Source organism: Emys orbicularis, chromosome 8 (genome assembly GCF_028017835.1).
Source record: "Emys orbicularis isolate rEmyOrb1 chromosome 8, rEmyOrb1.hap1, whole genome shotgun sequence".
In the NCBI taxonomy this organism is placed as follows: domain Eukaryota; kingdom Metazoa; phylum Chordata; order Testudines; family Emydidae; genus Emys; species Emys orbicularis.
In genome coordinates, this window is record NC_088690.1 from 96,666,126 (window position 1) to 96,954,483 (window position 288,358).

Here is a 288,358-nt window from a genome sequence, read left to right on the forward strand (position 1 = left end):
TTCTGTGCTGCTATTTTGTCTTGGGTGTTTATATCCCACTGCAGCTCCCATTTGAGTCTGTGTCGCTTGGAAGGCACAGTAGAAGGTGTTACATTTAAAGGTGCCAACAAATGCCACAGTTAATTCTTTTGAAGCAACAAAGCAAAGGAAACTCAAATCAAAAATTAGATGCCGGGGAAATCAAACAATGACCTGTGAACAGCAAGATGGGTAGTTTCTTATGAAGATCCAGTGACTTCAGCCTGTTGGAAAGCCAGTGACCATTGTTGTCCCATCTTCAGGGAATTGGGGACATTTCCTTAAATGAGAGACTTTACAAAATAGCACCTCTCTGGGGAGGGAGCCTTCTCCAGTGCTGAGACCTTGAGCCTGCAGCTTCGTATGTCGTGCACAGCAGGGAGCATGGGGTTTGTGCACTTGTGCACATGTGTTGGGATGGCTCTCAGGCTACGTTGTAGGGGCTTGATGCTCCAAGGGCACACGTATGGAGTGTTGCACTTGTAATTGCAGGGGGAAAGTGATAAGCAGAACTGTTCCTGCCACAATGGGGGTGGAGCAAAGCTACTCCTGTTTAGTAGCAGGACTAAGGCCTGGTCTACACTACCCGCCTGAATCGGCGGGTAGAAATCGACCTCTCGGGGATCGATTTATCGCGTCCCGTCAGGACGCGACAATCGATCCCCGAATCGACGCTCTTACTCCACCAGTGAAGGTGGGAGTAAGAGCCGTCGACGGGAAGCTGCGGAGGTCGATTTTGCCGCCGTCCTCACAGCGGGGTAAGTCGGCTGCGATACGTCGAATTCAGCTACGCTATTCGCGTAGCTGAATTTGCGTATCTTAAATCGACCCCCCCCTGTAGTGTAGATGTAGCCTAAGACAGAGAGGGGAGCATATAGCAATGCCCCTCATTTGAATAATGAGGACTGCATTTAAACCAATTCTCTGCCCACCCTTTTTACCCTGAGAGTGACCTGATGGCCACACAACACTATAGTTAATGCTGCATCAGTTTTGCCTCTTCTCCCTATTCTGTTCCTATGTTCTTGAACCTTGTGCTCATATGTACAGCATGCCATACCTATACTGTGATGGATCAGGCCAGGCATATGAGAAACTAGTGGTTATTTTGGATGCCAGTAGGCTTTCTGTTGTCTCCTGAGGCGTGTATGCCAGAAGCTATAATAAGAAAGATTTGACTCTACATAAGGCCTGAGCAGAGATGAAGAGACTTGTACTGGCGGAGTGATGATTATGATAAACTAGAAGCAGCTAGGAGCTGTCTGCCACACCTGGCTCTCTATATCTCTGCAATCCTCATATCTAGAGAGCAGAGCAGCAGCATTGCTACATTACGTGGGCACAAATGAGATAGGGCGAAACATCCCAGCATGGATAGAACAATTCCACTCTTTTCTCAGGCAATTTCTCAAGTATTAGCAACCATGGTAACTGGAATAGAAATGTAACCAGTGCACTGTGCATTCACAGTTTGACATAATAATAACAAAAACCCCTTTATCTACATAGAATATTCATGTTCAAAATAAATATAACTTACATCAGCTGCCTCAGTTACCTAAGCATGTGAGGCATGGTTAAACTGCCTAATGTTTGGTTTAGTCTGTAAAAGTACCCAAAGATTCTGCAGGGCGTAGGGTGACCAGATGTCCCGATTTTATAGGGACAGTCCCGATTTTTGGGTCTTTATCTTATATAGACTCCTATTACTCCCCACTCCTGTCCCGATTTTTCACATTTGCTGTCTGGTCACCCTAGCAGTGCGTGAGATCAATAGAAGCCAAGGGCATTCAGCACCTCTCAGAATCAGGCATCTAGCTTAGAGTGGGTTGGACAATTTGCATCAAAATAGTTTTCTGTTGGAAAAATGCCATTTCGATTAAACCAAACTTACTCGCAAACTTTGGCAACATTTCCGTTTGGAAAAAAATACACTGTGAAAATGTCAAAACATCCTACTTCAACATTTTCAGAAGGGAACGTTTCAATTTTTCATTTGAACATGCCTTTTTAATTTCAAAATGTACCTTAGTTTGTATTTTAAAATATTTTTAAAAGGGATCAAAATTGAAAAGAAACAGTCGGAATTTATCAGAATGCGATGTTTTAATCTGACCCAGACAGGTTTGTTTGTTTTTTAGCAAAACATTTTGAAATTTTGTCTTTTCTTCCTCATTCATGATGAAAAAAATTTTAAAATCTTAAAATTTTCATAGCCTGATAAATCCATTTTCTGACCATCTGTAATCTAGATTTTAGCCCAAGTGGATTGGCAATCTAACAAGAATAGGTCTTTTTCATTGTATTTCAGCACCTTCAAAATACCCTTAACCCTCCCTCTGATTGAAATCCTGAGATTAAAACATGTGGTTTGCAGCATGCCCTGTAGAGTAACAAACCAATCATTGTTTTGCCCATGAAAAACAAAGATGTGTTATTTAGAAGGCAAACCTTGCACATAGTCTCTAGTCTGTGAGAATAAAGGTTACGTGTTTAAAATGTGGCAGGGACCAATTAAATGAAAACATCATAGCAAAATTCTGCTCTCATTGACACTTGGCTGATAGAGTTGAATTGGTGTGAAGTGGGAGCAGCATTTCCCCCAAACGCCGGATCTCCTCAATAGAATAAGCTGCCAAGGGGGAACGTTGAATTGACATAATTGGAGACACGTAAGGTGAGACTAGAATTGCCATCACCGGAGACATCCAAGGCCTTCTTCCATTAGTTTTGGCTTACGCAGGGGGAAATCATTTCTACCAAAAGGGGCATGTGTGGCTAGAATGACGGCAGTCCCATATTGTTATTGAACATCAGCTGTATACAGCACAGAAATGCTACACAATCCAGACCAGCTTGTCACTGCAGCTCAGGAGCACACAGCACACCTCACTGAGGAGAAGAGGAAGGGACTTTCAGTCATCTTTAGATTCCCCTCATCATGGACCAGGTGTGCACCAGGCTAGAGCCTCTGGCATAAGTTAGAGCAGCAGAGGCACAATGGCCCCAAAGAGCCAATATAGCAGCAATGGATTGTGGGGTGCAATTCAGCTTAACCACCTGTGCCTTGCTCCCAGCCATACACACTGAGCCATCTGCAGGTAGAAGCAGGGCCATTCTGCTTGCTCTATGCTGCCAGAGGTCCCCCTATTCCAGGGTGGGCCTATGCTGCCTTTAAGGCTCTTTAGCGCCAGTGATGTGGCACAAATTGGCCTCAGCACTGTTTCTTTAAATTTCTACACTGGAGTTCAATGCCAGTGTGAAGTAACCTTCTGACAAAGTAGACAGAAACTGGCATCCACTGAGACCTTTATTTTAATTACTATGTCCAATTTTGCTCCACTCTTCTGTGGTTAACGGAAATCCCTAAACCTTGACTGAATTTATAAGAAGGACAGCCAGGCATTTTTCCATTAAGTAAGTATATATAGACAAGTTAGCTTGTTTCAAAGAAGATGATTAGTATTTCTACAGTTATTTATTGTACAGCACTTGGAAAATGTATTACCAACCTAAAAAGTCTAGAGTCAATGTTTGCTCTTAATCACACTGGTCTAAATCAGGAATATTTTAGATCTGATTTATACCAATGTAATGGAGATTTGAATTTGTCGTCTAGCATGTATAATGTCACATGAATATGTCATATAGCAAATTCTGCCACCCTTACCTTGTCTGAATAGTACCAGCAACGCAATACTTTACAAATCAATGAGACTACTTGTGGTATAAGGCAGTACTCAGGATGAGTAAGGATAATAGACTCTGGCCTTAACAGAATCCATCAAAACACAAATGTAGGAGAAAAAAAATATTCAGATTTTTTGGACGGGTTCTGTTTGTTTCACCAACAATCATTGTTTAACATTCAGATTTTAGTTTCTGATTCAACACCTGTTTCAACCTTGCGTCTTCTTCACCTTTTTATGAAAAATTAATTTTACAAAAAAGTCACTAACAAGCTGGCCCAGTTTAAAATCAGCTTTCCTGAATTGGTTTGTCTGTTTCAAGCATTGACTCACTCACTAATCTGGAGACACAGTCCAAACCTGGCAACATCTCTCATTTGTAAAGTTACAAAGAATTCCACTTTTGTCTCAAATGGCTGACTGGGTTTGAAAAGAAGCACATCAATTACTCTTGTAGTTAACACTCACTCTTCATTTTCCTTTGAACGCATTGGCAGAGTCGATAGCATTTTGCCCTGCTTAGCTTTCTGCAGGAACAGGGCATTAACTAACTTCACTCTGGCAAACCTTAAGAGGAAAAATAAAAAAAGCTAAACAGCCACAAAGGTGTTGTGGGTTTTTTTTTATTTTCAAATATTTGGCAGATGCTCTTTGCATTTGCTACCCAGAAAGGAAGGGAACACTGGACAAATTAAAAAAAAAAAAAAGACTAAGCTAATGTCCTTAATGTGGTAGCAATTAATAAGCAAAAGCACATGGCAGCAGAGGGGAGGCTGAGAGCATATGCAAGCATAGGGATTACAATCTATTTTTCAGAGGCAGGAACATCCCTCCCTCCCCACAGTGGAAGATGCGAATGTCAGGGGGAAAGGTATAAATAGCATAGATTCCAGGCTGCTAGCCACCAAATTAGCAAGAGGTTAATAGAACAGACAGCCATTTCCCAAAATGTGCTACATTACACATGTAGGGCCTGATTCTTTAAAGCTTTAATGGACTGGACAATGAGCAGTAACCCCAGATGACCATTGCTACACCCCATGGCTGTACAGATGAAAAGACTTTTCTCCCTTTCAATTAAGACGATAAAGCAACTGTTCCTGCTGCACATGCCTGGGGCTCTTATCCAAGCAGAAGATAAAGATAATTGTCAGTAAAGAAAAAGTGGTGTCCTGCATAACAATTCTTGTCTCAATGAAATAGGTTCTCCTGTAATATTCAAGGCTTGGGGAGGGAGAGGTGGGTCATCAGAGTGCAGCAGACATGACCATACTTGATCATACAGTCACTGTACCACTGGCACCTAGCTTGTGGCTCTGTAAAAATCTACCTGGCATATGAAAGGTGCTCTAGAGAAACAAGTACTTGTAACTAGACCATGCTGGGCTCACACTACACTGCAAAAAGCACATGCATGCTGGAGAAGCTGACACCATTGCAGCATGGCCTGTCTCAATGCTCTTTCTGGGGCAAAATAATCTGCTGAAAAGAGAGCTGGATAATGTGCTATCTGCCTGGTTTTGAAATGAGATTTAACAATGTTGCAGCAGTTCATGCCCAGTGCCAAAATAATCATGGACTTTACTGTTGCCAAAGCTGATTTGGAGGGGAACCAAATAAGGAACAATCAACTGTCCTCCGAGGAATACATATAGGGCACCTATATGTTCCTATGATTTCTTTGGAATCAAGGACTAGGAAACCTAATTGCTGATAGAGGCCCAGAACTGATTCCATTGAATAGAATGCATTTGTCAGTTACAGGAGCGAATATAGTTAATCAGGCTTAACAAACCCGCACGGAACCGTCCCTGTAACTAGAGCTGTGCAAATAACGGGTTTGATTTTGTTTTGTGTTTTTGATTTAATGGCCAAATTTTTAAAAAAAAAAAGTCATTTCGGGTCAAATGAAATATTTTATTTCATTTTCAGGGTTTTTAAACTTTTTAATTGTATTATAAAATGCAGTAACATTCAAAATGTAGAAAGCGTTTTGAATAAAAAAAAATCTAAATGTTTCATTTTGACAATGTCAAAAATGAACATGTTGCTTTCTAGGGATTTTTTCCCCCATCAAAGCAATTTGATGAATTTAACCCAAATTCACAAATTGTTTTGGTCACCCCAAAGCTGCATTTTTCTACCTACAGCCACCCAGCGAGAAGGCTCCAATATACCCGCTGGTTCGTGATGGAACAACATGATGCTATTTTAATACTGTCTTTTGCCAGGGCAGAGAGGAGAGAAAACAGGGTCTCAGAGCTAGCTGCCTTTTGCCTTGATGTGTTAGGTATTCAAAAAGTTAAATAAATGGCTTGTGCATGAAAGGCTGCTCCAGCATTATCAGATGGTTCAGTCTGTCTATCAGCTGTAATGCCAAAGGGGGAAGATACCAAAAATGGTACAAACACTAAGGGCGAAAGGACTGGTCCAAACAGGCTTTAAACAAATGGGGAGAAGAAATAGTTTTGTGGTTACGACACTGGGCTGGGGGCCAGGCAACCTAGATTCTATGCCTAGCTCTGCCACTGACTCACGGTGTGCCCTTGGACAAGTCACCTAACCTCCCTGTTCCTTAGTTGCTCTATTTGTAAAATGTTTCAGAGGTGTGGCAAAATGCCCCTCCCCCCCCCCGATGCCTCAGCTGTCAGTCAGTCAGTCAGTCAGTCAGTCACAGAGACCTTACCTCCCATGTAGGTAAGTCAAGGTAGGCGCATCCTGAGATCAGTCCATAGCAACCCCTCTGTAATATAAGTCAATGGGGCAAGGAGATTGGAGTCTCAGGCTAGGAAAAGTGTGGGGTTAAGCAGCTGTGCATGCTGACTACCTGAGTGAGCATTTGGCCCTATATTCCAAATGTGTGCCTCAAGGACTTATTTATACCATAGCAACGTAAATGTGGGCCTATTGTATGGTACACATCAAGCATATGACTAAACTGATATATCTCATCATCCTTAAATGGGATTTTTCCACAGTTTGTCATCGGGACTTACATATTCTGCAATATTGTATTATCTGTGACAGCTGCCAGCAACAACAGATGGTTTGGTCTTGTGTCCCCAGCACTTTGAAAATGTAGAAATATAGTCATTTAAATGTGCTCAGGGCTTATTCATTGCCTTTGCAAATTCTGTGAGTGCAGCAACACATGGGTAATTCTGCACTGAAATCTGCTGGACTTTCTTTATGGACATCTTCATTTGTATGGTACCACAGATCCAAAGGTACCAAATCCTCCCTCAGCTTCTTGAAATATATGGTCTAGCATTGCTTTCCCAAAAGAGCAACATCTTTGCCTATAAATTCTTCATCTATTCATCTTTGACCTAGCTTGGGTCATTACAATTGCTTCTGATTCAGGCCTACAAATGATATTTTGTTCACCCATATGAACATCAGTTTCACCTCTGTGTCATAGAGAGAAACAGCTCTGTTGCTTTCTGACGCATGATGCACTTTGTGAACTTTCACCAGTTTCAGGGTCAGTCTCATGGACAAATAGCTATAAGTGGCTCAAATAATGATTTGCCCCCAGGAAGGTGTATCTTCAATGAAGCTATTACAGTAGTAAAGTACTCTACTTATTAAAATGCTGCCTACTTCATTTAAAGATTAAGCCTTGTGCCTTTCATACCCAGTCCTTGCTAACCCTTGGGAAGCTGAGCTCTTGCAATACAGTACGAACAACTTCCCTTTGAAAGTTCAGCAAAGATTTAATGTTGTTATTCAAAATAATAGCTAATATTTCTAATGAATTTTTGTTTTGACATATCAGAGCCTTTAGACTGCTGATCCTAGTGCTCGCTGAATCGTTACTGCAATTCAGTTAGACATTGCTAGCGGGTGGCAGCTGCCGATCTGACTTACCCTTCATTTTGATCAAGGAAACAGTACCAATGGCTTTCACTGAGCACTTCCAGGCAATGAAACTTACAGCTTCCTCTCTCGTCTATTGCTTAAAGCCTTCTAATGAAGCCATATCGAATTCTTACACCTGTATGAAAACAGGACATGAGAGGACAACTGATCAATGGGGCGGGGTGAAGACTCCATCATCTTGTCCCCAGGTGGCATATGGCCAGTTTGTGTGCAAGGACTCACTCATTCGCATTGTTTTCTTTCACAATAGTTGCTTCTTTCAGCTCACTCAACACTGTGCACTCAGTATTCTTTTCCGGAACAGGAGGCTTGTTTATAAAATGCCTAGAAAAAATGGATTCCTTATGTAGCTGCTGCCTCTAGGCACTGTTGTATTAATTTAGATGAAATATAGGGGACCAAAGAGTCAAAGGTGTTAACCTGACTCTGAAACTGTCCAATATTAAACAAGGTTCAGAATTTGGTATACGGAGACTGCAGCCTGCTTAGTACCAAGGTTAGAAATTTATTGATTGAAACACACAAAGGAAAAAAGGAAGGTGGAGGGATCAAAACAAGACAAAAAAGCACTGAAATTGAGTCATTATGCAAAACAATCAAAATCCATCCAAGCCCCTTTTTGGAGATGGTGATTAAAGGTTTTTTTTCAGTCAAACAGTCCTCCTTGGTGGGGAAGAAAAAGTTATTTCTGTTGTTCAATTCTGGGTTGGGAATGATAGTTACTTTCCTGCTTTTAAGAATGCAGACAGACACAGAAAGGACAGTAAAGATGGGGGAAATACAGCTTTTGTTGATGTTCTCAGGATACAGGATGGCTGGTCAGTCACAAGCTTTGGGCTAGCAGGTTGGACCCCAGCTCACCTCCCCAGTGAGTGATGTCATCTGATTGGTCTGGTCTGGACCCTCTCCTTCACTGATCCTTCTCAGGGCTTGTCTATGCTACTGGCCGAATCGATGGGCAGTGATCGATCCAGCGGAGGTCAATTTATTGTGTCTAGTATAGACGCGATAAATCGACTCACTGCCAATCGCTCTAGCGTCGACTCCGGTACTCCACCTCAACGAGAAGCGCAAGGGAAATCAACAGAAGAGCATCTCCCTTTGACACACCGCAGTGAAGACACCGTGGTAAGTAGATCTAAGTATGTCGACTTCATCTACGTTATTCGCGTAGCTGAAGTTGCGTAACTTAAATCAATCCCCCCCTGTAGTATAGACCAGCCCTCAGACTGAACAGAACTGCCTGGACTATCTCATCTTGCTGTGCTACTGCTTTGCAGTACCATTGAGAAAGAGATAGAAGAGGAGGAGGATAGTGGGGGATGGAAAGGAACACATGAGTGGGGGGAAGACAGAGCAGGATCTCACATGTATCAGGCTGAGGTCCTCACTGGTATAGCGATGATGGTCAAGCATCCCCACTGCAGCATCAAGGTCTGGTATCACAGCAATAACCCTTCACCAGTCTCTTTATAAAGCCCCAAAAAGGCAATGGATGGAATAATTTCCCCCACTAATTAGGCCTAATTTCAATGTTGGTCCATTGATTTCCAGTCCTCTCTCCTCTTGTTTACCAGTCATAATCTTAATACATGTCTTGACTAGCCTCAGTAAACCCTTGCTGTTTAAATTAATTCAGCCTGTCTCCTTCTCACACCTTTCCTTAAGCAAGTCATTGTGACCGTTCATAAACCGTTACCCACTTTACACAGTTGAGCTCACCACTAGGGAAAATTTATAGGCCCAATTATTACAACAGCACTAGCACAAATATACGTGTTAAATAATAATAACATGTACCCCTACTAGGATAGTTGTACTCTTATGATTTGGGGTTTGCATCCATACAGCATCTACTCCATGGTCCTTTCTGCTTTAGTAGATGGTAAGAATGAAGAATACACTCTATTGAGTCAAAGATGTAGCTGCACCAAGCAAGGCCAGAGTTCCCGTCCAGTATATCAACCCCCGACTCCATTTAAGTCAATGGCAAAACTCACATGGGCTTCAGTATGACCAGGATTTGGCCCTGAATTTCAAAAGAAACCCCTGAGAAGAGAAGAAAATAAATAAAAAGAACTCTGTTACCACAACCCCCAGTTCAAACCCCTAGCAAACTCCCAGTTCAACATAGCTTCCACTTTACTTTGATTGTTCCTATACACACACATTATGGATAAGGCCCTGTTGTGCATGGGTTTTGTGGGGGGACCCCAGCTGTTCACAGAATGAAATAAAGGAGACTGTTCAAGTGAGGCAAAGGAGACCCATTATTTTCCAGATTTATTAAATATGACATATAGGTGCCAATCCTAGGCTCTGGGCACTTATCCAATAGGTTCTAATACACAAAGCTAAGGACCAAACTCAACCCTGGTGTAAACAGGTGCAGTGTCCACCGGTTTCAATACTTACACCAAGGAGGAACTTGACCCAACTTCCACAATTCCCCTCACAAACAACACTTCTGTATCCCATCTTTATAACCCAGAATTTGCTGCAGCTGCTGCTGCTGTTGCTTCTCAGACAGATGCTGAACGAGATTGGCAACATTCTTAGTGCCAGATGCAACATTTTTTGTTGACAAACTGTTAAAAAAAGATTTACTATTACTGGCCTGTTTTCCCCTCAGGTTCCTTTGCTACAGGGAATAATTTTAATTCTGTCAGTGTTAAGGACTTGTGGGAATACAGCGCAAGAATATACATGGGCGTGAGACTCAAGGGGAAGGGGACGATATCTTGGGTATTTGTGCATGTCATTTCAAGCAGCATTCTGACTAAACACAAATATCTATTTATTTTGTTCAGTGTTTGTTTGTTTCTTTGTTGAATGTGCTAGTGAGCCAGAGCCTGATTCTGCCTCCCTTACCCCACGTAAGTAGCATATTACTATGGTCTCAATTCAGGAATGCATCCCTTCTCAGGAATGGTACTTAAATCTATTAACTGCAATAGGACTTAAGCACATGCTTAAAGTTAAGCACGTGCTTCAGTGCTTTCCTGAATAATTACATGTGTGGGTGGTCCCATTAACTTCATTCACCTCCAAGATCCAGTGCCAGATTTTCCCACATGTTTTTGCCGATGACAATTCATCCAGCCCTATAATTCCCTGTCTTTGCTATTCTACTGCTGGGTAAAGCTGTGAGAAACTTCCCATTCTCTCTTTCATACAGCTAACTTTCCCATTGGTCTGGTTCACATACCAGCCATGAGCTGTACATTTGCCAACCTAAAGACCTGTGTTTCTCTGATTTCATGGGCATGGAGACTAAGGGTACGTTTACACTACAGCTATACCAGCATAGCTATGTCACTGTAGTTATGCCAACATAACCCCATAGTGTAGATGCAGCCTACACCAATGGAAGGGGTTTTCTCATCGTTTTTCTCTGAACAATGGTAGCTAGTTTGACAGAAGCATTCTTCCATCTACATAACTGCATCTGCACTGTGGGTTAGGTTAGGCTGACACTGGTCAGAAGGGTGGATTTTTCACACCCCTGAGTCCCGGAGCTATAACAATCTGAATTTTAAGCGTAGACCAGGCCTCAGCTCCCCTCTTACGCCTACGGTTGGTCCCTTTAGGTCAGGAATCTTGCACTGCCATAGGTTGTGCTTTGCCTGTTCTTTATTCTTCACAGTTGTCAGTCTGGTACTTTTCACCAGCATTAAATATATTGGCTTCTTTTCTTCAGAGTCAGATGGTGTTTAGCTGCTCGGCTTTTTTTAAGGTTAACAGAAATCATGTGACTCTATACTTCCATTCAGCTCCTTGTAAATATCCATTTATTCAGTGAGTGTCTTGTGGCTATATTGCAATACTGCCTTTTTTGTACTGACAGGAATCAATAGCTGTATTTATGAGGCAACAATGTCCAAAACAACTATACATGTATATATCCAATGAATGGAGGAAATCATTGTCCAGCGCGCAAGATGGTTTCACAAATATCCACTTGTCTCTGCATTTGTTTATTTCTCAGACAAAACATTCAGTTGCATGTGTTATTCAGTTCACCTTGAATGTGTCTGAACTCTCCAATCTCTCTTGAACATATTTTCAGCATTTTGCAATGTCAGACGTTGCTTCCAGCTGTAAAATAATGTATCCTTTATGCTCCTTTAAAGTAAAAGCAATTTAAAACATTTACATCTGTAGAAATAGTAGCGCCTTGTGGAGTCCAACACCCAAGAGGTGCTTGTTTTTATACAAAATTGGACTATATCAAAGGCAGCATTGTAGAGTAGTTAATGATTGCCTTTTCATGTCAGTTTTTAAATTTCAGTGTAGAGCCGTTATTATTCATACCAATCTGTCTTTTAGATCATCTTCCATAGACACTCCAGATTAAATTTTCTTCATTATCATTACAGAACTAGATGAATAAGTGGCACATCTGTTCATGAAGTGGTTTATTATCTGTCCTGATGAGGTTTTCGATGAATAGTGGAATGACTTAAATACGGAGCAGACAAATGCACACAGGTTTATGCATAATCTTAAATTCACAGCCAGTTGTGCTAGCTTAAGAAATCTGATTTTACACTGAAGAGATCATTATTAACTAATGATCTGGATCAATTTATCATGTGGGAAAACTTAATGTAGGGACATGGCAAAATAAAATAAAATCCTGGCATGTGAAACAGTGCTGACAAAGACCCCACATTGTTTGATTGTTTCCCATTCCATCGCTGCAAAGCAAAATGTTGAGCTATGTAAATATTTTATAAACACACCAGTATTTCATTCTAGCCATGTACAGCCAAATTGCATCAATAAATCTATTTATCCGGAAGCCATTAACTGACTCATTACAACTGCGTCATTTACAAAGGAGAACTGTGATCATTGGTTTGTAGTACAGGGGCTCATGCTGAACCGTGAGTGTCTGGTAGCGTGCACAGGTGACTGATACCATTAGATATGGTTTCTAGAAATACCTCTAGATGCCTGGAAGACATAAAAAGTCATGGTACCTGTGACGTTATCTGATTAAAATATGACCACATAGATCATTGTTGCAACCACTGTTATATATTGGCAACAAATCTTGTACAAATGTGGCATGTAAGATGTCTATGAAAAGGTTATGATTTGCTGGTTATGATTATGCTATCTGTATGCATGTATCATTTTTTTATTTGAAGTTACGAGTATTGGTTCTATACCTGTATTTCAAATGTTTACTCCTGGGGTAACGCCAACAAGGTAGTTAGCCAGCACATCTTGAAGGGACTATTCAAATTAAGTGGGTCATCAAGAAACAGTAACTGACAATGGCCCATGGGAGACGCCCATCTACACTGAATGGACTGTCCTGCAAATGTTCCATCTGAAGTATAGGTAATGGCTTCCTGCAATGACTAGGTGAAATGCATGGACATGTGACTTGTCCACGTGACTCCAATCACCATCTTGTTACTGTACTGTTCCACAGTAAGAACAATGGGTTTCCCTCCACATGAAAGAAGATATAAAAGGCCCTGGAAACCCCTCCATTTTGCCTCTTTCCTGCCCAAATCTCTGGACTATGAACTATACTAATGGGAGCATTCCAACCAATGGACTGAGGTCCTTCCAATGATTTGGAAGCAACCAGAGACTTGACTTAAGCCAGCAGTTTATTCCATCACTGCTACAAGCCTGAACCAAGAACTTTGCATTTATTGTATGTATTTGACTCCTTTAACCAATTTTAACTCTTATCTTTCTTTCTTTCTTTTTATGAAGAAACCTTTAGATTTTAAATACTAAAGGATTGGCATCAATGTGATTTTTGGGTAAGATCTAAATTATATACTGACCTGGGTGTGTGGCTGGTCCTTTGGGATCAGAAGAACCTTTTATTTGAAGAGACTGGTTTTAAAGAACCACCCATCTCTAAGTCTAGTGTTTTCGGTGGTAATACAAGGAGTGGAATGCCTGAGGAAACTGCCTTTATGACTTCTTGTTAGCCAGTGTGGTGAAACAGAAGTTTACTTTTGTTGCTGGTTTGGTATATCCTAGGGGGGATTAGCCACCAGTCTTGGGGTGTATCTGCCCTATTTCTCAGCAATTCGTCCTGAATTTGGCATTCTCAGTTGTGGCTCACTGAGGCACAGTTATAGTAGCGCTAACGTGTGGCTGGCCCTGAGTGGGTGTACAGAGCGGGGGAGTGGGCAAGAGGTGCAAATGCCAGCTTCCTGTTATGGTTCTGAGCTGTGGTCAGCTACAGTGGCAGCCTTTTTGTTCAGTGCTGCGGTTGTTTCACCACAAAAGGAGTAGGGAGAGCAAGGCTGTGAACCCACCAACCCTCTGAATCAGCCAGGGGTTCTATATTGCAAGTTGTCAAAGCTGTCCAGAATGACTCCAAGGATTTTGTTGCAGCATAGCCTTTCCTCTCCTCCTCACAATATGGGCCAGGGTCAAAGTGACAGGGCTAGATCTTCAGCCCCTAGTAAGTCTCCTTCATGCTGCCAGGACCATGATAACTGGGGAAAGAGGGGGAGCAGAAAGGTGGTGTAAAGCTACCTCTGCCCTCCCTCACCAACCAGGTGTCCTGAGCCCTGTTTCGGCACACCTGTGGATGGAGCCCATCCTCTGTAGTACAGATGTGATATCACACTGTATCAGTATGAGGTTCTTATAGGAGCTTTTTTTATTATGAGACCACTACATGTAAACAGATTATATGTAAAATATGAAACAGTGTAATACAGGAACATTCCATCTTGAGAAGCTAGTGAAAAATCACTTGAGGAACATTAGCTGACATAGTGTATGATGTTGCCTGGAACAATCAATGAAATTATAGTCTTGTACGACACGGTTGTTTATCTATTATTATGGAAATAAGGTGCCATCAAAACTGTTGAAAAAAACTTGAGGATTATAGTATGCAGCACAATTTTTAGGCATGACAGCAACATTTAATCATGTTATTCTGACAGGGCCTGTTCTTAAAAAAGTCATAAACAGCTACTGCAGTTGACTGTAGGTATCTGAAAGACTAGTAATTAATGTTATTTATTAGCTGTTAAGCAAGAACAAATTTGGAGCACCGTACAGTGCCTCACCAGTCTGGAATCCCAGTAGTATAATAAGTAAAATAACAAACAGAAGGTTGTTCATTATTAGCATGTCTTCCACCAAGGAGACATGAGGGTACATCAGATCCTTGGAGGTGTTAATACATGTATCATCCTTATCTATTTATATATATAAATCTGTACTTGAACTTTAAAGATAATCAACAGACGTTAGCTGACTAGAAACAGTCCCCACTATGTTTCAGCCCTATGTATATAAAGAAAAGAAAAGAAAAGAAAAGAAAAGAAAGCTTCAAGACATATGAAAGAGCAATTCTGGCCAGTTAAACACGTGTTTGCTGTTCAAGTGCAGAGTAGCTATTCTGCTCTCCATTAATAACATTGCCAGCCTCACTGTCCCACTGATATTATGTGCACAGTCAATTTCTCAACTATACAGCATCTCTTAAGAACTGTAAATCTTACATACATTAGATAGATAGATAAATAGCATCTATGCTGAAGTGGGTTTTCAGCAGAGGTTTTTTTTTTATCTAAGGTACTTATATGGCAGCCAGCACCATGGTAACTGGAATCCCACAATCTTTTAATGTATTTATCCTCTCAACACCCCTGGAGCTAGGGAAGTGCCATTTTACAGATGGGAACGGAGACACAGGAGACTAAGGGCCATTGGGAGTTAGGTACCTTGGTACTTTTAAAAATCCCACTAGGTGCCTCTCTGCATCTTTAAGCACATAAACACCTTTAAAATGTAGCCCACAGTGACTTGCTCAAGATGATACAGACTGTGGTAGAACAGGGACTTAAACCTAGGCCTCCTAAACCCTAGGCTAGTGCCCTAACCAGAGGCCCATCCCTTTTCTTTCACAGAGAGACTCTTAAGTCCAAATATATATAGAAAACAGGTTATTGAATTCCTAAAATATAGATATAAACAGGTTATTGAACTCCTTAGTACTGGCTTGTCATCCTCCTTGGACTTATGCAGCTCACTTCACCACACCTGTCAAATTCCTGTTTCCCCTTAGCATTTTCTATCTCAAAGAGCCAAATTTGACCTTCAGCAGCGCCATCAATTTCAATGGGAGGAGCTGAGCACAGAGGAAGAGAATGACTCAGAGTAACTAAGGCAATTTCAACATAGCACTGTTGAAGGCAAAGCCTTTAAAATAGTTGGTTTTTTTTTAAGTTATTCTGTAATTGATAACTTGAAGTCAGTGGAGCTACACTGATTTACATCCAAGGATCTGGCCCACTGCTGCAGTAACTCCGAAAGTGTTTTGAGCTCTGGAACCTGTTTAGTAAAGAAAAAGAATACTAGCCATTTGGAACGACCAGGTCATCTCTTTTGCTGTTCAGAATTGCCACGGTGCCTTTAGCTTCCATCAAGACAGACATAAAGGATCATTCAATGTCTTATTTGAAGGATGAAGTATTTACCACTCAAGTCCCTTCACTCCTAATAAAACACAATGATGTTACTGTTAAGGATGAGCTCAGGCTTGGTATGGAACAGAAATGTCCTAACCTTCAGGCTCAAAGTTGGGAACACACACAAGTTACATTGATACGTTACTAACCTAGCTTTGACAATTCTCATAAACATAACAGCATAGAATAAACAGTTTTCCTAACAATACATTTACAATACACCTAAGATATGCCACTTTATAGGTGGGATATCAACAGCACTTTCCATATTTATTTCCCAGATTTTACAGGTCAAGTTGGTCTTCATAATGATTTTGATAACAAAATGGGAGTTATACCTTGACTGCTGTTGCAGGCAAGTTAAATATTAAATCCATTTAGTACAGATTAGCCTTAGAACATTATTTCTGTAATGTGTCACAATGGCAGATACTATACAGAACATTATTCTTCTGCCTTCAGAACAATCGCCTCTAGTCTTGCCAACCCCTAAGGAGAGGAACACTAATCAAATAAAATAAAAAACCCTGGCATGACTGTATCTAGCAAATATGAGCAGATTGCAAAATGGCAGTGTAGCGGGATGGACACCCGTTCCTGCCCTGAGGGGTTGGAAAAGCCCTACAGAGGGCTTGGGCTGGGCAAGGTAAAACCCTGGCTGATTGGGGGAAGTGGCTGCAGCTGGGCCACACCCTAATCAGAGCCCAGATGGCCTGTATAAAGAGGCTGGGAGCCAGGAGCCTACAAGTCTCTCTCTGCCTTCAGAGAGAGAGGCAGGCAGGCAGGCCGGCTGGGCGGGCGGGCGGCCTGGCTGCAGGGAGCTAGACACAGAGTACCTGAGTGGAGTAGGGCTGGGGAAAGGCTGGGGAGCTCCAGCCTGGAAAGCCCCAGGCTGTGGCCTGGTAATAGGCCAAGGGGTACTGGGGGTTGCAGAGGGCAGCCCAGGGCTAGGCCAAGGCAGCAGGTCCAAACCCTCCTTGCCAGTGATGAGTGGCCTATACTGCAGTCTGCCCCAGGGAGAGGGGGCTAGTTGGTGACTGGCAGTGGCCTAGTGCTGAGCCAAGGTGGGGATAGTGGGTGGGGGTTCCCCAGGGAGGGGAGACCTAGTGTGTGGGTACTGCCAGGGGGCAGCACCCAGAGCAAAGGGCACTGGGGTCCTGGGAGGGACATGGGAGCCAAGAAGGAGAGAATGAGTCAGATCACTGGCCTGCAGAGGGCGCTCCAGAGGCTGGTGAGCTAATTCCCTGGATGACCAGCAGGAGGCGCCGCAGGGGTGAGTCTGCCCGTCTACAGGCAGAAGGAGAATGTTTCGACTCATGACTACTATCTATGGCACTTATGTGGCCACAGCACTCTATTAGCTGAGCACCACACATTCTTGTTTAGTATATTTATCCTCACAATGGTGCTCTAAGGCAGGAAAGTGCTATTATCCACAATTTACGGATGAGGCACAGAGACGTTAAGTGACTTACCCAAGTCCAAGGCTAATGACTTAAACATTGGACCATCCTTCTTCTCCCTGCCCTGCTGCATGTTACTGGAGCAGTCAGTACTGCTCAGTTACTGGCAGCTCAGCGTAACCCAAAGTTACGATCATCTGGGAAATGCATAAGACTTGTAATGTAATATGAGGGGTTGTACGGTGTAATGATCAGTACCGGCGCTCTCCAAGCAATGATGAATAAAAGGCTGCCTTTTAATTTAGGATTTGCATAAGAGGTGGGTTACCCAACGAATCCAAACAGGCAATACCATTGCTCTCTCTGGAAACCGCCATCTCCTTTCTTAGGCCTACTTAACCAACGTCCATGCAAGGAGATCCTGTACTGTGAGACCAATGTGCTTGTACAATGAGCCCTGAATCTCAGTTGTGGCCATTAGGTGTGAGTATAATGCAAATAAGTAATGCTAATAACAACAATAAGTGATCATGCCATTTTTTACTGCCTTGTCTTTGAAATGCTCTCAGTGGGCACTGCTGCCCTGCATCTCTAAACACATTAACAATACTTTCTGGGTCAGGTTTTTCTGCCCGCAGCAGCAAAACAAACAAACAAAAACTGTCACGGTCTGGATGCAGATGATAAGCAGGTGAAATAATTTCATCCCTAGACGAGAAAAGATAGTTCTTGTCTCATTTTAGACAAGAAGGTACAGGAGAATTCATGGGAAGCAGAAGTCATTTGTATGGTGAAAAGAGATATTGCAATTGGAAAGGCTAGTGTGGCTGATGGGCTGTATCTTCTGTAAAACACTTGGGCAACTGGCCGCTTTTCCTCCTCAAATTAGGTGGCAAGTGGAACTGGTGGCTGGTGCTTCTCGTTGTTTGGCTTTTGAAAATTCCAAGCTTTTGACTTAAAAAGGAAAACAACTGTATGCAGTGTCAATACTAAGACAGAGCCAACCCCCCACCCCAGCACAGAATGTGCAGAAATCATGTGACCTATTTAACCCCAGCGACCATATTCCCCTCTATGTTCTTATCAGGATCTGCATAATAGACCTGAGACTCAATGTTGTGTTTGTCAGGAACTGGCAAAGCTGTAGAGCAGGAGTGAAACACAGGCTGAATGTAGACAAGGCTTCCAAGAGCTGTTGTGAGAAGCAGGCCAGATTTGTCCTTCCTTTGGCTAGCAGTTTTCTCTGCTGAGGTCTGATGCTTACTTGCAGCACACACACAGTTTCTGCCTGAATAACAGCCATTTCAAGGCTTTTATTTATATATTTTTTCCTAGAGCTAATTCTACTGTGCTGCTTCCAAATGCAATCCCAAGATGGGCCCTGTTCTGGCTCCTTGCAAAGAAGGGTGAAGCAGACACAATCAAATCTGAGTAGGCACCAAACAATTTGAGATTAGACATTTGCACTACAACAAAAACAGCATTTGATTTCTGTTGTAACTGATCGACCAGAACCAATGTCAGAAGGAATACAATTGTTTCTGTACCTCGCTAATGACACAGGAGCCGGTTTGTGCTTATCTTTTAAAGGAAGCCAGTGTTTTGGAAAAATAACATAGGGTAAATACGATGGATAGCATGATCCCGGCAGGACGGTCAAAGAGCTGCAGTTCTAAGCACTACTGCTTATCTAAGTGCATTTCTTTCTGAGCTTCTTTATTTGATGTATGGTATAAAAAGTAACACTGAAACAAACTCTTACTCTAAAACCTCCATCTTTTTCTGCATGGGTTATTTTAGTCCTCGTTTAGACGCGGTTCGCCGTCCCGGGCCAATGGGGGCGGCGGGAAGCCGGGGCCAGCATATCCCTCAGCCCGCGCCACTTCCCGCCGCCCCCGTTGGCCCGGGACGGCGAACCGCGGCCAGTGGGGGCCGCGATCGGCCGAACCTGCCGCGTCAGCAGGTAAATAAACTGGCCCGGCCCACTAGGGTGCTTACCCTGGCGAGCCGCGTGCCGAACGTTGCCGACCCCTGGTTTAGAGTCTACTTGCAAAACATAAATCCCAAAGAATGGATTTGCTCAGGCTGGGAATTTCAAAGGACCGCTAGAAAAACATCATCAAGGCCTTTGTGATACTTTCTCAGAGAAGTGTGAAAAGTTGATATAAAAGAGACCACAGAGTTAGCCCTTCCTCTCTTTCCCTCCCCCCCCCCCCAAGGAATACCCTCAGAGCACGAGGGTCCTACCACCAAGGGAAGAGCTGGCTCTAGCAGATCCATGCAACCCTTAGGGCAGGGATGGGCTGGGGCAGGGCCTGGGTGGACCAGAGGAGGAGATTTGGCAATGAGACGGGTGGATCTGGGGCATTCTTATCTCCCCGCATCTCGATACTATGCCCCTGCTTACCTCATACTGGCCAGTGGAGCAGGGGCACAAATAGGTGCAATTCTGAGGGTTTCCCAAACTTGTGCCAGGGCTCACGCCCATCCCCACTGCTCTCTGAACAGGAGAGAGACAAATTCCTCTCAGTTCCTGCAACAGTGCCATAAACAGCACAGAGGTGAATCAGGCCTTATATGCTATGACCAAAGTGGCTATGAATAGCTTACCTGAGCATTCACTCAGAGTGCATCTTCAGTGCTTGAAACCAGTGACAATAAACCGAGGACCCTCTGCATGACTATGAAAGTGGAGCGCCTTGCCAATACTGTGTTTTGTTAACTATTCCCGGTAATATTGGAATCTTCTGAGAAAGAAAGTGAAGAGCTGTAATATACAGCAGAGTGAGGAACACATGAATGAGAACATCATAATTGTGTCTGCTTTAAGTCACATATTGTGTCAGCATTAGTGTAAAAACGTTAGCACTATACTAGACAAAAGTTGAAGCGCTGGTATGCATAAATGCATTTTCTGTTCCATCAAATACAGTTCAACTGAAGAATTGTCCCATACTTCATAGCCCCCAAATATGACACCACATATATTAGCTGTAATAGTAAAAAAAACAGTAGCACTATTAAAGCAGATTATACACTAATAAAAGTCTTGACGCTCTATTGCTATTATAAGGTAAGAAATATGTGGCAAGTGAAATTGAAGATCATTAACTTTAAGGAGTTGAGGGAAATTTTTCCTAGAATTTAAATACATGATTTGGGACTCCTTTGAAGGTTTAACTTGGAAGTGATTATTAGTTAGCGCTAAAATACAGCTGCAGGATGAAAAATGGATCTGCCTAGAGGAAGTCACAAAAACCAGATCTCAAATGCTTTGTCCTTTAGCAGAATTTTTTTAAAAATAGATATTTATGGGAACTGGAATAACATTTGCAGCTGTGATAAATAAAGGAAAAAGTTCTGTGGGCGAGAGAGCCTCATGCTTCAGGGTATAAATTAATCATGGAGGGGGATTAGGAAGGGATTTTCCCCATTTTACAGCAATGCACATTAGGCTATGTATTTAATGGAGTATGTTTTTAAAAAAAAAAAAAACCTTATTGACCATGACTGTAGGTACTGGACTAAATGGAAACAAGGACGTTAATTTGTTGGCCCGCTTGTAAATAACAGTCCACAATTAATCTTACAGCAGTGCTGTGACCTGACCTCTCACTCAATTGACAGACCAAGATTACACCCAAAATTAGTGGGTGTATGCCCTTACACAAGACTCCCACTGAGGGCATTTCTCTATATATTTTATTCAATTCATGTACAACTCTCAGGCCATGATCCAGCAATGCACTTAAGCAGGTGCTTAGTTTTAAGCATGAGATACTGCAATGATAGGGACTTCATAAATATTGACAGAGTTGTTCTGGTAGAGTTGCTTGTATTTCTTTGTTATGTACAACACAGTCAATTATTCTCAAGTAAATATCAGCATGTACAGGGTCTAATCGGCACCCTAGGGTTCTTAGGTGTACCTGGTAAAATTGTCAGAACACATGGTGAATTCTCAGAGCCATATTGCATTTGGTACATTCAGGAGCTTCCACTCAGTTAATAGGCTATTTTTATTTTCTATAAGATATCTTAATGAAATATATGCAGAAAAACTGTGGTTGTGTCACAGCTGGGCCGTGAAACTTTTATAGCATGTTGGGGGGCTGTGGGCCTCAGAAAGGAAAAGGTTAAGAACCCCTGCTCTACAGCCCTGGCACAGAAGTCATTGCTGGAGCATTGCTGAGTGTCAGTGACCTCCAGCTGGGTATAAATAGAGCAGCCCAGATGCTGCTCTAATTTATGCTGTGGGCCTGACTGGCTCCGTGATTGGGGGAGTGAAAAGGAGGTGGGACGCCACCACGCCTCCCCCTCTGAGCAGTTTGACCAGACTAAGGAATCCAGTCCCAGATGACAAGTAACTAACACATCAAGGTAACAGGTAGGGTGACCAGACAGCAAATGTGAAAAATTGGGATGGGGGGTAATAGGAGCCTATATAAGAAAAAGACCCAAAAATCGGGACTGTCCCTATAAAATTGGGACATCTGGTCACCCTAGTAACAGGAAAGGAATACTCACATGAGTGCCCAAATTTATTTTAATGGGGAGAGGATTCCTAGCATATTGTACTATTCAAGCTATTTTTTTCAATATTGCCTCATTAGCCGAATTACCACTGTCTTATTTATTATTCTTATTTATCATTAGTGCTGGAAAATATGCATGGCACTTTGCAGTTGGCCAGATACAATCCCTGCCTAGAGGTGCTCATGGGCTAAATGCATAAGTGTTCATGGTATAATGTAAGATAGGACATAACAATACAGGCACATATCACCTAGGCAGTCACAAATATGGTCATTGTAACTGGATGCTTCCTGGGATAGGTGGGTTTTCAAGACTTTCTCTAACAAAATTAGGGAGGGCCTTGGCCTATATTCAGGGCACCTTGTTCTAGTCATAAGGGATAGCATGAAAGAAGGCATAAAGATATGACTGAAGGGAACTATCAGGCAGGTTGGCCCAAAAGAAGAGAGGAGAGAAATGTTTATACTGTGTGTGTGTGTGTGTGTGTGTGTGTATATATATATATATATATATATATATATATATATATATACTGTCAAGTTGTGTAATGCTTAGAAGATGAAGAGGAAACGCTTGAACCTTTACACACTTTCTTGTTATGTCACATCATGTTAACTGAAAACCTGCTGTCAGATTAGCGCGTCGTGCTTTGTGCGGTTCCACATCATCCCTACAGTAACGACTTGCCTTTAAAAGCCTGCACCTTGTGGTTGGGTGAAATGTGAAAGAGACAGAGAGTATCCATGTGTTATGGGAGCAGGGACTCTGTGCTCACAAACAGCTCTGAATTAATCCCAGGCAGGACCCTCTTCACTGTGACAACCCCTCACCTCAGGGCATACTTTCACTAGGGTAAACCTTGACTTCATCGCCTCCTGGGATCCACCTCAGAGCCTTCTGCACCCTGTTACACACCATGAGCTCTCCGCAGTGAGTCCTCCTGAATAGGGTACCTGGGGAAGCCTTACATACAACCCAAAGGGGAGTCATGCACCCCAACTTCCACAGTCCACAATGGCTCTCAGTCAGCATTATAAAACAGAAGGGTATATTAGTTGTCTGGAACACAGCATGAAAAAGTTCTTTGTTAGCACTGAAAACAGGAAATGACAGCAAAGTCCATCTTGGTCAGACATAGAGCCCTCTCTCTCCCCCCAAAACAGGAGAGTCCTGTTCCAGCAACCCACTCAAAGTCACGCTCATTTGCCCCTCTTCTGTCCTTTGTTCTTCTTCCTGAGCAAACAGGGGCACCCGGCCTCCACCTCAGCTCTTTGTTCTCCAACTAGTCACAGCCAGCTGGCTTCTTGCAGAGTGTGGCTCCCCAGTCCTCAGTTGCTAGGTTACAAAGTGTCCGGCCATTGTCTGGACCAGGCATCTAGAGACAACAATCACACCTGGTCCTGTAGAGGTCTCAGGAAAGATCAAACACCCTTGTCTCACCACCTAGTTAATCATGCAACACCTAGGAGAAACTGAGGCACCCACATTATTCATACAGAACATTAAGAAAATCCCCCACTTTGTCTCACAACAGTGGTAAGGGTCCCTGTGTAATGGTATCTAAGCCATCAGCAGGGTTTGAACATGGGATCTTCAGGCCAGGCCTTGACTCTCAGCTACAGGCATAACTCCATTAGGTTACGTCTGACGAAGTGGGTATTCACCCACGAAAGTTTATGCTCCAATACTTCTGTTAGTCTATAAGGTGCCACAGGACTCTTTGTCGCTCCATTAGGTAGAGGCTCTTATGTAATTGGACTAGCCACTAGAGGGAGATGCAACACAGTTTTCCAGTGCGTTATATACTTCCCTTTACTGGGGGAACTGAGCCTGAGCAATACAGGCATTCATATAATTGTATGGGCCACAACTTTGCAAAAGCCCTTGCCTCTGTCAGTAGGGCTTGAACACCAGACAGCCAAATAACAAGTAGAAACCTCTACCACTTGAGCTAAGAGAGTAACTCAACTCAATGGTAATAGTAGTGGGCTCTTATCCTTTCTGCCTGCCACTAGAAAGGGGACATGACCTACTTAGCCAATCCCCACCTCCAGGGATATGTGTTAAAAAAATGAAACAGGAGCAGCACTGAAAGCCTCCCCTGAAGCAGGTAGGGACTGACTGGGCGGGCTGATATGGAAGGATAGACTTGGCATAAAATACAACACCACGTGTAACCTTATTTGACAATTGTGTGAGTCATTTTCAGACAAAACTGGCTAAATCAATCCATTCTCTTAAGACAGGACTCCCAAGGCAAAAACTTGAGCTACAGCGCAGGCTATAAGTTATATAAATAAGCATGGATGCGTGCATGAAGAGCATGACAAAAAATGTCTGCTCGGTGGATAATCTAATCAATAAACTAAATCTGCAGACACCAAAAGAGAACGAAATTGCAATCTGTAGTGAGTTAAAACAAGTGGCAACAGATGGGCATGGACTAATTCATCTCAGAATGACAGCCACAAACAGGAGACAAAAATGGAGAAAAACAAGGTGGACATGTGGGTAGGTGTTATGTGCAAGGCCTTTGCTTAGGCTGGCTAAAGACACCTTCCCTTATATTTCTGAAGGCCAAATCATGCTCTTCTTGAGGTCAATAGCAGTTTTAGCCTTTGATGACGTTTTCTACTAGAGAACGTACTGTAAGGCTGCTGCTTCTGATGTTGATATTGGTGTTAGTGATGATTGATTGAAGGAGTTGCTTCCTGGGGCTCTGGGGCCCATCTGTGTGAGGTCTGATAACCCAAAAAAAAATAACAGAAAAAAGACCAAAAGAGTCAGTGTTCCTGCTGAGATCTTTAATTAACCACTTAGAATCATAGAATATCAGGGTTGGAAGGGACCTCAGGAGGTCATCTAGTCCAACCCCCTGCTCAAAGCAGGACCAATTCCCAACTAAATCATCCCAGCCAGGGCTTTGTCAAGCCGGGCCTTAAAAACCTCCAAGGAAGGAGATTCCACCACCTCCCTAGGTAAAGCATTCCAGTGCTTCACCACCCTCCTAGTGAAATAGTGTTTCCTAATATCCAACCTAGACCTCCCCCACTGCAACTTGAGACCATTGCTCCTTGTTCTGTCATCTGCCACCACTGAGAACAGCCGAGCTCCATCCTCTTTGGAACCCCCCCTCAGGTAGTTGAAAGCAGCTATCAAATCCCCCCTCATTCTTCTCTTCTGGAGACTAAACAATCCCAGTTCCCTCAGCCTCTCCTCATAAGTCATGTGCTCCAGACCCCTAATCATTTTTGTTGCCCTCTGCTGGACTTTTTCCAATATTTCCACATCCTTCTTGTAGTGTGGGGCCCAAAACTGGACACAGTACTCCAGATGAGGCCTCACCAATGTCGCATAAAGGGGAACGATCACGTCCCTCGATCTGCTGGCAATGCCCCTACTTATACAGCCCAAAATGCCATTAGCCTTCTTGGCAACAAGAGCACACTGTTGACTCATATCCAGCTTCTCATCCACTGTGACCACTAGGTCCTTTTCTGCAGAACTGCTACCTAGCCATTCGGTCCCTAGTCTGTAGCAGTGCATAGGATTCTTCCGTCCTAAGTGCAGGACTCTGCACTTGTCCTTGTTGAACCTCATCAGGTTTCTTTTGGCCCAATCCTCCAATTTGTCTAGGTCCCTCTGTATCTGATCCCTACCCTCCAGCGTATCTACCACGCCTCCCAGTTTAGTGTCATCTGCAAACTTGCTGAGAGTGCAGTCCACACCATCCTCCAGATCATTAATAAAGATGTTAACAAAACCGGCCCCAGGACCGACCCTTGGGGCACTCCGCTTGAAACCGGCTGCCAACTAGACATGGAGCCATTGATCACTACCCGTTGAGCCTGACGATCTAGCCAGCTTTCTATCCACCTTACAGTCCATTCATCCAGCCCATACTTCTTTAACTTGGCGGCAAGAATACTGTGGGAGACCGTATCAAAAGCTTTGCTAAAGTCAAGGAATAACACATCCACTCCCCTCATCCACAGAGCCAGTTATCTCCTCATAGAAGCAATTAGGTTAGTCAGGCACGACTTCCCCTTGGTGAATCCATGCTGACTGTTCCTGATCACTTTCCTCTCCTCTAAGTGTTTCATAATTGATTCCTTGAGGACCTGCTCCATGATTTTTCCAGGGACTGAGGTGAGGCTGACTGGCCTGTAGTTCCCCGGATCCTCCTTCTTCCCTTTTTTAAATATGGGCACTACATTAGCCTTTTCCCAGTCATCCGGGACCTCCCCCGATCACCATGAGTTTTCAAAGATGATGGCCAATGGCTCCGCAATCACATCCGCCAACTCCTTTAGCACCCTCGGATGCAGCGCATCCGGCCCCATGGATTTGTGCTCATCCAGTTTTTCTAAATAGTCCCGAACCACTTCTTTCTCCACGGAGGGCTGGTCACCTCCTCCCCATACTGTGCTGCCCAGTCCAGCAGTCTGGGAGCTGACCTTGTTTGTGAAGACAGAGGCAAAAAAAGCATTGAGTACATTAGCTTTTTCCACATCCTCTGTCACTAGGTTGCCTCCCTCATTCAGTAAGGGGCCCACACTTTCCTTGACTTTCTTCTTGTTGCTAACATACCTGAAGAAACCCTTCTTGTTACTCTTAACATCTCTTGCTAGCTGCAACTCCAAGTGCGATTTGGCCTTCCTGATTTCACTCTTGCGTGCCTGAGCGATATTCACTTAGCAAGGTGAAACAGACAAGACTCTTTTGGGTCAGCTGGTCATGGAATTGCTCTGTGAACAGTGGATTTGGTTGTCTGAGGACATTGTTCTGATGAGCATAGGAGTTCTCTGATTTCTGCAGGGTGACATATGTTAAAGTGGGAGCATCCCCGGAGGTAATAAGCAATCTGTCTCTACATTCACACTTGTTTTCCCCTTCACATATTCAGTGAAAAAGTCCACTAGGCGATTAATAGAGGGCAGTCTGGGAAAGAATGGTGCAATTTGCGTGTGTGTTTTCATCAGGTGAGTCACCTGGGTGCAGAAGGCAGTTGTAAGGTCTGAATCTTGAGCCAGAAAGGAAGTGGGTAAATCTACAGTATGGAGCATCACTCACGAAAGTAAATTGCCTTGAATCCCCACCCTCCCTTTCCGTGATAGCAAAACAAAAATGCTGTGGGTTGAGCCAGGGAGGTATAGACAACTTCCCAGCCTTCAGCAGCTGGAGGGTGTGATAGACAGACTGGTCCACCCTAAAGTCAATGGGAGATCACTTAGATTAAAAGGATGGGGTGAAGCCACTCAGGATGGAATTGTTCCTAGGTGAGTGATGATTGATTCAGTCATACTTAGTTTGCAATTCTACTACTACTGCATGTGTGGGCAGAGGCTTTTTTGTTGTTGTCTTTTTAAGCTGTTTAACTCTGTAATGTAGAAGTTCAGCAGCTTGTCCTCATTCACTGTTGGAGATCACACTTACGTTATTGTTGTTCTGAAACTGCAGCTTTGCATATGGACTCAGTGTCACTTATGGCAGTGATGGAAGATATACGATTTCAGGCTGAGCTCTCTTCAGATCTCACGAGTCAAGTAGGTTTGGGCCAGGTTAGTACTTTGATGGCAGGTGCTATCGGGAGCACAGTGGTTACAAGAAGTAGTAGTATTTGTGATTTTAAAAGTGAAATGGTACATGTATTTATCACATGGCTCTACCATTTATTACATGGATATCATCACAAATTATACTGTGAACAGCCTATCTGTAGATATAGACGTAAAATTATCAAGAAGTGGATGTTTCATTGCAGCCATTGGTGAAACTCAGCCACCTCTTGGGTAGAACACAGCAAGTGTTCAAATCCCACTGCCACAACACTCCACAGCAGCTTATGGTAGAATGAAAAATAACGTGTATTTGGGGATAAAATATAAATGATTATAATGAATAATTATGAGTGTGTCACTGTCAGCTCTTTGGGCGAAGTCTGAAAATAATAAAACCACAGCTACAGGTACAAACAAACACATAAGTACTGAGGTAGGATGAAAATGCACCATCCTTAATTCCATTTATTTGTGCATTGTTAATATCACGGAACCATATATGTTACACAATGAGTGACATTAAAATTGTACAATCCTGGCTATATTAGCTGAATCTAACTTTTTAATAAAAATTTTTTTTCAAGAATGATAATGTGAAGGCAACATCACAAAGTGGAAATGATACCATAAAAATATTAAATTCTCTACAAATACATGTAGCCTTGCAAACAGGTGGAATGCAAAGGAGCTATTTTAATAACAGGCTGTATTATATTTAATTTCTGGGGTGTGAATAAATAAAAGAATGAAACTGATTTGTCTTCAAAGGTGCAGTCAAGGTCACTTATTCCTTTGAAATCAATGTGTATAGTCCGTTCCTTGCTTGAAGCCCTTTATCTCTTATTGTTCATCTGTTGTTCTAGCTTATCTTCATTTTATCACAATTTATAAGCAAGGGAACAAAAAGGTGGGGGAGGGGGAAGGCAGAAGTTAATAATGTTAGGAGGATTTCATTTCTCTCCTTTAAAGCCAAAGGCACCTTCTTCTTGCGGGGTGAAAGTCTGGACTGAAAAGATTAGCTTTGTTTGTCTCAGTTCACTTGATGAGGACACTTACCTTCAGTCATTTTGTTGATGTAGCTGATTGACCGCTAGACACTGAAATAACCTCAGCAGCAGCATGAAACAACCAGAGTTCTGTGCAGAGTGATTGCCGGTATTCAGTTAGCCTACATCTTTCCTTTGCATCCATCTTAGAGTGGGCTTCCTGTAGCCTGCAATGCAAGAGATACTGGAGCTTGTAGTCCAGCTCAGAGCTGAGGCAATACTGGAGGGGGGGGGGGGGGAGGGATTTGTGAACATTCACTTGGGAAAATCCTTGAATTTTCCTTCATTGACTTTTCCATTGGTTTCCCTTGGCTATTCATACAAGAGATTTGGGGGGGGGGGGTTAGGAGGGACGCGCAAGAATGTTCATAGACAATGAATGTGTCATGCTTACCCTTGGGAATATATTATTCTGAATTTGTATCATTGTAGCACCTAGAAGCCCAAGTAATGGCCCACGACCCCATAGTGCTAGGTACTGTTTAAAAAACAAACCAAACAAACCATCCCTGCAAATGTATATTCACACCAGATGAGCACAGCTACTTATTAGAATGGGAGGGACTTTATTTGAACCTGTTTATAAAATTTTCAGTCATCCTCCAATCAGGGTGCAGCAATAATACCAAGTGATGGATCAGATAGAGTGTCATGAATTATGAATGGCAAATAGTCTTCATAGCAGCTGTGGTCTGTTATTCATAACAAATCCATGGGTTGACATTTGGTTACATTAACATTCATTAAATGGGGTCAGAAAATTTACTTGTATAAAACAAAGTCCGATTATGGGTGCTTCATATAAAGAAAAGCAGGTTACATTTGCAGCCTAAATTGTTTGGTTCATCAAGCTCCAACTAGGGGACTGTGGGGAGACCTAGGAGTCGCAGTGTCTTGGTTCTAGTCCTGGTACTGCCACTAAGTCAAAGCTGAATCTTGCTCCCAAAGAAATCAGTCAAAATTTTGCTTTAGTAAAGTCGTGAGTAATGGTTTCTACATTTGGCAGCATGGTCCAGCAGGACTGGGAATAAAGTGAAATGGACTCTATTCCCAATTCTGCCACTGATTTTCTGTATGCCCTATGGAAGTTATTCAAATCTTTGTGCCTCAGTTTCCCCTTCTGTAAGATAAGCATAGGAAGGCACCTCTCTATAAAGGCCTACAAGGCCTACAAATAAACATTTGGCACAATTAAAATGTAATGCCAAGTATTATTTATTAATATAACAGATCTCTAATGCAAAATGTATACCACAGACAACATGTTTATAGTATTAATATTTTCAATGGTTTTAATGAGCCTGTGATGAAACCATTTTTCAAAGGCTTCCTTTTGGGATCCAGCTAATCTACTTGCAGCTAAATTACTCTCTATTTTGTTTGACCTGATATGCTTTAAAAATGCTGAGCGTTTGGGGATGATTTGTCAATGCTTAGTGAAGTTATCACAGGTGAAGACTTCTGCTATGTGAATCAATATCACACCAATAATCCTGTTACAATCCTCTCTAATGTGCAAGATGCATCTACAGCAAATAATGTAGGACCTGATCGTACTCTCACTGAAGTCGATGGGAGTTTTGCTATTGACTTAAATGAGAGTGAGACTGGGGTTTTAATGTTCAATCATTTAGCTGCTTAAATTCTGCAATTTGGTGTAGTTTACAAAGCGGGGTTTACGCTTTATTCTTTCATTTCAGATGAGATCAGGGAAAGTAGTGTGTGTCCAGAGAGCCCTCAGCTGGAAGAATGAATAGCTGGAGTTAAGTGATCTATTATTCATTCACTGCCTTGGTTCATGAACACCGATGTATGATAGGGCATAGTCGTTCATCTTGGCTTTTTGCTGTTTTTCAGAGAGATGCTCCGCCTTACAGGAGAATCTTCCTTCATCTAGTACTGCTTGACCTCACTAAATACAGGGCCTGTTGCAGAGTGCTGCCCAGCATGTCTGAGGATTTGGCCCATTGACTTAAACAAGGCGTTAGGAGGGAAGACAGTCCTGTTTAAAAGCAATGCAGTAGAACTCAGGGAGATATCAGTTCTATTTCTGATTCTGCTACAGTGTCCACCAATTTTGGGTGCCCAACATGATACACCTAAGGCCAAAGGTGAGCTGAGCACTTGCAGTTGCCATGAACTACTTCAGATGGAGCTAAGGGTGCTCTGAAAACCAGGATGAGGGTATAACAAGTTGAGGCTCTCAAAGTTAGTGGCCAATCATGAAAATGTTGGCTTTACGCTTTGTGTGTCTCCATTGCCCCATCTGGAAAACGGTGATAGCAATATTAACCTAAGTCGCAGGGTGACCATAGGATTCACTTTTTTTTTTTAATTGGTTTCAGAGCATTGCCTGTAAGATGCTAAAGAAATGGTATGTAGTAAACACCATAGACAACTCAGATAGGTTTCAGTGCTCATTACTACACTGAATCAGAGAGCATAAGGAGAACTGTTTCAGTATCTGTCTCTTTCAGATTAAAAAACAACCAACAGAGAACAGTTAGTGTGAATGTTTTAGCTTTAATACTTCCCATTACAAAGAAAACTAACTATGCAAAGACCCTCCCAGTGACGCAACCCGCTAGCTTGTGTTAGTAAATTGACTGTTTCAGGTTCACTGGTAGCTTCACACATACCATTTGTCAAAACAGAGATGTGGGATTATTGTTTCTATGCTAAATGTACCTTCTCCATCTGTGAAGAAAATGTGAGCTTTACACAGCGTTGCAAGGGTCTCTTGCAGTTGCACTCCTGAGAGGGGTGTACAAAACCCTGTATATCAATCAACCTAAGGACACACTGCCCCTCTGACTTCCAGTTAAACTAGTTTTGTCCTTTACTCTTAAAAGGAGCAAAAGCTGCTTTGTTCCAGTGTGGAGTAAGTAACACATGGATTCCAGTGTTAAAAACTCTGTGACAAATGATGAAAAGCCCCCATCATTCACAGGAGTGGGGACACTAGAATGATAGCTTTGGTGTCACTCACAATCCACCCCTGAGGTATCCTGTGGCACAAATAGAATCTCTTTTTCTCCCATGTCCCTATCTCCATCTCCATCTGTGGAGCCTGTCTCTCCCCCTCCACAGCTGTGTCTTAATATTTCCTCTCTCTCCTTGAAATCATAATCCTCCATCTCTCCTCTCACTCAATCTCTATGCCTCCTTTGTTGAGATACCATCCTTCCCCCACCAGCTGGACCTCCCTCCTGCTTGCACCACCCAAATTTCAGAGCTGTCTCTCTGTCTCATCCGAGAATGCTACTTCCTGGAGACAAGTCCATGAAAGGAAGAACAACTTAAAAAGCCACTCTCCTTGAGGTATTTTCTCCCAACCTGGAAATGGAACAGCCTAACTCTTTAATTTAGTAGCTGATCAAAATCCAAAAATCAGATCCAGGTCCCTCCTACCCCAAATTTGGGGTCAGGATTCTACTTGAAGTCTAGTATTTTCTTGTGTCCCAGTTCCATATGTTTCACCATATGTTTCATTTACACCCTCTCATAGTTTTGTGGCAAAGCAAAGGGTTCACAGATAAAATTTCCGACATGAAAAGGTTTAAATATGTCCTGGTGCTACCAGCCCCCAACACTCTACATTTTCATATTTCCTCAAGTAATCTTCACAATTACTATCTTACTTTTCAATAGATCTATTCATCTGGAGGATCCCAGTTAAAAACTTTATGTACACAAGTGTCAAGCTCCTGACTTCAACCATCAGTGACAAGCATGCACCTGTGGGATGGAACTATGAATAGCACACCACGGCACTACACAACACTGGCACCCAGAGCCGTAAGCATGGTATGTACAATTGGCAGTGGAGAGGAGCAGCAGCGCTGCCCGCCCGCTGCCCACTCAGGTTTGACCTTATGTCCCTTTCACCATGATGGAGGGAACCTGGGGGGCCAAACCTGAGTGGCACTGTGACCCCTGTGCAGCAGGTCATAATGCCACTCACTCAATTGTGACCCTGCAGCCCCTCTGTCATGACAGTGGGCCAGTGGGGCCAAACTTGGGTGGCTGTGAGGTGGCCAGAGCTGCTCCTTCTTGCCACTGCTGTAGGTCTGGCTCCTGCGCTGAGGCTCCCCCCAGAGGCCTGCCTGGCCTCATCCCTCTTCTAGCTGCCCAGGTCCTCTCTCAGGGATGGGGACTGAAACTGCAGCTGGGTGGGCTGGGCTGGAAGGCAGGGGCTGAGCATGATGCAGATTCAGTGGGGAAAGTGCTGGGGCCAGTGGCTGCTGTGGGGATGGCTCCACAGGGCCTGAATATGTGTACCATGGGAAAAATTCCAGGGGGGAACCCTGCTACTCAACAGTGTAGGGCAGAAAACAAAGAAGGGTACAGTATCTAAATGAAATTGTAAATCTGATGCACAATTCAGGTAGGGCGAGCGTAGATCCTGAATATTTCAATGTGTAATTTTACTCTTTATGCCATAAAAAAGCTACGGTCACTCCTGGAAACACTGACGTTTTGAACAAAGTCTGAAATTTGCACATTGCTAGGGAACATCCAGGCATTTACATGAGTTCATCTAACTCGCACCCAGTCGAACCCAAGGGGGCCTGTGAAAGCTCAGACCCCTCGAAATATGAGTGTCATCAAGCTAGTACGTGGTGAGTCCTGATGACCACAGAGAAAAAAGGGAGAGAAGGAAGTAGCAAAAATAGGAGTCAGAGAGAATGCTGTTAATACCTATAAAAGGGGTATCAGTATTTAGTTGATCATCATCTGTACTCAAAGACTTTAGTCCCATTTCCCCATAAGGTCTCTTATCTCTCAGGAAAGTCCAAAGTTTTCTAAAGAGGATTTGGTGTCCCACTCTTCCCAGACTTGTGCCTTTTTCCCAAGGTGTTTGCCTCTTCAGCCTCTCTCTCTCTCTCTCTCTCTCTCTCTCTCTCTCTCTCTCTCTCTCTCTCTCTCTCACACACACACACACACACACACACACACACACACACACACACACACACACACACACACTCTCTCTCTCCCAGCAGCCTCTGAGTGGATTGGTTAAGTGGAATCAGCTGCTTGGGGATTTGTTTCCTCCCCGTACATGACAGTTCACTCTGTCACAATAAGACCCGATGTATCTAAAGTTAGACACCCAAAAACAAAGGCACCCAAAATAACAGACCACTTTGGAAAACGTGTCCCTATGCGAATTGTCTAAGGACACACAGAGTCAGTAGAAAAGGCAGGGATTAGATCTCAGGAGTTCCTAACTCTCAGGCCAGAACTCAGTTCATTCAGTCATGCTACCTGTCTGTGTGGTATTTTTATATTAATATTTAAAGTGAATTTTCAACGCTTCTAAAAGGTGCTGATTCACTGATCAGAAACAGTACAGCACAGGCAGCAGCACTTTATTCCATCAATGTGTCTTACCCACAGACTTTAAGGCCAGAAAGAACCATCATGATCATCTAGTCTGACCTGGAGAGGGCTGGAGAAATCTTTCTAAAAGCGAGGGCTGTTCATGGACACTAAACCCATGACCTATCTGGTAAGCTGTCAACAATGGTGCCAATTAGTATAATTTTTAACTGTATTTGTTGTTTTATTTATGATCCAAAATCCTGATCCAGATCCTCCTTTGGCTCTGAATTCCAACCAATTTCTGTAACAGCTTTATCTGAATACTGGCTCTGAACAGCTCCACATTTGGGAATGTTCATGTTCATATCTGGATTTCTAATCCACGCACCTGAAAGTTGTGTTTAGATATATTGTACAGTAGGAAGTTTGGATATGTCCTGAAATTCAGTTCTAGGTTTCAAACATTAGCACAGGGGCTTTGGTTCAGACCCTGTAGTGTCCTTCAAAACAGACCAGAGAATAGAAGACTTGACCGTAATGAATAAAAAGGGGATTCTTTATTGAAGCTGCTAGATTCAGATGGACTTTGTAGTTTTTTGTCCCCCTAGCACCTGTGTTTAGCTAGTCAAGAAGCTAGGGAGCCAGAAAGAGTGACAGGGTCCATCTGAATCCAGCAGCCTCAGTAAAGAATCTCCTGTTTATTCATACAGCTGAGTCATGGGCTGCCTAGATTATGTCTGGAAAGGTTAAACTGTTTAGTTACTTTTGTTCAAAGAATATGTATGCAACTTTTGTAAAGGACCACTCCGTGCACAAGAAAGTACTGCTCTACTTACTGCATCTACAGTTCTGTAGACTAGGAGGGAAATGCTGCTCTATTCAATTGCATAACAAACGGGGGAGGGGGAGAAGGAAACATCCCCTAAGGAAACAGGAAGCTAAGGAAGAGGTGGAAAATGGGCCCAACCCATAAGACTCTGAGTAACCCAGTTAACCCCCTGATGACCACTTTGCTACACAAACACTGGATATCTCTAAGTCCTGGTCTAGACTACACAATCAGGGAAGACACCGATAGCAACATCACAGGCCCAGCCAGGGCCGGTGCTACCATTTAAGCGGACTAGGCGGTTGCCTAGGGCGCCAAAATTTCAGGGCGCCAAAAAGCGACGCCCCCAATTTTTTTTTAAAGTGTTCCAGCGGCCGCTGCGCTGGGAGGAAGAGGGAGTCTGAGCCGCCGCCGGCAGCCCAGGGGAACCCCCGGGTCAGAGCTGCCGCACGCATCCCTGGGCCGGGAGGTGGGGAGCTGCCGCGGGGGGGTGCCTCAGGCCGGGGAGGGAGCTGCCGGGGGGGGAGCTGCCAGGGGGGGACACCTCAGGGTGGGGGGGAGCTGCCGCGGGGGGGGGCGCCTCAGGGTGGAGGGGGGGCGGGGAGCTGCCACAGGGCTGGGGGTGGGGGAGCAAGGTGGAAGTTCCGCCTAGGGCACAAAACTTCCTTGCACCAGCCCTGGGCCCAGCTCAAACATTTATGTGGTATGGATACTTGTCCACTAGAAACTAGACTGAAATCAAACTTCATTTACCTAGTGCACCAGCTATCAGATGGCATAGACTTTCAGTCAACGCCAGAATTGGATTCAAAGCAAGGATTTACTCTCAGATGAAAGACTCTGTATCTCATTACCAGCTCCCCGAGTTCCCCCAATGAAATTTTATTTAAATTGGGTTCGCATTGTTTTTGTTCTAGCTGAGAAACTTTCTTAATATCTCACTGTAAGTGGTGAAAATCTCCGTAAGTGGGTCATTTTCCTATCATATGTCATAGCTGCAGTCTCATCAATGGGAATATGGGGTATACTTCTCAAAATTCACATGCGGTAACTCTACTATTCAGTTCCGAGACACGCAGCCACATATCTGAAGTCCTTTCAATAAATTTCTCATCTTGAACCTGCAAGACCTAAAAAATAAATCTGGAATGCCTCATCTCAGGGTCACTTTTACATCTGCTGCTCTGCACCATTCACTTTCCAAAAATAAGGCAAGTGCTTGTATGTTTCCTTTTCAGGCCCTTTTTTCTCTCCTGGCTGAACTTGGTGATCCCAGAGTAATCACAGCAGATTGCTATATTTGTTACAGAGAAACTTACATGAAATGTGCAATCTGATTTCAACAGACTCCTTTTGGATTAGAACCATATTTCATTTTTCAAATAAAGTGAGTCTGCTGTGTCATTGTGCTGCCAGCTCCGGTGAAAAGAAGGGATACAGTTCTGTTTTTTATGAGATGTTTTTAATGACTGTTTCATTTATGGAAGCAATTTTCCTGGTCTAGGAGGATATTTGGAGTAAGAGATGTACTGGGATATCCAGAGTCTGAGATTGTTTTGGCAGTAACTCAGAGAGGGTGGAGGTGGAGAGGGGAGGCAAAGAAGTGCATGGTCGTCAGGATCAAAGCAAGCAAATCAGGGGGGGAAAATCATCCAATTGTGTGCTCCCAGATGCTACCCAAGGTTTAGAGTGTGACTCACACTCTGATGTCCATATATTGTGGCAGCTGTATTAATGAGATGGGAGAGTGGGGAACTCGGTATTGTGTGTAGAACTGGTGTACATATATGGAGTGAATTAAGGAATTAGTGGTTGAAGGATTCCTGTTAAACAAGAGGAGCAAGGAACCTCCATAACAATGACCTTGTTAAAGAGAAAGAGCTTGCGATTCCCAAAGGGAGGATTAGCATTGTCAGCACACAGCTCCCAGACAGTACACAGAAGCTCTTACCTCACACCACATGGCATTGCATTTCACACTAGCATGTCAACCTGTTTCTTAGTATTTAGTCTCTTCTCTCTTCCCCCCTTCCCTCCTGGCTACAGCCTTCACAACCTTGTCTTGGGCATGCAAAAAATTCCCTGTCCAATGGGAAACATAAATTTGGGATCAAATATGGAATTCATTCTCTAAGGTGCCACAAGTACTCCTGTTATTCTCCTTGGGTGCATTAAGGCCAGGTGTAAGGCTTGTGCTAACATCCCATCCCTAAGTCTTAATCGGAGAGCTGTCAAGGGGCAACATCCTTAATAGATGGCTGATGACAAGGGTGTGGGAAACTGAAGAAATAAGGTACGTCAGCAAACATTAATTGTCTCTAGCAGAATGATGAGAACGTTTGCCCCACGGCGCTGGCATGGCGCTGACTAGATGGCATTAAGAAGGAACACGCTGAGTGTTTGGTATTTTTTTGGTCAGTTGGTGTCTTGTTAAAGGTGCTGGATTTCCAAGGGCAGAGAGGGCAGTCCTTTATCTGTCGGCTTCAATGGATTGTAAGCATATGCTTAAAGTTAAGCACAACATTTAAGTGCTTTCTGTACAAGCAGGGTCTGAAGTATGTGCCTGAGGGCTTTGCTGAATCAGGGCACGAAGGAGCTGTCCCTTCAAGGACAAGGGACTATTTATCCATCTGTTTGTCTGTTTTCTTGTACCATACCCATCACCATGGTATCTGTGCAACTCTGAGGTCTTGTTATAATGCCTAAGTTTTCAAAAGTAACTCATGCTTCTGTTTGAGGGCTCCCACCTTCAAGCACCTTAAAGATGCCCGATTTTGAGAAGTGCTAGGGGCATCTCACCTCTGAAAAACAGGTCCCTGTAAGCTAACTGAGGTTGAACACCCAAAAATCACAAGAGCTTTTGGAAAATTAAGGCCATGGAATCTAAAGTCACCTGGGCCATTTGCTTTACTCCAACACAGAGATGTTGCAGAGGTTTTAGGTTATTCGGAGTAAGGGAAATGTTTACTGTGCCTTTAAATGGCTGCTAGGGATTGCTGTGTTTGAAGCAGCCCATCTGTAAGCATTTCCTGATGACTGTAAGAAAGAATTAATGAACTAGCAGGAGTGCTGAGACTTCAGTGTACTACCATGACAGGACATTACTTGACTAATGATATATCGGCAACAAATGTGCATGATCTTAAAGTGCTGACTTGAATAATAGTGGCCCCAGGATAAGATATACAGCTGATAGCCCTGATTGTGCTGTCATTTCAATTGGTGCAAATCAGGAGTTAATCCACTGAAATCAACTGATTACACAGGATAAATGTATGAGTAAAAAAAAGAGAATCAGACCATTAAATCTACTTCCCTAGACATGTTGGTCTACAAATGAGCAAGGGAATGAGGAGAGTGTCCTCCTGTTACCCCTAGGTCATTACAGCGTAATTTTAGAGCTCATTTCCTAGGTAGGAAAGGGAAAAAAGTGAGTAACAGATGGGTTTGGCCTCTGGAAGAGAAAGAATGAATACCAAGTATCAGAGGGGTAGCCGTGTTAGTCTGTATCCACAAAAACAACGAGGAGTCCGGTGGCACCTTAAAGACTAACGGATTTATTTGGGCATAAGCTTTCGTGAGTAAAAAACCACTTCTTGCAAGCCTAACAGATTTATTTGGACGTAAGCTTTTGTGGGTTAAAAACCCACTTCTTCCATGCAGCTGAAGAAGTGTTTTTTTTACCCACGAAAGCTTATGCCCAAATAAATCTGTTAGTCTTTAAGATGCCGCCAGACTGAAAGAATGAATAATGCATCATCTACATATAAGAGTTTCAATGGGAGTTGTACCAAAGCAACTGGCTACCAGTGGCTGCAATCAGGACAAATCCCAATGTACACCAGGCCTTAGAGAAGGGTACAGTGAGCTAGGCAGAGCCAAACGTTGTTTCTCAAGTCACTGGGAATCTTTAACTGAAATTCTAAGATTCAGTAGGAAGTAAAGAAAAGTGGCTTTACTATCTCCAGCATTGCCGGTGGGCTAGCTAGAACAAACTACAAAGTGTTGTGCAACGGCATGTACTAGATTCTTCTCGGGCTGTCGCTCCTTCAGGTGTTCCTAAATCCTGCTCTGGAACGTGAACCTTTCCAGCACAATATGCCTCCCAGTATGATGCCTGGTACCCTCAGTACCACCAAGAATGTTGTTCCCATTCCCAAGTCACACATACAATGTCACGTTATTGGGTTTTTTGTTTGTTTGTTTGTTTGTTTGATTGATTTGTTTTTTTGGTCTTTGGTTGATTTTTATTTATCAATAAAACAATACTACAAAACATGGGAAACAGCTGCATTAAATATAGATCTGCAGTTACTTTGCCAACTTTTAACCTGCTGTATTTACAGAGTTTTCTTGCCACCTCCACATAAATATTGATCAGAAGGGACCCAATAGATAGGTACCACCAGCCGAGTCACTGAAGGGCTGCACAAAGAACCTGCCTCCCCGGTATGTTTCATAAGGAATGGCAATCTGACAGAGAGCGAGATGCAGACTTCAGCTACATTCTGTGCTAGCTAGAGCCAGCATGGCTGTGTCTCTATTCCCTGCAATCCCTGCTGTAGATAGGGTGACCAGACAGCAAGTGTGAAAAATCGGGATGGGGGTGGGGGGTAATAGGAGCCTATATAAGGAAAAGGCCCAAATATCGGGACTGTCCCTATAAAATCGGGAGATCTGGTCACCCTAGCTGTAGATCTCATCTTTGCCCTGTTCCTGCTATCTTTAAAGAAGGACAAGGATGCTGTTGCGGGATAGGGCTTGCACTGACCTTTCAGAGCTGATGAAATTTCACAAACCATCCCAGTCCCACCCCTGAGCCCCGATATCTTTAGAAAGGATCCTTTTTCACTGTGCATTATATCAAGCCAATTTCCATGGTTTTAAGTTTTATTGAGCTTTTAGACATGGTATTAATTTACTGTCTTTTATATTGAGCCTTTGGACAGTTCTGACAGTTAACTTATTTCCTTCCCTGCCTGAAAGCTGCATCCTGTGGCATTTGCTAATATCAGGGAGTGGAGAGAGTAACCGAAGTATTAACCTGTAACCTTCCAGTCAGAGACCTCCATCTCCATATTATACATGCTCCGACAGCTTTTCATTTACTAGGTCAGAGATGCACTACATCTCTAGGAAGCTGTCCTGTCCTCTGACAAAGATCTGGACAAGTGACTTGTTCGGAGTGCTATTCCTCCCACTCACAACACCTGTCCAGCCTTTTAAAATAAAGTTTCATAATTTCATGTCCAGCACAGGATAAGATTAAAATGTAGGTTGGGATTACTGAGCTTCTGGTTTCCTACAATCTAGAGATGGGGTGGACTTGAACTACTTGCTGATACCACATGGTATCAAAGAAGAAACCTTCTACTCCCATGTACAATACAACACATCGTTGGATTGTGATTATAACTGCAGCCAACTATTGGGCAGAGATTGTAACCTGAAAACTCACTAAAAATTAGCACCAGCCTTAAATTAAAGAAAATAAAAACCACCTGCCATCCTCCTCCCACCCCCTGTAGGATTACTACAAAGATCAAAACTCAAGTTCCTGCTAAGAATTACACCACCAACCACCAGGGGAAATTGAAAATGGTTTTTACATAGTAGCCAATGGACCAGCTGAAACCTCCCCAGGACACCAAGTAAGAGCCAATGCTTGATCATCAGTAGATCTGAGAAGGGAAAGAATGGCAGAGGCGTATGAACAGGGAACAAGAACCAAAGGAGCAATTTTAAATGTATTTTTATTTTCCCCTTCTCTGAGAATCAGAGATTGAGCGAGTGATGAAGAGTTGGATTAAGCTGGAAAGAGCCCAGTGTAAGGACTTTTTACATGTGCACTGGAGGGATCGAAAGAAGAAGAGAGGCAGAGAGTGGGTTGAATCACAAAAGAGTATTTCAAAGTGTTTCCTTTTCCTCCTGATTTGTTGTGCCTCATCCTTATATCACTGGTCAGTACAGAAGAAGAGCTGGTTTTCTGTGAGCACTGAAGGGAATTATCATAACCCATTCCTTTTCTTCTCCTGAAGGTTCCTTACACGCAGAGCCGAACCTCACTAATATGCATTTGGCTAAACTCTACTATGCATAATCCACACCAAAAAAAATATGACTGTCTCTCCATTCATCTTAACAAAGATTTGGTAGCAATGACACAGTTATAGTGAAGCATCGGATCATTACCAGCACCATTTTTGCAAAATATACACCAAGCACCAACTATAAAATAATAATAATAATAAAAACTAAAACATAATCAAGTATTATCTTAACTAAGTAAAGCCAAAGTAAATGAATGAATTAGTAAGGCTCTACTGCACCGTGCTTTGTGATCTCTTGAGACATTAAGGGAAAGCAAAGAACTTTTGTGAAATTAAAACATTCAGGGGTTCTTTTGTCTTTGTGCATATGACCTACACGTCAATGAAAATAGCATGGATTTGGTGTGGTCATCAATGAGATCTCAAGAACTCAGAAGTCTTAAAGGGACTTTGGTGGGTATGAATGAAGAGGTTCATCTTGTATTCCATAGATGAAATTCACTCCTGTCTGAAATCCAGTCCCAGGCAGAAGCCCTGCACAGGCCTAGCATCACTTTAAAATAGCTCTTAAATAGGATTTCTGGAAAACAATCATCCTTGAACTCTGAGGGATCACTGACTGCTACGACTAAATGGGATTTAAGAAAAGGGACTAGAGCTGGTCAAAATAGGCTGTTTCATCTCAGCCTCCACATTTTGATTTTGACAAAGTTTTCAATAGGAAGGTTTTCTGAGCTCCAGTGTTTTCTAGTCACTTCTGACCAGGGAGAGACCCAAATGAAAAACCCGACCTTTTCAACTGGAAACCAATGTTTTGACACAATTCCGAAATGTTGCCAAAAATGTTTGTAAGGTTTTGTTTTCATTGTAATGTGGACCAAAAATACATTTTGAAACTATGCAATTTGTTGCAAAATGGAATTGTTGTCCTCTGGCCAGGCCTAAAAGTGGCCACGCAATCCTGTTTTACTGAGCCTGCTCCAGTTTTTTAGATGATATCCTGGTGTCCGGGGAGCTTCTTTCAGGACATCTGATGTGTTGCAGTTTATCATTTAATCAATCAGAATCTTTGTTTTTTTATAACTACAAAATAGTTGTTCACAACATAGTGCTATGCCTAGTAGAATCTGCTTTATGTTTACAAGGAAGAAACATTTCAGTGGATTGAGTAATCCATTTGATGAACACTATTTGGAGTGAAGCGAAAGGAAAAGTGAAGTCAACTGAGTAAATTATTATTTATACAATAATATACTCAGCTCTAATACAGGCCAGTCACGTCCCTCTTTATTTTCTGTGCTATCTGCATTGTTTTACTAGCTGCTGCAGTATTTTCAAAATCACTGCCTTACACTAATCCTACACCTCTACTAAAACGGATCATTGATTGAATGACTGTGGACAGCTGTTGTCTGGGAAACTGCACATGAAGCCATGAAGCAAGTGAACAGTGATGGACTTCCTAGCCTCACACTGACAGTTTGGCCACTTGGTCAGAGATTTCATTTCACAACATCACAATCTACCAACATTTCCTCACAGTTTTTCCTGCCTGTTTTCTGTATTCTACACCATCGCCTCAGCCCCATGCAGTAGTTGGTTGGTTTAGAAAAAAATCAGCTGAGATCTATAATGGCTATTGGAAACCACAAAGGAAACAATTTAAAGGCCACCATACCCACATTGCTGGCTCTACAGAGCTGATACAGAGCAGATAACACAAAGCAATAATGTGACAGAATCATATAAGTTAGGGATAGATAAGTTAGACCATCAGGCCCATATTGCTACCAAGCCATGGTCCTGTGTAGGCTGCCAGTTACAAAGGCTTGGCACAATATGGTGTAATATACAAACTAGTGCAGTGCACCACACTTGCACTACACCGCACCATTTAACTTCCATAAACACTTTGCTTTCCATATGCTTGTGTGGATTTTGTAACAGTAGCCAAATCTCTTCCATGGGGACACACCATTTGCAGAGAGCCCTGTAGATCTTGGATCCTGTCCGCATCCCTCAAGAACTAGCCATCAGAAGGAACTGTCCTTGAAGATCAGGAAGGTATCAATGATAAATAACTATCTGAAAAACTCAGTGACACAAGTGCATAACTGTCCCCTTTCTCCTGCCTCTTTCATATCTAGATTGCTTGCAGCTGTGGTACTTAACTGGAATTGCACTAGAAACTATATGAATTGGGAGTGAGTCAGTGGGGTCACATCAGTGGAGTGTGAGATCAGAATCAGACCGGAGAATATTATGAGTATACCAGGATTGAGCTCCAATTATCCACTAGACAGCTGTGCAGAAAGGGGAAAAAATATGACAGCAATCCCAAACTGTGTGTGCTGTTCAAATGCAAAAGGCTCTTGTGGGAAAGGATTAAAAATAGTTCCCACTTGCCCCCCCCCCCAACAGCTTCCCTCTCCTTCTATCTTTGCAACACCTAGGAGAGAAACCTTCTAAAGATCTAACTGCTCTTATGCACAGCTGAATGCTAGTGTGCATTGCTGATCCAGCTATGGAATGTGACACATGCCTTGGGTGGATGACAAGGGGACCCGACACAGAGAAAGTTCCACAGCTGTTCCTTTTTCTTTGTATCACATCTCTCCTTATGGGCCTTTCCCTTCCTTTGCTCGATGCCCTACATTTCCCCCATTTGTAATTCATCCATTGTCTTCAATGAAGACTCCTTGTCAAGCCATATTAAAAAGTACAGAAGAAAAATAAATATCCCCCTCTTCAGATGTTTTCCTTTCCTAAGCTCTCTCAGTTCCAGCTGTAACATGTAGTTTCTCAGTGGAAGTATCATAGTAGCAGGTAGTCCATATCTCTGATGAAATGAGGTCACTCCCACAAGTGCTGCTTTTGATGACAGTACTTTCAGCAGTGGCATCAGAAAAAAAACATATACATAGGATAGGCAGGTAGTAAACAAGTTGCCATATCCACTGAGCTGTAATTTATGGCCCATCTCTAAACTAAAATAGGAAACAACAGCGTTCAAGGGGAATTACCTCCAATCTAAGACATAACCGGTAACATCAACTGGTGCTAAATTATAGTGTAACATGTCAGCATGTATACATCTTTATATATGACAACTAAATGATACCAAATGATTTATTATGATTAGTGCCATTACAATGTATATGAAATGAGTTTTTTAAATGGTGAGACACAAAATAGTCGCAGATTTGCAGCCACACAATTTCACAATACTGATAGCTGTATGTTTTCGCTAGACTACTGTATAAAGACTAAAACAGTATATGGACGCTATTAATATCTAATTGCTCTCTTCATTGCTAGTGATTCTAAACAAAACCGCATGTTTCTCTGCCAGAAGTGCAGCTAAGGCAGAATGGTAATAGCTACAGTTATATCTACCATTGAAGACCCACTGCTTCTGTAAATAGGCAGTTTGTCTAGTAGTTGGACCAGATATGTCCAGCAGATGCCATTCCAAGAATGACTACTCTCAGATCACAGGTATCTCCCCCCAAGCATCTCTTTCTTTCAGGATTTTATTTTTAACAGGGAAATACAGCAGGCTAAAAGCTACATGTTTTACATACCACAGTAAAAACAGTTACTGAGTTATATTTGCTAGAGTCACAGTAGTTTATGTATATTTGCTATTCACAGACTGCAGAATATTGCCAAATAACCTCACTGGTGGGGACTGACAACATGGAGATACATGCATTCATGTGAGACCATAATCAATGATGTCTATACTGTATTAAGCACATTCATTTTTTTAAACACCTTCCAGTAAAGTTGATTCCTTTAAACTTTTAGTTAAAACTGCTTTTTTTTTTTTTTTTTTACAATTACGCACAAAATAACCTGTAAACAAGTTGACATTACACTTATGTACAAGTGAACCACATTGGAAAGTAGAAGAGGTAATTCAGTGGGTGCCACTTGATATACATCAATGTGCAACAGAGTGACTCAGGCCTGGCAAAGTCATTAAGTGCTTGTATGAGGTCAGAAAATGTAACATGAGCAAGGCCCCGTATAGATCACAATATCACAGAAGTCACAAAAGAAACACAAAATCCTATGTTTGCTGTGGAAATATTGCATTAGATGCATTTACTCCTCTACGGTTGTGTGTCTATATGAAATCTAAAGAGTTGAGTAATATTTTTGGATAGCTCAGTACCAACTGCTGACAAAAGGCCAAAATCCTCTTCTAACATTCCCTCCTATACTCCGGTTTCTCTGCATGTGAGGAGCTCCCATTGATGATGTCAATGAGAGAGCCACGTATGAACCATAGCAGAGATTTCTAGTGGAGCTGAGACAAGAATTTTGCCCATTAAAGCAATTGGGCCTGATGCTACACCCATTGACATCATTCGGAGTTCTGTTTCTGTTCTAAAGACCACTTCCTTTTTATTTGTTCCTTGCCATAGATTCAAATTCACAACGACATAATCATAAGCCGATTTTCATTAGCAATATCAATGCCAAGAAACATAAAGTATGTCTTTAATGATTTGAACAGTGCTTTCTTGTCCCTTTCCAATACTCCACATACAAAACCCCTTTGGGCATGAACAATCCATGATACCTGGCAATGTTTTGTACCATGATTTACATGGGGCCTTATACATAAGGTATTTGTAAAGTAAAGTCTACATGCATACACACAACTGATGAAATGGGGTGTATGGAAGGGTAAAAATGGGACTACCTTATGGTTTTTAGGGCAAAGAAGTGGTGGGATGAGAGGGGGGATCACCTGGTTAAATTCTGGTCATTGCCAATAGCGATCAGACTTGCTTTCATTTTCTACTTCAGCACAATTCTTTGCAAAGAAAAAGACCAAATGGACCCATCAGAACTGGAATGAAAGTACAAAACCTTCCCTCCACTGTCACACTGCTACGAATCATTTACACAACATTGGGAAGTACTGCACTTACAGATAACCTAGGAAAAAAGTACCTGGGGCTTATGGAGATTCGTGTGCTTTCTTTCCTCTCCCTTTTATGCTTTGAGTTCTACTTAGCTTATCTAGAGGTATATCTCTGTGTTTAGATTTATGAAAATGAAACCCCTTCAGAAGGGACAAGATTATTTTTTCAGATGGCCACCTTAGAACCTGCAAGCCAAATCCACTTCTTGAGGAAGAGAACACAAATCCACGGAAGCCCACAGAGTTGCACCTACTTACACCAGTGGCAAATTTATCATTGGATGGCTCCCATGCCACAGGGGTACAACACACCATCATGGTTGTGAAAGGTAGCTGATGGCAGCTGCATAATGTATTCAGAATACATTCACTCCAAGGTGCACTTGTGCTATTTACAATAGAACTTTTTAAACTATGTCTTAAGCAAATCATCAACTGTACCTAAAAGATCACAAAAGGGAACAAGTTAACCAAAGACTGGTTTTGCAATGCCTTCACAGAAGTAATAAGCCCTGTTCACCACGTAATACAGGTGGATTTGTGCCACATTAAAGGGTATCAGCTTTCCTCTCACTCACTCTCAGACACACATATTTTTATTACTAATAGAAGTTTTATTTGATATTCTGATCCCAATGAACTCAATGGAAGTTTTGAAATGGACTTCAAAGGAACTTGGATTTGGCCCTTATTATGTGTGGAAAATAACTCAAATATCCAGTTTGTTCCCCAAATATTTCAGAAAGGTAATTGCATTGCAGTTTGACTTCATGTCCATGATATAACTGACCACACATATTCTAACAGTGGGCATATATGTCTGAATAAAAATAAAATAAAAATGACCGAACCCAAATTCTCAATCCAAACTCAAGCCCAATAAACATTTTTAGAGCTCAAAATATTATCTTTAGAGTTTTGTTATTTCAATTTCATTTTCACACTCTCTGTATTACCTGGCATCAACCAGAAACAGAAATAGCAAAACAAAACAAAAAACAAAAAAAAGCATAATTTTCTGGTATTTCTCACTAAAGCAAAAAAGTAATGGAAATATTACTAGAAAGGCTAGTCTCACACCATATCTGGTTCTATTTCTAGACCAAACCTGTATGTATAAGAATCCTAAAGTTAACATGCTTAATCAAATGGAATTTACCAAGCTTAGCCCTTACCTAATAAGTATTTTCCACTGTATTTTACTTCCAAGTTGAAACCTGCTGCCATTAAAAATCACTGGGAGTTTTTTGCCAGTGATTTTAACAGGAGTTGGATTGGACCTTACGCCTCTTGCAGCTATATTTATACATTTGTAAGCAGCTGATACGTTACCTTAAGTTGCAAATACAGAATGCTTTGTTTTTGCTATCAGTATCTGGCGTCTGATCCTTTGTTCTAACCAGAAACTTTTTTTTTTACTAAGGAAGAAAGGAATGTACTGTTGGCAAATTTTAAACAAGTGACTTTGTAAGGGAATTGCCTGGTGATTTCCACATTCACAATGGAAGAAAATTCTGTTGCAAAAGCAAATTCCCAGGTCAAAGGTGCACAACCAACCTGGGGATGCATTACAGAATCAGTTCTTTTTAAGAATGAAATTGAAATAGCTGACGGTCAACTCCTCCCCTCGGGTATGCACATAAAGCTTCTATTGACATCAATGGGAGTTGTACATGGGTATATGAGGGCAAAATTTAGCTCCTAATAATTGTTTCCAAAATAGGCTAATTTCTTAAGCCCAATTGGCTAAGCTTGTAGGGACAATATTGCTGCTGCTGAAGTCAATAAGACTTTTGCCATTTGGCAGGCTTATTTCTAGTGGAAAGGATAGGTTCTTTGCACCAGTGTAAATCATTGTGCATGGTGCAGGGCAACAGAGACCAACAGGATCTTCATGACAAGCCATGTACCTTCAATCCTCTGCGGGTTTTTTACCTCTCTTTTTCTGCTATCATTTTTTCTTCCCTCTTTCAGTTTTCTCATTCACATCCCTAAGGATAGATAGGACTACAGCCCTGACAATTGTTTGCTACCTCATTTAGTAGAGCCAGGGGAAAATGCTTGAAAGGCCCATGTGAAATGAAAAGGATCCTTACATTTTGAGTAAGGATAACATTTCACTTCCATTATAGTTCTGACAGCTGCGACAGGTACAATTTTGCTACCCGCCTTCTGCAGGAATTACTCCTGCATCTTCTAACAGAGCGCTATGAGTGGTCCTGTGCCCTATAAATCTATGAGAACAAACAACTCCATAAAGTGCTGTGTGTGTGCGTGCGTACACACACATACACACAGATCAAGTTTATATATCACAGTTCTCCGAGAAGAAAAAAAATCAGCCCCTTGTTACATCTCTCTGTACTGTCAGCTGCTTGTGTTTATTATGGGGCCGGGTAAAGGACCCGCTGCTCAGTTCTAAACCATTGCTGCATGTAAATGAATGAAAAGGCCAGCACTGAGATCAGGCTGACAAGAAAAAAAGAGTCTGTACAGTGAAGAGAGTTGATATCCTAATGTAAGAATTGTGACTACCACTGTCACATTGAGTAACAGAAAAATTACCCTGTCTGGACAATGCCCACGACAGCTCCTAATTTGGGGGTATGTAATTTCCCACCATTTCTTCTACTTTAGTGTTAATGAAAGGTGCTAGAGTGACACTTCCAGAGTCCAAAGTCCTCTCTCCACAGAATGTGCACATCAGAGGCAGAAGCTTCGCACATATCAACCCCTCCACCAATACCGCTAACGATTAAGGCTTGATTGTGGCTTTATTCTTCAGGCAGTAGTGGGTAGGACAGCCCCACTCCACACCAGAAGCACCAGACAGACAGGCAAATCTCTCTGCAGCTTTTCTGTGTGCACTGGAGGGGAAGCCAGGGAGGGAGGGAGGAGGAGTGTGGGTGGGAACAATTTCCTGGTGCACCAGCCTGCAGCTAATGGGGTGGGGGGGGGAAAGGACAGCTGACATCCATCCCCTTTTTGACATCCCGTTTCCTGAGGGCGTGAGAGAGTGAGCAAACAGCCCCTTCACTCTACAAAGCATAGGGTGTACAGGGCCTACTATGTGGGAAATTCTTGCATAGCTATGCAAATTGGGGTGTGGCTTCTTGTGCACCACCCAGAGCCTGAGCAGACAAGCAAGGGCCTCTGATAATCAAACCCCCAGAGAGGCCAAATTCCTCCCTCAGATTCCCATGCACCTACGAGAAATTAACCCAGTACAAACAGCAAGAATGAGGATAACATGGGGGGATAGTTTATATGCCTAATACACCCCATATCACTGAACACTCCCTACTATCCAAGCCTGGCCCATCATCCCACTGAGCACTGCACTTTTACATCGTACATGTTCCCCTTGCAGTTCGTCTATTCGTCTGCTTGTCTCACATTGCAGGCCTGTCAGGGCAGGGACTGTGCCCTCCATCATTAGCACAGCACTCACCACATTATGGGTGCTCCTGCAAACAAGTGACGATAGAAGACTCGTTTTTTTAAAAGGGCCTAAAGGAGTTAGGCACTCATCATCTATTGAAAGTTGGTACCTAAGTTCCTTAAGTCCCAGCCATAATTAACAATAACCTAGAGGGAGCATCTTTAAGGGAAAAATATAGTCCGGTGTCCCTTCCTATCTGGCCATTTTGCTGTGACTTGACTCACAGAACCCAGTCAGTGCATGCTATTTCTTACTCTCCTTTCTGAAGCTGATATTCCCAGCAGAACGGTTTGTCTTTTTGAGTAAGTGCCTAATTTTAGAGGATTGCTATGTCTAGGGTTCCTCTTGCATTGAGTAACAGGCTGTAAAAAACTGGAACATATGCATTTGTTTCTGCACAGCGGTACAGCACTTACGCTGCCATGCAGGAGCTGTGAGTTCCACATCAGCTTTCTAGCTCTGAGGCTAGGAAGGGATTGGGAAAACTCTTCGACACATACAGGCAGCAACGGGGACAAATTTGAGTTGAGTCTTCTCTGGGCTGTATTTAGGATACTTCCCATGCAGAGCTGTCCAAGCTCCTTCCCAAGGCCGCACGTACCCCAAACAGAAGAATTTACCTAAGACTCTTATGGACAAAAAGCATTTCACTGAGGGGCCAGATTCTCATTTTCACTAAGGCCTCGTACACCAATCCAGCACTGCAAACCAATCTCAAAGTGGGTGACTTTACATTGCCAAAGCCGTGCAAAGTTATGCCTACACGTGGAGCTGGGGGTGCAATTCCCAGCTTACTCTGATTGAACTAGCACATTAAATATAATAGTGTCACGCAGCAGCCGGGCTCACCACCAGAGTACAGACTCATGGGGTTTGTCCTCAGGCTGACTAGCCTCTCCCACCACTCACCGCAGTCCGTGCTACCGGGACTACATACAGTAACTCCTCACTTAAAGTCGCCCCAGTTAACGTTGTTGCGTTATTAGGTTGCTGATCTATTGGAAAACATACTTGTTTAAAGTTGTGCAATGTTCCATTATAAGGTTGTTTGGCTCCCCTGCTCCGCCCACAGCTCCTGCCATGGAGTGGGGTCGGGGCGCGGGGGCTTGCCCTGCTCCGCCCACCTGGCATTCCAACCGGGGAGCAGGCAAGCCCCCGACCCCGCTCCCCGGCAGGAGTGCTGGTCAGGTGGAATGGGGCAAGCCCCCGTGCCCCGACCCTGCTATGCTCTGTCTCAACCAAGCTTCACAATCATCATTGGTGAGTACGGTATTAAATTGTTTGTTTACAATTATTTAAAACTTATACTGTATATGTATATAATGTATTTTGTCTGGCAAAAAAAATTTCCCTGGAACCTAACTCCCCCTATTTACATTAATTCGTATGGGGAAATTGGATTCACTTAACATCATTTCACTTAAAGTTGCATTTTTCAGGAACAGAACTACATTAAGCAAGGAGAATTTTTAGCATGCTAGCTTGGAGAGAGCTAGCATGACTATGTCTACACAAGCTGGGATTCACCCCTGCAGCTCCAACTGTAAACACCCCTTAGAATCAGGCCCAGGAAGTCTATACTGATGTTACACAAGTGGAGCAATTGAAATAATGAGGAGCATGACCTGAAATGGAGAGCTGAAATCACCAGGGCACAAAGCTATCTCTGATGGAACTTCACCATTGTCAATGGAGTTAAACCTGGGATAAATTTGGTCCTAGGAATGGATACACTATATAAGTACCCTACAGTAACAAAGCAGAATATACATATAAGTTTTGCGGCTAGTGATTATTAAAGTTCAAGACTCTTATTTCAGTAGTGGTGCCATTTCATCTAAAATGGGGAATATGAAGGCCACATGAATCAAAACCATTCTGGTGCATTTCATTTGGTCTAATTTTTCCTGCAGGTATTAATCATTGTACAGTCCTGTGCAAATTGAGTCAAGTCCATTCCAACTCTGAGAGAAAGAAAGAAAAACAGGGTACACTCTCCCTCTCTCTGTCCCTCAGATTGTGTAATACAATGTTTTGGAGATTAAAAAGTAAAAGAAAAAGTGAAACTCTGAAGCTGAGGATGTCAGGTTCTAGCCATTCTGAGTTATCGAAGTAGACAAATGGTCTATGTTGTGTATGGAAATCTCAAATTCCTGCTGAAGCGAGAGCGAGAGTCAACCCTCTGCTCATTTTTCTCCCTAATTTGCTAATGCAATGAATTAATGTTAGACTTCTTCCTTGTGACTCGCAGAGAGCAGAACTGATAGTGGAGGAGGATTCTGCATAATGCCTGATGGTATCAAAACCTTGCAAAAGGGAAAAGGCTCACTTTCCGATTTGGCATGTCTGGCTGATGATACTGACTGGGTCAAAATAGAAAAATCACAGTTTCCAAGTCTTAAAGTGTCAGAGACAACGGAGCTGCTCTCTGGTGTGGACATAACAAGCAAGAGAAAAAGCACCATTTAAGCCAATCCGTATGTCTTGGAAGCCAGCCTAGTGTTCTTGCTTTGCATCGACTCACACAAGGGAAGTTGCAGGCAAACTTTTTAACACCGTGCTCTCAAGAGTGATTCCAGTACAGCAGCTGTAAATAGGGACGAGTGAATGTACAAGAAAGACAATTGTTTTTAAAAAGAGGAAAAGCAAATCTGTGGCAAGCAGAGGGATGTATGTGTGCAAGCACATGGATGTGCAAAGGTGCATGTGAATATGTGTGCACAGGCATGTGAATATGGGTAGGTGTGCATCTGAAATGCATGTGTTTGAGTGTGAACATGTGTTTTAACAACTGAATTAGTTTAGTGCCTGATCCTGAGTAGAGCGGAGCTGTCCAATTTAGCTCAGCACTTCTCAGGTCAGGCTTTTGCTTACTATATTTACTCTACACATGACAATAATTAGGAATCACTAGAACTAGCATCCCTCTCTCATGTAAAACATCTTGGTAAACTTGCAAACCTTAACTAGAGATGACTCCAAGCTACAACATCCAGATCTCATATCCCAGTAATTTGAGGGTGTTTTGATCTGGGGATTTGGTTCATGCTCAGCTCTGTCTACAAGCATCTCACATTTTGCAATAGTTTAAGACATGTCACTTCCCGTTTGCACGTGCAATTAGCACCCACAAAACCTGTGCCTGCATTGCACTTGCAGTTCAATGGTAGGCACAAATCGGAATGATAGTACCTTTACCTACCTGATTATGCAGCTTTTCCCGCACAGTTCATTTTGCAGGTGCAAAAAGAAAAAAAAATGTAAGAGCATATTATGTGGGAGAAAGTTGCACCTGCAGGCAAGGAGACTGGGCCTCAGACCTACTCAAGTATACTATGTTCAATCCAAATGTACCTCTATTCTATGCACACTTGAAGTCATCTCCCTTGTAGCATTGTGAATTGGGAATGCTAGGTAGTGAAACTGAGGCTTTAGAAATGTTACTGATGCTAAACAAGGCAATATCATCGCTTTTAAAGCTATCGTCTTTATTAGTTTCTGTGTCTCTCACTTTATGTCTTGAGACATGTGCCAAACTCCCCAGCTAACCAGCTTCCATCTGCAGCCAGTGGAAGGCCCATGTGGACCCATTGATGCAATGCATCTCTAAGTAACTGCTTTACAGACTGCTCAGACACCAATTTCATCCCACCAGATGCAGTGTGTACCTGGGACTCCCCTTCAGTACCTGACTCTTAACTTTTCAAATCCCATCCATGGGACCTTTGGCTCCCACTGGACTGTTGAGGGACATCAGGTTCTTACTGGTCTGCTGAAAGAATTAGCTTCGGAATGACAACTAGGCGAACCTGTCAAGGAAGGACTGCTTTTTTGTTGTTGCCTGGGCTCAGTAGGTTCTTGTACTGCTGTGCCTGCGTGCGGCATCCCTTCCTCCCTGCAGTCCCATCAAACTGAGCTTGCTGATATTTTCCCGTTTATTATACATTATGGGTAACACATGGTACTAAATTAAGCCTGCCACCCACCGGATTATCCTACAGACTACAGAAAGGATGCTGATAAGGCAGTTTCCATTACAGAGTGTGTTTGGTTTCTATTCAATTTTTAATTTCCTTTTGAAATGTATCTAGCTGGAATGGCGTGGTGCCTGCCATTTTAACAATCAATTTCCTGCCAGTCAGAGCACAAAATGCATCTTGTTAGGTTTATAATTTCTTATAATTGCATCTGCGTTGGATGGGAACGGGAGACTGCTCTCCTCATTTGTTTGGGCCAAAGACTCTTTGGCAGCAGGGTCTGGCAGACTTACATAAATCAGCTGAGCTCACCGACTCAGCGACTTGACCCGCCATCTCTGGATCCCTCTTTCCAATTGGAATCATTCCATAATAAACCCTTTGTCATCCGGAAGCTTTGGGGAAGAAGTGTTGGAACAAAGAAGATTAAAATATATATTGTTATCAAAAACTCATAGAATATTTTGCCCACAGTTGCAACAGACACAAGCACTTTTACAGTGCTCCGCTTCCAACCTCCCCTCGCCCCCAAAAATAACAGATGGAGAGAGACAGTCTTCTACTATTCACACCTCATAAAGCTAGAGGGGAAATGGAGCACACAGAGTGCTAACAATTGCTTTTTTGTTGTTGTTGAGAAAGTGCAGTTATAAGGAGAGAACCAGAAAAATTTGTTATGCAATATAAATATACACACATGTATATGTATATTCATGTGTATATATACGTATATATATACACATCCTTCATGTAAACTGGCACGGCATAGCTTGTTTCTTTAAATCATGTACATCTGCCCCTCCCTGACTCCTCCAAATAAAGGAATTAAAAGGAGAACTCAAAAGGCATGTCGTTTTCAGAAACCCCCCAGCCACTGCCTGATCATGTGTAGGACTTTCTCCACCGGCACCAGGTGCATCTGTGTGTGGGTTTCTTTAGTTGGTGATGTTGTTGTGCCTTTCGTGTTTAAAGTATTCAGCTTGCGTAAGACTAGGAGCTTACAAACAAAAGCATTTTTCATTGTGCTTCCACAACTTGAAAAATATCATTACCCTGTGACTATAAATGTTAAGGTGAAATAGGCAAATTAGGCAGTACTATCAAGATGGATTTTTTTTTTGTGACCTAACAAATTGTTATTATTCCTTTTATTTCCTTATCATTAAGGATCTTGATCTGTAAATTGTAATAAGGTTATTTCCCCCCTGCCCCGCCCCGCTCTTATAGATGATACTTTCGTAGCAGTTCGGATTGCCAGGGGTGTTTCCTTTCTGGAAACCTGTCTGGGATTTTGATTTTAAGGAAATCCTGGATGCATTTTTCTAACTCTTCCTCAATAGAGAGCTTTTCTTTCACTGCTTTTTTTTTGCTAGAGTTGGATTCCCTGGAGCCAGACGTTAGAGTTCGGAGCAGGTCACTTTTTCTTCGGATTTCAGACTGCTGAAGTAGCTGTACTGGGCCCTTCTTGATTGGCCGATCTAGAGTCTGTATGTTGGGCTGGCGGGTGACCGGGCCACAGATGACAGTCTCTTGTGGGGAGCTGGCTTCTGATTGGCTGTCACAGCTGGAAGTGGATAGTTCATTGCAAGATGTGCCACTTTCCCCCTCTTTATCTCCTTTGCCATTTTTGCAGCAGCAGTCACAATGGGATGAAGACCACCTTGAAGGCTCACCTAAAAGAAGGAACAAAGCACACAGTGTGGTTACAAAAAGCACGGACATCTGGGCTGTCGTACACACTCAGCAGGGTATTCCTTCATATGCCACCAAATAAACTATTGTCTATTAAGTACACTTGTGCTAGCAGAAGAAAATGGGGAGGAAAGGAATCAGGTATAGTGGTTAGAGCAGGAAAAGCATCTCAGAACTCCTGGGTTCTAGTCTCAGTTTTCTCAGTATAATCTTGGGTAAGTCAGTATGGCCAACATCTTATACACATGGATCAGGACCTTAAGCTCGCTGGGCCTGATTCTCATTAACAATAATGCCCCTTTATTCCACTCTGGCAGTGTAAAGGGGCATTAAGTCCACTTTAAGGCCCCTTTAGATTGCCAGAGCAGGACAAAAGCCCTTCGTGCAAGTGAGAAGCTGTTCCTCTGTGTTTCAGTTTATGTATGTGTAAAATGGTTTTGCTGTGAGACTTAATTAATGAATGTTTGAAAAGTGCTTTGAGATCCTCAGATGAAACCACTATATTAATGCAAAGAACTGTGTTGTTATTTTCTGAAAAGTGAACGATGATTGTTTCAGAAAGCCAGGGGTAAGTCTCAGGAGTGGTTTATTTGCTGCTAACTCCATAGCAGTTTACTAACAGGCCAAATCCTGAGATGCTCACTCAGATTCTTCATAGGCAAATTCCCACTGACTATAAGACCTGAATAAAATCAGAGTAAGGTCTTCAACCTTTGGCCCATCCCTTCAACCTTTACTCACATTAGTAGTTCCATTGATGCCACTAAGATTACCTAGGTAAATAAAGGTTGTAGGATCTAGCCCAAGATTACTAATCCAGAAAAAAAAGGTAAATTATAAACTGACAACAAAATGGAGCCAATATCCAACTGGTTGTGCTTCAGCAAAAATCCAGTGTTTAAGCTATTGCCTGCTGCCAATTCATGGCCAAAGTTATGGCCTCACAACATGTGAATGGTCCAGAATCTCATTCTAGTGCTTGGTCTTCCAAAGGTTTTGATTTAATAAGTAAAGGGCCAGGCAGAAGGGAACAAAACATGCTTGAAGAGAAAAGAATGAAGATATAATTCTTGTTCACGGAACAGGTATCTCAGAGTAAAAATCAAGCTACCTCTGAAACAGCTGCATAGACCTAGGAATTTTCTTACTTAGGATAGTCAAACTGTTCAGGTATTGACTGATGAAATGTTATTCTATGTCCCATTCAAATTTCCCCTTTAATAGTATGTCGTCAAGTTTGATAGGCTCAAAATCCAATCTATCTTTTTTGCTTATATGTGTTTGCAATGCCCATTAATTCTTTCTGTTTTTAAAGAATTCTGCAATTATCTTTTTGTAAAATAAAATACAAAAGCCAAAAAAATTAGCTCTCTTGAGCTATCCTACAATAACAAAACAGTCTGCACAGCTTAGTCTCATGAGCAACCCTACAACAACAAGCCAGACTGAGCAGATTAGCACTGAGAGGCAGTCCTAAAATAATAATCGTGGGCATCCCTACAATAACATGCTAGGGTGAAACCCTGGCTCCATTGAAGCCAATAGGAACTTTGTCCTTAACTTCAAATAGGACCAGGATTTAATCCCCGGTGTTTACAGCCCAGCACTCACAAAAAACCTACAAGACAAAGTTGGGAGAACTCCTCTGCCTAATGCGTTAATTTGAGTAACTTGGCTGGGTGTAGAGCACAAGTGGGGACGCACATGGAGTCATTTTGTACGCAGACACTGTTGCTGCTCTCTATCATTGTCTCCTTACAGTCAAGTGTGCACTGCTTCATTATGTGGTTCCATCACAACCTCCCCTCCCCCCCACATGTAATGCATTGGTGGCACTCTGGAGCACGATACCATACTCCTGATAGCTCATTTGTTGAAAGAGCAACAACAACTGCTCTCTGAGGTCCAGGGCAGGCTGTGAATGTGTTGGAGACAGCTGACATATCCCTATTGTAAGCAAACCGTGAGATCTACATTCAGAAGTAGCATCCTTCTCACAATGGAGCCCAGAGAAAAGAATTTAATCTAATGGAGCCAACATTTATGTAGGTTTCAGAGTAGCAGCCGTGTTAGTCTGTATCCGCAAAAATAACAGGAGTACTTGTGGCACCTTATGTACACGCACACAAAAATACACCCCAATGCATTGCCTTGGAAATATGACTTCTTCCAAGAGAAAAACCAAAACGTTCTCTATGTCAAAATAAAATCCAGACTATAATGCTTCCACGGCCTGCAACTGCTATTGAGAAAGATGCTGTCATTATTATTTTAATCACCATCATATCTATACTTTCATTAAATTAAATGTAGCTATTCATTCTTTTTTAAAAAAGAAACAAAAAGCAGCACTGAAGTTCCGGTTATTGCCGACTATTTATGTGAAGTAAACATTTCTCACACCACACACGCAAAAAAGTTACACAACAGTTATATACTGAAAATAAGGGAGCTGACTGCAAGAAGGGTTGTCTGTGTCAACATGTCTCTTGGACACAGAGTACAGGGATATTTTTTTTTTTTCATCTTCTACTGGAGAACTGCCAAATAGCCATAATCCATGATAAAGAAGGAAAGCTGGCATTGATTAAAAACTGTTTCCTGACCAAACTGCCGAGATAATCATGGATTTAAATGTCATTTGGAAGCATCCATCTTCCCAGTAAATGTAATTATCACATCCAACTAGTGCAGATTGGTACCATTATTAAGGTCAAGAAAAATGTAATTCAGCATGCTGTAGAGCAGTCTTATATCAGCACCACGGCACTTTATTCCACCCATAAAACAGCAACTGGGCATGGCTTTTAGTGCTTCACATGTAACACTTCACATTTTACTCATCCAGGGGAGCTTTTCTGCAATTTACACTATACAAATGAAACCGAAAGAAAAGCAAGTGGTTTGTACTTTATGGAAAGATTGTGGAGGACAGACAAAGCCTCAAAGGCTTTCTGATCAGGCTGTTGTTAAGTAACTGGAAGGAGATGTCATTCTGTTTTCTGCGCTCTGTATTTTTAAATGTAGGGTTGTCTCCCTTTCTGTTGCAGAAGCTTCTGGGAATCACTTGCCATTTAGTGCTTCAGTTCAGCTGTGGAGTGATTAATATTTTCGCTCATGGAGACTTTGGGCTAGGTTCTCATTTACACTGCACTATGCCGCTGTGGTCAAGGGGCTTTAAAACGAAGGCACACACTACAGTCATATCTTCTTTGGGGCCTCTTTACACACCAGAACTCTCTTAACTGGCTGGGCATTGTTGAAAAAACATGAGCACAGAGGTCCTGCTCCGGTTCCAATTGTTGGGGTCCACTAGGCATAGCTACCAGGTAACTCGGGAGAGCGGAAGGCCAAAAGTGCCGATGAAACTCTTTTGCTCTGGGCCTATCTGAACCCCCAAACCCCATCTTGTGAACTCTCACCTACTTCTGTGCTAACTGCTTACATGCTCTGAAGCAGGCTAAAGCAGAAATGTATTGGTCAGCGTTTTTAGCAGATGGCTGCAGTTTCACTCACACTAGCAGAAATAATAGAGATAAGGAGCGGGGGAAAGGAGGGGTAGTTAGTTTGCAGACGTCTAACTCAAGGTCGCAAAGACTGGGAAAGTTTTCTCACAAGCTTATGTAGAGCTTATTGTAACAGTTGTCTGGAAGGGAGGGGTAAGGGGGAACAGCCAGACAAAGAGATGTATGTAAACAGTTTGAAGTATAAAAGGTAAAATTTGTTTGTATTTGTTGCACTGGATTTGAGACATGCTGGTCTCCTAGTGCCATTTCAGAGCTCTGAAATAAACTTGGCTTGCTTTCTCCCCTCGGTGTCTTTATTGGTGTCAAGCACACCGGGCGACGGACCATTGTTGTCCCCTCGAGCCCTTTAGGGCGGGCAACAGAATGGGGCCTCTTTTGCTCTGAACCTTGTGTGGGTGTAAAACACTCGCAAATGGTAGCATTTGACTTCTACTTGGCACTCATTTTGCACTGATATCAATGACTAAATAAAGGGCAGGGCAGGGCAGTGCTGAATCAGGCCCACTGAATGCAATAGAAGTGTTGCCATTGTCGCCGATGCTAGCTACACAGGCCCTCTGCAATCTTAACTGGGCCATGTTCATTCTCCACCCAGCCCCTTCAGCTACATGTGCACATACTAAAACATGTAGCTGAATAAAAACTGCTGATTTTTCTTCCATGAGAAAGTCAAGCCCACTGGAGTGAAACAGGATTTTGCAAGCTCACGGAATGCTCATGCATTCTTTAAAAAGATGCGCTGCTGAAACCTGCCACACCTGTTCTAAAATTTTTCCATCTTGCTAGTAGCTGTGAACAAAGTTCACATTGATTGTAGAAACAGTTGGAAAAAAACTTCCCCACCCTATTACTTGCTGTTCCCTGTCAATGATAAAGGAGTCTTGCAGTCTGTGTGGCGAAATTTAATTCATAGACTTGCTTCAAGACTGGTTCTTTATCTAGTCTGAAAAAGTCAATAATGGCTAAATTGATTTTTTTTATAATTCTCCCAGCTCTGGAAAAGACATTGCACACACGAGGCTCAGTACAAACTGATTGTGTGAAATTTGGAAAAACACATCCATGAGCCTTATTGATTTGCAGCTCCTTATTGTGGTTGACATTTTAACTTGATGGCATTTTTCCTCTGCTGCAACTACCTATTGTTTCCTGGTAAGAAGAGAACTGGTATAGAACTCCTGTACTGCATAAACAGAAAATGATTTATTCCAGCAAGCAACCGCAAGTGTTCAAAAGGCAGAAATCCATCAGGTGCAAACTAGCTGATAGGGGTGTACGTGACTGCACACTGGACCCTTGGAGAATATCAGGAATCCAGTAAACAGCTTTCTTAAAGTGACACTGTTAACTTAAAAAACACATTTCTTTCTGAAAATATTAAGTTTGATACAAATGAGAGATTAGAAGGAAAAATAAGTTTCTCTCTTTTTTTACTGTGTTTACTTTGTGCATTTGACAGCACTTTGTGCATAGTTACTTTCACTGTATTCTCCTGTACGGTCAGTCATTTCTCCCCGTTGTCTGTTTGTGTCTTTCATAAAGCAACTATGGAAGGGAAACACTTACATATTTAGAAAAATGCTGTTGTAAACCCATGAAAATTAGCAGAGGAAGATCGGGAGCAGCAGTAGATGTAACTACTTTTATCTTGTTTATTTAATTGACTAGATTTCAAGTTGACAATGATGCTGCAATTAAAACATATAAAGAGGAAACACATTTTAGTAATGCTACTCCTACCTATCTCTTATATAGCATTTTTCCTCAATAGATCTGAAGGTGCTTTGCAAAGGTAAGCATTGTTATCCCCATTTTACAGATGGGGAAACTGTGGCACAAGGGGTAAACTGACTTGCCCAAGGTCACCCAGCAGGCCAGTGGCCAAGCCAAGAATAAGACCCAGGTCTCCTAAATCCCAGAGCTATTCACAGAAGTTAGAGACCCAGCCTATCTCCTTGCCTGTGCAGGATTCTTCCCTACAGCACAGTCTCTAGAGGGTTTTGTGCCATCAGGCTTAACGTGTCCCTAGTGATGGAGCTTGAACCACTTCTTTTGGGAAGCCATTCCACAAATTAATACATCGATCTCATCATCAGCAAGATTTTTTGATACCAAGCCTGAATTTTTCCTTCCTTGATTTCATCCCATTATTCCCTATTTATACCCCCCATCTACCACATTATGAGCCAGATCCTCAGCTGGTGTAAATCAGCACAGCTCCATGGACAACAATGGAACTATGCCATTTACACCAGCAGAGGATCTGGCCCAGACTGGCTGTGACCATTGCAAAGGTGCAGAGAGGGGGAAGAGTGCCTGCCATGAACCTCTTATGCAAGGACTAGAGATAATCACAGACCATGCACTCAGGAGGGGTTGCTCCCTCCATCCTTCCTAAAAGTAAGGAAGCGGGTGGACAGGGCCACCATGGGGAGGAAGCTTCAGAGAGAGAGCGAGGGAGAGAGATAAAATGTTACTCCAATATCTTGAGATAGAAAGACAGGCCATGCATCATTCCCACTGTAGTTATGTTCATTCTCCACCCAGCCCCTTCAGCTAATTTCTAGCAAAGGAGTTTACTATTTGCCTAAGAAGCAAATTTTAAGCAAATACTTATGAATATTCAGAGAATTCATATTTAGAATCTGTAATCCTGAGTAATCCCACAGGAACTATGCTCATCCAGTCAGGGAACAAAGCAATAACATGCAACCTATGTGTGTAATCAAAACAGCTTAAATTTTAAATACAGTAACTCCTCACTTAACATTGTAGTTATGTTCCTGAAAAATGAGACTTTAAGTGAAACGATGTTAAGCGAATCCAATTTCCCCATAAGAATTAATGTAAATGGGGGAGGTTAGGTTCCAGGGAATTTTTTTTTTGCCAGACAAAAGACATTATATACATTTAAAACAATTTTAAACAAGCAATTTAATACTACAATCATCACTGCTGAGTATGAAGCTTGGTTGAGGTGGTGAAGTCAGAGAGTGGAAGAGGATGGATTGTCCGGCTGCTCCTCTTGCTGTTCTTGCAAGCACAGACACTGACTTTGCCGGGGGCAGGGGGCTCAACCCTTGGCCCATCCACTCCACCCCTTCCCCCAAGCTCCCACCCTTGACCCGCCTCTTCTCCTTCCCCACCTCTTCCCCCTTTACTTTGCACGCTGTGTCCTCGCTCCTCCCCCCTCCCCCTCCCTCCCCTCCCTTCTGAACGCCGCAAGCCACCTGATTGCCGCAGGCAAGAGGCAGAGGAGGGAGGGGGGGAGGCGCGCCGAGTCCTCGCTCCTCCCCGCTCCCTCCTGCCCGGGGCAATCTGCTGGCTTGCGGCATTTAGGAGGCAGGAGGGAGGGGGGAGGAGCGAGGACTTGGCGCGCAGGCTCCCCTTCCCTCCCCCCCCCCCCCCCCCCCGCCTCCTGCCCGGGGAAATCAGCTGGTTTGCGGTGTTCAGGAGACAGGGGAGAGAGGGGGAGCCTGCGCGCCGAGTCCTCGCTCCTCCCCCCTCCCTCCTGCCTCCTAAACGCTGCAAGCCAGCTGATTGCCGCAGGCAGGAGGTGGGGGGAGGAGGGGGAAGGCGCTGATCTGCAGGGTCTGCCGGCGGGCGGGAGGCACGGGGGGGGGGGGGTTGGGGGCGTAAGGAGGCTGCCAGCTGTGGAGAAAGCAGGCAGCCAAACAACGTAATAGTGGAGCAGTGCACAACTTTAAATGAACATGTTCCCTAATTGATCAGCAACGTAACAACGAAACAACGTTAACCGGGACGACTTTAAGTGAGGAGTTACTGTACCAGACACCTGAACTAGTAGTGAACAAGTTACTGACCAAGAATTATTTTAAGAAAATATTCAGTGAACAAATCCACTCAAGAAAATTGTGATTCTATTCATGATCCATTTGCAAAGAGGATAAGAGGTGAAACTCAATAAATCAGTGGTTATAAATTTGTCACACTGCTCCAGTGATATGTTTGGGATCCTTTTATTGTATACCTCATTCCACAGATACATTCAATAAAAAGTTTAAACAAAACACAGATGTTGCCTTAATTTCCCTGTTTAGGACAAATCCTGCAGCTTTCTCTCAGGTCAAAATCCCCAGGCCAAATTCTTAGCTGGTATAAACGTACTGACAGTGAAGTTATGCCAATTTACACCAGCTGAAGATGTGGCCCGCAATGACTTGGCAGCTTTACCTAAGTTAGAACTGCAGGACTTTGCCCTCCAGGTGGGACAGGAAAGAATCTAGTTCAAATTATTCTCCTTCAGTTTATAGGATGATTCACTGACTGACTCCGTGGTCTGCGACAAACAAAGTGTATGCTTCTTTACCCAATGCTCTTCACCAGGATCAGTCACTGGTAAACATGGGCAAGATTTCTGTACCCACCTGAATTGGATATTGTCTAGCACCTTGCCATGAACACATACTTTGATCAGAATTCTACAAGAGACTTCTGATTATCTCCTACATTTAGTTCATACAGGCCCTTTTATCTTCAAGGATCTCAAAGCACTTTACAAATTTAAACTAATACACTGCATGAATATTGGTCACATTATCCTCCACTGAAATACAGCCTTCTTAGGGACTCAAAGAGGCAACCTTTAATAGAACAGTGCAGAGCAACACTAGGCAAAGGTTTAGGACAGGAAGTGGAGAAGAGGGCATGGATAGACTTGTGTCTAAAGCACAGTTTGGGAGTATAAAGATTGGGTTCAGTTCACAGGACTCCCTATGTGACCCTGTGCAAGTCAATTCTCCTCTCTGCCTCAGTTTTTCCATCTCTAAAATGAGGATGAAATGTTTCCTTATTAATGTATATTAATGATGGGTGAAATTCCCCCCACCCCCACCCCCAACACACACAAGGTCTATCTATGTACCACTTTAATCCCATTTACTTCCTCAGAATAGGCTTAAGCAGGATTCAAGTTGGGTCCTGGCCTTGTGTTGCCCTCCCCCCTCCCTCCCCGAAGGGGCAGATTTCACCTCAAATGGGTTTATGTAATCACATTTTAGCCTTTAGTTCACAATCTGTTCATTTTAACTGTCCGCAAATTGCTAGTCATGGTGTGTGATCGGGCAACTAAGGCTATGTCTACACTGGAGCTGGCTAGCTCTGATCAAACCCTCATGCTAAAAATAGAAGTGTAGCTGCAATGGCGTGGGTGGTGTGATGGTTTAGCCGCCCCGAGTATGATCCCGTTGATGACCCTAGCTATGTACTTGGGATAGCTAACCCCTTTCGCCACTCACATCGCCTCAGCTACACTTCTGTTTTTAAAACTCTAGCTCAGTCACAGATAGCACAAGTGAGTCCCCTCAAACTGGAAATTATATTCTCTAGCTACCATGTAGACCAGGGATTGGCAACCTTTGGCACGTGGCTCACCAGGGTAAGCCCCCTGGCAGGCCGAGCCGGTTTGTTTACCTGCCGTGTCCGCAGGTTCGGCCGATCACGGCTCCCACTGGCTGCGGTTCGCTGCTCCAGGCCAATGGGGGCTGCGGGAAGCAGTGCAGGCCGAGGGATGTACTGGCCGCCGCTTCCTGCAGCCCCCATTGGCCTGGAGCGGCGAACCGCAGCCAGTGGGAGCCGCGAATGGCCGAATCTGCAGACGTGGCAGGTAAACAAACCGGCCCGGCCCGGCCTGGCCCGCCAGGGTCCTTACCTTGGCGAGCCACATGCCAAAGGTTGACGATCCCTGATGTAGACTACCCAATGGCACAGGGTATTGATCTGTTCTCTGTTAGATGACTAAAACTTCTTAAACAGAACTTCTTAAATGACTAGCTCATTTTTGGTATGACTTTCCAGATGGAGAGTCATTAATACTAAAATCCCTGAAACAGTCAGGAGTTTCAGGACTGAATATTTTAATGAATACTCAGAAGCTGTCTGGTTACTCCCAAATAATGAAAAATATGGAATCACAAACAACAGAGCACACTGTTTCTACTAGAAATGTAAGCACTGCCATGCCAGATCACACCAATGACCCATCTAATTCAGTATCATGTCTTTGACCATGGCCAGTACCAACTGCTTCAATGGAAGGTGCAAGAAACCCTACAAGTAGGCAGTTCTGTGATGCCCTCTAAACAAGAAAAATGTACTGTTAACTCCCAAAGTTAGAAGCTGGCTCATGCACTGAAGCTCCCTTCTCAAACTCTTGTGGTTTTTGTTATTTATTATTGTAATTGTCTATTCTTGTTATCCAACCCTGCTTTGAATCCCACTCAGTATTTGGCATCAGTGATTTTGGCAGTGAGTTCCACAGATTAATCAGACATTGTGTGAAACAGTATTTCCTTGTATTTGTTTTAAATTTCCCTCTTTCAACTTCATACTCTGCCCCCTTGTTCTTGTATTATGACACAGGATTATTAGCAGTGGCAAATCTCTCTTCTTTATGTCATTCGCTATTTTGTATTACTCATGAAAGTATTCTCAAATAACATTCTGCAGAATTCAAACAGCCCTGTTCTATAGAATGACCAACAAATTAAACAGCTAAATAGCCTGAAATTTCTTAGCCAGTTTTATAATAATATTTGTAAGGGTGTTCTTGGCTCACTGTGATATTTGATTTGAAACTACCCATGAAAGCCAATAAAGAGAACAGAACTAGTCACCATGCTCCTACGATTGCGTCCCTTTTTCCATTTAAGATGATCACATCAAGAGAAGAACCATGACCAAACTGCAATCAGACCATTTGAAGTGTATGCTTAATTGAACACAGAATAAGCCTTTTGTACATTAATTAAGATCTAATAACTGCTAATTCTACTTAATGAATATTCAGCAACTATGGGCACATGACAACCAAGCTAAGACGAAGAAACTAAAAATCTACTCTGACAGCAGAACTGTGAAAACAGGCCATATCCCAAGCCCAGAGGCAGCTAGGGTGACGAGACAGCAAGCGTGAAAAATCGGGATGGGGGTAGGGGGTAATAGGAGCCTATATAAGAAAAAGACCCCAAAATCAGGACTGTCCCTATAAAATCGGGACATCTGGTCACCCTAGAGGCAGCTGAACCCACTGCATATCCCAAGGGAGAAACCCTTCTCTCAGGGTGACCACATAGTGACCACTAGAAGAGACCTTGGAGTCCTGACTGTTCAACACCACAGAGTTTAAGGCCCACAGCTCTCGGTAGAGAGGAGGAGGTTCTATACCCTTCAGAGGCTTGCTGAGGAATCTGTGCTACGGACCAGGATAGCAGCACAGAAGCATGAGGGCTTCATGAAATTACTTGGGATCTGTGGGGTTCTCCTCATCTTTCCCCATAGAGCCTTAGGATCTTCACCTTTCTGTAGCCCTCTAAAGCCCTTCCTTCTGAGTGGAGAATCAAACAGAAATTCTGGGAGTGCAATATGTAACCCCGAATCAGAATCTGCTGTGTATATCAGTATATTGTATACTAAGTGGTTTAGGATACACCTGTGGATTTAGTTTTCTGTCACATTGCCATGATGCCTGCATCACTGAAATAGTCTCATCAACTGCAAATGGTCCGGGCACTGACCTCCTTTTGGCCTAGAGATAAAAGTATACAAAACACCTCCAGTCAAAGAAAACAACTTGACTGATTCAGCACACCACAGGATTCGGCCCTAAGAGAATCAACTGGCAGTGTTAAAAGCAGGGACCTTTCAATTGCCAGCCCCATTTATCTTCTATGTTGAAAATAAATTTATAACAGGAGGGAAAAAAATCTATAGCTCTCTCTCTCCTTTTGATAGATATATTTTTGACAGTTTTGGGAAAGGTGTGAAACGTTGCTAAACATTCTCTTGGAGATCAAGGAGCTCAGTTTATTGGTTTCAAACTGCTGTAAATCAACTGGTTCTACTGGAATTACTCCAAAATTACTCAGATGTCAGTGAAATCAGAATCACACCCAGGCTTTCAGGCTACATAAAGTGCCATAAGTGTAATTTTTATTGGCTTCTGGCTACAACTGTGCGAACCTCAGGGTTTTACACTAAAACCCCATGGCGTCATCATTATAAAGATAACATATCACACTAGTCAGACCAGTACATAAGGAAATCTAGAAAAAGAGGAAGAAAGCAAGGGAGGAAATTGAATTGCCCTTTAACATTTAATGAAGTGTGTGTGTGTGGGGGGGGGGGTAGTTTTCATTAGACCATCTTCTGATAATAGAAAAGGGGAGAAAAAGAAGCTTTTAAGAATTAAGCAGTAATGCATAAAATATATATCTGTGTGAATCAGTATCAAATTAATTACTGTGCAGCGTAACCAGTATTTCAAATGTTAGTTCAAACAGTGCTGCCCACTGTATTTCTGCCACAAATTCCAGTTTCAAGTTGAGTCCTTTCTACATTGATTTCAGAGCTCACCGTCCCTTTTTCTAAATGTCATTCCAAGGCCCAAGCTGTTTTGCCACAAGAAGGGTGAACAGGTCCAATTTTTTCCCCATGCCAATGATGTGCAAATAAATAATAACTGAAATATGAAGGAAAAGATTTTCCAAGGTGAGTGCATCATCTGCAAAACAGTGTGAGCACCAGTCGTGCATGGATAGCTTTTCTTTCATGTGCACGAGGTATACCTGTGCATGTGAAGATCTGCCTGCATGCACAGTTACCCAGTTTGTTATTTTGCAAACTCACTTTGTGTAATGTTGACCCCTCTCAGGCACTGTGGATTCCAAAAGCTTTACTTAAATTCTTGGTTCTGTTGAGCCAACCTTGTGTCTGTTGAAGTCAATGGCCAAACTCCCAATTGACTTCAGTGGTGCAGGATCAGGATTAGGAATTCAGGATTAAAAGATGTGTGGATAAGCATAGGGAGAGCTCTCCCTGGTCTCCTTGCCTTAGGACAATTTGCTTTCCCTGAATTCCCCTTCTTCTCTGACTCAGGAAGTCAGCTCTCATCAGGCAGAGGAATTTGAAATGGGAGGAGCAGAAAGAGCTGATGTCTGGCTGTGGGATTTGGGAGGCTCTCAACCTCTTGTCAGGGGTGAAGAAGTAGCAACCTCTCCTCTCCAGGAAGATTTGTCCCACCTGCTGGGTCCCCATGCACTCTAAGAAGTGAAGAGAGGAAAATTCTCACACCAGCTGCAGCATTTTGCATAACATGTGTTCTTTGAAATGTCCTAAGCTTCTAATAGGCTGGACACTGCATCAGGTATCTGAACAATTTCTGGGGAAGAAGCTTTCAGACCTATACTTCATTTTTATTAGATTTTTTTTTTATCAGTACAAATACTCCATCCTGGTAGAGAAGGGAGTGGGGAGGACCAGGAACGTGCCTCTCACCAACTGTACACAAAGAACACACACGTTTGTTTGCTGCTGATGGGCCCAGTGGTGCTGGAACAATTTTTATAGTGGGGGTGCGGCAGAAACCATGTATCTGGGTTGTTATTACTACTTCAGGCCAGGGGGGCGGTAGCACTCCGAGCACCCCTAGTTCCAGCACCTATGTATGGGCTTACTTGGGGACAGCAGAGCCTTTCAGATAGATTTTTAATCCTGTCCCAATTCTCTTCCCTTTGTTGCGTCCTGTCACTAGATGATGGTTCAATGTGGCATCATCACCTCGTTACCAGTGGTGAGAGCCACCACAATTGTTCTGTTCCCACCTCCTTATTTTGGATCTATTTTAACCACTGTGGAGGTGAGAAGCAAAATGGGGAGAAACAGGGGTTCATGAGAAGAGACCAGAGGGCCACTATCTCAACAGCCAGTCAAGAGAAGCTACTTGGACAACCAGCCAGCAGAACTCAGCTGCCAACTCGGGAAAGACAACCTAACCAGCTTGTATACTGAGCTAACTAAAACAGTCCTTGATTCTACTATGTGTGAGTTTGGCCTGAAATTAACTATCCTGGTTTGGAAAGAAGAAAAATGTTTTTGCTCAACAGAAAGGAGACAGCACTGACTGTTCAATTATGCCATGGAGGCCAGTTTGACAGCTCTTGTCTCTCTCTATACCGTACATTAAAGCACTTATTAGGTTAGGCCGTCTGTTCCTGCACACCTGCTGGGGGTTGCTTGATTGACTCCATTGACTGGGTGCCTGGAGTCTAATTCTACAATCAGGATTCATTACATTGTTTGTAAACAATGACAGACTATGATAAATATGCATTTCAGTTAATTACTGCCTTCCCGGGTGCCGTACCACTTTCTCATTTTCACCTGCATGTCACGTCTTAGCACCTGATCTTGCCTTCCTCTGGCTGTGACTAAGTAGATCTGCTTGGGGTAAAACAGATCAGATAGACCCACACCCAGGGCCAAAGCCTGAATGCTGCTAAGCACCTGCTGTGCACCTTCAGTTACTATTGACTTCAGCGAAGGCTCCCTGAACCTCCCAGGAGCTGGTCCTCAGACTGTCCCATTTTTGTAGCTTTAGATTATTCTTTGTCCTTCTCTTTTTATAAAAAGATCTCAAAGATCTTTAAAACCATGAATGAAGAAAGCCTCACAACTCCCCGCCTCCCTTTAAGGTAGGACAATATCGCTCTCCATTTTACGGATGGAAGAACTGAGACACAGAAAGAGACTTACCCAATATCACACACGCTTGTGTCGGTATCAGAAGCAGGAACAGTCCCCTGAAAACCCTGATTCTCAAACTCTAATCAACTTGTCCTACCAACTGAGCTGGGAAGCAGACATTCCCTAGAGGTTTCATCTGATTTCATTAAACATAAGTAGTTATTTAGGTGCAACATACAGGACAAACCTGCCTCAGTTTGCTATTGCTACAAACATGCGAGACTGAACATTGGATACCATGGGCCAAATCCTCAGCTAATATAACAGTAATTTACACGTGCTGAGGATTTGGCCCAATTTTTTCTCTCAGTTATGCACACATTAGTTAGTTGGAAAATGCTTAGTATTCTTCAAGGAAAATCCTTTTTTAAAGTTACCTGTGTACATGTTCTGGTTTTTTGACAAAAAAGGAAAAACAAACACACACACACCCCTCACGTTTTCTACACTGCTTTTGGTAACAAAAAACAACAACAAAATATCTGCAGGTTTGGTTACAAAAATGGGCTTTGTAAACTATAAATTGCCTCACATGCCTTTCTACAGCAGCGGGAACCTAAAGGCTCCACTGGGTTCTGCAAAGGGTATTTTAATCCAGAGGCTAAGAGACATCCTAATGTGCACCACACTATTGGGAAGAGAACAGGAGTACTTGTGGCACCTTAGAGACTAACAAATTTGTTAGTCTCTAAGGTGCCACAAGTACTCCTGTTCTTTTTGCGGATACAGACTAACACGGCTGCTACTCTGAAAACTATTGGGAAGGCAGATTTTATTCTGGGGGGAAATAGTGTGATGCATACTGGCCATCTCTCTCTCTCTCTCTAGAACTGGCCATCTCTCTCTCTCTGTGGTCATCACAGTCGCAGCAATGGAACTTAATGAAATCTTTTGGACCTCATGTTTGCATAACTGGGGAGAGCACACTGACATCTCCCTGGAACATATCAGGCAGAAGGCCAGGAGTGGAGCCACCTTGCAAGAGATATCAAAGAAGCAGGAAATTTATTTTAAATTGGAGGGGAAGGATGATATTGTGGAAATGGCACAGGACTAAAAGTATGGAGACCAGGGTACTTTTCTTGGCTCTGTCACTGACTTGTTAGGTGACCTTCAGTAAGTTACTTACCTCTTTGTCCCTCAATTTCCCTCTAGATACAATGGAGGCAATGTTGCCTAGTGGATAGAGCACTGGATTGGGACTCAGGAGACCTGGATTCTATTCCTGGCTTTGTAATTCGCCTGCTATGTGACTTTGAGCAAGTCACTTCACCCCTTTATGTGTCAGTTTCTGCATCTGTAAAATAGGTATACTGATACTTTGTAAAGCACTTTGAGTTCTGTTGATGAAAAGCGCTAAATAAGCACTGGGAATTGTTATTAGTTCTTCCCGGCCTCCCAGGGGACTATTCAGACTGAATTTGTTAACTTTGCAAAGCATGTTGAGTACCTTGGATGGAAGGGGCTATTAAAGTGCAAATTAGTATTATTATTTCTAGACAAACCAACATTCAGATATGCGCTCAGTAGAATGGCTTTTTATAGTCTGCCTAAAAACTGAAGGATTCTGAGCAGTTTCAAAGGCAGTCCTGCCAAAAGGAATTGAAAAGCCAAAATCTGAACCAACTATAAATTTATCAGTCAAAAATGCCTTCACCAGTTAAATGAATTCATTGAATGATGCATAGAGAAGAGTGACTAAATGCAAGATGGTAGCAATTCAGCACAATCTACTGAACAAAAATAAATGAGGTGTATGTAGCTCAAGTTTCACTGTCATGTTCTTTTAGGGATTGGTACAACCTTAGAGCCAGATTCTGATCTCACTCTGAATCTGAAATAATTCCATTGACTTCAGTAGAATCAATCCAGATTTATACCTGCTCTGAATATTACAAAGCAGAGATGGGCAGTAATATACCAGGTTCATTTATATTTTTAAAACCCCACCTTCATCTTCTCTTTCAAGTTTAAATTCCAATCTTACAGTCATAATGTAGGAGAGTGTGCTATGTGCTTTTAATGTCTATTTTCATAAAGTTTTGCAGAGTAGGAAGAAGGAAATACAGAAAAAATATAATTTGACAAGGAGAAGAAGAAAGTCTAAAATTTTAGACATTATGGAAGCCCTAATTTTATCATCTTAAGTGGCTAATTTGCCCACTCTGTTACATCAAGCAAAATGGTCGACATCAAAGCCAGTGAAAATGATCAGTTAGCTTAGTGCAGTGACTCAGCCCATAACCCCAGAATTATGGGTAATTGCATACCCTTAAAGTCTACTGAAAAATAAAATCCTTAGCACTGCTATTAGGAAGGAAAAATTACTGTGGGACTTGATGGCTCAGGAGATTGCTAATGGGATACAAAAATATGTCACCTCTAGTCCAGCAGTGCAAATCAAGTCCAGAACTATGACTGCACATCAATACTACATGAAGGCTGCTTGATGGCCTGTGTGAAATGAGTTGGCGGTCTCAATCCAGCTCCTAATGAACAAGTACCAATACAGCAAGAAATGAAAAATAATTCAAGTATTAGTTTGAACTGGTTGGGTTTTTAGTTTTTTTCGGGAGGGGGGGGGGTTGATTTAATTTTGTTGTTTTTTGGAACCTCAGAAAATGTCTTTGAGTGTTCAGAGTAGATTCAAGTTTAATTCCTATTTTTCCCAAACCAGCTCACAGATACTTAGTTTCACTATTTGGGAAGACCATCACAACTTAATATGCCTTAACCCTGTACACACCCCAATCAAGGCTAAATGACTGAGTTTGCTACTCTACCACGATCCCCAGCAGGGGAAAGTTTTAAAGAGTTAAGCAGGAAAATATTTCCTTGAGGAAGAAGCAGGCTACTTAGAAAAAAAAGTTAGGAAATCGCAGTGGAATCATTTCTGCCCATTCCATCTTATCTGATCCCAGACACTGAAGCATTCCTGAGAGCACTTCTGTCACAGTGGCAATCTGTCAGAAGCCCAGGTCACTTCAAAGAGCTCTCACTCCTGACATGATTGAGAGGCCTGGCTTTGATGGATTTACTAACTGTGTGTCTCGGCGAGAGTGAGATACTTCGGGGATGACTGCTGCTGCAACCTATTCGCAGCCTCGCTCCTCTCAGAATGTCATCAGAAAATCAAGATCTCCCCCACTGCACCACCAATGAAGATTTTTGCATTTTGAAACTTCTGAAGCATGACAACGTTACAGAGCCCTGGTGCATTCACTTGGAGGCTTAAAATCTTGTTCAGTATTTGGGCTGAGGTTGTTAGTCACCTGAATGAGACAAAGAGTCCAGCTTGCCTTTTTTTTAGCAGTTTAGGGCAATTGGGACATTTCTGGGTCAGCTCTTGTACATTGTGGTTAGGTAAATAGCTAGACTGAGATGCAGTATCTGGGTGTCCAGCTTTTGATTAGAGGTCTGCTGTCTGTGTTGTCCTCTTTTCTTTAGTCCTCCTAACTCTACCTGTGGACGCCTCGTAGAAGGGGTGCAGTTAAAGGACCAAGCATTCTTGAGAGGCCTGACAAAGTCACTACATCCAATACATTGCTTTCTGAAGTATTTATCCAAAGAGGGTGAAGTGAGGTATCTAATGAAAGCTTATGTCATACTGATCCTCATAATCATTGTGAGATATATGTAGAGATGATATTTAACGAGTTGTGTGTATGTACTAAAGATATGTTTAGAGACTGTCCCAGGTGCAGCTGACAAAAAGGTTTCTTCCAGACAGGAGATAAGATGTGTATCTCTCGGTCAGATGTAAATTAAGCATTGTAAGTCAATAAAATGGAAGTCCCATCTGCATACAGAACCAATACGGGCATGTGAAATCAACAGGGAAGAGGACATAGGAGAACAAACACCAGAAGGGTATTTCAAAGGTTTTCTGGACTATAACTGGGGCACAAGTAAGACATTTTGTCATCCATTCCTAGAGGAAACCTCTTGATCAGCGTGAGGTATTCATGAAAACTTGGATCCTGATTTTGAATGAAAACCAGCAGCTCTGTCAAAGACTTAATCCTTGGAAGAAAATCTACTTTATTAAGTAGTAAAGCTAACCATTGAGAAGTATAAATCTAGGATTGTATTTTATGTTTTGTTTTATGTGTGTAACCATTTCTGTTTCCACTTATTATCCTTACTCACTATCTCTTAAAACTTAACCTTTGATAATAAACTTATAATTGTTCCACTATAAATATATTTCAGTGCAGTAATGTTATAAAGGACCTGAACCTGAGTTGTGCCAGCCAAGCTTTGTCTACACAGTCTCTTCAGAGGTGGCTTATCTGGTAATTTCGTTGAGTGTCCAGTGACAGGGGCTAGATACTATAGCGGGATGCTTTCAGAGAGGCATGGGGCTTGGGGTGCACCTATTGTTAACCTGCAAGACAAAGTAAGGCCTGGCAGAGGTCTCAGGAAATTGTCTGGGTGGCTAACGGACTGGGGGGGTGTCAGGGAGCTAGCATGCAGCTAAGCACAAACAAGTCTCCCACTCACTGAGGCAGGGGGTAACAAGGTGGCTCCAGTCCTGGGCACCCCAAGATAGTGTCCCAGACCTGTGTTTCAAATTTTAAAATTTGCTTGAATGAATCAAGACAAAAGATTTAATTAGAAAAACTTGAAGTTGGGAGTGATGCAAATAAAATGGCTTATTCTATTGTATCGTATGACTGGAGAATTGCTAACATAGTTCCTATTTTTAAGAAAGGAAAAAAAAGTGATCCAGGTAACTACAGGCTTGTTAGTTTGACATCTGTAGTATTGGAAAACATTTTGAAGGAGAAAGTAGTTAAGGACATTGAGGTCAATGGTAATTGGGACAAAATACAACATGGTTTTACAAAAGGTAGATCATGCCAAACCAACCTGATCTCCTTCTTTCAGTTAAATTGGAAAAAATCGGGATCAATACGAAAATTGAAAGGTGGATAAGGAACTGGTTAAAGGGGAGACTACAACGGGTCATACTGAAAGATGAACTGTCAGGCTGGAGGGAGGTTACTAGTGGAGTTCCTCAGGGATCGGTTTTGGGACCAATCTTATTTAATCTTTTTATTACTGACATTGGCACAAAAAGTGGGAGCATGCTAATAAAGTTTGCAGATGACACAAAGCTGGGAGGTATTGCCAATACAGAGAAGGACCGGGATATCATACAGGAAGATCTGGATGACCTTGATAACTGGAGTAATAGTAAGAGGATGAAATTTAATAGTGAAAAGTGCAAGGTCATGCATTTAAGGATTAATAACAAGAATTTTCGTTATAAGCTGGGGACTCATCAGTTGGAAGTAACAGAGGAGGAGAAGGACCTCGGAGTATTGGTTGATCACAGGATGACTATGATATGGCCATAAAAAAAGCTAATGCAGTCTTGGGATGCATCAGGCGAGGTATTTCCAGTAGAGATAAGGAGGTGTTAGTACCGTTACACAAGGTACTGGTGAGACCTCATCTGGAATACTGTGTGCAGTTCTGGTCTCCCACGTTTAAGAAGGATGAATTCAAACTGGAACAGGTACAGAGAAGGGCTACTAGGATGATCCGAGGAATGGAAAACCTGTCTTACGAAAGGAGACTCAAAGAGCTTGGCTTGTTTAGCCTAACTAAAATAAGGCTGAGGGGAGATATGATTGCTCTCTATAAATATATCAGAGGGATAAATACCAGGGAGGGAGAGGAATTATTTAAGCTCAGTACCAATATGGACACAAGAACAAATGGATATAAACTGGCCATCAGGAAGTTTAGACTTGAAATTAGACGAAGGTTTCTAACCATCAGAGGAGTGAAGTTCTGGAACAGCCTCCAAGGGAAGCAGTGGGGGCAAAAGACATATCTGGCTTCAAGATTAACCTTGATATGTTTATGGAAGGGATGGTATGATGGGATAGCCTAATTTTGGCAATTAATTGATCTTTGACTATTAGCGGTAAACATGCCCAATGGCCTGTGATGGGATGTTAGACGGGGTGGGATCTGAGTTAATACAGAGAATTCTTTTCTGGATGTCTGGCTGGTGAGTCTTGCCCACATGCTCAGGGTTTAGCTGATCGCCATATTTGGGGTCAGGAAGGAATTTTCCTCCAGGGCAGATTGGCAGAGGCCCTGGGGGGTTTTCGTCTTCCTCTGCAGCGTGGGGCACAGGTCACTTGCTGGAGGATTCTCTGCACCTTGAAGTCTTTAAACCATGATTTGAGGACTTCAATAGCTCAGACATAGGTTAGGGGTTTATTACAGGAGTGGGTGGGTGAGATTCTGTGGCCTGCGTTGTGCAGGAGGTCAGACTAGACAATCATAATGGTCCCTTCTGACCTTAAAGTCTATGACTCTATGAGTCTAGTTCCCATAGAAGTTGTAATATTTCAGTGGCCCCCGAATGCTTTTGCTCCCTTCAAACAATCCATGATTAAAGTTTGTTTTTTTATAAGATACTGCCCATGTTTTAGCCTTTTAATGTTTTAGTGATTTAGCCTTTTAATGACTTTCCGCCTCCCTCTTACACTTGCTTTCAAGTGTTTTACTTGCTGTCTGTGTTAATTTACACATTCATTCGCTACATGAGATGAGGCTGTTCATAGAATACCACCCTTTCCCTCCCCCTCAAACATCTAGTCCATGTTTGCATCTTCACTAGGAAGTCTCTCTGAAGAAAGTGCTACAGTATCCATCAAGGCTGTGAAGAAAACAAGAGAGAGATGCTATGAACTTCTATCAGATGCACCAGTTGCAATGCAAAATACAGAGATAGTGTGAGCTGCTCTCCTCGCTGGAATTGAAACACTGCAAAACAATCCTTGATGCCTCTTGCTGGGAAATGCAGATTTTCCATCGCTATTGCTATGACATGTTCCCCCCTCTAGCTAATTATACAGATAGCGTTGGGCATGGCTACACTTGCAGATGTAGAGCGCTTTGAGTTAAACCTGCCTTGGTAGAGCGCGGTAGGGAAAGCGCTGCAGTCTGTCCACACTGACAGTTTCAAGCGCACTGGCGTGGCCACATTTGCCGCACTTGCAGCGGCACTGGGAGCAGTGCATTATGGGCAGCTATCCCAGCATGCAAGTGACTGCAACGTGCTTTTCAAATGGGGGGTGGGGTGGGGTGGAGTGTGACAGGGAGTGTGTTGTGTGTATGTGGGGGGAGAGAGAGAGGGTTTTGGGGGAGCTGAGAGCATGTCAGCATGCTGTCTTGTAAGTTCAGACAGGAGCAGACCCCCCTCACCCCCCATATTCACCCCGCCCCTCCCTGCCTCTCTCTCTCACACACAGCATTCCACAGTAATGGTTGCTTTGTCTCGGAGCAGATAAGCATGCTGGCTGTCAGAAATGGAGCTTTGAAAGGGCATATCCGCATTCCTGCAGTGATTCCAAAACAATGACAAGAGTGGCCACTTGACTTAAGGGGATTATGGGACGTTTCCGGAGGCCAATCAGAGCGCAGTAATGCAACGCCTCATTCACACTGACGCCCAGGCGTTGTAGCCAAGGCGCATCAAACATTATTCCACTCGCCAAGGTGGAGTACCAGGAGCACTCTAGCTGCGGAGTCAGTGCACTCTATGTGCCTTGCCAGTGTGGATGGGGAGTGAGGTAGGGCACCCGGGACTGCTTTAATGTGCTCTAACTCACAAGTGTAGCCAAGCCCTTTGCCTTGATGACAATTCTAACATACACCGGACCGTGCTCCATTGCTCTGTTCAGCCCAGGATCATATTCCATTCTTCCCTCATTGAAATGATATAGAAAGACCAGTTAGACCATATGGTACATCCGCCTGCTACAGAATGCTCTATTACAGTAAAGTTTTAACCACTGCTGATCTTACATCTTTTAGAAGCATGAGAGTCACCCATGCCCACACTAGTTCTTCAGTCCCCCTACAAATCTAATGCTATCAGAAGGTTCTCACCACTTACCTGACCACATTACTCTCACCAATAAGATTGCTATTGGCATGTTCACCCCCATGTAAGGCAGTTCTCTCTCCTTTTATATACCTCCTGTTTATTGTCACATCTCCCAGCCCCAGAGCTTCACTGCCAAGGGGTTCTACATGTGGTCAGATTGTTCAAATGAGCCCTGGTTTACAATATTTCAAGCAAAGGGGTAGATGTCCTGAGCCTCAAGAAAATGCTCCTGTTTCATCTGGAACTAAAACTATGGGACATAGGAAAAATGGAAAAGAAAACACAGAGAAAGGTTCAAGTTCCTCAGTTTTGGCTTCATTGAGAACTGAAGGTTCTTTAAAGCTGCTGTCTCTTTAAACTATGCCTCTTCCCGCTCCAATGCTGCTCTGGTACAACTTCTGAGTGACAGCTCCACCCACAGCAGCATCACTGAATATGATAGGCATATTTGAAACTGGCACGTCTCCTATCCAAACTCTGTCTTGATGTTCTAAATGTAAATTATCTCTGGAAGAATTGAGTTTAATCTTTCCTCTGAATGGAGGGGCTGGAGCGACGAGTTTAAGAGGGATTGCTAGAGAGGCAGGGACCCTCTACTGGATGCAGCCCCGGAGAAAAGTCAAACCTTATAGATAGAAAACCAATTTTTTTCCTGGGAGGAATTTTGAATGAAAACAATCTTTGTTTGAACTTGTTCAGTTGAAAATTTTCAGTTTTCTCCCCAGGCGCTTCAAATGATTTGAAACAAAAATTGTTTCAAAGTGACATTTTGAAATGAGACAAAAATTTCTAAAAGGAAACAGAGTGGCATCAACTAAAAACAAAATTAATGTTTTGGATTCATTTCAAAATGTCAATTTGAAATGAAATTTTTGGTTTGGAGATTTTCTGTAACATTCTGTGACATTCCATTCCCCGCGCAAATATTCCATTTAGATAAAATTGTATTTTTCAACAGGAAAATTTCCATATAAAAATGTAAACCCGCTCAAATGCATTGTACTTTCAGTCAGATTATCCTTTGGCTACACTGCTTCCAGAAACGTGAGACAAAGATAAAGACATTCCAAGAGAGAACGTCAGCTAATGTGATCCCAGGGTACGTCTACATTATGGCAATGACCATACTACAAGCTAGGGATGTAATTCCCAGCGCCCATATACATATCCACTATAGCACAGCAGCAGCGGCACAGGGTTTGTATTTGGGGCAACACAGGCAACCTTAATTCTGGCATTTCCTACCTTCTGAATGCTTGACTTTGCAACCTGGATAACGTTATTTTAAAGTAGGAGGTTTTGTGTAATTTAGCATAGATCATGACATAATGCATATAGGGTGCACCACTTTAAAGCAAAGTGGATCAAGATGTAGGGAAATATCTCAAGCTGGCAGAATTCTTCAAAAACAGAAAAAAAAAACCCATTGTAAATATAACCACTCTATGGTGTATAATAATAAATATATCATTAGCAAACAACTATGAATAATGTCTTTAATGAAACTAAAACCTGCTTGGTATTTGGACACAGCTTTCAGTGCCACGGTCAGCTCACTTGTTCACTGGAACACAGGGAACCTTCAATCAAAAGAATAACCAGAGTTACCAGGGTTCCGCTGACCATCAGAGGGAACCCAAACAGTCCCCCGGCAAGAACAGAAATATATTCAAATGGGCAAAATCACATTAGTAGAAAGCTGTTACAGAACCCAGTCACAAGCACTTTCCCTAGTTCTTTGCTCTAAAATCTGTGCTAACTTCCTTGAAAATCAAGGCCTACTTACATTTTTAATGCGTCTTCACAAAGAAAATGAAGAAAATTTGGAATGAAGATCACAAAAGAGCCCAAGCATTTTAGCTATAACTATAATTCCAAGGTTTGTTCAGTGGGACCTCAAAGTGAGGGTTGATTCAGCACTGTGGCATTCCATACTTTACACCCGTGGTTTTCAAAGTTCAGGCCGTGAGCCAGTACTGGGTCGCGGAATGCAAGGCACTGGGTCGCCTTGCTCAGCACCCAGGGATCCTGGTGTCGAGCCAGTAAAAACTAGTAGTCCCTACCTGTTCTGACACCGTGCTGTGCCCTGGAAGCAGCCAGCAGCAGGTCCGACTCATAGGTAGGGGGTTCCGGGACTCTACATGCTGCCCCCGCCCCGAGCACTGGCTCCGCACTCACGTTGGCCGGAAACCGGCCAATGGGAGCTGGGGGGGCAGTGCTTGCACGCCTCCGCCTAGGAGCTGGACCTGCTGCTGGCCGCTTCTGGGGCACAGTGCGTTCTGTGGTGCCAGGACAGATGGGAAGCCTGCCTTTGCACCCCGGCTGTGCTGCTTACTGGGAGCCGCTGGAGGTAAGCCCATGCTCCAACCCCACACCCCAATCCCCTGCCCCAACCCTGAGCCCCCAAACTAGAGCCCTTTCCTGCACCCCAACCCCCTCATCACTGGCCCCACCCACACCCCCAGCCCAGAGCCCTGACCCCCTCCCCCACCCCAACTCCCTGCCCCAGCCCAGAGCCCCCTCCCACACCCAGAACTCCTCATTCCTGGCCTCACCCCGCAGCCCTCACCCCCCACCCCAACCCTCTGCCCCATCCCTGAGCCCCTCCCACACCCCAAGCCCCTCATCCCCAGCTCCGTTGGGTCACAGGCATCAACATTTTTCTTCAACTGGGTTGCCAGAAAAAAAGTTTGAAAACCACTGCTTTATGCTGCTCTGGCTTTACATTGCCAGAGAGGAGGAAAGCAAGAATCAGGCTCACAGATGTATTGCAAGATGCTGAGTGTCTCCTGCAAGGGGTTTAGTACCCTTAACTCCATTGCCTCAGCAGGTCACAGGCTCAGGCTCACCAACAGAGCTTCAATGGAGCTGTGCCAGCTTATGCCAGATGGGGACCAGACCCGTAGTTCTTTATTTGCAAGTGTTCTGGAATGACCATATGTAACAGGAAATCCCCAGGAGATACATTTAACCATTATTCAAAAATGTTGGCTGATGTGAACTACAAATAATGGCAGCATCAGTTCACAAAATAAGAAATATTAAAGTTAAGAATGGCCAGTTAGGTCTAATTCATCCTCCTATCAGGGCAGGATTATTCCCTTCAATATATTCACAAGTATTTTCCACGCTCAAATTTCAAGGATTTGAGTGATAGGGCTTCCACTACTTCTTCTGCAATGTGATTCCCAGTCCAACAGATTTCACTGTTGGAAAGTAGTTATTGATTTTTAGCCTAAATACGCTGCTGCGCAATTTTATGCTAATTACTGTGTGTGAATTAAAAGTGGCATGATTGGAGAGAGAAAATTCAATTCACAATCCTAAACTGGGGTCACGTTTTAGGGTTGCAGTACAGACCCTTCATCTCACACACACACACACACACACACACACTATTGCACTTGCACCAACTAATGGGGCCACAGGATTTGTGTAAACACAGGTGTATGCCCCTTTCCTAACCCCACTTCCAGCTAACCGCCAAAGTAATCTTCTGTGCAGTCCTTGCACAGAGTCCAATGGCATAGAGGGCCTTGTATGACCTCCCTACACCCAGATGAATTTCACACGGCGATGCTGTATGATTGAAATATGACCATGTATATCATTAATATTGCCACTGTTAGACAGTTGCAACAAATGTTGTACAAAATATATCATGCAAGGTGTCGATGGAAAAGTTATGAGTTGCTAAATAAGATTATCCTGTTTAAATCCATGTATCATCACTGTATCTGGAGTTATGGATATCGGCTATATATCTGTATGCCAAATGTGTTTGTTCCTGGGATAAAATCTACATTGAAGCCAGACAGCTATGCATTGATGGCCCATGAAAGACACTTAACTCTCACAGTGGGCCACAGAAGAAACCCATCCCACCCAGTAAGTCCTCCTGTGGATGTCTTAGCAGGGATATGGCCAATGGCTGCCCCTGTGAGTCAGCAAGCCATATAAGGACATGTAATATGCTCATGTGACCTTGGACTCCATTCTTGTGCCAGTAACTTTCCACAGACAGGGGCTGTGAGCTTTGTTTGGGACAGTAAAATTCCAAGCACATGTCAGAGGATATAAAAGACCCTTGAAACAACTCCATGTTGCCTCTTTCCTGTTCTGATTCTCTGGACTGTGGATTTACAACTAAAAGGAGGACATTGGACTATGGACTGAGGATCTTCCAGTCTTTTGGAAGTTACCAGAGACTTTACAAGGCAGCAGTGTATAACATCACTGCTACAAACCTGATATGAGAACATTGCCGTTGTTGTATATGATCTATTAACCATTTTTAACTCTCTTCTTCTTTTCTTTATTAATAAACCTCTAGCTTTTAGTTACTAAACGATTGGCAGCAACGTGGTTATTGGGTAAGATCTGAGTTATATTTTGACCTGGGTATGTGGCTGATCTCTTGCGATCAGAAGAACCCTTTGTTTGATTAAATTGATTTTCAATAACCACTCATCATAAAGTCTAGTGTCTGGGTGGTGAAATAAGGGCTGGAATGCCTAAGGAGACTGCATTTTTGACTTCTTGTTAACCAATGTGGTGAGAGAGAAGTTTACTTGTGTTACTGGCGTGGTACAATATAATGATGGAATAAACAGCAGTGTGGGGTGAGTCTACCCTATTTCGCAGCAGTTTGTCCTGAATCTGGCATTCTCATCTGTGACCAACCGAGGCACGGTGACACACCCTAAAATGTATTGCTACCTAAAGGCAAATTGTTTCTCTTTTTACACACTTTGATATAAAACTAAACACCATAGCAATCCTATTGCTGGCTGTGTGGTGGCTTGTGGCAGTTGTACCAATGAAGTAGACTTGCTAATCACCACAATAAAAATGGAATAGCATGCTTTGGGTGATTCTTTCATATTATCAGATTTGTCCTCCTGCATTCAAATTCCTGGCAGCACATCAACAGGCACAATATCCTATTAAAACCGATTGAAAAGGTGGGTATAAATAAATGAGATATACAATGGCTCTCACAGACATAATTTGTACTCTTTCCTATACCTTAAGAGGATTATCGGAACTCACTTAAACGGTGCTATTCCAGGAGTTATGAACTTCTATGTAATTTGTAAAATAAATACAATATCTTATGCATAATATGAACTACTCTCAGGATGTGAACAACAATTAATTCTGTCATTAAATACTATATCCAGTAACAAAATGCAACTATTGTATTGAGAAAGCCAGGAGGGGCATAATTCTTACAGGCTGGGAAACTTCCTTATACTTTATAACAAAAGCCTGCCTATTAAGGTACAAAATGTCTGAATGGTCAGAGTTTTACTGTTCTGTGTAATAAACATTTGTGGTAGAATCCAAGGGATAAACTAACTGCTATAGGGGAGTAATCTCCCTGAGCATGGGGCCAGATCGGTAGATAGCCTTGTTTCATTGTAGAAAGCAATTAGCTTTTGGGGTGCTGGAAAATGGAAAACAATTTCACAGATTAACAGAGTTTAGTGCTGCTCCTTGGTGATGTCAGAAAGTGGAAAGAAACATTTTCCACTCATTCTTCAGAGCCATTATAATCCTTGGGACATTAATGCTCTGCAGAAGGAATGCTCCCTCCCTGACAAACAGAATGCTCCTTGGGTCAGAAGAAAGAGTGGTGGTACTGATGTATTAAATAAAGTCTGTGAAGGAGTGCAGAAAAATGGGAGGGGTGTACTTTGCCATATTCAAAAAGTAACCATATCCTTTCTGTTGGACTTTAGACTAGGACAGCAATGCAAGAAAGAACAAAAGCAAAGTCTTCATAAGATGGCCCGGTGTGTCAGGATCACCTGATAGATGTGCTGCAGCAGGGAGTGGGGCATCTCTTCATTTAAAGATGTTGAGGGGCATTGCAAAGAAACAAATGATGACAGATGCCACAGGGCTGGAATGGGCTCTGCTGATTAGAATAAGAGACTGGTAGCTAGCACTACTGGGTTCCTTCCCCAACTCTGTCATTGACTTGGTATGTGACTTTGGGCAAGTTACTAAACCTGCCTGTTTACCCTCCAGTAAAAGGAATAAAATAATGCCTAACTACTACAGTATGTACCTTACAGTCATTTACCCATCAATATTCCTAGATTTTTAGGCCACAAGGGACCATTGTGATCATCTAGTCTGCCCTTCTGTATAATACAGGCCATAGAACTTCCCCAAAACAATCTTGATTTAAAAATTGTCAGTGATGGAGAATCAAACACAATCCTTCGTAAATTGTTCCAATGGTTAATTATACTCACTGTTAAATATTTACGTTTTATTTCCAGTTTGAATTTGTCTAGCTTCCACGTCAAGCCCATGGATTGCATTGTAACTTTCTCTGCAAGACTGAAGGGACCATTATTAAATATTTGTTCCCCATGTAGGTACTTATAGACTATAATCAAGTCACCCTTTAACCTTCTCTTTGTTAAGATAAATAGATTTGGCTCCTTCAGTCTACCCTATATGGCAGTTTTCTAAACCTTTAATCATTCTTGTGGCTCTTCCCGTCTCTTTATCAACATTCCTCTGGAATTGTGGGCACCACAATCTGGACACAGTATTCCAGCAGTGGTCACACCAGTGCCAAACACAGAGGTAAAATAATCTCTCTATTCCTACCCGAGATTTCCCTGCATCCAATGATTGCATTAGTCCTTTTGGCCACAGTGTCACACTGGGAACTTGTTTTCAGCTGATTAACCCCCACAATCTCCAAATCTTTTTCAGAATCACTGCTTCCCAGGATAGAGTCCCCTATTGTGTAACTATGGCCTACATTCTTTGTTCCTAATGATAATATTTATCACATTTATCATTAGCATCATCCACTTAGGAAGGAACAATCAGTTCCACAGATACAAAATGGGAAATGACTGCCTAGGAAGAAGTACTGCAGAAAGAGATCTGGGAGTCATAGTGGATCACAAGCTAAATATGAGTCAACAGTGGAACACTGTTGCAAAAAAAGCAAACATCACTCTGGGATGTATTAGCAGGAGGGTTGTAAGCAAGACACGAGAAGTAATTCTTCCGCTCTACTCCACACTGATTAGGCCTCAACTGGAGTATTGTGTCCAGTTCTGGGCACCATATTTCAGGAAAGATGCGGACAAATTGGAGAAAGTCCAGAAAAGAGCAACAAAAATGATTAAAGGTCTAGAAAACATGACCTATGAGGGAAGATTGAAAAAATTGGGTTTGTTTAGTCTGGAGAAGAGAAGACTGAGAGGGGACATGATAACAGTTTTCAAGTATATAAAATGTTACAAGAAGGAGGAAGAAAAAATATTCTTCTTAACCTCTGGGGATAGGACAAGAAGTAATGGGCTTAAATTGCAGCAAGGATGTTTTAGGTTGGACATCAGAAAAAACTTCCTGTCAGAGTAGTTAAGCACTGGAAAAATTGTCTAGGGATATTGTGGAATCTCCGTCAGTTAAGATTTTAAAGAGCAGGTTAGACAAACACCTGTCAGAAATGGTCTAGATAATACTTAGTGCTGCCATGAGTGCAGGGGACTGGACTAGATGATCTCTCAAGTTCCCTTCCAGTCTTTCGATTCTATGATTCCATCATTATTGGTTGTATTTACAGTTATCACATATAAACCCCTGAGATCGAGGGCCTATTGTGCTAGGTACTGTACAAACACATAATTAGATATGGTTCTTCCCCAGAAGAGTTTATAATCTAAATACACAAGACAGACAAAGGGTGGAAGAAAGGAAATATTACTGTCTCCATTTTACAGCTGGAGAACTGAGACACAGAGAGATTAAGTGACTTGCCCTGAGTCACACAGAGAGTCTGTAGCAGAGTCAGGAAGTGAACCCAGAACTCCAGAGTGCCAGTTCCAGTGCCCTAAACACAGGACCATCCTTCCTTTCAGTAAAATGGACATGCTACTAATTTAATCAGGATCCATTAATTAATGTTTAACTGGTTTGAGATTCCTGGATAAAAAGGGCTAATTAATTCTAGCCTGCTCTCTTGCCTCTCCTCACTGAACCCAGCACATCTCTCTCCTACTGCCCTAATTATTATTATATTATTAGAAGCAATGGAAATATTTCTGAAGAAGCATTAAATCTCTGATGTATAACTGACACCTAAAATATCAGCCTTCCAGCATTTCTCTTCTCCCTTCTTTCCAATGTACACATACAGACACTCCCCCTCAGCTAGGGTAAACATCCCATCCAAGGAGTCTGCCTCTTTTGTCTATATAAATCTGCTGAGATGATAGCAGTTCTGATTTTTCAAAGAAAAATTACCAGATTAGCACAAAACCTCAAAACCCCCAAATCAATAGAGTATTTGGTGAGGAATGATTGATGGACCTAGAGACTAGACACTATAAACCCATCCCAGATACAAAGGTGCGCAGATACTGTGTTGATGATAAATATGGATAAACAACTAGATGGAGAGACAGATCTAGATACTTAGATGGCTCCGCATCAAATTAATATCTGAACACCCAAATACAATGCAGGGACAATTTGCAATGAAATGACACTGTAGATTTTATGGAGGCACGTGAGAAAGTGCAAGCGTTTTGTACCATACGAGAGTGATATGCAGCAGTAGGGCAGGTTTGGATACTGCCATTTCTACGTAACATTGGTACTGATATTTCTAGGAATTTAAATCCTCAGTACTGTGGGTCAGTTCCTGCCACAAAAGGCTGTGGAGAGACCAAATATTACTCTCATTTAAATAAAAAAAATATTATTGGTGCCTGGTACTCACACTACTCCTTTTATCCCACATAATCCCAATGCTTTTTGCCAACATGAATCAATTTAGCCACCACTCGGATGCATTCACATTCAGGATGGAACGCAGCAGATGTTTCACAGAGCACAGTATAATACACAAGGGAATTGGAAAGGAAGCCGAATATGGTGTGCAATTGAAACTGATAAACAAAATCTAGCACATTGTACATCAATTATTGAGTAGAGCTGAATAGTTGAGCTGGAACAAGGAACACATTTTTAGTGACCATTTTAGGTCAAATTTGTTTCTTTTTTTTCCTCAAAACATTTCAAAATTTGAAATTTTCCAACCAGCTCTTTCATTTTTCATAGAAAGATTTCAGAATTGAAAATTTTTTTGACCGGCTCTACTGAATAGTCATTGATTGCCAAGAGCAAACAGGACAAATACCCAGTTTTGCTAATAAGCGGGGCGGGCCCCCACCTCACCCCAGCGGGGCACAGAGGAACATTTGGGGGGAGTCGAGCAGCGACACCACGCTGCTCGGGCCAGAAATGTGAAATTTTGAAATGTCAACTTTTCTTTCTGATTCAAAATGAAAACAAATGTTATCATGTTGGAATTTCCTGCAGGATGGAAATTCTGTTTCCCAATCAGCTCCGGTTCCCTGCTTTTACATTCTTGGTGTGAAAGCTCATTGCTTCCAGAGTTGTATTTGTTTTATTCAACCTCTACATATTTCAGATACATTTTTCTGTTTTTGGGGGTGTGGGGGTTGAGACTATCATACAAAACAATGAATGGCAGTTGGATTGCTACAGATATGGAAGTGAAAATGAATTAGTAATCAAAGGACATAAGCAAGTTTTCTTTCTCAGAAAGGAATAACAACTGTACAGTAACATGGCTTCCATCATTAACAGAATGATCATAGAAAGGTACAGAGCTAGACTGGCTAGATTACAAGCTAGGATGTTATTCCATAAGTACAGGGCACAGTGCATATGCAAGGCTATAATACAAACAAGTTCTGATGTCTCATGAACCATCTATTCTAGAAATTTCTGTCCATTATTGTACAGAAGGATTCCCACTCCTCCAGTGGTATATGGTAGAACAGAAGTTTCAGGAGCTGATGTATCTTGAAACGATGACTGGTCCTTAGACAGGTCAAAGAAACCATCCATCACAGGCTATTTACTGGGGAGGCCAGGATGCTTTCAGCATCCCATGCACCTTGGTCCAGTCCCTATCTGGAAAGGAATTAGTTTAGGTCTGTGATCATCCCAGTTTTACCCATTTACTTTTCTTGCCCCACTCTCCATTTCCCTCATTCAATTGTCTCCCTTTCCCCCCAGTGCCTTCTTTTTTGTTTCTACAACCCCATTCCCTCCCTTTCTTCATTCTGTCCATTTGTTTCTTTTCTTATCCTACCATTTTCCTCACTTCTCCTTTCTGCTGCTTTTACTTAGCTTCCCTTTTTTCTATCCTCTCTCCACGACTCCCTTCCTCTTAGTTTATTCTCCCTGCTCATCAACCTTTGTTTCTATGCCTTCTCCTTTCTTGGCTCCATCCTCCCTCACACACTGGAAGCATCAACATCTGCCCATCAATGGGCAGCTCCTGCTTCTGAAGGTGCTGAACCAATGCAGCAGATAAGATGAGCCACTGGGGGTGAGGAACAGCAAGAGAAGAAGGAACCGGGAGAAGCTTTTAAAATTTACACAAGTTATTACTGGCAACTGATCTCAACTTAAAAAAAACAAAACAACAACAACTCAAAACTAAACAGATCATGTTGGGAGAAGATCAGACCCAAATCAATAAGCAGTGGAGGAAGGACCTACCCCCTTCTCACTCATGCAGATAGGAGCTATTTGGCTCCATGCTGGTCCTCTCTACACTTAGATCTAACTATGGTTCACTTCACCTAAAATCACCTTCTAGTTTGAGAATCCCATGTCCTGTTTCACTCACCTCCACAGTCACCTTTGTTTTCAGGCCTGAAAAGAAAGTATTTGCCTTTCAACACCAAAAAATTAAACGTTCAGGCTTTTAAAAAATATCACACATTATTCCTATGGTAAATAAAAAATGGATTGCCTCTAGGTCTAGAGATAAGGTAATGCTAGTAAAGTGACAATTTGATTTAGATCACTCATTCATGCATACACAACACCTCAAACTGTTTTTGTATCCATGCATGAATTAAAGGTCTTGTGATTTGATGAGAGAGCAAGATCTAATTGGTGTTTTAATAAATACATTCTGACTTGGTAATCTAGCTAGATTTATCAGCAGAAAATGCCCCCGTCTAAATAAAACTACCAAGGTAAAGCTTAGGAACAATGACAAATGCCATGTACGTAATTGACTGTAGTTCTGGAATTGGTGGCGGGAGGATATACAGTAGATTTATTTGGGTATAGGATTAAGTATCTTGAGTAAAAATCCAGCAAGCAAACAAAGCTAAAGGATGACTTGATAATCATTTAATTTGCTTTGAACTAGCCCATATGCACAGAGATAGTAGTCATCTGAACAATCATGGAGTCATGGAAATGTAACATCAGGTGTCAGGTACTGGAAAAACACGACCTACTGTACAGTCAAGGTGCAGTCACAGGTGGCAAGGGTATAGGGCTGGCCGAAAAACAAGAATTGTGTTTCATTAAAAATGTCAAGGTTTTAACATTTGGTTTCAGTCCACATCGGGATGAAACAAGGACCTTCAAAATGTTTCATGAAAAGACAGACAGAGGGAGAGAACCATCCCACTGGTGAGGGCACTCACTTAGGATGTGGAAAACCCAGGTTTTAGTCCCTGCTTTGCCTGAGTCAGAATTCTTTACCCACAGTGCCATTCTAGGGTCTCTCTCTCTCTCTGGTTTGACCTGAAATTCCATCCTGGACTTGAGAAACCTTCCCATCAAAAATGTCATCAAAACTGATAACTTTTGATGAATCTGCATTTTCCCAGGAAAAACATTGCGTCAGAAAAATTCCAACTGGCTCTACCTGGGAGCAGCAGCATCTGTACCATCAACCCCACCTTCCTAAGTTCCCCTTCTCTCTTCCATGTTCTGCTATGGATTTGAGTACAGTGCTCCTCAATGAAGTCAACTGGGACTTTTCTATAAAAATCTGTGGCAGGATGTAGCCTCAATTTGGATGGTTCTCCAGAGACATAAAATCATAGACTCAGAAGACTGGAAGGGACCTTGAGAGGTCATCTAGTCCAGTCCCCTGCACTCATGACAGAACTAAGTACTATCTAAAACCATCCCTGAGGTGTTTGTCTAACATGCTCTTAAAAATCTCCAGTGATGGAGATTCCACAACCTCCCAGGGCAATTTATTCCAGTGCTTATCTACCCTCACAGTTAGGAAGTTTTTCCTACCTGAATCTCCCTTGCTGCAATTTAAGCCCATTGCTTCTTGTCCTAACTTCAGAGGTTAAGGAGAACAATTTTTCTCCCTCCTCCTTGTAACAATCTTTTATGTACAGTAGAACCTCAGAGTTACAAACACCAGAGATACGAACTGACCAGTCAACCACACACCTCATTTGGAACTGGAAGTACACAATCAGGCAACAGCAGAGAGACACACACAAAAAGCAAATACAGTACTGTGTTAAACATAAACTACTAAACAAAATAAAGGCAAAGCAACATTTTTCTTCTGCATAGTAACTGTCAAAGCTGTATTAAGCCAATGTTCAGTTGTAAACTTTTGAAAGAAGAACCATAACATTTTGTTCAGAGTTAAGAACATTTCAAAGTTACGAACAACCTCCATTCCTCTGGTGTTTGTAACTCTGAGGTTTTACTGTACTTGAAAACTCTGAGGTTCTACTGTACTGTCCCCTCTCAATCATCTCTTCTGCAGACTAAACAAACCCAGTTTTTTCATTCTTCCCTCACAGGTCATGTTTTCAAGACCTTTAATATTTTTTGTTGCTCTTTTCTGGACTTTGTCCAGTTTGTCCACATCTTTCCGGAAATGTGTTGCCCAAAACTGAACACAATACTCCAGTTGAAGCCTAATCAGTGTGGAGGAGAGCAGAATAACTACTTCTCATGTCTTGCTTACAGCACTCCTGCTAATATATCCCAGAATTATGTTTGCTTTTTTTGCAAGTGTTACACTGATAACTCATATTTAGCTTGTGATCCACTATGACCCCAGATCCCTTTCTGCAGTACTCCTTCCTAGGCAGTCATTTCCTATTTTGTATGTGTGCAACTGATGGTTCCTTCCTAACTGGAGTACTTTGCATTTGTCCTTATTGAATTGCATCCTATTTACTTCAGACCATTTGCCTAGTTTGTCCAGATCATTTTGAATTTTAATCAACTATACAGAGCCCTTCTAAGTTGGATTCCATCCCATATCTATACTTATTTGTTCAAACTTTCCTTTCCATGTACACATACTAGCCTGACATAAAAATCACCTGCACGTGACCTCCTCAATCAACTGTGGTGCAGCAGAACCCTATTGTAGGGCACCACGGGAGAGAACTTTAATTAGTGCTCTGTGTTGCCAACTCTAGCAGTTTTATCATGAGTCTCATGACATTTCTTAATGTCCCAGCTCCTGAAGTCAGGAGATTATGAGAATCTCACATTTCATTTAAAAAAAAAAAAAGTAAGCCCTCATGATTGCGAGAAAAAGTGTGAAAACATGAATACTAAAGGCTAAAATATCAAAAGGCAAATCAAAAAACACAAAATTGATTATTTTAAAATCTCATTATTTTTAATCAAGACTCATGATTTTGAATGCTTGGGGTTGGCACTGCTAAGTTCTCAGTGAGCCAGATTCATTCAAGGAGCGAGGTGCAATATTATTTCATTTTTAAAATGCTAAAGGCCAATTTTAAAAGTAAAATTTGGGCTGTATTAATAGAGGGGTGAAAAGTCCATATGAAGGGAAGTGTTATCTTTGTTAAATTTAGTTTTCAATGTTGCCAACTCTGAAGACAAATATGTGCACATCAAGACCAACTGAATATTTCAATTAAAATGTGGGGACTGAATTTGACAAGCTCTTTTACTTCATGTTAGCATAAAATCACAGGCACTTGGCCTCAGCCATTTAACAGTTGAGGTCTATTTCAGAGAAGAAGGAAGGGGACAGTTGTATCTGGATGTTGTTCCACAGTATCACTGCTTTTCCAAGACTGGCAGCTAATGTCACATTGACAGGGATGTGCTGCTTGCTTGTAGATACTGCCTGACTGTCGACACACCATCCAGAGCTGGGAGAATGTTGTGTGCATGTGTGTGTCCACAGAATATCTTTTAGCCTAGGAGAAGAATGTGTACTGAGCTAGACGCCAAGAGACCATGAGTTCTTGTTTCACCTCTTCTACTGACTGGAGTTCATATTTCTGTGCAGTTCACAACCACGGCCTCTCACTTTCCTTCTTTCTCTTATCCTTCCAGGAGGCAGGTAAGTATTATTACTGCACAATAGGACCCCCTTCTGATCCAACTCTGAACCACATTGTCTTTCAGAATGAATGTGTCAGTCTGTGTACATGGCTATGCTATCTGTAACCACTACTCTAGCCTCTAGGCCACACTGTTTCAAGAAACAGGAAGACAATCCAGGATTCCTGATACCCAACATCCCACTACTGTCTCACACATAGTTGTATAAGTCTCTTGTAAAATGCATATCACGTCCCGCGCAATGGGCTGGCCCACATAGAGGATAGCAGTCTACTTCTGCTACCAATTACTTCTTTTGCTCATGTAGTTGAATCTGTGCTGTGGATCTGGGTCCAACCCTATCTTGGAGACCCAGGCAAGAAAAAATACTGTGTGATCATGTAATTAAAAACTATCATAATGCATATGGGGCAAAATTAAGATTGAACATCTGAGCGCTTAACTTTGCAATTTTAAAGCTCTTTTAAACAGTGTGTGTGGGGGGGTTAATCCTCTAGGGAATATATAAATGCAAAAAAACAAAAGGCACACAAACTGACATTCAAGGGAGATAAATATTACCCCTAGTTAAATATGGGGAAGCTGAGTCAACAGATACTCATTAACTTACCCAGGGTTACAAAGCAAACTAATGAGAGCTGGAAATAGAATTCAAGAATGCAAAAATTCTGATTTCCAGTCTCCAGTCTAGCCAATACAACATATTGTGCTTCTAGTTGCTTTAGATTCATGATTGTGGAGTACTGATCTGATAGGAAATAGTTTTTAATAGTAATCATAGGTGTCACATATAACATACATGCAGACACAAATGTGATTTTGCAGCTGATGGTGCCCCTTTAAACTTCACGCTTAACATTCAGCATTTGTTGTGGACATTTACTTTTATTAACAAAGGCAACATGAGTGCTATCGGGAAGCCCTAATTCTAGGAGAAAAAGATTGCAAATTAGTGACAGATGGTTACAATAATATGGGAATCTCTGTTTTGAATTTTTTAAAAATTAGGACTCATAAATTCAAAAGGACTCTAGAGATAGGGACTCATCATGTCAGCCCATGTTGTTCCAATTAATTGCAATCAATTGGTAATTGAGAGCTATTTAAAGACTTGCAGTTGAACTGAACATAATGTGAAACAGTTTCTTGGGGCTTTTTTCCACCATTAACGACACAAATGCAAAGAACTCCATCCCTTTCCTGCAAAGGAAAGAAAGAAAGGCTGACCTCCTGTATCTCTTTGGAGTTCTTTGGAAATATGCCGCAGCCTCTTAAAAGAAACGAAAAACCATTTTACTTTTACACCCAGAGAAAAAGCAAGGATTAAAACAGCCCTCAATTAGTATTTTCCCAAGAGCATTGTGTGTGTAGCACCATGACATGTTGAGCTGACAATCTGGAGATCTAGTATAGTTTCCAGACCTAGTGAAGAACGAGTGTTTTGCAGCAGAAATATAGGCAGAAAGGATAAGGCTGAGTGTGTGTGCCACCCACTGGAAAGGCTTTGCACCTAATCCTGCAGTCCTTCATTTGGCAGAATTCCTATTGTGGTCAATGGGAAATTAGCTTGAGTAAACACTGCAGGAAGGGGCCATTTGGGGAAATCAGCATAGTCAACAAAACATGTCATCAGCCATCAATAATAATCAAAATGTATAGATAGGCAAAGTAAGAAAAATGTTGCTTGAGAGCTTATTCAAGTTTGATTTAAGGATATTTACTTTGTACATTTTGTCATGTGATGTTAATCATATGTAGTTTAACAGCTACAAAGTTTAACTTTTGGAATCTCAACAGCTACTGTTATTAAATAATTATTGTCTGATCACACACCACCATTATCTGCCCCCCATCATTTCCCACACCTGGGAAAATGTAAATAGATACAAAATTTAAAAATGCTTAAAACCCATAATTTTGCACAACTGTGAAAATCTAAATGGATAAAAAAAGTTGAAAAAATGCTTTAAAAGAAACATCAAAATGATTGAAAAATAAAAATCAAATTTTGACATACCTCCTTGCACTCCACACTCATTTATGGTGCTACATAAATTATTATTAATAATAATTAATAACAATAGGTAATAAGCTGTTATCACTGATACAAGTCACAACTTGGAAAATGTGTGTGGGAGGGAGAGTTTTCTGCATTTAGTATTAAGATGTGAATGAGGGCTGCTGGAATGACAGTCCTGGAGATAGGTATACAGTGTTGTTGACAGTCCCAGAGACAGAAATTCTGTTCAAACCTAGATCAGGTAAAGGCTGGGTTCCCCCCTTGCCAATGCATCTCACCAATTGGGATAAGAAGATAGTTCAGCCTCCATGGTCCATTCACTTGCGGCTAGACCCACAAAGGGATTTAGGCATCCAACTGCCACTTTAGGTGCCTAAATCCAAAATGTATATCCTCAAAACTGCTCAGCTGCCGCCTAAACCTGTAGATACCTAAATTCCCTAGGCACCTAAGTTTCTACTGGTAAAGCCCCCTGTGTGCCTAAATTTCTGCTGGGCATGCACACAGCTGCCTAAGTACTGATACCCAGCACTTAGCCCACTTAAGACCTGGTGATATTCACAAACTAGGCATTCCCCTGCCTAATTTGCCTGGAGGGCCCAATCCAGTAGGTATGCTCAAAGAGCACATATCAGATTGAGCCCCACAATAAAAAGCACAGGAGAAGGTGGCATTGCTACCATCTCCCTTTTACTCAGTAGAACAGTGGCTAGAGCAGTCACTGAGGATGTGGCAGACCCAGGTTCAAATCCCTTCCCTTCTTGATGTGGCTCATTTGAGACAGTAGTTTTTGTGATATGAATACCTGTCCAGTAGGAACAGGACTGACTGAACCACCTCATTTCCCATGGGCCCTTAACAGCCTTCAGATGGTAACAGTTACAGAACCCATTGTAATGGCTGCTGTAGTATCTTCTAAGGTTTGTGTAGGAAAATATCAGGGAGGATGAAGCTATGTATATTAAGCACTGTCACACAGGTAATGAAAAAGTTTTTACTATCTACCTATATGTAATAACAGACAATTAGTTCATTAACAGTAGTCCTTTCTGCCTAAGTCCAGCTCAATTTGCTATTGATTCCCTTCTGCAGTCTGGTACAGCACGGATGCTCTTGGCAGAGCTCAGGGAAACAGGTGTTTTCTTGATTATCAACAGCAATGTGATGTATGCCGTTATTATGAAATGAGATGAACTATAACATGTGCATCTGGATCGTGCTACAATAAGAGGGGAGACGAATCCCAGAGTTCAGCAAATCAGAAAGAAATGTCCCCGCTACTAGTAAATGAACATTTTCCGAGAAGACTACTGATAGCAATTGGGGGCAGGAGAAGTTGTTTAAAGAAAACAATTACTTTGGAAATCACTGTCTTTTTCTTGATTAAAACCATTACTAATCCCCTAATTGCTAGGATTTGGTTTTCTTTTAGCTTTATTTTAAATAATCTAATGTCCTTTGCTTACCATAAATATTGCACAAAGAGAGGAACTAACCAACTGCATCCAATGATGGGGAAACATCGATTACAAACCTAGAGGCATGGCTTGTGACTATAACATTTATTGACCAAACAGGGTGTACTCTGCTTCATTTTCCCTGATTGATCTGAGACATCATTTTTACATCCTCGGGAGTCATCCTTGAGTGGTGTCATGAATTATTTCCATAGTTATCAGGAGTTAACATCACAACAGACTCATGATTTACTGCATGGCATGGCTAGCCTTGTTTGCAATGCATTTACCGCATACTCCCTGCTTAGCATCACACAGAATCCTTTGTGGTATTTCCCTCTGACAGCGGGCACTAATAAATAACTCGTTCTTTTCAGTAACGGCGCTTTTTCAATAGCATCAAACCAAGCCTCGTTTTTCATAAATGACTTCTTAACAATAACATTGTGTGGCACTGGCAAATCGGCCAATTGAGCGCAAGCACATGGAAGTGTCAGGTGTATGCATCCAGCGCCATCAACAACATCCCATAAAAACATGGGTGGTGGTAACTCATCAATTCTTACTGAGCTGGCCCTGCTATTCAGTGTCACACTGTGCTGTACTGCAGGAGTCTTGCTTTTGTTCTCCATACATTTCAAATCAATTGTATCTAGAGAGAGATTTTCGTTACAAAGAAAATCAAAAAGTGAAAGGATGTTATATAAGGAGGAGTCCTGCAGGGCGGACTCCAGAAGGAATATTACTTGTTAATTGAGTGTTTTGAGCATGACTCTAACAAACTGCAACACAAAGACCACCTCACCAAGCAGAGAGGGGAAGAATTCTGAGGTTCCATCAGGTTCTGGTGGATGCGGCCAATAGGCCTGCATCTGGGGAGTTGTGTTGATGGGTACTCTGGGTAGCCCTGTCCTTAGATGCAGGTGGTCATTTTGTATAAGCTGTTTGCAGCACAGCTTTGCCTAGAACACAGCTGGGTCTGCCCATTCTTGGGGAAGAGTCTGGCAAACTCTTTCTGAAAGCTTTTACATCCTTTTGCTATGTCCCCCATAAAAAAGCTGCCTGCTATGCAGTGATAAACTGGGTTTATGTGTGAGAAACATTCTTCACCACAGGGAGACTGAAAGGAGGCTGAGATTTAAATTCTGTATCTTTTGGTTTAATGTTGTTTACTTCCTCTTGTGAGTGGTGTACTGAACTTTAAAAATAAATGGTTGGTTTATCAGCCTTAACTTCTGGAGCAGAGCAATTCTGCATCATATAAACCCATGCGGTAAGAGACCCTCCGCATACTGCGTTATTAAAAAAAGAAATCCAGCAGTTCTTTTTAAACATTTTTAGCACCGGCATCAAGACCAATTAAGAGATCAAATGTCTGAAGAATTTTAACCACTCCCAAAGAGCCGCCTTTCTGTTCCAGAAAAACAAGGCTTTAGGGTACATTGAGGGTGGCATTGCTGCTGATGCAGGCAACTTGACAAAGAGAGGAAATGCAAAAGCCCTGTTCGTTTTCCTTCACACAAAGCAGGTCTCTATGTAGGTCAGTCAGAAGCTCTTTCCAACACAGCGAGTTAACGTGAACACGTTGCTTTCGCTATAACTGGCTGCTTCTATTTTTGCAATGTATAAAAAATGAATGTAGGAAATCAAGCTAAGTCTCATCTCCCCTGTAAATGCTGTTTTAAAGGGAGCTTTGTGGGCAGAAGGGAAAGCAGAATTGGGCCCTGTGAGTAGTATTTCCATTAAATGAATCAGTAACACCCGTGAGCCTGATCTGTGGGAGTAAATCCAAGTGGGATCTGGAGTAAATGACATTTAAAAAGCAAAACAAAGCATCCGTGCCCAAGTGATGGAAAGGATGCTCTGGAACAACATGAATCAGAAAAAGTGCTGACTGGAAGGTGAGGCAGACAGACGCATTTACATAAACAGTCTCAAGTCTCTCTAACCCCTCCATGGCCAGAAAAAGCAAAACAGCCAAAGAGGCATGTGTGACTTGGCTGATTTTCAGATGAATGGCTTGGCTGGGCACAGAAGCCAGATCTCTAGACACATGCTAAGTGCAAGGTTACAAATCTTTTCAGCTGAGTAAAGATCAGAGTCACTAACAGGTCTCTCCTTGCGTAGCAGAAGCATTACTGGACAAATTCCCTCTAAACAGTATTTGCAGGCTTGGGATCCCTTGGTTTTCTGCATTCAGATTTTACACCTTGCAACAAATAGAAAAGAAATAAATAACTCAAAACCTGATGCTTTTGTCTGTTCTCATGTGTAAGCTTATAAGGTTTTTCTGGGATGCGTGTTTTGGGTGTGCAGGAAATGCAGAACTCAGCTCTGAATAAATGAAGATATAACCTCTGACCCTCACCCAGCAGACAATAGCATCTTTAGTTTCATTAAATGCTAGGCAAAGGCAGTTTCACTAGGACAAACTGGTAGCACAACGTTGTACTCACTTATCAATAAATCCTTGCATAATAAGAGAACAAGACAAGCATTCTTTTATTATTGTTACAAACCAATACAATGTGCTAGAGAACAGTAGCCTTTCTATACGTCTTTTGAACCATCCAATAAAATTCTAAAGCAGGGATATTATTTTCTATTACATTCTGAAAGAGGATTCAAAAACCATATAGAAAGCTTCACTTCTGCTATTAAATACTATAGGGCTTTTCCTTACTGGGCCTAGAGAATGAAATGAGCTCATTTTTAGAGGTGGTCCCTCTGGGTTGGATAATGTGTGGGAGATGGGACTGCTGCCGATTATATGGGACTGCTGCTGACTGTTCTGCTCTTATGAAAAAGCCCTATGTAATCAAATAAAAATGATAACTTTATAGGTGTTTTGAACCATCCTATAGAACTGAACAGAAAGGTATATTTTTCCATAGAATTCTACAGAATGGTACAAAAACTTTTGTAGAAAGGTTAGTATTTCCTATTAAACTCTATAGGTTTTTAGAGTCACTTCCTCAGAACCCCATTGGTTTCATCCTTATTAAAGATGTAGGTAGGTTATCAATCCTGCACTTTCATGAATGCTCACACAAATACTCAGAACATTTCAGATTCCTTAAAAGATTAAAAGAAGGGAATTTTATACTGGCTACTGTCTGGAAATTCATTAAAAATGGTGGGAAAGAGAGACTGTCTGTCCTGTATTTCAGCATAAAGTTAAATTCAGAAGTAAAATAATCTCTCACATATATAAGAGCCTGATCCAAATGCCATTAAAGCCAATGGGAGTCTTTCTACTGACTTCAGTGGGCTTTGTGTCAACATCCTCTAAAAGAACACACCAGCTGAAGGATAGCAATACACTCTTTTTTTATTGTGCTGTTTTTCTATAGATACTCTAGAAACTACTACATCTCTTGCTACCATCCAATAACTTTTAAGGTTGACTGTTAAAGTGGGCTACAGATTTCATAGAAAACCTCAGAGAATACAAAGATATATTAGATTCATTTCAGATTTAGTACGAAGATTGTGGTCAGTCCTCCAAAACCGATTTACCAATTCCTTGACATAATAGTCCATACTAGATACGCTGTTCAGGAGTTACTGGTAATTACACCCTGAGTATTATCATTCAGGTAACCAACTGGTTGCTTGTGCAGTTACAGAAGAGGATGCAATATACTTTTGCAAAGGAAACCTTTGACAGAAAAAAACAAGCCCTAGATAGTAGTGCATTACCATACTGTTTACATTTCATTCATGTCAAAGTGATTGCAAAGTAGTTTCCTATTTCTCTGAAGTACCCGCACAATGCGCAACTATGCTGCTTCGGTCTACTTGAAACGGGTAGAGCTGCAATGTAGCTGAACTTTTTTTTTTTTTTTTTTTTGCAATTTGTTGATTTCCTGTGTTACATTTTAGGATTGATCATAAGTATTTGTAATGCATTTCTGGAGTGACTGAACTGTATTATTTTCAGATAGCAGTCTGCAAACATAAATTACAGAAACTATTTCCATCTCACTTCTGAAATGGAGCTCTCAGCTCAGTAAACCCCAGCTTGGACCCTGTTCACCTACATTTCTACAATCAGCCCTTTAAAATGGAATGCAGTGACATACTGTCTGATCTTCAGATTCTCCATGTAACGACCCAGAAGAGATGGGGAGATGGGGAGACCTGCAGTAAGGCGAAGTGAACTTATTCAGATAAAAAGAGAACTGACCCAAACTAAACCAAACTATTTCTGAAAATTGAAAACATTTGGGTAACACTTTCCCCCATTATGTTCCATGTTAGTTTCCTTTGCATCTCCCCACTCTGGCTTAGTTTGGAAAAGGGAAAACTAAATTACTAAGAAATAATATTTTGTCTTGTTTTTCTCAGCATGCCTAAAAAGTAAGAGGTCACTTTCAAAGTCCTACAAAACTCTGTGCAGGTCTAGATCTCAAACAGTGTTCTTCTGCCTACACTCCACCAGCCTTGGTGCCCTGTTAAGCTTTTTTCTCAGGCAGTTGTTGCTGTGCCTTTTTACACACCACCATGTTTGTATGAATTGCCATGTCTATTATACTCCACCACCTCTTCATTTAAATCCCTCCTATAGACTCACTTCTTCCACGATGCCTCCAAGAATAATAATACTTGCGTCTTATTTAGTATTTTCATCCACAGATCTCAACATGCTTTACAAATCAGGTAGGTATTTTAAAGATGGGGAAACTGAGGAACAGAGAGATGTGGTCTGTCCAAGATCACACAGGAAGTCAGTGGCAGAGACAGGCCTCCTCCTGACTTCCTTTCCAGCCTCCTAGCCACTGGACCACACTGGCTCTCCTAGTCCTTACACAAAGGAAATCCACAATGCTAATAATTACAAAGAAAAACTTTAACATAAGCATGTGACTCATTCTCCAGCATGCCCCCAGTGACTAAGCATTGTGTAGCAGGCTGTCCTCCTTTAGCGCCCCCTGCTGACAGACCTTCAAGCTCGGCAGAGGTCTGCTTCTTCTTATCTCTCTAGCTGGGTCACATGAAGTCCTGCTCCTTCTGGGGTAAATCAGTAGTCCAAAAACTAATATTCCTTCAGCCGTACATAGGACCCTCAATCTGAGTCTGGACTCACTAATCCTTACCCTGGTATCAGGGAGTTTCAGGAGTACATAGCCCTTGTCAGAGGGATTTCAGCTCCATCTTCCTTGGTGGGCTGGTAGGCGCCTTTGCTCTCCACTGGGTTCTGGTTTAGGGACCCTTGAATAGGCAGTCAAGGCCTAACTACACAGACTCTCTTTGCTGCCTCTCTGGACTAATTCCTACCTGACTCTGTCTTGGGCCTTTACCCCAGCCTCTTCCCAGGCTTCCTGCAGAGCTTTTTAGCACGTTCTGCTATCCAGCCGGTTCTGCTCCACTCCCCTCACAGGGCAGTCCCTGACTCAGTAGGAGTCCTCCTGCTTCCTGCAGGCCCCTTGAGACACTTCCCTGGGCTGTGAGGCATCTTACTGCCCCCTGCCCTTATTGAGGAAGCTTTGTCTGTGTCAGCCGGGGCTCAGCTCCCCACCTCCACTGGCCACAGGCAAAACAAGCACTCCACTCTTAGCCTATCCAGGCTCTGCTGTCCCTCTGCAGGTTAGCAATAGGCATGCTCCAACCTCCAAGCTTTCCCCTGGTGTATGTCTACACTACGAAATTAGGTCGATTTTATAGACGTTGATTTTTAGAAACCGATTTTATACAGTCGATTGCGTATGTCCACACTAAGCGCATTAAGTCAGTGGAGTGTGTCCTCACTACCGAGGCTAGTATTGACTTACAGAGCGGTGCACTATAGGTAGCTATCCCACAGTTCCCCCAGTCTCCACTGCCCATTGGAATTCTGGGTCAGGCCCCCCTCCCTCCTATCCTCCCTCCGTGAAAGCAACGGCAGACAATCGTTTCCTGGGTTACCCGTGCAGATGCCATATCACGGCAAGCATGGAGCCCGCTCAGCTCACCGTCATCGTATGTCTCCTGGGTGCTGCTGGCAGACGCGGTACTGCATTGCTACACAGCAGCAGCTCCTTGCCTTCACGGCAGATGGTGCAGTAGGACTGAGAGCCGTCGTACATCACCTGGGTGCTCCTGACAGACCTCGGTGAGGTCAGTCAGGGGCGCCTGGACAGACATGGCTATCCTCCTCTTAGAGCACCGAATGGGAGCCAGAGACTCATGGTCATTCTCTTCTTTAAGTTTTGTCTCATGGAGATTCAGTCCTGCCTGGAATATCCTGCAAGCTGGAGGCTTCTGCCTCAGGCTGCTCTCCCAGCCGGCAGCATCGTGTGGTCGCACCTACCCTCACCTACCCCTTGCTCCCATGGCTCATGAAGCCTGGACAGTAGTAAGGAGCAGTTCAACTATAGGCTGAGCAAGTGCAGAATGGTGGTAGAATGTGCCTTTGGACATTTAAAAGCTCGCTGCCACTGTTTGCTGACTAGGTCAGACCTCAGCGCAACCAACATTCCCATTGTTATTGCTGCTTGCTGTGTGCTCCATAATATCTGAGAGAGTAAGGGGAAGACATTTATGGCGGGGTGGGAGGTTGAGGGAAATCGCCTGGCATCCTATTTTGAGCAGCCAGACACAAGGGCGATTAGAAGAGCACAGCAAGGCGTGCTGCGCATCAGAGAGGCTTCGAAAACCAGTTTCATGACTGGCCAGGCTTCGGTGTGACAGTTGTGTGTGTTTCTCCTTGATGCAAACCCGCCCCCTTTGTTGATTTTAATTCCCTGTAAGCCAACCACACTCCCCCCTTCGAAATAAAGTAACTATTGTTTTGAAACCATGCATTCTTTCTTTATTAATTAAAAAAAATGAGATAATGGACAAGGTAGCCCGGCTGGGGTGGGGGAAGAGGGAAGGACAAGGCCACATTGCTTATTGTAGCCACACTAAAAATCAAACTGTTTGAATGACAGCCTTCTGTTGCTTGGGCCATCCTCTGGAGTCGAGTGGCTGGGTGCCTGGAGCCTCCCTCCCCCCCCCCACGTTCTTGGGCGTCTGGGTGAGGAGGTTATGGAACATGGGAAGGAGGGGAGGCGGTTATACAGTGAATGCAGTGGGGGTCTGTGCTCTTGTTGGCTTTCCTGCAGTTCCAACAGACGCTTCATCATGTCCGTTTGCTCCCCCATTAGCCTCACTATCGCGTCTTGCCTCCTCTCTTCACGCTCACTTAATTCTTTCCTGGCCTCTGCCACTGAATGCCTCCATGCATTAAGCTGTGTCCTATCGGTATGGGAGGACTGCATGAGCTCGGAAAACGTGTCATCGCGAGTGCGTTTTTTTTTTGCCTTCTAATCTGCGATAACCTCAGGGATGGAGATGATAGGGGGAGCGTAGAAACATTCTACACTCTACAATTCTGGGGGGACTGCATGGTCACCTATGCTGCTGAGTGCTGCTGAGTTCGCCACGCTGACCAAACAGGAAATTAAATTCAAAAGTTCCCGGGGCTTTTCCTGTGTACCTGGCTAGTGCATCGGAGTTCAAAGTGCTGTCCAGAGCGGTCACAATGGAGCACTCTAGGATAGCTCCCGGAGGCCAATACCATCAATTTGTGTCCGCACTACCCCAAATTTGACCCAGCAAGGTCGATTTTAGCGCCGCTCCCCTCGCCGGGTAGGAGTACAGAAGTCGATTTTAAGAGCCCTTTAAGTTGACGGAATGGGGTTGGTTGTGTGGACGCATTCATTTTAAAATCGACCTAACGTGGCTAAATTCGACCTAACCCCGTAGTGTAGACCAGGGCCTGGCGTGACCAATCCCTGCTCCACTGGACACTCATAGAATTCACAAATCAGCTGCTCCCAAAGACGTAGTACACACCAGCTTACCAGTGTCACCTCAGATCACCGCTCCGCTTGACACACAGCACTTAGATATATTTATAGTGAAAACATGTGAAAGTTTATTGAATAAAGAGTAGAGATTTGAATGATAGCAAGTAGAAATATTGGAAATAAATGGTTACATGTAAAATAAAATCATAACATACCTTCTAAAACCTAAATTTACTTAACCAATTGCTATCATGTCTTACAGTATTGCTCCCCAGTATTTTTCAGTGCTCATAATCCCTTTTTCATGAAACAATGTATGCTCTCAACTTGTCCCTTCTGTGAAGGATATCCTGGGTCCCCCTATGATTCTGCATTCTTCTCATATTCCAGACTAATTCTTTTAGTCATAAGCAGGATACCCTCCTGCTGGACATTCCTTCCTGTTGATTTTGTGATCTCTTGTCAAATTTGCAACCTTGATTAGCTGGCGGCTCCATATGCAAATAGACTTACATTGTAAGCCACACAATGGGCAATGACTAGCCGGAGAGAAATAAGCATCTCCTACCCCTTTCCTAAACAGAACGTGTTTAGCACCTTCTGGTGACCTGTCTTAACTTACATACCGTAAGAATGCAATTTTCAGTATAGATACATCACTTCTTATATATCATCCATATATGCACCTCACCATGATTAGGACAAACAGTGCATTACTGGCTGTTGGTAGTGACTTCACATATCACCCTTTCGGTGCACTATTATGTAGACATCAGACCAGGAGATCCATATAAACCTCTACACAACCCTTATGCCCTCTGCCAGATAGCACCAAGGGGTCCCTGGGTCTCACCCCTCCACCAGGGCACAGAATCCTGGGCAGACTCATTCCCTGATGCTTTTACCCAACTACCTTGAGCTCCCTGTTGTAGCTGTACCTTTCTCCAGGGAGGTATCAGCCAGCAGATCCACGCAGCTTCCTGACTCCAGCAGGCTTCTCTCACTGCATGACAGACAGAGATCTACTCTTCTTCCTAACCATCGTATACCCCATCACACTTAATCATTCCCTTCTTTGGATTTCCCAGTGTGTCCTGTTTACTCTGTGTCTATTTGGGGTAGGGCACATCTGTATTTTGAGTTTTGTATGGCATTGAGCAGCGTGTCAGCACTTAAGCAATAATAAAGAGCCAGAAATCTTGGAAAGAAGCATGTTCTTATGGGGTGTTAAATCCATTTGTGCTCCCTTAAAGGGTTCTGATAATTTGAATACGGTATATCAAAATTTGGGGACATTAATTCAGGCCTCTGATTCTTTTAATGCAGTTCAACTAAGTCCCTGTCTTGGTGGGAAGTGTGTGTAGGGTAGGAAATACTGGTACTGGAGTTGTCTCCTAGTTGTAACTGTAATTGTCACTCAGCTCAAGCAAATGATTTACTTATTCCAGTAGTTCACATATCAGCACTTGGAGGTCCTATATTGTTCTCATGGGTCATTAGCTGTTCCTGTTCACTTTAGAGAGATCATCTGTGGTCACAAAATGATTCGTTCATATGGCAAACTGTCATCCACCTCAATCCATATGACAGGCAACTTATCCTTAGTGGATACAATGCCCCCCTTCCAGCCAGACACTCCCAATAAATTACATTAAGGAAGGTGCCCCGCTGGATGGCAGGTAATTTACATAATGTCACCAATTCATCCAGCACGGAAAGGATATGGAAGGGAGCTTACTGACATATTGTCTGACATTGTCATGATCCATGAGTGGCAGAAAATAGACACCCTGTAAGCAGGCAGAGTTCCATCTGGCAAGGAGTTGGCTTTAAAGAGTGGCAGTGTAAAATGACAGATAGTAATAGAAACTAGAAAGTCAGATTGGAAAATTAGCTTTCCCAGTTTCACATCTGCACAACGGGGGCAGCTGCCAATCACTGTCTCCAGAGGGAGGCTTATCTGGGTTCCCGACCACGTGCAAAGTCATGTTCCTCTCACTTAAAAAACAGCATGAAAAAATGAATCAGTCTGTTAGAGAGCTTTAAACAAATGTGGGGATGAGAAACAAGCTGTTGCAAATTGGCACAGAGAATGCAAAAAATTAATGTGAAATGAAAGCTGCATTTTCCAATAAAATAAAGCAGTCACTTAACTCTTCTTTCTCTCGCAACACTGCAAAGCATTTAAACACTTGAAGAGGTGCCTGAAGTGAATGTAAATGGTACATGAGGCACATACGTTTTGCAGGGGCGAGTAAAAAACATGGGTGGCTCAAGTAAGCAATTTATTTTCAATAATCCCTACAAGTCCTTCACGTCATAAAGCATCAGTAACATAATGTGATCAAGACACAGGTCAACCTGTCAGGCCACACTCTTTGCTTTAGTGTGAATTTGGGGGAGAGGGGGGCGTGGGGGGCGGGGAGGGAATCTATCCACAAATTGGATGTGTAGTGTCAGGTTTCGCTGTACTGGCTTGCCCAGTGTGCTTTAACACTGAGTTAGAGGGATCACTCTAAGGGTAAGAAACCCATATCCAGGGCCCTTCAGTCTTTGGGCTCTCTGTCAAAACTCACAAAGACGCCAGTTACAGTGAGACTGGGCTGGGACCTTCAAGTGCTTTCTCATAATAAGTCACCAAAGCAATGGCTGTCAGCTACTAATAACCCAGATTTGCTTCTGAACTTGTGGTCTCTCTCACATGCCCTCTCTTATATTTTTTAAGACTCCTGCTACTCATCCATCCATCCACCTGTAGTAGGAAGAAAGCCAGAGACATAAGCCCTTGCATCAGAGGCCTGGTGTAAGGCCTGAGGCATCAACTAAAGTAGTGGTCAAGCCTTGCTAATATAAAAGCAAAAGTTAGCAAGAGACAGTCTGTGAGCTCACAGAACCTGGCAAAAACAGGGCTGGTATTGCAAAAACACACACATTCCTAAGAAAGGCTACGCACAGGAAACTCACGCAAACACATTCCAGAAGGATGGTACCAGAATACCCCAATATCAAGTATGGTACAAACACACCCACCCCAAAGGTAATGAGAACATACTGACCCCTCCTAAAGATAAGGTCAGGGTGACAGTGTGATGGATAGAGATGTTCTGATTGAACCAACGTGTACAAGGTAATGGGTGGTAACAACCCACATCAGGGAGCAGTAACTAACCACATCGGAGGGGCAATATTTAACTTTTTGGATTGATGTATAAAATAAAGCCTCAAAGGGAGTGTCTTTTTCTGGCCTATGGGGGAACGGAAAGTCCCACCGTTCTCTGAGCTGATCCATTGTTATGGGCATACATGTATTGGTGGTCCGATAGAGTCTGCGGGATACTAGTACCGTGCTTCGTTGACAATAAACCTGGCCGGGTGCCTTCGTACCTTAACGGATCTTGTGGTCACTGGGCGGTTTACTCGAGGTCTGCTGTGCCAGCTGCCTGCGCAGAGCTGGGATTGCACACAGAGGGAACACACGCAGCCAAACATCTGACAACACCGCCGTAGTTATGAGTAGCCAATCACAGCTACTCTTCAACTCAAGCCAGAAGGAAATCCAAGTTTGGGGCCTCTGGTACCCAGAACACTCCACAAATGGAAGATGGAGCTGTGGAGAGGGCTGACTATGGTGGAGGGAAGGCAGCTCACACCAGCAACATGTAACAAGAGTCCTGGATACTTACCTTCCCACTCTCTGGAAGGGATGGGTAGAACAAACAGACTTTGCAGCCATAGCTATCCCCTACTTCCTACCAACAGACAGTCTCTCTTATTTAGTGTACTGTGGTTGGTCTTTTAGTGTGTTATCCCTCTGCTATACTTTAGGCCTTTCAGTTATATGGACATGTTCACTTTCTGGACTTGGACCTAATTAAAAATTATTTCTCAACCGTTGATTATTTGGATGTTGACAAGAACCTATTGCTGCATGACTGCAAGAATTTTTCTAATGTTTACAACTTGCACCAACAGAAACACAGTAACAAAGCCACCTTTGGGTGATTAAAAACCCTTGAGGAAGGGCACATTCTGGCATTGAAGGAGGTACACAAGAATGCAACTGCACATGGCTGCTATTTAATGGTGTTATTTAGTCTTATTACATTAATCCCCATAGGAATTGATTCGTCCTTACATGCAGTACTTCAAAAGCTGTGTGAAATGTTTCAGTGAAACCAAGTGAAACACACATGATTTTCCAGTATCAGAGAGGTAGCCATGTTAGTCTGGACCTGTAAAAGCAGCAGAGAGTCCTGTGGCACCTTATAGACTAACAGATGTATTGGAGCGTGAGCTTTCGATGCATCCGACGAAGTGGGTATTCGCCCACAAAAGCTCATGCTCCAATACATCTGTTAGTCTATAAGGTGCCACAGGACTCTTTGCTGCTTTTACATGATTTTCCAGGTTGTATTTATTTTCAAATAAATTCAGACCATGTTCACCAAGAGACAGATTTTGCCACTCTTATTCATGTTCAGTAACTGAGATGAATGGAATTACTAGAGGGGTCATGAGCTACCTCAAATACGATCTGGGTGGCAACATCTGGCCCTAAGTTTTGAGAACACACGAGTCCAGTTTCAAATGAAACTATGAATCAGCGTATGGCTTTGCATCAAAGACCTAATCCAAAGTCCATTGAAATCAATGGGAGTCTCTTCATTAACTTTAATGAAGTTTAATTTTAGATCAGGCCCCAAAACCATGTGAAATTCATGACACGGTTTCAATGTGAAATCGGATGACAATTGTCTGTTTCAACTGGAGTTTTTGGGGTAATTGAAACTTGAAATTCAAAATGAAACTGGGGGGAGTGTGAACCAAAGGGTCCAACCCAAAGAAACTAAAATACCCTCATGAACTAATGTAAAGGGAAAATATGGCTCTAAAGATTTCCAGTATTCATTACAATGTTTTGTGCCGGGAGGGAGATTTTTCCTCTCTGTATAAATATATATCATTCATAGTAACAATCACGGGATATGTGCTCATGCATGCAGAAGCACACACAGAGGGAAGACTAGCCCCTGTGTCATAAGTATTAGGGATTAGGACTGAGATTCGCTGGAAATGTTATCCAGCGGGAGCTTGTACAGTCCCTGCCTGAACTGTGCATGTACCTAGCACGGCCATAAATAACAAATTTGCTTACAATGTCCAAATAAGTAAATGAAGAATCAGATATGACAATTCAAACACCTCATAAACGTGACCTTTTCATTAGTCTGCATTTTGATTGGCTGCTTATTCCAGCTTTCCCTTAGGTGATAACCAGAGTACACAGGGAATGGGCAACAAGTCAAATTACAAAAATACTGAAAAGGTCAGAGTGGTACAGCTTGCATCTTTCACTGAGCTGATGCTGCATGAACGTTCTCCTATCTTACTGATCATGACAGTGAACAGGAAATCTTAATGGAGTGACTCGTTCTAGTGGCTGTTTTTGGAATGGTACACAGAGTGGCCCTCTTTGGAGCGTTCCATTGCTGGAAGAATTGGTGTTGGGGCTTTTTGTATATTACTTTAAAATATCTTTATTTGTATACGTGGGGCCAGATGATAGATCCTCTGGTCTGGCCAAGCTGGGCTTAGCACAAGACCCAGGGATAGCGTTATGCCACCTTTACACTGCCCCAATCCTGAGGCAGACCTGGAGCCAGGCTGATCCCCACAGTGAACTACAGTAGACTCACAGCCCCAAGGGGCCCTTCCAGCAGTTGGGTCACTGGGATATAGAGACATCCTGACCATATCCTAGGAAAACTCCTTTCACCTAGGAATTCCCCCTTCAACAGTGGCTGGGGAAAGATGACAGAGCAGCCACTACAGATCTCTTTGCTCCTGGAATTAATCTAAAGGGAAATGGAAGATGCCAGAGACAGGCTGAAACTGTAAAGGGAAATGAGGAGACTTTAGAAGCTGGGAATTGGAACATTCCCATTGTCATTTCCAAATTTAGCTTAGTAGATTTAAGAGCTGACCCTTTCTGGAGATTCAGAAACTGGGTCCTATATATATATGAAACAGGGGAGTTCATGAGAGCTGCAAAAGGTCAGGTGCATGCCACAGTAAGCTCTCATTTTAAATTATCTTCTATTTCCACCTTATCTTCCTTTGTGAACCCCTCAAAATTCTCCTTTTCTGTAATGCCTACAGAAAACTGATCTGTAGGCATCTGATAATGGCTAGGCAGGTGATGAATCTGATTGCTGCTACTGATTGGCTAAGAATTAAGCACACGGTAAACCTTTGCTAAAACATCCTATTATTCCCCTCTCCACATCCTCTCCCTCTCCATCTAACTTTTAGTCTCATGCACCTGTAATGTCTTGCCTTTTAAACCGTAAGTAAGAACAGTTCCGTGCTTAAAGCAATGGGGTCCCAATCCAGTGGATGCCTCCGGATGCTCCTGTAATATACATGTTAACGATAATAATAATAATATTAATAATCTTTTCCAATTAAAATTCAAGTTTGCAATGCAGAATTCCAATGAGCACCTGTTCTGTAACTAACCAGTAACAATCATATGGCCTACATAGCTTCCCCAGAGAAGGCCTCTGTGTCTGGACTGTGCATCAAAAGCATCAAAGACAGGACATTTTCAAGTGGCATTACTGCAAACACTTCCCTGAAAGAGTTAATTCTTTCATTGTCAGTCATCTTCATCAAAATCATGTCTGTGGACATCGTGGAGATTAAGAATATACACAATGCCCCACTTATCCCCAGACCTTTAACCTGAAAACAAGTGAGAACCCTACCGAGTGGATTTCTAACTGTTTTGCATTGGATTTTCAACTTTTACTTGACTGGCCTATCTCACATTTAATGCATAAATACAGTATCAGACATTCCCCTGTGTAAAATAGATGCACATTTAAACTACAATACCATGTCTGGCCACTGTATGAACTACAGTGAGAAACTAGGCCTAGGAGAAACCTTTGGTGACAAAGTGACACTTCAGAAAAAAAGATTAAAATATCCAAATAAATAAAAATGAATCACCGCTCTTTATAAGTGAGAATCTCTGCACCCCCCACTGACTGCTGCTTCCCTCCATTCCACACCCATTAACTTAGGCCTTGGCTACACTGGCGCTGTACAGCGCTGCAACTTGCTGTGCTCGGGGGTGTGAAAACGCCCCCCCCCCCCCCGAGCGCAGCGAGTGTAGCGCTGTAAAGCACCAGTGTAATCAGCGCCTGCAGCGCTGCATGCTTGCTCGCAGCGCTGCAAGCTATTCCCCTTGGAGAGGTGGAGTACTTGCAGCGCTGCGAGAAAGCTCTCGCAGCGCTGGCGGCGCGACTACACTCGCGCTTCACAGCGCTGCCGAGGCAGCGCTGTGAATTCTCAAGTGTAGCCAAGGCCTTACGTTCAACCTTCTGGTTTTTCCTCCCTTCTTTATTTTCTTATGAACTTCCTCTCTTGGACCACTAGGTGCCATCAGTGCATGCTCACCAGGTGCTACCTACAAAGACTATAAAACTAAACTAGTTTGATGTAAAGGCTGAATACAGTTTTTTGCAGGCAGGTCTGTCTGTGTTAGATTAGAAGCAGTAACTTTTCACTAACAAATGCTTCTTGATTGAAAAATCCTCTCGTTCACATATATTAAGGTTTTATAAATAGGGCCCTACCAAATTCACAGCCATGAAAAACGCATCGCAGACTGTGAAATCTGGTCTCCCCCCGTGAAATCTGGTCTTTTGTGTGCTTTTATCCTATACTATACAGATTTCACGGGGGGAGGGGGGAGACCAACGTTTCTCAAATTGGGGGTCCTGACCCAAAGGGGGTTTGGGGCGGTCACAAGGTTATTTTAGTGGGGTCGCGGTATTGCCACCCTTACTTCTGCACTTCGGAGTTGGGCGGCCAGAGAGTGGTGGCTGAAATCATGAAATTAACTATTTTTAAAATCCTATGACCGTGAAATGTACCAAAATGGACCGTGAATTTGGCAGAGCCCTATTTATAAAATATTAAAATGTCGGTAACTATTTAGCTGCAGTGATAAATGGGCTGTACCATTACTCTTGGCAAAAATCAAATACTGTCTTCCGATTGCGATTGCAGACTAGATACTTCCATTTCAGTCCCAATGCACATCTCTTGTTGTTATTTAAATCTTCTATATTACTCTTAAAGGGTAGGTCTCCTTTAGGCCTGAAGAACCTGTGATAACAACAAGCATATTACCATGACATAAACTCTGTCCTTACATCTTCACTTCATTTTTAGCATAATGAAAATCATTTAATCTCTTTTTGTTATCTGAAAATGCATGAGCTGTTGTTCATTAATCACAGTTTATTTCATTTCTTTTGCCACAGGCATCATGGTAACATATTCATTGGCTAGCAGGGTGGGAAAAATGCTGCAATTTCAGGCACAACTTTGGTTAGTAAAACCAAAAGTGCCCACAAAACTCCATCTTGATTGGAGTTACTCTGTCAATAACATCCACAATTGAGACCCACAAAATGAAAATTGTTTTAGCAGATACATTGATGAAAGAACCTGAAGGGATATCTGTGTATCCAGTTCCTTTATACTCCATGAATGTCTTCATACTTTCCAGTCTTACTGCACAGAGCAGTAAAATCCTGGGGGGGTGGGGAAGAGAGGACATATTTTCTTGGGCTATAATTGTAGCATTAGAACAAAGATCGATTGCCAAACATTAAGAAACCATCTAATGTTACAGTACCAAAGACTTTATTTTTTTCTTTCAAGAAGAGAGATGGATTCCTTGGCTTCATTCACTGTAGACGTTCAATACTGGGATGGAATATGATTCTCAAGTGAGCTTCCCTGCAGGTGCACTCAATTCCTTGATGGGAACCAAGTGCGGGTTCTGTGAGGGCATAGGAAGGGAAGGGAAATCAGTAAAGCCCTGCCCCTCTCCTAGCCAACTACTGAGGGAGGAGCAAAGCTTAGTTGCCAGTACTGGGCAGTGTGCATATCTGCCAATGTTTTGAAAAAGTTTTGCAAGGGACAAAAGTCCGAATAGGCGGGAGTTCTGCGGTACAGGGTTACCAGCACCTAGTGAGTTTTGTGTACATACCAGAGAGGTTTAAGATTTACCTAGAACTTTATAACATTGACCCCATGCCTAGGCTATGACCGTGCAACTCAAGATGGGGTTTAGCAAAGGCAGCTTTATGTCACCTATTCTCCGATCAATCCTGGGGCTGGTGTGGACCAGGAGAGGACCCAGGGTTTAGATTTTAAGCTCTTTATACCAGGCCCTGACTTTTCATTATGCATGAGTGTACACTGCCTATCCCAATAGGGACCTGATCCCTGATGGGGGCCTTTATGCACTACTGCAATAAAAATCATTAATAATGTAGAGCAGCCTCGGGACTGAGAGTCCCTTAAATTATTTCAAAACTGTTTTTTCATTGAATGTGCATTTTAACGGAAAACAAGCATCAGTGTCGAGGAAACAGACTAGTTTAAACAGAATCCATGAGCATGGAACAGAGAACTCGGCAGAGCTGTTTGTGTGTTCTTGTTACGCTCCAAACACCCCATAGAACACCATTAGCAATGGGATTCTTTCATAGACAGTTAGGATGAAAAGTAATTACGAAGGATGGTTTCACAGATGCTATCTATCGTGTCTGGAGAAGAGAAAAAAATTATCTCTAGCAGGTCCTTCTGGTTATCCACAGAGAGGCCATCATCTAGGAAAGTAGGTTACATTTAACATATCAACTAGCATATTTTAACCGACACAGTTTTAAACTAGTGTGGACAGTAAAATATTTCAAGTGGTCAAGGTCAACGTGAGGCTCCCCCTTAGGACTAGCATTTTTAAACACAATCTATTTTCCTAGTCTAGACATGGTCACACAAGGACTGACTGTATTTTGTGTCTTGTAGGGGTACTGAGCTGAGCATTTTTTCTGGTACTTAACAAATCGTTAATTAATAGTAATACTAATAAATGGTCATCCTGATTAAAAGGGACTGGGAACTACAGAAGTGAAGCAAAGCAAGTTACTGTGCTGTTATTTGAGTCTAGCAGGGTTAGCAATATTAACTGCATATTCTACATTCATTCTGTGAATGGGGCTGACACTGCAAATGTGGAACAAACACTGTACATACCATGGAGATTCACAGTATGGAGAAATCTTTAGTTTCTAAACTGATTTCTGTGCGTAACTGAAACATCTCATATCAGCGAGTGACTGGTCCATAGAAAATCAGTTCTTGTAATTGACATTTTGCATCCATTGCATTTTCCACTGTGCTCCCCTCAACCAGACAGATAGGATATGTACCTATATTTTGCATTACTCTGATTTTAGCTATTTATCCAAACGTCCTTTATTTTCTCACTGCTTTAAATTCAGTCTGACTTCTTGGCATCAGGAAAGGCACAACAAAACCAATTAGGACTAGGAGATAACTGAACTGAGCCCAGGGCTGGTAAATGTTCATGTGTTTTTAAATTTCCATTGTATGCTGCCTACGCCTCTCTTTAATGAAAGATTTGCAGTCTCCACTTGACTGGAAAACATCCATAATAAAGCCATGTAGGCTATCGTATAGTACAAATCTCCTGAGAAAATAATGCAGTTTTAGTAAGGCAGGGGTTTCAGCTGCTCTAATCATTCTAATTACTTGAGAATGTTTCCTTCTTCCCCCTGCATCCTCTAGGGCCTTTTTGCCTTCAGATCAGCTATAGAAACAAAGTAATTTAGCCAAGTAAAAAGCTTATTAACACATGATGCAGTTCACTGGCACAGGAAAACTACATCGCATCCCACCCACTCCTCAAACAGGTAGACCTCAATATTACAAAGGGGCTTTGTCTGGCACAGAATAACTCAATACGGTCAAAGAAGGCAGAAGGCAGAAGTTCTGTGTGTGAAGGGCAGTTACAATGTACAAGGTGGAAGAAGCCAGTTCAATTCCAAGATCAAGTCAGGAGTCACAGTGACAGCAGGCAATTTTGTAAATCCTGAGCTATTAATTAAGAGTCCTCAGATTATTTTTGCTTTCCTGAGGACCTTTTGTTTTGTTAAATTGCCAGGCATCACTGAACATGGGAATAGCTGTGGATGCCTATTAGTAGTCAAGGTGCAACTTTTGCACTTAAAAAAATCCTTCAGATATCTCAGTTTATTATTATTATTTATTTTTCCTAATACAGCAAAATATCAGATTCATCATCATAGATATTAGTAAACAAAGAGGGTTGGGATGAAGGGAACGATGAAGGGAACGACATACCTATCTTCAGGGTTTACATTAATCATAGACTTCTTAAAAAGTCAGCCTAAATTGCTTTGAATTTTTCAGGCACTCCCTTTTAGCAGAATGCCAGTTGTTCATTAGCTGCAAGGTCAGCCATATCACTGAGCCAGGCATCAATATTTGGTGGGGATCGACTTTTCCATTTTTGCAGGATTAATTTTTTAGCAACCAAAGTGGCACATTGGAACCAGGCCACCTTGTTACCAGTAATCTCTATGTATCAGGAATATGTCCAAGAGTAAAATTTAAGGGGAAGGGCTCCAATTTAGCATCCAATATCACATTGGTCCTTTGACCCACCTCATATCAGAAACTCTTGATATAGTGGCACTCCCAAAACAGATGAGCTAATGTAGCACCAAGGGAGTTACACTTCCTACAGCAGTCAGCATTTATAAGCCCTCTTTACCATTAGCCTATGTGGAGACAAATATATTCACAAAAGCATCTTTCTCTGGTCTAAAGTTGCTTTAACATTAGATACATTTGTATTCAATTGGGTCAGAGATAGTAGTGTATCCAAATCTCTATTCCAAACAACTTGCAAATTATCAATCTATGGCAGACTTTTTGGGGCCAGAAAATCATAAAAAGATACCATTGGCCAATAAATCCAAGAAGTTTATTTTAAAATAATAAAAGTTCTGGAGGTTCTGGAGCTCCCAGTGTATCTGATCCAAATACATTCATAAGTAAATGCATTAACTGGAGTGGCTTCCATCAAGGTTTTGTCACTGATTTTCAGGATAAAATTGCCTCAGAGGACCACCTCTGCATGGAAAAATGGATGGAAGCAGAACTTTTTAGGCAAATTTGACCAACCTTGCCGCAGCCATTATTGTGGGAGCTTGGGAGCCATCCACTCTATAATAATTTGATCCTACAATGCCTGAAAAGGGGTGAGTGTATACCAATAAAGAATAAAGAATGACTTCTAGGGACTGGGATGAGACACCCTGTTTCATTCTAGTTGTGACCTATGCCAGGATTTAAATCTAGAAATAAAAGTATAGTGCAATAATCCATCAGCCTGCATGCTAGTTACTAACTATAATTAAACACATGGGGCCAGATTCTGTAAACATAGAAGCTTGACAGAAAACCAAAAAGGGAAGGCTGGCTGGATGGTGTTTATCTTGTTCTAACTATCCACAAAGCCCACAGAGAAGACATTCCACAGACCCTCTGTAACAGGAGTCACAGTGGACCAAATTTCAGGGCAGAGGCTAAGAGTCAGGGTCATAGCCATCAAATTGGTCCATGTACACCTGAACCCAGCAATGGTATCTAGACATCCCATCCCTCTGCAGTTCTCTCGTACTCTGGAAAGGATGAATCTGCAGGGGCTTTGCATGGGGCCACAGCTGGCCAGAATATGCCCATATATTTGTGCAGCCAAATGCTACGGTTCCAGAATATGACGTACGTTGCACTGATGCTTGCTTTATATACTTCACTGCAACCATCCCAAGGTGATCACTTCGTGCTAGATAACCTTTTATAATATTCACTACAGAGGGGACACCAGTTAATTGCACCATTATCATGTGACAACACAATGCCATAAAAGTGTATCACTGTGAAAAAATGTGAACACAGACATTGTTCTCAAGGAAATAATGACTGGCAGTCATTACAGGGGCAACAGCTGTCACAAGCTCTGGTGGGAAACTGCATAAGATCATAGCATGGGTTTTCAGGTTAATCTGTAGTCAATGCACAGGCATCTAAGTAATTTTTTTAACAGCAGTAAAGCAAGTGCCCTTGGAACCATGGAATTGTAGGACTGGAAGGGACCTCGATATGTCATCTAGTACAGTACCCTGCACTCATGGCATGGATGCTCTTAGCATATAATTTATTTGTACTGGAAGAGAGACTCAGGTTGCAGCATTTGGTTTTCATCAAGTGAAGCTGAAATAACTGTAGCACAAGCACTTCAGCTGAGTTCTGTGTCCACATCAGTGAGCAATTCATGGGGAAATTGCCTCCAAAAACGAAACCTAAATCTGCCCCTTCCCCAAATCTATCAATTAACCAAGCTATTTCCCCCATATTCTGAAAAGATGGGGAAGAGAGCGCGAGCGATTGCTGTTATTTGTATTTTTTTATTTATTTCTTGGTGCTCAGATACTGCAACTGGGTGGGGGAAGGGAATAGAAGTATGGAGAGAAGAGAAATTTAAACTCAGTGTCTCTTTTAGTATCAATCCCTTCCCTGTAACTGCTAGGCCATATTCATTCATCTAGGCAATGGTCTTGAATTTTTGGGAGGCAGCATAGTCTGGAGGGAGGGGCAGAGAGTTGTATTAGGTTCTGACCCTTCCATTGATAGTACATTGGCAGACTGCTGCTCCTGCAAAGAACCCACCTAAAGTCAGTGATGCACCCACGTCGTATCAATTGCAAGCTTGGGGCCTTTGTTGGAAGATCCTGACTTCTAATCCTGACTCTACCACTGATATATATAATAACAGTCAGCATGGATTTGTCAAGAACAAATTGTGTCAGACCAACCTAATAGTTTTCTTGACAGGGTAAGAAGCCTTGTGGGTGGGGGGAGGTGGTAGATATGGTATATCTTGTCTCTAGTAAGGCTTTTAATATTGTAGCAGCCATGATCGGGTTGTTTCAGAGTTTTCTGGTCTTTATCTAGGTGGAGCTTCTATAAGGTGGGAGCAGTAGTTCTCAACCAGGGGTACATGTACCCCTGGGGGTACGCAGAGGTCTTCCAGGGGGTACTCAACTCATCAAGATCAGTGTTTCTCAATCTGGGGATTGCAGTCTCTGCGGGGGGTCATGAGACGGATTTAGGGGGATAGCAAGTGCACGGTCAGCATGAAGGGGTGGCAAGCAGGGAAATTGCCCGGTGCCCCCTGCCACAGGGGGCCCCATGGAGGTAAATTACATGCTTCAGCCTTGCTGCCTGGGGCTCAGGCTTCAGACAAGGCTCACAGGTGAAAAACAGTCTCAAGTATCACATGAAAGATAAATTGATTGGAATATATATATTGTACTTATTTTATAATTATATAGTAAAAATGAGAAAGTAGCAACTTTTCAGTAACAATGTGCTGTGACACTTTTGTATTTTTATGTCTGATTTTGTAAGCAAGTAGTTTTTAAGTGAGGTGAAACTTAGGGTATGGAAGACAAATCAGACTCATGAAAGGGGTACAGTAGTCTGGAAAGGTTCAGAACCACTGTCTTAGAGTATTTAACATTTTTCCTATTAGCCTGTTTGGGCCTGATTTGTCAGTGAGTTAGATCTGTTTTATACCAACTCCGTATACTAACGCCGTAAAGATCGATGGAACCACACCACCATAAATGATGGTAATGCAGTGATGAATCAGGCTCTGCATGTCTTCCACTTCTAGGGTCAGACTTGCTATTTTGTGCAGGAGAGAGTACAAATCCATAGTGGGTGTAATTTGTAAAAGGAGCTGCTGACCCTCAGATAATGTGTCCACTTTACAAAACTTAGCACAGATTAGGACGGCTGGCAGCATGGGCAGTGGGTGAAACTTCCCCTGGAGGAGGCAAGTTCCTTGTCTTGCCTCTTCTGCCCACAGCCCCACCCAAACTCCACCCCTGCTCTGCCCCAGGTCCCGCCCCCACCCACTGCTGACTTGCCACTCACCTCTTCACCACCACCCAGATCCCCCCCCTCTGCTCACCTTCTCCCCCGCCCGCCGCTCGCCCACCTGCTGCTCACCTCCTCACCCCCCTCGCCAGACCCTTTCCCCGCCCGCCACAGACCCCCACCATCACCTGCTGTGCAGCTGGCTCACTACTCGCCTCCTCATTCTGCTGCTGCCCCTCACCCCCCATGACACCATCTCCCCTTTTCACCGTAAAGCACTAATAACATTCCCCAATGGAACTGAACAGGCAACAGGCATAGCTCAATTGCCAGATAGATTCTCCTCTGTGTGGCAGGGCATTTGGTGTATGCTGTATACAGAGAGACAAAAAGCCAGGCTACCTGCGCCAACCTGAAGCCTAATCTCTCCTTTTGAAAAAGTGCTTGTCATTGACAACCTGCATTAAGGCAGTAGTTTAATCACAGAATTCCCTGCCAGACTCGTTTACTTAAACTGGGTTTGAATAAAATGATTAGATCAAGAAATAAACTCACTGGCTATGTCAGCTCCTCCTTAAGCCAAGCTAGCAGTTACTTCTTCTGGGTACAGAGAATAACTGACGGGTTGTCATCTGGAAACTGTTTTGACCCCAATAACACATTTTCCTACAATATAAAAGCCAGCTGAATGTGGTGAAAGGCTTCCTGGGCATTGGCAAATGGCTTCATTACCACTTTAATGGCTCTAACAGTTTCAGTGATCTCTGCTACTAGGTCTCTGGAAGGCTTTTTCACTGTGTAAAGTTACTCAGGGATCCCCTCTGCTCGCCTCTTCACTCCCCCTGTCTGCCACTGACTCCCCGCTCACATTCTCAAACACATCCCGCGCCTCGCTGGGGGGGGGGGGGTGCGAGGAGAGACATGGCCGGCAGCTGCAGGGACCTCAGAGGGGGGAAGGGGATGGGTGGAGGAGAGGAGAGGAGGTAGAGTCACCCCAGGCAGCAGCAGCAAGTCATGGGAGCCTCGGGGAAGAGTCAGAGCAGGGAGGGGAAGAGGCAGACGGGGGGCACCACGGCCCAGGTGTTGGGCAGCAGGGGCGGCTGTGCTAGGGGAGGCAACTTGCCTATTATACCCGCTGCCCATGACTGGCAGCCTGTGCTCAAGTGGGGCCAGGACATGAAATAGCAAAGGATGCTGCAAACCAGGATTCCCATGTGCTAGTACAGGTGTATGGAGACCCCAGGACTGGAATTGCAGGGTATACAGCATGTCAAGTTTGAAGTGCAATGGCAGAACTATGTGGGAGATGCATGCAGAACACTTACCTGGATCTAACTGGTATGATTACTTCCCTACTTTAGAAAAAGAAGTTAAAAACAACCTGACATTTTATCCTGGGCTCCTGAATTAGAGTGCATATAATATTTGTGACCGGATGTTTGGGTTGGCAGACAATACGTATATCATCCTGGGGTTAATATTTCATTACAGATCCTCACAGTTCATCCCACTTCCTGGAAAAATAAAATAAACTGGTATGTATTATAGGAGACAAATCTCTTAATACAAAATATTTAATATAGTGAAATTTCATTTCATGGATGCTTGCATTTCTGCTATGATAAGTCTTATCTTGAGACCAGTATATTACAAATACTGCCTAAGACAAAGCAATCGTTTGTCTTTATTGCAGTCAAGCATAACAAATAGCTGAGTAATATTTTGGCACCGATCTGTAATGTCTGATGCATTAGTCCCTTACATGAAAAATTTACAACTACAGGTCTGTCTCGCTGCCATTAACAAAGCAAAGGCTTCTTGCACTTGTTATGCTCTCACAGTGACACCTTGCATAAGAAGTCTTAACTATGCTTATCTATGCATTTCATTTAGACTTTACGGGATGATTCTTACGACATTAAGAACAAATTAATCTAAATAAACATATTTAACGGAGTTGGGCAGCGAGGAAACAGATGCCCTTTTATTGCACAGTTGTTACCTTAGCAGGAAAGGGCTTTAGAACCAGATTCTCTGTCCCACTCTGCTTCCTTTGCACTGCTGTGCAGGCATAAAGAGAGCAGAAACCTCTCCTGGTGTGGGGAAAAACCCAATGGGCAAATAGGAGCAGGTGTAACTAGCTCCTATTTGACCCTCCCCACAGCCACTGGAACTGGGTGTGAATCTGGGTGGAAAAGAGGCATAGCACTGCACAACTCTCCTCAGCTGGTGGACAGCCCCTTGGGGATTCATGTTGCCTGCATGCACAGGTTAGAGCAGCACTAGGAGCAGGCAGAGAATCAGGGAGCTGTAACCTACTCCTGTATGGTCTTCCTCCCATCACTGCTTCACTGCGCATAAACTGAGCAAAGCAGGGAATGTGGCCCATAGATTTTTCCTGATGTGCTGTCAGTGATATCAGACCCTTGTCAGTAGACATACAAGTGTAACTACTTTCCAGGCAGTGCATTTCTAGGGGATTACTGCATCTCATGCATTGTTAAAGTCACTCATCCTTTGGCCTTCTGCCTTACCATATGCCCTTATGGAAAACACTCTAGATAACAGTGATTCAAACTGTAGGGTTCTAGAATGTAAATATATTCACGTTCAATAGAAAACACTTTAAAAATCTATGGAAGTTAATAAAGAATGCTATCTTTCTGTAGGTTTTTTGAACCATCTAATAAAATTCTATAGCAGGACTATTATCTTCTATTCAGTTCTATAGAATGGTCCTGCCCCAAAAGGCTTAAAAGGGATATTACTGCTTTAAACAGCATGTGCTAACTAACTTTTTGAATCTAGGTGACACTGACGTTGCATAGTTTCAATGCAGTAACAACTGCTTACTAACAGCAACGTATAGGGACAGATCTTCAGCTGGTGTCCATTGTCATAGCTACTTGAAAGTCAATGAAGTGATGACAATTTCCACCTGCTGAGGATCTGCCCAGCTGGTTAAATCCTGCAGTCCTTTCTCAGGAACTTCCACTGACTTCAATGGGAGCTTGGTCTGGGTAGAACTGCAGAAGTTGGGACACAAAGAATCCTAAGGTCTGATTCTCATTTACATTAAGGCCAATTTGCACCACTCTGGCAGTGTCAAAGGGCTCACGGTAGGTGCAAATGTAATGTATTCCCACATTAAGGCCCCTTTACACTTTCAGAATGACGAACAAGAGCCTAAAGGCAAGTCTACCCTTAAAGCTGCGCAGCTGTAGCAGTTTAGTGAAGATGCTCTAAGGGCATGGCTACACTTGCAGATGTAGAGCGCTGTGAGTTAAACCCGCCTTCGGAGAGCGCAGTAGGGAAAGCGCTGCAGTCTGTCCACACTGACAGCTTCAAGCGCACTGGCGTGGCCACATTTGCGGCACTTGCAGTGGCATTGGAAGCGGTGCATTATGGGCAGCCATCCCAGCATGCAAGTGGCTGCAATGTTCTTTTCAAATGGGGGGGGTGGGGTGGAGTGTGACAGGGAGTGTGTTGTGTGTACCTGGGGGGAGAGAGAGTGGGGTTTTGGGGTTCTGAGAGTGTATCAGCATGCTGTCTTGTAAGTTCAGACCCCCTCTTCCCCCCGCCTCTCTCTCTCTCTCACTCACTCAAAGCGAACAGTAAATGTTTGCTTTTTCTCAGAGCTGATAAGCAGCTGGCTTCTCCGAAACGGAGCTTTGAAAGGGCATTTCCGCATTCCTGCAGCCGATTTCACAACAATGACAAGAGTGGCCACTTGATTTAAGGGGATCATTGGGCGTTTCTGGAGGCTGATCACAGCGCAGTAATGCAACACCTCGTTCACACTGGCGCCGCGGCGCTCCAGCGGGGGCGCAGCAAACGTTATTCCACTCACCGAGGTGGAGTACCAGCAGCACTGTAGCTGCGGAGTCAGAGCGCTCTACATGCCTTGCCAGTGTGGACGGGGAGTGAGCTGGGGCGCCCGGGGCTGCTTTATTGCGCTGTAACTCGCAAGTGTAGCCAAGGCCTTAGCCACCAGGAGTGAGCTCTCCTGTCGGCATAGTTAATCCACCTCCCCAAGAGGCAGTAGCGATGTCGATGGGAGAAGCTCTCCCACCAACGTGACACTGTCTACACAGGGGCTTAGGTCAGTCTAACTAGTCACTCAGGGATGTGGATTTTTCACACCCCTGAGCAACATAGTTATACCGATATTGGGTCTGTAGTGTAGACCAGCCCTTAGTGTAAATGACAATCAGGCTCTTCATATTTAACAGACGTAAAATATTAGCCATATATTATATATCCACTGCATTATTTTAATCCTCTACACACATAGTAACATAAATATGTATAAATTAATTATAGTCAAATACTATTCACTGAATAACTTATTCAGTATATTTTGTGATTTAAAAAAATATTCAACAAGTACATTTGTCCACCTAGCGCTCGAATAAATATATATCTATGATATGGCTGTTTAACCTCAAAATACATTTTCTATGATCCTCATTTCAGTACACACATTAAGAGAGCCAAATTCATCTTTGAAGAAGGAAAGAAGGAAAGAAAGAAAGACTATGATGAATATACTAAGCCAACATTATAAAGTGCAGATAAAAGCACTTACTTGGACCAATACTGCATGAGTACCTTAAATTCTAAAAATGAGCAATTGTTATCTCTTTAAATATTGATTGCCTGGATGAAACTATTATGAAAGCACTAGATAAAGTACTTAGAGCTAACACAAAAGATTCAATACACAAAAGAATAGGGAGGATGCAGTAATCATAACAAGATTGTATGGCATAGATTCCAGTATCACACAAACTATATATAGTGACAACTCCAGGACCAGCTCTTACACATCTAGGTTTTTTATTTCTCTTGTCTTCCTCCTGCATTTATCTCCTCTCCTGGCACATGTCCAAGGAAGGAGAGTGGAAACAGAAATGGGGAAAACAGATCCACATAAACCAGTAATTGGGATTTGGGCTCCAAACATTTTTCAGTTTCGGAAGGATATGTCTCTGTGTGTGTGTGTGTTAAAGAGGCCATCTGGCAGTTCAAATCTCCATGACATTCAGTTACATGAAGCAGGTCACTGAACAGTCAGACTCACTGAACTTCGGAGTGTTTATAGCATTTTTCACATGGATTAATTGTTCTGAAATATATTAGGCACCAACAAGCTTCTTTTCAGCAGACAGCGTGAAGCTTCCTGGCCCACTTACTTGATCCTCAGCAAGCACGTTTACTTTGAGTTTACTATGCGACATAGCCAGATAGATAACAGAAGTGATTTGCAAATATTTTCATGGATAAATGTTAACAGAAGCCTGACCCTAGGTTTGTGCATGCTAGCCTCTCTTTGGCTACAATGCTTTACAGCTGCCTACCCCAACTGCGGACCATGCAGGGGAGAAAAACCTGACACAGCGACCCCTGCTTCCCCTATCCAACTTTACAGTCACGTTGCGTGGTCAGAAAAGGTGTCAAGAACAAAGCGAGCAGGCATCCAAACACAAAGGCAGATGTCAATTACATGCATCCTGTACTGTTAGTACTGCCAACGTGGATTCATCTTTTGAAAGCCTGGGTCTCAGTCCTGATATTTTTTATCTATGTAGGATCGTGTTTGGAGGCCTTCACAGCCCATGGGCAACTTTTAAACAAAACCAGGCTGCGTGACTATTGAATTAAAAGTAGTGTAATTGTAGCTGTGTCGGTCCCAGGATATCAGTGAGAGAAGGTAAGTGAGGCTGGAGAGAGAGACAAGCTTTCCAGCCACACACAGAGATGAAGAAGAGCTTGTCTCTCTCACCAACAGAAGTTGGTCCAACAAAAGATATTACCTCACCACCTTGTCTCTCTATTGAATTAAAAGCCATTCAGGCTGTTGGTTTAGCTGAATCCCTTTCTTCACAGTAAACCAGAGCCTGCAGGATTATGCACTCTTTTCTCCAGGTCTTGCTCCTTCATTCACCCCTCCTCTGTCCACTGCAGGAGGACACTGTCATTGCAATGGCTTTCATTTCACTGAGCTGAAAGATATGTAAATGATCTCAGTGCCTCTCCTTTCATCAACCAGCAGGCATGCAAAAGAAGCAAAATCACGGACTCCTTTTGCCAATGGGTGAACATGGCCCATTAGGGACACATTTAGCCTCCCTCTGTCTGAGGCCTGAAATCCTTTCTCGGTCCCTAACCAGGGCTCTCTTGGCTGGCAGTCACAGAAAGTGCTACAAAGCATGAGATGTGTAAGTCTGAAAGATGCACTGTACAGTTAGTTTGCTTTTAAACCAAATGAAAACAAGCTTGAAATGCCATTCCCTAATTCCCACAGTGTTGAAAGGCTCCTAGCAGTATTTATTTCCTTTATTTTTATGTCTTCCATATGAGCCTGTTGGGGGTATTGAGATTTACACCGCTCCGTGTCATGCTTTAATGAGTGAATTTTGTCTCCAACTGCAGCTCAATATCTCTTAAGAGAACATTTTAATACTGTACGTAATTATGTGGAATTTGATTCTCTGGGGATGTGAGGAGGCAGGCAGAGAAAGCAGGGTTTTGGGGGGGTATGATGGATTGAAGAGAGGGTTGAGAAGAGGAAGTGAGTTGGCAGGAATGGGTAGCAGGTCAGGGAAGGCAGAGATCTGGGGTGGAGTTGGGGTTGTAAGCTGTACGGGGTGCCTGGTGTGGGAGGGGGAACTCAGTGTCTCTTCAATGAGACTTTGGAGTGTGAAGTGCTCCCCCGGTACTGCTATTGACTCACCGTGCCAAAGCAGCAGCACCAAGGGCAGCCCTGTAAGTGACATTAGCTACCCTCACAAGACTTCTACCAACACTGACTGTAGCCATGGGAGAACAGCTATCCTGGTGAGCTTTCAACCACATCCAAACCAGAATTGGAGACGAGGTCCCTTTTGATTTAGGATAAAGCCTGGAATAAAAACTGTAGAGAAGGATTCCAATTCAGCAATATCAGTCTGGACCCTTTTGAAATTTAACCACATTCAGATTTCAGCTGCCTGTGTTGGCCCATCTCTTCTAGCAGTTACTGAGAATTGATTAACCCTTTAATGGGTATTACATGCACTTCACATAGGGCCTTTCAGGTCCACAGAGAGGACCCCTCCACACACACACAGCGAAGGGCAGGGACTTCTGTATAAATTGGATTTAAACAGTAAAGTAGAGAAATAAGTTTGTAGGCTGTGAAAGCTCCCTAGCTACCTCACATCATTTCCATTACAGCTATGAAACTGACATGCTTTAAGAAAATATAAACTTAATTTTAAAACATTTGGGAAATTCCATTAAGTGATTTATCGTGCATCTGAAGAAAACGTAATTTAACATCGAAGCTCTAAACAGTATTAAAGCAAGCCCCAGGTGTTCAAATTAACAGTAAAATATTTGACACAGAAAATTATTGAAACAGCAAATAGTGTTGCTCTCTAATTATCCTAATGCAATAGATCACCATTTGGGCAAGCATCCCAGCAGGCATTCGCTTGGATGCATATGTTCAGGGTATTTTATTTTGCTATTAAATGCTTGTTGCAGTGTGCTGTGTGCACAAAACAGTGCTCAGGTGAGTTAAATCTGCCTTGTCTTAACCCTTTACCATGTTATCCACTGACTTCACTCAGAGCTGGCATCCTGATTCCTGTGAATACAGCAAAACATCACCTTGCAGACAGCAGCCTAATCACTTTCCATATCTCATCTCTTTAACATTACATGTACCATAAGGTATTACAGGAATTAAACTGGCTAAAAAATATCCTCTTGCATCAAACGATCTGTGCCATTGCTTCAGCCTAGAGCACTCTGAGGTTATTTTAACTTCACACAGGAAATAGGGGGCAGGAAGAGAAAGTATTGCTCAGCCGGAGTATGCTTAATTAGTTTACAACTGTCTCTCTCAATAACTTGTGAATAAGATCCCTATTGATCTAATTAGCAGCAATGGGAGAAAATTCCGCTTTCCAGGGCTGTAGGCACCTTCTAGATTCTAGATAAACAGATTGGCTATGAATGGGCAGCAGGGGCAGTTGCCTTAGACACAAAGCATTTGGGAGCCCTATAAACCCGAGGATTTTTGGAGATTCCGAATTTAAATGCTTCACTGAATGGAAACCGTGTGATTTGAATGAATAATTGTCTATTGGCATTCTGTACTATTACTAAAGAGCCTGTACTATGACAATTCTGAGCCAGGTTTATGGGCCCCTACCAGCTCCCCTTACAATGGAAATTGGCTTGTGTAAAGACATTGGCCCTTTTCTGGAGCTGCTGCTGAGCTGAACTCAGCACAGCCCAAGGGCAAGACAGAGGTGTCTGTGCATCACCTTTGTGCTTCCCAGACTCAAGAGCAGGGGTCGGCAATGTTTGGCACGCGGCTCGCCAGGGTAAGCACCCTAGCGGGCCGGGCCAGTTTATTTACCTGCTGACGCGGCAGGTTCGGCCGATCATGGCCCCCACTCGCCGCGGTTCGCCGTCCCGGGCCAATGGGGGCGGCGGGAAGCGGCGCGGGCGAGAGATGTGCTGGCCACGGCTTCCCGCCGCCCCCATTGACCCGGGACAGCGAACTGTGGCCAGTGGGGGCTGCGATCGGTCGAACCTGCCGCGTCAGCAGGTAAATAAACTGGCCCGGCCCGCTAGGGTGCTTACCCTGGCGAGCCGCGTGCCAAACGTTGCCGACCCCTGCTCTAGAGGCAATGCTCAGACAGCCCCAGCAGTTGCTCTAATTTATGCTGCCTGCAACGACCCTGAGGAGCCAACCAGCAGCTCAGAACAGTCAGAGTGTCGTGTGTTTCTGCCATGCCTCCTCCCACAAATGGCTCCCAGCTAGGCCCTTAGTGCTTGACTACACTTAAAATTTAGGTCAACATAGCTCCGTCGCTCAGGGACATGACAAAATCCACATCCTGAACAACATTGCTATGGTAACGCACAGTGTAGACGCATTGCTCAGGGAGGTGGTGTTCCCACACTGACAGAAAAAGCCCTTCTATCAGTGTAGACTGTGTCTACACTATACGGTTATGCCAGCATTGCTACAATGCCATCACTATGTGCCTATATAGTGCCCAGATTGTAGACATAGCCTTAGTGTGTCCCTGTGCTAGGAGTTGTGAAGCAAGCTGTTATGTCCACGCACTAGCCTTATACCAGGGCCCCAGTGGCCTAATGGATAAGGCAATGGCTTTCTAAGTCAGAGATTGTGGGTTCAAGTCCCATCTGGGGTGAAAAACTACTAGCTTTACACCACCACAGAACTCCCTTTACTTTTCAGGGAGAACCACCAGCTTTGCAGCCTCTATAAGCTGGCACAGGTGCCCCAGTACTGCCAATTACCCACTGGGCCTGATTCTCTGCTGCCTTGTGTAATACTTTACACCTGTGCAAAGGGAGTTTCCCAGGCATAGACATTCTGCAATTTTCAGCCTTTAGAAAAAGAAGGAAGTGAGAAGGGTGGAAAAACATGCAGGTGATTTTTTTTTTATTATTATTAAAAGAAAAGAAAACTTTACAGAGTTGAACAGCCCATTTAAGTGTTTGCTGGAATGACAGGTGTTGGGATGCTGCCAAATTATTATTAGGAATTACTGTGATTGATATGAATGTAGCAAGGCTTGGTACGTCTGAATTTGCTAAAGGATTCTGGGAACAGAGATCTCTTAGAATCAGATAGTATGCTGAATTGCATTTGAATGCTGATATAATTATGGATTATGAATGGTTAACCAGAGGCTCTATGTGTGTGTGTATTTCAGCTTGGAATTTTGGTCATGGTCAGTCGATGGCCCGTTCACTAAGTAAATATGCAGGAAATATGTAAATAGTGAGCTTGGTACTAACTGACCTGGGTCAAAATGACCCCTTTAGGGTGGCACCACACTAAGAGCTTAAGTCAGTGGTGGGCAATCTGCGGCCCGTCAGGGTAATCCACTGGCGGGCCCCGAGACAGTGTTTACATTGACCGTCCGCAGGCACAGCCCCCCCACAGCTCCCAATGACCGCGGTTCGCCGTTCCCGGCCAATGGGAGCTGCGGGAAGCGGCGGCCAGCACGTCCCTGCGGCCCACGCCACTTCCCGCAGCTCCCATTGGCTGGGAATGGCAAACTGCAGCCTCTGGGAGCTGTGGGTGGCCATGCTTGCGGATGGTCAATGTAAACACTGTCTCGTGGCCTGCCAGTGGATCACCCTGATGGACCGCAAGTTGCCCACCGCTGGCTTAAATGAATGATTGATGAGAGAGTAAAGATCAAATGGCCTTTGGTCTGTCCTTTTTTGTCCCCTTCCAAAATATTAATTAGAAAAACAAGTAATGAAATGCCCACAGGGCATATTTCGGGGGCATGTGACTCCTTTGAGAGCGAGGGGTATAAATACTAAGAATATCGTACGTGCACTGGCAGCTCCCCAATTAATATCTGAAGAGGTCCATGACACTGTTAAGACAGAGGGTTTCAGGGTAGCCAACACCCTGCTACGAGGGACTTTTGTGGGACTTTTGGACCAGAGGGCCTCAGGTTAGCCAAAACACTGCTTCAGAGGACATTTGACAGACCAAGTACTTGAGAAGAGAAGAGAAGAGAAGAGAAGACTCCATCTAGGACTGGTAGCTATACCTGCTTTGTTTGCCAATCAGGATACTCTGTAGGGCCAACATAGTTACTTAGGGTTTATGCTTGGGGAATTGAGGTTTAATAAGAAGACATATTGTATAACCTTTTACTGCTTGTGTGATTCTTTCTCAAATAAATTGCTGTGCTTTGAGAACATTGTATCTGAATTTTCACAGGTACTGGTAACAATCTGCCCAGCTGTAAGCCATTAAAGATCCATTTCAGCAACAGCTTTTGCTACTTGCCCAACTAATATTCTTACAGTTATAACCTGAAGTGAAATTAGTATGTGTTAACTGAGAGACAGGGAGAGCATCAGAGAATACAGGAAAGGATCCACTATCCTCCATCAAAACCAACAGCATCTACAAGGCTGGGTCATCCAATTCATTTCATTGCTCCATCTAGTTTCTTGGAGGAGATAGTTCCTCTGAAAGAATAGTGTGTTCTCCAAGTTCCCCCTGGTGTTGCCTCTGGTTAATATCAATTGCTCCATTGCACAAGCCAGGAAGTCAAAAAAACCCAAACAGACTGGATGATTCCAAGCAGTCCTGACATGTACTGCAATGGGGTTTCAGTTGAAGATAGCTTACCCTATCAAATTAAAGATTCATCTGTTTATCTCCAGTTGTTTTCATTGAAACAATTTCTCTGTCAAAATAATAATAAAGCAATGACTTGTTGGTTTTCATTTTATTGGTTACTACTTTTACTCAAAGCATGCCAATTACGATCTAATTACAGTGCATGGTTCTGTGAGCACGCCAGACTGTTCTTACACACGATAAATCACAGTCAGTTACTCCAATTATTTAATCGGTAGAGCATAAATCTGTAATGACTATGTAATTACACATTAATAAATGCCATGATAGTTATTTAAGCCTCAAAAGATAAAGTACACTTCCCTGCATTTTAATCCTGTCGCCTTCTAGGGTCACAATAAGTGTTTGATATATATCCCTGAGTGAGCAAAAAGAATTGTAGTCTGGTCTTGTGCGCAGTGTGCTGAACAACAATTTTCAGTCTAATCTCAGAGTCTTTTGATTAGTCCAGAGAGGAAATAGCCTGAATCAGTTAAGGTAAAATCTGCTGCAGCCAGTGCACCTGGCAAGCATTTTTTATTTTAGCAAAGCAGTAGCTATGGCTCAGGTTCAAGACTTGCAGGTGTACACATAGTAGCTCAAATCTTCCTACTATTACTAAACCTCTATGCAATTATAGTATAAAAATTATTAGACTCGGAAACAAGGGAAGGATAAGAAAGGATTCTTATTTTTCCATTTAGGGGGAGATTTTCAAATGCACAAAAGACAGTTAGGTGCCCAACTCTCACTGAAAGTCCCATTGAAACTTGAGTGCCTTTGTGCCCCTAAACATCTCTCTTTCAGTGACTAATTTATTGTTTCCTTGGCTCTTTTCTTAATTTAACAAGAACCATAATGGGAAAATATGCATCTTATTAGTTCCTAAAGTTGCATCTCCAGTTGTGACAGGTTCGGTCACAGAGATCCCCTTGGGACTGTCACCTGATGTGCTGAATTTACCTCTGAGCCTGTTGTCTCTGCCTGCTTGGAACTCCAGAAGCCTGTCTTGTTGAACCAGATATGCTAGCCTGCTGCAACACAGATCCAAGGTCTGAACCACATCCCCAAAACTGCAGACTTAACTGAAAACAGTTCAGCAAGTACTCCTGTCTCCAGCTACGCAGACACCCAGCTCCCAATGAGATCCAAACCCCAAATAAATCCGTTTTACTCTATATAAAGCTTATACAGGGTGAACTCAGAAATTGTCCTCCCGCTATACACTGATAGAGAGATATGCACAGCTGTTTGCTCCCCCAGGTATTAATCACTTACTATGGGTTAATTAATAAACAAGTGATTTTATTTAGTATAAAAAGTAGGATTTAAGTGGTTCCATGTAATAACATACAGAACAAAGTAAGTTACCAAGATAAAATAAAACATGCAAGTCTAAGCCTAATACATTAAGAAACTGAATACAGGTAAATTTCACCCTTAGAGATGTTCCAATAAGCTTCTTTCACAGACTAGACTTCTTCCTAGTCTGGGCCCAATCCTTTCCCCTGGTACAATCCTTGGTAGTTCCAGCTCAGGTGATAACTCGGGGATTTCTCATGACTGGCAGTCCTTTTGTTCTGTCCCACCCCCTTTTATATCTTTGGCACAAGGTGGGAATCCTTTGTCTCTCTCTGGGTTCCCACCCCTCCTTCTATATGGAAAAGCACCAGGTTAAAGATGGATTCTAGTATCATGTGACATGTCCTTCGAGACTTCATTACTCACTCGCTGGCACACAGGTATACAGGAAGGCTTACAAGTAAACAGAGCCATCTACAACCAATTGTCCTAGTTAATCGGAGCCATCAAGATTCTAAACAACCATCAATGGCCCACACTTTGCATAATTACAATAGGACCTCAGAATTATGCTACATATTCCTAGTTTCAGATACAAGAATGATACATTCATACAAATAGGATGAAAACACTCAGTAGATTATAAGCTTTGTAATGATATCTTACAAGAGACCTTTTGCATAAAGCATATTCCAGTTACATCATATTTACACTCATAAACATATTTACATAAAACATTATGGAGTGCAACATCACACCAGTATTTCCTACTTTTGTGTTATTAGTGTTTTATTTTATTGGTTTTTATTTATTTATTTCAGGGTCATTTTGGATTATAATCTAAATTTCTGGTAATGAAGTTGCACTCAGACAGCAGCGCAAAACCCTTCACACTAGAGCTAGTCAAAAACCAGAAACATTTTTTGTGGGGAGAAAAAATTGTATCTTTTCCCCTAAACAGAAAAATTCTGAATTGCAAAAATTTTCAATTAGCTCCACAGCTGGTGAACAAACGGGATGTATTTTTCATGAGCATGTTTGCAAAAAATAAAAAAACCCTTGTTCCTCTTTTAAATTGTAATATTTCTGCATTCAGTTTTTTTCAACCATCTCTACATTGCCCCAGACTATACAAGGACAGCTAGTCTGTAGAAAAAGAGTAACTCCACTGGCAAGCACACTGCAAATGTGACAAGCACTCATGTGTACATAAACAGGAAAGTGTACCTTGAGCCCTTTTCCTCCTGCATGCACTTGGGTAGCAGTTAGTCACAATCTGGCCCATAGTCAAAATTCTGGTGTTCCCTGGCTCTCATTACCCTGCACTAATCAAGAACTGCTTTGCTAGTGCTGTAGGTGACCCTATGCTATCATGTAAAGCCAAGAAGGCAGCATCAGCTGTGCCTCTCTGCCCCACCCCTGGTGTTGGCGCAGACCTTAGGAGTAGCAATAGCCAGCACAGTGCTCATGACCTCATTTCTTCTGAAGGACAAACTTTGGGATGTCGTCATCACACCACTCATTGTCATCACCTCCACCCATCCCATTTGTTTACGGCCAATTTTAGAACCAGAATTATATATAGGCCCTTGCAAACTGGGCAAATGACTTGGTCCTAAGTGTATCGATTTAAAAGCAGCATTAGGTCAAAGATAAACTCTTATCCACTGTTTTCATTAAGAGCTGACATTATTTTCTTGATGTTATTCAACATCTTGCTCACCCATCCGAACAGATTCCCAGTGCCCACGGCAGTTCAGACCTGCCTTTTGCTCAGTGTTTAGTCTCTGAGTATAGAGCACATAAATACAAATGACTCTTTTCTTCCTCTCTTTTAACTGATTGTTTTCCTCTCATCTGTTCTGCTTTCTTTTCCTCCCTCCTCCTCTTGTGATGGTTTACCTATTGGCTGGGCACGCAAGTGAGGTGAAGCCTGGGAAGCTACTGCTTTGTGGAGGCAAGACTAGTTAAAGCTTCCGTTCCAAAGGGATGGCACTGTGGGGTGGCAGGTGGGTTTATAGAATTGTATCTGGGCACCCAGGGCAAGATTCTCCATTCTGATCCACACAGTGCAGCTCTCATCTACACTGCGTCTTTCTACTGCTTATTCCTTGCTTGTTCAATACACTGATGGACACTGGGAGTTACGCGTAGGGAACAATGCTACAAAGTGCATCAGACATGCAGTGTGGATCAGAAAGAGGAATTCTGCCCATGATCTGAGACAAAGTTCTGGACTGGTGTTCCCTTGAGGAAGGGAAGAGGGTCATGCATGCAGGAACAGGGCAGAATAGGGACCAATTGTGTCCTTGAGGATTAGACAGGCTGTACAACTAACAAGCCTGGTGGTGCTCTGTGGTCCCCAAAGGCATAGTTAAAACAAAGCCCTGATCCTTGCAGGCATGCTGCCACTGGCAGCAGGGCTGGGGCACTCATGATGCTCATTTTTGGAGCTGTGTTAAGGAGCACCGCAGTGAGTTGCATCACATACTCACAGAATCATCCTGGTCAGTACAGGCAGTATGACTCAAAAACCTTCTGCTTGGCCATTCCCCAGAGCTTCTCACAGTTTTAAGGGTAGGATCTGGCAGAAACATATACCTGCAATCTACACTGGTGCATTTACAGATGCATTCATTTGAAAGAGAGCTGTAGGGTGGAATTTTCAAGTATCTAAAGGAGTTAAGTTTCCAACTCCTTTGCAGTGTAATGATCTGATAATTGACATGGGAACAAGGAATCCTGACATTGTATTTCTGACTTGGACACAGTCTTCTCCTTTTTGGCCATTGGAGAAGCAACACTTCATATGCAAGGTGTGCAAAATAGCCATAATAAAATAACAAAATGCAACACCATTCTAAAAGCATCTTCATTTTGTTTGTTTGTTTTGTTGTTGTTGGGATTTTCCTAAATTTTGTTACAATTAAAATTGAGTTCATTTCAAGCAAATATGGGTTTTTTTGTCAAAAAGTTGCAAAAAAGAAGGGATGAAAATACATGCCACAATGAAAGGGAAAAGTATATATTAAAACTCATGAAAGAAAAAAAAAGCAATTTTTGCCTAGGTTTTAACTAATGCCTCTTCTGTTTAACTATCTAGTTCTCTCTCCATTCATCCATCTACCCGTCATCCACTATCATTCACTAGGCATCTTTCATGTCTATTTTCTACAATTCTATGAGAAATATTTACATACATTTAGCTGCCAGTACTTACACAAAAGTTTAACAATTTTAATTACCCAGTTTCTTTAAGAAACATCTATCTTCAAATCAAAGGTTTAATTCATTCTCACACTGCCACAGGAGGCAAGCAGTAGACATGATCAAAAACGGAGCGGGGGAGGATATTCATGATTTTTTTTTTCAAAAACATTTTCCTGGTTAGTTGGGGGAAGGGGGGTTAATTCAAAAGTAAACTGAAATTTCAAAATTTGAAAAGTTTTGACTGGTTTTGTATTTGGTTGAAAAATACAGGAACGTTTTTTGGTAAAAACATCCTCAACATTTCCCCCCATTTCTTAAATTTTGAATTTTAAATTTTTGAAAACTGTGCCCAACCCTACTAGTATATATAACCTGTTCCCTTCCCCTAATCATTTTTGTTGCCTGTCTCTGCACTTTTTTCAATTCTAATATGTCTTTTTTGAGATGGAGTGATCAGAACTGCACGCTGTTGTGACATTGCACTCTATATGATTTTATGAAAATATACTAACGATATATATATACATTACTCCCCTTTCTATCTCCCTGTGTTTCATGCATTCTTTTTTTCAGATAGAGTGGAAATTACAGACAGGACCAGCTACAAAATTCAGATTGAAAGCAGACTTTGAGCACTCTGAAGGTCTGGAGTATTCAGATCTTTTTCGCCTTCCTCCGCAGCATAGGGCAGGGGTCGCAGGCTGGAAGATTCTGTTGTGGGTGGGTCAGCTTTTGTGGCCTGCATCATGCGGGAGGTCAGACTAGATGACCATATTGGTCCCTTCTGGCCTTAAAGTCTATGAGTCTATGAGTCTATCTGGGGTTCTCACTCAGCCTCTAAGGTAGGTTGGAAAATGTGGGTCTGGAGCTTGGTTTGTATTTCAAACACCCCCAAAGTTCAAAAGTATTGAGACACAAGGTTTTGGCTAAGGCCCTTTCACCAGAATGGCTGCAATAAGCAGAACAGCAACCTAAAGTGAGAGATGTTTTCTATAAGATCACCTATTTAGCCTTCAGTACTGAAGGCATTTTGTGCACTAAAATATAGAAGAGCTTCATATCACTGTTTCAGAAATCACTTCTACTGCTATGGAAAGGGCCCAGCTTCAATCTACCCAAGGGTTTGTAAAACTGATTCAGTTCCCATTCCTGGGTCTTCCAGGTGGCAGTAATTTCATACAAGCGCTGTTATTATGCCAACAAGCCAAGCTCACACTGAACACTTCCTAGGAGAAGGAGGAGTTCCCTGAGGTGACAGCTACTTCCCAGTGACATCATTATAAATACTGTATGCCAGTGCAAGTACACAGCCACTCAAACCATAGTCAAAACGCCAAGAGCAATTACTTAATCTCTTTGATCTGTGCGCTTACAAGAGGCATGGAGCATAATTATATTCTTGCTTTAAAAAGGGCTATGGAAAAAAAGGCTTTATTTTGATGTTTTACTGTTTGCTTCTCATCAATATGTGCTCGAAGGGAACTACAGTAATTTATCCTTCCAATGCCTGTTTCCACACTAAAAAAAGAGAGAGAGAGAGAGGAATAGCTGCTGTACATTTGCAACGCAATTTTAGCTCAAACAACATGACAAGGATTCAACAAAATGAATCACTACAGTGTGCAAAGAAACCAGCTGAAGTAAATAAAAACCCCAGGGATGCTGACAAAAAATGCATTAAGAATCAGGATCTGTTCTGCAGTGGTGCAGTAAATCCAGCACTGAAGGCCTGATCCAAAGTTCATAGAAGTTTTCCCGTTGACTTCAGTAGGCTTTGGATCACAAAACTTGATGGCAAAGTCATGATGATCTTTATTCCCGCTACACTTCCACTGAGATCAAGGGTCCCAGTGAGAATCTGATTCTCCTCTGCCTGGCACCTTGAGTAGCCATTTATATCAGCACAAAGTGAGTACAAAGCAAGTGTAAACTGCTACCACAGAATGGTGTAAATGACAATATCTACAATGTTAATCTATATTTTGGTATCCCGTGATGAACTTCCCTGAAAGCAGATGGTAGGAGAGTGTCTGTAGTAATGAGGTTAATGGGAATTTTGCAACTAATGATGGAGAACCTACCTGTTATGGGAGCCATAATGTTTCATTCAAAGGAGCTGCTCCCTTCAGGAACATAATGGCTGCACTGAACATGCTGGCTAGGGCTTGATCCAAAGCCCCCTGAAGTCAATGGGAGTCTTTCCATTAATTTCATGATCAAGCCATAGGTGAATTCAGCATCAGAGCTATTGCAGAAAAGGTACCTCCTAGAGCAGAACCACAGCACTTTCAGTTGGAACAGCTATTATGTATATGGGTATAATTTTGGAGGTACCTGTAGGTGGCACAAGCAGCTAGTGGATATTTTAGTTACAGCTCAGTCATCTCTAATTTAAAGACCAGTGTCAGAGCTGAACCTATTCACAATACAAAGACTTATGAAGCTTAAATATATTACATTTTAAAGGTTGAAAGCAATGAGCAAAGCCTAATTCAATGTGAAGTTTAGGCTGGTACGCTATTCACAAACAGACAGATACAGGACTGTATGTCCACATTCGCACATCACAACAGACGTTCTGCATGCGCATGATAACTAAAAAATGGATGAATAAAAGATGAACAGAGCAAACCCACTATAGTTGCTTGATAATGTATTCCCATATGCAACATCATCTTTTATGTCCTTTGTTCTAAAATTGTCTTGAACCATCTTCCAAATTCTTCTCCTCTTTTTTTTTTTTTTTTGAATGCTGCTGAGTAGAGAACATTTAAAGGGACTTCACTCCTTCAAGAAGAGCAAGGCCAAATTTAAATCAGTTGCAATATGCAAGTTTGTTTTTGAACCCAGTTATACTTTTGGCCTTCACAACATCCCATGGCAACAAGTTCCACAGTTTGTGGAAGAAGTACTTCCCTTTGTTTGCTTTAAACCTGCACCTATTAATTTCATTGGCTGATCCCTAGATTTTGTGTTCTGTAAATGGGTAAATAACATTTCCCTATTCACTTTCTTCAGGCCATTCATGATTTTATAGACTGCTAGCTTATGCCCCCTTAGTTGTCTCTTTTCTAAGATGAACAGTCCCTGTTTTCTTTAAAAAATCTCTCCTCATATAGAACCTGTTCCCTTCCCCTAATCATTTTTGTTGCCTGTCTCTGCACTTTTTTCAATTCTAATATGTCTTTTTTGAGATGGAGTGATCAGAACTGCACACTGTTGTGACGTTGCACCCTATATGATTTTATGAAAATATGCTAATGAGTATGAATATAATGTAACTGGAATATGCTTCCTGCAAAAGATCTCTTGTAAGGTATCATTACAAAGCTTATAATCTACTGAGTGTGGTCATCCTATTTGTATAAATGTATCACTCTTGTATCTGAAACGAGAAATATAAAATATAACTCTGAGGGCCTATTGTAATTATGAAAAGTGGGGGCCATTAATGGTGGTTTGGAATCTTGATGGCTCCCATTAACTAGGACAATTGACTGTGGATGGTGCTGTTTGCAGGCAGGCCTTCCTGTGAGTCAGGCTGGGAGGAATGAAGGCTTGGGGTCTTACAGTGACATCTGATCATGTCACCTGAACTGGAATCCATCTTTAACCTGATGTTTTTCCATTGAGAAGGAGGCATGGAAACCCAGAGGGACAAAGGATTCTCACCTTATGCAAAAGATATATAAGTGGGTGGAACAGAACAAAGGGGACAGCCATCATGAGAAATCCCCTAGCTACCACCTGAGCTGGAACAAGGGCTGTACCAGGGGAAAGGACTGTGCCCAGACTAGGAAGGTGTCCAGTCTGTGAAAGAAACTTATTGAAACATCTCTGAGGGTGAGATTTTATCTGTATTCAATTTTATTACTGTATTAGGCTTCGATTTGCGTGTTTTATTTTATTTTACTTGGTAATTCACTTTGTTCTGTCTGTTACTACTTAGAACCACTTAAAACCTACTTTCTGTGTTTAATAAAATCACGTTTTACTTATTAATTAACCCAGAGTATGTATTAATACCTGGGGAGGGGGGCAAACAGCTGCATATCTCTCTAACAGTGTTATAGAGGGCAAACAATTTATGAGTTTCCCCTGTATAAGCTTTATACAGGGTAAAACAGATTTATTTGGGGTTTGGACCCTATTGGGAGTTGGGCAACTGACTGTTAAAGACAGGAACACTTCTTAAGACACTTTCAGTTAAGTCTGCAGCTTTGGGGCACGTAGTTCAGACCCTGGGTCTGTGTTGGAGTGGACTGGTGTGTCTGGCTCAACAAGACAGGGGGCTGGAGTCCCAGGATGGCAGGGAAAGCAGGGGCAGTAGTAGTCTTGGCACATCTGTTGGCAATTCCCAAGGGGGTTTCTGTGAGCCAACCCATCACAGCTGTATTCAAGATATGGGCGTACCATGGATTTATATAGGGGCATTATGATATTTTCTATTTTATTATCCATCCCTTTCCTAATGGTTCCTTACATGCTGTTAGCTTTTTTGACTGCCACTGCACATTGAGCGGATGTTTTCAGAGAACTATCCACAATGACTCCAAGATCTCTTTCTTGAGTGGTAAAAGCTAATTTAGAACTCATCATTTTCTATGTATAGTTGGGATTATTTTTCCAATGTGCATTACTGTGCATTTATCAATATAGAATTTTATCTGCAATTTTGCAACAGAGAGTCCTGTGGCACCTTTACTTTTTACAGATCCAGACTAACACGGCTACCCCTCTGATATCTGCAATTTTGTTGCCCAGTCACCCAGTTTTGTAAGATCCCTTTGTAACTCTTCTCAATCAGCTTTAACTATCTTGAGTAATTTTGTATCATCTTCAAATGTTGCCACCTCACTGTTCACCGCCTTTTCCAGATTATTTATGAATATGTTGAACAGAACAGGCCCCAGTACAGATCCTTGGGGGACCCAGCTATTTACCTCTCCCCATTGTGAAAACTGACCATTCACTCCTACCCTTTGTTTCCTATTTTTAAGCAGTTGCTAATCCATGAAAGAGGACCTTCCTTCATATCCCATGACTGCTTACTTTGCTTACGAGCCTTTGGTGAGGGACCTGGTCAAAGACTTTCTGAAAGTCCAATTACACTATATCGATTGGGTCAACCTTGTCCACATGCTTGTTGACTCCCACAAAGAATTCTAATAGATTGATGAGGCGTGATTTCCCTTTACAAGAGCCGTGTTGACTATTTCCCAACATGTTGTGTTTATCTCTGTGTCTGATAATTCAGTTCTTCACGATAGTTTCAGCCAATTTGCCTGATACTGAAGTTAGGCTTCCTGATTGTAACTGTTGGGATCGCCTGAGGAGTCTTTTCTTAAAATAGGTGTTACATTAGCTACCCTCCAGTCACCTCATACAGAGGCTGATTTAAGCGATAAGTTACATACCACAGTTAGTAGTTCTGCAATTTCATATTTGAGAATGAAAAAAAATCCTGGCCCCTTTGAAGCCAGTGGGTGTTTTGCCATTGACTTCAATGAGGCTAGAATTACAAAAGGGCTATTGCCTTTATTACATCTTTACTCAGGGCCAGATCCTCTGCAGGTGTAAACTTTCATAGCTCCATTGACTTCAACTGAGCTGCAACAATTTACACAAGTTGGGGACCTGGCCCTCTGTGTTAAACCTGCAATTATCTGAAGGTCATGTGGGCTCCAAGGGTGGGCTTTCAGAAGCATTTGACATTGGCCCAGCTCTACTCCTTGACTTCAATGGGAGCAGAGTTAGGCTAATGCTGAGCACTTTTGAAAATCCCACCCAGGGTCCACACTATTTTAATATACTGTGTTGAACTTATAGGGACACTAACGGCAAGGGGGAGAGAAACGTAATTGTGGAAGCTGAGTATATCAGTTTATTTAGTAAGACAGAACTTAGGCAGAATTCTTCCATCTTTTGATCCAACAAAAAAGAGGAGATGGAAGAGAGAAATGCTTTAACAAAGGTGCCCATTGCCCTAGGCTTGCTTTCACTAGTTATAGTTCCCTGTTGTTATTCAGTTCCTTTTGGTTCGGAGAACTGGGTCACTTTTAATGGTTCACTTATTTTATATGAGAGAGTGGGACGGAAAAAAATTGCTGCATAATAATGTGAAGCTTGGTTTGACTAGTGTCACACAGCTGATGCCTCGCAATGCCACTCTTTTTTTTATATACCAAGGATGTCCAAAATGCAATCCCAGGGACAAATATAGCTCATTAGGCCATATGTTGCGGCCTACGATGACCGTGTCCCTGTAACTACAGGTTGAGGATAAAAAGTGATCAGATGCAGGTTTTTATTGCAAAATACAACTGCAGTGGATGCCATTAAAATATCACCATTTACTGCTCCACGTATCTGCAGCACATGTGCTATCTTTCCTTGAGCAGAAGTGTAATCAATAACACTGTCTAAGCAAATATTTATGGTTCCATACATTTATTTTTATTTAAAAGTTCTATATCTTTATATGCAAATTAGGTGCAGTTGTGAGACTCTGGCAATACTGATTTTATATATATGGATAAATGTGACAAGACAACTTCCTGTGCTGTCCTTTGTAGACTTGCACCAAATCTTTGTTATAAAGCTCCAGACTTGAAGAACTTGTCTGATTTCAGGACGAAGAAGAAACATAATATTCAGTTCAGATTTTGGCAAGACAGTCTCTAAGCTCCATAGGCCTTTGGAGCTAACCAAGGACAACTTCTGGCAGTACATTAACACCATCCAACGTTTACTTTTTCATATGGTTTCATTATGAAACCAGTTTCCATGTGGTTTGAAATTTAGTTCTACTCAAAACTCATTGCTGCAAGAGAACCAAGACAAACCACTGATTTTCACAAAATGCTAGGTCTGAGTAGAAAGCTAATGTAAGCTGCAGAAGGCTAGTGTAGTTCAAAAAAAGCTCTTGTCTGATTTGCTTGCTATGCTCTGTGTATCATTCATGGTAGTTTAGGAATCCACACAAATCATTGTCCTTTTCTCACCCATAAAAAAAGCACTCAGCTTTGCTAGCAAAAAAAAGTTCACAAAGTAAAAAATCAGCTTTTCCTTCGACCATCCTAGGCTTATCCCTCCGGAGCAGAATGAGGCCACTGGCACAGAATACTCCAAATAATGCATTTCAGAGTCCCTTGATGGTCAGTTCAACTGGAGCACAAGGAGAAAGAGGCTTTAGCCGTACACTATCCACAATGACGTTATTCACAATGACATGTCTGAAGACTACTTTGGAGCATAGAGGTTGGATTGGTGCTGGATACCCATGGATTCCATCTAAAGATCGATTGCTTTCCAATTTACTCAATGCAAATGTGGATGCTATTCTTGGCTGTTCGCCAAATTCTTGTACAGCATGTTCAGTTTTAAAGTAACAACATTTAATACAGTTGCAGTAAAAAGAAAAACAATGCTCTGCATCCCACACCACCTGTATTTGCTTAATTTTGTTATTGCTGTTTATGATGCTATAAAGCTCCTAACCTCAAGGTGTTGGAAATCAACCCATAAAATGTCTTAGCAAATGAGCTGGAGACTAATGAACAGAGAGCCCTGATTTTACAAATATTTCAGTACTGTCCAAGTCCCTTTTAAAATCCAGGCTGCACTGTGTTTATGCCCAACATCGTTTTGTTCAAAGATGTCACCTAATAAAAATGGTGTTGCTCCTGTGATTCCTTCTTGTAGTAACACAATGAAATAAGAAAACTGGAGGGCCAGCAAAACTAAAAGAAAAGCCCCAAGGGAAATGTTCCCCATACACATGCCCCGCTTTGTTCACCTCAAGGGAGTGCTAACTCTCTAGCTTAGCAATGCTGAGGATCAAAATGCCAATGACACTAACCATCATAAGAGAGGTCAGATCTGAGTACAGGTTTATGAGTTCATATCCCAGCTCCCTGGGCTTAACTAAGTCACTTGATTTCTCCCCCCATCATCTCCATAATGAGGGTAATAATACCTCACCAGTGTGTGCTGGTATTAATTTTATGGCAAGTGCTTGGAAAATTAAAAGTGCTTTATGTCCTCATCTAAAGCCCCATGAAGTTCAATGGAAAAATTCTCATTAACATCAATGGGTTTTGGCTCAGAGTCAATAAAACATCGTTATCATTATCAATATGTTCAGCCCACTCTCTGTGATTCAATTTTGATTTATGCTACTATTACCTTACATGGAACTTCACTACAACCACCTTGAAATGAATATGTCAAAGACCTTTGCTGTAGAGTGAGAGAAAGGAGCCAAGAAACATTATATTTATAGAATCCAGGGACACTTAGTGGGCAAAAGGCACTGCTCATTCTATTTTTAAATCTGAATCTTCTAAGAATCCATGGTATCTTTACTAGAGCGCGTCAGGACATTTTGACAAAAATTTCAATGAAAAAAGAAAACAAAATGGTTTTTTTCCCAGTTTTCTGAGCAGCTGTAATATTTACTCATGGGGGAGAACAGCCTAAGGGGCCAGAGCAGCAGTAAGGGGAGGTTCAACATCCTCCCATCAGATGAAGAGGAAAGGGCAACATGATGTTTTTTCAGAACATTTTCCCGATTAGTTTCAACAGAATTCACTCATGTATTGCAACGTGATCCAATGGAGGCTCTAATCACTTGGAAAATAGGGCCAATGAATTCTTGCTAACAATTCCAGGTTTGCACCCTCGGCAGTCTGCAGGGGTTCGGGGGGGAAGCTGCTTTTGTTTGTTTGTTTTCTCCTTAAGTGGATCTAGCCAGGGGGCAACATCCCAGTCTCAGAGCATTGGATGGGGTTAATCCAGTTCTGCTAAGGAAAGTGCTAGGCATGCTCCATTACTTTGCAAATAATGTAAATGCATCATGCTTTACATGTAAGGGTCACCTTAATTAAGCTGCAAGTAACATTTCCCCCTCAATACAGTAAACATACAGTAACCATGGGCTTTAACCAATGGATCCCATCAATGGAAACTTCCTCTGCAAAAAGATTTGAAACAGCAGAGATTATTGAGATACTATTACCTCAGATAAATTATATTTTATCAAAGAAGCACTGAAGTACATAATATAATTATTCTAAGAGCAATTTACTGATGCCAGAAGATAGACTATTTTACATATGCCATTGAGTTTATGGTTTAAGAACAATATTTCCAAGTACTATCAATGAGCAATGTTCTAATAGTGTTCCTTTCTTTTTCTCTCCCCTCCGCCCACCCTGGTTCCTTTGGTCATGAAATCACAAACGAGTATATTACTGGAATTAATGAGAGTATAGACAGAGCTTAGCAAGATACCAGATAAATGTCAGAGCAGCATCCAGCATGGCAGAGAGAACTATACTGTCTCAAGTAAAATCAGTTGGTTGTCCCTCAATATAAACAAGAGAATGTCCCTGACAGGGCATTCTTTGTGAGGGCCTCTCAGCTTTGGACAGCTCATTCCCCAAATATGTGTTCAAAGCATGATGCAAAATCCCACCTTTTTAAGGGACTTTTGTCTAAGGGGGCAATATTCAGACAGGGTTCTTTTTCATTGATTTGATCTAAGGGTTAGTTAGTTACTGCCATATAGAGTGAAAGCTGCTGCTGAGTCTAACTTCGTGTTTTGAATTATATTTTAAAGAACTGATAAAAATGCCTAGACCCTGACACATATACTTTTTTGTGTTCTATTTTTATATATCTAAATAATTAAAGATTTTCAGTTACTGGAGATGATAGCAAAGCCATGAATTAGTCAGAGAGTTACACCAGGGATAATTATTACCCATTTTTTCTGTTATGCCAAAAAAGATTAAGTATGTTAACTGTTGGAGGGGGAGGCTTGGGGGAGGGGCAGAGAGGAGGTCATTTTGTTCTGTTTGTGGGGGGCGATTTCTGGTTTTCTTTGATGCTGGAATCAATTAAACATTTTATTGGCATACATGATATTTCCCAACTTCCTAGATGCTGGCTTGCAAAGCTTACACAGCTCTAAACATGAACCATCATTTAGTGTTCTACTGCTGATTTACTTTTTATATTCCACACAGCCAGTTCATAACTATGGTTAGCACATTAATACTAACCTGAAGAAACAAAACTCTGGAGAACTTTTTTTTTTAGTCTCTGCTATTGGGCCCATAAATCCTGCCAGACTGCATAGCAAGGGCAGCCTTTAAATTATTATACCAAAACCGACCTCGGTGAGCGAGTCAGGCGAATACAAAGTAAGAGTTCAATGTCAGCAAGCAATCTGTGTGCGCCAATACACCTGGGCTGGTCTGGTCAGTGAGGACCAGCTGTGCAGACATTATCCAGAGGGGAAGGAATAAGTACTTTATTTACAAGAATCTATTTTTGCCCAGTGTTGGATTTGTTACATGAGAGAAGCACCCAAACAAGGTTCCAAATGAATGAACACTGTTGGAGCAATGTCTTGGAGAAATTAAGTATTCAGTACTTGAGCTCGAATGATTTAATATTGATGGGTGACATGCTTATATGTCATACACTAGTAAGGCCTAGCCTGGATAAAAATCACCCTGGTATTCAGTGAGTATCTAAGTCATATGCTGTTAATAGGGCTGGCTCCAGGTTTTCTGCCGCGCCAAGAGGCAAAAAAAAAAAAAAGCTCAATCGCGCCGCACCATTCTTTGGCGGAAGTTCAGCGGTGGGTCCTTCACTCCCTCTCATCCTCTTCGGCGGCACTTCGGCGGCAGCTCAAAAAGGAATAGAGGGACTGAGGGATCCACCGCCAAATTCCCGCCAGACGTGCCGCCCCTTTGTATTGGCCACCCCAAGCACCTGCTTCCTTAGCTGGTACCTGGAGCTGGAGCTGGCTGTTAACACAACACAATGAATTTGAGAACCTGTCCTTTCCAAAAATATTATGAGTCAAATTCACTGGTTCTGATTTTCATTGGCACCGAGTTTGTGACCTCTTCACCCTGGCAGAATGGTGCAAAGGGGCCAATAAGAATCAGGACCACTGTCCTAAAATAACTTCCTTGGAGTTACACCTGGCCTTATAATTTGGCTTTTTGAGCCTTGGGTATAGCAAAGTCAGCACCTGGCTAATAGAGGGCATGATCCAGAGCCTACTGAAGTCAAAGGAAGCTTTCCATTATCTTCGATGGAAAGATCAGGCTGAAGTAATACTCAGCAGAAGACTGAGAATTTAAGGCTTGATTCACATACACAGAAAGGGCTTTGGAAGTCTAGAGGTTAGATCTGTTTCTCTCCTTCTAAAAGTGAACTCAGTAGTGATAAAAGGTACCAGATTAGCCGCACTGGAAAACAGTCCTGCATTCATTTACAGAACAGGCTCAGCACAAACAATGCTAGATTCCTCCCTCCTCCCTCGTGCCCCATTCTCTAACCTAAAGGAACCACTGCTATGGATTAGAAGGTAGTGCAGTCTCCAGGCTCTCTTTGTAGACATCTGTCAACTAAACTGTACTGAGATCACCAAATAGTTTCATGCAGACCACTGAATTGCTACAACTTTCAGTCAATACAACCTGCCCAGTGACCTAGAAGTGGAAGATTTCTTATCCCATTATTGGATCTAAGAGAAAATGACTATCAACTTTTCACTATATTTGCACAATTTTATTCTGAGCTACTTCGCACAGAATTTTTATTTTTTTTTGAGACATTTCAGCAAAGTGGCCATTTTACATCAGTGTTTTCAATGGATCATTTAAAAAGTGCCAAGTTTGAAAGTTTTTGATTTTCATTTGGTATTTTTCATGCCTTCGCCCAGTAATTAACTCTGACAATCTGTCTTCTTAAGCTGTACCTATGCAGGTGTTTTTAATTCACAAAGATCTACAAAAGTCTCATATCAGATATTGTTCAAATGTTATAACTGCTATATATTCGACATCTTCTAATAATGTAGCATATTTGGAAAGTGCACAATATTACTGAAATTCCCCCCATCACATCTATATTTACTGTACCTCAACCTGGCAGCATTCAAAACAAGCCTCCAAATTTTTGGGTATTAATCAAGCAAACGGAACTGACCCTTTGAATCATTCAAGAAAATTTATCATTCATAATGAATACCATGGAAATTGAATTCATTCCAAATGAAAACATTTACATGGTTTAATGGACTGACCAGATACTGGTAGCCCTGTGCTCCCAGATTCTAATCTAAGCACTAGCTGTGTGGTCCTGGACAACTAATTTAACCTCTTGCTATAAAGACTAATAAGTTAACATTTGCAAAGGGCTCTATAAACACCAAGTTTCATTACTGATAAAAAGATCCATCCAACAAAAAATCCACAAAATCCTATGGACCAGATCCTCAGCAGATGTAAATCAGTGTAGTTCCAGAGACGACACAGGAGTTAATCTGATTTATGCCAGCTGAGGCATCTGCCCAAATTCCTAAAATCAATATTTTATCAAGTATTAGAAATACCAAATGCAGGAAAATAGTCTATTTTTTTCATTTCTCAAACAAACCCAGTTAAGAGACAAAAGTTATTCATGGCCAAAAAGTCCAAAAGTGCCATCATGGCAACTGGGCTTTGGCATGTGTATCAAGTAATGAACTTTGCTTCCACAAATAAATGTAGAGAAGATGGTTTAATTCTCTGCCCGCATATAGGGCCAATCATTTCACTAGAGTTACACCAGGAATGAATTTGGCTTTTGGCCTCTTTTATTCGGTCTTCCTTGTTTCTCAGAAGTTCCCACAACATTTTGGAAATTAACCAAATCCTGATAAATTTAAAGAAACTTGATTACTTCCTAGTGCACTGGATGCAATATTTCACATCACACTAATGAGTGGAGGAAGGAAATGAAAGCTGCATTTCCCTGAACACAATATGCCTGTTTTCCACAGATTCAGTGTGATATGTTATTGACTGGTGCCGAGGGCCTTTTTTATTTTCTCCTTAGGAAATCTTTCATAGTAAAATATGGAGACTCATTTTTTTTCTCCAACTCTCTCTTTTTCTGAATTATTTGCACACTCAAACATGGGAAATCAACAAAGCCAGCTCTCTTGGCAAAGAGAATCACTTCCCTGAGGTCCCTACTGCATTAGTGAACATGGGGAGATGAAGAATATTTACAACTGGACTTCTCCAAGGAAATAGTTTGATGAAGACCATTTTATGCTGTTGATCAAATCTATTATATCTCCCATATTTTATGGCCCTGTTAGGTCTATGACACAAATATTTCCAGTTTATTTTACTAGTCTGAGCTACAAACACCGACAATGAAATTTAATAGGGCAGATGCTAAACACTACATTACCCATGACGAGATAGTACACACCATGACGGAAGGCATAAATCAGAGAAAAATAGCAATGCATAGACAGAGATGTTTGCTATTGTATGTGTCTTTTGTTGCTTGACTTCTATGGTGTGCTTATTTTGTATGGCCTGTGCTTCTTTGATTTAATTGTGGCAGCAATCAAAGCCCATGAATTCATGAAAAGCACTGACTATAATGGAATTTAACACTTCCTGCTGCCAACTTCATGTATGGTGAAACTGGCTATTGTAGCCCTTAAATGCCTTAGTGGCACTGTACATAGGGAGGCCATGTTAGGGCAGTATCTCTGCACTCCCTAAAAACCCCCAAAGGCTGCAGCCATTGGTCTTCCAAGGGATTGGAGGTATGAATTCTATCCCCCCATTGCCGCTTGGTACCTGCTACAGTGTGCCACTTTTACATGCTTTCAGAGGAAGTGTGAGATTAGCCAGGAGACAGAGGTTGCCAGTCTCTTCACTCCTGTCCTCCCACCAGTAGGCTCTTGCTCCTCACTGCCTCCTTTCCATCCACATGAGCTGCATCTTCATGCAGCTCCCAGCGATTCTCCCTTCCTCCACCGTCTTCATTGCTGCTTCTCCCAACCACAGCTCTCTGGGTGCCAAAGGGGACATGGGCAAGAGGACACCTTGCACTGCCAGCCTAGTGCCATGCTGAAAATTGAGCATTTAATCCTCCTCTTTGCCTTCTGTCTCTTAGCCAGTTTCAGATGCATGAAAGTATTTTACTTGTTCTCCTGTGAGCAAACAATTTCCTCAGTAGCCTCTTTTGATGGACTTTGTTAGAGGTTTTTTAAAAGGCCAAATAAATGTCAGCTGGGTCTTCTTCATCCATTATGTTGCTGACACATTCAAAGAATTCTCGTAGAGTGGAGAGGCACAATTTTCCGTAACAGAAGCCAGACCGGTTATCTCCCTCTCATTTCATGTCAGTCTAGGTTCTCTAAGGATAAATTTGTCTAATATTTTTATTTTGGGTCTTTCCAACAGATGCTACTCCTGAAAAGAGATATCTCTTGAGGCTGATGCTAATGGGAATTAAGCAACACCCCCAATCCAGTGGTGGATACTCATGAAAATATTCCCATACAAAGACTGCCAATACCTCTGTTGTTCCAGAACTGAAAGTGTACAAATATGAAGGGTAAGAGTTACTCTGTGGCACGCAAAAAGTAAGGAAAAGCATGCAGTACTACAACAAACACCAGACACCATATTAACCTACTTCTTTGTATCCTAAAAACATATTTGCTTCCCATTTTCAATATTTTATAGAAATGCAATATATACTGTAGTGCATAACGATTTAATTATAAGCAGTTAATGAAAACCCTGCAGTTAATAAAAATCCCAAAGTAGCATGCACGGATAGAATACGGAACAATTTTGCATATAAATGAAAAATGAAGACAGTGTATACTCTAGGCCTACTTAGCTAAATTCATGCAGGTTAATTAACTTCTACTCAAACAATTATTAACATTTCTCTGTTGTTTCTCTTCCTGTTTGTTAGCTCAGGCACTGCAGAGCAAGTTCATTCCGTGCCATATTTTCAGTAGTGATGCATACATTTCAGTAAATGCTGCCTTATGCAAAGGGTTTGCCCTCTTTTATGCCATTTTGCGTTAGCCTTTTAAAAAGCCCTGCAGTGTACAAGAAAGGTGAAATAACAGGTATCTTCAGATATGTGTCTTTCAGAAGCTGCCTCTGATGCATTTAATTTATTTTTCAAGGGACAAAAGACAAGCAATATAGGCTCAAAATTTAGGATCTATAAAATAATGACTTTTTCATGTAATACATATTTAGCTTGTGGAGTTCACTGCCACAAGAGATCACTGAAGCCAAGTGCTTAATAGGAATCAGCAGATAGTATTGGACATTTATATGGATAATGGGAATATCATAATTACAACAGCAAGTCTTAAAATAAATAATCCAAGAGTACAAACCTTCATGCTTCAGGGCATAAACCTACCTCAGATTAATGGGGATTAGGAAGAAACTTTCTCTGTGGGTAAGTAATTTCACAAAAGCCTGTTGCATGTTTCTTGTCTCCTCCTCTATAGCATCTGGTATTGGCCACTGTCCAAGACATTAGCTAGATTATAAACCCTACTGACCTGATTTAGTAGGGAAATTTCTCTATCCCACTTTAAATGATTAAAATCATTTCCTTCCTTCAAAAAACAAAAATAGAAACACCTTACAGTGAAAAATAATGTCTGTTTTTAAATGTAAACCTTTCTGTGCTGTTCTTGAAATTCAAACACAACAACATCCACAGCATTCTGCTAGTTCAGAAGAACCAGAAGTGAAAGTTTTTTTTAAAAGAGTGCAAATGGTGCAAAGTACATTAGATTGCTAAAGGGGGTGTGGTTGGGAAGGTTGTTGTTTTTTTAAAATAATCTGAGGAGTTATTAACATAAGTAAGGAGATGTTCGATAGGATTTTTGTTGTGGCAGTGTCCCTATGATATTTATTGGGACAAGTTCAACTCTCCCTCACATCTGTGTCAATGTGGAGCATGTCCCTGGAAACCACTGGAGTTACTCTGGAAAGTCACAAGTGTAAATTGGTACTCACTGACACAGGTCCAAGGCTCACTGAAGTCAGTCAAAAATGCTCATTGTCTTCGTGGAATTTGGATCAGGCCCATTGTTCTTATTTTATATTTCTGTATGAAATTTTATTTTATTATTTTTTTAAAACTTTGATAGGGACGAATTCTGGGATCCTTACTAAGTTCTACCTGAGTAACTGTTGAATAAAAAGTAAGTAAGGACTCCAGGATTTGTCTCTACACATGTCAATGAAGTCTTTGGGTTCAGTGAGAATTTGCACTGACTAAAAAGTGAAGGGAAGAGAAGAACTTGGCACATCTTTCCCACCCCTTGCTCCCCTTTACAGGCTACCCAGCTGTAGGTAGCTACATGGGAAGGAAAGCAGTCTTCACAGAGCAACTACGTCCCCTCCATGCATGTGGGTGGGAATGGGCAGGAAAGGAAGGATAATGGGCAAAGTCTTGGCTTCATTTCCGCCCCCCACCTCCATGGTTTATAGATTCATAGACTCCAAGGCCAGAAGGGCCCGTTGTGATCATCTAGTCTAAGCTCCTGTATAAAACACAGAACAGAGAATGTCTACAAAATAACTTGAGCTTATCTTTTAAAAAAACATCTACTCTTGATTTTAAAATTGCCAGTGATTGAAAATCCACTACAATCCTTGATAAATTGCTCCAATGGTTAATTACCTTCATTGTTAAAAATTTACGCCTTATTTCCAGTCTGAATTTATCTAGCTTCAACTTCCAACCACTGGATCTTTGTCTGCTAGACTGAAGAGCCCATTATCAAATATTTGTTCCACATGTAGGTACTTACAGACTGTGACCAAGTCACCTGATTACCTTCTTTTTGTTAAGCAAAATAGATTGAGCTTGTGACGGGTTGGATCACAGAAACCCCCTTGGGAGCTGCCACCTGATGTGCCAAGACTACCCCTGCTCCTGTTTTCCCTGCCAGCTCAGGACTCCAGCACCCTGTCTTGCTGAATTAGACACTCCAGTCCACTTCAAAACAGACCCAGGGTCTGAATCACTTGTCCCAAAGCTGCAAGTTTACCTGAAAACAGCTCATAGAAGTGTGCTTGTCTTTAGCACTCAGATGCCCAACTCCCAATGGGGTCTAAACCCAGATAAATCCGTTTTACCCTGCATAAAGCTTATGCAGGGCAAACTCATAAATTGTTCGCCCTCTATAACACTGATAGAGAGATATGCACAGTTGTTTGCTCCCCCAGGTATTAATACATACTCTGAGTAAATTATTAAATAAAAAGTGATTTTATTAAATATAGACAGTAGGATTTAAGTGGTTCAAAGTAGTAACAGACAGCACAAAGTAAGTCACCAAGTAAAATAAAATAAAATGCGCAAATCTATGTTTAATCAAACTAGATACAGATAAGTTCCTCACCAGTTCCAGAATGCTCCCTTTTACAGGCTAATCTCCTTTTAGCCTGGGTCCAGCAATCTCTCACAACCCCTGTAGTTACTGTCCTTTGTTTCAGTTTCCTCCAAGTATCCTGGGGGGGGTGGAGAGGCTCCTTCTTTAGCCAGCTGAAGACCAAATGGAGGGGTCTCCCACAGGTTTAAATAGACTCTCTCTTGTGGGTGGAGACCTCCCTCCTATGCAAAGTCCAGCTCCAAGATGGAGTTTTGGAGTCACCTGGGCAAGTCACATGCCCCTGCATGACTCAGTCTTTACAGGCCGATGCCATTGTCCACATGGTATCTTGCATGTCTCCAGGAAGACTTCTCATGTGGATTGGAGCATTCCAAGATGCATTGTTCCCCAAGTGTTTCCTGATCAGGTACTTAACCTGGCGAATTCCTTCCTAAAGAAGCTGACCAAATGCCTCACAAAGCTTACTTAGAAATCAAGCAAGCATACAGCCCATATTCTTAACCTCAAGTAGAAAATGATATATATATGTACAAATAGGATGAATAGATATAGTAGACCATAACCTTTACGGAGATATGTTACATGGCACAGGCAGCACAAAACATATTTCAGTTATGTCATACATACATTTATAAACACACACCCCCATAAAGCCTTATGGGGTACGCTGTCACAGAGCTCTGTGAGTCTTTCACTTTAATCATTCTCGAAGCTCTTCTCTGAACCCTCACCAATTTATCAGCATCCTTGTTGAACTGCAGTATTCCAGCAGCTGTAGCATCAAGTGCCAGACACAATAGCTGCATCAGTGTAAGTACACAGTGCCAGGTATAGTCCTGGGGCAGGCTACCTGCCCCCAGAGCAAGGGGAGAATTAAAGGCAGATTATGACTCAGAGTCTGCTCCTGCCGGAGCACAACAATGCAGGACTTGTGTCAATGGCATGATTTAGCACCAAGGAGGGACTTCAGGATCTGGCCCATTATGTTTATCTTGTATATGGTTTTAATTTTTATGAGCGGTTCATTAATGTATTTTAGAAATATTAACAGCATAAAATTGGATTTTTTTTATCACAAATTAACAAAGTTCAGAATGGGTCAGATTGTGGGGAAAATAATTAGACATTTGTTGTGAAATCTAAAGAGGGTTGGAGATGAGAATGTTATCGCTTTTATCACACCCATTATATTATCTCTACACAGCAAAGGGAGCCTTAAAATGAGTTTAAATCTCTTCTGCAGTTTACAGTACAAATTAATAATGGCTCAGAAGATGAGGTCTTACATATTATTCATGATCTTGAAACTATTATCGTAATATGGAGCAATTATCAACACACACAGCAACCAGAGTAATTAAAACATTTTAACTAATAAAATAAGGTCATCAAATCAAAATACAAGATAATTACATTACAGAACTGCACAACCGAAGGAAAAAATAATATGGAAAATGAATTAAAAATAAGCGAATCCGTGAGATCATTAAGCTTGATTGGAACTATGTTGATGTCACTGTGGCAAAACAAGGCAAATTTTACTGTTTTTCTCCTGAGGTGGCATGAAAGTTGCCATTCATAATTGGCATATGCATTAAAAACACAATAGTCTATGATCCCCATTACCTTCTCTATGGTCTGACCCTCTTGTCTCTGAACCCATCACAGAGAGGATGCATAAAAGTAACAAATCGATGAGGAAATTAACAATTATCAGCTTTTAAGAAAATTCCCTGAACATACAGTTCTTTCACCCTGTAACACTTATGAGCCATCAAAGACAAGGTGGAGAATGAAGCAGCCAGTGGAAATTGAGTAATCAAAGAATTGCTTATAATTTAATTGGCACTCAGAAAATCCATACACGCAGGATTAGATAGAGAAGTGATATTTTCACTATGACAAAGACCAAATGGAATATTAGCATGGCTATGGAAAGATAAAACTATAGACAAATACTTATGCATACTACCATATATTCACTCCTTGACAAAAACTTATAACTACATCCCATTAGTTTTCCTCATTAGAGATCAGTGAAGCAGAATGAGACAGTGCTGGATTGATATTAGCTGTTTGCACTGCAATACAGGTCAGAAGAGAGAATTGCTACTATCTCAGGGTATGCTACACTACAGCTTTTTCAGAAAACGAGGGTGTATGGATCTCAAGTGCATGAACCAAGAATGATGGATGAGCAGAGCATCAAATATTTCTATCACTGAGCGCTGTTATAGACATCTGCAATCTACTCTCTGTGAAGCTAGGAGTTGGTCAGTGAGAGGTCTAAAAAAACATTCTTTACGTGGTAGGTATATAATGTGGCTGTACAAAAGTCAGCAGAGGATGTCATATGGTGCAATCATCTTTAGTGTTTGACACCTGCCTTAATGCCTACTTGCCATGTTATATCTAAAGATGAGACCATTCCACTGTCCCCAACAAGCACTCCCCAAATTTAGGAAACATTTGTATCTAGATCAGTTCTTTGTGACTGGCCCCTTTCCCTGTAATGAACCAAACCAATGCCCCATATCTGAACAACCATGCCCCAAATCTGAACATCCTTGGTGAAAGTTTATGTTGAGTTCCAAACTTGCAATTAGACCATTTGTGTGGTGACCCAAATATCACAAACTCTGGGAGATTTTGCAGGCCAAGCCATCTCTGATTATAGCATATATGGAAATCTATACAGGACCATAAACAGAGATGAAGAAAGAAAGACAGCAAGAAAGAGATTGTCACACTTATCTACAATCTTTCTTTCTTTCTTTCTGACCCTAGCTACTGCAGAGGACAGGAAACCAGGAAGCATTTCTGATGTAGCATTTGAAGAATCGTTTCCCTGAAAGGGCTCTTGAATCATAGAATATTCATCAATTTGACTTCAACCCATGACTACCTGGTAAGTACTCTTGATAAGTCAGTGGTGCTTTAGAGCTACATATGTCAGCAATTGTGATTTTGGGTATGGTCTTCTCACATGTGATGCATTACTATGAGATTTCACATAGTTACTCTATTTTACTCAGCAAAATTATTCAATGAAATGTAGTTATTATAAAATACTGAGGAAATTAACCAGTTACCAGTGAAGAAACAGCTCCCCCATAATGGACCTTCTTTGGCTCTGACACCAGCATAAATTAGGACCAACTCCATTCAGCTCAATGGCATTATAGTGGAGTTAAACCTGGTGTAACTGAGCTCAGACTGCAGCCCTGCATTCTTTTTTTCCTCTCTAGAAATTATTTTTCCTGGAGGAGGAAAGAACCTGCACTCATTGATATTGAAACCCTGAAGCGCTGATGGAAATGAAGAGATAAGCAACTGAGAACATAACTGAAACATCTTCAAATGCAGAAATGTAGAGCACCAGGTATATATAGGCTGCAAGTTAGATAAATCTTTTGGCTGAAAGATGGCCTGAGGGAAATGACTTTAATGGAGAAAAGGCAACCAGAAAAGATGGTAAGATCAGACTTCTGCCTTATGTGGACTTAATGAGTCTGTGAATAGCAGGAAAGTAAAGCAATTACCATTCTGTAACAAAGGATATTGACTATAGCAGCCCTAGAATCCCATTATGTGCACATACTTATATCTTCTTAGAATAAATTACACTTGACAAAATAAACTTATACATCTCTTCAGCCTCTTTCAGCCCTCAGACACACATCCTGTTGTTACATTAATCCACAATGTTTCCCACAGGCAACATATTCTATGTATCATTCATGCTTGTTAAGCTAAACTGATACATGCTGAAACACACATAGGAGTTTATGTATTCATAATATGTATTCATACCATTATTTTAGAATTACCCTTTCCATAGGAGTTAATATTATTGTTATTATTATGAGCATTTATTTGGCATCCATCTTCCTGGCATGTGAGTGCCCAGTAGAGGGAAGCTCTATATTAGCATACCAAGTCACAGACATCAACTCACATCACAAATAAAAATTCTGGTTGTTTTCTCATCCTGGTCCCACTTTGTCCCACATCATAAAATCACTTCTCTGTCTGTCCTGACGAGCAGCAGCTGCTCAAGAGAGGATCAGAACTGGAGTAGCAAGGGTATGCCAGTGTTTGCAGAGTTGTACAGAGGTAGTTTAAATAAATATCATTCACAATTTTCAAAATAATAAAGAATTACTGTTGCCATAAAGACTAGTTCAAACTTTAAAGATAATAGTGTGCATAGTAAGGACAAGAATACAACAACTGCATTTAAAAAACATTAATTTAATCTATTCTCATTTTAGGCCTAGATAGTTAATATTGCATGCAGAAATACTTTCTGCATGTAATTATGGCAATTACACACACAAACATAATACTCACTCATATAAATGAGTTCTTATACATCTAAGTAGTCATTTTCAACATAACTGTACAGTTACTCAGATTACACAGTCATTTTCAAGTACAGTTATTCAAATTACCCATGCAATTGCACATAAAAAAAGTGCATGCACACATCTTACTATGTACTGTTCTAAAAACCTGGGATCAGATTCTGCTCTCAGTTATCCTGGTGTAAATCTGGAGTAATTCTATCTAAAGTCAATGGATTAACTAATATCAGATTCTTGTCCCTGGCCCTTAAAATTTAACTTCTCTAGCTAGCATCAGTATAATGTTGGAGATTCGATCCTGGTCCCATTTAAATCTATGGGACATTTTCCCTTTATCTTCAGTCGATGAAGCTACAAGTCCTAGATTCAGTTCTGAACCGCTGCATATATTTTTTCTGTTGTGGTGTTAATATGAAGCAATTCTCTGAACCTTTATTATCCATTTCACTGTTTGTTCAGTTGTTTGATAGTATCCTACCTCTCTTCACTGACAAGTGTAATAAATTACTGAGAGTTACAGGACATGGTGAAGTTCTTTACTGCCAAGGCACTTTACTTTACATGCCACTACAGTCCCACTTCAGAAGATTACACTTTTCTTCCTTTCTTTATTATTTAAATTTCATTGCTGACCGCTATAAGGGAAACTGAGGACAAGAAGAGTAGTGCAGAAGATTTTTTTATTTTATTTTATCTAAAGTTATTTTGAATATTTTCAGTTGCTGAAAACTTAAACTGTTTCAGTGAAAATTGGTTATTTTTTCACAAAAGTTGTTTTGTCAAAAAGCTACGTTTCCTCAAAGAAAAAGAAAAGCTATTTCCTTAAAAAAAAAAGTATGGAAAATTTTCATTCAGCTCTAGAAAATAATCAGTGTTTAAAGCAACTACTGGGGGAAACAGAGTTTCCCATCTGCTACATGGGAGATTTATGCAGGGACATGACCTTCAATGATGTAACACACATTCTACTAGAGAGAACTCCAAAATACAAGTAGCAGCAGCAGCTGAAGAAGCAGGACACCGGCCCCTCCCCAATGCTTCAGTATGAGCAGCTAAGACATTATCCCCCCTGCAAAATGTATGACTTTGAGTTGATACTGAACATACCGCGCCATTGATGTTTTTAAACAAAACGCCCCTTGATTTCAGTGTCAGTCCTATGAAGGGATCCGTGGAAGGCTATGGCCCTAAATGAGTATTCTTTTTTCTCTGATGTTATGCTCCCCAGTGGATAAAGAGCAGTGGGCTTGGCTTGTGAGACTGAGGGAGGTGATGACGCTTATTCAGCAAAGTTGCAATCTGTTGCAAATAACTTGCTGAGCACTGCTGATGAAAGTGCTTAATCATCTCCTATTGGTGCACAACTGGCTAACAAACACAACACCTTCAAAATACCAATGCTGCACAAAGGCTGGAGCAGTGAGCACAGAAATATTAACACAAATAGCACATCGAGATTTTATATTGGAGAAGGTGTTAAGAGTCCATATTTAAAATACTGAATTAGATGGGTACAGAAAATAAACCAAAAGCTTTGAAGAGCAGTTACTCACATCTGCTGAGGCCTCAAAAATCACAGGCTGTACTATAATTTTTGTGGCCCTCTTGAAAAATAAGTTTACAGGCATTGGTTTGTGTCATATCTATTCACATAAAACTTTGGGCTGGTTGTATTTTTATAAATGCAAATAAATACACAAATAACAATTAAAAATTTTCCCTGGCTTTTAAAAGAGTATTTGCTTACCTTGGTTGTACTGCCTTGAACTTGCATGTCAATAATACTAGTAGTTAGCTGAGTATATTATCATTTGAAAGCAGGTATCGATATCCTAATGAGGTCTATTACATAATGTGAATACTAAATAATACAGGGGGGAAGAAAGGCTGGATAAATGATTCATAGAAATAAATTAGATTTCCTATACATTTTACTGATTTTCATACTTCACAAAATAATAAAACTCATTCTTTAGCCTTTTATTCTGTGTATCTCCAACAAAGGTAAGTAAAATCAGAACTAATGTTAAATCCATTTTTTTTTTTAAAGTGTCAGTGGTTTTGTTTGGGGATTTTTTGGTTGTTTTATTTCCCCTGACGCTAATGGATTATAATAAGAAAATCTTTCCTTCTATCTACTACAACGATGGTAGCATATATGATTTATTTCAATGAACGTCATACACATGGCAACGTTCTCCCTTCCCTGAAATGATTAAAACCGAATCCTTAGAGTGAATCAGTAGTAAATGGAAACAGTTAATTTATATCAAGCTTTCACAACCTTTTGATCCTACGTGGTGGAGATATCACTCATGAACATATGGGAGTAATCTTGACACTTGAGTAGGAATCATGATCTTGCATAAATTGCAAGATATGTAGCAGATAGTTTTCCTAGTGGATGAACTCTATATGTAGAGAAGTGTGGCCAGTGGGTAAAGCTATAGCATGTGAGTTAGGAATATAGGGGGTCTCTTCCCAGCTTTGCCACTGACTTGCTGTATGACTTTAAGGAAGACACATTACCACTTTGTACCTGGGTTTGTAAAATAGGTATAATACTGACCCATGGCTTGGAGGCTTAATGTCCATAAAGCACTATTTACCTCTTTATCTATATAGGTATTTATATAATCACAATAGTTCTTGAGTGCTGTGATGTCTTCAGATAAAAGGATCATTAAAGATTTATTATTAACCAGTGATATTTATATTTTGAAAAAGTTTGTCTAGCAGCATCAATTTCTTTACCACCATGAATGCATCCCTCAAGATGCTTTAAAAAGAGTAATGGATACTTAGAATGAGGCAGCACATATAAACAAGCATTATTAAAAACAACACACACAAAAGCAAAAATTCACTATTACTAGTAATTGGAAGCATGAGAATCTTCAACAAACAGTCTATGAAAAATCTTCTTACAGAAAATAAAGGGCAATATTAAAATTTTCTAGAACAATTCCTTACTTGCTATGTTCTGCAGCCAAAACTAAATTAGCATTGTATACTTCAGTGGTCATACAGTGGTATGGTTCCTGTCAGCACTCATTTTATGTAGCGACTTCTATACCTGGGTGATATTATACATTTGGATTTCTTGAGCCACCAGTTGGGTGCAGAAATATCAGTTACAGTGGCTGTGTCTGGATCATCAGTACAGTCTGTCCCCTCAAGGAGAACCCACAGATTCAAAGGGAGAGGTCGCCACTGAACCAGATAAGCAGTTATTGGTATTGACAGGGCCCTGCTTCAGAGAGCTCTGCCATGCCATCACATCCTGTTTTCACATGTTACTGTTAGCCTAAGAGTTTGTGTTAGCCTGAGCGTGCTGCATGAAAGAAAATGAAGGGAAGTTTAAAAAAATCAAAAACTTAGTTGCCAATCAAAAACAGACACATCAGGCTATTAGCAATGTTCCCTAGAATCTTTCATGTGCAGTTATTTTGCAGTTAGTGGAAATGATGCCTGTAACAAATTCTGCAGATTGGAAATTTCTTTGTACAGGATAAATCAGATCGGAATCACTTTCATAAATGTACAAAGAACCCTATCTGAAGGGGAAAAAATTAAAACCTGCTACTGCATGTATTATTATAGACTTGTAGCTGCAGCAACAGATGCATATTAGAGATATACTAATATTGTAATTGGAAAGTATTATGGCATTGTCAGCATATATTTTGCTGGTATCCATAGAAAGAAAGAAAGAAAGAAAATAGATGTTAAAAAAGTCATTATCTTTTTTTTGTTACTCTGTCATTATTTTTGCTTTAATGTTACAATAAACAAAACAATATAAAACTTAGTGATGTTGATCCACAAGAGAATGAAATTTCCATTCAAATTACTCCATGGCTTACATTACTTATTACTGCCTATTTAGCTTAACTAGAGAGTCTTCAACTAATGGAAAATAGCTATCAAGGAATCGCCTGCTCAAAGTTGAATTCAGTTCATGTTTAACTATATACAGTGTTTACAAAAATTTAAATATATATTTCACTTATTAAAATACAGTTGTGATTACCCTATTGTAACAGGTTTGAGGAAGGCTTTCTGTTAACAGCAAATATAGTATTTCTTTCCCCTTTCTGTACCTCAGTTGACCTTTCTGTTGTGGTACAGCCCAGATTATAGTCTTTTCAGGACTTTTTAATATCTATCTATCTATCTATCTACCTCCTTATATATTCATATTATGTCGCTGACAGGAGAGTGGCACAAACTCTCTGTAGGAAAATGTTCAATATATACGAATACATAATAGTTTACTTGCAACTCATTCAAAGACAACACTTTCAGGGCAGGGCTCCCCAATTTTTGTATTTGTTACTTTTACAAGTTCAAATGCAAAATATATTTATGCACATGCATATACATACCTTCCCATGGGCACTTCTCTGAGATGATTTATTTTTCTAAGTCTCTGTGGAATGGTGTCCCCTTGTATGGCATGTAAACACCTGAAAATCTGGGAAAGAAGTGATAATCCCAGTCTCTTCAAACTCCTTTGAGTCTCTGCAAGGGCAACCTAACATAATTCTAGTCCAGTTCTTCTTCTCCGGTGGGACGAGGAGGCCTGCAGTCTAAACCCAACAAACTTCCTAAATCCCTGGAATACAATCCTTATACCAGACCCTTCTGGTCCTTGCACAGCTCCACTATTAAGGGTTTTTTTCTTTGTTTTTTTTCAGTCAGGCTCCCCCTCCACTTGAGTTCCTATTGATTCTATGTTCAGAGAAGGACTCTGGGTGTGTCTTGCCAGGTTGCTTGCCCACAGTGGAAACCACCCAAGCAGCTTCGTAGCTAATGAGTACACCTAGTGTCTGCCACACCCAATTTCTCGTGATGCTGGCCCCAGACTGGCTACAGCAAGTTTGTAGGCACATAGAGTGTCCCAAAACAAAAACAAGAACTATGTATCCTCCCTACTGTTTCTTCCCTCACCACAGTAAATGTTGCAATGCATGCATGTCGGATACATTAGCATTTTAACAGCTATACAACCAACCGAGTTATGGACTCTTCAGTCCTAAGTGCAGAATCCCATGCACTGCTACAGACTAGGGACTGAATGGCTAGGAAGGAGTTTTGCAGAAAAGGACCTAGGGGTTACAGTGGACGAGAAGCTGGATATGAGTCGACAGTGTGCCCTTGTTGCCAAGAAGGCTAATGGAATTTTGGGCTGTATAAGTAGGGGCATTGCCAGCAGATCAAGGGACGTGATCATTCCCCTCTATTTGGCATTGGTGAGCCCTCATCTGGAGTACTGTGTCCAGTTTTGGGCCCCACACTACAAGAAGGATGTGGAAAAATTGGAAAGAGTCCAGCGGAGGGCAACAAAAATGATTAGGGGGCTGGAGCACATGACTTATGAGGAGAGGTTGAGGGAACTGGGATTGTTTAGTCTGCAGAAGAGAAGAATGAGGGGGGATTTGATAGCTGCTTTCAACTACCTGAAAGGGGGTTCCAAAGAGGATGGATCTAGTCTGTTCTCAGTGGTACCAGATGACAGAACAAGGAGTAATGGTCTCAAGTTGGAGTGGGGAGGTTTAGGTTGGATATTAGGGGGAAAAAATTCACTAGGAGGGTGGTGAAGCACTGGAATGGGTTACCTAGGGAGGTAGTGGAATCTTCTTCCTTAGAGGTTTTTAAGGTCAGGCTTGACAAAGCCCTGGCTGGGATGATTTAGTTGGGGATTGGTCCTGCTTTGAGCAAGGGGTTGGACTAGATGACCTCTTGAGGTCCCTTCCAACCCTGATATTCTATGATTCTATGATTCCAGAATGAAATTGCTTTTGCAAGTCTATTGAACTGTGCATCTGTGTATCTCTACTGGCCCCATTACCACAGCAAATAGGTTCCAAATACCGAAGTAAGAGGTGTAATATTTTTCCAAGAAATACAATTTAGTTTCTTTCATGTGTGGAATCATTTTATGATACTCAGGGCCGGCTCTGGCTTTTTTGCCACCCCAGGCAAAAAAGCCTCCGCCGCCCCCCCCCCCCCCCCGCAGGGGGGGGCGGAGTCGGGGGGGCGGCGAGCCCTGGCAGGGGCTCCGCTCTCCCGCCGGGGGGAGGGCGGCCGGAGCCCCGGGGCGAGGGTGGCGAGCCCCGGCGGGGGCTCCGCTCTCCCCCCGGCGGCCCGAGCGCCACGCCGCCCCCCTCCAGGTGCCGCCCCAAGCACCAGCTTGGTTGCCTGGTGCCTGGAGCCGGCCCTGATGATACTGTCCAGGAAGTTGATGAGAGGCTATCCTATCCAACATTATTGGGGGATGGCCTGCACAAAGAATAGGTTCTTATACTGACATCTAAAAGCAGCAACCTCATTTCTCGTGGATAGGAATTCCATAGCCTACACCCTTCCATGGAGAATACCCTGCCTCCAAACTTCAAGAGTTTTGCCCAGAGGACCCTCAGCTGCAGCATCTGATGACTGTAGCTGTTGCAGGAAGCAATGAAGGGAGAAGCAGCCCTTGAGACACCTCACTTTTGGCTCATTCAATGCTCTAAGTTGTGTGTATTTATCTTCATTTTTTCTTGACTACAAATAGAAGCAAAATTATGCTTCAGAATCTTCAGATAATCACTCAATCAGAGACCAGCATCTAAACCAGGGGACATTCATCACACACAGCACTGAAGATTGCCAAGGAGATTGTAAGGAGATCTGGGAGACCAAGCAGCAGTGGAGGGCTTAGGATGCACAGAAGAAAGCAGAAGGAGAGAAAACTGAGAACTGTGGAAAGGGTTCACAGAAGCAGCATAAATATGAAAAAAAATGCCATTAGGTTTCTGTTTGTTCTAAAAATTGGAAATTTCCTGTTTTAAAATGCTAATAATTTTGGGCCCATCCTGTAACCAGATCTGTGTGGGAGCCCGGATCCATCTGTGCTGAGCCAACTGCAGAACTGTAGTCTTAGGGTACGTCTATACTTACCTCCGGGTTCGGCGGTAAGCAATCGATCTTCTGGGATCGATTCATCGCGTCTTGTCTAGACGCGATAAATCGATCCCGGAAGTGCTCGCCGTCGACGCCGGTACTCCTGCTCCGCGAGAGGAGTACACGGAGTCAACGGGGGAGCCTGCCTGCCGCGTGTGGACCCGCGGTAAGTACCTTGTAGTTCGAACTAAGGTACTTCGACTTCAGCTACATTATTCACGTAGCTGAAGTTGCGTATCTTAGTTCGAAGTGGGGGGTTAGTGTGGACCAGCCCTTAAACTCTGCAATCCCCAACTCACAGGGGAAAACACTGCCGTAAGCAATTCAGCGAGGGTATCTATTGCCTGGCACCCTTGAACCCTTTCCCAAGACACGAAGATTTCAATACCTTGGGTTAAAGAAATAAAATAAACTACCAATGATGTGATATGGTGAAAATGAAGTTGCTTTTCTAACCCATTTCCCACTGACTGCTTCTCTATGCATTTCCCCCAGAGCACAGAAGGCAGCTTCACAGAAATATTATTAAGTACTGAATACTGTTCTAGGAACATTTGAGAAAATGCATTTGGCCATCATTACCTAGGGCACGTTGAGTGGGCTGGGTGATTTCTATTAAGAGAAATGCATCCTGTGCATTAATAAGGGAAATGTGTTGGGGTGGAGGGGTCTGTGGCTTTTTTAAAATTATTTTTATTTAAAGAAACATTAGGTGAATTCCAGTCACTGTATACTTCTGGTTGCTCAGTCAGCTCCAATGCAGAGAGTGGATTCCATAACACCATGGGGTTAGCCTGCCTTGTGCTATAGGCGAAAGCAAGAGCAAAGGAAATGAAGGGAGGAAAGAACTGTTTGCAGATACCAATTTGGAACCTGAAAAGCATATGTTCTCACAAGACAGGTGATTACCAGTCAAAGGAAGAAAGAATGATGAGAGGTAGATAATAAGCAGTCCCTATAGATGGATGTCTACACAGGCTTAGGCACTCAGGAAATTTTTATGGCACTGCATGCTCACTGCCTTGGACTTCAATTTTCCTAAAATCTTAGCAGAAAGGCATTAGAGATAGACCTGGAAAATATAATGCTGACTGAAATGGCTAGATCTGTGTTCTGCTTTCATACAGCAGGATGAATGGGGCTGTTTTATAGCTAGTGATTGTAAATTATTTCATTCCCCTCCAGGTAAAATGCAGTAGCAAGCAAAGTTCTGGGCACAGCCACAGCTCCCTGTAGAAAAAGACTGAGGTACTAATAAATAAATAGCAGGTTTCTTTCTTTTATACTAAGTCAGTCTAATAGGGGGGAATGATATCACACATGCTTAAGCAGCACTTAAAGAGGAAGTACATATGAGAAATGGAATTTTAAGCCAATAAAAATGGTCAGATGTTGGGTCTATGAAAGTTAGGAAGCTATTAGCAAGTAAAGCTACAATAATTAACCTCTCTTACTACGGATAGGTCAGACTGGTTGGCAGTAGCTCAGTTACCTCCATAAATTAGTGTGCTTCCTTACCCACAAAGTGAGTTTTCACTGCCTGAGACCACCCATAGGAAATGGGTCATATAAGTCAGATGATCTGCAGCTGTGGACTTTTCCTTAATTAATTTAGAGCTGCTTTTGCTCCAAAAGAAAGTTGCCCTTTATGAACCGAGCTCCCTATGAATTCCCAGCACTGCCAGAAATGGTTTCATCTGGCAATGAGACAGAAAACACTGATGCTGGAGAGGAGCACACCCAAAGAACCAAACTGATAAACAATTAGCTCAGATCTTCATTAAAATCAACATTGTACTTTAAATATCTATAAAGTATATGAAGGTGAGTTGTGGGGGGTTTGTTTTTGTTTTAATTGCTATCTTTCTTTTAGACAAGAAAGGACAACCCCAGAAATAAAGCCCAGCCATAAATAGCTCATTTGTGCTTGTTATCCACATTTGTAAATCTTACTGGATCAAAAACAATGTATTTTTCTAATACAACCTGTATTATATGAATCACATAGAGTGGTATGTTCAGGAGTCATTGAGATTTTTATATTTCTTGGCTTTTGTGTGTTTAAGTTACACTTCTTAAGACGGGTTATAACTAAGGGATGTCTCACAAGACTCACTGTCCTGATACTACCTTTCCAGAGTTGACTACCAAGAATAAATATAGGTTCTTGCTGTTTGATACAATTTGAAGGATGAGATTCTCAACATTTTGGCTTTAAAATAATTGATTTTTTACATAATATAATCTCTTTCAGCTTTAGAACCTCAGAGGGTCTGTTCTTGTTAATAAACACATCTGAAGCTCAGATCTCTCTCTCTCTCTCTTGTGGGGGAGTTGGGAAGATACAACACTACTCTGCTTAAAAACCTTCGAGTGGGTTTCATGGTAAAACAGAGAAATAAATCAAATGTAGAGAAATCCCTAGTCCTGTAAAGCATACACATAAATGCAACAAGGCTCCCCTCAGCCAGAGTCCAAGCTAACAGCATAAAGAGGGAGGTTTGTTCCAGCCACACACAAAACAGAGGTCTGAAATGTGATTCCTTTCAGCTCTGCTCAAGAGAGAAAGAGGAACTCAATCCACCCAGCTCAATTCCTCAACCTACAGATCATACCCCCTTGCCAGACATCCTACTTATACAATGCTTGAGGGAATTAATTGACTTTTCACAGCTGGTCCAGCTCTCCCTCCTTCCTCTAGCTAGAGGGAGAGAGTTAACCCATTCTCCGCCAATATCTGGATGTATTCTATACACCCCCTCACTGGAGAGCGGAACAATCCTGCTCCCACTGAAAGTCAGTGGCAGAATTCTAGCTGACTTTAAGGAGATCAGGATCAGGGGCAGTATGTCCATAGCACAGTCTGGGAAACATTTCCTTAGACAACAGTGCTGGACAAACTCAGGCATGGAGTAAAATACTGTGGCTTATGCTGGGGTAAGTGAGAGCAACTCCATGGAGAACTCTGTACCAAATTCTGAGATGATGTAAATGGTGTGTAAATTACACATAACGCCAGAGTAAAATCAATGGACTTAACTTCTGATTTACATTGGTGTAAAGTGAAAGCAGAATCTAACATTGATTGTTCCATTGATTTTTAAAGCTGAACTCTATTCTAAGTTCGATGGGAGCTCTGCTTCAAAGTCCATAATACAAGATGGCCCAGACTAGAGAAACTTGCACATCTGCAGCCGTCCTTCTATGTAGAAGAAGCTAAATTCATCTCATTTCGTCCATTTACACTGTTGCAATACCATGTAAATCAATGGAGTTGCACTTGCAATGGTGTATTCAGAATGGAATTTGGCCCAAGAAGTTAAGAACACTTTAGCCATTTCTCCTCCAGGAGAGCTACTTCCTCCCTAAATTTCACACCTACCCACCCCCAGCCATTTCAGATGTAAAAGCTGTTTTGAAAAGTATATATAAATTCAGAAATTAATTTCCCCCTCCATCTCTGTCAAACTTTCTAGTAAAATTGTCCATTGTGCAGACATCAGGCCTGTAAAATTTCATCCAGGTGACACTTTCAGAAAGTGAGCAAACCGGGGATTATACTGGAAGCAATTCAATAGGGTGACCAAATGTCTCATTTCGGCCAGGACTGTCCCTTTTTTTAAGCCCTGTTCCGGCCGACCCAACTTTTTTTGGCAAAAGTGGGCATTTGTCCCGTTGGTAAGAGCAAACAGGACAAATGCCAACATTTGTCAATAAAATGGGGTGCGGAGGAATGTGCGGAGGGGGCAAGCAGTGATGCCAGCCCCACGCAGGGCAGGAGGCAGGGCTCTGGCGGGGGGCATGCAGGACTCGAGTGAGCAGGGACGCCAGCCCCAGCCTCACGCGGGGGGGCAGGCAGGTTCAGGTGAGCAGCGACCCCAACCTCGTGTGGAAGGCAGGCAGGGCTCGGTTGAGTAGCGACCCTGGCCCCACACGGGGATGAGGGCAGGACTTGAGCAAGCAGTTTGGGCCAGCCCTGCGCGGGGTGGGCTCAGATGAGTGGCTCGGGCCAGCCCCACGCAGGTGGGGGCTCAGGCTAGCCCCATGCGGTGTCTCATTTTCCCCTTGGGAAATATGGTCACCCTACAATTCAACAACCCTAATATTCTGTCACTGGGGCTCCATCTCTCATGAATATAAAATTGTTTCTGTGATGTTTTCCTCCTTTGTTTGATGGCAGTGGTTCTGATCGCTGGGGAGAGGATACTTAGTCCTGTGGCTCCTGACTGTCATTTTTCATGTGTTTCATATGATGCTGGATATCTGATTCATGAAGCTTTTTGGTTTAGGTTTTTAACCTAGCTGATAGGATTATCTGATGGATTCAAGTATTTTGGCCGTACACCAGCAGTGCATGTATTTTCAAAGCACACTGCTAACTGTCACCAACGATTCCTCAGATATGCTCTCATACTACTAATGCATCAGCTATGATAGGCAGTGAATCAATCTTCTGTGAAGCAATTTAGACTCCATGCTATCTCACCTGCATGCCTCTACTAAATGCTGAATTGTGGTAATGTACATGAAGTGTTTCTCTGAGATACATTTCAAACTGCCCACTAGGAATTTAGCTGAAACACCCCTGATGTCAGTGGAATTATTCCAGCTTTTACACCAGAATGAGTGAAAACAGAATTTGACCCTCAATTCCTTTGATATCAGACTATATTAAAAAAAATTGAGCATGTTTGTCTACCTTATGTCAGCACTGACACCACCTGTGCACAGTGAGTGTGAAAAGGGCACAGAATGCTACTTTTCTGATTTGTCAGCATTTTACTACCATTTTGCACCATTGGAAATGACAAAGTGCAAGGCAGTGGGCAACTGGGTCCTTGGAGGCCTGGGGGCAGGGCCCTCCCTAGGCATACACAGAATACGCAGGTGCATAGAGCACCATGACATTTGGGGCACCAAATTGCCCCAAATGTCATGGTGCCCTAGGCAGCTACGTGCTGCATACACAGCAGCACCAGCTCCAGGGGCCAGCCCTATCCCCCAGCCGGCCCCCGTGCGGGCTGTGCCCACTGCAAGGGGCAGGGCCATCCCCAGGGGTGTGTGGGGCCCGGGACAACTCCCGCCGCCCCACATCTAAGTCTTCCCCCCTGCTTTGCCCCCGACCTACCCACAGTCCACCTCTTCCCCCAGCAGTGGACGCAGCCTGGAGGATTAGAAGGGGGCCTGCACTGGCAGCAGGGGTCGGACCCTGGCAGCGGCGGGAAGCGGGGTGAGTGCGGGGGGGGTCCTTTCCCCAACCCCACCCCCACGACTCAGCTGGGGCTGGGTCGCTCTGCTGCCATGCCAGGCTCCCCACTAATCCCCTGGGCCCCATGTGGGGCCCCCCATAGTGGCCCCCCAAGCTCCTGCCTCTGCAGCCCAGCAGGCCTTGAGCACAGCCCAGACCCTCCGGGAGGGGGGGAAGGCGGGGCTCGGGCTGCGTAGGGCACCACAATTGGTAGGGACGGCCCTGCCTGGGGGCCAAATTCTCCTCTCATTTAGACCTCTGTAAATCCAGAGTAACTCCACTCTGACTCCAGTGAGTGGAATTACTCTGAATTTACACAGGTGAAACTCAAAGGAGAATTTGTCTCTGGACACTTTCCTAAGGCTCCCATCCACTTAGCACCTTTTTCTGTCATTTACAATATTTTGCCTGCTTTGCTTTTCCTAACACAAAAGCATTTGGTATAAAAGGAGGGGGAAAGACAAATGACACTTGGCTACATATGTCCAAGAAAAGAACTGAAATTTGTCCTGTTCTTTATATTCTTTTAAAATACTGAAATATAGCAGGCAGCAATTACTGGCAGCTTACAGTACAGTTTGTCTGTACAATATCATTCAATATTATTTGGGAGTAATACTTATTTTTCACGTAAGCACAAAAACAGTGCATGGGGGAAAATGACTAGATTCATTTTGTCCCTGGGATTCAATTTTGTTTACAAAAATATCTGTACAATACCATTTCTCTGTGGGGGTTTTTTTATTCCATCTTTGAAAATGTGAAAAAAGCATTTTTTTTCTTTAAAAAAATCTACGAATGATATATGGTGAGCAGTAAAATAGTTCAGTTCTGCTCATCCTCATCAAGGAGCATTTGAGTGGCAAACGGTTGAGATAAAAAGGCCCTGATTAGCACATGAAATATCATAACCATCGACATATAAGCAAAATCTCAGGTTTGTGAAGTGCAAATATCTTTGATAAAGCCCTTAGTGTTTATAAAGCTTGTTTGTGGGACATTAGACACCCATGGGAGAAGAATCTGGCTTTTTTTTTTCCTTAGGGAGGAATCTAAGTTGTTAGATACACATCAACCATTAATAAAAACTGATGTGTCAAATCAACGTCACAGTGTGAGACTACGGAGCCACCTGTCATTTGCTCCTTGTTGACTAGAGCTGTTGGAATAATGAAACAGATTTGCTAATATTTGTAAATAAACAACTCCCATTTGAGTCACTTCAATTCCTGGGAACATATTAATCATTGTATGGGCTCACACAATCATTTGTGAATATTTGAACAATTGATGTTCATGAAAATATTTGTGAAACTTTAATGTTTAACTAATTTATTCCAGAAGTATGTTAAACCTAATTTTTCCTGTTAAAGCATTAAGCCATCCAACGGGAGAACAGAAATACCACCATATGATAAATCACAGCCCACTAGTCGTAAATAACAAATAGTGAACAGCTGCAGCAAATAGCTTGTGAAACACGTGTAGTGTGGAAATTATTAATTCAAACAGTTCAGTGAATATTAATAGTGTAGAAAGTTGACGAAATCAACAATGGTTTGCCTATGATTAACAAACAAAGGCTAAATACATCTCATTTGGGGTTTGTCAAATTCTACTCAACCAGTTCTAACATAAATAACATATTTCTTCCTACAAATCACATCACTTGATTATTTTAATCCTTTAATTATGCTCTTAGGTATGTCATATTGTTGAATTGCACTGAGGGCAGAAAGCATATAATCTAATCAGTTTAGGAAAGGGCTCCTATTATCAGTCAAGGAATATACACGTTTTGAATCCTAACTTATTCTTCCATATCCTGCATCAGGGTCCTATGGGTGAATAATTCAGCAACATGCATAAGCAAGTGGTGCTCTGTTTGGCTTTTTTAGGTGATTTTAGCAAAGGAGGGTTGGTGGGGTAATGGCATAATGGGAAATTTCCTGCATAAAATAGGCTTGGTCCTGAGAAATGCTGAGCACGTGTAGCTCCCATTGACTTCATTGATACTCAGCAGGTGCTCCACATCTCTTAGGATCGTCCCTCACTTTGTAAATGTTTCACTCTGACCCCTTTTGTTTTTGCTACCCCTTTCACTGCCAAATGGGGCTGCGGTATATGTACTGCAATAGCAACAGCATTTGGTGGCATTGTTTTAAGTGCCAGCATTCAGACTCTAATTCGTAGGAACACAGGAACTACAATATTGGATCATATCCGGAGTCCATCTGCTCTAGTATCCTGTGTTCAATATGCTTCCGTTCCTTGCTAAGTCAAGGCCTTAGTGAGGACTCTCCCAGCTCTTGAGGTACATTTTCTCCAAAGTACCAGGTATATCTATGTAGAGGTAATTCGGTTAAAGGGATACTGTCCACTTGAAAATCACATTTCCAACTGAAAACTCTAAACCAACTATTATTACACATAATCCCTAAGAACAGAAATAGGTTAGCAAAAAATATTTTTCTCAGTTTCTTCCATTTGCTTACATAGTTCATTGGACAGCATTTTGTGGGGTTGGTTCATTGTATCTGGAGCTGGTCGGGAATTATTCAACAAACTTTTTTGGCCCAAATATGCCTGTTTGTCACAACTGAAACTTTTGGCAGTTTCAACTAAGCTCCCAACTTGAAACAAAAATTGGGGGGAAAAGTTTTGAAATTGTTGATCCAGAAAGTTTTGGGATTTGAGTCAAAATGACTTTGTTTAGAAAGTTTAGGACATTTAGACTAATGAAAGGTTAAAAAAGAAGAGGGGGAAATGGTCAAATTCAAAGTGAAATGTTCCTGAATCAAATTTTTGGGTTTGTCGGTTTGTGAAAATTATTGAGTTTTTTACTTTTCATCCCAATTCAGGATGGGGGGAAAAAGATCAAAATCTCAAAACTTCTTGAGGGACAAGAAATCCATTTCCCACCCAGCCTTCACTGCATCCTTCTCATGCACTGTTCTGGGGGAACTCATGTGCACACTCTTCCCCCAACTCTGCAAGAGGGTGTTTACTAGTAACAGCAGCAGCTAAGCTGAAACTGAGGAGGAAGCAGGTAGTTGTGGGCACAGGGAGGAAAGGAGTACTGGGGAAAGCATGTTTGTATTGTTGTTCTTGGGCCTTCCCAAAAGAACCTAATAAGCACAGGAGGGGAACAGAAAAACTTGTATACGTTTTTAGAAGGGATTTTTAAAAACTCAAACTATACATTTTAAGGGGTGCTCTATCAGAAAAAAAATGATTTAAAATTAGTTAATTTTGTTTTTAAAATGACCAGGTTGACTGTGTCCCCTTATTACTGTTGCTATCAGGACTGGACTCCAAACATAGGGTGAAATCCTGGCCCCTTTGAACTCAGTGGAAGTTCTGTCACTGACTCTAATGGGGCCAGGATTACACCCATAGCCTCACAGGTGCTTTGGGGGAATCTTTAAAAATCCAAACATGGTCTGGGCTTCTTTCCCACAAAATTGTTAGTAATCACTTCTGTTCTCTCACATTTAAAACTGCCACTGGCCCCACTTGTGCTTCCTGTGTGTTTTTAAGTCTTTGAGATCATGCAAGCAGAATTGTGGGCCCCCATATTCTTATCCCTGCACATATGTTGATGACATCTCTGTCCCCAAACTGGACAAGAAGAGGACCTAATCCTAGTAGAATATTTACTTTAAGATGAAATCTTAACATCTGCATTCCATCAGAGAAAATCCCTATTAATTCTCCGATCTCAAAGCCCCATGAGGCGTGGAAATTGAGTCCCACTCAGGACAGCAGAAGCTTTAAAGAACCGCTTTATTAGGTTATGCCACCCTCAGAAACATCAAGTTCAGCTACAGGTTCCTAGCCACAAGGTTCAGCAAACCAGAATCCAGTCAACATTACAATGTGAGGCCATGTACATTCCAGAGAAATGTTATGACATAAAAACAATCACGTCCAGCACATTCCAATAATGAAGCTCAAGAGCAGGACAGCCATGTGGGGAAGTGGCCAGTGTATTCCTTCTCTCTCTGGGAAGGGCCAACCGAAGGGATGTTCTGAACGGACACTGAGAAACAACAACACTGAAATGGAAAACGAATAACCTCCCAACATCAAGACTGCAGAACTCGAACCTGTGACATCTGTTGGCTCCAGGCCAGCCAATTTGCAAAGGCTGGTCTTTCATTAACTGTTCACCCAGCTCTGCTTATGACTCAGTGTCTAGAAGGCCAAACAGACCTTGTGCTGAGCCTCCTCATATATACTTTTAAAACTGCACTGATTTTACCGAGATGTATAAAGCTTTTCCATTTTAATTTCAGCATGTGGATCAAATAATTATTTGGTTTTTAATATTGAGTCTACGTTTCAGCGATTTGCATTTAAATGTGTTGTCAGAGAAATTCCAGAAATCTTTAATAAGAAGCCCGATTTGCATTTTAATGTGCACTTAAAGAATTTCAAGAAATCTTTTTATGTGAATACTGTGTTATCTGAGCAATGTTCACATTTTGAGGGGAACGAGAACTGTCGATTTACTGAGAAGTACAGTTCAAACAAAACTGGCTTTCAGAGATACTATAGCTTTATTGGACTTTGTTTTAAAAAAAAAAGATGGGCTTACTGAAGATGTGATTCGGAAGGGAAGTCAAGGGTGACCGAAATGCACTGTATAGAGAACAGGAGTATTGCAAAGGACTCAAAAGAGCCAGGCAAGCACTGCACATGCATTTCAAGATGTCAGCCTGTTTAGTGCTCTCTCCACACTGGGACCAAACATACTTCTGGTGAGCTGAGAACAGCTGGCACATTGCAAGAGGCTATCTGCACCAGGCAGGATCAGGTCCTAAGTGATTAATTTCCTATGATGTATGCACATTACGCTCATTAATACATGGGGTGTTATGCATGCATATTTACAAGAGAATGTGGGCCTGATTCTGGTCTCACCCATGGATAAGAATCAGAAGAACTTCAACTGCACCTGGGTAAAAACCAAAGTGAAGTCAAAACCAGTCTCCTTGTGTGTCTTCAATATAACTCTTCCTTATGTCCTGGAAACACCAGGCATTAACAGGCCTGCTTGTAATTTTGGAATTAAGTTTCTGTTCTCAATACAAGTCTTGACTGAGGTGTAGTTCCAGGAGACATAGTGCAAGCTTTCCACCAGACTCCAAGCTACGCACAGCATTCCTGACATGCAGGCTTGAGGCAAAATCTTGGTGTAGAGATTTCATTTTAAATATTCCTTTGCTTTGCTTTCAGCAGCATGGGCTTGGGAGCAGACTGAATTTCCTCATGGACCAAATTTGGGAAGGAATTTTCAGGGCTCATGCTTCTGCGCAATTGAGATGAATGGGAGCATTTGGGTGAAGACGAAGCCTACCCGACAAAAATAAACAGATGGATTGTGAGCTTTAAAGGGTTTGTTTGCCAGAGTTTGCAGTTTGCGGTAGCTTTATAAATAATTCAGTTAGGTAATGTCTCACCATGAACTGCACTGTAATTTAAAGAGCCAGAAGCTCATTTTTTAAAGTCAGACGTGGAAATAGACGAAAGGCTAATTTCTCTATTGTTAGCTTCAATCAAATGCATATTGTAACCTCCTTTTGAGTCCCTCTCGCTCTTCATCTTTCTCAAACTTCTTATAATATTTGAACAGTACTGGTACACTTATGCCTTGGAGTTATAAGGTGACTCTTCTGTGTTCCAATCAATCTAGCAACATTTATATCAAACAGATACCAACATCAGGCAAGTTATTAGGAAAAGAAAGCTCAGAGACTTGGCAAAGAATTCCTGAGTACAAAAAAAACGAAATAAATCCTAATGAAAGCTTGTAATAAGACTAGGTAAAAATACCTGCTTTAACCAGCAACGATTTCGACTGAACACGCTTTCCATTTATAACATTAGTGGTCTCAGTCCCCTCTTCCTCCTCTCTCCCCACAGCCTATCTCTGTAACAGCTACATTATGAAGGAAGAAAGAGACAGCATTCAGAGTATGCACTGTCATCTTCAAAGGAAAGGAAAGAAGACTTCAGGTGCTGTACTAATGACGTACAGCTGACCAACATGTGCGGAGGACCAACTGTCTGTTAACAACAGCAGTGCAGATGTCTGAAATGCCTTATTTGCATTCTTTTTCCTTCAAAGCAGCAGAATATTAAGACATCTCACTGTTATTATGTTAATCACAGGCAAGCCGAATGGCTTTAAAAAGAAAAACAATAATCTGTTCTTCTGATGATCAGTTTGACTGGTCTATCCAAGTCTGTGTACAATACACTTGTTAAGGAAGCACATTATGAAGCAGCAGTGACTTAGCAACTCTTTGGAGCAGAAGAGAGGATTCACTTTCACATCAGCTTGGAATTTGGTGCAGTTCAGCATCAAGTAAGAGATCAAACAGAATAGTCATGTCTAAGACTGTCCAGATTCTTTTATCCTCACTTTTCAAAAACGGAAGTCATCTTATCGTCTCACCTAAGCCATGAATATGCTCTGCAGTTTATGCAGAACTGCTGCCATCATTTAGCTAATTGTACAATTCACTCAGACACTGGAACCAAATAAAGGCTCATCAAGTCAATTTTACCCTATATGTACCGAAAGCCGGGAGCTGGAACATCAGTCAATCCCCACTGAAATTCATAATTTAGATTTACAGTAGAACCTCACAGTTATGAACACCAGAGTGACGAACTGACCAGTCAACCACACACCTCATTTGGAACCAGAAGTATGCAATCAGGCAGCAGCAGAGACCCCCCCCAAAAAAGGCAAATACAGTACAGTATTGTGTTAAACATAAACTACTAAAAAGAAAGGGGAAAGCAGCATTTGTCTTCTGCATAGTAAAGTTTCAAAGTTGTATTAAGTCAATGTTCAGTTGTAAACTTCAATGTTTTGTTCAGAGTTACGAACATTTCAGAGTTAAAACAAGCTCCATTCCCGAGGTGTTTGTACCTCTGAGATTCTATTGTATCTCTAAAATTGATCAAAACACAATTCCAAGCTTTGGGAAAGTTTGGATTCAGATCAGATGGTGGACCTTAATGTCACATCTAATCCCCTTCCCCATACATATAACCCAAGGATCGGCAACCTTTGGCATGCGGCTCACCAGGGTAAGCCCCCTGGCGGGCTGGGCCGGTTTGTTTACCTGCCGCGTCCGCAGGTTCGGCCGATCGTGGCTCCCACTGGCCGTGGTTCACTGCTCCAAGACAATGGGGGCTGCGGGAAGCGGCACGGGCCCAGGGATGTGCTGGCTGCCACTTCCTGCCACCCCCATTGACCTAGAGCAGCGAACCGCGGCCAGTGGGAGCCGCGATCGGCCGAACCTGCGGACGTGGCAGGTAAACAAACCGGCTCGGCCTGCCAGGGGGCTTACCCCGGCGAGCCGCATGCCAAAGGTTGCCAATCCCTGGTATAACCGATTATCTTCACTCCATGCTGTTTAACTAAAGCTAACTCCACCAGGGATGAATGTGCTATGGTTTTTGCATTAAAAGCTGTATCAAATACATAAGGATGGGTCATAGATGGTGTGGGTTGTAACAAAGGGATGGAGAAAGAGAGAGATCGAGAGATTCACCCATGGAGCCAGAGAGAGGGTGGGGAGGGGATTTCAAAGGCATGGGCAACAACTATTCTTACCCACGAAAGCTTATACTTCTGCCACAGGACCCTCTGTTGCTTTTTACAGATTCAGACTAACACGGCTACCCCTCTGATACTTAACTATTAATGATGTGATCCATTCTTACAGATTTCAAAAGTTACTTGAGAGACAATGCCAATCGGGCTAAGAACATTGTCACAGGATGGTGATCTCCTGTTACTAGAAAAATGAGAGGCCAAACTGAATAATTTATCAAAATATACGATGATTGGAAACCAAGATGTTTATTTTTAGAAGATAAATCATTCTCTGACGACATTCCATTCAATTCACATAACTTCACTTATAGCAAGTGATTCATTTTGTTTTAATTACTTCTTCTGATGGATGTTAGCACACTACAGTGACAGCTACTCACTGCATGTAAAATTTACTGTCCTGTTGCACTGTGACTGGATTGAATACAGACCTGTTTGGGGCTGAAAGAGAAACTAGGAAAGCTCAAATGTGTAGCCCAAAATTCAAGGTTTACCAAAATAAGCATTTACTAACCCTAAAAGCAATAGAAATGTTTCCAAGAATTTTGAAAAATGTATATCTAAAGTTACTTTTCAACAAATACACACTACTCTGCAGCGTTTGCAACCCAAACATCACAGCACCAGGAACCTGCAGCTATTTCACACTGTAAACAAAAGTGAAATTTTCATCACTGATTGCTATTGCCCAAGCCGAGAGATATGCAAAAAAGAAAACACAATAAACAGCAAAAAGTCAAACTGGAGTCTTTTCTGTTTAAATAATCTAAGGTGTAATTAGTAAGACAAGTAAACATATTTTACTTGGGGCCTGCTGCTCCCATTATGTTCAGTGACAAAACTCCCATTGATTTTAATTGGAATAGGCCCATAATTTTTAAGCTAACAATTTTCCAATCAGAGACCAGTCTGTTGGTTGGTGGAGGGAAGGGGAGAAGGTTATGTTTCTTAATTGAGGTGAGTATAAAAAGAATCACATAGATTACTGCTGCATGGTTGCCAACTTTTGTGATTCTACTACAAGGCTCATGATATCTGGTGTTTTTATTAAAGCTCCAGCTGCTGGAGCCAGGAAGTTACATGCAAATTTCAGCTTTCATTTAAAAAAAAAAAAATGAGTTTTTAGAATTCATGGTTGCAGAGAAAAACATTAAAAGTGAACCCTCAATGCTCAATGACACATGATTTTTTAATCATTGGGGCTGGCGATACCGCTAGGGTTGTCAACTTTCTAATTGCACAAAACCAAACACTCCTGCCCCGCCCTTTCTCCGAGGCCCCGCCTCCACGCGCTCCATCCCTCTTCCCTCCGTTGCTCGCTCTCCCCCACCCTCACTCACTTTCACCAGGCTGGGGGCAGGGGTTGGGATGTGGGAGGGGGTGAGGGCTCTGGCTGGGGGTGCGGGCTCTGGGGTGGGGCTGGGATGAGGGTTTTGGGGTGCGGGAGAGGGTTCCGGGTTGGGGTGCGGGGGTGAGGATTCCGGCTGGGGGTGCAGGCTCTGGGGTGGGGCCAAGATGAGGGGTTTGGAGTGCAGGAGGAGGCTCCGGGCTGGGGCTGAGGGGTTCGGAGTGCGGGAGGGGGTGTGGGCTCAGGCTGGGGGTGTGGGCTTTGGGGTGGGGCCGGGGATGAGGGGTTTGGGATGCAGGAAGGGGCTCAGGGCTGGGGTAGGAGGTTGGGGTGTTGGGGGGGTGCGGGATGCGGGCTCCAGGAAGGAGTTTGGATGCGGGAGGGGACTCTGGGCTGGGGCAGGGGGTTGGGATGCGGGAGAGGGTTTGGAGTCCTGGCAGCACTTACCACGGCTCCCTGGAAGCAGCGGCCAGGTCCCTGCAGCCCCTAGGTGCATGGGCGGCCAAGGAGGCTTCGGGCGCTGCCCTTGCGCCTGCAGGCGCCGCCCCCACAGCTCCCATTGGTTGCAGTTCCTGGCCAATGGGAGCTGCGGAGCCAGCATTAGCGGTGGGGGAAGCACATGGAGCCTCCCTGGCCACCCATGCGCCTAGGTCCTCAAGGACCTGAAGCCGCGCAGAGCTAGGGCAGACAGGGAGCCTGCCTTAGCCCCAGGCCTCCACTGCGCCGCCATCCGGACTTTTAACGGCCTGGTTGGCAGTGCCAACCGGAGCCACCAAGGTCCCTTTTCAACCGGGCGTTCCAGTCGAAAACCAAACACTGGCAATCCTAGATACTGCTGCCATACAAGTAGTAAGATACTAGCAGGCCTTCAATCATACAAACACATGTCCAGTCTTGCAAACTGATCCACAGGTGGGCCCCATGTCTCATAGAGTGCCCATAAAAGGATATACCAAAGCGAGTCAACTTGGAGGATAGAGCTGCCAGGCCCAATAACAGGCCATATGCTCACTGCTGAGAATAACCCATCCAGTAGTAAATGTTTGCACTCACAGAGAGCACACTGAGAAGAATAGCCTATTTATACCATCCTTTATCTCATCAAGGATTACATATTTTAAGAATATTCTTGCTTCCGTTTCTCATTCTATAAACCAGTTCTATACTGGTGGTAATCTTCTGAAGTCCATTCATGTATTATTGTGATCTTTTCAGATTTCCAATAGAGTGGGATACTTAAAGTTGCACCCAAATTGAAATCGGAAAAAAATATATTTAGAAGAAGTTGAATAATATCTCTGGAGATATTTAAGAGTAGGTTAGATAAATGTCTATCAGGGATAGTCTAGACAGTATTTGGTCCTGCCATGTGGGCAGGGGACTGGACTCAATGACCTCTCGAGGTCCCTTCCAGTCCTAGAATCTATGAATAATCTCCAGGTGGCATACCCAAGAGGTTCATGCTAACCATACTTGGATCTAATGGAGAATTTTCACTGATTTTTGATTGGTTGGTTATGCCATTTTAACTTTTAAAAGCCAATTATCGACAACAATTCAGGAATATGACCGGGAGTCACAAATTCCATTAGAATGCCTGGTGTGCAATATATAACAAACAAAACATGTGCATGTACCTTCTGAGAATATTTTAAACGAATCATTGAAATGGGACTATTTAGCAAGACTAGTGTAATGAGTCCAAGCCCCAGAAGAGTCATGAAAAGATTTAAGAATTTTCACCGAGGGCCTTTTGATTAGTATATACAAGCTCTACGCTTTGATAATCAAGAGATGATCAGACGAGTTCAACTTTTTTCCTTTCCTATAAAAGAAGGTAGCTGTATATGAGGTGGTATTTTCAGGCAGATGCATTAGATCCAGTTTGTATTCAGATGGACATGTACTTAGTAGTTCAGTAAAAACTTGGATACCATATATTCAAACAGCTTTTGGCAGACTATGTCCCTTTCAATTTCTCAAGCTTGATGTATCTTTGGGATGATGCTGTGTCACTATAGGTTAAATAGGTGCTTTGCATTGCTGAGTGTATGATGACAGGCTAACATACAAAGGATTTCGCAAAAAGTGTTTGAGTTTTTGTTTTTGTCTGTACTTTTAAATGTGTATAACAGAAAGTGCTTTGGGTCCAGAGTTTTTAACTTAGTTAAAGTCTATAGGCTAAATCCTTAGTGGCACCGCACTGGAACAAAGTTTAGCGCAACTGAGTTAGAGAGACAAAGGCAAAGCTACCTTTCCAAGCACTCCCTTCCCCCAATCCTGGTGCTGACCATATGCCATTATACCAGCAAGGATCATCAGAGTGCAGTGCACTCAGGGGTGAAAGTAACATTCCACACTTACTGGTACGGGGGCCGGCTCCGTCCCCCAGAAGGGGCGGGGCCTCGGGCAGAAGGGGCGGGGCTTGGGGTCAGCGACTCCCAGCCAGCCCATCCACATTGCCTGGCCCATGCCACCGGGGGCTCCAGAGGCGATTTAAAGGGCCCGGGGCTCTGGCTGAGCATGGGCTGCTAACGGCGTCCATTTTTTACCAGTACGCTGTACCGGCCCGTACCGGCTTACTTTCATCCCTGAGTGCACTCCAGCCTCCCCTCCTCCTACCCTTGAAATAGCAGCAGCTCTCTCGGGTTCATCCCCTATAATGAGGATGGGGCAAGGGAAGGAGTGGAAGGGCATGGCATACATCTGGTTACTTTAGCTTTATACCAAAGAAAGATACTTTCATACCAGGGGAATCTTCAGCTACCCATTTAGAACATGTTTTGGGGGCTTTGCACCTCTCTAGTGTTCCTATTGTTTACCAGGAGACAGCTTTACAATCTTCCGCAAGGCTGATTAAATATCACGGACTATAGGTCATACAGATTCCTGAGCCAGGATTTGGCCCTAAGGTGTCGCAGAAACCAGAGAAGTACACTGCTAAGTAAGCCCTGGTGCCATATACATGAACCGTCATTTAGATAAATAGAAATATAAACAATCAAATACCTAATAATCCTTTTCAAAGCAAGTCAAAGCCCTTCATAGAGCATATACTTCTCCCTAAGAAGCACAAAACATACTTTAAGGTTTCATTAACATCTAACTTAATCTGTTCTCTTCAGTCACTTCATTTTTTGGGAACAAGCACATTAAATGTGGATCCAATCAGGATCTCTACAAGCAAGAATAGGCATTATATTTCAATTATCAGTGCAAACTGATTTAAAACTGCTTTCAGTATTTAAGTACGAGCTATAGCATGATTGCAAATATAATCTTCGATCACTTTTTCAGACAATATTTTGACCTCTGCTATAGCCACAGCTTTGTAAACAACTGCATCTACAAACAAAAATAATATGGTATTTAATTAGAGTTGTCATTAAAGCTGAACAAATAAATTTGAACTAACAATGTATTTATCAAATTTCACTTTCTCCCCCCAACTCCCTTTCTATTTGAGAAATGTTCAGAAACAGATTAAGAAATTCCCAAGTATCTTCCTCCACAATTTTTCCTAAATTTCTCCATGAAATGGTTTACTGGGTGAATAGCTCACAAACACTTCTTTGTGAGCATGGATACTGGAATTTTGCAATTTATGCTGGATTGGCTACTTACATAAGTTACATGGAACTGTTTCTGTTCCTTGGGTGGATGATTTCTGTAACACAGTGGGAATTTGCAATATCGCATTTGAGTAAGTACTTCATTTACTTTAGTAAAGCTATTGACATACTCTCGCATGACATACTCACAAGCAATACAGGGAAATGTGCTCTAGATGAAATTACTATAAAGTGGGTGCACAAATGGTTGAAAAATCGAACTCAAAGAGTAGATATCAACAATTTGCTGTCAATCTAGTGTCTAGTGGATTCTGCAGGGGTCTGTCCTGGGTCTGGCGCTATTCAATATTTTCATTAATTACTTGGATAATGGAGTGGAGGGTATGCTTATAAAATTTGCGGATGACACGAAGATGGGAGGGATTGCAGGCACTTGGAGGACAGGATTAGAATTCAAAAAGACCGTGACAACTTGGAGAATTCAACAAAGATGAAATTCAATAAAGAAAGTGCAAAGTACTTAGGAAGGAAAAAAATCAAACGTACAAAACTGGCTAGGTGGTAGCACTTCTGAATAGAATCTGGGGGTTGCAGTGGATCACAAACTGAATCTGAATCAATAACGTGATGCAGTTGCAAAATAGGCTAATACCAGTGTTGGAACTAAAGGTAATTGTTCCTCTCTAGTTGATGCTGGTGAGGCCTTAGCTCAATATTGTGTCCAGTGTGGGGCACCACACTTCAAAGAAAGATGTGGACAAATTGGAGAGATTCCAGAGGAAAGCAAGAAAAATGATACCAGGTTTAGAAAACTTGCCCTATGAAGAAAGGTTAAAAACACTGGGCATGTTTAGTCTTCAGAAAAGAAGACTGAGTGGGGACTTTATTATAATCTTCAAATATGTGAAGGGCTGTTATAAAGAGGATGGTGATCAGTTGTTCTTCATGTCCACTGAAGGTAGGACAAGAAGTAATCGGCTTAATCTGCAGCAAGGGAGATTTAGATTAGATATTAGAAAGTTTTTCCTAACTATAAGAATAATTAAGTACTGTAACACTGGTCTACAATTTTTGAGAAGTCGTCTGCTTCAGAGATAAAATGTGCTATTTATTATGTATTTTGATGTGCTGAATTCAGATATGACAATTAAAACAACTGATTGGCTACTGTTTCTAAGATATTTAAGTTTTTACATTTTATGTCTATGTATATTGTGTAGATAGTAGAGTTTTAATCATAAATTGTAAACCTAGGTCTTTTCATGTGTTTATGGTTGCTTTACATGATAATATTTCACCTGTTCTGTTTATGTAACACTTTAAAAATCAGCAAAAGGGTTATATAAATAAAATTTATTATGAAACAAAAGGCAAAAAACTATTATGTACATAGTTTAGTCCTATTCAGTGTCTACTTGGCGCTTCTTGGCTTGTCTCTTGTATTCATTAAATGGAGCATCTCTTGTCACTGTCCAGCAATAGTCCGCAAGCATTGATGGGCTCCATTTGCCCTGATAGCGTTTCTCCATTGTTGCAATGTCCTGGTGAAATCGCTCGCCGTGCTCGTCGCTCACTGCTCCGCAGTTCGGTGGAAAAAAAATCTAGATGAGAGTGCAAAAAATGTATCTTTAGTGACATGTTGCAACCAAGGCTTTTGTATGCCTTGAGGAGGTTTTCCACCAACAACCTGTAGTTGTCTGCCTTGTTGTTTCCGAGAAAATTTATTGCCACTAACTGGAAGGCTTTCCATGCCGTCTTTTCCTTGCCAAGCAGTGCATAGTCAAATGCATAATCTCGAAGAAGTTCACGAATCTGAGGACCAACAAAGACACCTTCCTTTATCTTAGCTTCACTTAACCTTGGAAATTTTCCACGGAGGTACTTGAAAGCTGCTTGTGTTTTGTCAATGGCCTTGACAAAGTTCTTCATCAGACCCAGCTTGATGTGTAAGGGTGATAACAAAATCTTCCTTGATTCAACAAGTGGTGGATGCCGAACACTTTTTTCCTCCCAGGCTCTAATGACTGTCGGAGTGGCCAATCTTTCTTGATGTAGTGGGAATCTCTTGCACGACTATCCCATTCGCAGAGAAAACAGCAGTACTTTGTGTATCCAGTCTGCAGACCAAGCAAGAGAGCAACAACCTTCAAATCGCCACAAAGCTGCCACTGATGTTGGTCATAGTTTATGCACCTCAAAAGTTGTTTCATGTTGTCATAGGTTTCCTTCATATGGACTGCATGACCAACTGGAATTGATGGCAAAACATTGCCATTATGCAGTAAAACAGCTTTAAGACTCGTCTTCGATGAATCAATGAACAGTCTCCACTCATCTGGATCGTGAACGATGTTGAGGGCTGCCATCACACCATTGATGTTGTTGCAGGCTACAAGATCACCTTCCATGAAGAAGAATGGGACAAGATCCTTTTGACAGTCACGGAACATGGAAACCCTAACATCACCTGCCAGGAGATTCCACTGCTGTAGTCTGGAGCCCAACAGCTCTGCCTTACTCTTGGGTAGTTCCAAATCCCTGACAAGGTCATTCAGTTCACCTTGTGTTATGAGGTGTGGTTCAGAGGAGGAGGATGGGAGAAAATGTGGGTCCTGTGACATTGATGGTTCAGGACCAGAAGTTTCATCCTCTTCCTCTTCCTCGTCTGACTCAAGTGAGAATGATTCTGGTGCATCAGGAACCAGCAGTCCTTCTCCGTGGGGTACTGGGCATATAGCTGATGGAATGTTTGGATAATGCACAGTCCACTTTTTCTTCTTTGACACACCTTTCCCAACTGGAGGCACCATGCAGAAGTAACAATTGCTGGTATGATCTGTTGGCTCTCTCCAAATCATTGGCACAGCAAAAGGCATAGATTTCCTTTTCCTGTTCAACCACTGGCGAAGATTTGTTGCACAAGTGTTGCAGCATATGTGTGGGGCCCACCTCTTGTCCTGATCTCCAATTTTGCAGCCAAAATAAAGGTGATAGGCTTTCTTAACCATAGTGGTTATACTGCGCTTTTGTGATGCAAAAGTCACTTCACCACAAACATAGCAGAAGTTATCTGCACTGTTCACACAAGTACGAGGCATCTCTGCTCACTTTGGCTAAACAGAAATGTGTCCCTTTGCAAAATCAAACACTGACAAATAAGAGAGCACGACACTGTATGATTTCTAGAGCTGATATAGGGCAATTTGTTCAGCAGAGTGATGTAAGCTTCGTTATGATTGCATCATCCATGACTTCTAGGAATAACATGACGCAACTCATATCATGTATGACGCAATACCAGCTTCAGATTGCATCATTCATTGTTTTGCCTAAAAAGCAAGTACTGTCCAAACCCAGTCATAGATTTATTCATAGATCCAGTCAAAGATGTATTTTAGTCATTTCTGGTTTAAATTGAGATCCCTTCCCTTTATAACTCACTTATCCTCCGCCATTCCCAAGTCAAGGGTCGTATATACTGACCCAATAGCATATCTTGAAAACTAGAGCCAATCAACAATTTTAAGCATCATTTTCGTTCTCAGTGACCCAGAATTAGTAAAGTTTGACTACATTTATTTCAGAAGCATTTTGGCTGTAGAGCAGTGTAATAAGTTACCAAGGGAGGTTATGGAATCCTCATGGCTGAAGGTTTTTAAGAACAGATTAGACAGTCAGGGATAGTCTAGGTATACTTGGTCCTGCCTCAGCACAGGGGCTAGATGACCTCTTGAGCTCCCTTTCAGCCCTACACTTCTATGATTCTATGATCATTTGAAATTTACTTTGGGGGTAAGAGTCACTCCTGTGCACAGGACCTACATAAGGCCTTTGCATCACTTAAATTTCACATTAGCTCTATTTTGAAGACTTAAATGGGACTTAAGGGCCAAATTGAGACCAGGTGCAAGCAGATGTATGTCCACTGACTTCAGAGGTACGTCCATTGATGTGTGACCCACTTCATTTTTTAAGTTCAGGTCATCATGCAGCAGCATACGGTGATGTAAAATGTGAGGCTGAGGCCTGAAAAGACCTGCATGGGATTACAAACTGGTGAAAACAGGTATAACTGGAGTTAAATGGGGAGGAGGAGTGGTGTGTGAGTGCTAACTATAAAAGGGGGAAAGGTTGTATCACATGGGATGGAGTGCAGTGCAACCCAGTAGATGGCTTACTAAGGCCTTGTCTATACTACAGAGTTTTGTTGACAAAAGTTATGCCGCTTTAATAAAAGAAGCGCTTTAATTAAACTGCTGTTGCATGTCCACACTATGCGCCTTGTGTCGGCAGAATGTATCCACGCCAGCTCTTGCATCGATGCAGAGCAGTGCACTGTGGGTAGCTACCCCACAGTGCAACTGGCCGCAAGGTGCTTTGGGAAGGATTTGCAATGCCTCATGGGGCAGGTACAGCATCACATGATGCAGGTTTCTCAATCCCATCATTCCACGGGCATCCTATTAGCTTGCTAGCTGCTTTTCAAATAAAGCGTGAAAAGCAGCTGACATTTAACTCCACCTGCCTTTTGCCAACAAAACTGTGTAGTGTAGACAAGGCCTAATAGCATAAAGTACAACTGTCCTAGGCTGGTTATAACTCTCTGAGGTGGTGCATTAAATCAAACCAAGCACCCATCATTGTAAAGCTATGACTATGTCATGCACAGGGTCATAGGCAAATGATAATGCTTAAGATCCTCAGAGAGAAAATAAGCAAGTGGAGTAATAGGAGTTGTATAAAACATGTAACACCCTCATTCCAGTGAGGAACAGCTGTACCGTGTAAGGTGGAGTCTAAGGCCCAGTCCACCTGTTCCTCTTCAGTATTTTCACAGCCAACTGAGAAATGGCTTTATGACTAATACAGGAGTCACAGTGAGATACCTGAACGTTGATGTGACCACAGCAATAATAGCTGGGCAGCTGCAATCACAAAAGAAGGGCTAAAAGCTTGTGTGTGCATTCCCATTCTGCTGTCCAAACACACAACAGTCACTGTGGCAAACTCCCATAGGCTAAACTCCCAAACCCACACAACTCACTGCATGGCTACACTTGGCATATGCACAATGACAAATGACAATGTTAGATATCGAAACCTGTAGCCAGAAAGACAATTATTTTGATAAAAAGGCAGAAAACGCATGATTATCAACATAGCCCCCTAAAGGCGGTGTATGGTAACCTCAAACATGAATACAGCTATTCAGCAAAACATATCCTGTATACTGGCCTTACTGTACAAACAGTGAAAGGGAAGGGATGCAACTGATTAGTGTCAGAATCAAACGCTTAGTGCAAGAAGCATCATGTGAATGTGTGATAACCATTTTATACTTGTAGATAGTTTTGTTAAATGTTTATTACATGCAGGCTCTGTCTACACTAGTACGTGAAACAGTATTAGCAAAATTCACATTTAAACAACTCGCTAACACAGCTTCAGCACCAATATACAAAGGACCATAGACTTCACATATCTTGGGAAGTTTTCAGCTTTTCTTTGTAACACCCAAGATGGATGTGTAGGCCTGAGACCTGATCAACCCGGCCACCCCCGTATTAAACCAGCCTTGGGTGAAACTCAGGGAGTTCACCACTAAAACTGGAAAAAAAGAATGTTCCAATGCTGATAATGCACCACCTCAGAGAGTTATAACCACCAAGGTTGTAAAGTAGAGGCACACAGGTGCTGGGAAATTAGAGAGGATACAGAAAGAGACTCAGCAAATGGTAAGATAAGCTCTAACCAGCATTTTTATGCTGATCATCTGCATAAACAGAGAAGGTCACAACTAAGTTACAATTGAGGAATGAAAGATAAAATGTAAAAACGTGGGCAGGAAGGAGGACACATAGGTGCCAGTGTGTAATTGGTTACATTTTTTGTTATTTAGAAGTGTGGGATAATGTGATAGGTTTAATAAATTTGAAGGAGGTACCTAGTTTTAACTGTATAATGTAAATGAAAAACAATGTTCTTTGGGAACCATTTCCGGACAGCCATTCAACACCAAGCTGCTGGAACTCTGACCCCTCTGCACACAACTGTGACGTGCAGAGGCATCGCCAGGAATCCCCAGATGAGTAGATCCTGACTGGCCATTGGGTGAAATGTGTCTGTATATTGGGAGTGGTGAGCATAAGAGATTTGCGTAGCATATGTATTCTCTGTGTGTTGCTAATAAACAGATGTTTAGAGCACAGCTGTTTAAGGCTCTTTCACTGGGAAAAGGTTCCACAGACCCGTAGAACCCTGAGGGAAAGGGTGGGTACTTAAATTGAGCAGGTTTCTTCCTGAGCCTCATGGGTGAGGATAGGTGCCTTAAGCCCTGAGCCCTTGGAAGGGAAAGGGTGGGGGTGCCTAAATTGATTGGGTCATGCCTTGAGACGTCGGTTGGGTATAGGTGGGGTGCCCTAAATTGACCAGGTCATGCCTTGAGCCCTCGGTAGGGTATAGGCAGGGTGCCCTAGATTTTTGCGGGTAACAGATTCTTAGATCCTTCTAGGAGGGGCATTTCCAAATTCCCACCAAAAAGGACACTTTATCGATTGTATTAAATGCAGCAGCCTAAACTGCTTGCCACATATCTGAAATGCAGATTGTTCTCATGTTGCATCTCCTGCATGTGAAGAATACATCACTTTATGCCACAAGCCTTTTTTTGTTAATGTTATACTGCTGGCCACATTTTCAGTGTCGTGGTTTGAGGAGGTTTTGCACCATCGCCTAGCAACTCAACACCCACCAATGAAACAGACAAGTATACATAGGGTTCTCCTACAGACAGAAGGAACTTTTCTAGATAAACAAAAGGTTTCATGTTTAAAAAGAAAATAGGGGAAGTCTTCTCCTGCTTATAAAACCAATACTAAATTGAAACTGTGCTGAAATCCCTGAAAACGTTTATGGTGCCTATACTGCTGCTTTCACAAATAGTGCTGCTTTTTCAGCAACAGAGTGGAGGACAGAAGGCGCCTCAACCCCTCCCAATGTTAAACAACGAGCTTATTTTCATAAACTGTATGTGGTTTTCACAGAAGGAGTGCTGCTCACTGCTCCTCTTCTGCTCCTTTCTCCTTCTGGTGGAGGAGTAAAGTTATTCACCCCTTTTTGTGGAGTAGCTTCCTGCCCACTGTGCACCTGGCCAGCAAACAGAGATGGGGGCAGAGCCAAAACTATTCCCACTCCTTGCCCACTTCCTCATGGTGGAGAGTGGTGGACATGAAGCCCAGCAAGGTCAAAATCTGAGCAGGGGAGCAAGGGAGACAACCCATGTGACTGAGTAAGGGGTGTGAAAATCTCACACTCAATGAGGGTGGAATTTGGCCCATCTGATCTTCACTGACCTGCAGGAATCAGAGAGTCACTTTAATTGGTGGCTTTTTCTAAAGTTTGTCTTACTTCCTCCTCAGCTTAAAGGATTCTCTGGGGTCGTGAGCTCAAACATGCCTACCTTACAAGGAATGCTGTGCTATGTAGGAGAGAGACAGAGAAATATTTTTGATGGCTGGGCCACATGGTCACGACAGAATGAGGCTTTCAGCCAGAGCAGCTGTCTCCCCGCCAAGCTGCTGCTCCTTCTCTTTCCTACTGGCATGTTACAGTACTTCATGCTGCTACCTCTTTGCTCACCTGTCCCCTGGGAGCTCGCCTGCTTTACTGCACAATCTTTTTCAGTGTGAAATGTGATTTTATTTCTGCTTCACAGTCACCTCCTTTCTCTCTTCCTATTAACTGATGGGATCAAACAGAAGTCGGAGATTAATGTACCCTTCAGCTCTTAGAGCATGATGCAGCTGCTGTGTAGCAGGCGGCACACGTGAAAAACGTCTCTTTCATTGCGGAGGACTACAGTATACCAAGCCTATGGGCCTCACTTTGGGCATCCCCAGTGTACTTCGGGGGTTGCACACTGTGGTCTGCGGATAAATAGTGGTCTAGTGAGCACTTTAAATGGATTCCCAGAATACCTTCTCGTATAACCATGAAGAATTTGTCGGCCATAGAAGGCCGCTGGGAGGCATCTGCAAGGGAGAACATTCCAGAGATGAGGCCAATAACTGCCCTTATCCTGGGGGGGACATCCCCTACCTAATCTCAATTATATTGACAAGATACTGGTGAAATACAGTCCACAAATATGCTAGTCCTGAATTATTAGGACCTCTCTCCCCATCATCATTTATCCCAATAATATTTAATGCTATTGAAGCCAGTATGATTAGCCTGTATGAGTGAGGGAAGCTGCTTTTATAATACAGTGCTTCAGTATTAGCTTTCAAGACCAATTTTATACAGATGGTGCACACTGTTGTGAGAGCTGGTGACAAGTTTTCTATTGCAGAGGCCATTGCATGATGAAAGGAAAATGCCCACTAGGCCAGGCACTTTCTTATTTATGTAGCAGCAACATAAAAGAGAGAGACGGGTAAAAATACTCGCTTTAAACTTCCAGCATGCATACTGAAGTGCTGGTTGTGTGATCCCTGACAGGGCACAGACAGAGCAATGACTACATGGCTCCGTACAAGCTGGGAGATCATGCAAGTCTGAGGAAAGGGAACTCTGCTTTGGTTCGTCTTTGAAGTCAGCTATTATCTGACAGAGGAACCATGAGGGGTTTTTGCAGTTTGTGGTCTCTGAGAGGCCAATGTCTGCTGTATCATTTTGACTGCAAAGCGTTAAATGAAGAAAAATTAGCAAGAGAAAGGGAGGGGAAGACAGTTTTCACGTTTCACAGAGCACAGTGTTTTTGTTTTTGAAGGTAATGTTTCAACCGTAGCATAAAGCGCAGAAGTTAATATTTCATAGCTACTCAATCCATTCATCTAGAAATAGCAATGCAAACTTTCAAATATTTATGCTTCAGAGGCAAAACATGGCAGATTGAATTAGGGCATTGTACTTTTTCCTCTGCCACTGACTCATGATTCACTCCACCTCAGGTAAGCAAAAAGACAAAAATATCGTCTTCAGTAAGGAAGTGGCAGTGATGATGTGATGACATAAGTTGCTTTTGTATACAGCATTTTAACTGATAATCATGCACATGTTCCCATCACCCACCTAGACCACAAAAGCCATTACATACAAAATACAGGTTGAACTGTGTCCTTAAATAACCTGTCAATACCTATAAATAGCATCTTGTAGGTTACACAAGTACCTGGCTCAGTCTTCTGAGGTATTCTGGAAGAAAAGCCAATGGGCTACATTACCTAAGAACAATGGGTGGATTCACAATAAATTCCAGCCTTAACCAGGACAAATCTGTGGCATAATAATAATTATAGATAATAAATGATATCTGATGTCCTATAGCACCTCAAATTCTGTAGGAATCACTCGACCTGCCACCAACATGCAGTCACCTCTTGAATAGTGTGCAAAGGACACAACCAGCGTGGTGGCAAGGAATAACTTTAGCAAAACCTTCCTCTTACGAAAAGTGCCCTGGGATCCTTAATGCCCATGTCCCGCAGATGAGCTCTGATTTTATTACGTTTTTATTAGAGAGACCCTAACCATACATTACATGGAATTCTGCTTATCTGGCTTGGAAAAATAATTAGCTGAATCAGCCATGCAGCCATTTGAACCTGCAGTTCCAAGTAAACCAAGCGTTTCAAACCTGCAGTGTAAACCACTAACCATCCCCTGTGGTGCCAATATGACAGCTACTAATTACTGTAAAATAATTTGCATGCATTGGGATTTTGGAGACTGAGTTCTTGGCTTTATTTTACATGTTCTTTTTATTTAATCTCCTTTTACTTGTAACAATGATCTCATAAAAGGCCTCATTCCAGTCCCATTGGATGGCACAACACCCAATGACTTTGTAAGACTCCCAGCCTTCTCCCCGCAAAGGGATATCAGACAATCTGATTAATGGCAAAGGTGTCAATTCTTTTTTTTCCCCCTGCTGTGGCTGCTGTACCCTGCTCTGGTGACATCATAGCCCCTGCATAAAGGAGCTTCCTTTACGATGAAGGGCTGGCAGAGCAGCCCTAGGCCACCCTCTTACACACTTGGCACAGGATGTGGTACTGCAGGAAGAGGAAGCATGTTGGGGGTAGGAACAGGCATGGCCAGAGCATTGCACTCTGACTTGTCTGGCCCGGCAGTGTCCAAAGTTGGCTGCTCTAATAATAATAATACCCAGCTCTTATCCCTAGCTCTAAGCACTTACACCAACCAGGAAACTCAGCTACAAAGAGGTGAACTCACTTGTGTAAGATCATGCACCAAACCAGTGGCACAGCTCGGTGTAGATCACAGGTCTTCTACACACAGTACATGCTTTATCCACTGGGCAACACTGCCTCCTCAGTAGCACTTAAAAGAGACCCATTGCACTGGGGGGACAAACTCATAAACTGGAGGCACAAAAGCTCCCGTTGCTTCTTGGGCTATGCCTTCTTAAAGGCAGGGAACTGGGGCCAGAATCTTTCCCCTTCCTAAGGCCAGGTCTACACTAAAAAAATTAGGTTGACCCAGCTACGTCACGCACAGGTGTGAAAAAATCCATGCTCTGAACAACATGGTTAAGCTGACCTAAGCCGCAGGGTAGACAGTGACAGGTCAATGGAAAAATTCTTCCATCAACCTAGCTACCACCTCTCGGGGAGGTGGATTAACGACAGCAACGGGAGAACCCTCCCATCGCTGTGGTGAGTGGCTACACTGAAGCCCTACAGCAACATTTCAGTGAAGATATAGCCCAAGACGCTGTCTTTATTTAGGCCATCAGGAGAGAGGGGGAAACAGCATAAGAGACACCAAGGACATCTCTTCTTAGGTTCCCAGGGTGCATCATTCACAGTCATTGGCTACAGCAAGAAGAAACTGTCCAAAATACAGAGAACTCCACTCCACTGCTATTTGGAACTGCTCTTTCCTTTAGGCTTTGTGACTTCCCAGCCCATCTCACTGGTCACCAGGTTGTGACCTCCTGCTCAGTTAGCTGTCATGGTAACAAGGGCTACCTCTTTATCCGCAGCTAGTCCTGGATCTCTCCCTGCAGCAAATACAGGAGTAGCATGTTTTCTTCCAAGGAATCAGCTTGGGCTGTGATGCTTTCAGCACAGATGGTCTCTCTCCTGGAAGCCCAAAGGAGGAGAACATCCAACCACAGACTTGAGTGAGAAGAAGATGAAGCAAGGCCCTTATTTTTTTAGAAATGTGTATTCAGACCTACCCCCAACAAATACATCAGTCAAAACAGTCTGCTTCATCCTGGTCCCACGCCGTGTTTGTTTTTCTGGTCTCTCTTTTATTTTGGTGGTAGAGACTGCGCCTGCCCTCATTTCAGGAAAGCATTTAACACATCATGGGCTTTATCAGAAACAAATCATAATCATAACAATTAAGTCAATCAGAGTTTTGTCATTGATTTCCAAGAGTGGCCCCTTCAAAATACAAGCTAACCCCAATCCTGCCCTAATAATAACCCTGATTTATTACCGAATCAATTAAAATCAGGGCCAAACAAATAGGTCTTTTTTTTTTTTTTTTAAAGTATGTATGTTCTTGTACTGGCCTGACTCTGAACTCAGTTCCACACTCTGCATAACTGCTCCGCTGATTTAAGTGAACTCAGGAGCTGCCCTGAAGTATTTAAAATATGCATTATTTACCTAATTGACTATCATACGAATATAAACTTGGGGTCTTTTCATAAAAAAGATAATGAAAATATAACACTACGATTAGCATTTAAATAGATACTTAAGGGCTTTGTAAAAATGCTGTTTATTTACTCAATAAATCTTAATGGCTCATTAGGAGTGTAAATTCCAATCTTGGGACTCTGTAAAAAGGCTGATCTTTAACCTGACAGACCCTAATGACACCAAACAAGCTCACATGGTCCTATCCCGTCATTCAGAATTTAGGAACTTGTAAATTAGGCACCGGGAAGATCACATGGGATTGGCTGAAAATCCAACATAATATGCTCCTGGAAAATTGGGTTTCCTGAGTAAAACCTAAGATCCTGTGATTCCATCTGCTTCCCCTGGAGGAGTGGAGCCTGCACCCATGGATAATGCCAGCTGGGAGGACACGGCAGGGGATAAGTGTCACCCATTCTCAAAGCATGGTGCCCCATTACCCAACCCTTGGTATGCTAGCTGTGGTGGCTCTAGTGCTGTGGATTTATTAGGAGTGGAGAGCTGGTGAGCTGACAACAGGAGAAGCATGGGGGGTAGGGGGGAGCCAAATTCCTTTGGATTCTCTGATCCAACTTACAGAAAAGCAAAATACGGTCCCAATGCAACTCTCGGAGGGAATGGGATTCTGAATTAGGACTTCAGGACATAGGACTCCTTCAAGACTCCTTTGGTTCTCTATCCCCCCTCAATGGAAAATTGGGAGAACAGGATATAGCCCCTTTTCTGAACTGGTAAACAGAGCCCTTCCTAATATGCATAAGAATCATGAGGGCTACCACAGCATCTCTGTTTTAAAACATTGTAGACAGTGATATTGGGTAGGGAGACTTTTACATTTAAAGTGAGAGACATGGGTAATGGCAACAAGCATGGGTAAAGTATAAATGAGCCCATATTGCCAATGTCCCTGCAAGAGTATCACCTGTCCTTGTGCCTTATATTTGCATTTTCTTTCAAGGAAATGTTTTCCATGGCCTTTAATGCCAGGATGTAATAAATGTGTGACATACAGGAAGGCTGATAAGAGACTTAACTTTATTTTTTGCTGGTCCCAGTCATCTGTCCTAAGTCAGAGTTTCAGAGGTTAATTCCCTTGTCAAATGACAAGGGTCAATATCCACTGGCTCCAAAGGTTACTGTTCTACGGGGTCAAAATGCACCATTTTTAATGTAAGAAAATGTATGGATTTTTTTTTCTCATTATAGGAGTGGCATAAAGTGCCTGCAAATGGTAACTTTTCCTCCTGGTGCTTCCTTGATCTTAAAAACTGACGGGGATTTTAAAAATATATTTCCTTCAAACTGGATTTTAATTTTTTTTCCTGGAATGTGACTTTTTATGCTTCATCTCAGGGCACAGAAATTTTCCAAAATTAATTAACCGCTGGAAATTATTGGTTCTTCAAGGCTCAATCCAGAACAGTGCCGAGCACCCCCAACTCACTTTAAAATCAGTAGAAGCAGAGGGTGCTCAGTATCTTGCTGGACTGGACCCTTAATGAGAAACTGGCCTATGCTTTTGCAGTAGAATTATGGACACAACCAACTGCTATCATAAACCCTGAAGATGCAGATACTGTATTTTTTCTTACTATAAAAATGTTGCTTGTGTGAATCAGATGCGGTGGCTAAATGCTGTGTGGTGATCTGGCAGGGGACTGAAAATCAAGTGTTCTGGGTTCTACTCTATGCTTACTGAATGAGTTTGGCAGAGAAATGATTAAGGTTTTTAAAGCACCTGGATATCTCTACATAAAAGGTTGTAATACACAGTACATTCAGAAATTGGCTCCAATTGGGCTGGACCAATGTACACCAGCAGAGAACTTGGCCCGTTATTTTATTCTTCTCTATAAATGAATGCATAGTCTTACAAACTGTGAAACAAAATAAAAAGAATGAAGGACAGTTCTTTTTAAAGGTCTCCTCTTAACCTATTTCTCTTGTAATCCTGTTTCAAAACAATATTAGACACCAGGGCCCAGATTCTACTCCAATGTAAATCTGCAGTAACTTTGGATTTATCACAATGTAATTGGACTCAGAATCTTGCCCAAGACTCCTTGGTTACAACAGTCCATTTACCAAAATCTGGTTGCCCAAGCCCCCTCCTGGGAATCAGCCCCATGGAGAGATTTCAGCGTGTCTGGTTTTCAGTGAGCCTGGCATGGGATTTATTCTCCTTGGCGACAAAGAGGGCAATTTTCCCCAGGAGGGGAATAAGCTGAACACACAGCACTGACACCTCCTGAGAGCTACGCAACTGTAATTGTTCCAGTCAGGTCTTCTCTTGGAGTTATCCCTGCAAGGGTTTCAAGGACACCAGCAACAGGATTGAGGTGATATCAAAAGGGCCTTGGGGAAGGAGAGAGGGAATAAAGAGAGCAGGGGGGAATGAAATTTAGGCATAGGATGGGGATGTTTTAATCACAGAGTTATAAGGAAGAGACAAGTTATTAGAGCATTTGCAAAAAAAACCCCTAAAATGACAAGTACAGTGATAATAATAATCATAAAGTAATTTGTGCTTAACCTGCTCAATATAAAAATAACTAGCACACAAGTTCACAACTTGGGCCATCTGCATCTCATAAGCATAAGTTTAAATCCTGACACCATCTGTTCAATTGGAATTTTAATACTGTACCAATATGCCAAATCACAATTATGTTAGCAAGGACAGCAGTCTCCTCATTTACAAAATAACTTGCTCCCGTGCTTTAATGAGATGGGGAGCTAGAGGCAGCCAGCTTGGAGCAAAATGAATTGGGTTGCTTGCTGTTAGCCCTGATGTGGAATAAACAGACACATGCTGTCAGTGGAACTCAGGTAACCGCCCTCTCACAGTAAGATATGAAAAAGTCAATTTGTACAATATACAAGACAACCAGCAAGAAAACAAATAATTCTGCAGATTGTGGCACAGTACATTTATTCCCAACACCAACAGCCTCTTTGTCATTCTTTGGCTGCCCAAAGAATCTTTCCTTCACTGTTGAGATAGCATGTGAAGTCACTTTATGCAATGACTAAAATCACCCACTTATTGCATTATCAAGGTGATAGATAGCATAGTCCAATTGCTCCTGTCCACTTCTAAATGAAGTCAATTTAGTATCAATACACCTTCATCTTCTACATCTGTTTCAGAGATGGTCCAAAGAGCTGGTGTTCAAATCTGTATCTGCATCCAGATCCCAATTAGATTTAGATTAGGGTTTGGAGTACAACTTCATGGGTGACCCAGAACTTGAGATGGCACCAAAATCTTGCAAGCTGTTGCAGTGAGATATGGTCAGAATCTTATAAGATAATGGTCTCATAAGATTTCTATCATCCTGGGCTACATCCAAACCAGATCTGAAAAATTGGTTCTTACTGGTTTTGGAGCTGACCCGGAACCAAAACTACAGTGCGAATTGGGCTTGGGGATTCCAAACTAAACCCCCTGAAGTTCAAGGGGAACTGTGTTTGAAGTTCTGATTTAGGCCCATCATTAATCTGTCTGTTTAATTTAGTGTTTTGTGAACACCTCTGCATATGGCTCTGCAAAACCCACAGGCAAAGTTCAGGGCCAACAGGGTCATGCACGTTCACATAAATCTGCAAGGATTCACGCAGGGTTTGCTGGCCTCTGAAGCAAGAAGAGAGTGACGTATCAGGCGACTTGTTCCCTGTGAACTCATTCCTGATTCTCAGCTGAATATGAGTCCTCAAATTTGAATACAAAATTCACCAGCAAACAACAGATATCAAAAGTTTATTGCTATCCAGCTAGCCAGAAAAAAAATTGCAAAATGTGTCAATGGGCATAAAAAAATTATATTATGAAGATCAAACTCAAAGCAAAGCAGATTTTAAGTGCTCATAAGGTTTGAGTCAAACATGTTGCTGGGCTCTAATATATACAACTAGTGGATATGTGTCAGTAATTTTAATTTACATATTAAAATAAATTGTAAATTCTGGTGAGCAGGAATTTTATGGCACCTATCACCATGGGCCCCAGTCCTGATTATCACATTCAGGAGTTACCACCGTACAAACCATCATCATTAATATAATAAAATACGGCAGCTATTCATGTTTAAAAAATAGAGGGTAGCATGAAACAGACGACTAAGTTATATTTATAATTACATAATGCTAGTGAGACAGCTGAAAGCCTGCAAACAATTTCAACTGGTTCTAGTGGGAGAAGTTCACTGGAAAACAGAAATTAACATAAAATTCTGCAGAATCTGCTAACCATCACTGCAGAATAACTTTTGGGCTGTCTTTATTGTGTATGCAAAATCATATATGTATTTTAAAACAGAATCAGTTACTAAAAAACATCCATAGGACTTTGTTCTCTTGTTCTCTTCCCAAGGATACTACAGTGATGGGGATCATATAAGGGAATGAGAGAGCAAGAGAGAGAGAGGAGAGTTAGACGAGTACATCCTTAAACACATAACACAAGTATATTTTTCAGAACAATGGGAGTGGATAGGCATGTTCATGAAATATAATTTAGATTCTCTCCCTCAAAGAAGCTGGTGGATATATTTTCCTGCAATTATTTATTTACTGCCGGTCACGTAGCTTTTAGCTTTCATCCAAAGAAAGATCAGTTATTGCTGCATTTCAATGTTCATTAGCAGAGACAAGGTAAGAAAGACCTTTCAGAAGGGGTTTGCCTCAAGGCTTGGTGCCATATCTTGTTTTTCAACCTATATACTGATAGCCTTAATAAAAGAAAATCCATAGATTTATTTATACAGATTTCAGGTCTAACCCCAATTGCATTGATGCCACTAGCAAAACTCTCCTAAGTTCTGGATTTATGCAGGTTCATGATCCTTGGACTGTATTTATACAAGTGCTCAATCCATCTGAAAGCCTTCAAAATCTTTCTTTCACCCTGCTTCAGTATTTTCTAACTTCTGATGAACACTCATGGCTCCCATTGACTTCAATAGGAGCTGAGACTGCATGAGCCCCCAGCTAAAACCTCTCCAGCACATTATCAACGATCTACAACCTATCCTGGAAAACGATCCCTCACTCTCACAGACCTTGGGAGGCAGGCCAGTCCTCGCTTACAGACAGCCCGCCAACCTGAAGCAAATACTCACCAGTAACTACACACCACACCACAGAAACACTAACCCAGGAACCAATCCCTGTAGCAAACCTCGTTGCCTACTCTGTCCCCAATCTACTCTAGCGACACCATCAGAGGACCCAACCACATCAGCCCACACAATCAGAGGCTCATTCACCTGCAAGTCTACTAATATTATATATGCCATCACGTGCCAGCAATGCCCCTCTGCCATGTACATTGGCCAAACCGGACAGTCCCTACGTAAAAGAGTAAATAGATACAAATCCGACATCAGGAATGGTAACATACAAAAGCCAGTAGGAGAACACTTCAATCTTCCTGGACATTCTATAACAGATTTAAAAGTAGCTATACTTGAACAAAAAAACTTCCGAAACAGACTTCAAAGAGAACAGCAGAACTAAAATTCATTTGCAAATGTAACACCATTAATTTGGGCTTGAATAGGGACTGGGAGTGGCTGGCTTATTACAAAAGCAGCTTTGCCTCTCCTGGAATTGACACCTCCTCATCTATTATTGGGAGTGGACTACATCCACCCTGATCGAATTGGCCCTGTCAACCCTGGTTCTCCACTTGTGAGGTAACTCCCTTCTTTTCATGTGTCATTATATAATGCCTGCATCTATAATTTTCACTCCATGTATCTGAAGAAGTGGTTTTTTTACCCACGAAAGCTTATGCCCAAATAAATCTGTTAGTCTTTAACGTGCCACCGGAATCCTTGTTGTTTTCATAAAAAAGTAGTTATCCTTTAGCCAGATTCTGTCCTACAAGATGGGCAGAATTTGGCTCCAGCAGTAGTAAAAAGGGTGCCTTGACCTTTAATCTAAAAAGTTAGGCCCAACATGTTAATATCTACATAATTTAATGTACTGGGTGATACAGTCAGGGCCGGCTCTAACTTTTTTGCCGCCCCAAGCCAAAAAAAAAGAGCGCCGCCCCGCCATAACACCCCCCCCCCGAGCACCACGCCACCATGCCGAAACACCTCCCCCGAGCGCCGCCCCGCCGAAACACCCCCCCCAGCGCTGCGCCGCGCCGCCATAACACCCCCCCGAGTGCCGCGCCGCTGAAACACCCCCCAAGTGCCTCGCTGCGCTGCGCCACCGAAACACTAACCCCCCCCGAGCGCCGCGCCGCTGGGGAAAAAAAAAAAAAACGAGCGGCCCGCCTCCAAAACACCCCCCCCAGCACCGCGCCACCGAAACACCCCCCCAAGTGCTGCGCCGCCGCAAAAAAACCAACAACAAAACCGCAAGCGCCACGCCGCCAAAACACACACCCCCGAGCACCGCGCCATCGGGGGGGGGAGGAAACTCCGCCAAAACACCCCCCCGGAATGCCACGCTGCCAAAACACCCCCCCCCCAAGCGCCACGCCACGCCACCAAAACACAAACAACCCAGCCCCCTGAGCGCCGCCCGGCCGAAACCAAAACAATAACAACAACAAAACCTCGAGCGCCGCCCCACCGAAACAAAAACAAACAAAGAAAACCCCGAGCGCCACCGAAACACCCCCCCACCCCCCACCCAGTGCCGCGCCGCTGAAACACAAACAACCCCCCCCCCCGAGCGCCGCCTGGCCAAAATCAAAACAACAACAACAAAAACCCCGAGCACCCCCCGCCACACCAAGATTGGCCGCCCCTTACAAGGTGCCGCTCCAAGCACGTGCTTGGTCGGCTGGTGCCTGGAGCCGGCCCTGCATACAGTAGAACCTCAGAGTTACGAACACCTTGGGAATATAGGTTGTCCGTAACTCTGAAATGATCATAACTCTGAAGAAAACATTATGGTTGCTCTTTCAAAAGTTTACAACTGAACATTGACTTAATACAGCTTTGAAACTTTACGATGGTGAAGAAAAATGCTGCTTTCCCTTTATTGTTTTAGTAGTTTACGTTTAACATAGCACTGTACTGTACTTGCTCTCTCTTTTTTTTTTGGTGATCTCTGCTGCTGCCTGATTGCGTACTTCCGGTTCCAAATGAGGTGTGTGGTTGGCTGGTGTTCGTAACTCTGAGATTCTATTGTATCTTCATCGTCAGTGCAAACATGTTAGGCTGCTGCTAAGATTCATTGAGACACTCAAGGGAATAAATAGCATTTAAGAGCTTCCGCATTAGCACTAGTGTATTCAGCTGTGGAATATTTGCACCTCATTTTAAAGTCAAAGCCCCATTCAGTTACTGCTGCACTTGATGCTAGTTTGGATGAAGCTCTGTGCAACCAAATAAACTGAGAACCAGGCTGTTCTACTTAATACCAAAGTATTTCTCTCAGATTTTTTCTCACCAGTTTGTACTCTACAGATGCAATTTTCAAAAATGCCTGGGTAGTTTAGGAACACAATTCCCATTGACTTGTGATCCTAAATCACTTAGGCTCTTTTGAAAATTCTCCCTACATACCTGTGAGAGAATAAGTTCCTTCACACCTAAAAACTGGGCTTCCCTTCCCCTCTCAGATATGTTAGTTATTGTTGATACCAAACAAAATTTTATATCAGAATTATATTTATTTTTTAAAAGATGTTTAAACAAACAAAATTCATGGAGAATATTAACCTAATTATTATCCCAGTGGTGCATGCAGGACCTAACAGAAATTGAGGCCCCATTATGCTAGGCACTGTATAAACAGAGTACAAGACAGTTCCTACCCTAAAGAGGCTACAATCTAAACAAACAAGACAAAGTGAAGGAAGAGAAACGTGTGTGTACACAGAGTAAAAGAAGGTATCTTCCAAGCTGTCGCATGACCTACCAGACAATAAATCCATTAGGAAAATGTAATAGACCACTAACAGAGTTACAGATGGGCCTTGCACAATATTTTTTGCCTAGATAAACACTTTGGCTATCAGAGAAGAGGACAACCCGGCATTAGTGTTGGAGGTGTTGATTAGATAACCCAGGAGGTTCGTTTCAACCCTATTCTTCTTCTTCTATAAACAACATTTTGTGGGATTTTCATTATTTATACTTTAAGGCTGAGATTTTAAAAGCTGAATAAAAGATTTGGAAGCCCATATCCTCAAGGCAGCATTGGAATCACATATATATTTCCTGCATATTGAAATGGAGATGGGCCTGATCTGCAAACTCTGATCCAGCACCAAATTTTCTTAAAGGTGTTTAGATCCAGGATTTTGCTTTGGCCCATTATAGATGTATGGGCCAGCTGCAAAGCATGTCTCTAAATCTGTAATTCCCCAAAGCCCATTTTGAAAGTAGGGAATTCATATAGGAGGTATTGGCTCAGTTTATGATTCTGCATAAACCCATAGACTCATATGATGTTGGGATACCAGGCTGTACTATTGCATTGGCTCTGTTAGTTTCCTGTGAGACTAAATAGCAGATACATGCAGTATTGAATGGGACGAAATGTTCTTTGGGGGAAAAAATGCAGATTATGGACCAAATTCAGCTCTGGCATAAGCAGATGCAACTCCTACTGGTGTCAATCAGAGATTTGACTGCTTACATGGAGCCTGAATTTGGCCCTCACTCTGTTATTGTTGCACACTAAAATCTTTTATACAAATAAACAGTCTTAAAGCTCTCTGCTGCTGCAGCGGAGTTAATTTTAGAATGGCAAGCTGTGCAATTGTTGCAACACCTGGGCAAAAGAGAAGAAACCCTTCTCAGATGTATGGACTGGTGCTTTTCCAAATGAGAGGTCTGAACTGTTTATCTTGTCTTTAGAAATGAGAGATTAAAGACATGCCTGGGGGGTGGGGGAGGATCCATCATTTTCCAAGCATTAACATGACTTGGCTGCTAATGCACCACCTGTTAAGTATTAGTATAACTGAGAATGTGAGAGCTGCTGTTGAGGAAAAAATACAATTATTGGAGCTTAAAATGGATCATCTTCTATAGACTTTAAAGTTTATTTTCTACACTGGGTTAGTCTGTGTAAGTTTAGTCTGTTTTTTTTAATCTCAGACTTTTATTAAGTAAATACTGCCGTTTCCTAGGTACAAATCAAGAATTACAGAGATTAAAAAAGAGAATGAAAATTAGAGATTGATTTTCCTTCCTTCATGATCAGCAACCATCTCCACTGGGTCTGCCAGTATACAATGCACACAGATTGATCATGAGTTGATAAAAGTGGTCTGCAAAATTCCATACCTGGGCAATTCTGCTTTACCTTAGAACAGTAAAATGGGTTCTTATACTAATTATCCATCCCACAAACAAAATATCTAAACACATGTAAAACAAGAGAACAGACTAATATCCGTTTCCATTTTACATTCAAATTATTCAAATTCAGCCTTTCTGGGATGGAATTTATTTATTTTTATTTTTTTTTATCATAAAGGGAAGTCCTAGTGTGCCTAACAGAGAATAATACCCTTGCCACGAAACGCTCCGTCTTTATGATAACATGAGAAAATGTAAGCATGTTTAGAGGTTTGATTTCTAAAAGCAGAAGCACCTTTTTCAGGCCTGTGGTAAGCAGAGTAAGGCTCCCTGATTGTTAAGATCACTCAAACAGAGAAGCAGGTGCATTGATCCTAGCAAAAACCCATACATTGCAGATTTCACTGGGGGAACCTAATGAAGTATTGATGATGGGTCTGGCTCCTCCTACAAGATTCCATTGAAATGATGATAACCATTGACCTACAGTATGTTTTTCCACAGCTAGACCAAAAGTTAGCTTCTCAGTCCTTTTTGCAGTAAATAATATCCCTAGATTTTTGCCTTGACCTACAGGATCCTTCCTGGCAAATGATTTTCTCTCATAAAATCATTACTGAAAGAAATCTTTTACCAGAACTCGTATTTAAACATTATCTGACTATTTAAAGGTAAGCAGAATAGGTTTCTACTGACCAAGACCTGAGTTTGAGGGAAGAAAGAATAACCTTGCGACGCCCCCACAACTCCTTTTTGGGTCAGGACCCCTACAATTACAACACTGTGAAATTTCAGATTTAAATAGCTGAAATCATGAAATTTATTATTTTTAAAATCCTATGACCGTGAAATTGACCAGAATGGACCCTGAATTTGGTAGGGCACTAGATATTGTAGACAAGTGGATGCCAGCAGTGCCCCCTGGTGGCCACAGGGCAGCCCTGCACACAGCTCCTCACCTCAGTTTCCCTTCCTGGATCCCCAAATAAACTCCACCCAGGGTTTTTCCACTATCAGTCACCTCCTTAGGGTTGGATATACTAACAAAGTTCAAAACTAAACACAAAAGTTTTCCCTCCAACTGAGAACAGCCCAAACTCCCCTGCTCAGGTCAGAGTCCTTTCTACCATAGCAGGCTACTCCCAGTCCTTCGCGACTGGAGCAATTTCCTTGGTCTCAGGGTCTTCCCTGCAGAAGCATCTCTCACTCTCTACAGTCTCACTAAAACTCCTGAGCTTCCTCTTTACTGCAGCCACCTCCTGCTCTTTATAGGAAATTGCCTGATTCCCCTCAGATGGAGCTCATTCTGTAATCAGCGTTGGCTTGGCCTCAGGCTCCCCAGCCCAATGGCAAGCCATTCTGTTACAGATATCCATTCCATCAGACTGTCATGGACTTCTTGTGTGACCTTGTGCAAGCCACTTAACAGCTCAATATTTCAGTTCCATCACCTGATGATAAAACTTGCTTATCTTACAGTGGGTGGAAGAAGTAAGGGAGCATGAGTCTTTACTCATAAATATTTCTAAAGCACTTTAATATTTCTGGATGGAAGTTTCCATGGTCCCTGTGCTGGTAGTAGGGGAAAGAAATGGCAGGTTTATAACACCTGGATGAGCAAAATTGCAAGACCAAAATTGGGCCTCAGTTCAGCACAAACCAAGAGTGAATCAGGGAGAAGCAATGGCTATGCTTTTTGCACACAGTCTCAAATGTAGGAGGTTATCTACTACAAAATTGCATTTTAACCAAATCTGGTCGAAAAGGGGACCTGGCAGTGTCCGGTCCGATGTGTCGGACACCAGGCCAGGGGGATGAGTGGGGCATCAACCCGCGCCAGCCCCTGCTCAGTTGGGGCTGCTTCCTACCTGCATCTCATGGGCAGGTAGCAGGCTCCTTGTCAGGCTGCAGCTCCCATCCTAGCCCCAGAGCAGAGGGAGCCCAGCTGGGGGCAGGGAGGGAGGTGGAGAGGATTCAGCAAGGAGGAAGAGGAAGGGGGACATCAGTGAGCGACAGAGGGAGGGAAGAGGCGGAAAAGGGCTTCAGGGGGGAAGGGGCAGGGCAGGTGGTGGAGCAAGAGGGGAAGAGGCGGGGCAATGGGGGGGTCCAGTTTTCAGCAATTGGAAAGTGGACAACCCCACTTGTGGCACAGGGGATTCTAGCTGACTTCACTGTCTGTCTATGCAGGTAATGATTTTTCTGATTTGACTCAAAAGTTCAAGGCTTTCGTAGCACCCATGAGGTTGTTCCAGGTGACTTCTTGCTCCTCATACGTAGTTGGTCACACTCTGGATCCAGTGTTCAGAAGAGGGCTGGAAGTGATCAAATGACCATTCAAATATTAGAACTTTTTTATATGACTATTGATACAGTGCTTCCTAAACACCCTTTCCCTTGGATTTACTTTCCCATGTCACCACGGTTTATAGAGGATACATGACAGTTTACTTGAAAGGGAACACAGTTAGACAGCTGGTGGTGAAAGTCCCAGTCAAGGGTCCTGCTGATTGCAACACAAAGAATTTTTAAAGATTTATGCCATGGATGCCAGAGAGACAAAGAAAGGTTTCTTTGCATCTGCATAGTGTCTGCAAAGTCATACATAATAGAACTGTTCCATCTATTTGGTAGCTTGGTTTTTCTTGCTCTGAAGAATTTTCTGGTTGCTTTGTATATACATTTGTTTAGATTCAGATGTGGCTTACTGCATTTGCATGTTTAAGCAACCTCCTCAGAGGACAAACATGGACATTTCTCTGCTTGAGTTTCAATCAATGTTGCTCCTTGAAGTTCTAGAAGTGTTGGAGGACTTCATCCACCACCTGTACGTTGGCTGTTTAATTGCAGTGGTGAGTCAGATCATGAAGGGCTCCTTGTGTGAGAATTCAGGGTTATTCTATAAATTATCATTTTTATGGAACATCAAGCTAATTAACTTTTTTCAAACAGGTGAAGTTTATCACTATTATAACTCCACTGCCCATTAGTTTTACCGACCTATGCTGAATGATCAGAACATGATGTGTGTGTGACAAGGAAAAGATGATGAGCCTGGCCTGGGCCAAGATACTTCAGCATCTACTGGGCCTTTTCTGTTGTTTTGATTGAACTGCATTTCACCAAGCAACACTAAGGCATGAGTTCACAAAGAAATGGCTCAGATGCAGGTTACTGGGCAGAATGTGTATATTGTCGATACAGAGCAGACAACCTGCTTATTCATTCCTAATACACGGTGGAAACTTAAGTCCATATTTTTGAAGAGTTGCATGCCTATAATGCACATTTTAAAACACCTATGGGCATGCAAAACTCCCAGAGCATGCACACACATTGGGGTTATACATATTCAGATTGCATGCATCAAGGGTTTTTCACATCTAACTCACAGACAGGGAAATAAGCAGGCACACATGCTTAAGCATAGGTCCAAAATATGTACTTCACATATGTGGGCATTCCTGGACTAGTGTACAGAACTACTTAGAAAATTATCAATGTACTGGACATAAGCAAACATTGTTTAGATCATAGGCTCTTTGGAGCAAGGACCTTGTCTTCACATCTGTCTAAAGTGTCTTGCACCCTATGGGTATTATAAAATTAATATTATGTTAACAATAAATCCCTATATACCATTACAATGCACCAATTCAATACATAAATGAAGATCTAGTCTAATGGCTGCAGTAGCATGAACATAATGTAATTTGCTAAGAGATATTGCATAGCCCTATGGTTAGAAGACATGGTCTTGATGCACCATTGCTGCTCCAGAGGAAGTACAGGACAGTCTTGAAAAATATATGGAATATTCAACGGGTTAAAGACAAATAATGTCCAAGAGAGTGAAAGAGTCTAGTCAAGCAATGGGCACAATAACGCTCTGACAAACCTAACGGCCAAGTGTTCCAGGAGCTTGCTGAGAAGCCAGCTGCTGTTGCCACAGGACAATAAGAGCAATAAGTACGTACAGTAATAAAATACTTTAGAAATTCTCTTGGCCAGATCCTCAGCTGCTATATATTGGTGCAGCTCCACTGAAGTCAATGGAGCAATGCCAATTCAGACTAGTTGGAGATTAGCTCTCTACCACCAGAGGTATACTACTGGGACAGTGAGCCATTTGGTGGAAAGCTGAAGAACAGAGTTGGATGGGAAAGGGCAAGAAGAGATGTTAAATAAAAATACACCTCTACCCCGATATAACGCGACCCGATATAACACGAATTCGGATATAACGCGGTAAAGCAGTGCTCCGGAGGGGCGGGGCTGCGCACTCCAGTGGATCAAAGCAAGTTCGATATAACGCGGTTTCACCTATAACGCGGTAAGATTTTTTGGCTCCTGAGGACAGCGTTATAGCGAGGTAGAGGTGTACTACATGTATGGTATCTATTACAGTGAGATTTGGGCAAGTATACTGTATTGAGGGGGAAAATATTTTTATTGTTGCTATAAATATAATTTATTTCTGTCTTACTGTAATTATTTGATTTACTGAGTACCAAGGGTTTTTACATAAAATATGAATGATACCTATGAAGCCCAGAAAATCATACATACGACATCATTTGATGAACAACGCTATATAAATGCAAAGTATTATTATTATTGTGCCATTGATTCTGAAACAGAATTCCCCTTTGACTTCCTGGGAAATTACAAATTTCAAAGGGAGTTCTGCTGAAAAATCAGTGGCACACTATGCCCCAGTGCTATGTTGCAACATATGAAATTGAAGGAGATATAATAATTCAGCACTAGCCACCCATCCCACATGTTTCCAAAAGTACTTGTTTTTTTAAAGTTTGTTTGATTCATTTGGACAGTTGCTCCCCAACTTGAACTGAAGACTGCCTCAAAAACTAGAAAGTAAACTAAATAAAGCCAAAGTACTTGTGAATTAGCACAAACCTGTCAAATTCTTCCTTATGGGCTCAGTACAAATGTAGTAATTGTGCATGTCACAATTAATTTTTTTTGCATTTTTTGCAACTATTTTTCAGCATGTCTTTAAACCTTTTCAAGAATTACAATCTTATCTTTTTATTCACAGTCCAAGCCTCCTTTTTAATGCAGTTCCTAAAACAAAAAAATCTGTCTAACTTCAATAAGGAAAATAAGTTGCATGCATGTTAGATGTGGGCATTTTTACACATAGTTCAGTTGATTATCACTAATCATATTTTGAAAGGCGTATACAAAGTATACATCTGCAGAAAGCCAACTATGCTTTCAAATGCAGCTCTCATGACAACCTTTGGAAATCTGGCAGTAAATATCTGAACCTTCCTATATTATCAGTTAAACTCTGAGCTAAAAGGAACTCAATAGGTTCCCTTAAAAGGGGCACATGCAAAAACTTCTTCAGGTTCTATCCCAGCAAATCCCTCACTCATCAAATTTTGCTCTGAGATTTTGGCTTTGAACAAACTTAATACTCAGTGCAAAACTCGGTCAAACCACTGTTTCATTTATTCTATTTCAACTTGGTTTGGCTTTGATATAAAAATATAAACTGAAATGTGCTGGAAACTTAATCCATGTTCACTTGAAATGGGGCTAAGGTTCCCCCCAAAGGTTTGCAGAGACTGGGAATGCTCCTCTGAATAAGGTTTACAGGATCTGGATAGAGGCTTAGAAACCCAGAGAGTTTGGAACTCCATTCCCAAACTAACTGTGTTTAGATTTAGATCACGCTCATACTGCAAGATTACATTATCCCTGAAATGAAGCATGTGATCTCTATAACAATTACATCCCAAAATCTTCATGTCAAGCATGTAACCTCCATATCAAGCCCAGAGCTTTCATGTCAGAACCATGGCTGAGCAGGTTTACAGATTACAACATGGGTGAGGAAACAAGGGCTAGATTTTTGAGTGGGGAGGATTTGGAATGTGGAAAGCAGGCTTCAAACTATTCCTGAGGTTACAAAAAGTAGTTTCAATGGGAGGAGCAATATGTTAAGAGAACTTATAATAAAAAGAGAGCTGGTAAAGTGAATTGGTTGCAGTGTTTGGAAAGCGCAGTAAAGGAAATTAACAACAACCACTGTCTCGTCACTGAGCTGCCAAATTTACAAAAACAAAAACAAACCCTATTCAATAATTTTGCCTCCAGTTCAAAGGGGCATTCAGGAGCGCCGCCAGCTTTTCCACCGCCCTAGGCGGTGGAAGGTCCCGCCCCGAAATGCTGCCCCCCCCCCCCACAGAGGCAGCGGAAGGTCCCGCCGTGGAAATACCGCCGCGGTCGCCGCCCCCCAAATCGCAGTGCCCTAGGCAACCGCCTAGGTCGCCTAATGGGTTGTGCTGGCCCTGGGGGCATTTTAAACCTCTATAATAAACAGAGAGCACCAATGATATTTCCAAGAATGTTTGCAACTTATAAATAAAACAAAAGTTTAGGATGTTATAGGAATGGTGAGGAAATGAAAAACAGCAATTGTTTCTTAAGCCTCTTAGTATACTGAAGTAATTCACATATTGACTCTAGGGAAAACTTCATTTAATGGGGACTGAAGTAGTATGATGAATTCAGGGGGAGGGATAGTTCAGTGGCTTGAGCATTGGCCTGCTAAACCCAGGGTTGTGAGTTCAATCCTTGAAGAGGCCATTTAGAGATCGGGGGCAAAAAAATAGTTGGGGATTTATTATTGAGCAGCTGGTTGGACTAAATGACCTCCTGAGGTCTCTTCCAACCCTGATATTCTAAGGCTCTCCCCTGCCTTTCTGCTGAACACCACTAAGATGCCATTTGGTATTACTTCAGCAGAGCCTCCTGCTTTTAAAACTAACAGGTACATTACAGTATTTTCTTCCCAGGAGACACTACCAAGCAATGTAAAAATCATCTAGGCACTCAACACCTAGAGCAAAGTGCTGACCATGCTCACAGCACCAGTATTTCAGTAGTCTCAGGAGCCCAAAGGAAGCAAACAGAACACTCCAGTAATCAGCTGAAGCACAGTGTTCAGCTGTTCATTAAATAAGGTCATTTTTATAAGGGGTTTTTAGGATGGATTAGAAACTAAGATGGCCAGGGTTTTCTTTATTATCATTAGTTTATAGAGTTTTTTTGACTGCCTTCAGCAGCTAATCAATGAGCCACTACAAATTGCTAATCACTTTGCCAGAAGATTCTGAAAAAGCACTAGAAAATTATTAATATTACCAATTTAAGAACCAGCTTCCTAAGCCTGTTTGTCTATTACAGCTGTAGAGTGTTCAACATCAACATTCGGCTTACACATGAAAAGGCACGTACGTGACTGATATTCAATAAAAAGTGGTCAGTGAGGTTACATTCTGTCTAACTGAACAGTTTATACGGGCATCTCAACAATGCCAATAACTAGGTATTAAAATGTAAAAGTTTATCACATCATCAGATTATTAGTTACCTTTTAAAATATTATTAGAAGGCTAATACAACAAGCTTACCTGTGGAAACCAAGAATAATAGCATGCATTGTGCTAATGCCAAGGACATAAGAACATAAGAGCTGCCATATTGGGTCAGAGCATGGTCCATCTTGCCTAGTATCCTGTCTCCTACAATGGTCCATCCCAGAGCTTCAGGGGGAATGCACAGAACAGGGCAATTATGCAGTGATCCAACTCTGTCTTCCACTTCTAGCTTTTGGCAGTCAGAGGTTTAGGGTCGCCCTGAGCAGAGGGTTGGGTCCCTGGCCCTCTGGGCTAATAGCTATTGATGGACTTATCTGCCATGAACTTATTCAGTTCTTTTTGAGTTACACTTTTGGGCATCACAACATGCCAAGGCAATGAGTTTCACAAATTAGTTGTGCACTGTGTGAAAAAGTACTTCCTCTTGTTTGTATTAAACCTGCTGCCTTTTAATTTCATTGGGTGATCCCATCTTTTTGTATTGTGTGAAAGGGTAAATAACACTACTCTATTCTCTTTTTCCACACCATTCATGATTTTATAGACCTCTATCGTATCACCCCTTACCTGTCTCCTTTCTAAGCTGAACAACCATAATCGTTTTAGCCTTTCCTTGTATAGAAGCTGTTCCATTACCCTTGATCATCTTTGTTGCCCTTCTCTGAACATTTTCCAGTTCCACTATACCTTTTTTCAGATGGGGTGATCTGAACTGGACACATATTCAAGTTGTGGGCACACCATGGATTTATATATTGGCATGATGATATTTTCTGTCACTTGTGGTGGGACAGCATTTCTGCCCAGCCTAAGAGCTGAAAATCACTAATAGCTGGGTGGAACCTCAAGAGACTGACCTGCAGAGGTCACAGCAGAGAGGCATGTGGCATAAGGTGACCGGTGAGTGGAACCATGGCTCACAGGGCGACCAGCGGAGAGGAACCATGGCTCGCAGGCGGCCAGCCAGAGTAAGTGCTCAGCAGAGCAAGCAAGGTGCCTTCTTCCCTGGTGGGAGATGAACTCACACAGATGCACCTCCTACCCTGGGTCCTCACTGACCAAAGACAATCACTGTGAGTGGGATATGGTGAGGGAGCAGAGGGGCACAGAAAAGGAACTTTTGGTTGTAGAACTCAAGAACATGAGGCAGAAGACACTGTCCCACATACTCTGGGGTGGGTGTCCTGCTCACAGTTTTATGATTATGAATCCTGCTTGTGGCATTTTCCCTAATTAATGTCAGGTGACTTCCCTCCTTTCATGAAAAGTTTATTTTCCACACTCAGACTCTGTGCTTGTGAGTGGGGAAGTATTGCCTCTCAGAGGCGCCTGGGGTGGTATGTAATTTTCCCAGGTTAATGGGTAAGGGCTCGAGCTGGTTCTGTGTTGTATTGTTGAAAAGGAACCCCTGGATATTAAACCTGGCCCTCGTTGCTGCCGGCTCCACATGGCAGAATGGTTACATATAGTCAGGATTATTTTCCCAATATGCCTTACCAACACTGAATTTCATATGTTATTTTGTTGCCCAATCACACAGTTTTGTGGGCTCCCTCTCTATAACTCCTTACAATCTGGTTTGGATTTATCTATCTTGAATCATTTTGTATCATCTGCAAACATTGTCACTTCACTGTTCACCCCATTTTCCAAATCATTAATGAATAAGTTGAACTGCACAGGTCCCACTACGGATCCAGAGGGCACCCCACTGTTCATCTCTCTCCATTGTGAAAACTGACTATTTATTCCGAAACTTTTCCCCCCTATATTTCAACCAGAGATGATTCATGAGAGGACCTTCCCTCTTATCCCATGGCTATTTAGTTTCCTTAAGAACCTTTGGTGAGGGACCTTGTCAAAAGCTCTCTGATAGTCCAAGTACACTATATGGACTGGATCACCCTTATCCACAATCCTATTGACTCCCTCAAAGAATTCTAATAAATTCTGAGGCATAACTTCCGTTTACAAAATCCATGCTGACGCTTTCCCAACAAATTGTGTTTATCTATGTGTCTGATAATTCTGTTCTTTACTACAGTTTCTACCAATTTGTCGGGTACTGAAGTTAGACTAACCTGCAATTGCCAGGATCACCTCTTCCAGTCATCTAGTACTGAGGCTAATTTCAGTGACAGGTTACATACCACAGTTAGTAATTCTGCAATTTCATATCTGAGTTCCTTCAGAGCCCTTAGTTGAATACCATCTGGTCCTGGTCACTTATTGCTGTTTAGTTTGTCAATTTGTTCAAAACCTCCTCTACTAATACATCAATCTGGGACAGTACTTCAGATCTGTCACCCAAAAAGAATAGTTCTGATGTGGGTATTTCCCCCACATCCTCTGCAGTGACGACCGATGCAAAGAATTTATTTGGCATCTCTGTAATAGCCTTGTCTTCCTTGAGTGCTCCTTTAACACCTTTGTCATCTAGTGGCCCCACTGCCTCTTTGGCAGACTTCCTGCTTCTGATGTACTTAAAAAACTGTTTATTATTAGTTTTTTGCATCTTTAGCAAGCAGCACCTCAAATTCTTTCTTGGCCTTCCTTATTATACTTTTACATTTTACTTGACAGAGTTTGTGTTCTGATTTCGTTGGGAACTAGAAGGGGCTCGGCAACTCTAAAAATCAGGCAAACAGTGGGCCATATTGAGACATCAATTTTTAAGTAGGACTATTTTTAATGAGTCATAATAGCACAATATGGCTCACTACATGTGTAATACACTGACTTAATGCATATGATTTTAACAGGAAAATTTGCTTAAAATAGATAGCGTGATATGGCTTCGTATTTGTCTTCAATTTTGTTTATTTTTATCCCTATATTAACTTGTTCACATCCTCTGAAAGCGATAAGGCAAAAATCACTCATGTAATGTTCTTCAGCATGGCATACTCACTCCCCACTTCATTTTAGAGACAATTTAAATCATTCCACCAACTCTAACCCACTCAATAACTATTTTCCTTCTTTACCAAGAAGGATACGTTTTACAGTAAGATTCATAAAAGGTTACTCTAATTCATTCTGAACATGTAATTTAAATTGTGCTTCTAGTTCCAAGTGTGCCATACATTACCCTAGCCTTTGAAAAGCTGCAAAAATGAGAAGCAGAGGAAAATGCTACTGCTAAAAATTCCAACCATTCCAGAATAACTGAAAAACAATTGCCACAGTGAAACATTTGTCTGGATATTTTCATACGTTTGTTAAAATCTAATTAAAATAAGTAGCTTCACTGTGCTCTCTCATTCTTGCTCTTTTATTCTTTCCTAGTTAGTCTCTCTTAAAGAACCACAGCTACACTCCAGCCAACTTTTAAAAAAAAATCTGAAGTCATCAGACTGGAAAAAGCACCAGAGAACAGACTGTTGAGAACAATTTTGAACTGGTCCTCCGGGAACATATAAAATGACAGTCAAACATTTCCATTTCTAATTTCTATAATTCTCTTCTCTTCAGGGATCCTAGCAACTGGAATTTTTCCTCCCACAGTATCTTCAGAGAGTTCAGTGTCAGGGTTCCTTTTTTCCATGTCTTTTCCAGGGTGATTGGTGCTAAAACTCCCCAGAGAACTATTACATATATTATATAAATTACAAAAATGCAATTCTAATCTCAAAAGTGAATCTGTGAAACTGGCATTGCTGAGGTCCCATGGTTAGTGCCTCTCAATGACATCCAGATCAAATGTGATTTGTTTACTGTTAAAATGATGGGTTTTTCTAACTGCCAGCCCTATAAACCCAAGCTGGGCACTGGAAGTCAAACCAGATTATTTATGGCTTGAACATGAGCAGCAGCAATAAAGCTTCTGCAAATCAGATTCTGTCCTCAATTATACCTGTTAACCCCACTGCAGAAAATAGGCTTCGAAGGCATAACTAAAGGCAAAATTTTGCTTTGCATATAGGGCTTGATCCACAGTCCACTGAATTCAATAGGGGACTTTCCAATAACTTCACTGGTATTTGGATTAGGTCCTTAAAGTTTAGTTAACATTTCTGTTGATGATACCCAAGCCAGAAGAGAATTCAGCTCACATTCCTCAAGTTGTTGTGGATCTGCAGTGCTAACAAAAAGGAAAGAGTAGTAAAAATGTTTTGTCACTAAAGTAAGCCAATGTGAGCTGGAATACACAGCAGATCCGTCGCACTACATAAGGTGCCATTTTTACATAGTCCCTTTTCAGATTAGAAAGGACCGCATCATTTCATGGAAAAGTCCCTAAGGGATTTATTAGAGAATTATAACCTTTTTAAAGGTTTTTTAAACCATCCTATAGGGATTCATAAAGAACTATACCCATTTTATAGGATGGATAAAATACCTATAGAGAGGTGATCACCCTTTATTGAATTCTATAGGTCTCTAGAAAAATTACATTACCATACAACCCTATTGTGTTTACCTTTGTTAAATTCGATGGGATTTTTCCATAGAGATCATGACACCTACTTTTAAGATTTCATCATTGGCCTATTCTAATTAAAAGCTGATGGCACAATATGACCCAACACATTCAGGCAAATTACCACTCAAAGTTAGAGAGCCCAAGTGACAGAAGGTTTGAATGACCAGCAGAAAGTCAGCAAAAGGATGCAGCCTCCGCCAGTGGGACTCCACAAGAGTACTAACTACAACTAGGGCCCTACCAAATTCACAGTCCATTTTGGTCAATTTCACAGTCATAGGATTTTAAAAATTGTAAATTTCCTGATCTCAGCTATTTAAATCTGAAATTTCAGTGTTGTGACTGTAGGGGTTCCGAACCAAAGATGGGTTGGGGGGGGGAGGTCGCAAGGTTATTGTGGGGTGGGGTTGAGGTACTGTCACCCTTACTTCTGCACTGCTGCTGGCGCTGCCTTCAGAACTGGGCGGCCAGAGAGCGGCGGCTGCTAGCCAGGAACCCAGCTCCGAAGGCAGCACCACCAGCAGCAGTGCAGAAGTAAGGATAGCAATGGTATGCCCTTTCTTCTGTGCTTCTGCCTTCAGAGCTGGGCCCTCAGCCAGCAGCCACCACTCTCCCGCCACCCAGATCTGAAGGCAGCAGTCCAGAAGTAAGGGTAGTAATAGTCCCTTTTCAGATTAGAAAGGACCCCCTACAATAACATTGCAACCCCCTTTTAGGTCGGGACCCCCAGTTTGAGAAACACCGGTCTCCCCCATGAAATCTGTATAGTATAGGGTAAAAGCACACAAAAGACCAGGGGAGACCAGACTTCACGGTCCATGATGAGTTTTTCACAGCCATGAATTTGGTAGAGCCCTAACTATAACTCAGAGCTCTTCTTCCCCAATGGAGAGCTAGGTAACAATATTGAGTGCCTTTGCTTGTGGTGAATCCACCCAGAAATCAGCCTGACACTGAATCAGGTCAGTAAAAATTACACTCCCCAATGTGCAATAATTTTGGACCAGGAATTAAATGGTATTTTTAATTACAGCAACATGATAGGTCTACTTATTTATACTAAACATGCAACTCCACATAGGGCAATATCCAAGGTGAGATTTAAGATAACTACTCCTCACAGTGAGTACTGTGTATCTAGAAAGGCACCAATAGAGGGGTGAAAGTAGGCCGGTATGGGCCAGTACAGCAAACTGGTAAGAACTGGCTGCCGGTACCGGCCCGTACGCAGCCAATGTTAAAGCGCTGCTGCGGCAGCGCTTTAATATTGCTGCCCCTTTTGCCTACCCCTGTTGGCGACCCTACCAGCAGGGCCGCTGACGGGGGGCAAAAGAGGCAGCTGCCCCAGGGCCCAGTGATTTAAAAGGGCCTGGGGCTCCCAGATGCCACTACTGCGGCAGCAGCTGGAGCCCCGGACCTTTTAAATGGCCACAGGAGCCCCGGGCAGCACGGGACAGGCAGCGCGGATGGGCTGGCTGGGGCAGGCTGACCCCAGCCCCGCCCCTTCTAGGGGCCTGGAGCTGGGCCCCCATACCGGTAAGTCGTTTATGTTACTTTCACCCACCACTGCACCAATAGTGCCATCTCCTGCTTTAAATCTCCTGAACAACAATAGCTATATATAGTTCAATAAGACTGGAGTAGCATGAAGGCAAAACAATGAAGTTAGACTCCTTAAAACCAGCAAAACCACTTTTTAAGGGTTTGTTTCACGTAATTGCTGACATGAGACCTTAACCTAAATCTTTAGGTCAATTTGTTTAGAATCAGATTAGAATAATGAGATTATTCAGGTTATGTATCGACATCTAAATAATCAAACTTCTGATCAGTGGGGTGACTCTAACCAAACTGTTCTACTATGGTAAAATTCTGAAGAGCACACTAGTCAGTCTAGATAACTAGTTGGACACAACTTGACCTTCACCCAAATTTGACACAGTGCCTCTGAGCAAGACCCTTGAAACCTCCTGATTTGGTGGTAACATAAGCAGGAAAACAGACCTGGATAACAGAATCACACCCTCATCAAGGTGCGGAAATGAAGCCTACTGAGATTTCAGACAAGCCTCTTATTCAGTATGATGGACAAGGAGCACTGCAGAATAAGCTTTTCACCCAGCAGTAGAATAAGAAACACAGATAATGATGATGATGAACTGAAGGCAACAGTCGGGGGATGGGGGCGTTGAACATCTCACATCAGCAGGAACTGAAGATGAACATTCTCAGGGCCTGGTTTCATTTTGTTATTTTTCTGGTCATTTTGATCCTCTTCACTCAAGACATTTAAAATTAGACTGAAGAAAATACTAGAAAATATACTAAAGAGAACCATTTGAAGAGGCAGACAGATAAGATAATGTAATAGCCTTTTCTTCTATGCCTAATCCATGTGGTTTTATATCTTGTGGATTTCAAAACACATTTGCATTGAATTTTGTTTGTCAAACTTTTGCCTTGAGGCTCAAGTTATTTATAGTATGTACACACACACTAATTAAATGTTCTTTCAGCTGTATTCACATGAAAATACTGACCTGCTGCTGCAGCTGGTTACATGAATCTCGGGTAAAATATGCCATATGAATGCCATACAGATTATATATGTGAGATTTGCACTTTCAGTTAAAGGCCGTCAAGCTAAATTCTAAGTGGATACCAATTACTTTACTTCTTCCCCCATCCAACTTCACTTAATAGGATATGATCATTAAACTGAAGATAATTTGAGAATACTCCACAACCATCTCTTTATACCAAACGGCTACCATCAAAGTAGAAAAATACCCCAACAAACATCATTTTGTTAAAAGGATAAGGTGAGAATGGGGCCAAAGTTAGGGTGACCAGATGTCCCGATTTTATAGGGACAGTCCCGATTTTGGGGTCTTTTTCTTATATAGGCTCCTATTACCCCCCACCCCGTCCCAATTTTTCACATTTGCTGTCTGGTCACCCTAGCCAAAGTCTACAACTCTTGCCATAATGAGTGGCAGCAGAGCATGTCTTTAAGGAACAAGAATCCTGTCAATTAATTTTCTGCCTACAGTCATATTGCCAAGGATGTTTCAAAGTTTCCTTTGAACATTACAGCTACTTGAGATGCTCTGCGTGCATGGCTATGAAGTGGCCTACTCAAGGCCAGGCTTAAGGAAATGTGCATAATTTCCTCAAATTTAAAAGTAACTTTCATGCTTGCTTAGATTTTGGAAAATGGCTTGAAGAATAATTTATTTGCATGTATCTCTGCACTCATTATGTGGACAATAATCTAATCTAGTTCAGTGGCTCCCCCAACCTTTTCTTGTTGGAAAATCATTAGAATACATTGGAGGATGGGCACCCCCACCAAGTCCCCTTCCACCACGTTTTGGCATAGTTGTTACTGTCTCTCCTGCTGTCTGTTCATTTGCTCTCTCTCTCCAATTCTTTTCTGTATTTTCTCTTCTTTTCCCTATCAGTTTTTTGTGGGGTTTTTTCCATTAGTGACTCTCCACTTCTCCCACAACTCAACAGAAAGCTACCTGTTGTGTGGGGTGTGTATCGTGTTATTACTTGGTGCTACCCACAGCTATAATGAGAGCTGGAAGAAGAGAGAACAGGAGCTTAGGCTAGGTCTACACTACAGCGGGGGTCCGACCTAAGATACGCAACTTCAGCTACGTGAATACCGTAGCTGGAGTTGCGAATTTTAGGTCGGCTTACCTGGCTGTGAGGATGGGGGAAAGTCGACTGCTGCCGCGCTGCCGCCGACTCCGCTGCCGCCTCTTGCCGTGGTGGATTTCCGGAGTCGACGGCAGAGCGATCAGGGATCGATTTTATCGCGTCTTCACTAGACGCGATAAGTCGATCCCAGAACATCGATTGCCTGCTGCCGGACCCTCCGGTAAGTGTAGACAAAGCCTGAGAATGGCAGGCTACACTCTAGACTTGCAGCCATATGCATGTGAGCTGCTCCCAAAGCCAGCTACATGAGAGGCCACTGAGAAGCAGAGAGAGAAGGTGAGTGCCAGTGGCTTTAAAGAAACCACCTGCTACTTTACTTACAGCAGCAGACTTGTTTGCAGTGGGAGCAGAATGGATATGGGTCATGTAGCTTACCCCAACCCACTTCACATTGCTATTGTCCTCTGCCCTGTACCCCCGAACCACTCTGGTATACAAACACACACACACAAATTGGGAGCCACTGAGCTAATGTTTAAAACTGGGGCTTTTCAGTTTTCCAACCTTTTCTCTCCTACTTCAGGTTTAAGAACTCATAGATATCTTTGTATGAGACCCAAGCCAACTGCTCTGGCAAGGGTGTAATTTTGGAATCAAGTGGAAAGGTTTAGTTTGTAATCTGCTCCTAAAATAAGAGGGGAGAAGTCTGTATGTAGACATTGCCTTAAAATTAGAGGGACTCAAGCCACAAAATTTTGACCCAGTTCCAGATGTCAAAACACACCAAAGTTTAAGAGGTATCCAAACCCAAGCTTTTGGTTCAGTCTATGGTAAAGATTGAAAACATTTCAAAAAGGAATATCCAAGTGCAGAGGGTGAACACTAAAAGATCAGGGTGTTTGGATGTAAGGTGTTAATTCAGGACTATCTGTACTTAAAGTAGTAGTAGAGAAAGCACATCAAAGGTTGACACTCTTCTCACTGGATCAAATTCACCCTTAGCCAATATAAACTCTGCTTAAACAGCCTTAGCACAGGAAAACTAGGGGGTGGAGTAGGAGAAAAGAAATCTATCCTTCATCCTCAACTACTGTCCCACCTCGGAGAAGGAATTGCATACTCCCTACACAGATACTACAGTCCCTGGATCTGGTTAATTGTGGACCCACTGTACAAACATAGCCTGTCTCCAAATTCCCCTTTGTACTGGCCTATTTGAAACTGGAGTGGAGCCCAGCTGCACTGCACACAAGGGGGAGGGAGGTTGCACAGTCATTCTGTGTGCTTGCTCTGCAGCCCTTCTCAGCAACACAGCTGCAGGTTTGCATGTTGGATACTTTCTGTGGCCCCTGAAATTCTGGTTAAATTTCACCCATAGTGAACATGAATCTCCCATTATCCTCAATGGCACCTACATATGGATACATGTCCCTTAGTATTAACATTACATTTTGTTGACTGCACAATCTGTAGCTATTAGCTTATCTGGAAAACTTCCACTTTGCATATTTGTCTTTGGTCCATCTCATTACTTTCAAATGGATTAATTTTCACATGCCGGATATTCTTTATCTGCATGCCAACTATGGAACATACATTATCAGAGACCAACATGGTTTTTCCCTCCATTCTTCTTTCTTTTAAAAATGAACGTCTTTCACGTCCATTCCCCATCTCCGAGGAGTATCTGAGCTTTACATTTTCACAGGAGGTAGTTAAGCTGCTCTGCTAAGAACATCTTAGCACATAACTACAGTAACTAGTTGCTTTAGAGCACCTCCCATGGTTTCGGCCCATTAACCTGAGCACAACCGCTTGATTAATTAATGCTTATATAGGCACAGTTGGCAGCTTCTAATTAAATAATTATGGCTAAGCAGCTGCACAGAAGTTGTAATGTCCCACTAGAAAGCCAGCTGTCAATTTTACTGGTCCTCAAAGCTTTCAAAAAATGACTTTTGGAGATTAGATGTAAAAGGACTTTTTCCACTCTACACATTATCTATATGTATTGCCTCTGTTCTTACATTAGCTCTGCCCATCACCAGATTATGAACATGCAGCTGTAAAATCCCTGCAATTCAACAATGGTAATTGGTACAGTAACTGGAGACAAACTAGTCACAACGGTCTGAATTGGATCTAGATTGAGCAGGATGAGTTTGCATCATGGTCATTGGTTTGGCCCATTATACAGATAGGGACCATTTAAAAAATTTAGGTCTGGATCGAGGTTAGAATTTCAAACATCCACAAAATTGAAGTGTGTTCAGATAGGGTCAGACACAAATCCTGTTGAATTCAATGAGAGTTTTTCCAGGGATTTCAGTAGGTTTGGATCAGGCCTGCATTGATGGACTAGGGAAGCAAAGTTAGATCAAGCTCATTACACACACTCACACTCTCTTTTTGCTCTCAGATATTTCTAAAGCCCTTATCACCTTGATATCTAAGCATCATCACTAATAATCACAAAAAGAAAGCCAATACCTAGCCCAGTCTATGAAGGATAAAGTTCTGAAGAATATGAATATAAGATATCAGTGATCTTTATTTGCTAATTAACATAACATTATTTGGGTCCTGCTTCAGTTTTTAAAATAGTTGGTAAAATTCCAGCAAGCGTATAGCTTTTTCTGATTTTTTTTTTTTAAATTTAAATAGGATTTACTGCCAGACATTTCTGAAATTACACTAATTCTACTGTAACTTCATGTCAGGTATTGATTTCAAATATTAGAAACCTAGTAATAGAAATCCTCCAGCTCAGGCTGAGTTTGAGCTGATCCAAGACCTCTGAAGTATTTTACCAAGAAGTCCTGATAGAAAACTAATTTTCAATAAATCGATGCATATCAAAAATACAGAAGGCTTTTTTGGAAAGCTAACTTAAGCACTATTACATAAGCAGATTTGGGCGGCCTGTTGAGTTCAGTAACAGGAGTAGGTGGTACTCAGCCTAGTGTTGCACTGTAGTTTATTACATGTCAATAAACTACTCAAGTTCTGGGCATCTTTCAACACAAACAGTCAACTCTTCATGTTACTGGGGATATATTGACTACAATAGTTATACAACGTAGCAGGTGAGACAAGTAGCTGTTATTCACCTTTCTATCCCTCTGCCCAACACATGATCTTTGAAAGATGATAAACTCCACTTGTGCAAAGGGACTAGGGAAACATTCTCTCCTTTACCTTATTGAAGTAAAAGTAAAATAGCCTAGCCCACTCCTAGAATATTTAAGTCCCAGAGTTGTGGAATGATTTTCTGATACAGGATTATGGAATCAAAATTACCCTAATGTTACCATTGGTAACAGTGTCCCTGGCTGAATATCAATTTAGGAAGTTAATGAGCCTGCTAGAGCTATCAGATCAAAATTAGTACAACAGTATGTGATCTGATGTGATTCCCGTTAGCAGGACATATCCATCTAGTTAGGAAGGATCTGCTTTTCATAACGTGTTTCATAACAGCATGTAGCCACCTGCCTATCTATCCACTGAATCCTCATTTTAAAGAACATAAGTTGGTTCTGAAAAAGATCCCTGTTGAAAAGGAGCCAGCACGACTGCATTTTTTCCACTTCCCTACATGTGTGCGTGTCAGCCTTGTTGACAGATGGCTTGGCTGACTGTGCCTATTATCAAACATCTATTACCTTTGTATATTGAATCTCATTTGAAGATTTTCTGTAATTAAATCTACAGTGTGTTTGCAAGGCTTACATTATATCCAGGGAGTACTCAGGAAATGTGTAAGGCAGTCAAATGGCTGATTCACAAAGCCTCGGATAGCAACACCTTTCAGTTGTGGGGAAGAAAAGGTGCTTTTGGCAGTCTGTGCTGCCACCTAGCCAAGACCACACCACTGAGTTCAGTGTTAATTTACATTTTAAAAGCTTATACTAAAGCATATCCCCTTGGATTCTGTTTTATCAGAAGAGAACTTCCATCAGCTGCAGAGACAATGAAATCAAACCTGCTAGTGCTCTGAAAATGAAATACACACCAAATGAGACAGGCTTTAACCAGATAATTATTTTTTCCCTACAAATCTCTTGTACTTACGGTAGAAGACATATTCAGTGTAGCTGGACCAGACTTTATCATCTGTGTACTGATTGACAAAAGAAGCCGTCACTGAGGAATTGCAGGCCACCATGTGGAATCCACATTCTGACAACATGTCAAAAGCCCTCTCCAGGTGCTTGAACTTGAGATAGAACCTGGAGGTGTATCTTTCCGGTGCCCTATCTGGGTCTCTACTCTCATTCAAACTTTCTCCAAAGACCTCTTTGACTAGAGCAATCCTTCCACAAACCAAAATCCTCGGGACTCTCCTGAACTTGGCATCAGCTTGGCTCTCTCTGCCCATGGTGCACGACCCCCTGTACCCAATAGTAATGAAACCCCATTTTCGATCTGAAGGTAAGAGTGATGATGGGGGGCATATTCTTGTGTCACTGCCTTGGGAGACCTCCTCGTAGTCGCTGTGGCAATAGTCATCGGGGCTTTGCTTGACATCATCAGGAGTTAGGAGTTTGACCAAGTCTGGGAGCTGAAAATATTCAGCTTCCCTTTTGAGTCTTCCCTTTTCTGGGAAGTGATCAGGCAGGACCACTTGCTTGTCCCTGAGATAGTCCAGAATGTAGCGGAAGAGGAAACCATCTCTATCAATGAAGAACCTTCCCTTGGAGTCCTTAGCTAGATCACTGGCTGTCTCTCTCTTGGGGGTGAACATTTTCCACAGCAAGGAGTGGGGGATGCCCACCAAGGTGGAATGGCGAGTGAAGTATACTTGACCACCTACGTTTAGCTCCACCACCTCTGGGAAGGCATGTAGACCAGCCCCTTGTTCTCTAGGAGGGAGGTAAGTCCTGCAGTTTCCACTCAAAGCCATTGTATTTTAAAACAAAAATCAGCCACACGGAATGGCAGGACTATCAATCACATCAAAGAGTAGAATGAGGCTCCTCCACCAGACCCCCAAAAGGACTCATAATATTTAAGAAATGAGTGGGGGACAAAAAGTTAGTTTGTTAAAAAAATCAGAATTGTCCAGAAGTGACTATGTCACGGAAGCTGGCAAAGAAGCTTAAAACCTAAACAATGGATGGAGAGCAATAACTTCATGAAATGCAATCGGATCTTCCAACAAAGTCCCAAAAATCAAGATCAAGCCAAGCCTACGATTATTCACAGGTCTGTTAAAGGGGGGAAACAAAATAAGACAATTATTTCCCTAAGCATCATAAAAGTTAAAATAGAGGGAAATAGGTCAGTTCACAAAGCCCCCTCTAGTTCTGATTGCAGGAGAGAAAATCAAGCTCTTTTGCTAAATAAAATTTTTGGCAAGTTTTTTTTTCTCCCCAAGCAATAATTAACATGTTTGGGGGAGGGGATACATATGGCAACATTTTGTTAACAAGAAAATACATACCTCAACTTTAAACAAGTGTCTAATTTAGAGCCTTTACAGATGAGAGAATGAGAGAGCATCAAGTCTTACCTTGGTTACAGTTAACGTATAGTTCTTGTGAAGGAAAGAAAATTTTCAGAGCAATCAGAACACACACAGGCTTACACAGAGTCCAGTTAATATCAAATCCAACCCCAGGAAGGGACAGAAAAGGTAAGAAAAGTGCTCTTAAGAATAGCCATCCATGTAGATCTCAAGAGTTAAACTGAGTCACAGGAAAGTTAACCGGGATGGGTAACGATGAAAAGCCAATCTATATAGCAATATCTGAGATGGAAAAAAACAAAACAAATCCCAATCAGGATCCTTAAAAGAAAGAGAGTTTCAGAAAGGACCTTGGTTTAGATGACTTGCAGAAACCCCAGAATCTGAGAAAAGAACTGGCATATTTCAGTGGGTTCCCAAAGTGGTATCCTGCCTGGCAGGAAGGGCAAAGAAGCTCCCATGTTCCCAGCAAGGGTAAGAGAAGACAAGCCTGCAGCCGTCTGAAAGGATGCCCAGGGTAGCTGCTTGGTCTGCTCTGGCTGCTGAGCTGGGTGGTTCCACAGTTCCCAGTGCAGTTCAGATGCTGTTGTTTCAGCAGTGCAGGGAAGAAACCATCCAGGGAAATGACTATTACATCATCTTAAAGGAATATGGCTTTGAGAAAACAGAAAAACCTAGAGGGGGACTTTCTGGTTCATTTTCCTTTTTTAATTTTTTAACAAGTTACAGAAGCAGCAGCACTGCCCAGTGCTGCCACAGACAGCTATTCCCAAAGAAGCTAGAGGCTCCTCCAGGGAAGGTTGACCTCTGGGTGGACAGAGAGATTCCAATTGCTGCTTCTTTTGCAGATTTCTGTTTTTTAAGTTCAAATAAAGTTCTTTCCTGTTCTAAGCACAGGGTTTTTTTCCATTAATCTTTTAGCATTACATACATTTCTCCTACAACACAAAAATTCATCCACCTATACAGCACAGAACCAAATGTGATTTTACTCAGGGACACACAGATACATAGAGCAAAATGATTGAACGTGTAAAGACTCAAAATGAACTTTTCTATATTTTATCACAGTCGGTTGATTCGTCTTTCAATTCCCTGACACAGAACTTACTGGAACCAATTATGAAAATAATGTGGAATAGGCAAGAGAAAAGCAAGTTTTTAAAAAAATAATCAGAACAGAAGCACAATTTTCCCACTGAACTGTAATTTCATAGTTAAACTAATTTGTAGGGGATTTCTAACACAGGAGTTTAAAATAACCATGGGGACTTTGTTAACGGGCTTGTGAGGTTGTAAAAATGAGCAATGTTTGAAAACATTTTAGCTAATATGTGTTAATTAAGTTGTATTTTACTGGTACATCAGCTTTATTGGACCATTATAGTTTTGAGCAAACCTTCAGGCAATGAGATAAATATAACATGTGCCATTCAGCTGAGGGCCTTATTCTGCTCTCACCTGTGATGGTGTAAATAGGCATTAGCTCCACTGAAGTCAGTGGAGTCACACCATTGTGGGATTGTCATCAGCAAGGCAGGGGAAAGCAGCAAAGAGTCCTGTGGCACCTTATAGACTAACAGACGTATAGGAGCATGAGCTTTCGTGGGTGAATACCCACTTCTTCGGATGCATGTATTCACCCACGAAAGCTCATGCTCCTATACGTCTGTTAGTCTATAAGGTGCCACAGGACTCTTTGCTGCTTTTACAGATCCAGACTAACACGGCTACCCTTTTGATACAAGGCAGGGGAGAATCACGGACATTGTTTTCCAATAGTTCAACCATGATAGTTTCTATTTGGCCCTGTCTAGATCCTAGAATTGACCTTGACCACCTAACACATTTTTAAACACCGCTGTCTTTGTCTACTATACAGACGCTCCCCGACTTATGCCAGCGTTCCGTTCCGGAACGCCTTGCGTCACTCGAGTTTTGCGTAATTCGGAAACGTATACCCAACCATTACACCAAAAACAAAACAAAACAAACCAAACAAACAAAACAAGCCACCTCCTATTTCTAGCTTACGGAACTTTTTCCGTAAGTGCGGATTTGCGTAACCTGGGGGGGCATCTGTATGTGTTAAATGGTATACAATATGTTAATTAGCACATATTAGTTGAAACATTTTCAAACATTGCTCACTTTCCCAATCTAGACAAGCCCTTTGACAAAATTAATAAATGTCTTGACTCATAAATATACCTGAAACAATCACCTTGCTGAATGACAAGTGAACCTATATTTAAGAAATATTTTACTTCCTTTATTATGAGACAGATTCTGATCTCATGCCAGTGTAACTCCATTGGCTTCCACTGAAGTTATGATTTACAACAGGATAAATGACATCAGCATCGGCCTCAGTATATTTAAACATGGTCAAAATTGTGTGCCAACTAATATATCAAATTCATATCAATCAGGCATTCTGCAGTACTTAAACACTGATTTCAGCCAGGCATGCATAACTTTTAATTCACATTTTAAACCTTTTTAATCTTTAATTTGTTGTAAAATACAAGTATCTCCATGTGTAACGCCTCCCTTCATCACCACCCTGCTAATAAAGTCCAGGACACTTTACACAGTCAGCACATTAATAAACTTCTCATTGCTTATTTATATTTAATTCAGCCTCTTCAACCAACGCATTAACCTGTTGTAGCTTCAATAACTTTTTTCATAGTGCAAGACTAACCTACAGTATATTTAGCATGCTTACAGCGCCACCTTATGGTTCATAGATATAATTACAGTTACATTATTTAAGAACATGATGGCTGTACTTTTACATCTTTTAGCTAGCTTTCAACTTTTATCCAGGAACCATTGTTGTGTGAACTAATTTTTGCTTTTTGTTTTTAGCTATTCAAATTAAGTCAGAAATTCAAAGAAAATACCAATTATACATTGGGGAAACAACTTTTTTATGGAATGCTGTACTTCTAATTATAAAGATCCCCAATCAGAAAACATATATTAAAGTCCATTCTTCTTCAGCAAAGAATTAAACACATGCTTAAAGTTAAGTCAATAGGACTTAAGCACATGTTAAATCAAAGTCATAATAGTACATGTTGTAACTGTTTACAACAAACATCACCCTGAAATTACATATGCATTAAAAGGCGGATCCTATGCCTTTCACATCATCTTTACCCAAAAACAAATGCTATTCAAAATTATCTGAGAGTATGATAATCAAATAAGAGTCTTAGTTCCAAGACCGGAAGGTACAGTTTTAAGCACAACTCCATTTTCATCACCGTGTTTTTGCATGGTTTAATTGTCTATACCTGTCTTGGGCATTCAAAACTAATGTGTGTACTCAATCTGAGGTTTTGTGCTTGCAAAAATGGGGTAATCAAAAATTGCTCATTCAAAGTTGTGCCTGCAATTTCAGAGGCCAGACTGAGATTTTGAAAATGTATCCTTAATTTTATGTACATAAAATACCAACACAATGATTTGAAAGATGTACTTTACTGTAATGTATCAAAATTAAAAGGGGAAAATTATTTATTTGAATACCTTCTGATTTAAAAAGTGAATGATGAAATCTAAAGCTGATGTTCAAAAGGAGAGCTAAACATTTATTCAAAATCTGTATTTTTTCTTAAAATGGTTTCAGTTGGAGGCAATGGTTGGGCTCCCAGGTTAAGTATCTCAATTAGATTTCTGGATTTGACTTCTAATTCCAGTTCAGCAGGGCCTGGGGACACTGGGGACGTTGTGCAATTGAGCCTCAGAAGGAGGAGGATAGGGAATCTTGCATAACTTGGTTGCAATCCTTTTAGCCCAATTTAATAGTTGCCATGTCAAGATCACAAAGGCCTTGTCTAGACTAGGATTTAAAGATGTGATGTTAGAACATGTTAGTTAACATGTCTGAATTAACACATTGGAAAAGCCTAGTACAAACAAGGTAGTGTAGAGTTTAGGCTGGGTTGATGCGTAGCCTTCCACTAGGATTTAACTCAGTTTAGCATCTGTTAAAAGTAGTGTGCCTTGTCTACACACTCTAGAGTTCTCAAATATGTTAGGTGGAACCTGCTAATTTATATGTTCTAACAACACATCTTTTATCCTAATCTAGACGAGGCCAATCGTGGCCTACAGACTGGGTGGGAATTTTAGGACCAGTTCACCACTGGTCAGTAAAAGCTGAGCCTGCTCATACCAGAGCTAAATTTGCCCCTAGTGACTACACAACATGCTACCATGAGTAAGATCTGAATTCCAATTCCAAGCTTTTGGGAGAGCATGTCTTGGAAGTACTGCAGAGGCATCAGGTTCACTCTGCGTCACTTCACTTTATACTGAATGTTTCAATGATAGACAGATTCCAATAAAGAGCATGGTGGTGCCTGTAAACATTCCCACAAAGTACTCTGGCAATGATACAGTGTGATTAGTAACACTGATGTGTTTAAGCGCTAAGTCCTTTTGAAACATTATAATCAGAATTGCCCTTTGAAAAGAACAATTACTTTAGAATCTTAGTCATAACAGCTTTAGAAATGCATTCGCACTTTTCAAATAACAAATGAAATAAATTCAGTCCAAGATCTTGTTTCTTTACAGCGGATTTTTCAATGCTGAAATATAATGCAATTTCTTTTGGTACAATTGCTTCCTTAGTAAAGCATCACATAAAGCTTCAAAGTCAAGCACAAGCCATCAGCCAAATTCAGCTAAATGCAGCCTGAAAAGAGTAAAACTCCCACCTCTCCGAGCCAAATATTGGCATAAGATATACATACGGTCAGGTAAAAAATATATATAAGGTATATACACATATAAAGTCAGGTATAAAATTATGATCTTAGTTACTCCAGTGTAAAACCACAACTCATCTGAAATCCAATGTAGAGGAAGTGCAGCATCTACCAGAAGGGAGTAAGATGAAACATGTTCTTCCTTTTAACTGATACCAGAACCACCTTCAATACTCCTGGAGGAAAATTTAGTCCTGGCATAAAGTGTAGCTTCCAAAGTGACAGGAAAGCTATGCTCAAATCTGGTAAATCAATGGTGTGACATCATTCCTGGAAACATCACCATTTAGATGCAATTGTTTTTGCAAAGTGGCATAATAACATTAAAGCTTTCTAGAATTCATGGGACTAATGTGTAAGACAAACATTGTGGGCGTCTATCTCTAATAAAGAAACACTGATTATTTAAAGTAAAGAGTACATATTTGCCTAAATCTATAACAATCATAACAGATATATAGAAATATATCACATTCCATCCCCCAGAACCACTTTAAAGACAAATATACAAACTATATACAGGAATCAGTTTATGTATCTACAGTGTGAAATGTGGAAGCTGTTTAACAGCACACAGCAACACTACGCAATAGTTTAAGATAGTAAGTGAAGAATATAGTTCCCAGCTGAAAATTAAGAATTTTGAAAGGGAGAATATAATAGTCTGAGTTGGAATTTGGCTGGGACATTTGAGTGGGGAACTCTGATGACTACAAGTGATCAGAATCTAATTTTTATGCGATACCCAAAAGACAACACATTCCAGCAGCATAGTGCTCTCTAACATCTGATTCAGAAATGACTGGGAGGGAAAAGTGCCATATCCTGCAGTACTTGGTGTTCTTTGGCAGTTTCATATTTACATCCTGATCCAACCCAACCCTGCTTATATTATGAGAGAGGAGCAGATCACAGCATATGGTGCTATTCCTGGGGAACATTTACACTAAGCCTTATGTACACTTTAAGGCCCCTTTATACTGCCAGAGCACTATAAAGAAGCCTTACTATAAATAAGAATCAGACACCAACTCCAGTAGATAAACTCTGGCTATTGCAATCAAACCTCCATCTAAACCTGTGACCTTTTCTTTTCACAGAGAAGCAAAAGAGTACTTGAATGTGCGAGCTCCAAGCTGCTCCAAAGTAACGTACCTTTAAATAAAATAAGTTGTTCTAGAAATGTTTATAAAATGCATAGTGCTCAGTGCTCACTTTCTAGCACTTAGCAGTCTTCACATCACTCAGGGAAGTTTGGAAACTGACAAAGAACTCCAAGTTCTGAATATGACAAGGAAAGGTACAGCAATCAGTTGAAATAACAAGTTGCCTATTGATACAGCAGTATGAGTTACATGTGGTAAAAGTCTCACCTGCTGAAACTCAGCAATTCTTGTGAATGAGAAGTCCTAATAAAATCTTTCACTTTGAAGAAGCTACATAAAGAAACATGAAATGGCAGACTTGTCCCAGAAAAGGGCTTGCCAGCCAAAAAGCTTGAATACCATAAAGTACAATTCATTAAAATATACATAGTCAGGCATTACAAAATTCTGCTCTAGAGCTTTTATTCATAAGCCGAGTGCATAATGTACGTCCATCAGAAGAGAGAGAAAAAGAATGACTTTTACAGCTGCTCAGCATGTGGGCAAGGTGTAAGTGGAGAGAGCCTGCAATTGAAATATGGGATGTGGGAAAACATTGTTTCTTCGCCCTGTAAAATACAGGATGTGTGCACAGCTTCTGCAGAGAAAACTGCATGCTACCTTTATCAACCACCATCCAAAGGACAAACATATCACACAAGGCCCATGTTTTCAGAAACTGACAACAAGGGGAGGCATGTTCAATCCAATTCAGTGACTGTCATTGCACATCAGACAATATTTCAACCAGGAACTGATGTATCCTTTGTTGGCAAACATGTTAGGATTTTCTTCGTTCGTTTCTTCGTTCTGTCCAATAGCACAGTGTAAAACCACAACTGTGGGCACAAATGGTCCTGTGTGTATGTGACACAACAGTACACCACTGCACAGACCGATGGGTAGACAGAGACCTCATCCACATTCACAAAAACACCCACAGATTAATTGAAACTGTAAAGAAATTGTCCTGTTTATTATCCAATTACCCTTTTATAAGGCAGTTTTATTTTATTTCTGTTCAAAAGTATTTCCTTATCATACCCCTTATCTGACAAATCCTCATCTGATTTCAAAGCCCTCTTAAGATGTGACATATTTATCCACAATAGAGCTAAGAGTGTTGTTCTGCCTCTGGTCCAAATTCTCCTTTAATTTACACTAGTGCAACCTCACTGAAATCAATGTGGATTCAGTGGATACACAGTATTGCAACTGAGTGAGAATTTGATCCTCAATGTATAGTAGGTGTTTGTACAGTACATAATCTCATGTTAATAAAATAGGGCCCTTTTCTCCCAACATGGGAATAACTCACATGTAGCAATGAAAATGCCTTGAATTCTAATTCTTGCAGGGAGAAGGGCAAGCTTTTTTCTCCATTGCAGAAGTGACAGAGGGAAAGGCCATGTCTCTTGGGAGATCATCTGGAGCCTATGGACTGCTCCTTGCCTCTGCTTGACTACCTGGTTCCTGACACCCTGTGGCTCATGGACACAGAGATTTCCCTATACTGCCCCCCCACCCCCCCGGAATTTCCCCAACACCTCCCCTCCTCAATTGTCAACTAGTTACATGCAGTGTTGTCAATTTGGCCATTGGTTGGAAAATTGAATTGAAATTGAAACATTAATACACACTTTAAAAGTATATACAGTATATGATAAAATACCTGTACCTGAAAGCATAATAGGTTTGAAAAGTATGAACAAAGACTAGCTTCCTCACACTGCTGTTTTTATGACAATGCTGGCACATTTGTGTTGGTGATGTTGGCCAACCTAATAATTTCAAATTATGATGTGTAAGTAAGGTCTAAATAAGCTCTCCACTGACAGCTACTGATGAGCCAGGGGGTTGGGGGGAAAGGCTTCAGGACCAGACTGTATTTACATGAACACACCTATTCTGCCTAGGTATCCAGCAGACAGAACTGTGTTGCCCAAGTGATCAATTTTGTATTGAATGTGGGGGTAATGAAATGTTGTTATCCCTATTGTATGAGTAAAGAGCAGCAGAACTGTGCTTAGCCTCTCCTGATTGAGGGAGTCACCCTGAACTGAAACAACTCACCGAGCAGGGGGTTCAGATGCCAGATTTTAGTGGAGAGCGAGAGGGTGGGGACACGTGTTTTGCTTAAGAGTCACAAGTACTATTTGACTTGCCCCTTTCCACTGTTTAAAGATAGAGCTGATTAGGCTCCATAGAGATTTTTGTTTTGTTAAATGACCACTAGAACAGAAATCATTGATAATCAGGTGTAAGTGCTTACATCTGCTGTGGGACAGTGTTTCTGTAGAAGGGACTGCTCAGCCTGCACTAGCAGTGATTTTCCCCCACTGAGAGCTGAAATCACTGAGAGCTGGGTGGAACCTCAAGAGATTAACTTCACAGAGGTCACAGTGGCTGGTGGCAGCAGGTGACAGTGCAGGGCCATTGGCAACAAAGCAGTGGAATGAACAGTGGCACAACAAACAACGGTGGCCACAGTGAACGGTGAGTGACTGGAGGAAAGAGCAAGGTGCCTTCTTCCCACCCCGCCCCCAGGAGGTGAACTCATGTGAAAGCACCTCTGAGTCTACACTGACCAAGGACAACAGTGAGTGGGGTCGGGTGGGGTGGGGTGGAGGGAAAGGTGAGGGGCACATTAAAGGAACATTTGTGGCATTGGCCAATGTCGGAAGACAGGATACTGGGCAAGATGGACCTTTGGTCTGACCCAGTATGGCTGTTCTTATTTATTTATTGGACTATGTTTTAGTGACTTTGCTCCAGAATGCTAGATTTGTGACTGGGAAACTTATATAAATATATGTTTCCAAGTAGGCCAAGATTTTTAAAATGCATTATTTGCCAAGGTCGTTATCGCACATCGTTGCTACCTTGAGAGGTCATTATCTTGGGGAGTTTCTGAATTAAACACTTTTATTATTATAATTAATGTTTACATAAGAATGGCCATAATGGGTCAGACCAATGGTCCAACTAGTCCAGTATCCTTCTTCCTATCTTCTGACAGTGGCCAATGCCAGGTGCTTCAGAGGGAATGAACAGAACAGGCAAACATCAAGTGATCCATCCCATCATCCAGTCCCAGCTTCTGGTGAACAGAGACTAGGGACACTCAGAGCATGGTGTTGCATCCCTGCCCATCCTGGCTAATAGACATTGATGGACCTATCCTCCTGGAACTTATCTAGTTCTTTTTTTTAACCCTGTTATATTTTTGGCCTTCACAACATCCCTTGTCAAAGTGTTCCACGGTTTGACTATGCGTTGTGTGAAGAAATACTTCCTTTTGGTTTTTTTAAACCTGCAGCCTATTAATTTCATTTGGTGACCCCAAGTTCTTCTGTTATGTGAAGGATTAAATAACATTTCCTTATCCACTTTCTTAACACCAGTCAAGATTTTATAGACCTCTATCATATCCCCCCCTTAGTTGTCTCTTTTCCAAGCTGAAAAGTCCCAGTCTTATTAATCTCTCCTCCTGTTTCATACCCCTAATCATTTTAGTTGCCCTTCTCTGTACCTTTTCCAATTCCAATATATCTTTTTGGGGATGGGATAACCAGGTGTGCACATAGTATTCAAGATGTGAGCATACCATCGATTTATACAGTGGCTTTATGATAGTTTGTGTTGTTATCTATCCCTTTCCTAATGGTTCTTAACATCGTTAGCTTTTTTGACTGCCACTGCACACTGAGTGGATGTTTTCAGAGACCCATCCACAATGACTCCAAGATCTCTTTCTTGAGTAGTAACAGCTAATTTAGACCCCATCATTTTGTATATATAGTTGAGATTATGTGTTCCAATATGCATTACTTTGCATTCATCTGCCATTTTGTTGGCCAGTCACCCAGTCTTGTGAGATCCCTTTGTAACTCTTCGCAATCTGCTTTGGACTTGACTATCTTGAGTAGTTTTGTATCTGCAAATTTTGCCATCTCACTGATTACCCATTTTTCCAGATCATTTATGAATATGTTGAGCAGTATTGGTCCTAGTACGCACCCCTGAGGGACACCACTATTTATCGCTCTCCATTCTGAAAACTGATAATTTATTGCTACCCTTTGTTTCCCATCTTTTAACCAGTTACTGATCCATGGGATAAGAGGGAAGGTCCTCTCATGACTGCTTACTTTTCAAAAGTCAATTTAAATTAAATACATTTTTAATTGTTTTATATTTGTTTTAGAAATCTAGAACTGTTATGTGTTTTGGTGTAATTTGTATTATCCTTATGTTAAATTTGCATTATCCTAACAAAACATTTAATTTATTCATATCTCTTTTATATGTTGTAGGCCAAAGTGAAAATGAAAAGACAAAAAACAATGCAACAATTTTTCTACTCATATGTCACAAAAACCATCCAAGGTAAAGAACACACCAAGCACGTATCAACGTGTCATCTGAACGTTCAAGGCATATATCTACATCCGACCAGCCTGAAGCACAAATACATCTACCTACTGAAGAAATGGTGTCTCCAAAACCTAAAGGTAGTTCCTGATGTTTGTCCGTCGAAGTTTTCCCATTTATTGACGTTATAAAAGATGACTACTGGTACACCTCTTGCAAGAAAGCTTCCAAATGCTATAATTGGTAAAAGTGGAGGAGCTTGCCAATGCTGACAAACTATGTGAAAAGGCTGCAAAACACCAAGCCTCTGGACTGCATCAACATGTAGAAATTAGGCTATTAAGAATGCTAAAGACACAACACAGTTCATAAGAACAAACATGGCTGTGGTATTATACTTTCTATTTAAGCAAGAGATACCACACACTGCAAACTGGAGGGCAATGTTAAGTGCATTGTCACTTGTTCATCCTGTAGTTGGACATTAGTTCCAAACAAGACCAGCAAATGCTCACAATCATTCTGCAAGAAACTCAAGTGACTGGATAGAAGCATGCAGTGCAACAGTGAAAGACTCAGCAGTTGAAAAAGTGAAGAACTCTCTCACCACATTCAAAAAATTTGCATATATGGCTGATGAATGCACCGATGCAAATGGGTGTCAAGTATTAAGTCATTGCGTACGTTATCTTGATGTCAGTGGTAGGCCAATAAATGCATTTCTAAATGTTCAAGTTAGAGAACCCACATCTAAGAAGACTTAAATGCTTGTAAATTGGACCCCAAACAGATAGCTGCGTGTGCATTTGATGGAACTGCAAACTTCTCTGGAAGACATGGTGGAGTACAAGCTTTGCTCAGAGAAAAGTGTAACCCTAATTTCTCCTATACACACTGCAGAGTCCATCTACTCCAACTAGCACTAGTACGAGCTGCAGACTCTTCAAAAGACATCTAAAAAGCCATAAATGTAATGTCTTCATTATATTCTTTTTTCAGCAAGAGTCCAAAAAGACTTAACATCTTGGAAAAAATAGAAGATACACTGGGACTGAAGTTCAAATTAGTCCAACCAGGGAAAACCCACTGGCTTTCTCATGAGCAATCCTTGGCTGTTGTCTTAAAATTACTGCAACCGTTATTACTGGCTTTAGAAAGTATCTACCAAGTTGGGATGAAACTAAGTAGTGAGGCTGGTGGACTACTTTTGCTACTTCATTCAGAGAAGACCATCACCATTCTCTTTCTTGTAAGTCTACTGTTGAAACTACTTGGGTCATTAAACAATACCATCTAGGCATCTGCTACAGCAGTAGTAGATCTTTGTCCAGCAATAGAAGCTATATTTGGATCAACCATAGAGATATCCATTGAAAACATACTGAAAGAAGCAAAGACTTCAGTCCAGAAGTTGACTAATGAAGGCATTTATATTGAATCCTTAAGTGAAGAGGACAAGAAGTGTTTGTTAAGACAGCTGAAAAAGTATACAAACTTGATTCTTACAAATCTATCACAGCGACTTCTGGATTCTACTCAACCTCTATGTAGCTTTTACAGAACCCGGTTGTGACGTTGCAGTCTATATGGTTTTATAAAATATGCTAATGAGTAAATATAAGGTAACTGGAATATGCTTCTTGCAAAAGGTCTCTTGAAAGGTATCATTACAAAGCTTATAATCTACTGAGTGTGATCATCCTATTTGTATAAATGTACCACTCTTGTATCTGAAACTAGAAATATGAAATATAACTCTGAGGGCCTATTGTAATTATGCAAAGTGTGGGCCATTAATGGTGGTTTGGAATCTTGATGACTCCCATTAACCAGGACAATTGACTGCAGATGGCTGTGTTTTACCTGCAAGTCTTCCTGTATACGTGTGTGCTGGCAAGTGGGCAATGAAGTCTTGCAGCGACATGTGATCATGTCACCTGAACTGGAATCCATCTTTAACCTGGTGTCTTTCCATTGAGAAGGAGGGGGTGGGAACCCAGAGAGGGACAAAGGATTCCCATCTTATGCAAAAGATATATAAAGGGGTGGAACAGAAGCTATCATGAAGAATCCCCTACCTACCACCTGAGCTGGAACAAGAGCTGTATCAGGGGAAAGAATTGTGCCCAGGCCTGGAAGGTGTCCAGTCTGAGGAAAAAAAACTTACTGAAGCATCTCTGAGGGTGAGATTATCTGTATTCAGTTTGATTAGACATAGATTTGCGCATTTTATTTTATTTTGCTTGGTGACTTACTCTGTTCTGTCTGTTACTACTTGGAACCACTTAAATCCTACTTTCTGTATTTAATAAAATCACTTTTTACTTATTAACACAGAGTATGTATTAATACCTGGGGGAGCAAACAACTGTGCATCTCTCTCTATCAGTGTTATAGAGGGCAAACAATTTATGAGTTTCCCCTGTATAAGCTTTATACAGGGTAAAACGGATTTATTTGGGTTTAGACCCCATTGGGAGTTGGCATCTGAGTGTTAAAGACAGGAACACTTCTGTTAGCTGCTTTCAAGTAAACCTGCAGCTTTGGGGCAAGTAATTCAGACCCTGGGTCTTTGTTGGAGCAGACAGGAGTGTCTGGTCAGCAAGACAGGGTGCTGGGGTCCCGAGCTGGCAGGGAAAGCAGGGGCAGAGGTAGTCTTGGCACATCGGGTGGCAGCTCCCAAGGGGGGGTTCTGTGATTTAACCCGTCACACCGATCCTATAGAATACCAACAGTTAAGTGGAGTGAGGCACTACCAACAATGGGGCTGCCATGTGATCGGGACAGAATGGAGAATTTGAACACAGATGAATGAATGAATGAATGAATATTTGACTTCAACTTCTTTTTTATCATCACTAGTGGCTCAACCCGATCTTTGTGCTATGTTTCCTCTGATGAAAGAAGTAGAAATTCATCTCTTGCCACTCCCAATCACAACAGCTACAGTTGAGCATTCTTTTTTGTCATTGAATAGAATTTTGTGTTCTGAAAGAAGTTGCCTTCTGCCTGATCATGTGAATGAACTAATGCGCATATCAATTGAAGGAATGGAAGTTCTGGACACATGAGAAGCCACTGAAAATGAACGTAGTGCATTCTGTTGCCTGATTTATAAGGTTAATAATATTAATTTGGATAGTATGGGTTTTAGGCTCGCCAATCTGTTTGATTAGAAGATAATAAGGTTCTTGTCCTGAATCAGACTCCATAGAATTTACAAAGGACCCTCGGGACAGGAAGCTCACACTGAGACAGATATAGCCTTAAAGACTTTTTATTAAGATAAATGAAGTAGTAATTAAATGGTAAAATGGTAAAATAATCAGAGTTACAAAGTTACAATTGTATTACTGCTATTCAAAAGATACATATGGTATTATGGTATTATATGCGACAAAGCTTTGGTTAATATACTCAGACCCTTCCTTGATAACCTGGTGGTGAGAGACACAGGACCAGCCTCGCCTCTGGCAGTTCAGGTTCCTCAATTCTTGAGTGAGAGGTGCAGAGCTTAGAAGAAGCTAGAGCTAAGAGCTATCGAAGCTAACAGAGTTTACTTAACTAACATAACATTAAAATTAAAACCTAATAAACAAAACTAAGAACAAAAGCGTAGGGAAACCCAGCTTAGCCTAGTCCCCTTGGAACTTAGAAAGTTTAAGAAAACAAGTCAGTCCCTAGCAAGATAGGTCACCTCTTTTATAGGGCACAGGTGTCTGAAATCCTTCCTCCTATGCCCAAACTTCATTTCCCACCCACAAAAGTGTTAGGGTACACTTACTCCATAGGCTAGTATGTTTGTACGTATTGATGACATGTACATACATATTAATGATATTAGATCATACACACATGTTATTTTTGTTCTCCCGGTTATTTCGGTTCTTTCCTTGTGGTGTACTTGTTAAGTTTGAGGGTACAGACTTGGACACCCCCTATGCCATTCTACCATTATCTATCTCTCTAGGTTAAAGGTGGCTGACATATGTGTGTGTTGACTTTGCTATCTGGGTGAAAGGTCCCAGACATAGATATGCTAACTTTGCCTTAGCTCAACATACAGGATATGGCCTGTAGGTCCCTTGCATTACAGCTGAACTTACTTTAATATAAATCTATAAACCTATTACAATAAACCAAATACTTAAACTATAAGAAAAGATATATATATGCAAGCAACCAGGTTAATCTTATAGGCTATAATTCAAGAAGTTCATTAACAGAGTTGTGCAAAATTATAACAAGAAACCAAGAAGGATGTATATGTAGTGCATCATAGAAGTATTGAGTAGCCAACTTTATTTGTGTGATGATTTTAAAACAGGAGTTAAATCTAATAAAATGGTCATGAAACATTTTTCAGCTTTTACTATGGTGCCATACTGCCCACCTTCACCCTCACAGTCTCACCCCTCATCACCCCTCCCCCATAAATTCGAATCCTCCCTCCCTCCCCTTCCCCCACCCCCCATTTCAATTCCCAGAAAAAACACTGCATGGACAGCATATGAGCCTTGTTATATGTGGCTTGTTCATAGGAGGAACAAGTAGAATTAGAGGAAGGCTGACCAGTGGTTAGGGTGCTAGCCTGGGATTTGGGACACCCAGGTAAAATGCCCAGGTCCACCACAGACATTCTCTATGACCTTAAGCAAGTCGTTTAGTCTCTCTAGTCCAGATCCTCAACGGTAATTAGGCACCTAACTCCCATTGATTAGGTGCCTAAATGCCTTTGAGGATCTGAGCCTCAGTCTCCCATCTGTAAAAGGGGACAATAGTACTGCTCTACCTCTCAGGGATATTATGAGGATAAATGTATTAAAGATTGCGAGGTACTCAGATACTACAGTGATGTGTCACACTTATATAAGAGAGGGAAATAGTAGAGTCTCTTTTAGCAACCTTCTTTCAAAAGACTACTGACCGCTATTGGCCACATAAAGAAACCGTAGAGAAGGGGAAAACAAACTACTGCAGACTCTGCAAGGGTGTCCGTCCCTACTTCTAGAGCAGGTTCCTCAGAAAGACGTTTTGGGAAAAGGAAGGAGCATGTTGTGATCTGGCACGTCCCCATTCTGCAGCTGACTCTCCCCCAGCAAGAATTCAAGGACACATGATTTCCTCGACTGACAGGAGCACAACAATTTCTCTTTCATCCTCTGAGGTATGAAAATTCAATAGCTGCAATATGCTTTTAAAACACCAAGATGGTCTGGCTGTGCAAGACAGGCTTTTGAAAAATCAAATGCTTTATTCTGAAATAAATTCAGAAAATCCCCAGAAAAACCATGTAAATGATGGCAACTTGAAAGCGAAGGCCTGCATTAGCTTTATATGATGGCAAATAAAGACTACTTTGAAGGGATGACACTTTTCATGCACCTTTAATTTGAGAAAATGATAGAATTAAAAGAAGAAGAAAGTCAGAGAGAAATGACAATCCATCAGTCAAAAATTAAGAGTATTGTCAAATCTGCCATTGAGATTTACTGATAAATTGAACATCTCAGATTTGCTTTTAGGTAAGATAGATATGAAGAAGGCATTATTACAGAAGCATCTGCATTGTATCATCCAAATTACCCAAATTAAAATCAGTATAAAATCTAAATTAGTCAACCCAGAAAAAGAACTTTAACAATAGAGCCTATTCCTAATGAGCTTCTGAAATACGCACATGCAGCGGGACAAAAGAAACAGAGACTATTCATAACAACCTTTTTGAAATGTGTGTCCGCAGAAAGGGGTACAGAGCTGAGGTTTGCAGCACACAACTATCTATCCTTTTATTTCAGAGACCAAAGGGGGGATTGTTTTGTTTGGAAGTATGTCTTTGTGACAGAGCATAATATGTGCTTGGTAATAGTAATGAGAAGATATCCCAATTAAAATTCAATTTCTAATTCTCATGTGTAACCCTTCTGCCCATCTAAGTTGGCAGCAACAAGGGCCGGGTTCTGTATCTAGGGGTTCCGTTTCAATAGTGCCAGAGTGCACCAGAAACAGGGGCTACTCCACTGCAGCTCTATAGCCCACTGGGAGGACCCCTCCCCATCCAAGCACCTACAGAATTCCTAGCATACAACCCAGCCACTTCAGCTGGCTGGATTCTAGGATTTGAACTACAACATGTGGTGTGTTTACTAATTTTGGTGGCTGTCATCATGGATCTTGAAGTGGTGTCTTGCAGCCGCAGTGCACCGTCATCTTACAGCAACAGGAAGTATCAATAAAGGACAAGAGAAGAAAAATATCTGAAGGAGTTCATGTCCCCATGCAGATTTATGTACAATGGTAGTGTGTATGTGTGTGCACGCACACGTGCCTACCTGGGTAGGGTCGCATCCCTGACCACACCATTTCCTATAAAAGCATCAATTAGGCATGACCAGAATAGATAGTCTATAGTGACAGAAAAACAAACAGATATAGTGATTCGGGGAAGGTCCGTTCTCAGAAATTTGTGAAATATCCAATGAAATGTCCTGTATTTTAGATTTTAAAACATTTCAAAATGAAAATGCTATGCAAAATCTCTATGTATTACGTATCATACTGGTTCTGCCTGCTGGTGTCTTTCCTCCATTGGAGAGAGGATGCTGGTGGTGGCAGGTTTCCTTCTTCTCTCTCCTTTGTGGTGGATAGCTATTCCTGTGGAGGTGCATAGGGACTACAGATCATGCTGCTCCACCTACTGGCAGGCCCAGAAACTTCTTAACTTGGCATCAGCTCCCCCTGCTGCTCCCACTTCAGTAAATCCTCACCTCACTAGCCAAGGAGGAAAAGGAACACGGAAGGAGATCAGGTCCCCCATGTTAGGCAGAGGAGGAGAAGGGAGACGTCTCCTACTGTTCCCTCCTACATTCTATTCTATTCAGGTTCATATACTGCTCTCATCACTGTGGTACCTCTTTAACCCGATACTGATCCATAATCCTACTTTTGGCAATTGGCAATACCTGGTGCTTCATGAGATGGTGAAAACCTCTCCAATGCACCTAGCCAACTGTGCATTGCTGCATATGAGAATGAATTTCTCCCTAACCATTGCAGTGGCCAGGGTATGCCCTGGAGTAATGTCATTCTGCCTAGCGCAAACAGAGAGAGCTAAGGGTATGTCTTCACTACTGACCGGATCGGCGGGCAGTGATCAATCCAGCGGGGATTGATTTATCACATCTAGTCTAGACGCGATAAATCGATCCCCGAGCGCTCTTCCATCGACTCCTGTACTCCAGCTCGGCGAGAGGTGCAGGCGGAGTCAACGGGGGAGCGGCAGCAGTCAACTCACCATGGTGAAAACACCACGGTGAGTCAATCTAAGTACGTCGACTTCAGCTACATTATTCACGTAGCTGAAGTTGCGTAACTTAAATCGATCTCCCTTCTAGTGCAGACCAGGCCTAAGATAATGAAAGCACTATCCTGACCTGCAATAGTAAGCAGAGCCTAATAATCTAAATGAATCCAAATAGATTTATGACCACAGAAAATTTAATCACCAAATCACAATTGAACAGTATGCAGACTGAGATTTGGGACTGAGGGCTCTTAGTTAACTGTCCAGTGAACTGTAACAAAACAAAATTGCAAAAAGAAGCCTGCACTGTGGTTGCTGATCTGTGCTCTACCTGTGGTTATAATTCCGGCACTGTTATTCCATTCAGTTTCCACAGACACACTGCATACTTTCTACAGGACTGCTCTTAGGAGAGCCAGCATTTAGATTTCATTGCAGGGCGTGTCGTATCAGGAAGATTTGATAAAAGACTTCAATAGAACTAAAATCTGAATACAGTAATCTCACCAAGAGATCATTACATAGCGGAGAGCTTCATAATAAAATAACAGTGAACATATTCCAAAAATGGAAACGCAAAAGCAAAGAGAAAGGTGCACCTATTTCAAAAATCAAGGCTCACATTTTCTAAAGCTCATGTGCCCAACTGGCAAGTGTTTAATCCCAATGTGCGTATACAAGTCAGACTCACATGCAGGGTAAGTGCTCAATTAACACATTTTCTGATCCTTATTACCATGCACTTATTCAGCAACAATAACAAACCTGCAATTATGATTCATATTATTATGAATTCTCAGCTAAACTACCTCAGCTGGGGGTTTCCCTGTCTCTGCCCACATGGAAGCTCATCTTAGTCAGCAATGAATGCTTGCTTCCTCCTGTCTTAAATAGCTCTACCGGAGAGCTCATAAAAACAAACCCTAATTAACACAGTCTGAGAATATGCCCCTTCCCCGGGCCCTACAATGAGAAGGAGGAGCAAATGATGACACTGGAAGAAGCAGAGCTGGTTCCAGGGTTTTGGCCGCCCCAAGCAGCCAAAAAAAAAAAAAAAAAAGCCGCGATTGCGATCTGCGGCGGCAATTCGGCAGGAGGTCCTTCGCTCCGAGCGGAAGTGAGGGACCGTCCGCCAAATTGCCGCCGAATAGCTGGAGGCGCCGCCCCTCTCCGTAGTGGCCGCCCCAAGCACCTGCTTGCCAGGCTGGTGCCTGGAGCCAGCCCTGGGAAGAAGTAAACAGAGCAACTGGCAAAGGAATGCAAGATAAAGCTCTGAGGACAAATTAGCAGCAGGCCAGCTGCTATACAATTTGAGAGCACTGGAAACATACAGAACTATTCTAGTGTTGTGTTTAATATTTATATATAATTACATACAAAAACTACTTTAAACAAATGTTACAGTTGCAAAGTTCAGCATTCCAAAGTTAAGGAATGCTAGAGATAAGGTTACCTGTGCAAATTCAGTCCCTTTGTGCATATGCATTATGATACAGTCTTTTACTATATGATCACACACTATTTTTTTTCCACTAGACCGTCTCTCCAAACTTGACCTCTTCTGTCCCTGGCCCCTCCAGCCTGTCCATTTTCCTACCTGTCTTCCCCCAAGCCTCTCTCAGCTCCTTGTCACAGACCGTCATACCCCTCCCCACCCCTCCGCTGGCTCTTTGCCTCAGTCCCCCTATGCACACCTTGTCTTCTCAGCTTCACATCCCAGTTCCAGTCGCCCTACCCCTTCAGCCACTTGTCCCAGTCCCCACTCCAGACTCTGAGTCTCCCTCATCTACCCCAGGCCTGGCTCCTCACTGTCACAGTTTGGAGTAACTACCCCTTCAGCAGCCCTGATGGTCTGCCCAAGGAATGCCCTCTCAGGCCTTCAACCATCACCTCTCTGGGCAGGGGCCTGTATCCGTCTCCCTTTCAGATTTAAGCTTGCAGCCCTCTTGCACTTCAGTGTATTTATCCCAGCAGATCTGACAACAGTCCAGGCCCTGCACTTTGCTTTCTCTCCAAGGGCTCTATGGAACCAGCGTATGCCAGTAGTTACAAGTAACCAAATAGCTCCTTCAAAGCAGAGTACATTTTTTTTAGGATAATAGCCTTACAGAAAAAAAACAGAAAAAAAATAAAAGATCTAAATGCATATTTAGGCTTACCAGTAGTCCTCCCCTCAGTCCTATAGTCCTGCAGGTTCCAGTCCTTTCAATCCTTCCGCAGGGTTTCCCATCCCTAGACAAAAGCTGGTGTCAGTTTGTTGGATCAAAATGAAGGTCTTCCTGACCCTTTATATCCCCAAAGCCTTTGTCCCCAGGCCTCCTGAAACAGGTAAAATCAGTCACTGCTCCATTCCCCAGGGGGCAAAGATTCAAAGGCTGGGCATCGGCTTAACCAGCCCTAGAATTTTGCATTAATCACCTCCTGGTGATTCCAGTTCAAAATGAAATCCACCCAGCAATTCAGAAACACACAAACAGACATAATATGTATTGATTCAATGGTCTATGAATATTCTACAGGCCCACAGCTCCTGGCCCATTTCAGTATAACAGTATTTAAGGGTTCATGTGTTCAAGGTCTGGCTCAACCATACAGACAGCCTTTATAAAGTTAAAACCTCACAGATACTGCATGTGTTTGCAATATCTGTCACTCACCCCTCTGCAAGGGTAGTCATTTATTTTTGTCAAGGTCCAAATTCCTTGGTCAAGATATAGTCAAGGTCCAGACTCCAGAGAAACATTTTTCACACCACAGTAACAATAATGATAATAGTAAGTACATAAAAAGATTTTGCAGTCCGTTCAGAAGTGTTTCATGGTCTGGATTTGGTAGGGTTACCATCCGTCCGTATTTCCCCGGACATGTCCGGTTTTTGTGTCTTTAAATAGCCGTCCGGGAGGAATTGGTAACAAGGTTAAAAGGTCCAGGATTTTTCCCCGTCCCCTCCCTCCCTCCCTTCCATGCAGACTGCGGCGTGGTGATTGGGCTGCTGGGCCTGATTGAGCCGCTCCCATTGGCCTCCAGCAGCCAGAGCCCCTCCCCTACTCCCCCCCTGCTGCCTGCAGCCCGACAGTGTGTTTTGCCTACACTTGGAGCCAGCATCTGACCGGCATGGGCATAGTAAGGGGAGTCCCGGGGGGCAGTCAGGGAGTAGGCGGAGGGTTGGATGGGCCTGTCTGGGGTGGGGGTGTGAATATGGGGTGCGGGGGCGGCGGGTTATATTCTTTTGTGGTGCCTGAGCTCCAATAATATCCAGGGCCGGGGGCCCTGCTCCAGCAATATTTGGAGCTGGGTCTCTCCCCCGGCCCTGCCTGGAGCGGCCCCGGCCTCCACCTGCCACCCACCCTCCACGGGTCTTCCCCCCCCCCCCCCCCCCCCCCGTCCCTGGCCGAAAGAAAGCAGCCCGCCCCTCTCCCCTGCCTGCTTGTGCACATTCCTACCCTGCTCCAGGCAGCAACTACTGTCTGCTGCCCCAGGGTCCTAGTGCCCCCCCTCCACTAATGGCAAGGCAGGCTGCCCTTACGCTGCCCTTCCACCCTAGCCCTGAGCCTCTCCAACGCCCCAAACCCCTCATCCCCCTGCACCCTAATCCTCTGCCCCAGCCCTGAGCCCCCTCCTGCATCATGAACCCCTCATCCTCAGCCCCAACCCTCATCCCCCTGCACCCTAATCCTCTGCTCCATCCATGAGCCCCCTCCTGCATCATGAACCCCTCATCCTCAGACCCACAGCCCTCACCCCTGCACCCTCTCCTATCCCCAAACTCCGTCCCAAACCCCCACCCCCTTCCCACACACCCCCTCCTGCCCTCAAACTCCCTCCCAAAGCCTGCACCCCCTCCCTTTGCACCGCCTCCCACCCCCAAACTCCATCCCAGAGCCTGCACCCCTCACCCCCTCCTGCACACCCACCCCCTGCCCGAGCCCAGAGCCTGCACCCAGCACCCAAACTCTATCCCAGAGCCTGCACCCTGCACCCCTCCTGCACCCTAATCCCCAGCCCAGGACCTGCACCCCAGACCTCCTCCCCCCACCCAACCCCCCTCCCAGAGCCTTAGGCAGGTGGGGGGGGGGAGTTCTGGGCACCACCAAAATTTCTACAAACCTGCCACCCATGCAGTCAGGGGCCAGGTAGGGTCCTAGGGGGCAGTTAGGGTGGGGGGTTCTCAGGAGGGGGCAGTCAGGGGACGGGAAGTGGGAGGGAGTGGATGGGGGCGGGGCTCCCCCCCCCCCCCCCCAGTGTCCTCTTTTTTGATTGTGGAAATATGGTAACCCTAGATTTGGCCCATGGTCCACCTATTGACTGCCCCTGCCCTTCTGCATTCCAGCATAGGATGGGAGAGGCTTTGGAAGCACAGAAGAGACAGTCTCTTTGTCCTCAGTTCCTGTGCATGGCAATGCAGCAGCTCCTGGTGCACTGGAGGATCATTTGCAGGGACAGCCCTGCTCAGCCCCTGCAGCTCTCGGCTAGAGCATGCTCAGCTGCAACGTGGGGATTGAAGTGGGACTTGGGACATTAACTTCAATGGGCACAGGATCAGGCACTTACTCATGGTCAGTAGAACCTTGCTCAATTAACAGTCCCATTCTCTTTAATGAGAACATGAGAAAGAGTAGGAGAATCCAACCTTAAGTGGCTTGCCCAAGAGTACACAAGTCAGTGGCAGAGACAGGAATAGGACAAAGAATGCAGACTGCCTACACTGAGCTTTAACCACCTGCTCACAATCCCTGCCTATAACTAACAGAATACTGAAGACAACACTGCTCAAGGAAATAAAGGAAATTCACCAGATATAAAAATTAATCAAATGCAAACTTTTTCCTTTCTTTAGAAAATTATCTTAGATACATTTTAAAAATAACTATTAACAATCAGTTAAGGCCTTCTATTATTAATTTCTCTTCTGATTTTTTTATATTTTTCAGTATTTTATCTTATCATTCCCAGATCAAGATACTGTATCATAGCTTTATCCAGTAGATGAATTTTGAGGGAAGTAAATTTTGGTATATTTTAGGTAGCAATTTTAACTTAACCTAATGGAGTTGCACGAATAATATATACGGTTCTTTGTGTGTTAGAACCTATAGATTTTTTCTACTGACTCCAAACATTTATATCTAAATTTAACAAGAAAACCGTATATATAATACTGCAAATGGACATATGTTTATGTAGAAAAATAGTTATAATAGCTTGTATTTTATAGTGAGATTCATCCTCAAGGATCCTTAAGTATTTAACAACAACAAAACCAATTATCCATCAAAGAATTGCTCTCGTTTCTGTGGTGGGATACAACAACTAATAAGTACTCAACAGCAACCCCATAAGAAAGGAAGTGAAGGACAGAACTAATTGAAGCAGCAGAGAGAATTTAAGAAGGCAGAATGAAAAAAAAAATGAATTTTGCCAGTACGGGAGCTCTAACAATGGAATTTTGCAGGAAGTGGTGTGATATCTTCAATAACCAAAAGTGATTGGGATATAATTTTGTTTCCTCCAAAATATGTCACCTCTAACTGAGTATGGACATTACGTAGGAGCCTTGGTTCAGTGCTATCACACAAGGAGCAATGTCTCCTTTCCAACCACCACCAGCTACCAACCCCTTTCTGCAATGTACGAGGTTTCCTGAGAGATCTCCTATCTAAGTGCTAAACAGATCTCACCCTACTTAATTTAGGTTAGCAGTTCTCAAACGATGGGGCGTGCCTCCCAAGGGTGGTACAGGAATGTGTCAAGGGAGGTGTGAGCTGTGTATTTTATTTATTTTATTTTTTTAACAGCTTTGGCTGTCAGCTCTGGGTAGCTGGGGCTCATGCAGAAGGACCGTGCACACTCAGGAGGTGGGGATACAGGGGACAGCCAGAGCCCTGCCACCCAGGCTCTCCTTCTCTGCCCCTCCGTAAATCCCTCACCAGGAGGCAGCCCGGGCTCAGGCTCTCCTCCCCACCCCGCCCGCAAATCCCTAACCTGGAGGCAGTGGGGCTCCAGCGGTCAGTCCCAGGGTGTCAGCTGCAGTGCAGAAGGATGGCAATGGGGCACTAAGTCTGCTGTGAAAAGTGATACTGACAAATATCACTTTTCACATTGCCACCCTTACTTCTGTGCTGCTGCTGGCGCGACACTGCCTTCAGAGCTGGGTGCCCGGCCAACAGTCACTGCTGTCCACTCAGCCTTCAGAGCTGGGTAGCACTGTATGTACTTTGTGGGGAGGGGGGAGGGAGGGAGTAAACAACTATAGATACAAAGAGGGGGGGAAAGGGGGTTTATCAAATAAGTTTGAGAACCACTGATTTAGGTGATCTAAGGCTAGCAGATCATAGCCCAAGGTGGCACAGCTGTAGGTAAAACAACTTCATGTTACTAAGCTGTGAACTTCAGGAAAAATATGTCAAATTAACATTTATTTATACAAAGTATACAAGCTGTAGGGGCAAATCCTGCTCTTCTACCTAAAGAAAATTCCCCTTTAAAGCCAATGAGAGTTCTGTTTGAGTAAGCAAGAGGGATTTAATCCATACTTTCCCCCACCGTTACACAGGATGTAACAATAACACTCAGTTTGGTTTGGTTTTCCATTTAATGAATAACAGAACAAATATCCTGGAGAGGCAGAGACTGTTCACAACAGAATAAAGTTACTTAAAAAAAAAAATCCACAGCAACCTCATATACCTTAACATTGAAGTGGAAACCTTTCTCTCTTGTGCTGTTTGTGCTCATATTCCATAGATAAAACCAAAATGTGTCCATCCAGATGAAAGTTGATTATTGCAATATAAATAAGCATAAATAAGTAAACATGGTGAACTTGGCACATACTATAAACCTGATAGTCTGTGTGTTGTAGCTTCAGAAGTTAGATTAAAAATAAAATCTTTGCTAAGAATTAAATTCACATTACCCACATAAAGCCTAAGCGAGCTGGCTTTACAAAAGTAAAACAGAGCAGGAGAAGCATTAGGGAGGTAAGCCGTTGCCAGGCCATGAGGTTACAGCACATGCTTCTAAAGCCTCTAGCTCAGTGGTTCCCAACGCGGTGCCCGCGGGCGCACATAGATGCCACCAAGGAGCGTGGCCGCCAGACAAGCAGCCGCTGAGAAGCAGCAGAGAAATGCTGCTTCTCAGCGGCATTTCGGCGGCGACGCCTCTTGATGACGCTGCTTCTCGGCGGAATTTTGGCGGCTGCTTGTCCGGCAGCCGCACTCTTCGGCGGCTAGTCGTCCGGTGCCCGCCACACTGAAAAGTTGGGGACCATTGCTCTAGCTCCAATACTCTAGCCTATGGGCTGGAATAGCTATCCCAACCCTTCTACTCTACTTGTGTTGTGTGGAAGAGTCACTGGATTCATATAAAGCAGATCCCATGGTCCCTTCCCCCTGGTCTGCCCCAGACACACTGACCTACGCGGGGTCGGGGCTGACATGGATAACCCTTTCTGCACAGAGGAAGGTCCTTTTCCTGCTTAAACTGGCATATTCACTCTCCACCACCCCAGCAAGGGGCTTCATGGGTGTGGCAGGTTTGCGCTGACCCTCCATATCAGAGTAATACTACCGCGTGGAATTACAATGACCAATATTAAGCTTTACATTTTAATCCCAGCCCTAATCAAATAGGTCAGTAAAATAAAAAAATAAAAAACATTTAACAATAATATAACACTTTACAACTCCCCTTTCAGATAAGTGGGTAGTATTATTATTATTCTTCCCATTTTACAGATGGAGAATCTGAGGCCCAGAGAAGTTGATGATGCAAATCAATTAAGATTTCTAAAGGACATAAGCCCAGATTCTCAAAGATATTTAAGTGCCTAACTCCCATTGAGGTGGGCAACAGAGACGATTAATTCTTTATTATTTTAACACCCGCTGGAGCCTGGTCTTGCATTACTTCTGTATCCAAAACTTCCAGTGAACTTGGGTGAGATTTAGATTATTATTATTAATTTGTGCTGCAGTATCTCCTAGAGGCCTCAACCCCATTGTGCCAGGCACTATACAAACACACAATGCATAACTAAAGCAGGGTTGGGTTCATGATGAGCAACAATTTTGCAAGATATCAAAATATATAAGGTGCCTGTTTTCCATTGATGCATGGGAAATGGTGAAGACATAAAATTTCATTAATAGGAGTTATCTACAGTAGACTCATGCATCAGCAGAAAAACAGACAGCTTTGACTTCTTCATGCTATCAACTATGAAAATGAATTATCAGGAAGTCGGGGGGAAAAACCAACCCAGCTCTGAGATCTCTGAAATATAAAATAATTAACACTGACTATATGTTACATGTGCGCGTGCATGACATTCTGGAAACATAATGTAAAATTAATCTCCAAATGCTTTATTAACCACTTTGTATTGTGTTTTCTATTTCTTTACTAGGTACTGAGACTTGACACTTTACCACATCTCTCTGTATGATTGCAAAAAACAAAAATTAATTCCCGTAATTCAAACTGAAAGTTTAAAAAAAAATATAAAAAATAGAAAGATTTTATCAGTTTGCAGTATCTGCAGTTCAAGATTATGTGATCCTTCTTACTGACACACTGAATTACGGGAAAGATGGTGTCTACACCACTATAAATCAGACATCTGCAAATCCCAAGCTCATCTTCTGATGGAAAATGGAAGATTTAAACATGCAGTAAAAACAGGCGAGACATATTGATCAAAGAACACTCTGCAACATCCATCACACAGTATAAAACAGGAGGAAATAACAATTCCACATGAACACAAACATTTTGGTGATTTAATGGATTCACAAAAAACTGTTCCAGGCAATGTCCCAAATAAAGACTTAAATCTGGATACAAGCATGTTCTTGGCACATTTTGATTAATAAACACTACCATTTCTGACAAACTCTTACTTCCATGAGTAGTAGCCTCACTGTTTTCAATAATGTTATTCACATGAAGAAAGGTTTGCAAGATTGAGTCCTTTGGTATCCACAGCAACATCAAAAGAAAACTGTATTCTTCACTCATGAGGAATGGGGGATCTTCTTTCAAAACACTGACATAAATATCACAGTAAGTCTCTAAAATCATTATTTAAAAAATCTTTAATATATGTATTGCCTGTTCATCCCTGAGATACTGCCCTTAAATGTTGTAAATCAGCTATTTCAGAAACTGAAGAAAAACTGAACCAAATACTACTCAGTAGAAAATGTACTGACTAAAATTTTCTTTAGATTTCAGTCACTAACTATACACAGAGAAAGAAAATCACAGTGCCTCATTAGCGGACTAAGACAAGACTTGAAATGTATTACAGTGATACCATTCACAATACTGCACTTAAAAATCTCTCTGGTTTATTACAGACCAAAAAAATTTGATCATATACCCAGTCAGTTCAAGGGGAGTTTCAAAGGCAACCTCAATAGCAGCAGAGTAGGGGCCAAGAATATTCAAAGCATTATAATTCTGCATTAAAAATCTCCATAGGATTAAATTTCCAAGCAATTCCTTAGTGCAGGAGGAGACTTGTGTATAAAATATAAAGGGGGAAATGTCAGTTGTAGTTTTCCTGATGAGTTTTTTTGTTTTGTTGGTTTTACCAGGTTCGTTTTTGCATCTTTTTTGCATCAACGACAGCAAAATAAAAAAATTATACTTTATGAGGACAATTTTTCTTTTAATACCAAAACTCGTGATTCAATAACCTAAAAAAGTCATGAAATCTAAAACCAGGCCATTTCAAGCCATTACATTTTAAGAAAAACTCTCCATCGACTTCAGTGGGGTTCTGCTTATCACTTGATGGCACACTATTTCCCATCTTTTTAATATGAAAATGCCAATTATTGAAAAACACCACATTTACAGGCAGACAGGATCTCTTAACCTGACAGGGTGATTTTTCTTGTTGTGATTTGAGTTCTGTATAAATAACGGTTGGTGAATTTTTTTGTTTAAAGAAGGTCATGCATGAGGTCAGTCTCAAAGATGATCAAAACAATCAACCTTATCTATGATGCATTAGTAAGTAGAATGAGCCAGTGGTATAAGCACAGGCTTAAAAATAGACACTCCTGAGTACTAATTCTGGTCCTGATGCTCACCTCTCTGCCTAAGTTTCCCAGTCTGTAAAATGGAGATAAAAAAAATTCATATACCTAACAGGTTTCATATGAAGATTAACTAGTTACTGTTCTAACACTACAATACATATTGTTATTAAGTGAAGGGTGAATTTGTTAAAGCAAGATGTCATTGTTAATTTTTGTCTCATTAAGAACGACTGCTCCTTACCATCTATCTAATGGCTGTTTCATAGCCTATTTGGAAGGAGTTAATGGCATAATACGGGAAAGAATTAACATAAAAAAATATCACCACAGTTACTAATTGGTATGCTTATTGGCAGCCTCAGCAAAGATGCCAAAGAATGAACAGGCAAGGAAAATAAACTAATCTCTATTCCCTAGATGTGGTTCCACCATGTCAGGGTTGAGGCACATTGGTGGAGTCATCATGTGGGGGAAGCTTGCTCTGCCACAACACATGCTATACCTTTGCATAAAGATAGGATTTCTGAGCATGGTTCTGATCTCCTAGGCCTGGTCCACACTAACCCCCCACTTCGAACTAAGATACGCAACTTCAGCTACGTTATTAACGTAGCTGAAGTCGAAGTGCCTTAGTTCGAACTTACCGCGGGTCCAGACGCGGCAGGCAGGCTCCCCCGTCGACTCCGTGTACTCCTCTCGCGGAGCAGGAGTACCAGTGTCGACGGCGAGCGCTTTCGGGATCAATCTGGGATCGATGTATCGTGTCTAGACAAGACGCGATAAATCCATCCCAGAAGATCGATTGCTTACCGCTGGACCCGGAGGTAAGTATAGACGTACCCTTAGTGTAAACCAACAATGTCAGTGGGGTTACACCAGTGTGAAAACAGTCTTGTGATCAGAATCAGGCTTTTCAGTTTCCAGTGATGTAATTTTATCAGCACTTGGTTCACTTTAAAAAGTGAAAATAGCCACTAATATTGGCACTGTTGTTCTGGGTCTCCAGCTTGCAATGTTTACACATTAATAACATCTTTGTTTACAATATGTGACAAGACATTAGATGAAATGCCCACAATCCCATTGGTATAACCAACATTTTCATTATGTCTGTGAAAATCTCTTCCTAAAAAAAACTCTCCAGGGTTCCTATTATGGAGACTGCCTTGGATCACCAGAAGCTGCAGTTAGTCCTGGTAATATTGTATCATGTAAGACTAATACAAGCTGGCACTCTTAAAGGCAAATACTGAATCCTGTTAAATTCTAATGATAACCAGCACAAATTTGTCTATAAGATAACACTGTGGGAAGCAGTAGCAAAAAGAACACTGAGCAGTTCTAATTAAAAAGCCCTAGCAACCTGAGCAAACTTATATTATGTATATATATACTAGTGATACATGTAGTGTTACCCTCCTTCTGTGAAAGCTTACTGTAATTCACATTAACTAACATTGTATAAAACATTTTAGATCTGGAATCAATCTTTTTTCTTCAGCTATTAAAACTTGTTTTCTCCTATGCAGAAATACACAATGATTTTTCCACCCTATTATTTCAGAAGTGCTACTATCTCATAATAAGTTAATATGTTCGGTCACTCATGGAAAAATACAAGCAGGTAAATGAAAAAATTAAAAGCTAGATTTTATAAAAATCAGCATGTTTTGAACCCAGGGAGTTAGATAATTAACTTTCTGAACCAACGACTATTGTTATTCTTTTAAAATCATGGAAAGTACAAGAAGTTTGCAAAAAATATGATCATTAAAATGAAAAAACAAAACAACAAAAAACAGAAACCTAGACTACTCCTCCCTGAAACAATCAAGCAGAGGTGGTGGGGGGAGGTCACATGCTTGCCCAGATTTCTGCCAGGGTTTATATATTTATATTTTTCCAGGGGAGTGGGTTCAGAATTGTGCCCCTCCACCCCCAACAGTTACCTGTGGCTTCTGCAATCATGTCAGTTTCCAGAGGCAAATCTCATTTCGGTCATTAGTAAAATAATGAAACAATCAGAGAGAAAGGAAAGGATACCAGAACCATAAATAGTAAACATCTCCAAACAGTGAGATCTATTGGGCCGTGGCGCACTCTCTCAAGAGAAGTCCCCAAACTTCACTAATGTAAAACAGGGTGAGCAAATCAGACCACGGGGACCAATAAACAAGAACTTTGTTTATGCAATAGTGTCCCCCAAACAGTCGTTTATCTCAGCGATCCCTTTCCCATTTGCAGGCATACTTTCAGTACAGGGTGGAGCACCGGTTCATGCTGGACGTTTCCATTCATTTTCACACAGCTAGAAATCTGCGTGCAAGATGGGGAGTCGGGGTGCCGCAGAGAGCAGCGTTAGGTGACCGCCCAACCCGAGCACTCGAGCCTACTATGAACAGGAGCAGACTCCAGCGAGGCCAGAGCCATGACAGGAGGGGGACCCAGACCCCTTCCCGTCAAAGAAGGGGAGTGGCAACCAACGCCTCCGCACCCACCCACCCATCCCTCTTCCCGCCTTCCTCTGGTCCTCCCCCCCTTCTCCTCACGTAGCCCCAGCACCGTAACCCTCACTGCGCCAAACACGCTCCCCTGCGCATGCTCAACCGGCGCCACCCGAGAGACGTTACGGCGCATGCTCAGTCACTCGACGGTCTCGGGACAGCTGGAACCGCCGCTGCGCATGCCCCGTCCCGCTTGATCCGGAAGTGGTTCTTTTGTTTCGTGACACGTCGCACCGGAGGAGGGTGAGGGGCGGCAGCCGGGGGGAGTCTCTCAGCGCTGCGAGGAGGGGTTGCCAGGTGAGGTTGCGGCAAGGTAGGGGCCACTAGCTCCCTGTCCTTCCGCGGGGCCGCTCCCCTGACCGCGAGCGGACACCAACGGTGAGCCCCTTCCCCAGCTCAACCCATTCTCCCCGGGGCTCGACCCACCCCGTCCCGCGGCTCTCCCAGGGCTCCTCACAACAGCTCCGAGTCCCTGCCCTCCAGCAGGAGATTGAGTCGGGGTCCCTGCTTTCCAGAGGGGGAAACTGAGGCACAGAGGCGTGAGCTGATTGGCCCCAGGTTACTGGGAGACAGTAGCAGGAATTGGGGATGGGCGTACGGATTGGGGGGCGGGTCAGGGCCGTGAACGTGCTGTTGGGTAACACACATTTTGTTGTTACTTAAAGCTGCGCCTCGTACTTGTAATGTTGAAAACGCAGCGAGGTTTGTGGTGTAGCTCCCTGGCTGTATAGCGCCTGTTGTTGCTTGGACCGTTTGTTAACACATTTCCATTGTAACTATTAGTCATACCGGTGACACATTTAACTTATGTATTAGTATGGAAGGAAACACTATATCCATTATAATCTACATCTTTTGATCTCTTACGGCACTGTAAAATGTTATACGTTTACACACACAGAGATGTAGACACCATTTTTAAAGTATTACATATATCAGAGGGGTAGCCGTGTTAGTCTGTATCCACAAAAACAACGAGGAGTCTGCCATATCAACAATTTATTAGAGTTGTATGACAGCCAGAGGCCAAAGTAACCCTTTGTGACTCATACAAGCTTTGATGTTCTTATTTTACAGATAATTTGCAATGTCTGGGTTTGACAACTTCAATACAGATTTCTACCAAACAAGTTATAGCATTGATGACCAGACACATTCCTATGATTACAGTGGAAGTGGAGAACCATACAATAAGTAATTTGTACATTTTTTTCCATTCTCTAACTTGTATAGCATTAGTTTATCCTGTCTGTGATTGCATTTCTTTACATCTCTAACACTTAAACACACACTAACAACAAAACTGTTCTAGATAAGAATGGCCATACTGGGTTAGACCAGTGGTCCATCTAGTCCAGTAACCTGTCTTCTGACAGTGACCAATGCCCAGTGCTTCAGCGGGAATGAACAGAGTAGCAATTATCGAGTAATCCATCCCCTGCCATCCTCTCCCAGTTTCTGGAAGTCAGAGGCTAGGGACACCCAAAGCATGGGGTTGTGGCCCTAACCATCTTGGCTAATACCCATTGATGTACCTATCCTCCGTGAACTTACCTAATTCTTTTTTGAACTCAGTTATAGTTTTGACCTTCACAACATCCCCTGGCAACAAGTTCCACAGGTTGACTATGCGTTGTATGAAGAACAACTTCCTTTTGCTTTAAACCTGCTGCCTATTAATTACATTGGGTGACCCCTGGTTCTTGTGTTGTGTAGGAGTAAATAACACTTCCTTATTCACTTTCTTCACACCATTCATGATTTTATAGACCTCTATCATATCCGCCCTTAGTCATCTCCTTAATTGCCTCTCATATGGAAGCTGTGCCATACCCTTAATCATTTTTGTTATACTTCTCTGCACCTTTTTCAATTCTAATATATGTTTTTTGAGATAGGGTGATCAGAGCTGCACACAGTATTCAAGATATGGCTGTACCATGGATTTATATAGTGGCATTATGATATTTTCTGTCTTATTGCTCCCTTTCCAAATAGTTCCTAACATTCTGTTAGCTTTTTTTGACTGTCACTGTACGTTGATCAGATGTTTTCAAAGAATGGGGGGAAGCAGTAGATGTGGTATTTCTTGACTTTAGTAAAGCTTTTCATACTGTCTTGCATGACCTTCTCATAAACAAACTAGGGAAATATAACCTAGATGGAGCTACTATAAGGTGGGTGCAGAACTGGTTGGAAAACCATTCCCAGAGAGAATTTATTAGTGGTTCACAGGCAAGCTGGAAGGGCTTATCGAGTGGGATCCCACAGGGATCAGTTCTGGGTCTGGTTCTGTTCAATATCTTCATCAATGATTTATATAATGGCATAGAGAATACACTTATAAAGTTTGCAGATGATACCAAGATGGGAAGGGTTGCAAGTGCTTTGGAGGATAGGATTGCAATTCAAAATGATCTGGACAAATGGTCTGAAGTAAATAGGATGAAATTCAATAAGGACAAATGCAAAGTACTCCACCTAGGAAGAAACAATCAGTTGCACACATGCAAAACGAGAAATGACTGCCTAGGAAGGAGTATTGCAGAAAGGGATCTGGGAATCATAATGGATCACAAGCTAAATAGAAGACAACAGTGTAACACTGTTGCAAAAAAACAAATATCATTCTGGGATGTATTAGCAGGAGTGTTGTAATCAAGACACGAGAAGTAATTCTTCCGCTCTACTCCCCTAAATATCAGGGTAGTTAAGCACTGGAATAAAGTGCCTAGGGAGGTTGTAGAATCTGTCTGGAGATTTTTAAGAACACCTGTCAGGTATGGTCTAGATAATACGCAGTCCTGCCTTAAAGTGCAGAGGACTGGACTAGAAGACCTCTCAAGATCCCTTTTGGTCCTACAGTTCTATGATTCTATGAAGTAGCAACAATGACTCTGGGGTTTTTTTTGGTTTTTTTTGTTGTTTTTTTGAGTGGTAACAGCTAATTTAAATCCCATTATTTTGTATATATAGTTGGGATTATGTTTTCCACTGTGCATTTGTCAACAGTGAATTTCATCTGCCATTTTGTTGTCCAGTTATCCAGTTTTGTCAGATCCCTTTGTAACTCTTCATAACCTGCTTTGGATTTAACTATCTTGAATAATTGTGTATCATCTCACTGTTTACCCCTTTTTCTAAATCATTTATGAATATGTTAAACAGCACTGGTCCCAGTACAAATCCCTGGGGGACAGTCCTATTTACCACTCTCCATTCTGAAAACTGATAATGTATTCCTACCCTGTGTTTCCTGTCTTTTAACCAGTTACTGATCCATGAGAGGACCTCGACTCTTATCCCATGAATGCTTACTTTGCTCAAGAGCCTTTGGTGAGGGATCTTGTCAAAGGCTTTCTGAAAGTCCAAGTGCACTATATCCACTGGATCACCCATGTCCACATGTTTGTTGACCCCCCTCAAAAAATTCTAATAGATTGATGAGACATGATTTCTCTGTACAAAAAGCCATATTGACTCTTCACCGACAAATTGTGTTAATCTATTTGAGAAGGCATGTAGGCTTAGAAAGGGGAATTTCTGTGTGGGTGGGGGAAAGCAGGTAGGGAAGAGGTAGGGGACAAAGAGCAGGAGGGTCCAGAGGATCACAGTGCTGCAGAGGTGTCTGAGTTTTCCTTCCATAGGGGTGGAAAAGGAGATTTGCTTGTGGAGGGTCCCTTCTGGGCGAGGGTTTTGAGCAGATGGAGAAAGGGAAAATACAGACCATTGTAATGAAGTTATTCATTTTTTCTTAAATGTCTCTACAGTCTTGGCAGTTTCCTTCATTGATGTGCAGAAAGAACTTATTAACATTAAATTATACAATGTACTTACACTTACATAATGAGTGGAGAAAAGATAACTATTGAAGAACAACACTGTATTAGATATACAACATAACAATATTTTTATGTAACATCTATAAGAGGAGGTTTCTCAGAAGTGATTAGGTACCCCTCTGGGTGTCACAGTAGTGATTCTTTACTGGTGAAATTTTGCAGTACTCGTTTCAGGCTACCTGTGAGATGGTAAAGTGTTAAAATCTTTTTATTTTGAAGTGTGTGGGCGCAACCACACAGTTCAAACAGCTTGTATTCAAAAGTCTTCTGTGACCAGAGTTTGAGAAAATTTGAGTTAGAAACTGAAATATTACTAAGGTTGTCATCTGCATCAGGTCATGATGGTAGATGTCATAATGTGTGCTTACTCTCTGAATGTCATAAACCTCATCACATGTATGCTAAGAGTGGTGTCTGATACAATTGTTATATGGGAAGGGGAAAGATAGTCAATTTGACTAGGCTGTCTTAACTCTATGAAAATATCATATGGGAAGCTTAAACAATATGAAGACTTGGGATCTCCTTTCAAGATAGAGCTCTGTTAAATATAGGATTTAATACTGAGTATAAATTCATGCTGACATTTGATAAATTATAGGAATCAGATATACAACTGAAGGGGCTATATTTGAATTGACAGATACCTTTTGCTAGTCTTCTGTAGGCCCAATCTTGTCATATTTTCAAATTAAATGGGCTTGGATTAGTTTTGGCCTGAAAATGCTTCTACACCTCTACCCCGATACAATGTGACCCGATATAACACGGGTTCGCATACAATGTGGTAAAGCAGCGCTCCGGCGGATCAGTGCGTCAGCTCCCAGCCGCGGCGCTCCGCTTTCCGCCGCTGGTGAGTGCGGGGAGGTTGGGAAAAGGACGCCCCCCGTACTCACCTGCGGCAGGAAGCGGAGCGCTGCGGCTGGGAGCTGGCAGAGTGGAGCGGGCTGGAGCCGGGCTGCTCCGCTTCCCGCCGCTGCCGGTGAGTGCCTGTCGGGGGCAGGGCGGGGGAGTGGATAGAGGTCAGGGCAGTCAGGGGGACAGGGAGCAGGGGGGTTGGGTAGGGGGTGGAGTCCTGGGGGTGATTAGGGACGGTGGTCTCTGGAGGGGACAGTTAGGGGACAAGGAGCAGGGGGGCCAAAGCAAGTTCGATATAACGCGGTAAGATTTTTTTTGGCTCCGGAGGACCGCGTTATATCGGGGTAGAGGTGTACTTGTAGGCTTCTAAATTTTTTATCACTATGTGATATCTGATGGTAAAAAGGTGTAAAATCTTATAAGCTAAGCAAGATTTGACCGGATTACTTAAATTAGAGACCTGGAGATAAGGAGTCCATAAACCCATATACCTTTTCAAGTCACACTTTACTCCTTGTGGTGGGTTGGGGTGAGTGCATCTGTGCAGCTACACATTTAGGGTGGGAGGAGCAATTAACTTCACTTAAAAAATTAGCTAAACAAGATTGTATATTAAGTTGTTATCGAAAGAGTGTCTTATGTGACTAGGGAAAGGTTTAAAAAAAATCTGTGCCTGCCAATAATATTATGTTGTTCTCTACAGACAATATAGTGGCTATGACTACTCTCAGCAAAGTGGATTTGTCCCTCCAGAGATGATGCAGCAACAGCAGCCTTACACAGGGCAGATTTACCAGCCAACACAAACATACACTCCAACTACAGCACAGTCTTTCTATGGAAGCAATTTTGAGGATGAGCCACCCTTACTAGAAGGTATAACTTGTTCTTTACTACTCATCTCCAAAACTGTCCCTAACTTGGGGGTAATCTGAGAAGTAAGGAATGTACTCTCTAGTTAACTTACTTCTAATTTTTTTTTTAATTGCATCTGTCATGCCTGCCTCTGAGTTCCCCTGCCAATTTCTCACTTTACAGTCACATTATCTTTATTTCTCTCCCCTATTGGTCTGTGAAAGTCACACAAATTAAATGGGAAATTGACTGTACATGACATTATGCCAACTGTGGGAATAAAAGCACAGATTTTTTTCCTCAGTCTGTTATAATAGGTGTTGTTTGCAACAACAAAAGGTTACTTTTTTTTTTAAATTGATAGTGCCTCTTTAATTATAAATAACTGACTTTTTGGTGTTTAGAACCCAAATTCTAATTTGAGGAAGGGAGTAATAAAGATGTAGGATATGTTCTACGTAGAATACAAGGTGCCGGAATTGATAGCTATTGAGAAAAAAATACTTGGACTGATGGCTGGATTTTTCACCTTCTCTATACATTGTTATGCTCTCAGTCAGAGTTTATGACAAATTACCTTTACTGTTACTAATGACAAGGGAAGTACACTTTGGATGGAAGCAGATCATGTACATTCTATTACTAAGCAAAATTCTTTTACTAATCTACATAGATAGTGTCCCACTCCTTGAGTTGGTAAATCAAAGCTGTACAATGCAGAGGGTCAGTCTTAGAAGCAATCCTGACATTGGGTCTGCCCAAGGAGATCTGATTGCAGAATCTGGGCCTTAGAGACTATAGCAGTCCCTCACTCCTGAGTAGTTGAGAACTGGAGTGCCACAGAGACAGTGCGCTCAACCCCCTAAAGGAGAGATGGAATGTCTCCTATCATTCTTTGGTCACCTAAAGAACGGCACTTGATAACCTTAGTTGTCTTGCCTTCAGTCTGGAGCAGATTTGAAAGTGACGGGGCAGGAAAAAGAAATGGTGAAGAAAATGGGGGCAAAGGAGAAATAAAAAGGGAAACAAATCTGCATAATTCTTTTCATGTAACCTGTAGAATTAGGGATCAATTTCGACCACATCTGGCAGAAGACACTAACAGTGCTACACCCATTAAAAGTAGCAGATGGCAGCATCATGAATGAGACTGATTTGGCAGGACCAATGGTCTTCTGTCTTGCCTTTGGAGCCACGTTATTGCTGGTAAGATACAGATTGCAAAATATTAATGTGTTAATCATAGTCCAAAAACATTGAGAAAAGCTAAATTATCCTTGGGTCTCTCAGAAGAATCTCCATGGCCTGGAAGTCACAAAACAGGCCTTGACCAAGGATTTGTGGTTCATTAGTACATGATTTGGGGCCTGATTCAATGCCCCTTGATGGAAGTCTTTCCATTGTCCTCACCACGCTTTGGGTCAACCCCTTCAAGCTCAGTATGTAATGTGCCATGTTGCTTTATGTAGTGACTTCTTCGCATATCTTGCTTTTGTGTAATATGGCTTCTATTGTCATGAAGACTGAGGACCATAGTCACAATTGGGGGGGGGAAATCAGATGACTCATTGTCCTTAGTTTTATAAAGTTAAATCTTCAATTTTAACCATATTTCAATTTCTTCTCCTTGTACAAATCAAGATGTCTTGTTTGATGTCAGAAACACAGTTTCAATAGAATGTAATTGTTTTATTTGCACAAAATGTTTTAATTTGGTTGCTTTATCTATGGTTTTGGCTCTTGATACGTATTCCATTTATACATTTAGTAGATTTTTCTATCATGCCAGTTTCTGATGCATTGAAATTTTACTTTGGGTTATTCTAGTATTTCTTTGTTCAGTATACTTAGGCATGGTCTACACTGGGGGCGGGGAGAGGGCGGGTCGATCTAAGTTACGCAATTTCAATGTAGCTGAAGTCGATGTACTTAGATCTACTTACCATGGTGTCTTCACTGCGTTAAGTCAACGGCTGACACTTTCCCATCGACTCTGCCTGTGCCTCTCGCCTTGGTGGAGTACCGGAGTCAACAGGAGAGTGCTTGGCGGTCGATTATTGCATCTAGACTAGACACGATAAATCAACCCCCACTGGATCGATCGCTGCCCGTCGATCCAGCGGGTAATGTAGAAAAGCCCTTGGTTTCTTGTTGGTGGTGTTTTTAGCTGATTGTCTTTAAGAAAAAAATTACTAATAAAGGAGGTTCACAATTATTCAATTACTTTTTAAAATTATATTGCTATGGTTGACATTAGACTTGGTGGACACCACCAACGTCAGCATTATTAGACATGATTTACCACCAAATCAGCAAAACAATAGCCAAAACTGTTAATGTTTGCTGATTGACCTATATGCTTCAATGGGAACAGACCTGTGGTCTCCAACCTTTTTATGCCCAGGATCACTTTTTGAATTTAATGGCAACCCAGGATCTACCCCACCCCACTCACTCACTCTCCCCCCTCTCTCTGTCACTCACTCTCCCCCACCCTCACTCACTTTCACCGGGCTGGGGGTAGGGGGTTGGGGTTCAGGAGGGGGTGCAGGCTCTAGGCTGGGGCTGAGGGGTTCCGGATTGAGCCTGGGGCAGGGGGTTGGGATGCAGGAGGGGGTGAGGGGTGCAGGCTCTGGGAGGGAGTTTGGGTGCAGGAGGGGGCTCTGGTCTTGGGCAGAATGTGGGGGTACAGGGTGCTGGCTCTTGGAGGGGGTCAGAGCTGGGGCATGGGGTTGGTGTGCTGGCTCTAGGAGGAGGCTCAGGATTGGGGTGAGCCTCTCGGCGGGTGGCACTTACCTTGGGCGGCTCCCAATCGGCGGCGCAATAAGGCTAGGGCAGGCTCACTGCCTACTCCCGGATGGGGCCAACGTGCCCCTATGGCCCCTGGGGGGGCATGTGGCTACACACGGTGCCCCTCTCTGCAAGCACCGCCCCCGCAGCTCCCATTGGCCACAGCTCCCTGTTCCTGGCCAATGGGACCTTTGGGGGCGGTGCTTGCAGGCAGGAGCAGCGCACGGTAGGAGACCCCTGCCCCCCTGCGGCCGGGCTGGCCGCTTCTGGGACAGGCAGGGTGCCTGCCTTAGCGGCAGCCTCACTACACCACCAGCGATCATGTTCGACTGGGAGATTCTCTAGTATCGACCAGTCAATCGCAATCGACTGGTTGGTGACCACTGCTATAGGTGTTTTGCCAATTAAACTTAATTGGAATAAGATTGACCTAAAGTTATTGCTTTTATCTACAGAACTGAAAGCAAGCATAATCTTTCATCATTGGTATCAGTGAAGTATAAAGCAATATTTAGTTTTCTGAAGCTTAAATGATTTAGTATATGACGGAGTAGGAACAAGCCAACTTCCTTGTCGTACATTTCAGTATTTTTAATAAATTTCAACTTTGCATGCTTATTTTTAAGGAAAATGGGACCCCTAGTATTGAGGGCCCTCGTATTGAGAGGAACACGTTCTCTCTGTAATGGACAGTTCATGAGGTGTAATTTTATCTTATGGATTTTCAAGTGTCTCCTTGACATGCTCAGCTACATTTTATTCAATCGGTCATCAGCAAGAATATTTTAGTTACTTAAACTTATCTATTAAGTTGCATTACCATTTGTTTTTATTTTGTAATATTAACCAATTTAAGACTCAGACTTTAAGGTCAGAAGGGACCCTTGTGATAGTCTAGTCCTGCACATTGCAGGTCCCAGAACCTCACCCACCCACCCACGCCTGTAATAGACCCCAACCTCTGGCTGAGTCACTGAAGTCCTCGAATCATGGTTTAAAAATGTCGTTACAGAGAATTTACCATTTACACTAGTTTAAACCTGAAAGTAACTCATGCCCCATGCTGAAGGCAAAAAAAACCCAGGGTCTCTGCCAATCTGACCCGGGGAAAATTTCTTCCCGACCCCAAATATGGCGATCAGTTAGACCCTGAGCATGTGGGCAAGACCCACCAGGGAAAGAATTCTCTGTAGTAACTCCGAGCCCTCCTGCTCTAGAGTGAAGAAAATAACCACTTGTATGTGTTACCAGTTTGAGAGTGAATTGAAAACTGATCTGAAAATGGTCATGTGTACTGTAGGCATAACAGGTAGGGTTAAGACAATGGGAAATACACTGAAATGAAAACAGCTGAGAACGTGGTATATGGGAGGATATTACAATGGTGGGTATATCACTTAATAAAACCCAGGATTCTGTTTATTGAATGTCTTGAATTTTTTGCAGTGTCAGTCATTTGGCTGATACTGCCTCTGAACAGCACTGCTTTTGGGTCTAGAACTTAGCGTGTCATAGCCTGCTTTTCCCAGATATCTCACTATGTCTCTATAGCACTCAATCATTTGGTACAGTTATTTTGCTCTGTCTAAAAATTAAAGAATGAAATCCCTGTGCTTTGAGCACTGTAGTTCAAACACTTTCCTATCTGCCAATCTAATGCAGTCACGCAGCTCTGTCCATATTGGAGGCATTCTTAAGCCGTGTCTCCAAGTCATGCTCTGAGAGGATACATACCTAAATATCATGGAATCAGATTCTTAAATAGTGTATTAACACATTTTTACAAGACCAAAAATAATTCTAGATAGGAAACAAAAAACTTGAAATATTTTATGATGATGAATTTACACTGTGCTATAGCTATGCATGGCACTTCACAAAAAACAATTTACCCCCTTGAGGCAAAAATCAAGAATCTGAAGCATTGGTAGAGGTGGAAAGAGTTATGTCACATGGAACATTTTTCAGTGCATTGCTAATTTACATTTTTTATTTAGTAGTTGATCATTTCCGTAGTAAAGGTGCTGATAAAAAAAACATTCAGATAATCTTCAGAGTAGGATCAATATGCAAATATAATGGAGTAAATCAAGCAGAGTTCATAAGATTTTGTAGCCCAACTAGAACTACGTTACATAAGCACACTAAGTTTGCAGCTGGTTAGATGCACCACATTTTGTAATTGAAAACTGATATGGTAAATATGCCTATTGGACATTTCAGTATACAAGTACTCTGTTTGGATTATTTGTGGGATGCCTTTCTTAATCCTCTTCATCTTTATCCCCTAAATTCTACTTCAGATTCATCACTAGGTCAAAGAGTACCACAATCTTATACTCTCCTTATTATTTGTAAAATGCAGTATTTAGTCAACTTTAAGACAAAACATGTTTAACTTGTGTTACTCCTCTCATCTTTAGGTTGGTAAAATTCAGTTTGGGTATGTGTATGGAATTAGTGCAATTGGATGTTTAGGAATGTTTTGCCTGCTGAACTTAATGAGCATGACGGGCGTCTCATTTGGCTGTGTTGCTAGTGTCCTGGGATACTGTCTTCTTCCTATGATCCTGCTTTCCAGTTTTGCAGTTATATTTTCTTTGCAGTAAGTATCAATACTAACTATTTATAATAAAATCCTGCTTCCATATATTGCGGATTTTTCTCCAATTGGGGGGGAGTTCTGTTAGATGGAATTTATACTATATTAATAATTGATTTGTAAAAATGAAGTAAATGATTACACAGCATGAACACTAATTCACACTGTCCATTTTCAGTTATTACAAATTACTTTTAGATTCAAATTATAGCATACTTCAGACATATTTACTTGTCAAACAACTCAAACAAGTTGTATATCAGGATATAGAAAGCTAAAATAATTTAAGAAATATAGATTAAATTTTAATTAATGTTGAGTCTGGAAAACTAAGTTAAATGCCCAGCATAAAAGAAAATCACTAACTTCATTACTCATCACAGAAAGCTACTTGTACAGAAGTACAAAGGAACACCTTGTTTTGAGTTTACTCAGTTCTAAACCTTTTTGTACTTAAAACTTAATTTGTCTTTTTTAACTAGTGTCATTCTAAAAGCTTTACTGAATAGTAATACTCATTTTATATTTACTGAAATTCCATGTACTTTTTATTTAAAAACCTTCAATGATAAAATTCAGTATAAAGTTTAAAAACGATCAACCTTTGAAACATATTTAACTTACTAGAAAATATTCTAAGTCCTGCATTCGTCTAAGCGCGCACACACACACCCCTACCTTTTTAAACTGTTCTTTTCTTGTATGTTACAGGGGAATGATGGGAATTATTCTCACTGCTGGGATTATTGGATGGTGCAGTTTTTCTGCTTCCAAAATCTTCATTTCTGCCTTAGCAATGGAAGGACAACAACTTCTAGTAGCATATCCCTGTGCTTTATTATATGGAGTCTTTGCTCTTATTTCTGTGTTTTGAACTGACTATTCTGATTACTGGACTTCAGTGGGCCAAACTGAAAAAAAAAAAAAAAAAAATCAACTTGGAACACTTAATTGGACCAGCAAAGATCTACGTCGCTGCTATCATGCAAACTTAACTCTTGAATTGTCTGATGGAGCAATGGAAACAAACATGTCTCGTTCACTTTTATAGGACTCTTAAATACTGTATGAATTGACCTGCAGTGTCTATAGCTTTAAGTTTTCATGCTTATACAGTTAAAAATGTAATGTTTCTTTACCATTTCTACAGCCTTTAGAAAAGTAACTTCGGGGAGTTTTGGGAGGGTTGGGGGTGGGAGAAATGGGGTTGTAGTTATATTTGGTAGGTTCTTAATCAGCAAAAGTAAATGAAACTACAGACATTGCAGTCTTTATTCAAAAAAAAAAAAGAAAAACAATCTTTGGCCAACCCAATTCCTGTCACCTCTATTGCAAAGAGTTTCTCAAGCAAGTTGAAAATTGCATATTTTCTGTATTTTAACAAATACTCTTTAAGCTGTTATTTATACAATGTGTTGGTATTTCAGAATTCGATATGCAATTTAAATTGTTTAATTTGAATACAAATCCTTTAGTCAAAAGTATACAAATAAATTTCAGACTTGAAATGTGAATGTGTTTAGATATTAGCATCAGTTTAAGTGGCTATACCTTATCTTGGGTTTATCAAGATTACTTGCAGGAGCTTGTTCTAATAATGCACATATTAATGGCTCAAGAGTAGATCTTCTTCTTTTTTTTTTTTTTTTTTTAAGTATTTACTTCCAGGGAAACCATCCCCACCATTTTGAAAAGCATATTAAAGTGTCATGGTTGTCAGTATTGCAGTTATTGTAAAGGTCATTTGATGCATATTGATTAAATTTTCCCCTAAATAATACTGAGATGGTACTGGAGTTGACTTTCTAACCCTCTTTCCATTTTATAGTTTTGAATGACCATAACGACTAGAGAATTTCAGCTATTAAAGTGAAATTGGAACTTTCACATTGGAATAAACCACACTTAAATAAAACAGCAATACTCTTCCCTTCTTCTGGTTACTCTTTTGATACGTTTGAATTAGTTTTTTACTCTGCTTAATCTTGCTGTAAAAGCATAAACTTGTTTTTGGTGACAGTCAACTCTCAGACTCAGCATTGTCATAATTTCATGGAAAAAATAAGTAGGAAAGGGAAGATGGGTAGCGTTAGTTTATACACTTTTTGCTTAGTTTTAAAACATGCATGAAAGAAACCATTCTAATTTTGTTTTACACACTTGTGGTTACGAAATCCTTCTTTCTATGAGTAGAGTCTGGTTTAAAGATTCCAATCCTGTCCCTGTTTGGGAAATATTGGTGAAATGGTAAAAGCTCGTATCAAATACAAGTTCTTGGCTGAGATTTTGCTCTTATGGTGGTGTAAATCTAGAGTAACAGTTGACTGCATTGTCGTTACACTGGTATAAAACTGGAGTAACTATCAGATAGTATAATCTACTTGTACAGTTTTAGAGTTGAATTGCCAATCAGATACGTGTAGTTTTAAATACTTTTTGATAGGACTAAAAGAGGGAAAATGACTTACCTTTCAACTAGTTCTTAATATTATAGAGAGAGGTTATAAAAATACTTTACATAATTTGAAATTTTGCATGTCTGGAAACTACAGTTCACTGCTTTGAGTAGCTGTTGTAAAAACTTGTGTAACTAAAATATTTTCTGGTATTCTTTCACTAGTCTTTGCACAATGACTAGGAACGGGTCTTCCCAGAAGGACTGCTCTGTGTAAACATCAAGGCCAAGTTACTTATGTATTCCCTAGTGAGAAATATTAATACTACTCCATCTAACAGAAGTGAAGCTGTAATCTATTTTAACTTAAATGATTGTTCCACTTTTCCTTCTCTGCCCTAATAGTGTTTGTTTCAACAGTTAATGCTCATGTGCCAAGGTAATGCAGTCATCCTGGAAATAACTTCTTGACAAATTGTCTGCACTTTTGAACCTTTTTTTTTTAAATTCAGTTGTTGAATCACAAGGGACGGTAAGTTCTATGTTTGCAATTGGCCTTATTTTAAAGGGAGATTTAACAAAGCAATCGGGTACTAAAAGCTACTGCCATTTTCAATGCAAGCTCTGATCATAACATTGCAAGTGTCTTCTTACTGTTGCATGGATGGTGAGTTTTAAAGGGACAGTATAAGAGACACTTATTAACCCTTCTCCCACTTGTGGGAAAGTGAGTATAGGTAACCATCTCGCAGTAACATCCGTGGAAGTTGGGCCTGCTCTTCAGAGATGCTGAACATCCCCATCTGCAAATCCCACAATGGGAACTGGATGCTCCCATATCCACAAAAAGTAAGGAGAGAATTTTATCCTTAACTGATCACATACTATTAATTCAGTGTGGCAGACTTCTCAAAATTGATTTGAAGTGTCATATAATACAGTATAGCTATATGCTATGAGCCATAGTAGATACTATACTATACACCTCTACCCCGATATAACGCTGTCCTTGGGAGCCAAAAAAATCTTATCGCGTTATAGGTGAAACCGCATTATATCGAACTTGCTTTGATCCACCGGAGTGCACAGCCCCGCCCTCCTCCCCCACTGGAGCGCTGCTTTACCGTGTTATATCCGAATTCGTGTTATATCGGGTCGTGTTATGTCAGGGTAGAGGTGTATATGCCTTAACTTTGAATTTCTTTTCATGAGAGTAGTTAAGATTGTCAACACAATCTTATCCTATCAGTGCCTTATTACAAATTATCCAAATCAATATTAGGAAAATCAGTTTTCTTTACTTTGTCATAAAGTTAAAAACATTTTACTCAATATTTTGTAGTTGGTTTTCATCATAGATGGAAATACCACAGCTGCCCCAGTGCACAAAGTTCCTACTCTGTTTAATGAAGAACATTATCTGCTGATGGAGCACAATGTCCTGTGTTTCTGCAAGTAAATTAAAATGATTACCTTTTTAAATGAGAAGTAATGAATTACAGAACTGTTCCCCTAATAAATTTCAGAGCTCAAATACTTTGAGCACATTAGGTTCTAAAATTCATATTGCATTTTTGAGAGCTAGACTAATTAGTCCTATCTTGAATATATAAATTGTTTAATGTTTGAAAACTAGCAGTAAATCTGCAGATAGCTGGCATGGTGATTAATTATGCATTAAACTGTTTTTAAATAGCTTTTCTGACACTGTGGCACAATAAGAAAATTAAGTGCAAAGAAAAACTCATTCATTTTTTTTGTTCTAGTCTACTAGTTGTCTTTTCTTTTTATAGAAAGGGAAAACTTAGAAGCAATGGGAGAAAATATTTACAATTTCTATACCACATTTTTGTAGATTCATAAAACATAGGTTTTGACATTTAGAGCGACACTGTCAGAATAAAACTCCCCTCAAAAACTCTCTTACCAATAAAGCCTAATTCACTTTTTGCATTTTACTATGCTCAGACAGTGAAATTAGACTAGTTACATTCAATAGGTAGTTCCTGTGAACTAATACTAGCAAATTGTGGTATCAGGGTTCATGTTGCTACAGAAGTGAATTTTTAAAGTGTGTTAACTGAACATTGTTCAATTATAAATTCAGTTTTAAAAGCCACACTTAAATTTTGGGCCTAAATTAATTTGACAGGCATTACTTTCATTGTCATGAATTTCCAAAAAAAGAGTAGGTAATATGACTCCATTGAGTTCATTTATCCAACTCTCCAAAATGAACTATGTTTCCCATAATCAGGTCCTCTGTCACCCCACCCCTGGATTCCTTCATATACCTTATTGTAGGGTATATTTCACAAATATATAGGAATGCATGTTCACATTAACATTTGAGGCCTAAATGTGGTTTTAGCATATCACTTAAAAAAAAAAAAAAGTTTAAATCTTATGTTTTCCCCATCTTTTCAAACTCAGACCTGGTCTACATTTCAAGGTTAGGTTGACAAAGTGCCTTGCACCCTACCTGTGGAAGTGGCTTCACTTAAATTTGGCATCTGCTGGCGTAAGTGCCTATGTTGATTTAGTAACACCACTTCCCCGAGCAGCATAGAGTCATGGTCAATGTAATTAGGTCAACGCATTGTCAGTGCATTGCTTACATCAACTGTTACTGGATTTCAGGAGCTGTCCTACAAAGCTCAGCACTGACAATAAAATCAGTACAAGTGCTGCCAACACCAGGAGCCAAATGTTCACACACACGAGCGATTTAGTAAGTGTGGTGGCTGTATGCTGATCAGCCACCTATGTGCGGTATTATGTGCACCAATATGACACCACCTCTATATTGGTGCGCATAACAAAATTTGTGGGGCAAAGGGGTTCGGTGTGTGGGAAGGGGCTCAGGCCTGGGGCAGAGGGTTGGAGTGCAAGGGAGTGAGGGCACCAGCTGGGGGTATGGGCTCTGTGGTGGGGCCAGGGGGAGAGGATTCCCCTCAGCTTGCACTGTCCCTGCAGCACCACCTGGGCTGCGGGGGAGGGGCGACAACCCTCAGTTATATTACTTTTTTCTGGCTGGTCCATTTAAAAGTGATATTTTGTCAGCAACTTTGTTTTCAGGTCACTTGCTTTGAGGTACACCTCTACCTTGATATAACGCTGTCCTCGGGAGCCAAAAAATCTTACCGCGTTATAGGTGAAACCGTGTTATATTGAACTTGCTTTGATCCACCGGAGTGTGCAGCCCCTCCCCCCCCCGAAAACTGCTTTACCGCGTTATATCCAAATTTGTGTTATATTGGGTGGCGTTATATCGAAGTAGCAGTGTACCTAGTGCCTGCAATTTGATTTGTTTCTATATGTAACAACTCTGGCGAGGGCTGAACTTCATGTTGTGCCCAATATAAAAACTATCTGTTCTGGATTTTGTCATTGCCTATAATTAACAAACATCTTCAGAACAAATGTTTTAATCTACCACTAATTGATTTGGAACTTTTAAATAAATAGAGGCAGCTGTTATTCCAGAGCCATTGCTAGGACATAATTCAGCTGTCAATAGAGTCCTACTTATCTAGTAGACTCAACAGTGTGGACTGTGCACTCTTGTCAGTTCAAATTGTGTGTTATCCACAAAGGCTTTGAATGGTTTGGGAGTCAGCTACTGTAGAGACCACCTCTTTCCCTAGTATATGTTGTGATCATTTTGACCCTTTAGGATGCTCCTGTGGTCATTCCTACTCCCCTCCCACACCACACACACACCTTGTTGAACTCCTGGGACCTACCATAAGATATTTTCAGAAGAGAATCTTGCACATGGTGGAACTCATTCCCTCTCACAGGCCACTACAGACTGAGAAGTCATTTTAAGATGTGCAGTAAAATACATACGGTTTGGTGTTAGAGGAGGAAGTGATCTTGTGGTTGAAGAAAGGACTGTGAGGAAAGGATTCTGGGGTGCAGCTCCTAACAGCCTGAAGGTCTGCGGTGCTGGACTGTAGGAAAAGGAGAAATGGGAAGATGTGTGCAATCTTCCACCCCCCTATCTCCCAGCTCTCCATCATTTGAAACTGAAATGTGGCACCTCTGCAAATGTGCTAGGAGAACAGCAAGCATCTGGTCATGACCCTGCTTATCTGCCGTTTCATAGGGTCTTACCTGGCCTTGAGCCAGTCCTGTACTTAAATAACATTTCCTTATATCATACTGGTCTAGCATCCTTCTCCCAGAGTCTACCAGGTGGCCCCACAACACTAACTACTGATGGGCTTAATACTGATTTAAAATGATCACTTTTATATTACGTATATGACAAGTAACTAGTACACAGACTATATAAAACAATCCAACACACTTGTTCCCATGTACTATAAACTTTGGGATTAGCACAATAGCAGGCATGGAGTGGGCTTGTACAGATACCAACAGCTCTAACCAAAGACTTAACATTTTCTATGACTCCCAAATTAAACCTCATGGAGAATTTGCTCAAAGCACATTAGTTGGCTCTCCCCGCCCCCAAAGGGTTTGCCAAATGAAAGGTTTAAGAGAGACACCATGCTCTCCCTCTGCTGCATCTGTTTAAACTAACCACCTTCCCAGATCTCTTCAGGCATTGATTATGCTAGTACACAAACCAAGATGTTTTTGGCATAAGTGGTGCTGAAGAAAAGCAGCCATCTATTCTGTTGCTAACATTTAGTAAGTCCCTCAGGTCGAGACCCAATGATCATCTTTGCTTATGCCTCCTAACAGCAACATAAAAACACATTTCTTGCTGTCTGCTCTGTGAACTAGATCAGGCCAAGGGAGGGCCTCCTCAGTTAGTGACTTCTTCTCTTGGACTCTCCCTTCCTCATTCATCATCTTCAGAACTATGGGAAAGGCCTTTATTTGGATCAATTCGCCTCTGAATATTTTTTCTCTCAATTTTCAGTTCTTCCTCTGTTTGTTTTCCACCCTTCCCAACTCCCATTTGGTTTGCCCTAACAACCCCACACTCTGGGGAAGGCGAGAGATCTGCAACCAAATATTTAAGAGGTTTAGAGGCAACCTGTATTTGGGCTAGTGTTTTAAAAGCATTTACAGTATGGCCCTGCTATGGAAAGCTTAATAAATAGATAAATTTCAATTCCATTCAAAATACAGAAGAAAAGTAATGTTTCCTACACTGGGGAGGAGGAAAAGCAGTATTTTCTGGTTTCCAAAAGACAAGTCCAAAAGACATTCCTTTAAAGCCCTTTTATATTATCTCAAGATTAAATATTTGGCATAGACTTCCTTGATCTTTTATGGCCCCACTCTGCCACATGAATTTTGTTATGTGTACCAATATGGAGGTGTTGTGTGACACATCACCTCCATATTGGTGCACATAACAAATTTCATTCTGCACATGGGTGGAAAAAATTAGAGGGAACACTGTACAACTTATTAAATAGCATACCACTGCCTCACAAAATTGTTTGGAAGTGTTACCAGCCCAGTCAACTCACCTGCACTCATCATGATTATTGATGGTAATGGAAGAGAGTGAGATTTTACCCACCCATCAAAAGACAGAGTGCTATTCACAAATGTACATAGGCACCTAAGTCCCATTTTTATGTACTACTGAGATCTGCAAAACTCCTGCTCAGTTACCACCTAATCCTATAGGTGCCTAAACTCACTCAGCTCCTAAGATTCTGCAGTAAAAATTCCCTAGACATCTATGTTTCTGCCTCTGGGCACATGCACTGCTGTCTCCCTCTGGCACCTAGGTACCTACCTCCTGCCTACACCCCAGACTGATTCACCAACTGGAGAAGACAGGCGTTCATCTGCCTGTCACGTGCAGGGGCCCAAACCAGTAGGTTTCCTCGAAGCTTGCCTACTGGATTGAGCCCCCAATGTGAGTATACACAAAACAGCTGAGGGGAAGGCCTTTCCTTATAACCTGTAGCCTAGTAGACCGGGTACCTACTCACCCGGGCTATGAGATACCCCTGCTTCAAGTCCCCTCTGCTTGAAGGGGAGAAGATATTTGATCAGGAATCAGCCAATTCAGGTGAGTGCCCCGACCACTTGGAGTCATTCTAACATTCTGTGGCCCAATTCATATTTAAAGTAGAACAACTTTGACATGGGTCTCTCTCAATCTCTCCTGTTAGAGTAGTTGTTAGGCCATTCACTTGAGACAAATATGGCCTTCACTAACATGTCTACAAGTTAATAACATTTAAATCCCAGCTGACTGACTTTCAGTTAGCGGCTGGTTCTGATTGCTTATGCCCTTTCCCTAAGAGCACAATGTCTGAACAAAGATTAATATCTGTTTTATGAAAGATATTAAACACAGAATTCACTGTAATAAAACCTACTTACTTAGACATACTAGAGGGGAAACAATCCCCTGAAGTCAGTGATTTGATTTTTTACGATCGGCTTGCTAACGTGATCTAGTTATTGTAACTTCCTCCTCTTTGATAGCCACCCCAAATGCCACAGCTAAAATGATCTCATCTGGGGCCTGATCCAAAGTCCACTGAAGTCTATGAGAGTCTTTTCTTTGACTGCAACAAGCTTTGAATCAGGCCGTTGATCTATCCACGCTACTCAGTTCTTCAAATTCTCCCATCAGGACATCTTAGCCACCATAATATTGACTGAAAAATTTAGTTACAAAGAAGTTTTGTCCAAAAAAATGGCTTTTTAATTAAATGTATATATTGGGGGTGAATTTAATTTTCATTAAAAATAGTTTTTTTTATAATAACCTGACAATTTCAAAGAAAATCTTTGACAAAAGGGTTACTATTTGTCAAAAATTTTGATGGTAAAAGTGTCCAGACCAGTTCTAATAAGTTTGAGGTTTTTTTCTTAATCTGCAAAGACATGCATAACTAACTGTGTCCTGGCCAAAAAGCTTGTGGAGCTGCAAGGGAAAAGTTTGCATAGCTGTTGCCTCTGCCTGTACTTCTTTTGTAGATTTCAGTCTCCAGGGCTATAAATCTTTCATCAACATGTACACATACAGCTATGTTACAACCATATCTCCCCATAAATTGCTGAGCCAGCACGTGTCTAGAACCATAATTTAATTTCATACTATGCAACTTTTTATAACAAGAAATTGAAAAGAAAACATAACCCACTTGATCCTTCTCTGAGGGCTATATTAAATAAAAGCTCAGGGACACGTGGAGGTGCCTCAGCTGTTTAAGAGCATAATTCTGATCCAGCAATGAAATTGTCTCCTTTTGTCACCATTTGGTATACCTGCTTTTAGACAGGCTACTCCTAGCTGAGACTGTGAAGATGCACTTTCACTATAATCCATATGTTAAGTTCTCCCATACAGGTGAATTCAGAAGAACATAACTGAGAACACAAGTGTGATTTCCAAATAGTATTGCACAAAAATACAGTGCAAAGTATATTTGCAAAGAACTTTGAAAAGGCTCTCAAGGAGCAAAGGGAATCTCAGAATATTTTTGCTGGATAAACATTTTGGGTCAAAAACAGCTGGGCTGGAAATCTTATGAGAAAGCCCTTATGAGATTTCTAGTGCATTACTCTATTCAGAAAGAGAAAGAACAATAGACACGAACTGTTGCCTAAAATTTGAACCAACTCCTTTTGGGGGTTGGAAAGTATTAAGTTCAATTTTTCTTCCTCTACTTTTTTGTGCACTTCTACACTTCCTTATTTCTGCCGAAACACTGGAAACGAGGTTGTTTTTCTTGTATCTCAGGCCCCGAGGAAAGCAAAATTACCAGAATCTTCCCATAAAGCCTAATCATGCAGGTTTGCAGCCAAGTTTTGCAGACTCCAGAAGGCTGGAGGATTAAAGTCAGCCTCAAGTGTCCAATCTTAGAGTAGATTTTCAAAGGAACAAATGGCAATTAGGCACCCAGGGCTAGATTCACAAAAGAACTTAGCTATTCCACTGGATAAATAATTTTTAAAAGGTCACTGGAGCAGGGGTACTGGATCTCCCGCTTCCCAGGTGAGTGCTCCAACCACCAGGCTACCAAGTCTTGCTCAAGTTTGCTTTTCCCCAATCACTCTTTCATTATTAATCCAAACTGGAACAGCTTTCACAGGTGAGACTGAGGGAATCCCACATCAGAATATCCCATAGCCCAATGGTTAGGGCACCTCTCCTGGGAAATGACAACTCCCTTTTCCTCAGGAGGAAGGGGGGCTCCTATATCTCAGATGAGTACCCCAACCACTGGGCTAAAAGATACAAAGGAGTAGGGTGACCAGATGTCCCGATTTTATAGGGACAGTCCTGACTTTTGGGTCTTTTTCTTATATAGGGTCCTATTACCCGCCACCCCTATCCCGATTTTTCACATTTGATGTCTGGTCACCCCACAAGGGAGATCCTCCTCCTCTCCAGCTTCTTGTCACAACAGCCTAGCGCCTAACAGCGAGAGAGGGTTTGCAGCAGAGAATCCCAAAGACAGGCTTCCAAAGTGCCTATCCCTGAGAAAGGGGTGGTGCTTAGCACACAACTTGGCACCTCCCATTGGCTGTCTTTTGTGAATCCTATTCTGAGGCACTTATCCCTCCCCCCATTCATTGTATAGGGAGCCAAGGTGTCTAACCCAGGCTTTGTGAAGCCCAGTGATTTTCTAGGTGCCTAAAAGTTAGGCATGGCAATGCTCAGCATCGCCACCTCTAAATTCCCTTGTGAATCTAGCCCCTAATTCGCACTGAAGAAAATCATTGGGAGTTAGCAGCAAAGAGTCCTGTGGCACCTTATAGACTAACAGACGTATTGGAGCATGAACTTTCGTGGGTGAATACCCACTTCTTCGGATGCATGTAGTGGAAATTTCCAGAGGCAGGTATAAATATGCAAGCAAGAGTGAGTCAGGCTAGAGAAGTTTGGGAGTTAGGCTCCTAACTGCTATTAGTGCCTTTGAAAATCTCCACCACTGGCTTTTTCCCTCCATTAGTTCAGAGGGTTTTTGTTTCAATGAAAATAGTGTCTTTGTGTTTTCTAAGGCTTTTTAAAGTTAACAGCACAGGTGATACACATGTAAATGGTACAGATTAAAAACTAAAGCTAAATGGCATGGCTTAAAGTATTTTATACCACACATTTAAAAGAAAAAGAAGTTACTAGGACTTGTTATGTTTTAGGTCTCCACTAGGTGGGCCTGCAGCATGTCTGATGCAGTATTGCTCATTCTAAAGCTAAACTCTCATCTACCACAGTTGATCACAAGAAAAGCCTTTTGTCCTCCCTCTTCATCTGTACCCAGCTACATCAATAGGAATTCAATTACCAAGCAGTTAACTCACAACTTTACCAATTCAGATTTCTATTTCCTGCAAAGAACAAGGGATTCATTTCAATCATGGCCTTTCAAATTAGCACAGATGTTGGTGTAATCCTCAGTGCACTGGTAACCCTGGTGATGACTGAGAAAGCATTGCCACTTCATGTTGTACATTGAGTGCTCCAATTTTGCAGTCTCAACCAGTTTTTCCTCCCTTTCATGCGGGAAGCCTCCTCATCTTCAGCAACCACAACAAAGTCAAGAAAGATTTTGATTGGGCTTAGTGTAATTCCCCCCCTCCCAGAGTAACACATCAGATCAGGGCTTCTCAAACTTTTTCATAGTGTGGATCCCATTATAACAGACTGTCTTGTGGGCACCTCCCCCTCCATTCATAAAGACATATCCTCCCCCCACCCTCTATTTGAAATTGCTAACATCCCTATGGCAACTAAAGCGATGGCTTACATGGAGAAGTGACATGAAAGAGTTTTTAGTTTTCGGTATAGCAGCTGTAAATAAGGCAGAGAAGCTATCTTGGGTTCTTATCTGTTCCCATTACCATAGTATTTGAGCACCTCACAATCTTTAAATGTTTTTTTAGTCTCACAACACTCCTGTGAAAAAGGGAAGTGCTATTATCCCCATTTTACAGATGGGGAACCTAAAGAAAAGAAGTAGAGAGACTTGTCCAAGGTCACACAGGAAGTCTTTCAAAGAGTGGAGACTTGAACCCAGGTCTTCCAAGTGCTTACAAGTCTAACCACTGGACTGCTCTAGCACCCTGTCCCCAGCTAGCACTCCAAGTATGAATTCTCCAGCCTGCTCTCTAGGACCCCCCATTAGAAAACTTTGCTATAGAATCTATTAACTGTTACCAACTCTTTTTTACCCTGTGTTCTTTCCTACTTCAAGCTGTCAAGCCATTAGCAAGACATCACTTCAATACTTTTGGAAAAGGCTTAAGCATTGTGCTCTTATGTTTGTTTGTTTTTCTTACTTTTCCTCTGATTTCTTTGCTTCCAGTGTGGGAAATATTGAGGGAAGAAAGCAAGGATTTCCTGCTGTTCATTAATAAAGAAATTCTGATGAAGTGGAAACCTGTATAACATGAGGCATTAGTGTCCTTGAATTGGCCTCCCACTGCAATTTCTCCTCTTTATTAAGAGATGCTTCATTCCATCCCTTCACACACCCCAACTCCACCACATCATTAATAGTAATAGCGCTGTTTTGCCAAGTAACGCTCTACATCACTACTAATGATATTTGAATGTTGATTTCCCTAATTCCTCCCCCTTTGTAGCAACATAGGGAAATCTAGTTTTCTTCTTGGCGACCTGCCTTATTTTCTCATCTACCAGATCCACTTGCTTTCCCAGCCGTGCATAAAAGCAGATGCACATTTCAAGAGCTGATGCCAGAAAATAAGTAGTATTGTGTGGTTCTATTGGAAAGACCATACCATTAGCCATGCTCCCACTTCTCTTCCGCTACACACAATCCTTGTTTTGACATGAAGTTACCAGCAGGCTCTGGACCAGATCAAGCTAAATAGTCTTTTAACCTGCCTGTGTCTTCTCCTGGGAGGAAGTCTATGAAACAGTGATTTATTGTTATGAGAAAGCCAGGAAAAGTCCCCACCTCTAATCTTTCTGCTCTCTTGCCCAAAGCATTAAATAGCTCCCCATGCACAGGGTGTACTCTCCCCTCTCATGTGGGTTGCAAACCACAGAAACATTAGTTGCTAAATATATTACAACATGCTATTACACCTTGGCCAGCACCTCCAAGAACTTCACATAGATCTCCTCCCACCCAGCTTTTCTGCTCTGAGGAATCTCACAGATAAATCATTGGAGTAAAACATACTCCAGTGAATCAGCTGAGCTCTAATCCAGGTCTTTTATTTCACATGCTTTCCAGACCCACTGGCAAAGCAGCATGGATCAGCAAGGATTTTATTGCTGAAGTGCACTTTTAAGTTAGCAGATTTCAGTTCATGTGCACATCTTCAAAGCGATTTTTAATCATGGGATCAAATCCTGAGGTTTTAACTTGGGGCCCAATCCAGCTCCTACAGAAGTCAAATGAAAGATTCCTATTGACTTCAATAGGAATTGGATCAATATTCAATTTTCACTCTGACAAAATTCCCTTTGAGATCAATGGGAGATTTCCTTGAATCAGAAACCTCAGGATTTGGACCATTACTATAACACTGTCAAATAAGTATGATTATCACAAATAAAACCCTTTTCTCTGTAGATGAGGCATGCTTCACATTGCAGAAGGGGGAGGCAGGAGCTCGTGTGTCTTTTGATCCTGATACTGACTCACGCTATAGTTTTGGCCCAGTTACTTAATCTGTCTGCCTAGGTTTGTCTCTGTGAAATGGAGATAGAGTAAAGCCAATCCCATACCCAACCTTTGAAGTGTTCCGATTCAATTTGAAAGGTATGTTGACACCAGAAATTCAATTTAATAAATAAACTATGCCCTGCCTACAGGAAAAAGAAAGAAAGAATTCTAATAACCTGTTAAATTATCCAAAAGGGTTGGAGCTCAGATTATTATAATCACACCATAGAGACAAACACTGAAGATTCCTGGCAGGTTATTGGGAACCTTAATGAATTTAGTGCCTTCTGCTTTGTTCAGTTAATATTCACTTTATTAAAACAAGTCAGTCGTCTGATTTTTCAGTAGGTGGTTCAAATGTTAATTGTCAACAAGAGAAAATAATCCAGCATCTTGGCAAAACTCTATTGATACTGTGGCTGCTTTATAGAATCACAGATGGAAACATTCAAATTCAGGATGATTTTCTTGTTCCAATTAAAAGTTATCAGTTCAGATGAGGTTAGGAGTTCTGAAGACTGCAGCATCCATGCTTTACTAAAGCCATCAACAGACACCACATTTCTTTCCATAGCTCTTTCCTGCTTTCCTACCAGATTCATTTTACCACATTCTGCCAAGCACCCATTCAGTTCCTATTTACAAAAGGCCCAGGCCTGACCTTGCAAGGTCCTCAATTTTTGTTGATTTAAATGGGAGTTGAGAGAAAAATTTAGCATTTCTCAGGAGGAGCCCAAGAGAGGTTTGTGTCTTTTGGAATAGACAGTGCCCAAGAAGTTGCGTGGGGTACTCTAGAAAATAGATATAGGGCAAAATCAGAAACGTTTGTTTAATTCTCCTCTACCTCATCACTTTGCCCACACCCAGACTCAGCCTGAGCAAAGAAGGATCCCAATTATTGAACATCTTGTAAAATCAAAATTCTGACACATTTTGAAAATCCAAGACTCTCCCTCCACCCTCCAATTTCATTTATCTTTTATAGATATTGTAACTAATTCACAAAGCAACAGAGGGTCCTGTGGCACCTTTAAGACTAACAGATGTATTGGAGCATAAGCTTTCGTGGGTGAATGCCCACTTCGTCAGACGCATGTGTCTTGCGTCTGACGAAGTGGGCATTCACCCACGAAAGCTTATGCTCCAATACATCTGTTAGTCTTAAAGGTGCCACAGGACCCTCTGTTGCTTTTTACAGATCCAGAGTAACACGGCTACCCCTCTGATACTAATTCACAAAGGTAAAATTTATTTCCCTGCATAAAGCATGAGTGATTGGGAGGGTTTAGAGGACGTGAAATCCACCATCCAACCTGGACTGTAGGGTTAATACTGAAGCCCCATGCAGCCAATGTCAGACTAGGAGTTGGAGTAACAGTCCAAAGCCCTTCTGCAGAGGAGTACTGGGATGCTGGATCAGCATAAATACAGATTATTTAGCTGTCCCCTTGTCTGCATCAGGTGTGGAGGCTAATGTGAATGGATACTCTGCCCTCAGTCCCACCGCACAGCCCCAAAGTAGGGCTTAACAATGCAGGGGGCTTGCGCTGGCTGGCCTTCTGAACTTCCTCGCACTTTAGGGGGGCTTGATCTCTGGGAAATCTAGGTCCAATCTGGTCAAAAGTACCAGGTGGTGATCTGAAAACAGATGTGACCTGACTAAATTTTTGTTGATGCCTCTGAATCATCCCACAATTCAGTGCGACTGGCAACCTCCGCTCAGAAGAATCCTTTGCTTGGAACAGCAGGTAGATCCACAAGTCAGACTGAAGTGCATTAGCCAGATTTATTGGAGAAGGTTGCACAAGCCATTAGATAATAAAGTACGAAAAAATTCCCAAATTCACTAAAAAAAAAAAAAAAAATCAATGCATTTTGTTACTAGTCTAATCCTTATTTGCATATAGAAAATGCCCTGGGCAGAGTTTATTTACTGAACAAAAATACTAATAACTTGACCTACAAAATGTAAATGGGACCATAATTATGGAACAAATTGAAAACAAATGTAGGGGAAGATGAGAAAAGGGAGAAAGACAACACAGAACATCAGTGAGTTCGAAGCGCTTACATTCAAACTACATGAAATAATCATCGGCATAAGAGAACTGTCTCAGAAATGCTAACTGTGAAATAACATTTTAAAGGTTAAAGAATAACTATTAAATTGGGGGCCCACTAATCTACACTTAATATGACAGACACAAATGAGGAAAAAATAAGAGGAATTTTTATTAACTAAATCTGTAGAAAAAATATCTATAATTTTCACCTATAAATCTGGATTTATTAAGTTAACAGTGAAGTTAGCATCAGGCTCCAGGATAGGAGCTTTTAGCAGAGAGTTTCTATTCAGTGAATATTTACCATCAGTCTGTGGAAATACATCTTTCCCACTCAGAAGAATTCACAGCCAGATCGTTCCCACCCCACCACCACCCTGACTGCATGTAGAGGAGTTCTCCCTTTTCTGAAGCAGGCACAAGCTCTTCCTCTGCCTTCCCACAGGCCCCAGGGATACTCAACCCCCATGGTCTGCCCCAGGCCCCACCCTACCCCTTCCCCCAAACCCCCAACCCGGCCTAATCCCACACAGTTTCGTCCCTTCCTGCTCCTTCCCCCCCTCCAAGCACACCATCCCGTTCTCCCCCTGGCCCCCTCAGCAACTCCTGCACACCACAGAACAGCAGATCACAGCAGGCGTTAGGCCCTGGGCGGGAGAGGGAGGAGTTGATTGGCGGGGCCGCTGGCTGCCGGTGGGTGCTGAGCACCAGGGCTGGATTAACGCAGGGGCTTTAGGGGCTGCAGCCCCCCACACACACACACCCTTGGGCTAAGGGGGGCCCTGGCGCAGCAGGGCTCAGTCTGCCTGCATGCCATGGCCCCATGCCGCTCCTGGAAGCAGCCGGCTGCTGGCACGTCTCCGCGCACTGCCCCCGCCCTCAGCACTGTCCCTGCAGCAGGGGCGGTGCTTGCAGGCGCAGGCAGCGCACAGAGACATGCTGTCCCCTTCCTCCCAGGGGCACGCAGAGATGTGCCAGCAGCCTGACACTTCCAGGAGCGGCGTGGGGCTTGGGCAGGCAGGCAGGCAGCCTGCCTGAGCCGTGCTGCTCCGCTGGCCCGGAGCTGCCTGTGATAAGTGCCTCCCCGGCCGGAGTCTGCCCCTCACACCCCCTCCTGCACCCTAACCCCCTGCCCCAAGTCAGAATCCCCTCCTGCACCCAAACTCCCTCCCAGGGGTCCCACAAAATCTAGTAGTCCCAGACCCACAGGAGATTTAATCCGGCTCTGCTGAGCACCCACTAATTTTTTTCCACGGGTGCTCCAGCCCTGGAGCAGCCACGGAGTCGGTGCCTATGGCACCACTCCCACCAGTTAGATCCAGTGAAAGAAGAAGGGAAGAGTATGGGCTGGGGGCTAATACATTGTTTCCCCATAAGTTAACACCATGAGATTTACCCTTCTATGTAGCTTCCTGGATGTCCTAATAGCACAGCTCCATTGGAACCATATTGCCAGAGAGCTGGAGGCCAGGTTCCAGGCACAGGGTCTCTACTCACATTGTTCTGACCTCCTGTGGATCAGAGAGTTTAAGATCAAAAGGGATTACCAGATCATCTAGTCTGATCTCTTGTATATCACAGGCCACTGAACACCACCAAGCCCAATAACTACAGTCAGACCAAAGTATTACAGTCCTTAGGAGACTCTGCACAGGCAGAGACAGGAGGGATAAAGGTGCACCAATGCCCAAGGCCCCTACCAGTGCAGGGAACTGATTAAGTGAGATATACCCAAATGGTCCTAGCATGTGACCTGCACCCCATGCTGCAGAGAAAGGCAATCTTACCTCCCATACAAGAGGACAATGCAGGAAAATCTCTGTAAGAGACTCCTCCCACAAAGCCTCCTTCCATAGGTTTTAACACAGGAGTGGACTATGTGGTCTATATATGTTAGTAGGGAAAAAATGCAGCAACATTTGCATCACTCTATGAGAATTTCATTTAAAAAAAAATAAAGTTGCTTCCATCTTTGGTCTGTCACCTGGAACAGATCCAGAAACATGCGGCATTTTTCCTGGATGAAATAATGTTTTGTTCCATTTCTCTCTTGATTTGAAACATGTTTAAACAACATCATACAAACAAGTAGTGACATAAAATAGAACATGTAAAGCCATCATTTGATTGTTTTTCTTCCCGCTTTGGGCGAAACAGTACTGGATTTTAACGTGTCTAAGGGTGGCATACATATTTACATCTCTATTCTGCCCTAAATAAAGATTTTTCAAGGGAAAATACAATGTTCTACTATGGCCCACGGGCTGGATCTGGCCTGTCAGGGCTTTCAATCTGGCCCACGAGATTGCCAGCTCTGTGGCGCAGTGGGGCTAAGGCAGGCTCCCTGGCCCTGCACCGCTCCCAGAAGTGGCTGGCACCACGTCCCTGAGGCCCTTGAGGGGGCGGGGGTGCAGAGGGCTCCGTGCACTGCCCTCGCCTGCAGGCACTGCCCCCTCCCCCCCCGTAGCTCCCATTGGCTGGGAATGGGGAACTGCGGCCAATGGGAGCTTCGGGGGTGGTACCAACAGGCAAGGCAGCAGGAGCCACTGCCGGACATGCTGGCCACTTCCGGGAGCGGCGCGGTGCCAGGGCAGGCAGAGAGCCTGCCTTAGCCCCGCTGCGCGCCACTGCCACCCCAGAGCTGCTCGAGGTAAGCGGCGCCGGGCTGGAGCCCACACCCCTCCTGCACCCTGCACCCCTGCCCTGGGTTCCCTAACCCCCTGCCTTAAGCCCCCTGATGCACCCCTCCTGCACCCCAACCCCCTGCCCTGAGCCCCCTGCACCCCCTCCTGCACCCCAACCCGTTGTGAGCCCCCTCCCGCACTCCGCACCCCCTCCTGCACCCCAACCCCCTGCCCTGAGCCCCCTGCTGCACCCCACACCCATCCTGCACCCCAACCCCCTGCCCTGAGCCCCCTCCTGCACTCTGCATCCCTCCTGCACCCCAACCCCTTGCCCTGAACCCCCTCCTGCACCCCACACTCCCTCCTGCACCCCAACCCCTTGCCCTGAGCCCTTTCCTGCACATCGTACCCCCTCCCACACCTACACTCCCTCCCATACCCCAATCCCCTGCCCCAGCCCTACATTCATGGCCCTGCATACAATTTCCCCACCCAGATGTGGCCCTCGGGCCAAAAAGTTTGCCCACCCGTGTTCTACAGGTTTCTCCTTATATTTATGGTAATGTGATGTCTGATTCTTCTTTCTGGAAAGATATGTTGCAATGGTTTGAGGAATCTATATACAATTTACAGACAGTTCATGCAAACTGGAATTCATATACTTCTGTCTTAAGTTATGACTGTCTTTTACTGTGTTCTACCTCAGATGCCTTATGCTCAGGAGACAGGCAAGGTGTTAATGCTGGGTCTTAAAAGTTACAGATCCTGAGAGACTCAGAATAAACTCAGAGACTGAGAAAATTTGGGTAGGAAAGAAGAATAGAGGGGCCTTTTTTTAATTATAGGGCCAGCCAAGGAAGAAGGAAGCTGGCTGCACAGAAAACAGAGACTCCATGATTTGGAGGAGAAGCAACAGGCGGTGGTGGTGGTGGGAGGAGATCCTGGATTTCTTAGAGGACACTGACCTAAGTTCAAAGAACACTCAAGGATGGTGAGGAAATCAAAGCAGGAAAATGTGTTTAGGTGTTTTATTCAAGTATCAGAGGGGTAGCCGTGTTAGTCTGAATCTGTAAAAAGCAACAGAGGGTCCTGTGGCACCTTTAAGACTAACAGAAGTATTGGGAGCATAAGCTTTCGTGGGTAAGAACCTCACTTCTTCAGATGCAAGCACTTGCATCTGAAGAAGTGAGGTTCTTACCCACGAAAGCTTATGCTCCCAATACTTCTGTTAGTCTTAAAGGTGCCACAGGACCCTCTGTTGCTTTTTATAGGTGTTTTATTGTTTGTGTAGCTCAGTATATTTCTTGCAGTAATTGGATTTTGGCAAAGCCTGTGTGTCTCTTTGCTTCCACTATCACATGTTCTTGAAGAGATGACCTGTACACGAGAGAATCCACGAGGTGGAACTCTGGGAAAAGGTATGCTTAAGCAACTGGGGTGTGTATGAGGGGCTGGAGGATGGAAGAGTCAGTACTAGTCCTGGGGGTCTAGGGCAGCTAGACTAGGGGTTCTCAAACTGGGGGTCGGGACCCCTCAGGAGGTTGAGAGGTTATTACCTGCGGGGTCATGAGCTGTCAACCTCCTCCCTAAATCCTGCTTTGCCTCCAGCATTTATAATGGTGTTAAATATATAAAAAAGTGTTTTTAATTTATAAGGGGGGGTTGTTGCACTCAGAGGCTTGCTATGTGAAAGGGGTCACCAGTACAAAAGTTTGAGAACCACTGAGCTAGACTATCGAGTCCCATTTCGGTGAAGGAGCAACGAAGAACCTGTGTCCAGGAAGTGTCCTAGAGAGCTCAATGAAAGAGACAGTGCAGCCTGCTGAGACCCAAGGAAGCTTAAAGCATATGGGCCCAGTGTGTGAGGCCCAAACAGCAGCCTGGTGAGTGTCCAGCAGGAGGAGCTATACCAGGGCTGTGATATATGCATTGCGTTCTCCATGCCTGACATTTTCTAATCATAAACCCCTGAGATGTCATATGCATGGTCTGTATGTACAGTTAAAATCTTTTAGGCCAATTTTTGCCTTCATACCTCACAAAATAGATGCCTTTAAAAACTTATTACTTTGCAGAGGTGTATAAGACTACATAAAGTGGAAAGCTTTTTTTTTTTAAAGAATGTAAAAAATGTGTTAATATCAAGGAAGTGATTGTGAAAGCACAAGTGACCAAAGCCTTTTAGCCACAAAATACAGACAGTGGAGATAGTAGAAAGGCAAACCTTTGCACCTTGCATCCTGTATATTTTAGGGCAAAGATCTGCAGTAAAACGGATTCCTTTTTAACAGTGCTAGACATATGGCATAAGAAACGTGCTATCCATCCAGTTGGTTTGAAACCATCACTCCACTTCATTTCAGGCAGTCACTTCTCTCTTTACCTTGCTGTCACTTCATTTTTTCCTGAATATTCAGGAAAAGAACTGTGATACAAATAGAATCAATCAAGAAGTACTGTGATACAAATAGAATCAATTTCAGTGATTTGTCTCTTCAGTACTTTTTTACTAAATTTATGCACTTTAATGAAATTATGAATACAACACACTTAGTGTTTGATTTCTATAACTGTGAATACATTCACAGCAGTTGACCCCTTTCATAACTATACTTGCCCTTTGCTTATGGTTAAGAAATACATAGGGACCTTTGAACATATTGTCGAGTGGAAACAAGAGAGCCTAAATATGATTTTCAATAGGAATGGTCCATATCACTTGATTAGCTACGCTTGGTTTTAAAAATCAGCCTCTTTCTATTTTATAATTTCTAGGAATTCTGCTTATTTAACTGTTTTACCTAAACTAAATGCATTTATCTACCATCCTGCACTAGATTTGATATGGTGGTCAAGAAATAAAGAAATCCAGTATAGCATTACCAACCCCTTGAGCCATCCAGCTGTTTCATGTTAACTTGTTCCCAGTATCTCTCAATGGTTTCATTATATTGCATCCATTTTCAATTTATTCAAATTTATATACAATCTGAATCCCAATTTTGAAGCCCTGGTCCTTCAACAGAGAAGAACAAACAAACAAAAAACCCAGACAAGTTAAAATAGCATAATCTTACCATTGAAGGCCAGTTATTTTAAAGAGGAATCTCTTTTCTCATTCCACTCCTGTCTACTAGCCTGATATTCTGTTGGGGTGGGATCCACAAAGGGACTTGGGTGTTGCAACACCAAGTGTCACAATGCCTAACATTTAGGTGCCTAGAAAAAAAAAAAATCACAGGAAGAACACTGCCTATACCAGGGGTAGGCAACCTACGGCACGGCACACGAGCTGATTTTCAGTGGCACTCACACTGCCCGGGTCTTGGCCACCGGTCCGGGGGGCTCTGCATTTTAATGTAATTTTAAATGAAGCTTCTTAAACATTTAAAAAACCTTATTTACTTTACATAGAACAATAGTTTAGTTATATATTATAGACTTATAGAAAGAGACCTTCTAAAAACCTTAAAATGTATTACTGGCACGCGAAACCTTAAATCAGAGTGAATAAATGAAGACTCGGCACACCACTTCCGAAAGGTTGCCGACCCCTGGCCTATACAATGAATAGGGAGAGATAAGCGCCTTAGAATGTGATCCACAAAAGCCCGCATGCCCAATGATTATTTAAGTATTTATCCACTGTGTACCAGAAAGAAAAAAAATGATTCTGTAGTCCAGTGGTTAGGGCATTCACCCACTTGGGAGGTGGGAGACCCCAGGTCTAGTCCCTCTTTCATTATTTATCCAGATCAGAATATCCCATAGCTCAGTAGTTAGAGCACTCTCCTGAAAGGTGAGAGACTCTATTTAAATCCTTAGTCCCCCTCTGGCAGGTATGTGTTCTAATCACCATCTCCTCCTCCTCCTCATTTTTGAATGGGACCCAATCCAGTAGGTGTGTTCAGAGGCTGCCTACCAGATTGGGCCCACATCTGACTTAGGCGGCTGAAAGCCTATCTTCCCCCAGGTCATGAATCACTCTGGGAGTAGCAGTGCGCGTACCCCAGGTTCTAAAACTTTGGTGCCTAGGGAACTTTTACAATGGAGAGTTAGGTGCCAAGTGAGCTTAGACACCTTCAGAGTTGGAACAGACAAGCAGGAGTTTTGAGGATTGCAGTAGTGCTGCGTGTGGGGATGTAGGCTCCTAACTCTGGAGGTTAGATGCCTTAGGATATGTATACACAGGGATAAAAACCCACGACTGGCCCCGGTCAGCTGACTCAGGCTTGTGGGGCTGAAAAATTGTGGTGTAGATGTTTGGGCTTGGGCTGGAGCCGGAGCCCTGGGACCCTACGAGGGTTGAGGTGTCCCACTGCCTCCCTTTTGCAGGACCCCTGCTGCATCCCCCCTTCCAGAGCCTTTCACTGCTGGTGTGTAGCCACATGCTGCAGTGTGGATGCAGCCTGTTTTTCACTGTGGCATATAGCTGCATGTACCCTACACACCACCACAAGCGTAGACAAGCTCTTAGACTAACTTTGTTATCCTGGATTTGTTATTTGAATTACTGTAGCACCTAGGAGCCCCAATCCTGAACAAAGACCCCATTGTGCTAGGTGCTGTATAAACTCAGAACAAAAAGACAGTCTCTGCCTCGGAGAGCTTACAATTTAAGTACCGACCGAACAGAAATGGTCTAAAGCCTCTAAATTCAACTCCTCTGAAATTATCTGCACACACATTCAGGAGAACGATGATAATAAAGCTACTTTTACTTCATTCTTACATCACCACCATTTTTAGAACACAGTTTAACTCTCACCAAGCTCCTTTGCTATGACAGTTACCTTAGGATCTAAACACACCAAAGATGTACACACATTAAATAACTGATAGTTTTCCTGCTCTAACTTTTTCCATTAGTAGACACAGATTTTAATGGATTTAAGATATAGACTAGGTCATTCCTTTTCCCCTTTACCTGCTAATGTACTTCAGTGCAGATCATTTAAACAGATGCCCATATGGAAAACTATTACATTTTGCATGTGTTAGCCCTTTTCTTCTTCATAAGATTTATTGCAAATATACAATGATTTATTTGAGGAATTCCAGGCGCGGGTAAGCCACAAAAGGTCTCAAAGCTTCAGAGTGAGGTAAATAGTAAGTCATAATATGTTTAGCAAATGACAATGTAAAACACAGGAAAAGAGAGAAAGGAAAAATATGTTCCCTGACTGCAAAGTTATTAATATTGAAAGTCAGGGAACAGTTCTGAAAGTATACTTTTTTAGCTTTCCCAGTTACAAATAAATCAGAACTACACGTATATAGTGTATGACACTCCTGGGGGAATTCTGCGCAAAAAAAATCCAAAATTCTGCATATTTTTTTGTCAAATAATGAAATATATCATACCAGTTTCATTTTATTTTGGTAATTTATTTAAACTACCATACGGGGGGAAAAAATCACAATAACTTCAGCATTTCCTAAACAGCTGAAAGCTAAGTTATAAATACTTGGTAACCAATGCCCTGCATTTCAGTTATAATCCTGGATTTTCATTTAAATGACATTACTTTTATTTTGGTGTTTGGTGTTCTGTAAAGTAGAATGTTGCTTTAAATTGCTCAGATTTTCACACATGAAAGTCATACAGTTTTGCTAATCATTGTCATGCTTTTTTTTTTTAATGGATAAGTAAAATAGATCCTGGGCTGTAATCTAACCCCATTGTGCCTCTCTGACACCAGAAAAAAAGCGAGAAAGCACATAAACCTTCCTAGCTGAGGATTCTGTTACTGTCATTTTCACACCCCTGAGCGAGAAAGTTGCAGCGCTGTAAAGTGCCAGTGTAGACAAGTTCTCAGCAACAGCCAGTGAGAGGGACAGAGTGAGTCTCTTTCACTCTTTCGCATGCAGACACGCACCCAGCCCCACCCCCTTAACATCTTTCCATGGACACACACAGGCATGCCCCTTCCCCCTCCCTCTTCCCTTCTTCCCGCAGTGATCTGCTTTCTGCTGCCAGCTGCTCCCAGCAGATGCGCCCGGGCTGCTGGGGAAGGGGTATGTGTGCTCCACAGATTTCTTTGCTCCCCCATTTTTCTGCAGGGGAGCCAAGAAATCTGCGGAAGGTTTGAATTGGGGCATGGAATTCCCCAGTAGTATGATTCTATATAGCAAGTTTCTTTCCTAAAGGCATTCCCCTTGGCTACCTTCCGTCCCATCCCATCAACCTACATCTTAAGACAATTTGTTTATGGACATGTAGACTCCTATATGACTATTAGGAGTCTGTTTGGGGGCTCTCAGCCTGCAAACAGTTACACCCACAAATACCCTTATTAAGCTCAGTAGGACTACTTTTGTGCATGAAGTTACTCACATGGAGGAGTGGTTTCAGGATCAGGACCTTAGCGATGAAATGGAACAAAGAAATTCCACACACGGAAAGAATCCAGCTATTACACTGAGACCTGAGAAAACTTACCCTTGTTTTTGGGGTGGAACTAGGGACATGCACAGCCCTATCCTTAAAAATAGCTGTTCCTTCCCTTCCCATTTATATATAGGAGTGAGAGATAGACTCAGAGAGGCACTTTGCCCAGAACACACCCGAGCCTGCTTGTGCCTGTAGAGTTGTTATAAAAGATCAGTTAGCAAAAAACCATTATTGTTCTTTGTGTAATGTTTATTTCAGTGCAGTTGATGTGAGGGAGTTGAAAAGGTTGCTTTGTAAAGAAAGAATGGGCTTAATTGAGAAATATTTCCTATCCTAGAGAAGTGAAAGAAACATAAAAGCCAAGCTCCATTTTTCACATGCATAAAGGAGAAACATGCTTTTATTACAGATTTTAAAAAACAGGTAATAAAGAAAATATAGAAATCTCTGTGAAAGAGACAAGTAAACTAATGCCTCAATTCTGCTAGGAGCTCCAGGTAGGTGGACCCCTACTGAAGTCCAATGAAGCTCTGTATGAGTAAATACAGGGCTCATTGCAGGATTGGGGCGTGAGCAACATTTTGCCATTGAATTGCAATGCAGTTGCCTCTGAACAGACAAGGAAACTCCTCTCCATTTAAAAGGTGCAGTATACAATGACATAGACCACTTAAAAAATATAAAGAATTTTAAAAATAAGCTACTTGTTTTATAAACCTAAACCTTTCAAAGTAAAGTCTGTGTGTAACAAATCCTCACAATGCAAAGCCTTGCTCTAGTACTCATTAACATAGAACTAACTATTGTTATTTTTTCATCCACTAAAAATAAAGCAATGTGCATCACTAGTGATAAGTACAATGCAAGGAAGTGGACCAGAGCAATTGTTTTGCCTTTATAAATCAGATCTGAGTTGTGGACAGGCTAGCTACAGTAAGCTGTAGATCACACAAGATGGATAGGAAGCCAAGAAAGATGGAGGGAGATGAGAAGCAGCATTAAGTCACTTG

General features: G+C 42.2%; 2 protein-coding genes and 1 non-coding gene across 4 annotated transcripts; 2 read left to right on the plus strand and 1 right to left on the minus strand.

Annotated features, from left to right (window-relative positions):
• Nucleotides 1-54,392: 54,392 nt before the first annotated feature.
• KCTD16 (potassium channel tetramerization domain containing 16) lies at nt 54,393-220,599 on the minus strand. Its single transcript, XM_065410000.1, has 2 exons — nt 219,768-220,599; nt 54,393-54,844 (listed from the first exon to the last, which is right to left on the minus strand). Exons 1-2 carry the CDS (start codon nt 220,597-220,599, stop codon nt 54,393-54,395), a joined length of 1,284 nt encoding a protein of 427 aa, XP_065266072.1.
• TRNAR-UCU (transfer RNA arginine (anticodon UCU)) lies at nt 126,300-126,372 on the plus strand. Its single transcript has one exon. It is a non-coding gene; the product is annotated as a tRNA-Arg (tRNA).
• A 30,889-nt stretch (nt 220,600-251,488) lies between the features above and the next one.
• Nucleotides 251,489-263,183, plus strand: YIPF5 (Yip1 domain family member 5). Of its 2 annotated transcripts, none has more exons than XM_065409245.1 (6): nt 251,489-251,622; nt 252,403-252,519; nt 256,729-256,901; nt 257,941-258,086; nt 262,094-262,275; nt 262,984-263,183. In XM_065409245.1, the coding sequence occupies exons 2-6, from the start codon at nt 252,413-252,415 to the stop codon at nt 263,144-263,146; spliced, it is 771 nt and encodes a 256-aa protein (XP_065265317.1). In that variant the 5' UTR covers nt 251,489-251,622; nt 252,403-252,412; the 3' UTR covers nt 263,147-263,183. The 2 variants fall into 2 exon arrangements, with proteins under 2 accessions (XP_065265317.1, XP_065265318.1); XM_065409246.1 differs by lacking the exon at nt 251,489-251,622 and adding an exon at nt 251,639-251,703.
• The last annotated feature ends 25,175 nt before the right edge of the window (nt 263,184-288,358 follow it).

Coding starts and splice junctions, on each gene's coding strand:
- YIPF5 (XM_065409245.1), top strand. CDS start 252,413: ATGTCTGGGTTTGACAACTTCAATACAGATTTCTACCAAACAAGTTAT. Junction 252,520..256,728: donor AGTGGAGAACCATACAATAA/GTAATTTGTACA, acceptor TGTTCTCTACAG/ACAATATAGTGGCTATGACT. Junction 256,902..257,940: donor TGAGCCACCCTTACTAGAAG/GTATAACTTGTT, acceptor TGTAACCTGTAG/AATTAGGGATCAATTTCGAC.
- KCTD16 (XM_065410000.1), bottom strand. CDS start 220,599: ATGGCTTTGAGTGGAAACTGCAGGACTTACCTCCCTCCTAGAGAACAA. Junction 54,845..219,767: donor CACTGAATATGTCTTCTACC/GTAAGTACAAGA, acceptor TCCTTCTTTTAG/GTGAGCCTTCAAGGTGGTCT.